We start from the raw sequence: 238,605 nt of genomic DNA, 5'->3' as shown, positions 1-238,605 counted from the left end.
CTTGACCCTTGACATTTAGTTTTTTTTTTTCTTCTTTTTCTCTGGCTGTTGTAACCATGTGTTCTTTGAACATATTTGCTACTACTGAAAAGCCCAGAGAAAATGATCAGTAGTTGATTGTTATATATTTATAATAACAGTCATCTGTTAGTGAACTGATCTCATTGAGAGTGGACATAGACTCATTTTGTGTCTAATCTCTGGATAGATGGGTGTGTTGTATTGATTATAGTAAAAGTGATTCTAAGAGCCAGTGGCTCTGTGACAGTCAATATAAAAGACTTTCCAAACAGTTTGTCCAGAAAAAGTTTTGATCAACGGTAGTAATTAGTCTCACACAGACATCAAGAATCAGCTTATGAACCTCAACAATGGTGACCATTAAAAAATTAAATAATGATCATGTTGCAATGCATGCTGGGTACTAGCATAGTACAAAACTCATCCATGGCTCCCAGCATGCATTGCCGCATTTTTTATGGTCACCATTGTTGAAGTTCACGAGCTGATTCTTGATTTCTGTGTGAGTCTAATTGTTACCATAGATTAAAACTTTTAGTAGACAAACTGTTTGGAAAGCCCTTTATATTAACTGACTGTCACAGAGCCATTGGCTCTTAGAATCACTTTCACTATAATCAATACAACATCCATGTAATTAGAGATAAGACACATGAGTCTATGTCCACACTCAATGAGATCAGTTCACTAACAGATGATTGTTATTATAAATATATAACAATCAACTACTGATCTTCTTCTTCTGTAGATGTCTCAGTCTGGTTATTAATAAGTGCAGTGATGTGGTTTGTGGGGTTGTTTAATCAGATTTTGAGAGATTTAATGCATTTTATTTCAGTTGATTTCATCTAAGGCAATGGTGTTTCTCTTTTCTTCAGTGATTCTGTTTGTTAACAGCAGGTGTTCATCACTAATGCTCAAACAGCACTCAATTAATCACTTAATTACTTAACTGCAAGTTTTAAAACTTACATGGTTTAAACCAAGGGGAATTTGTTTACTCAAACGGTTTGAGTTACCCTAACTTGTTGGGTTTGGCAGTGTACATTTAAAGGACAAATAATAGGTTCACAAGAGACAATAGATTGAGTCTATTTTATATTTACTGCAATTGTTTCTTTGGCCATCAATTGCTATGAAAGAAGGTGAAACAGAGAATTGAGGGTGAAGCTTATAAACTTTTAGGAAAGAAATCAAGTTCATGCATTGTACATCAGAGATGTTCTTTTATCTGGAGTTTTTTTTTTCACCTCTAATGAAAGCCTCATGGTGATGTCTTTATGGCCTCCAGGTATCAGTTTATGTGCACTAATTAAAGACCAGTTTCTCTTTTTTTCAGCACTTGATTTTAACCATAAAGCAGAGGAGATACCTGATAGTTTGATAGTTTTCTCTTAATATTATTTATCTGTATACCTCTGCTTAAAGGCTTATGTCAAATCACATGTGATAAATAACAAAGGATTCTGAAAAAAATACTGGAGGGAGATTCACAACATACATTTATATCATGGATCAAAGCCTGTGAACTCCTTTGAACTGCTTTGAGATCTCCATCTATCAATACAGTTCTTTCTAACAAAATTAACACAGAGCAAATTCATGCACAACACAGCAACAGTGCAAAACCACCCCTAAAGGTAAGTTTAAAATGCACACATGGATTAGCAGTTAAACTTTGCAGCTTGCTTTGCAGTCTAGAAATTTAAAATTATTTCTATCTTGGTTTTTATCTTGAGTATCTGTCTCCTTGAGTATCCTTAGAAACATCATTAAGGTGACAAGTCTAGATGGAGGGGTCTTAGACTTCTTTAAATATACTTTTCTGTAACAGGTAAACAAATCATTAACAAAATGATGGTTATATAAAAGTTTTGGTTAAACAGTTTTCTCTTTCTGTCTTTATATAATAACGAATGAAGGGATCGACATATAAAACTCAAGGGATTCATGACATGACACTTTTCTCAGCATTTATTAATGAATTTAAAAATAACAGTGTGATTTGAATAGACAATGATGAATATGATTTTAATTTCTGAATTATAATTAATTTAAATACTTATCAAAATAGATCAGAAATGTCTTTATTAATGAAATCACAATGAAGAAAAAAATGTCTGATAAAAAGAATAACTATGGAAATTAAAACCATGAAAAGTAGGTTGGTATATGTTTTATTTTGATTTACAACCTGAATTCCAGAAATGTTGGGATGTTTTTTAAATTTGAATAAAATGAAAACTAAAAGAATTTCAAATCACATGAGCCAACATTAGATTAGATTAGATTAGATTCAACTTTATTGTCATTTATGCAGAGTACAAGTACAGAGCTAATGAAATGCAGTTAGCATCTAACCAGAAGTGCAAGAATATAGTGTTTTATATACATATTAGTGCAGAGTAAGTGAAGATATGATTTACAGAATGTACAGTGGAATTGCTATATACAGTATTGAGCAGAGTATATACAGAATATAAATAGGAATGCAATGTAGGGATTGTATGTACATTATGAACAGAGAAATGTAGATTATATAGATTACAGATTATATATACACATTATGAACAGCAGAAACGTGAGAACAGTGGTAATAAATAAATACAGCTGGATACAGTGTGCAAAGTATTGATAGAACAATGTATTCTATGCAAAATAGCAGTAGTGCAATATTTTATAGAAATAGTTTACTGTGCTTGTACAGTAACAACTTTAGACAGTATAGTGTAATAACTTTAACAATGTGCAGTCTGTGCAAAATATGAGTAGTGCAAATGCATGTGTTTAAAGTACTGTGACCAGTGCAGTAATAAGCAGGTGCAGGTTAGATTGGTGGTGTGGCGTTCAGAAGTGTCACAGCCTCGGGGAAGAAGCTCTTCCTGAGCCTACTAGTGTGAGAGCGTGGGCACCTGTAACGCCTGCCGGATGGAAGGAGGGTGAAAAGTCCATGGTTAGGGTGAGAGGCATCCTTGATGATGTTTCTTGCCCTGCCCAGACAGCGCGTATAATAAATGTTCTCAATGGAAGTTAACTGGGTGCCGGTGATCCGTTGAGCAGTTTTCACCACCCGCTGGAGTGCTTTGCGGTCAGATGCGGAGCAATTGCTGTACCATACTGAGATGCAGTTTGTGAGTATGCTCTCAATGGTACAGCGGTAGAATTCCACAAGGATCCTGGGATTCAGGTGAACTTTCTTAAGGCTCCTTAAGAAGTAAAGGCGCTGCTGTGCCTTTTTGACCAGAGTGGAGGTGTTATGGGACCAGGTGAGGTCATCAGAGATGTGGATGCCAAGGAACTTGAAACTCGACACACGCTCCACTTCAGCTCTGTTGATGTAGATGGGTGTGTGTGCATGACTCCTAGTCCGCCTGAAGTCCACAATGATCTCCTTTGTCTGGGTGTTTAGTTGTAGATTATTGGTGGCACACCACACAGCCAGGTGCTGCACCTCATCCCTGTAGGCTGACTCATCGTCATCCTTGATCAGACCTACCACCGTGGTGTCATCTGCAAATTTGATTATGGTGTTGGAGCCATAAACAGGAACACAGTCATGGGTGAAGAGGGAGTACAGGAGAGGGCTCAGTACGCAGCCCTGTGGTACGCCGGTGTTCAGGGTGATGATGGAGGAGGAGAGGTTATCTGCAGATGGGTGTGCTGATTCCAAACTGGCTGAGCTTGGAGATCAGCTTGGAGGGGTTTACTGTATTAAATGCAGAACTGAAGTCTATGAACAACATTCTCACATGTGTGTTTTGACTGTCCAGGTGGGTGAGGGCAGAGTGAAGTGCTGTTGAGATGGCATCCTCTGTTGACCTATTGTGGCGATAGGCAAATTGGAATGGGTCTAGTGTAGCAGGGAGACAGGATTTTAGGTGGGATGCAACCAGTTTCTCAAAATACTTGGCAATGATGGGGGTGAGTGCAACAGGACGGAAGTCGTTAGGGACCGAGGCAGTGGAGTGTTTTGGTACTGGTACGATGGTGGAGGTTTTGAAGATAGTGGGGACAGTTGTTTGGGCCAGGGACAGATTGAAAATGTCCGTGAAGACCCCAGCTAGCTGCTCCGCACAGGCTTTAAGCACACGACCAGGTATTCCGTCAGGGCCAGCTGCCTTCCGTGCATTCACCTTACGCAGAGTGGAGTAAACATCTGATGTGGAGAGAGTGAGAGGCAGTTCACTGGGTTGATGCTCAGCTTTGAGTGAGATCTCCTTATTATTTTGATCAAAACGAGCATAAAAGTGATTGAGCTCGTCTGGGAGGGAGGCAGAGCTGGAGGGGGGCACAGAGTTAGGTGGTTTGTAATCTGTGATAGATTGTATGCCTTGCCACATACGCCGGGGGTCTGAAGAATTGAACTGTTCTTCAATCTTCTGTTTGTGTGTGAGTTTGGCCTGGCGGATACCCTTCCTCAGGTTGGCTCTGGCTGAGCTGTAAGCCTCCTGGTCTCCAGACCTGAAGGCTGCATCTCTTGCTTTGAGCAGGAGGCGAACCTCTCTGTTCATCCAGGGCTTCTGATTGGGGAAGATTTTTATTTTTTGTGTGTAGTCACTCTGCTCACACATCTGTTGATGTGCTCCATGACAGAGTTGGTGTAAGTGTCAATGTTAATCTGAGAGATTGTGGTGGCCTGGGAAGCAAACTCACTCCAGTCTGTGTGCTGGAATTGATGTTGAAGAGTGGAGTCAGTGCCTTCCAGCCAGATTTTAACAGTCCTTGTTGTAGGTTTCACACATTTGATGACCGGGGTATACTTGGGGAGCAGGAACAAAGAGAGGTGATCAGACTGGCCCAGGTGGGGGAGGGGTGTGACTTTGTAGGCATCACTCACATTAGTATAAACGTGGTCCAATGTTTTATGTCCCCTTGTAGTGCAGGAGATATTTTGATTAAATTTAGGGAGAACAGATCTAAGAGTGCAGTGATTGAAGTCCCCAGCAACAATAAAGGCTCCATCCGGGTGCAGGGTTTGTAATTTGCTAATAGCAGCACAGAGTTCTTTCATAGCCACGTTAGCATTAGCGTCCGGAGGTACATAAACTGCAGCAGCAACAATGCAAGTGAACTCACGTGGTAGATAGAATGGCCTGCACTTGAAAATCAGGAACTCCAGATCAGCAGAGCAGTAGGTATCAACAATGACAGAGTCTTTACACCATGATTTATTTACATAAATGCATACTCCACCACCCTTGTTTTTACCAGAGGTTGCTGCTACTCTGTCAGCCCTGAAGAGAGAGCGTCCATCCATATGCACCACGCTGTTTGGGACATCGTTGCAGAGCCATGTTTCAGTGAAGAACATAACATTACAGTCCATAAGCCGTTTCTGTGTGAGGGTCCAGATCTTTAGTTCGTCCATCTTGTTCATCAGAGACCGTACATTGGCAAGCTGGGCAGAGCTGGTCGATGTGGGTTTAGCCTTAGCTTAGCACGCAGCCCTCCACGCTTTCCCCGTCTTTGTTTACGGTCTCGACGCCGACGCCGAGCACTTCCGGACAGTACGAGTGATCCGCTTGTCCGCGGAGATCTCAGTAGCTCCGGCGGGAGTTCGCTGAAGTCGAAAGGATGATCTAAAACTATGTTGGAACACCGTTTGTTGATGTCCAAAAGTGACTGTTTACTATAGCTGTAGTTCGCATAACTGGATCGCGCGAACACGGATGAAATAACCAGGTAAATTAACACTATTTTCCAAAATCTGGTAAGACGCTGACGCTAAATGTTTAAACTGAGAAATTGTAAAATGTTATGCACAAAATGAGCTCATTTCAAATTTGATGCCTGCTACAGGTCTCAAAATAGTTGGGACGGGGGCATGTTTACCATGGAGTAATCTCCCCTCTTCTTCTCAAAACAGTTTGAAGACATCTGCGCATCTAGATTATGAGTTTCTGGAGTTTTGGTGTTGGAATTTGGTCCCATTCTTGCCTGATATAGGTTTCCAGCTGCTGAAAAGTTTGTGGTCGTCTTTGACGTATTTATCGTTTAATGATGTGCCAAATGTTCTCTATAGGTGACAGATCTGGACTGCAGGCAGGCCAATTCAGCACCCACACTCTTCTACTACGAAGCCATGCTGTTGTAATAGATGCAGTATGTGGTTTTGCATTGTCCTGCTGAAATAGACATCGTCTGGAGGGGAATATATGTTGCTCTAAAATCAGAGATGCTGGCTTTTGAACTGAACGCTGATAACTCGCTGGAAGGTTTCCCTCCTCTTTAGCCCGAAGGACACAGCGTCTGTGATTTCCAAGAATGTCAAATTTGGACTCGTCTGACCATTTTAAATGAGCCTTGGCCCACAGGACACGACAACGCTTCTGGGCCATGTTCATATATGGCTTCCTTTTTGCATGACAGAGCTTTAGTTGGTATCTGCAGATAGCATGGCGGATTGTGTTTACCAACAGTGGTTTCTGGAAGTATTCCTGGGCCCATTTAGTAATGTCAATGACAGAATCATGCCGATGAGTGATGCAATGTCATCTGAGGGCCCGAAGACCACAGGCATCCAACAAAGGTCTTGAGCCTTGTCCCTTATGCACTGAGATTTCTCCAGTTTCTCTGAATCTTTTGATTATGTTATGCACAATTTGACGTTGAGGAATGTTGTTTTTAAAGTATTCCACAATCTTTTTATGCACTCTTTCACAGATTGGAGAGCCTCTGCCCATCTTTACTTCTGAGAGACTCTGCCTCTCTAATTCATCCCTTTTATAGCTAATCATGTTACAGACTTGACGTTAATTAACTTAATTAGTTGCTAGATGTTCTCCCAGCTGAATCTTTTCAAAAATGTCTTGCTTTTTCAGCCCTTTGTTGCCCCTGTGCCAACTTCTTTGAGACCTGTAGCAGGCATCAAATTTGAAATGAGCTCATTTAGTGGATAAAAGTGTACAATTTCTCAGTTTAAAAATTTGTTCTATTGTGAATAAAATATTGGCTCATGTGATTTGGAAGTCTTTTAGTTTTCATTTTATTCAAATTTAAAAAACGTCCCAACATTTCCGGAATTCGGGTTGTATTATAGAGAAAAATGTATATATTAACATCATAACCAATGGCTTCAGTGTTTAGGCTATTGATGTTTAAAAAACTATTTTCTTTGGTGTGTGGAGTGGCATTTCCTCCTTCCAGGCGATAAAGTTGTGACAGAAATAAACAATTCAGTTCACAATCACGTATTCAAGATGAGGAAAATGTGTTATTACCTTTTACTTCATGGTTACAGCGCATGACACACAGTCCTTAAATTTAAACCTTTATTGTGAATGGTATGAATATTTAAAAAAAAAAAACATTTGCAACATGAGTAGGCAGAGTACATTTGACATATTCACTGACCCTCCCCCTTATTTTTTGTTTTTGTTTCCTGTTTTGTTTATTTATGGAGAGCTCCTGTTGTGTGCACTATAGGATTTATGGAGTGAAGTGTGATTATAGAAAAGAAAGCATTTGCTTTCAAGATAAAAGGCCACTCAGAAGTCATATTAATGACTTTCACAGGAATGATTTTTTTTTTTTTCTTTTTTTTTTTTTTTACCCGGCCTGTCAGTAACACAGATAACACATGACAGTACGTATGTGTAGCTATGCTATCATCATTCACAGCCTTTTTTTTTTTTTTTTAATATATTTTTTTATTTTATTATTTTTTTAATTAATTAATTAATTAAATTTTATATACCCTTTTATTTAACCATACTATGACCGACAAGACCAGGGGACAGAGAAAACAAGAGAGAGAAAGAAAAAAATAAAAATAAATAATAATAATAATAATAATAATAAAAAAATAATAATAATAATTATAATGATAATAATAAAAATAATAATAATAATTTAAAAAAAAAAGGAATTAGAAAACAAAACAAACAAAAAAAAAATTGTGGATAAAGTCGACAGAGAAGGGGGAGAGAGAGAGAAAAAAAAAAGAGAATGGGGGATAGAGAGAGAGAGGAAAAAAAAAAAAAACAGACAATTTGCTTCGATACCTGCTGACAAAAAGAGAAAACAACAGAAGACACAACAGAAGACACAACATCAGAGAAACTGCAGCAACAACCAACATCTGTATGAATCACAATAAATTCTAAATGTTAAATGTTATTGAGCAACACGCATAACTAATATTACAAAATAAGTTTTGAAGCAACAGCAGATCAGAACAATGTGTGTCTGTGAGCACCCGTTTTTACACCAATGTGACTGCTTGAGTGTACACCTGTGTGTGTGAGCGCGCTTGTGTTCATAAGGTTCCTCCATGTAAATGTTTAATAGTGTGTGTGTGGGGAACAACAGCCCCATCCCGCAAGGCATGAAGCAGGCATGGAAGAGACCCAGGCCCCAAACATCCGGAGGCCCCCCAGGGCACGGGACCCCCAGGGGAACCACCGCAGGGACAACTGCGGCCCCCACCCAGAAAAGGGCAGAGGAGAGCCCGAAGGTGGGACATCCGACAGCCACAGTATAGACACCCCAGGGTGCCGTGGCGGCAAGCCCGCAGGCTTCCCCGGCAGCCGACCACACCAGGGCAGACCGAGCCCTGGGCCCGGAGATCCAAGGTCCCCCCACCCCCCAACCGGGGCCCAGCAAGGCCAGTAGGGCCAGGCCCCGCCAAGCGACCGCCGAGAGTGGGCCAGCGCTCACCCGAGCATCCTGCCCCGGCGCGAGAAACCACCAACGCACCGGCGGCATCCTCCACCGGCAGGGCATGGTGGTGGGGTGGGGGTCGACTGAGATGATGAGTGAGGTGGAGTCTAAGGCCCGACCTGACACATAGACGTAGACGAACAAGCACACATATACACAAGCATACGTTCCCACCCTCATGCACGCAACGAATATTCTCACCCTCGCCCCACATGTAGACACACAAAAATGGACATGGTACCCACACTCACACTCCCTATATGCACTCTATACTCCTAGATCCAGGCACCACCACCCCCAGAGGGGTAATCAGCGCCCGATCCCGGAGCTGAACCCCCTTCGCTCTGGCGTGGGGACAGGAAGACCACCCCGGTCCCCGCAGCAGCAGAGAAGACCACCAGCCCAGACCCCGACCGGGCGGCCAGCTCATCCTCACAGCCCCCGGCCCCGGACAGAGAACAGAGAACAGGGGTGTGAGATAAAAGAAAAAAAAAAAAAAAAGACCCCATGCTTCACCTCACCCGCTCAAATGTAGTGTTGGTGTGTGTTGTTCTAAGGTGCTTTAAAACAGGGGTGCTTTAAAACAGGGGAGGGGCACCCTCCACAAGCTTGTGTCAGCTCGTCCCCTCCCTAGAGCCCTCAATGTCTATGTGCAACTTAAAATTGAGAAGTGGGCACTGGCACCAGAGGGAAGGCTGAATGAACAGACCGCCCTCCGGATGCCATTCAGTGTGCCCACCCCCAATGCCCTATATGTATGTGTCATGTGACAGTAAGTCACAGGAATGATTTTAATAAGCAATTGACATTTTAGAATTGCTGAAGTGTCTACAGCCTTTTAGCTGCATCTTGAAGTAAAAGGCTGGTATTACAAATGATTACATAAACACTTCAAATATATATATATACAGGTCCTTTTCAAAAAATTAGCATATTGTGATAAAGTTCATTATTTTCTGTAATGTACTGATAAACATTAGACTTTCATATATTTTAGATTCATTACAACACAACTGAAGTAGTTCAAGCCTTTTATTGTTTTAATATTGATGATTTTGGCATACAGCTCATGAAAACCCAAAATTCCTATCTCAAAAAATTAGCATATTTCATCCGACCAATAAAAGAAAAGTGTTTTTAATACAAAAAAAGTCAACCTTCAAATAATTATGTTCAGTTATGCACTCAATACTTGGTCGGGAATCCTTTTGCAGAAATGACTGCTTCAATGCGGCGTGGCATGGAGGCAATCAGCCTGTGGCACTGCTGAGGTGTTATGGAGGCCCAGGATGCTTCGATAGCGGCCTTAAGCTCATCCAGAGTGTCGGGTCTTGCGTCTCTCAACTTTCTCTTCACAATATCCCACAGATTTTCTATGGGTTTCAGTTCAGGAGAGTTGGCAGGCCAATTGAGCACAGTAATACCATGGTCAGTAAACCATTTACCAGTGGTTTTGGCACTGTGAGCAGGTGCCAGGTCGTGCTGAAAAATGAAATCATCTCCATAAAGCTTTTCAGCAGATGGAAGCATGAAGTGCTCCAAAATCTCCTGATAGCTAGCTGCATTGACCCTGCCCTTGATAAAACACAGTGGACAAACACCAGCAGCTGACATGGCACCCCAGACCATCACTGACTGTGGGTACTTGACACTGGACTTCAGGCATTTTGGCATTTTCCTCTCCCCAGTCTTCCTCCAGACTCTGGCACCTTGATTTCCGAATGACATGCAAAATTTGCTTTCATCCGAAAAAAGTACTTTGGACCACTGAGCAACAGTCCAGTGCTGCTTCTCTGTAGCCCAGGTCAGGCGCTTCTGCCGCTGTTTCTGGTTCAAAAGTGGCTTGACCTGGGGAATGCGGCACCTGTAGCCCATTTACTGCACACGCCTGTACACGGTGGCTCTGGATGTTTCTACTCCAGACTCAGTCCACTGCTTCCGCAGGTCCCCCAAGGTCTGGAATCGGTCCTTCTCCACAATCTTCCTCAGGGTCCGGTCACCTCTTCTCGTTGTGCTGCGTTTTCTGCCACACTTTTTCCTTCCCACAGACTTCCCACTGAGGTGCCTTGATACAGCACTCTGGGAACAGCCTATTCGTTCAGAAATTTCTTTCTGTGTCTTACCCTCTTGCTTGAGGGTGTCAATGATGGCCTTCTGGACAGCAGTCAGGTCGGCAGTCTTACCCATGATTGCGGTTTTGAGTAATGAACCAGGCTGGTAGTTTTTAAAAGCCTCAGGAATCTTTTGCAGGTGTTTAGAGTTGATTCAGATGATTAGGTTAATAGCTCGTTTAGAGAACCTTTTCATGATATGCTAATTTTTTGAGATAGGAATTTTGGGTTTTCATGAGCTGTATGCCAAAATCATCAATATTAAAACAATAAAAGGCTTGAACTACTTCAGTTGTGTTGTAATGAATCTAAAATATATGAAAGTCTAATGTTTATCAGTACATTACAGAAAATAATGAACTTTATCACAATATGCTAATATTTTGAAAAGGACCTGTATATAACAATAAAGTGGCCAGCTTGGAATACAGCCACTGTAGCAGAACGGAGGAAATTAGTTGTGGAAGAAATACATCGGCAGGAGGAAGCAGTAAGGTGGGCCAAAGCAGTTTCCCTTGGTAAACAGGGACAGTGGATGCGCTGGGAGAATGTGGAGAAGAGGAGCATCAGCTGGAAGGACTTGTGGAGTATGGAGGCGAAGCGAATCAGCTTTATCATAAGGGCTACTTACGATGTTCTTCCAACGCCTAGTAATCTTCATCAGTGGTTGGGTGAAGATCCAGGATGTGCTCTCTGTTCCAGGCCAGCTTCTCTCAAGCATGTATTGACCGGGTTTACAATTAGCCTTACTCAGGGTCGCTAAACTTGGCGTCATAACTAAGTCCTTAGGACCCTTGCAGCCAGCTTGGAAAATAAACGGACTGTTTCCAATTCTACACCATCAACAGTACCCAGTTCACGAATCAACTTTGTCCGTATGGGGGCAAAGGTGGTCAAGTGCAACCCCCACTTGGAGCATGATCAGCTTCGAGGGGCCTGTGACTGGAAGATGTTAGTGGATGTTGGACGACAGCTCGTTTTTCCTCTAGAAATTGCAATCACTACACTTAGGCTTCATGCATTTGAAGAAGCAACCAGTGGCTGTGGATAAAGAGACAAGACTCCTGCTGGGCTCAGGCTTGATTGGGTGATCTGGGTGATCTGGGGACACACTGCGGGGACTTGTCTTGATCACCCCCGTAGGGCCTTCCCCAGCCAAGGATGTCTAGTTATAATGACCGAAACATCCAATGAAGCTTGGGGTATACTACTGATGATGTGTCTCTCAGATTACCCAGCAGGGAAAGGAAGTTTAAGGAAATTCTGCTGTGTTAAAGTATGTGTATAATAAAGTGTTTATAATGTTAAAGTCAAGTACATTCTCTTGGTATGCGTTCGCACTTAAGGGATGCGTTACATCTCGTCCTGTGTTTCTGAAAATATACACACACACTGCCGCTCAAATGTTTGGGATCAGTAAGATTTTTAATGTTTTTCAAGAGAGTCTTTTCTGCTCATCAAGGATTTATTTGATGAAAAATACAGGAAAAAAACTGTAAAATTGTGAAATCTTATTGCAATTTCTAATATTGGTTTCCTATTTTAATATACTTTAAAATAGAATTTATTTCTGTGACACAGCACTGAATTTTCAGCATCATGGCTCCAGTCCTCAGTGTCACATGATCCTTCAGAAATCATTCTATATGCTGATTTATTATGAATGGTGAAACTGTTGTGCAGCTTCATATTGTTTTTTGGAACATGTGATACTTTTTTCTTTAATTATTTGATGAATACAAAGTTAAAAAGAGCAGCATTTGTTCAAAATAGAAATCTTTTCTAACAATATAAGTCTTTACTATGACTTTTTATTAATTTAGCACATCCCGCCTGAATTATGAAGTATGGATTTCTTAAAAAAGAAAAAAAAGAAAAAATGTACTGACCCCAAACTTTTGAATAGCATTGTATATTGTAACACAAAATTTATTTTTTAAATAAATGCTGTTCTTTTTAACATTTTATTAATCAGAGAATCCTAAAAAAAAATATCACAGCCCCCCCCCCCCCCCCCCCCCCCCTAAAAATATGAAGCAGCACAACGGTTTCCTACATTGATTAAGCATATTAGAATGATTGTGACACTGAAGACTGGAGTAATGATGCTGACAATTCAGCACTGCGTCACAGAAATAACTTCTATTTTAAAGTATATTAAAATAGAAAATTGTTATTTTAAATTGTAATAATATTTCACAAAATAACCTTGATGAGCAGAAGAAACTTTAATAGAAAAACATTAAAAATCTTACTGATCTCAAACTTTTGAGCAGCAATGTATATGTTGTATATGGTTATACCTTGCCGGATGAACCTGCTGTAGTATATTATCGGTTCCTCTATGGACTTTGGGGGTTAAGATTAGTTTAAAGGCATCTGGCATATAAAGGGGCAATGTATAGAGAAATAGGTGCCTCTGTTACCATTAGACTGTCTGTTGCTATGACAAAATGTTATGTATTCATATCTTACACATTAAGACAGCTCTGAGGCAGCATTTGCCTCTTTGAGCTTCTTTTCATGGCTCAAGGATCTTTCTATTTACACAAAACACCAAGACACAACTGTCAATGCACCTCTCAAGCAGCATTGTGTCCTAGTATTTTTCCCAATTATTTTCTCGATGGGAATTTCAAGAAGCCTTGAACCACAATAAACAACCTGAATCACAACATTACAAGATTCAATTTGTAGCTTCAAAAAGACATGCACTTCTTTTTTGAACATGTGTCTTTTATAAGGGAATGTGGTACTTGTATGATTCTGAAGGACATAACAATAATATATCTATTGTTGTCACAACAGCAAAATATCAGTAGTCGATACCAATATGAGTGAAATTTTATGATTCTCATTACCACTTTTTTATTAAACTAGCATTACTTTTTAAGTACACATTCTCAAGTGATTCAAGACAATATAACAGTATAACAATATATAAGCATATATAACAGTCTACAATATAACAGATAAAAGTACAAACAACACAAAAAAGGAACAATGTTTGATGGATATTAATGGCATAATAAAGAGTGTCAGTTATACAAGCTACATGTATAAACAGAAATTGCTGAAATTGTGAATAAAACGCCAGTAAAAATGTGAGAACCCAAGAAACCTCTGCAGGGCCTTGCGGGAATCAGGGGTTGGCCAATCTACCACAGCCTTAACCTTGTCAGGATCCATGCGAACCCCCTCAGGCGACACGATGAAACCCAAAAAAGGAACTGACTGTGCATGGAACACTCATTTTTCCACCTTGACAAAAAGCCCATTCTCTAACAGCCTCAGGAGTACTCGCCTGACGTGTTGAGCGTGTTCCTGGAGAGAAGAAGAAAAAATCAACATGTCATCCAGGTAGACATATATGAACTGATCGACCATATCTCTCAACACGTCATTTACAAGTGCCTGGAAGACCGCAGGGGAGTTAGAAAGCCCAAACGGCATAACCAAATATTCAAAGTGCCCTCTGGGGGTATTAAACGCAGTCTTCCACTCATCCCCCTCTCTTATGCGGACCAAATGATAGGCGTTTCTTAAATCTAATTTGGTGAAGACGGCTGCTCCCTGCAACCTTTCGAACGCTGAAGACATCAACGGCAAAGGATAAGTATTCTTTACCGTGATGTTGTTCAAGACTCGGTAGTCAATACAAGGTCGCAGAGAGCCATCCTTCTTCGCGACAAAAACAAATCCTGCCCCCTCAGGAGAAGAAGAGGGGCGGATGACCCCGGTTGCCAGAGAATCAGAAATATATTTCTCCATGGCCTCCCTCTCTGGAACAGAAAGCGAGTATAATCTGCCCTTAAGCGGAGACATACCTGGCACTAAATCTATAGTCGTAGGGACGATGAGGAAGGAGAGAAGCAGCCCTGGACTTACTGACCACTTCCTTCAGGTCGAGATACTCCTTGGGCATGTTTCACAGGTTCACCGTCTCATCCTGCAACGAAGAACAAGAAACAGAAAAAACAGCAGACACAAGACAAGAGGCATAGCAGGTCTCACTCCACTCAGAGACGGTGTTGCGACCCCAATCCACCCGAGGATTATGTTGAGTGAGCCAAGGGTGACCTAACACCACCGGAGCCAGTGGTGAGTTGATGACGAGAAATGTGATAGTCTCTGAGTGATTGACTGAAGTAATGAGGGTGATGGGTACCATGGAGAGGCTGATCTCGGGAAGTGATTGTCCGTTTATGGCACTGACCGACATCTTGTGACGGAGTGAAACCATAGGAATGTGAAGCAGACGTGCCAGGGAAACATCCAACAGGTTACCCTTGGCTCCGGAGTCTAACAGCGCTGTACAGTCGTGCCTTCCGGCCGTCCATTGCATCCTCACCGGGAGGAGGGTGGTAGACGAGGCTTTATTAAGGGACACTCCACCCGACAGTAACCTCAGACCTACTGTCGGGCTTGATCTTTTACTGGGCAGTTCGTCAGGAAATGGTCAGCCGCTCCGCAGTATGAACACAAACCCCTCATCCTCCGGCGGTCTCTCTCCTCCCGGGAGAGTCGAGCTCTACCCACCTGCATTGGTTCGCCATCTGGCGAGTAGCTGACCGTATCGACAGTGTCGAGGGAAGGATATTCTGGTGCAAACTTGCGTCGACATCACAAATCGCGTTGCTGAAGACGCGCATCCAAGCGTAAGGCTAAGTCCAAAAGCTCGTTCAACCCAGTGGGTAGTTCCACTGTGTAAATCTCCCGTTGGATATGGTCAGCCAGCCCATGCAGGAACATATCCCACTGCGCCTTATCATTCCAACCACTTTCTGCCGCCAGGGTCCGGAACTGAATGGAATAGTCGGAAACAGATCGCTCCCCCTGGTGGAGCTCGGCTAGCATGCGCGCCGCCTCACACCCGACCAGCACGCGATCGAAAACCCTTCTCATCTCTTTGGAAAGAGAGCAGAACGAGGAACAACATGGATGGCAATTCTCCCACACAGCCGTTTCCCACAATGCTGCCTTCCTCGACAGCAACGTCAGCACTAAGGCCTCCTTCGATGCCTCCGTGGCGAAAGTCTGTGGCTGGAGGGAAAAAAACAAAGAACATTTAGTCAGGAACGCTCTGCAGAGGTTTTTGTCTCCGGCGTACACCTCCGGTGTAGGGAGTCTAGGTTCGTGCTGAGTGTTGTGGTTCACGGGAACTAGAAGAGCCGGCGGTGGGGTGATCTTAACAGTTGCACCTAGGTGGTGAGCTTGGACACCTGCGTTACTAACGCTTGCACGGCTCGTCTGGTGTTCAACATGTTCTCTTCCCGTTGATCGATATGAGTGCTGTTATTAGTTAACAGTTCCCGAAAACTGAAAGCTTCCGCTGAATCCATCTTGTGGTCAGATCCTTCTGTCATAAATAAAGACTTAAGGATTCAAACTGCAGAAACAAGAGCGATTTATTGAACACACGTCAGGATCATACAACAGTCAGGGAAGTAGATCGCGCACCACGTCAGCTTTGCCGGTAACGCAGGGAAGCAAAGGACGGCCAAGTCTCCGGTGACGGAGTCCAGGAGATGACGGAGATCAGGAGCCAAAGAACCAGGAAGCAGGAACGGACGTAAACCACTGACCAGGACACGGCAGGCAATCCAAAGATCTGACAACAAAGGACAGCGTGAAAGTGTCTAATATAGCGCTGTAAATGATCCGCAGCTGGAGCGAATCAGCCTCAATTATCCACACGCACACACACACACACACACACACACAAACAGAGCGAGGATGACACCGTGAGCCCATGAACCGTGACATAATATTACATTTTATTGTAGTATGTACCTATTACGACCAGCTCGTTTTAAAAGCCGCAACTAAAAAGAAGGTCAAACAACAAAGGATATCAATGCCAATTGTTTTATTTAATTAAACTAAAACAACAACAGTCAATAGTGACTATAAAGCATAAGTCTAGGGATAATAAAAAAACTAAAGAAATAAATATAACAACAAAACATTAACAACAAGATATAAGAAATGCCAAAAGAAACAAATATGTAAAGAGTCAGAAAGAGACACTCTGGAGAAAACATCCCCACAGAGCGCACGCCTCAAATAACAAATAACAACTTATATATGCTACTAATTAACAATTAACACTGGGAAGACCAATCAGAGCCTGCCACACTCTGTCCAATAGGATCCGGAGAAGACTCAGGGACTTCACAGTACCAAAGTACCCGCACTTTTGACGTCCCTACAAAAAAATATTTAAATATATGTAATTATATTACAAAAGTTGGTTAATTAAGAGAGAGACTGATTTGATTTCATCATTTGCAAATGCATTTTGCTTTATGCTCCCATAAACCGTAGGGTCATCGCTGATGAGCTCTTTTGCCTGGCTGGAACTTTCATTTCCATGGTAAGAACGACTTCACTGATTGGTGGATTTAAGGGTTTAATGTTTTACAGTATATTGATTGTTTCCCCGAAAAAAAATCTTAAATATCAATTATATATTATATCAGTACTTAACAAAATATGGTAAGTTTTTTTTAATTATTTGTGTGCGATTTAAAAACACTGCCTTTTGACTCTTATATACCAAGGGTGTCTGCACCACAATAAAATTTCAAGCACAATAACAATACTCAACACTTACATGTTCCTGTTTCACTTAAAAAATAAATAAATAAAACACACACACAACTTACATAACTTAATATTTACAGTAATATTTCAGTGGATCAAATAACGATAAAAAATTTCACTTGTACACATATGTACATTTACATTTTTTTTTCTAGTAAACATCTTTATGGATGTGTATAAAAACATAATGCAAATACATAATGCAAATGCAAATACACGCACAGCACACAGAAATGACAAAATATTGATCTATCGTTTCATCACTATGTTTTTTCCTTTCTTTTTTAATATTTCTTTTATTTTCTTTAATCAACATTATATACAGTAATTAAGCAGAATGTTGTTTTAATGACAAGCAGCTGCATTTGTTTTGTGTTCTGTCAGTGATGGTTTCTGTCCGCCATCAGCATGTAAGAGCAGATCTGCTCAAAGATTCTTCACTTCACCCTGACTGTTCCGGCTGACTGTCAGTCATTCTATTGTTCTTGGTATTCCCTTGCTTGTCATAAGCTTAAATATATATTTTTGCAACAGGACCAAGAAATATTCACTGAAATACTCACACTTAAGTCCATCTTCAACCATCTGTAATCACCATAGTATTCTTAAAATTAGGTTGTATTAATGAAAAAAAAAATGTGTATATTATTCTGAGGAGTTAGCAGGAATATGTCTTTGGCAGTCTGCGGTCAGACGGAGGGACACAGTGGCCTCTGTGATGCTTGGGTTGACCCGAAAGTGGTTGTGTGCAGGCTGGATAGCCACTATAAATTGCCGTTTAAAGGTCTTACTCAGAATTATATAAAGAAAAGGGTTAATGCAGCTGTTAGCGTAACCCATGCTAATAGCAACGTGATAGACATAATAAAACGAGGCATTGGGTTTCTGTATTCCCAGATGGACAAGCTGAAGGATGTAGTACGGAGCCCAACAGATGAAAAAAGCCAAACATATGGCTACAGCCATCCGAGTCACACTTTTAGTGCGCACTTGTTGGTTCCTCGGGGGAAGAGGTGCCACTGAGGTAGACATGTGCTTCAAGATTTTAAAGAACACCACACAGATAATCATGAGCGGAAGGGCAAACGCCAGCACAAACTGATAGATAGTGAACCAGCAGATGTTGATGGATGGATTCGGAAGCAGGAGAGCACATCCCACCTGGCCGTTGTGGAGAGGCATCAAGCCAGTGTACATTAAGACAGGAGTAATGGAGATGAGAGAAAGCACCCACACCATCCCCACCACACCACTGGCGACACAGGTTGTCCGGACGTGGTTAAAGCGGAACGGGTGGACAGTAGCCACGTACCGGTCCAAGGTCATAACTGTGAGAATGTAGGTGCTCACTGTCTGGCTGTTTGAATCTAGGGCAGAGATGACTTTGCACATAGTGGCTCCGAAACACCAAGATCCGTTGCCCAGGAGCTGATGAATGAGAAAGGGCATGCCGAGGAGGAAAAGCAAATCCACAACAGAGAGACTGAATATGAAAATATCTGGTACCGTTTGTTTAGCCTGGCATTTGGTCTTTTGAATGATGGTGTAGATGACAATAGAATTTCCAATGATGCCCAAAAAACATATGGTTCCAAAAATACTGGGCAAGATGGCATTTCCATTCTGGTCCCCAATGGTCACTATAGAACACAATAAAATCACAAATAAGAACAAGATCCAGATGTGGTGTGTGTGTGTGTGTGTTTTAAAATACATAAACTGTATAAAATATATACTAACTTTTATATTGACATTTGGTGTATGGCATTAATTAAACAGCTTTTCTTATGCTAATTAAATAATTATTATGCATTTGTTATGGTGATACACTTAAAAGAAATGGTAGTGTCTAAAATACATACTTTCTATTAGAATGCACATAAGAAATAAAGGAAGAAAAGAAAGAAAGAAAGAGCTCTATTCACACCATATGTATAACATAAGTCTATATATAATAATAATAATACATATGTTACTTTTACTTAAAACAGTTAATCAAGAAGCTTATTACATCAGCTGATTTGCTCTAAAAAATGGATTTCCATCTTCACTTCCATCCCTGAAATATATGCCTACCTTGTATGTGTCCCGACGAGTTAAAGAGATGCAGAGATGAGTTTTCAGAATCTTCAAAAATATCCATGTTAAAAATTGTGAAAGAAATCTACATCTACCTCTGCAGACAAAGCAGCTAATAACTTCAAGTCTCACAGTGAAAGTCGCACCTTTGTCACCGCCTCACATTTGCTACTTATAGTATTATGCACTATGCACAATTTCCACCTTACTCATTTCATTGCATTGATATATGCAATGAATAAAAAAGTAATTAAAAACGAAGCAAGCCTGGGCTTTACAAATATCAGATTTCTTTAGGCTAAAAACGCAGACAACTTGTTTGAAGACGCGTGAGGTGAAGAGCGGCAGCATCCACAAGTCTCAGTGTCTCTGCAGAGATTGGTTAGTTAGTCAACACTCACTGTCCTTGGACACCAGCTGACACCTCCAGTTATGAAATGGCAACTGCACCTCTATCCATCAGGGCACCACTATTTCGTCTTTTAAAATAAATAAATAAATAAAATAAAAAGGTTTGCAGTTGTTCAAATATTGATGCGAGGCTTGTGTGGGTCTGTTTGTGTTTCCTAACCACTGCACCAACCCAACAAGTGCTGCTGTGCCTATGGGTTTCTTGTCGCAACGTACTACTCGCCATATTTATAAAAATCATTAAATTTCATATTAGATATTTATCTCTGCAGTTAGATATACCATTTGGATCTACATTTTCCCCTTTTTTATTAATTCACCTTGAATGTACAAAAATTTAATATTTGAAGAGCAGCCTACAATATCGCTACAATGTTTTAGCGATGCCTCTGAAAACAATTTACTTTCCGCTTTATTATGATGTTGAGATTTTTTTATGATGTCAATTATATAAGTATATCATAAACTTTTCAAACTGCTACAAATTTACTGTAAATTGGCTTCTGCATGCAGAATTTTCTCTGAATTATGGGGTCCAGCGATGTCCCTCTTTATCCACTAGATGTCGCTCCGTTCGTCTGTGTGTCCTGCTGCATGCATTATTCTCATAGAGAACCATTCTCTTCTGTTCTGTTTCAATCTGTGCTGCAATCTTCAGTGCGAGATTAAAAGGTTTAGATAAGAGGATACGCGCGTTTAAATCAAATCTCTGACTTATGGTGCACTGTCGATTTGTGTAGTTTCACTATTAATTCAGTGTGTGAAATTTATGTTTGGACCTTTCCATCTTTGCGGACCATAACACGAAGGAAGCGGAAATTAACAGCTCTCTTGCTTTTCCCGGAGTTACTCCAGAGTCGGGAAAATTAACTGCAGCTGTAAATCCTATGAACATGATTGTACTGTTGTTAAAATGCAGTATTTCTACGTAGTTCTTTATCTCACTGCGTAAAAGGGGGATCGGAGAGGGAGAGACTCTGCACCTCTGTGCGCTGGGTAAGTGTTTTATCTAATCAGCAGATTCTTGCATTGTAATGTTTGACTCCTTTCAATCAGATTTTTTTTTCTTCTTAAGATTAGATGTAGGGAAAATAAAAATGCGGAGGAAATTCTAGTGGTGTCTGTATATGCTTCACAAGGCTGAAAAGTTTGGTATCAAAACAAAGGATCGCATCTTAACCATCACAGCATATTGTCATTAAACGCATCCGTTCCCCTAACCTTAACTATTTACATACAGAACCGATTATACTACAACAACTCAAACAAACTGTATTGCTCCCATTATAATCAACAAAGCTGTCTACAAACGACGCAACTGACGCCCGGGGCCCTCTGCAAATGTAGTTCAGGGCGAGCTGTCCATGCTTGTAGCATATTGACTGCATGATTATAACGGCAAAGTGCTAGAATGTCGCATAACTGACTGTGTTTAATAATAAAGGAGTGAACGAATCTTTTAGCGAATCGTTCGTGTTTTGTTCGTGACTCCATTGGTAGAATTTTCTGCCGACAGATGGATTATAAACAGGAGCAAATATCATTCGAGGGAGCATTTTTACTGGTTAGATCGTTTGAACGAATACGCCCCTTTACTGAACGAGACTCGGTGGTCGGTGGATTGTCACTGAACGATGGACTTCGATTACAATTCGTGAATGAATTATCTGGATTTGAAGTAACTGGCCATTTTAAGGATCTGCTGACCGACTAAAAGGAAAAAGGGGCATGTCTTTCGCTCGGCTAATGTTGAATGATCTGTTTTGTTGTCTGTTAACGAGTAAAACTCTCTCACTAGAGCATCTTAGTAGATTTGTAGATGAGTTTTAAACGAATCGGTTGACTCAAACACTCGCACTGAAAAGGCCTCTGAATGAATCAGTAAGCGAATCTAAATGAATCGTCTTAGTGAATCGACTGATTCGAATCACTGGTATGAATCAAAACCTCAACCACTAGCGTAGAAAAGCAACTTGATCTTGACATGAATGTCTGTATAATGACGCATCTCACTCAGGAATGAAGAATTTGTTTGTACTTGTAATTTGTTGACATGTATAAGTCCTTTGTTGTGACTTCAGGGTTTCAACCAGCGTGTCATGTCCGAATGACTCAAGCTTTCACCAGCATCCAGTATCACCCAAGACACCCCACATTACATCTGATTCCTCTTATTGGCTCATAGTCGGTTGCAAGAAAACGTCAGCGCGACCCAGTTATTCCGTTCCCTTTATATTTGCGTACATTGCACAGCTGCTTCATAACAGATCTGTTTAAAAGGGAGAAAAACAAAATTCCTGATGCTTCGTCTATAGATAACTTCATTTGGTTCAAATCTTTTTGTCTGTCTGCAGGTTGACAGCACCCAGACAAGGAAGATCTGGCACTCCACGGTCAGCAGTGGCAAGAACAGATATTAGGAGACTGAATCAGATCAGTCAGGGCTGTTATTCTGCCTGTAGGAGCACTTCTTTCTGGAGCTTTATATCTGTCTCGCATCCACACAGCCCATGCCATGGAGGCAATAGCTAAATACGATTTCAAAGCTACTGCAGATGATGAATTAAGTTTCAAGCGAGGAGAGATTTTAAAGGTAAGTGGAATTTATTACTGCTGCATGTTTCATTCCGGTCTTTCTGTATGATCAAGGAACCTGATGTCTACAGTTTATCTGTTTGTCCTGTTCCAATGACTGCTTTATACATGCTTTAAATTGCAAGTATTAACTTAATTAGTGTCAGAAATATATAGCATTGATTTAATAAAGTCTGGATGTGCAGTGATGACAAGACAGTTTTCTCACTGCTGTTAGGAACTTTGGAGCATTGTGAAATTGGATGTCATGTAACCTTGTTTATCTGCTTTAAACTGATCAAACATTAAATAATTTTAAATGAAGGTTTTGTCCTGTGTGTGTTACATTAGAAGCCATAAAATATTTTATTTAGGCTCTGATATTTTTACAGCTTGATAAGTTATGCCTTACATGAAGGTGTAAATTGCACGTAGTTCATTATATTCGTTAGTTGCCAGGGGAAAGTTCTCCACCCCCTCAATTTAAGCATGGAATGGACTTATATTTTCCCCTTGATGTTATTTTAGTGTGGCTCTACAGTGATTTGTCACATGACGTTTAGGTTCAGATGATTGGCTCGAAACAACATGGCACCTGTGAGCAAAGATGGGAGTTTTATGCCTGACAACTGCCATTGATGTGAATGAGTAATAATGCTTTATAAAATATAAAAGAAAGCAAATAATGCTTTCTCTTGATATTATATAGACCTCCTTACCTGCAAGTGATTTGCAAGTAGCATATGTAAACGTTCAAATTTTCAAAATAGATTCAAAAATAGATTCAAAATAGACTTCTTATTTATTTAAAAAAAATAAATTAATACTTTTATTCATCAAGACTGCATTAAATTGATCAAAAGTGACCGTGTTCTTTTGAGCTTTTAATTATCAAAGAATCCTGAAGAAATTATCACAGTTTATAGTTAACACAAAAATATGAATTGGCACATATTAAGCCATTTTCAATCTGATAATAATAAGAAATGCTACTTGAGCCCCAAATCAGTATATTAGAATGATTTCTGATCTTGTGACACTGAAGACTGGAGTAACAGCTGTTGAAAATTCAGCTTAGCCATCATCGAAGTAAATTATATCTTAAAATACTCTGAATCCAATTATAAACGCAACACTTTTGTTTTTGCCCCCATTTTTCATGAGCTGAACTCAAAAATCTAAGACTTTTCATGTACACACAAGGCCTATTTCTCTCAAATATGGTTCACAAATCTGTCTAGATCTGTGTTAGTGAGCACTTCTCCTTTGCCGAGATAATCCATCCACCTCACAGGTGTGGCATATCAAGATGCTGATTAGACAGCATGATTATTGCACAGGTGTGCCTTAGGCTGGCCACAATAAAAGGCCACTCTAAAATGTGCAGTTTTATCACACAGCACAATTCCACAGATGTCGCAAGTTTTGAGGGAGCGTGCAATTGGCATGCTGACTGCAGGAATGTCCCCCAGAGCTGTTGCTGTGAATTGAATGTTTATTTCTCTACCATAAGCCGTCTCCAAAGGCGTTTCAGAGAATTTGGCAGTACATCCAACCGGCCTCACAACCACGTGTAACCACATCAGCCCAGGACCTCCACATCCAGCATCTTCACCTCCACCTCCAAGATCGTCTGAGACCAGCCACCCGGACAGCTGCTGCAATAATCGGTTTCTTTCATAACCAAAGAATTTCTGCACAAACTGTCAGAAACCGTCTCAGGGAAGCTCATCTGCATGCTCGTCCGTCCTCATCAGGGTCTCGACCTGACTGCAGTTCATCGTCGTAACCGACTTGAGTGGGCAAATGCTCACATTCTATGGTGTCTGGCACTTTGGAGAGGTGTTCTCTTCACGGATGAATCCTGGTTTTCACTGTAGAGGGCAGGTGGCAGACAGCGTGTATGGCATCGTGTGGGTGAGCGGTTTGCTGACGTCAATGTTGTGGATCGAGTGGCCCATGGTGGCAGTGGGGTTATGGTATGGGCAGGCGTATGTTATGGGCAACGAACACAGGTGCATTTTATTGATGGCATTTTGAATGCACAGAGATACAGTGACGAGATCCTGAGGCCCATTGTTGTGCCATTCATCCACGACCATCACCTCATGTTGCAGCATGATAATGCACGGCCCCATGTTGCAAGGATCTGTACACAATTCCTGGAAGCTGAAAACATCCCAGTTCTTGCATGGCCAGCATACTCACCGGACATGTCACCCATTGAGCATGTTTGGGATGCTCTGGATCGGCGTATACGACAGCGTGTTCCAGTTCCTGCCAATATCCAGCAACTTCGCACATCCCCCCAATACAGTAAAACTGCACATTTTAGAGTGGCCTTTTATTGTGGCCAGCCTAAGGCACACCTGTGCAATAATCATGCTGTCTAATCAGCATCTTGATATGCCACACCTGTGAGGTGGATGGATTATCTCGGCAAAGGAGAATGCTCACTAACACAGATTTAGACAGATTTGTGAACAATATTTGAGAGAAATAGGCCTTTTGTGTACATAGATAAAGTCTTAGATCTTTGAGTTCAGCTCATGAAAAATGGGGGCAAAAATAAAAGTGTTGCGTTTACATTTTTGTTCAGTGTATATTAAAATGAAAAAGTTATTTTAAATGATGATAATATTTAGCAGTATTCCTATTTTTACTTTATTTTTGATCTAATGTAGCTAAGGTGAGCACATCTTTCTGAACCAAGGTCAGTCACCCTAGCAACTCAGACACCCCCCAATCACCCACCCCTGAAGGGTTAAGCTCCATCCAAAAGATTTTGGACTGGAATCAGGACCGCTTGCCATCCTGCTGTAATTTAATTTAGGTCATGGATCAGCTATTCTTGCCCCCTGGACCTTTCATCCAGCAAAACGCAAGGCTTCAAAGCTGCACATCATTCTCAATGTTCTAGACAACTTTTAATCAGCAGTGTACATAAGTACTCTGTGCTTCTGCATTCTACTTGACCTAACTTGAATATGATCACACACAGCACTTTTCACCCCATTTTACTTCAAGTTTGTTCAAGTATTTGGAATGCAAATGAAGGGATCGTGATACTGGGCCAAGTTTAAAGGAACACTCCACTTTTTTTGGAAATAGGCTCATTTTACAACTCCCCTAGAGATAAACAGTTGAGTTTTACCGTTTTTGAATCCATTCAGCTGATCTTCGTGTCTGGCGGTAGCACTTTTAGCTTAGCTTAGTTTAGATCATTGAATCGGATTAGACCATTAGCATTTGGTCATCAAAAATTACTAAAGAGTTTCAATAATTTTCCTATTTAAAACTTGACTCTTACCGTGGGTGCAGCAGGCGCAGTGATATGACGCAGCGCCTGAAAGTAGTCCCCAGCTAGGTAACTAGTTATGATATAGCCAGGGACTGCTTTCAGGCGCTGCGTCATATCACTGCTCCTGCTGCACCCACGGTACGGCAGCAAATTTCCTTGATTATTACACCGGAACGAGAGTATAGTTCCTAGCCATATCAGCCTAGAAAACTGCAACTTTTCATTTTCCGTCGGTCTTGGTGCACGATGTAACTACAGAAGAGTCAAGTTTTAAGTAAGAAATTTATCGAAACTATTTGGTCATTTTTGAGCGAGATGCTAATGGTCTAATCCGATTCAATGATCTACGCTAAGCTAAGCTAAAAGTGCTACCGCTAGACCCGGAGATTGGCTGAATGGATTCAAAAACAGTAAAACTCAACTGTTTATCTCTTGGGGAGTTGTAAAAATGAGCCTATTTCCAAAAAAGTGGAGTGTTCCTTTAACTCCAGCAGAGAGTCAATGAAGGACCATCTCTGATAGAAACCCTTGAGCTATGAGGTCATGAAATGCATATTTTATCATCTTCTAAATCTAAAGTTTAGAGACTCTAAAGTCTCTTGGTAAAAATTGTCTGTTCATTTGATGTCTATGGTAAGAGGGATTCATCTCGGTAACACTAGCAACTTTTCTTATCATATGTCATAATTGCTATTTATCATATTAAAAATTGCAGGAGTGTAAAGAGAGGGATGCCAGACCTTTGTCTCTGGTTGTTGCCTATATTCAGCATTGACTTTACCCCATTCAGAAAGAAGCTCAGGAGAGTTGGTCTTAGTATTTTTCTCCCCCGCTCTGTGGCAATGCCTGCACAAAAAAAAAATCAAATCCTGGGACAGACAAAAAGCAATGATGGAATTTGATAGTATCTCAGGATTTCAGCTATTTTTTTTCTGAGCAGTTTATGGAGGCTACAGTGCCAAGGCAAAAGACCCTATATTTTAGATTAGATTAGATTCAACTTTATTGTCACTGTGCAGAGTGCAAGTACAGAGCCGATGAAATGCAGTTAGCATCTAACCAGAAGTGCAAATAACAAAGTATATAAATAAATATAAAAATATGTGTACTGTATATACATTAAGTTTTAAAACATATAGTGCAAGTTATGAGGTAGAGGGGGAGAGACTAGCTCAGTGCAAATGACTGTACATACAACTTAGGTTGCAAGGAAGTATAAACAGAAGGTGCATTATAAAGTGAGGTACCAGTAGAGTTGTGTTTGCAGTCTCAGTTGCAAACTGTGTAAGGAATAATTGATGACAGGCCATTGAATTATTGAAAAATAATGCACACCCAAGGAGGTAATGTCGCCACGACAGGAGGCAGGCCACATTAGATGTGCATTATTTTTCAATAATTCAACATCAGTTGTATATAGGTGTTTTATTTTGAGACATTTCTAGATTTTTTTCCCTTAAAACAGGTGTATAGAACTACTTGTATACATATTTTCTTATAAACCGCCAAAGACTCTACAACATTATAACAAGTAAGATCATGACTATAATTAGCCATTACTTCGCTGAAATAATGTCGTAGTGATACGAAAAGGTGTTTGAATAAGTGGTATTTTATATGTCAAAAATGTACAATATTATGTTACCAAACTTACATTAGTTGAACTAAAATAATTGGAAACCTGGATCATATAGAAAGGAATGTTCAGATTTTGCTGTTCTCCATGAGTTGTGACACTGAGAATCATCTTCATTGAAAAGAGAGAATAACAGCCTAAACATATCCCATGGGATAAAAGCATTTGCTTCTAATATGTTGAGAATATCCCCAAGCCTCAAGATTCTGTTAGGTTGGCCTATAGAAATCCTGGCTAATTACTGTATCAGCCTCCTGACTGTAGGATAGGATTTGATCTTCTCGCTTGGGCTCTGTTTTGAACCTCTGACTCCAGGGAACTCGTCTTTTTACAGAGTCTCTTGTGATTTTGGTGCTTCCCCCACACTTCCCCCGAGGGCAGCGTCGAAAATTTTTGCTGTATGTCTGACATATTTGCATATTTTTTTTGCCCTACTTTCCTAGTTTCATGGGATTTGATTTTGCATTCATGGGAGTTGCATCAAAGAATGTGTCACCTGCAAAATAAGAGGATTTCTCGTGGCTCACACATCTCTCTGCCTCTTCCTTTTCCTTCAAAAAGAGCCCATTTTGAATAATGTACTGGTCACTCTTTTACTTGCTACTGCAATGAAAGCAGTTAGCTCAAAGGGAAAAATATATAATTATGATTGAAGACCAAGATTTGGCTCAGATATAGTGGTCTTTAACTTCCGAAGGTGGATTGGTGGGCATGATCCAACTTTGTTGGTTCTAATAGGTACTTCGTATTGCCCCCTTTTGGATGAAGAGGTTCATAGAAAACACCATGACGGGCTTTGGTCCGTTGGGTCATGACAATCGACATGACACTGTTGAGTCATTGATTTGAACTCGGTAAATATTTTCCAAAAACACTTAAAAATCCTGGGACAGACATAAAGCAATGATGGGATATGATATTATCTCAGGATTTCAGCCATTTTGTTTTACTGTGTAATTTATGGAAGCTACAGTGCCAAGGCAAAAGAATCTATAATTTACCACTAGAGTTGTGTGTTTGCAGTCTCAGTTGAATGTGTAGGGAATAATTGATGACACCATTGAATTATTGAGAAATAATGCACACGCAAGGTGGTAATGTTGCCACAATAGAAGGCGTGTGCATTCAGGTGTGCATTAGTTTTCAATAATTCAATGGTCTATCATCAGTTATTATTTAGGTGTTTTTATTTCTCGAGACATTTCCACATTTAAAACATGTAATTATTATAATAATTTGTTACATTTATATAGCGCTTTTCTGGGTACTCAAAGCGCTTTACATAGAAGTGGGGAATCTCCTCAACCACCACCAATGTGCAGCATCCACCTGGATGATGCGACGGCAGCCATATTGCGCCAGAACGCCCACCACACACCAGCTTATTGGTGGAAAGGAGACAGAGTGATGAAGCCAATCAGTGTATGGGGATGATTAGGAGGCCAATGGGGAAATTTGGTCAGGATACCGGGGTTAAACCCCTACTCTTTTTCGAAGGACATCCTGGGATTTTTAATGACCACAGAGAGTCAGGACCTCGGTTTAACGTCTTAACCGAAGGACGGTGCTTTTTACAGTATAGTGTCCCCGTCACTACACTGGGGCATTAGGGCCCACACAGACTGCAGAGTGAGCACCCCCTGCTGGCCTCACTAACACCTCTTCCAACAGCAACCTTGTTTTCCCAGGAGGTCTCCCATCCAGGTACTATCCTGCTTAGCTTCAGAGGGCAACCAGTCTTAGGCTGCAGGGTGATATGGCTGCTGTGAATAGAACTACTTTCTTATACATTTTTCTTATAAACATCCAAAGACTCTTCAACATTTTATAACTAATAAAGGCTTTGCTGAATGAAAGGAGTAGCAGTTAGCTCAAAGGGAAATTAATAATCAATTATGATTGAAGATTGAAGTTTTGTTTAGTTTAGATATAGTGGTCTTTAACTTCAGAAGGTAATCCATGATCCAACTTTGTTGGTTCTAACAGGTACTTCATATTAGCCACTTTTGGACAAAGAGGTTCATAGAAAAAACCTTGACAGGTTTGGTCAGCTGGGTCATGGCAGTCACGTCACTGATGAGTCAGTGAGTTGAAAATCAGTAAAAATGTTTAGAACATTAATATTTTATGCTCCATAGAAGGAGAAAATTACAACACTAAGATTTCTTTTTTTTTTTTTTTTTTTTTTTGAGTAACACATTTAATTAATCTCATTTTGTATTTTTTGTTTGGAATTTACGAAACAAAAACATTAAGAAAATATCTTCATGCTATTCAAAGATCAAAAGGATACTCATTCAAAAATAAAAACTAATTTTATAAAACAACTGATTCAGACTCTAATTTCTGATAGAATGAGCAATGCTAGAAGCCAATATAAAAGTCAGTGCAGTTATACATGAGATTGGCATGATAAACACATCTGACTAAGAAGACATGATTATGCTTCATAAAGTGTTTATCTATTTTGTACTTCATTCTCTTGTGCTTGTTGTAGTTATTTGTTCTAGACTGAATAAGTAATAATGTGATATTCACATGAGTTAATATGTTTAGTATTATAATTTAAAGGGGTCATATGATGCAATTTCAAGTTTTCCTTTCTCTTTGGAGTGTTACAAGCTGTTTGTGCATAGATAAGATCCCTGAAGTTGCAAAGACTAAAGTCTGAAAACCAAAGAGATATTCTTTATAAAAGTTAAGACTCGACCATGCCCTCCTAAAACGGCTGATTCAAACACGCCCCCACATGTCTACATCACTGTGTGGGAAGATTTGCATAACATCGCCCAAATGTATACGCAATGAAAGAAGGCGGAACTATTATTCTCGCTGTAGTATTGTTGCTGCCGCCGCCATCATGTCGTGGAGACGCTGTGTTTCGTTGTGAAAGCGAAAGTACTTTGTTTGGGCTTCCAAAAGAGGACACAACTAGAAATCAGTGGTTCAGTTGTATTTACAACACTGTTCCAGAACAATTCAACCCAAATATTAGAGTGTGTGCAGCGCATTTTAGGGAGGACTATTTCCTGAACCTGGGAGTACCCTACCAGCTATGCTCAAAGGCTGTTTCTATAAAGTGGGGCAATTCCAACTTTGCAATGACAGTCTGGCGCTTCTGCCTCACAGTCTGTAAGTACGTTTTCTTATTTAAAGAATTTGCCACTGACTATTCAAACGTGAGTTTTGAGCAGTGTAGAGTAGTGTTTGCTGTCTGTCGTTTCACAGATCACAAATGCAGACATGGTAATATTTATGAGGCGCAATCGATGCAACGTGGCACGTAAAAATACAGTAGAGGTCATTATAAGTCAGTAATTATGTCCCCACTGGATGCAACAAATGCCTCGTTTATAATGGGTTTTATTGTTTTTGTGTTGTCGAGCCGGGACACTGCATCACAATACGGTGAGGGGTGTAACATTTCTGTCTCACACTTGAGATATTCGGCCAATCACAATGCACTGGATAGGTGGCCAATCAGGGTACGCCTCACTTCTCAGAGCAATGAGCTTTGTAAAAATCGAAGCGTTTCAGAAAGGCGGAGCATAGAGGAGCAACAATAATGTACAGTATGTGGAAAATAATGTTTTTTTAACCTTAAACCACATAAACACATTGCATTACACCAACTACACAAAATAATGTTCTTTTTTTTAGCAACGTCATATGACCACTTTAATATCAGTAAATTAAATTTTGGATTATGACAACAGCCTGAGTGTAAATGGCGACAGGATTTTCATTTTTGGATAATTATTCCTTTAAACAGTTCCTAGACGCTTTATTATCCAGGCTGAACTCTTCTGTTTGTAGTGCACGTCTGTAGTGCTTTGACATAAGCCATAGAAACGATGTATTTTCAGTATTTTTAGCATCATTCTCCCTGACATCCAAAAGTGCCTCTGGCACAAGGCAGAATGCCACTAAAAAGGTTCTCTCTGCTTCCAGTCTTGAGAATTTGATGTTGTCCTAGAGACGTAACTTGAAATGCTTCTGTCTGTATATAAAATATAACTGCAACTATATTCATTTTTATAGTTGCAGCCAAAATATCTGGTTGATTAAAATTATGTAGGTGACTATTAAGAAAGCAAAATGCAAAGTGTGCCATCTTTAGGGCTTCAGTATAAATTATACATTTAAGAAAATGTTGGGTTCATTGGGATCTTCTGGCATATTGCTTTTGCTAGCCCACTATTCACTGATTCAGTGCTTGAGAACAGGTCTAGATATTTAGCCTGCTAACTATCTTTAGTTTCTTTCTTTGAAAATTCACACATGGCGATTGTGATCATAGGACGCATGCATTTAAAGCTCTTGATGCCTGCTTTGGTGACACATCTTTCCGTCTGTTGCATTCATTTAACTACAGTTATGATATTGTCTTTGAACCTCCATGACTCACAGATCCAGACTGCATTTAACGGACAGCCTTCTGTAGATGTGTGTCTGGAGTGTGTCAGCCTGTGATTAACTGTTTGGCCTTCAGGGGATGTTTGGACTTTGTAATATCATGGCTGATGCCAGTCTGATATCATTGGTGGTGTCATTTATTTATTTACAGAGGAGTAAGATGCAACACACAGATTCATCAAGATTCATTCACAGATTCATTCTCAGATCTTTGTAAGGGTTGGATCCAGACTGAAGCTTGTGTAATTCCGAGTTGCCTCGGGATGCAAATTACATTCTTTCCAACCAGTAGCATTTCTCCATTGCCCCTGAACACAACAATAGTCTGTTTATTATAGATATGAAGCTAAGTCGGCCTGCTGGAAAGGGTACATGCCAGACGTGGTAAAAACCTTTGGATTAGTGGATATTATTAGCCCAATATGGTAGGGCTGTAATCAACCAAAGAAAATCTTGGTCGACTGAAGTCCTGAAACTTTCGACTAAAAATGACGTTGTGGAGAAAAAAAAACGTACGTTACATTAATTAGATACGCACTGTGCTCAGTACTTGGTAGCCTTGTTGTCTGCCTAAATTAATTATAAATAAACATAAAAAACTAATAGGCTATTTGCAGTATATTAAATCGTTTTTGACCTAATTATTTTGCACTGAAATGAGTCTGACACACGAGTCTGTCGTCTCTGACAGCGGTGCATCACGTGTACCTGCACAATATCATAGCCTGTGATTTCTGAAAACAGTACTATGTTGTCAACTAGTGATATCACAAGAACTTTTGAGGAATGTGCAACATAATTTAGAAAATTATTTTTGTCATATGTTATAAGTATAACTGTCAGACACTATCATTTCAGCCGCTCTGCGCAGCTCGCACAGAGCGAGGCTGAACATAAGAGCTCAGTTTCGCGGCTGAGACACGAATAGACTTAAAGCTTTTACTCTTAATAAACACAAAAGGCGCGTCCACTTTAATAAAAAAGGAATATTTATTAAACAAACAAGAGCATCTTAGGCTCAAAACTAACACAAACAGTGGGCACAGCGCAATTGCGCAATATTGTGAGAACTGAGAACTGATCGCGCACTGTGTGAGAACTGAGAAAGTGGAGCACTTCTATCAGAGTGATTCCGCCTATCGCGCCTTCACTAACTTTAAGTTAATCAACAACGAATTGTGACTCCTGGGAAAAACGGGATGTCTGGTCACCCTATCCCTATAACCATTCAGTTGCTGAGGCCATTGTTTCAGATCGCTAGTTTGCGTTTTGGTAGCGTATCCGCCCACTGCGGCTGCCATACTGTGAGATATACAAACGCCCCTCATCTGATTGCGATCCAGAGACAGGGACGCACATTTTAAAAGACAAGACAGTCAACTTAGCCTATAGGATGTATTTTGAATGTCCGGTAGTCCTCAAATAACATTTTAGTCCCGTCTCGTCTCGTTAACGAAGACGCGCATACATTTCGTCATAGTTTTTTATCATCAGATATTAATTTTATCTCGTCAACGTCTCATCTTAGTCACAGAAAAAAAGTTCGTTAACGAATATTTTTCGTCGTCCTCTTCGTTAACGAAATTAACACTGGTTCTTTGGAAGGAGACAGCTTCTTGTTTTTACACTAGCTTGTTATTAAATAAATAATATTCAGCATCAAACCTTCTAAAGCCTACTTATCTGTCTCTCTTCTCCAGTGGGTTGGGCTAATCCAAAAAAAGTGAAAACAATGGGGGTGTTCTGAAAACAGACTGTTACCTGTGAAACAGGGGTGCTCTGAAAACACCCCCATTAGCAATTAGTGCTTTCCACCTGATGAAATGAGCGCGGCCAAACTGATGAAATGAGCGCGGCAAAAAATCGACCAATCAGATTTTTGGTCGAACCAGACCATATCGACCAATTAATCGACTAATCGACTGGGACGTTACAGCCCTACAATATGGTTTGCCTATAGGCTACTATGATTATCACTTATATTATAAGATTCTGAAAAATCTCACCCCCTGCCTCTATGCTTCATTTTCCATTTTTGTCTCATGAGCAATTATGCTTCCTTTGTCTTTCATAATGCTTTAGGCACACTGGACCATATTTCCTCAAAATTGTAAGGACCTACATTAGTCAAAATGGGTTGCAGTGTGACCAAAACCTTAGAAGACTTAATGTTATATCACAGTCACTGTATATGTCTTGTTCAAAAGTTTTACTATATCTCTATATGCTAATTAAAAATATGCATTAAATGCATTAAAGTTTATAACTGTTTTGCTTTTATTTTTGGTTGAATTAATGCAGCTTTGGTGAGCATAAGAGACTTGAAAAATATTAAAAACATCTTATTGATGCTAAATATTTGAACAGCGAGTGTGTGTGTGTGTGTGTGTGTGTGTACAGGTGCTGGTCATAAAATTGATTGTGTAGCCTACAGAACTAGGCTGTGTTCAAATTCAGGGTCTGCATCCTTCGGAGTACTCATTTGAAGGATGTTATGTCACAGCGCCGCGACGAAGGCTGTCCAAATTCGTAGGATCCTGCAAATGCGGCCCACAAATACGTCCTCCTTTTCCCCGAATTGGAAGGATGGGTGTGGTGGATCCTTTCCCGTCCTACCTATCCCATAATTATTTTCGGCAGAGTGTAATGGCGGACGAAGCGAGCGGTAGCGGAGTGGGAGAGGAGTTTCTCTGACAAAACAAGCTAAAGTTTATGCTTCGGCTCAATGAATTTGTAGGAGAAATTAGTAGAATACTTAAAAACAAATAAAAATGGGCTATAATGGCTTACCTGGATGTGACTGTCTTGTAGTCTGATATACAAAACTCTCCGACAACGAGCAAAGAAAGTATTTAATTTATTTAATTGCTTTATTTCTTCCAAAAGAATTAAAATGAGGAGAATAACTCTTTGTTTGTCCATTTTCCCGCTTCTTGCTTGGCGCTGTCACGGTTGCTAGGCGACAGGATATGAGCAACGGGTAAGGGAGGGAACTGAAAGAAGGGTAGGCTGTCCAAATTCACAAACACCGACTTCCTGGTTTTGCGGACGTCGGAGGATCCCTCCTCCTTCAACCGGGTAGGAAGGATCCTAAGGAGGATGCAGACCCTGAATTTGGACACAGCCCTAGACTGAGAGACCATTTAAAGGCTTTTGCAGGTGTTTTGAGTTAATTAGCTGATTAGAGAGTGGCACCAGGTGTCTTCAATATTGAACATTTTAACAATATTCTAATTTTCTGAGATACTGAATTTGGGACTTTCATTTGTTGTCAGTTATAATCATCAAAATGAAAGGAAATAAACATTTGAAATATATCAGTCTGTGTGTAATGAATGAATCTAATATACAAGTTTCACTTTTTGAATGGTATTACTGAAATCAACATTTTCATGATATTCTAATATACAGGTCCTTCTCAAAAAAATTTGCATATTGTGATAAAGTTAATTATTTTCTGTAATGTACTGATAAACATTAGACTTTCATATATTTTAGATTCATTACAACACAACTGAAGTAGTTCAAGCCTTTTATTGTTTTAATATTGATGATTTTGGCATACAGCTCATCTCAAAAAATTAGCATATTTCATCCGACCAATAAAAGAATGGCCATTATGTTCATTTATGCACTCAATACTTGGTCGGGAATCCTTTTGCAGAAATGACTGCTTCAATGCGGCGTGGCATGGAGGCAATCAGCCTGTGGCACTGCTGAGGTGTTATGGAGGCCCAGGATGCTTCGATAGCGGCCTTAAGCTCATCCAGAGTGTTGGGTCTTGCGTCTCTCAACTTTCTCTTCACAATATCCCACAGATTCTCTATGGGGTTCAGGTCAGGAGAGTTGGCAGGCCAATTGAGCACAGTAATACCATGGTCAGTAAACCATTTACCAGTGGTTTTGGCACTGTGAGCAGGTGCCAGGTCGTGCTGAAAAATGAAATCTTCATCTCCATAAAGCTTTTCAGCAGATGGAAGCATGAAGTGCTCCAAAATCTCCTGATAGCTAGCTGCATTGACCCTGCCCTTGATAAAACACAGTGGACAAACACCAGCAGCTGACATGGCACCCCAGACCATCACTGACTGTGGGTACTTGACACTGGACTTCAGGCATTTTGGCATTTCCCTCTCCCCAGTCTTCCTCCAGACTCTGGCACCTTGATTTCCGAATGACATGCAAAATTTGCTTTCATCCGAAAAAAGTACTTTGGACCACTGAGCAACAGTCCAGTGCTGCTTCTCTGTAGCCCAGGTCAGGCGCTTCTGCCGCTGTTTCTGGTTCAAAAGTGGCTTGACCTGGGGAATGCGGCACCTGTAGCCCATTTCCTGCACACGCCTGTACACGGTGGCTCTGGATGTTTCTACTCCAGACTCAGTCCACTGCTTCCGCAGGTCCCCCAAGGTCTGGAATCGGTCCTTCTCCACAATCTTCCTCAGGGTCCGGTCACCTCTTCTCGTTGTGCTGCGTTTTCTGCCACACTTTTTCCTTCCCACAGACTTCCCACTGAGGTGCCTTGATACAGCACTCTGGGAACAGCCTATTCGTTCAGAAATTTCTTTCCGTGTCTACCCTCTTGCTTGAGGGTGTCAATGATGGCCTTCTGGACAGCAGTCAGGTCGGCAGTCTTACCCATGATTGCGGTTTTGAGTAATGAACCAGGCTGGGAGTTTTTAAAAGCCTCAGGAATCTTTTGCAGGTGTTTAGAGTTAATTAGTTGATTCAGATGATTAGGTTAATAGCTCGTTTAGAGAACCTTTTCATGATATGCAAATTTTTTGAGATAGGAATTTTGGGTTTTCATGAGCTGTATGCCAAAATCATCAATATTAAAACAATAAAAGGCTTGAACTACTTCAGTTGTGTTGTAATGAATCTAAAATATATGAAAGTCTAATGTTTATCAGTACATTACAGAAAATAATGAACTTTATCACAATATGCTAATTTTTTGAGAAGGACCTGTATGTATATATATATATATATATATATATATATATTAGGGCCGGGACTTTAACGCGTTAATTTAGATTAATTAATTACACAAAAATAACGCGTTAAATTTTAACACATTTTAATCGCACTTATTTTTGCACCGCGGAACGTTTCTCACTGGATGAGTTTCGGCGGACCGATTATACTGGAGCACCTACTAGCGTTCAGACAAAAGACGCAAAGAACGGACTTGCGTTCTCGTGGAGACCGGTCTTGCCTATGAGGCGCCGGGCTTGACAAAAGTCAAGCGAACACGGGGAGAGTGCGCGAGAGAGAGCTTCCTTGGAAGAACGAACTCGGAAGGACGCGAGAACACAGAACGCACACTTATGAGAATTGAATTACTGCGTTCCTGCTTAACTGACCGCATAGTCTCAGCATAAGAAACGGCCAATGAACAATCAATATTACAAAATGTCATAACAGTAAAACATATAACGCTGTAAAATAAAACACAATACAATTATATGAAAGTAATATCTATAATAGTATGAAATGTTTTAATAAGTTAAGATGAATTTTAATATGCCAATAAAAATGCAGACTTTCTCCGGGTCTTATAACTTTATTAAAATTAACCAAAACAAAACGATAAATGTTTACTTTTTTTTTTTTTTTTTTTAACAGGGACAATGCAGTATAACATTGCTACAATTTCATGCAGCCGATGCTCTACATATAGGCTTGGGCTAAAAAAACCACACAAAAAAACACAAATGAAATAAAATAAAATAAACAACTAAAACTATGTACCACCATCAATGTTCACATATCTGCTTTTGTTTGAACCACTTTTTTCAGTTTTGTTTGAAAAATATTCAACTGTGTTTGCATTTTCAATTCAGCTGACAGGCTGTTCCATAACAACGTACCTTGAACTGAAAATGTAGATTGTGCAAATTTAGTTTTTCTCTGTGGTATTATACAGTTCTGTGTAGTTGCACCTCTTGTAGCGATCCCCTTACTACTCTGTTTTGATATTAATTTGCATATAACTTTTGGCGCAAGATTATTTAAACATTTAAAAAACATTTTAATAAAAGATGAATTTATAAAATTTTTACAACTAAGCAAACTATATTTTTGTAAAATGCTACAGTGATGCCATCTGGTTGGTTTCTTATCCAAAACTTTTAGTGTTTGTTTATATAGGGATCTGACAGGTTTAATAGTCAGTTGAGAAACCTGACTCCAGACAGTCACACAGTAAGATAAATGTGATAAAATCATTGCATGCATGTATAACTTGGCTGCTTTCAAGGATATATATGGTCTAATCATGTAAAAACAATTCAGATTTGTTTTGATTGTTCTACATAGCTGCTTAACATGCATATCAAATTTCAACTTGAAGAGCCGTTAAGTATTTGTGAGAGCGACTTTAAAGCTTACAGGCTTCCGTGCCACCCACAGCGTTTTCTGGGATTTCTAACGGCTCGATTCTCTCAAGTCTGCACTCGATGCATCCTCAGTTTCAAGAACATATCCGGGCACTTTCATGCATCCTCTGTACTTGCGTTCTTGAGAATTGGAACTTAACTTCGACGGTTAATGATGACGTAGAACGAGAACACAAGGACGCAAGATCGCTGAAGAACGCATATTGAGAAACAGCCAAAAACAAACCACAGTGAACATGGACAAAGAAGCTGATGAGACCGCTTTGGTTGGCCCTGTGGATGGGAAATGTAAAAATCCATATAAAAAAAAAAAACTTACTTCTCACTGTTCTCAGGTCAAATATTTATATGCGATTTAAAATGCGATTAATTTCGATTAATTAATTACAAAGCCTCTAATTAATTAGATTAATTTTTTTAATCGAGTCCCGGCCCTAATATATATATATATATATATATGCATACATACATACACACACACACACACACACACACACACACATACATGTTGGTTTTTGTGGTTTGTGGGGACTCTCCATAGGCGTAATGGTTTTTATACTGAAAAAAATGCTATTGCCCTACACCTAAATTTAGCCCTCACAGGAAACTTTGTGCATTTTTAGATTTTCAAAAAACACCATTTAGTATGGTTTTTTTTTTTTTAAGCCTTTTGAATTACAGGGACATAGGCCGTGTCCTCATAAACCACCTTCATATTGTAATACCTCTGTCATACCCATGTCATTATACAAATTTGTGTCCTCATAAGCCACATAAACATGCGCACACTCTCACACTCACACACACACACACACACACACACACACACACACACACACACACACACACACATATATATATATATATACCGGTTCCTGAACTATACTTTTTTCGATACCAATTTATGAAATCAGTTTTAACACGATTACATTGTCTCAAAAAACTTTGGTTCCCTGTCGATACTTCAGTCTTGATAAAGACGCATATGGGAAACAGCCTTTTTTCTCCTGAACTGAAGCCTTATTCAATCACACAGTGAAACTGCATGACTATTGGTTGGAGTACTCCAACCATGACTACTCGCCGTTGACACGCCTCGCAGCTGGACCAGCGACCTCGAATCTGCTCGGTTGATCCGCCGCCTTTTCCTCGCGCTCCAGCATCGCAGCAGTTCCGGTCCCGTTTGCTGCCGCCATCCGGTGAGTGCTCTAAAAAGAGAACATTTTCCGGCGTTGTTGCAAATGCCATGACCGCGAGTGTGGCTCGTGCAGGGAATCCTGTACGATGCAGAAGCGCGCTCTCAGAGACTGAAAGGATTGGAGTGGAAAGCTATGTGTGTGCGTCACTCTATGTAGCAGGCCCCGCCTCCCCCGCTCTCATGTCTCTCGTCTCCCAATCACCTCGGAGACCGGAACGGTGAGCTCGCGAGGCCGAGCAATCAGGCCTGAGTGATCTGCATGCCAGCATCTTCTGCTTGCTCGCTTTGATCTGCCAGCGCGTGTGTTAACACATAAGGATTAGCGCCCCCCCAGTGGCCCAATCCTTCTGCGTGCATTGCAGAATGCTGTGCTGGGCGGCTCCGACTCTCACGTTTCTCTTCTCCCAGTCACCTTGGAGGAAGAGACAGTAAAATCGTGAAGCTGGGCGTTCAGGCTTGAGTGATTTTCCGTGCCGGCATAGCCCTGCGTGTTTCACTCTGCATACAGCGCTTTGATCTGCCAGTGTGTTTACACTAGGATTAGCGCCTCTGCAGCTCTTTGATCCGCCAGCGCTGCTTTCATTATGAAGGCGTCAGTCTGTCCCTGCCGCGCTCATGGTCCCCCTTCTTCAATGAAGGCGCTATGAGCGGATCTGAGAGGATGCGCACAGCATTTATGATCTGCCAGTGTGTTTGCACAATGATGATTAATGCCCCTCTTCTAATGAGCGTTTCGATCCTTTTAGGTAGATCAAAAGAAAAGGCTGTCACTATGATTATAACTGATAGCTTCACACTCCTGATGCTTCTGGGCCATGCCCACGGGGGCTTAATGCTCTCGTTACAAAAGCATCGAGTCTAGCGCCCCCAAACGGCCTCTGTCATGTCTCCAAGCACCCCGTTCAGCTCCGGGTGCCGACGGTAATGAGTTTGTGGTAAATACTGTTGTGAACACTGGGCCCGTTCAAATAGCGCCCACACAACTGATCGCTGTTATGGCGAGGAAAATAAAACAAACATTTTCAAAAAGAGAGCACATTCCTCTCCCTCTTATCACGAGCTTCAGGTCCCCGCTAGGCGGCCTGCCACTCGAAACGATTCAACCCTTCACCACACGGGCTGAGGCCTGGCGGGCCATCTCCGGAGTGTCAGACTGGGTTATGGGGATAATAAAATGAGGTTACTCACTGCAATTCACTCAAAGACCCCCGCACTTTAGTGGCGTGGTTCCCACCTCTGTTCAGAGCAAAGACACACACGTCCTGCACTCTGAGGTGATGACCGTAGAAATGGTCCCTCCAGCCCAGAGTGAGTCAGGTGGTTTCTACAGCCATTACTTTCTCGTCCCCAAAAAGGATGACGGCCCCCGGCCCATCCTCGATCTCAGACACCTGAATCGCGCCCTCATAAAGAGGTCGTTCAGGATGATCACGCTGAAGCAGATCCTCTTTCAAATTCGCACAGGGGGCTGGTTCTTTCTCTGGACCTGAAAGACTATATTTTCACATCCAGATCACCGCCCCCCCGTCACAGATGATTCTTGAGATTCACCTTTGAGGGAGTGGCTTATCAGTACACGGTCCTTCCTCGGACTGTCTCTGGCCCTCCGCACCTTTACGAAGTGCATGGATACGGCTCTTTGCCCTCTAAGACAGATGGGAATCCGCATTCTCAACTACCTTGACGACTGGCTCGTTTCGGCCCAGCTGGAGGTGGAGCTGCTATCGCACAGAACTCTCCTTCTCAGCCACCTAGAGTGCCTGGGACTTTCGCCAAGAGCATGCTGTCCCCCAGCGAAATATTGTTCCTGGGAAGAGTTCTCGACTCGAGATCAGTGCTGCTCTCCTTCTCAATGGGTTTCAGGGGATGCTGGGCCTCATGGCCGCAGCATCGCCAGCACTACAGCTGGGCCCGCTTTGCATGCGGCCTCTTCAGTGCTGTTTGAAACCACGGGTTCCATCCCATGCATGGCGTCACGGACGCCTATGTATCAGGGTGAGCCAGGCCTGTGTAACAGCTGTAGCCCCCTGGAAGCACCCTCACTGGATGGAAAAGGGCCTGACATTGGTAATGGTTTGCAGGAGAAAGGTTGTCATGACAGATGCCTCCAACACAGGATGGGGGGCACTGTGCGAAGGCAAACCAACTTTCAGCTATTGGTCGAAAGTGGAGAAAGGGTTCCACATCAACTGCTTTGAAATGCTAGCAGTATGTTGAGCCTGCCAGTTCTTCCTGCCAGACCTAAAGGGACACAACGCGCTAATCCACTCGGACAGCATGTCAGTGGTGTCCCACATGAATCACCAAGGAGGCCTCTCCTCAAAGTGCCTCTGCCTTCTGTTAGAGCACCTTCTGGAATGGGCTCAACCCAACCTGCGCTCGCTAAGAGCAGCACATACCAGGCAAGTTGAACCAGGGAGCGGACAGGTTATTTTGGAGCAATGTCCCCTCAGAGGAGTGGACGCTCCATCCGCAGATGGACCTCTTCGCCTCAGAAGACAACTCTCACTGCCCAACTTATTATTTGAAGGTCAGAGATACGTTGGCCCACGAATGGCCCACCTCCTCCTTTTATGCTTTCCCCCGATCGCCCTGATCCCGCAGGTTATCAGGCGAATCAAGGAACGAGGACACAAGGTTCTCTTGGTGGCCCCCCTGTGGAAGAACCAACCTTGGTTGTTAGAGCTAACTCGGCTGCTCGTAGCAGCCCCATGGCCCATTCCCCTGAGACGGGACCTCCTCTCTCAAGCGAACGAACAATATGGCACCCTCGGCCCGATCTGTGGGCCCTGCACCTTTGGTCGTTCGACGGGAGCCTGCGAGCTTCACAAAGAGCATGTTGAACACCAATTCTGAGGCTAGAGCCCCGTCAACAAGACACCTCTATGCCCTTAAGTGGTCTGTGTTCTCCACTTGGTGCCTAGACTGTGGTGAAAACCTGTCTACCTCTGACTTATCGGTGGTTCTGTCCTTCCTGCAAGAGCTGCTGGATAAGGGATGTTCCCCTTCGGTCACTGTCGCCAAGACTGCTCTGCTCCCAGCACTAGCGTCGGTCAAGACTCCAAGGTCATCCTGAGACCAAAGCAGGGTTATGTGCCCAAATTGCATTCCACTCCATTCAGAGTTTAGGTCATCACGCTCTCTGCACTTCCTCCCCCTGAAGAGGACTGGGAGTTATCCTTGCTCTGCCCTGTCAGAGCTTTGAGAATTTACTTTGAGCGTTCCGCCCCTTTAGGAGATTGGAACAACTCATTGTTAGCTTCGGTAACCGCGCCAGAGGGCATCCGGTCACGAAGCAGAGGCTCTCTAAGTGGATAGTGGATGCCATTACGCTAGCGTACTCTTCCTTGGGCCTGCAATGCCCCATCGGTGTATGAACCCATTCCACAAGAGGCATCGCCTCATCGTGGGTGTGGTCTAGCGTTGTGTCTATTACAGAGATCTGTGCAGCGGCCGGCTGGGCCTCGCCGTCCACATTTGCTAGGTTTTATAACCTGGACGCACCGGCCTTACAGGCCAGAGTCCTCTCTGCTTAAATGGGCATACTTTACGTATTGGAACAATACTGACGGAGAGTCCTTGACCGCATCGCGCTCAAGCTCTCTGGTTGGTTGCTTGCATGCTTTCGGTCCTGGGAGTACCGAATATGTAAGAGTCATCTGGAACAATCACCCAGGCCGGGCATAAGCTCTATGAGCTTAGCCTGTTTTAACATTGGAGAATACTATTATGCTTCCCTATGGGCATTGAATGCTTAAGGAGGTATATTATGCAGTCGTTCCTCTACCATAGCACGGCGTGACTGAATTGAGTTCCCATATGCGTCTTTATCAAGACACAGTACGAGTGGAGTATCGACAGGGAACGTACTCTGTTACTATCGTAACCTCGATTCCCTGAGATATGGAATGAGTACTGCGTACTTTGCTGTGCTAGGTAGCTGCGCGACTCAGTCGTCGCATCAGTCGAAGTAACCTGAGGATCCTATGGCGAAAAGGCCGCTTATATTGCCAGATGACTCCGCCCATTCTGGCGGGCTTTGTCACCATAGGCTCATGCAGCTCCACTGCCGACCCATTGGTTCGTTTTTTACACACTGCACGAACCAATAGTCGTGCAGTTTTACTACGTGATTGAATAAGCCTTCAGTTCATGAGAAAAAGTAACCGAGTATTTTTTTTTTCAGCTTGTTGAAATTTATACAGACTCAAAGCCTCATCTCCTGTGCCACTGCACAAAGGAACAAAATATATCCAACACAATAAATCAGTTCAAATTATTTTAATAAAGTTCAAATAGTTTTCAGTTTACACATCTGTTAGGCTACATTTACACTAGTGTGTTCGTTTTAAAACACACAGCTCAGACAGAATGTTCATTCCTATTAATTTATTCTAGGTTGTTAAAGACTTCAAAAAATTTAAAATCTTTATCCAATTTCATAAGTTGGTGTTTTATTTTTTTTCACCATGTTTTATTGTTATTAAATTCTGTGTTGTAGTACTGTTTGTCTAATTATTTGAATGCATAAAAACAACTTAGTTTATTCAAATTTATTCTTAAAATAGCCTTATGAAATGTTTTCTTTTTCCTCAGAAGTTCTGTATCTAGTTTTCAAATGAAGGCATAAAACATTAATTTCATTTATCTTTAAATTATTGAAAATCAAACTTTATATATTTTGGCAAACAAAGGGGGTTTTCTATTAAAATTAAAACATGGAAGAAATGTTGTATGATCATTACATTTAAAATGATTAAAACTTAATTTTTTTTAGTAGCCTAGTACTAACAGTAGTATGTACACTCTGCTGAACAATAGTAATATATTTCTGCCGCAGTGCCTTCCAAGTTAAACCGAACTTTTAATTTGACGGGTTGCCGTGAATACCTTTGTAGATCTGGGTGTATATGATATGATGCTAGTTTTACTCAAATCAAACCGTAAAATGCTCATGAAGTGACTTGTTCATGTGTTGTCAAACACTGATAAATCTGCGCGATGCCGCTTCTAGTCGAACACACCTGGTGCTGCAGGCCTACTGAGCTATTGGCTCACTGACATTGATGAGATTAACGCCTTAGGTATCAAAATTTGGAAGAAAACTAAATATAAAACTAAAATAATGTGGTTGCATAAGTGTGCACACCCATAAACTAATATGTTGTTGAAGCACCTTTTGATTTTATTACATCACTCAGTCTTTTTGGGTAGGAGCATGGCACATCTTGACTTCAAAATATTTTCCCACTCTTCTTTGCAAAAATGCTCCAAATCTGTGAGATTGTGAGGGCATCTCCAGTGCACAGCCCTCTTCAGATCACCCCACAGATTTTCAGTCGAATTCAAGTCTGGGCTCTGGCTGGGCCATTCCAAAACTTCAGTCTTCTTCTGGTGAAGTCATTCTTTTGTTGATTTGGATGTATGGTTTGGGTTGTTATTGTGCTGAAAGATTCCTCTTCACCTTCAGCTTTCTAGTAGAAGCCTGAAGGTTTTGTGTCAATATTGACAGGTATTTGGAACTGTTCATAATTCCCTCCACCTTGACTAAATCCACAGTTCCAGCTGAAGAAAAACAGCCCCAAAGCATGATGCTGCCACCACCAAGCTTCACTGTGGGTATGGTGTTCCTTTGGTGATGTGCAGTGTTGTTTTTGTGCCAACAATACCTTTTAGAATTATGACCAAAACGTTCAGCCTTGGTTTCATCAGACCATAACACATTTTCCCACATGCTTTAGGGAGACTTATTATGTGTTTTTGATAAATCTAGATTGGATGTTTGGATGTTTTTTTTTTTTTGCCACCCTACCCCATAGCCCAGACATATTAAGAATATGGGAGATTGTTGTCACATGTTCTACACAGCCAGTACTTGTCAGAAATTCCTGCAGCTACTTTAATGTTGCTGTAGGCCTCTTGGCAGCCTCCCTGACCAGTTTTCTTCTCATCTTTTAATCAATCCAGTGCTTGGTATATCACTGTTGCGCCATATTGTCTCCACTTGATGATGACTATCTTCACTGTGTTCCATGGTATATCTAATGCCTTGGAAATTCTTTTGTACACTTCTCCTGACTGATACCTTTTAACAATGAGATCCGTCTGATGCTTTGGAAGCTCTCTGTGGACCATGGCTTTTGTTGTAAGATGCGACTAAGAAAATGTCAGGAAAAGTAAAAAAAAGTCGTCGTGACGTATTGTCAAGTATGGTGACCCATACTCGAAATTGGTGCTCTGCGTTTAACCCATCCAAGTGCACACACACAGCAGTGAGTAGTGAACAAATGCACACACACACGCACACACACACACACACCGTGAACACACAACCGGAGCAGTGGGCAGCCATGCTGCGGCGCCCGGGGAGCAATTGGGGGTTCGGTGCCTTACTCAAGGGCACCTCAGTCGTGGTATTGAGGGTGGAGAGAGCGCTGGACATTCCCTCCCCCCACCTACAATTCCTGCCGGCCGGGAAAGGCTCGAACTCGCAACCTTTCGATTACGAGTCCGACTCTCTAACCATTAGGCCACGACTTCCCCTACTAGAAGCCTACTAGAACAGCTAAACTTTATTTGGGTTTAATCAGAGGCACTTTAAATGATGGCAGGTGTGTACTGACTCCTATTTAACATGAGTTTGAATGTGATTGCTTAATTCTGAATACAGCCACATCCTTAGTTATAAGAGGGTGTTCACACTTATGCAACCACATTATTTAATTTTTTTAAATTTTTTTACTCCACCTTTCTTAAAAGATTTTAGTTTGCTTTTTAATTAAGTTGTACAGGTTATAGTTTACAGTACAGGTGGAAAAATTTCTGAAATTATTTATCTTGGTCTCATTTTTTTTACATCACAGAAACCTGGCATTTTAACAGGGGTGTGTAGACTTTTTAGACAAAAGCATAACACAACAAAAATAAGTTAATTTTAGGAAACAACTGATTCAGACTTTAATTTCTGATAGAATGAGCCATGCTAGAAGCCAGTATTATGCAGGACAGAGCCCTCTCTCTTTTCTAATGTTTTCTTCCAATTTTCCAAAGCAAATGACACTGGTTGTAAAAAGTTGGAAGGGCAAATTTTATCTTCCACATGAGCAAGACATTGTTGTGTGCTTCAGAAACTAATATATAAATACATTGGGCATGCCTTACCTTGCCTAACAAGCATAAATTGTGAGAAAACTTATCTGAATTCCGCAGTGCATGACAATAAATAGCTAGCCTAATTAGTTGAAAAACTTGTTGACTGACATTTACTAATTTAAAAAAAAATGATAAAACAAAAACAGGGTTTTGCCAAGTTAAAAAAGTTATCTGGTTTTCCTACTTTACCACAGTAAAAACAATGAATGAAAATAAGTGTTTATAAGTAAGTGTTGTAATTATAAGTAAATCCCTTGTGAAGAAAGACCGATGATGAGATGTGAGTGTGGATTTGGATAGAAAAACGAGACTACAAATATAATGCAGTGGAGACTTGTTTTGTGAGTATGTGTGTGTGTCAGTATGAATTGTCTTCGGTTTATATGGACAGAGCTTGTCGATGTTAAGAGCAAGCTGGTTGACAGATGTGGTCAGAGGCTTTGTGTGCTCTCTCGCTCTTGCTCTCTCTCTCGCACTCTCTGCATGAGTGTTGTCAACACCTCCAGGTTTACTCTGTGTCTTAACCGGGCAGGACATGACAACTACGACCAGAAGTTATTCAGTTTCACTGAGAGTCGATAACATGAACAGACAGCAGCTGGTGGTGATTTTATGCAAATTCAGCAAGTAACAATAGGCATAAAGACTGCACTTGTGAGCTGTGTCCTTTAATGTACTGTGGTGTGTAGGTGTGACAGAGAAGTTAATGTATTTATAAAGTTAACCTGTTCTATATGATTTGTCTTTGTCCACATACAGGAATATAATATGAAAGTGTGATTATTACATGCAAGTTGGATCCGTATTCCTTTGTATATCTGTTGTCTTTAGCAATCTTTGTTTCATTATATACCAACAGTGACAGTTCAAAAATGTAAAAAGCACAGTTTTTTTTGCCTCAAGTTTGCATACCTGTAACTTAAGAAGTATTAGAGATATCTTAATATCCTTTTAGATTCTGGTTCTTAACAAAAAAATAAAAAATAAATTGTGCCAGGGAAGTTTCTGAAATTTGGTTGATTTGACACAGAATGACCCAGATGTCAATGGTAACCAAAATGTTTTGCCTGTAACATGGCAGAAATAGCTTTTATTTTTTGTTACTTTATCGTGTTGGACCTAATCAGGTCAACTTATTGTACTCGTGGGCACAAATGTGCCACTAATATCTAAAGTCTCTCAGTATTTTGCTATGATTTGAACCTCGTTCCCACTTTCTTTCTGTTGCTGTGTGCTTTCTGCCTAGCAACAGTGCTTTGCTGCGGGCACGCAGGCTGCTGCTAGTATGATTTCCTCTGAATAGGGGTTTAGTGGTTGTGGATTGGGGTCGGCTGACATCTCTGAATCACAAAAATAGGTTTAGAATTTGGACTTGGTTTTGGCATCATATTCAGGTATCTGTCTGCTGTATTAATTTTTTTCTTGAACAAAGCTCTGATTCTGTGTTATGTTTAATACCAGTTTTCATCCAACCACTGCGAGGGGTTTTACTGGAATGACATAAAATTGGGGCAAATTTTGCATATGCAAATTCTTCACTGCGCCCACATAAAGATTAGGGGGGGGGGGGGAATAAAACAATATTTTTACTGCATTGGGAGTGGATTTTAAAAATACTAATATATATATATATATATATATATATATATATATATATATATATATATATATATATATATATATATATATATATATATATATATATATATATATATATATAAAAAATGTATTTATAACATTATCACCTACTTTCCTCTTTTTATATTTGGAATTTGACATCTTGGCTTGTTTAAAATGTCACTCTGTATTTTTCTTGAAGGCAGAGAAAAGAGGCGCCGTGGCATGGTGGGAGTGAGAGCAGATTAATGGTTGTTTACAGAGAGAGAAGGGATGGGGAGACCATCTTTCAGAGTTGTGAGAACGTTCCAGACTATAGGATAGGATTCCAATTTATCTTAGACGGATGTGTCATAACATACTTGACTTAAGCGAGACTGAGAGAGTGTCTTTGAGTCTAAAGTAATCACATAAAGTGATGCTCTTTCATATTTGTCCACTTCATCTGTTTTGGCCCTTCACCTCTGAGATTGTTCACAGTGCAGTAATGTACTCCTTTCTTCATTTCATATTTGATGGTGATGGTCATCATCACCACAGATGGTATCATTGTGGGGTACAGCATTGTACTTCAGTTATGAAAGAGACATCAAATCCTGGCCATCAGGAACGATGCTAATTGCCCACATCTTTTTGCGCAATCCATCTGGTTCAGTTTTGCAATTCCACAAAACAGACTGTGTGCAATGTATTTCTCATTAGTGCCAGAGAAGTCTTATGTATACAGGATGTTATGTGTGGCTTCAAGTTGAAATGAAGGATATTTCCTGTATGCTATTTATAGAGCAAGGCCTTGGGTTTTAAACACCACAGGCAGTAATATGATTGGCTCTTTAGGTCCTCTGTGGGAAGTGGGCTTTTGTGGGGAAGAGGTTTACTGTGTGGACACTGTGTAGTGACACCATGCTGGTCAAGTTTTAAAGTGTCTTTTGTTTTCCCATCAGGTTTTAAATGAAGAATGTGACCAGAACTGGTACAAGGCAGAACTTAATGGAAAAGAGGGATTCATCCCTAAAAATTACATAGAAATGAAGCCACACCCGTGAGTATTTGCTATTTTTAGTGAAAAAAATACAAAAATGTATAATAAAAACAATCTTCACGAAAATGTATATTCTGTCATGAATTACTCACTCCCCTGTCACTCCAAACCCATAAGACTTTTGCTCATTTTTGAAAGACAAATTAAAAAAATGAAATGAAACCTGAGAGAGAAATTCATAAATACATCATTAATCCGTTTCAATCAAGTGTTTTAATCCAAGTCTTCTGAAAAGGCACTCATTTTATATAATGAACAGATTTAACTGAGCTTTTCCCAGAAGCTCATCCATACTTGCTTGACCAGTGAGGTTTGTTCTCACTTGTCAAACAAGAGCTTCTGCAAGAACAAGTGAAGCCTCAACCAAAAAACGTCACTGTATTGGTGTAATGGACAATGAAGGGCCAGAAATCTCTCAGGTTTCATAAAAAATATTAAAGGGGACCTATTATGCTCCTTTTTACAAGATGTAAAATAAGTCTCTGATATCCCCAGAGTGTGTATGTGAAGTTTTAGCTCAAAATACCCGACAGATCATTTTTTATAGCCTGTTAAAATTGCCACTTTTAGGGTGTGAGCCAAAACGCTCTGATATTGAGTATGTTGCTTTAATGCAAATGAGCTGGTGCTCCCGTAGAAGAGGGCGGAGCTTCAAGAGCTCAGGCGCTGGCATTAGCAGTGCTAGCCTTTGCAAATAAACATTCCACGATTAGTACAAGCCTGTTATCTTTACAGAAAACACACTCTGTTTTAAAGTCAATCATCTGATTATACTGTGCATAATAAATTTGCGTTTATGAATTACTCAGACGGAAGCACGGCGGGATAAAAATAACAACATAGCTGGTCTCATGGTGCATGGCATGCTATCACAAACTTTATAAGTCCCACTCGTGATTATGAGCTCAACAAACTGAAGCGACCGACTCGCATTGCTTTCATATGCAACTTTTAACTACCACATTCCTATGAAGACAGCACCAGTGAAAACAGAGACAATGGTAGCTTTAGCATCATTAGCCTTACAGAGTGCCAAGAAGCTCTTTCAGAAAGGCAATTTGGAAAACAAACACATGACACTTACTTTGTCTGGAGCTGACGTTCGTGCACAAAGCGTTGGTATTGATTCCTACACGTATTGGGGACTTTCCGGGATATTTCCATAGACAATGAAACTTAACCACAGTGTTCTCAGCAGCTCAGATGAGGGGAGATTATGGCAACTTCTATATTCATTAGTGCATCCCAAAACACAACACTTGAAAAGCCTCTTTGGCGCTGACATTATATATCTTCAGCAGCTACAGTAATCAGTAATGTTAATGGTGGAGGCGGACCGCAGCTTCTCACTCAGGGCTGTGTCTATGCTTACAGGGCAGTGTCGCTAATGGGCGGGACTTTTCCCCCTCGGTGACGTGAACAGAGGGAGAATCTGAAACCGCTCGTTCTGAAACTGTTTATGATTTTTTTAGATTATAAATAAATGAGTGGGTGGATTTTTACCATTATAGGCTGGTTGTTTTCTCACACTGCAAAATAATGCAATGAACTATATTTAAAATTACATTGTCAAATTTCTTTAGTTGTTTCTTTTTTGTTCAGTATGCTAGACTTTGCAGTGTTATTGTTACATTACGGCAATGTAATGTCCGATTTAGTACCGATTTAGTTATGAGTCCATGCCTCTTTTAGCAAAAATACCTTTCTAATATACAGTATGTTAAAATACAATCTAATAAACACTCTGTATTTCTAATACACAAGTTCAACTACTGTCTATCCAACAGACCCACGGACACATTATATTACATAAGTTACCCGATCTTTGCATTCTCAAAATTTGAATGTGCTCAGTGCATTCTATACAGTATCTGAACTCTGTTTTGGATTTGTTCTGAACACGCAGCTGGTTTTATGGGAAGATTCCCCGTGCAAAGGCAGAAGAAATGTTAAATAAACAAAGACATGATGGAGCTTTTCTCATTAGAGAGAGTGAGAGTGCACCTGGAGACTTCTCGCTGTCTGTCAAGTATGTATTTGTCATTCTGTTCTATTCCATTCTATTCTATTCTATTTTAATGTTTTGCCAGTTTGCATATGACTGTTCTAGTAATGAACACTAACCCAGGCTGCTGAAATTTTGATGCAGTAATTGAAGCTGTCCGTGTAAATAGGGGCATGTCAATGAATAATTGATGCAATGCAGCACAAAATATGGCTGTTCGCAGCGCTTTATGTTTTATTGCAAATTCATTTTGTGTGGTTTCTAAACTAGGCCAACACTGTCTGAATCATTCAAATAGTTCTCCACCGATAGCTGCAGACCTTAGGGTTCATGATAAACTGAACAGTGCAGTTCTTTACTACAATTGCAATATCTAAGTGTTATAAATGCAGCCGGCTATTGTGTCATTTTCTAGACACTGTTTTTTTTCCCCTTTCCTGTAGATTTGGGAATGATGTCCAGCACTTCAAAGTCTTACGGGATGGAGCAGGAAAATATTTCTTGTGGGTGGTCAAATTTAACTCGTTAAACTCTTTAGTGGATTATCATCGGTCCACTTCTGTGTCCAGGAATCAGCCCATTTTCCTCAGGGACATTGAACAGGTACCACAGGTAGGACTAAATCAGTGCAACAACAATTCAAATTGTTTATATATATATATATATATATATATATATATATATATATATATATATATATGTATATATATGAAGAGTTCATTTGCAAAAACGGATAACTCTGTTTTTAACAATTTTCCAGTCAATTTTCCAATTAATCTCAATCAAACTGCAGTTGTTGTTTTTTTATTAGGTAAAAAATAATTACAAAAATGCTAGCTAACTAACAAAAAACAATAAAAACAAGACATTATTAAAAACATGATTTTTGAAAATGAAAAAAAAGATATCTGTTTTTGCAAATAAACTCTTCATCAATATTCCCTCTAAGCTGCACACGCAAAAATGAGTTGGGAAAGCCATTTGTTTGTATTCTAGTTAAAACGAATGAATTGCAATGCTTGGGTGAACCGCTATAGATTTAGAACCGGTGAATGCGGTTTACAGTTTTCATAGAAAGAGAATGATGTGCGCCAAATGAGTCGCTGTAGAAACCGAATACTTCAACGGTTGCGGACGAAATAGCTCAAATTGAGAGCCAACGCAGACGCGATGACGTGAAATAAAACGTCCTCATGTATTAAAGAAGAGTGGCTTGATTAAGTGCTGGAAATAGCAGGTTATGGGTACAGAACGGTAACAAAACTGTACTTCATAGCGATCTTTAGATAGCTATATAAGAATTCACGTTCACCGTTTGTTTTTGTTTTTTTATATTTAACTTACAGATCTCAGTTTAAATGCTTCAGTTTGTTTTCTATTATCTTCTATCAGTTTAAATGCTTCAGTTTTTTGATATTATATTATGTTAGGCCTATATTATAAACATAATAAATAATTGACCTTGCTTTTTAATGGAGTCACTTATGCGTATCAAGGCTATATTTATTTGATCAAAATACAGAAGAAGAAAAAAACAGTAATATTGCGAACTCTTAGGCTATTGCAATTTCTAATATTGGTTTTATATTTTAATATATTTCAAAATATAGTGTATTCCTGTGAAGCAAAACTGAATTTTTAGTGTGACATGATCCTTCAGAAATCGTTCTAATATTCTGATTTATAATCAGTGTTGAAACTGTTGTGCTTTTTTGTAATATTTTTGGAACCTTTTTTCTTTGATTCTTTGATTTAGGCTAATAAAAAGTTAAAAAGCAGTACAAGTCTTTACTATCACTTTTTATCAGTTTGACACATCCTTGCTGAATAAAAGTATTGTGATCATATATATATATATATACACACACACACACACACACACACACTGCCAGGCATTAAGCCACATTCAAGGCAATATTGTCGTCATAATTCTCAACATTTGTACTTTTGTTCCACAGCATTCCACATATGTTCAAGCTTTGTTTGACTTTGACCCTCAAGAGGATGGAGAGCTGGGTTTCAGGCGTGGAGATTTTATCCAGGTCCTGGATAACTCGGATCCTAATTGGTGGAAGGGGGCTTGTCACGGACAGACCGGAATGTTCCCTCGCAATTATGTCACACCTGTCAATCAAAACATGTAACTTACAGAGAAAATGTTTGCTTGCTTTAAAGCACCTGTGGACATCGAGCTGGGTTGCCATGGAAACAGAAACCACAGCGTGATGGAAGGAAAGGCTCAATTGGTGACGTGGATGTCGATTGGCCAGAAAAATAAAGACCGTGCTGTTTGGAGTGGTTGACAGTTTAAGAAGCACTATTGGCTGAGTGAGGAAAAATGCTCCGGACTGATATTTCCTTCATGTACAGTGTTTCACATCAACTTTGCTTTATATGCAACTTTATTTCATGTTATATGACATCAGCTGTACTAATGAAAAATTGTATGTTGTGTGAAGGAAATTCACAATATCACCAGGATTCATTTTAAACACCATGTTATGTTTAATTTTTATTGTTAAAATGCATCACGCATTTTCATGCTTGATTTTTGTATTCGTATTTTTGTCATCTTTCCAGAAGTAGTGTTACTATGTTATTTGGTGTGGGATTGTCAAGCATAATTTCATCATGCCATATAATTTCTTTTCCATAGTCAAATTAATTTACATGTATTTGTTTTTTTGTCTTAAAGGGATAGTTCACCCAAAAATGAAAATTCTGTCATTATGTTAGGGTGACCATACATCCTCTTTTTTCTGGACATGTTTATTTTTGCATTGGTTTGACCGTTCTATGTAGATCCCACCTTCTCGCATGCCATGATTGGTCAATTATGTACAATCCCTACGTGCTACTGGTTTACTTTCAGCAAGTATGAAACAATAGAAAACAAAGGCAAAAGGTGTGTTTGGCTTGAAGCAGCAGTGCAGACCGATCAGTGTGTGAACATAGATATGTATAGATGCCCCATTCGACCACTTCAAGCAAGTAGATGTGTCCGCCATCTTGGAACGGTTAACTTGACATCATTCACCATACTATGGGTTCACAGACCAATGGCTGTGGCATCTTGGAATATTCATTGATTATTATGGTGAATAACGTCAAATTGATCATTACTATATGATGGATGGCTTATGTATAGCGGTCTATAGAAACAGTTGCTAATGAGGCATCTACATATATATGAAGAGTTAATTTGCAAAAACCGATAACTCCATTTTTATTTGTTTTCAGAAATCTTTTTTTTTTATTACGCAATCCAAGTAGCATCAATCTAACTGCAGTTGGGTTGCTTTGATTAAGTAATATAACTTAAATATAGGTCATTTACAAAATTAAAATTCATTGAAAGTTTTTTTTTTTGCATATTAAAAGCTTGTTTTATAGCAAAAGCAGATAACTCCACATTTCATGTTTTAGAGTAAAAAAAAAACACTCGTTTAATCTTTGTAATCTCCTCAGATGACAATGTAGATGCCTGACAAAGGTTATAGTTGTTGTGATCATAGACTGTGGATGTGATTGCAAGCAACACACTGAGCTTTTCCCTCACCATTGTAACGTGCTGCTTTTGTGCAAGCAAAACGTGAACTTGAGATGCCTTGAAAGTGGACAATACCGGCTTTCTTGACAAAACGTGTTTAGGGTTCAGATCGCGCTATATGTGGAGAATATTGCACGGCAATCATTTTTTTGGAAAGTGGCGTTTATCAGTTTTCGCAAATTAACTCTTCATATATATACATGCATAATATATGAGCATCTGCTCTCTATAGCTCTCGAGGTACTTTGATGTCAAACACCGATCAGTCTGCGCAGCGCCGCTTCAAGCCAAACACACCTGTAACCTGGACAGTTTAGGCAATTTAGAAATCCCAGCCCGGGCATGTCTGGGGAAAAGAGGACATATTGATGAGTACATTATGTACTCATCCTCATTTGTTCCACGTGTGCAATTTTTTTCTGTAGAAGAAATATTCAAAATGTGTTCAGAATATTGGTATTTGTGTTGCAGGTTTGGAACATCATGAAGGTGATGCCAAAATTGCTATTTTTGGGGTAAACTGTCCCTTTAAATCAAAATAGCTTGAACATAATATAATGGTGCCAAAGCCTCTGTAGCAGATCAATGATCAAATGTAACACATTTGGAGCATTTAATGAAGCCCTTTAAAATGGTACTGGGTATATGATTCTATTTGGGATTTTCAGAGAGTGTGTTGGTCGCTCTAGATTATTATTGATTTTTTATTTTTTTTTTGAATATCAAACGTTTGATATATCTGAACAAAATTCAATGATCTGGACTTTGTGCCATCTAGAATGATGCCATATAACTGTGCTGACAAAGGGCTGAACTTGCTCAGATGATATGCATTTTGTTGTAATGTCATGAAAGTTGTAATGTCATTAAAGTTCCTTACCACACTTTATGGGGGCATTAGATTTTTTGAAACTGATGGCTGTATACTGTTCATGATGTAATTTGAGGATGTTTATTTTTGTTTCTGTTTTTGAGTTTGAATTTTTCTTTATGTGGCCCTGGTTTACTAAAAGAAAACAATCAAGTGTATGCATCTGTAAGCCACTTTTGAATGCTGAATTATTTTTTATCTTAAAGTAGAAAGCTAATATACATCAAAGACTTGTAGCCATTCAGTTTCTTTCTACTTGTCAAGGTCATTTTTCTTCAAATTCAATTAATTTTTTTAAATGTTTGATGTATGATGAGTTGTGTTGCTTGTACGCTTAGAAATGAGATGTGTATATACGTCTGTGTCATAATGGAATGTTTTATGTTGATACTAAACCATTTCATCAGCTGCTGTAAACCTCATCAATAGAAATATACATGGCATCCGTTTGCTGTCTGAAAAGTGCAGTTTCATAATGCTGGAGTTTATGTACCCCTGCACAATGTAGATTAGGAGTGAAATATATTTCATAACATTTACCCCTCTTAGGTGTTCATTTTATTGTGTGTGTGTGTCTCAGTGGTTATAACCTGTGTAGTTTAACGGACTATTTCTACATGTATGTTATCTCAGATCAAAAAAAAGGAATTTAGTTACAATATACGCAGAATTCAGAGGAAAATAATAAACTAGTAGTGTGGCTGATATTCTATTGTTTTAAATGAGTGTCAGATACCTCTACTAGAGTTATTTTTGGGTTGACATTGACAAAAAGAGACATTATACCTGCTGCACGACTCTCTTCTCAGTCAAATCTTTCACTGACAACAACTAAAAGAAGTTTTTGTGAGCAACATGTAAATCATATAAACACACAGTAGCACAAAATGTTCATTCATTTTTAAATCCATTATAACGTTATGACAATTCCGACTGACACTTTTTCTCTCGTCTTGGTCGGTTCCACACAAGCAACCTCTACATTTTCATACTTGTTATTTTGTCGCCCTCTAGTGACATCTTGCAAAATAAAGTTGTTTTTTTAAGAACTGCATACAGATAACCTGTGATATATTAACAGTTTACAGAAACTGCAAATAATTAATAATACTACAAATTAGGGCATTTTAAGAGTGCATTTAATTTTAAGATAAGATAATACAAGCCATGGTGGTGCATGTCAGTGTTGAAATCCACCAAAATAATAGAATTCGGAGGCAAGTGTAAAAGCGCATGCGCACTGGCCAGTCCCACGCCATCAGGAAACGAATGAAACAAGCGCGAGGATTCCCCTTGCATCGTTTGAAGCAAGAGTGTGTTATTACAAATTTCTCAATGTTTTGACTTAAATTCGTTTCTTTAACGAAGCTAGAATTTGTGCTAAGTTGAAAACTGCCAAAAATCAGCAAGATGACCAATGCATGCGAGCGAACCTTGTCATGTTCTGTTTTGTTATCATGCAGTACAAGTGATCTTATATTTATTTGTTAAATAAATAAATTAGTTTTAGCCCTTGTCTGTGATGGTATCCCTGTCCTGATTAACGTTACCTTATTTTTTTCTAATTCCAAGCAGCATGGATTCAGCTTGGACGGCTCTTGATGTTGGAACTCAGACTATGTTTCAAAAAGCGATTGACGGTATGGAAACTTTACCTGACTTGCTCTGATAGTTCATTAAAATGCATTGGCAGGGTTTTGAAGTAACATGCCATTAGTTAGGTCTGCAGGCTAAGCACTTAAAAATATCAAATAATTTGTTTTACACCACTTCTTCACAGATCCCAAGTCCGTTGATTTGGAGAAGCTGTCTAACGCCTTTGTAGACCAGTCACTGAAAGACATCTCATTCTGTAAAGATGCTGGCCGCATGTGTTATGCTGTAGTTCAGGTAAGTCTTTCTTATGTTGCTCATTTGTGACCTAGTCAAAACCTAAATCTGATTTCATGAACCTGCATCTTTGTTGTTGTTGTTGCTGCTGCTGCTGTCTACAAAAACCCACAGAGTGAAATCAACCTCTACTGAAACTTTTTTTAAATTATTCTATTACATGGTGAATAATCTCTTGCTCTAAACAGGCAGAAGCTCAGAAAGCTGCAACCAATGTATTCAGGGGAAATCTGTTGACACGTCTACAGCAAGCGTTCACTGCCAGAGAGGAGACTCGAAACCGCTCAGTGCAGGAGTGGGTGTGTTTGGTCACGTTTATGTGCAGCATATTTGATTATATCAAGGTAAAAGATCGCACTTGCTAGTAATATTTTGAATTATCTTATTTATTTTGTCCTCCACAAGGTTTTTGCCTTAATGTTTTATTTGTAGGTGAACAATGCTCCTCTTGCGCCCCTTGTGGATCCAGTATATGACTGCCTCTATAGGTTGGCTCAGCCAGATGCCTTAATGAATGAGGAAGAGGTAAGATATTTCAACATAAATATTTGGAGATAAATTTCACTTTGGGAAGAATTTTTTAATGTCTGCTACATTGGAACCTTAACCTTGTTTCAAATTTATGTTGTCAAATTTCCAAATCAAATAATTTAGTAATATTTATTTACATGTAAAATGAGGAATATATCTAAATTTACAGTATTCATAAAACTGTTGGTGAAATTTACCCAGGCCAGGTGATTTCTGCTGAGATTCTGAGGTTTGCATCCCATGGCATGAGATGATGAGCGAGGGTTCATAAATGGCATGACTGACCCTGTAGGTCATTTGAAAATGCCAGCATACACAATAATGGATAAAACTGTTCAGAATATTAATAATTTATTTTCATTACCATTAACTATTAACTTATTGTTAATATGAATACTGTATGCTTGCGGAGAACTCCTAATATATTCACGTAGTAGCAACAATCCCAATGGTACACACTGTGAGGTAACTATTTCTCCTGCTTATCTGAACATGAGCCTAAATATCAGTGTTTATTCCAACTTTTAAAGGGGGGGTATGTCATTTTTCGGGGCCAAGTACCAAAACAAACTTGTAGCCAATCAGCAGTAAGGGGCATGTCTACTCATGATATGAAGGAGAGAGCGTTCAGTAAAAAAACAAAAGTGGAAAATGTCTACGGAATAAGGCAAGAAGTAGGACTCGTGTAAATATCAGATCAGCTTTCCAGCACTGGAGAGAACTCAAGGAGCGGAAGGCCTGCGATCAGACACCGAGGTTGCTTTGGTTGTTCTCGATAGGTGAGTAACACCGTGTCTACACTGGACGCGACGCAACAGCTAATGTCTGCCTGCACTGGATGCGATAAAGCGACCGTTGAAAATCGTTTGAAATTTGTGTCAGTATGTCATAAATAGAACGCGGTAGCAGTTCTCTGTCTGAGATTTGTCACGCCTCATAGCATTTCCTCACTCAGAGACACGGGGTGCATCTCAATCAGCTCCCTAGCTCACGAATCAGTTGATCGTGTACACTAATTCGGTCACTGGTAAGTAACTTACCAGTGACCGAATTAGTGTGTCAACGGACAACATTGTAGAACATCACCGCTTGAATTAATAAACAACAGACAGGACCGATCTTTTTGATATGATTTTTTATTCTCTTTCAACACATCGTTTTGCTTTGTTTCACAGATTACGTATGTGTGGGGCGGAGCTGTCAAAATAGGGCTGAGACACTTTTGGGGTAGGGGCGTGTTTGTTTTGGTGATTTCAAATATCAACATTGGCTTCCAGAAATTGCTTACTCCACCTTTAATGCTGACGGTTGGAATAAACTAAACAACTGTTAAGATTTGAACAGATTTTAAAACTACGCAGAGTAACATCACTGGAAATAATGACAAAATAAAGTATTTTATTGTCTTGTACTTTCCAGCTTATTTTGGATCAGTGTCAACAACTAAATACAAGAATTTCCTTTGTGTTTCTAACAGGTGGACTGCCTGGTCGTACAGCTTCATCGTGTCGGCGAGCAGCTAGAGCAAACAAACTCCCAGCGCATGAACCAGCTTTTTTACTGGCTACGGGATGGTTTTCTCCTTCAGGAAGACCTCAGCTCCATGACAAGGCTCTTGCTCCTGGAGATCTTGGAGTTCAGGGCCAGTGGCTGGACCCTCACTGACACTGCGCACAAGTACTACTACAGTGAAGTAGTTGACTGAGAGGCACCGAGAAGAGAATGATGTTCCTTGTTAGCATTAGGATTTCAAGCGTTCAGTGTTTGCAGCAGGTCTAAAGAGTACTTCATGGGAGAAAGAAGTGGAAACCCCATGTAATAGTACTGTGGAGAATTATGGAAGAGCCTTGTGTTCATGCATTTGCATGTGTTGTTCAGTGTTTGAGTTTTGCACAGAATGTTCAGTTTTGGTGTTCTCTTGTGAAGTCAGTATCATGAATCTGCACTGGATTTTGATTTGTTGCAATAAGAAAAGAAAACACTACCAGCTCTAAAACTGTGAGCCACCAGCAGTATTCTTGAATGATAGTTGTCTTTTCTGTTTTTTGTTATTGTTAGAGGTTTGATACAATGTACACTTCATATTTTTACAATCAAATGGGTCTAATTGCAACCTCCGAGGAAGATTGTCTGACCTTTACCTGTGTTGTTAATACAGTAAGATACCTTGTAAAAGATTCTTAATTTTATATTAGTTTATAATGGACTACATTGTTAAAGTTTCTATATGGGCCACTATGTGTGAAAAATGTTCAGTCATGTTGGCTGCTGTAAGGATATTTTACAAAATTTGAGAGCAGTGACACTGTCTTGTTTATATATTATAACGTCTGCTGTTTTGAATTTCATAAATAGAACTTTTGCTCTTGCTCTCTCTCTTTGCCAAGTTATAAGCATTCCGTAAACTACATGGTTGTAGAAAAGAATTTCTGACTGTAAAAGTTTGAGTAGTTTTACTAAATTGTAATTGTACCAAGTTACTAAAAATGACGTTAAACGATGCTAGATAAGTATCATTGGATAATATGGTAAAACATTGTGTGAAATCAACAAACTTCAGATTAATCTAAACAAACATGTAAAAAACAATCTTAAAATATGCCCAAAATATTTTAAATAAACTTAAAATAGCTATACATTGTATAATTGAATTATTTTATATTTTGAATATTATATATTAACTTTTAAGAGCTAAATATTTAACTTGCATATAAATTGGAGCTTTATAAAATCACAATTATACAATTAATCCCAATTAAATAATTTAGAACCCATACATAATAGGCAAATTGCTTGTTGCACACATTATAAACACCCACAAGCCAAGACCATAAATTGTCAAACACGGGTATAAAAAACACAAGAGTAACAATTAACTAATCAACTTTTTATACCTCTTGTTTTTTTTAAAACAAAAGATTCCAGAAAGATTCCATTACATAGCTGTGTAGCATTACGACACCACTCCTGGGTTTATTCATGGCTGGCAAGAAGTCACTTCAGAAACAGCAGTGCAATCAACAACCAGAAAAATGCACATTTATACCTTGATGATCATGTTTAAAATAATCAAGTTGCATCAGGCATGTGTGTGATTGGTTACACTCATACTAACCTGACTTCGAGCCAACTGTTTTCCCAGTGTAATCACTAGAGTGTAGATTATGTAATCATGTGATAAGCACACAGTTGGTTCATGGCCTCTCATTCTAGTTCCTTCTGAGGCCTGTTGTTTTAAAGTACCCTTGACCTTCCTAGAAGTTAGGCAAGCACAGAACATATCAACATTTCATGTTACAACACAGAGCATAGAATAGAAATTAAAGAATTGTAAGAACATTTCCACCAATTGTGAGTTTGCATGTCCAAGCTCACCGAATTGAACAAGACAAGAAATTAATGTAGAGAAATCTCTCCACCACCAGGGCCATCAGGTGAAATTTTGAATTGTCTGTATTTCAGTCGCAGAATTTTGCTGTGCAAGAGTAAAGATCAAACATGCATATGAGGTGTCTTTTCCTGTCACTGCTGAGTTTTGTCAGGACCTGTTTCAAAAACATTCATCAGCTTCAGTGCTGATATAAAACAGCAAATCAACATAAACTTTCTTTTAATCTTCCTTTCATGATCTGAAAAAAAAAGAAAAGGCAAATAGAGGTAAATTGAAAATGTCAGTCACACAGTGTACCATATGGGATATATTTTGATTCAAACGCAAATATGAACTTTGCGTATGTTCCCTGTTTCCAGATAATTTTAGCAGCTTTTCCTGATTTATAACATGTTCTATATCATTCACATAACAATGTGTAAATGTATTATTACAGTCTACACATCTGCATCTTTTTTCTCATGATGTTTATTATGACAGTAGAAGTACATATACTGTACAATTTTATAGTTTTTTTTTTTTTTACCAAATATGCTTTCTGCTTAACAATTATTAATATAAAATCATGAATTTGAGAATCATTCATAGATGGTTAGAAGCATGTCTTACTGTTTGTGTATAAGGGCAAATAATGCAAAGTGTACAATCATGGTTTTTTTCTAAACATTCCCCTTTTTGAATCATTAGCTGACATTGTGGCAAAAGCCTATTTGCAGAAATCCCTCTTGCAGACATAATCATTTTTCTGTTCCTGTTTAATCTTCTTGTCTTCACAAGTTAGAGTTTGGGAATGTTTCCATCTCAAGGCTTGCCTTTGCTTTGGTATAACAGCAATCTCCTTCCTGCTTTTACCTTGCCTATTGGGCTGATAGAAGAGCTATTAGTTTTGGATATCAGACAAAATTCTGTATTAATTTGTTTTAAATATCCTCTAATGGGATCTGGTAAAGAAACTGGACCAAACAGGCAAGTTCTTTGTTCATTTTGCATCGACTTGAATGGCAATTATGTGCATCTAAATGGCACCAGGCCCAAGTCAACAGATTTGAAAATCAGTTTGCTAGACATTAATGTCCTTGTTGACTTTTCCAAGGTCTGATTGAATGGCCAAATTAGCTCCAGAATGACCAAACCAGTGGATAAAAAAGCTGGGTAGCCATCAGTAGCACTGCAGTAAAGGTCTACAGGTCCTCCATCTGTTACGCTTTTAGGTCATGTGATTTTGATGGGCTCTTTGTAATTGAATTTATTGGGAGACAACAAAACAGTAATGATTGTGAAGTACTGGGACAAACATAAAGTATTATACAAAACTACTTTCAAAACAATATTAACTTTAAAGAAACATTTTACATTTGTTGTGAAGGTGTGAATACTGAATAAAATTAATTTACTTTAAAAGAATTGTAGAAAATGTAGAAAATTGAAGTTGACAGTAGGCTATATGAACAAAATCTGACCTGTGATACTGATGCTAAATTGTGTATTTCTTTCACCTTGGTCTTTTAGAACAACGTTCCCAACATTTTTCCAGGTGACGCCATAAACATTCAAAATGTCTCAGCAAAAGCATCTGATAACTGTCGTATGAACAATTGTGACTGTCCATACAAGTACAAACATCAAATAATTTGTGGTAATTCATAATGGAAGCAAAATAAATTTTGTATAATCTTCATATTTGGAATTAAAGGAATCCTATCTCAGACAGGGATTAGATTGAGACATGATTAGAACATTTAAGTTTTTTTTGTTTTTTTTACGTGCCAAACATTAATGTTTATGAAAGTTTTTTTTTTTTTTTTTTAAGTGAAATGTATAATATATTCCTCAATAAATATCAGAAGATAAAGTAATCCCCTATGGAAGCCCGTTCCCGCCACCTTAAAAAAAAATATAATTCTGTAAATCATAATAATGAGATACTTTCTCATAATTATTAGGGCTGGGTATTGTGACCAATTCTGCGATTCGATTCGATTCTTATTTTTATGGTTTCGATTCGATTCGATATCGATTAGCTATCAATATTTCATTTAAAATGTTAGTTTTGCAGACATGGGATCCATATTTTGATATAAATGCTGGTAACTGAAACTCTCCTACTTAAGTTTATTACTGAAATACACATCTACATTAATAATAGGGTGCACACAGTTGTTTTTTTTTAGTGGAGCAATTCGAAAGATAAGTGAAGTGACATTCAGCCAAGTATGGTGACCCATACTCGGAATTCGTGCTCTGCATTTAACCCATCCAACGTGCACACACACAGTAGTGAACACACACACACACACACACAGCAGTGAACACACACACACACACACACACACACACACAGCAGTGAACACACACACCGTGGCCAAGCCTCGCCTGGGTGAACCGCCTTCTTGATCATGGTGTCTCCCCTGCCAGGTAAGTATATCTATAGATGGTGACACCTTCAGGACGAGAGGTGAATATTCATATCCTCTTACGTGAAGCACGCGCATTAAGAATCGATTCGGGGATTTCCCGAATCGATATCGTTGCGTTAAACTGAAGATCGATTAAAATCGGAGAATCGATATTTTTTACCCAGCCCTAATAATTATGACTTAAGTATCTCGTTATATTGAGAAAATGTCTCGTAATAATGAGAAACTTTCTCATAATAATTACTTATTTTCCTCTAATAATGAGAAACTTTCTCATAATAATTACTTATTTTCTCGTAATAATGAGAAACTTTCTCATAATAATGACTTATTTTCTCGAAATAACGAGAAACTTTCTCATAATAATAATAATAAAAAAAAAACAAATAAAAAAAAAAGACTTACTCCGCGCATGCGCAGTGCATGAGTGGCGGCACGCTAGTGATATCTGCTGGTCAAAGCCATGCAGGAACACCGCAAACAGCGCTTGTTCTGTAATCTAAAACTGTATAATCTATCATTAAATAACGATGTCAGATAAATGATCTGCATGTAGTCTTGTTCATTTGTAGCACGTACCAGCAAGTTGCTCTACCAGATAGTTACGGCTTCAAACATTCCAGACTAATATTTCATTTAAGAAATACAGGCATTTTATGAAGAAATTAAAGCCATTATGCATATAAACTTAATTTATAGATGTCTATTTCATTGATCTATTAGTTTTATTAGCTGTCCCTTTCATGCATCACATGCTTCATACAAAGCCATATGGCGGCGCGAACACATCGCGAGGCTCAGCGTCTTACCAGATTTTGGAAAATAGTGTTAATTTACCTGGTTATTTCATTCGTGTTCGCGCGATCCAGTTCTGCACTTATATGTATATAAAACACTATATTCTTGCACTTCTGGTTAGATGCTAACTGCATTTCATTAGCTCTGTACTTGTACTCTGCATAATGACAATAAAGTTGATCTCATTTCTAATCTCATTTCAAAAGCACAAAGCATCATTGTTCGTTACCATGGCAACCGCTTGGTCTTCAGCATCCCACACCGCTTCTTGCAGGACAAACGCTTAACGTGAAAAATGCTTAACGTGGCTTGAAGTACAAAGACAGGCTGAACCAAATTCAGTACATAACTTAATTATCATGCATACTGTATATACAGGCATTCAGGTGGACCCAAAATATGAATGCAACGCAAAACAGCAACTCTTATGCAGCATTTTCTATAACGGTTTTCTATAGGAAAACGCTTAACATGCAACTTTGGGTGTTATGTTCAAATTCTGGGTTGTTATGCTTGCCTGTATGCATGATCAATAATACTGTATCCTGAATTAGTCATTGTACTTTAAGCCACATTAAGCATTTTTCATGTCCTGCAAGAAGCGGTGTGGGATGCTGAAGACCAAGCGGTTGCCATGGTAACGAACAATGATGCTTTGTGCTAGCGAGAGGAGATTGGGCTACTGTGGGCTTATGCATTTGATGCATATGGAAAGTGACAGCTAATAAAAAACTAACAAATCATCGAAATTAACATCTATTCGTTAAGTTTATATGTGTAATGGCTTTCATTTCTTCATAAAATGCGTGTGATTTTTGTTGGAATATATTCCTCTATATCTGAAGCCATGAACTTCATTTTCTGGCAGAGTAACAAAAGCAGATAATTTATCTGAAATCGTTATTTAATGATAGATTATACAGTTTTAAATACAGAACAAGCGCTGTTTGCCGTGTTCCTGCATGGTTTTGACCAGCAGATGTCACTAGCGTGCCGCCATTCATGCACTGCGCATGCGCGGAGTAAGTCTTTTATTTTTTTTTTATTTTTTTTTTTTTTAGGAGTAACGTTAAGTCATTATTATGAGAAAATAAGTCATTATTACGAGAAACTAAGTCATTATTATGAGAAAATAAGTAATTATTACGAGAAACTAAGTCATTATTACGAGAAAGTATCTCATTATTATGACTTACAGAATTATATTTTTTCTTAAGGTGGCGGGAACGGGCTTCCATACATTTAATAAATGTCTGACAGAAATTATTGCAGACGTATTCCAAATTTAAATGTAATTTCCGAGACCGTGATTTACATCATAGAACGCTATTGTTTATTCTCTTTCGGAAGACCACGCGCCACTAATTATCACACAAGCTCGAGAATGTCACATGACTGGAATGTGTAGCTCGCTTTAGTCAGCTGTGCCTACTGTGTGATCATGGCGGATCAGGAAGGAGAGTCACTGGAGTCATGGCTAAGTGAGTTATTGTGCTAATACATTAGCAGAATACGATTTAATTTTACTCTGTAACGTCTTCGAGATTAACAATCACATCCAGATGCTGTTTGTGACCAGTTGTTTTGACATGTCTCGGAGAGTCTGTGATATTTATACTGACACGACACCATGATGGTTAGACGCAATATAAACTGACTCTTCCTAGACCGCATTTTAGGTGTTAATTCAATTCAGCAGAATATTTGGGACGAACGTTAAACGCGTCTATTTTGCACCTAAATGTCTAGGTAGGCAGCTCACTAGGTTTTGAGACACAGACGCATTTGTGATTAGCAAGTATACCATTTATTAAACTCCTTCTGAACTGCTGTTCCTAAAATAGTTTAACTTAACACTTCTTTGCTATCTCTGAAACTTCAGTTTTAAGTAGAAAACCAATAATTTTGTCTTAAACTTTACTGGCATGTTGCACAGTTTACTGAATGTAAACTGTAAAGCAAACCTGGAATCACACACTATGATTTGGTGTTGCTTACTTGTCTCTTGGGATACAAACATCTGCTAATTGCACAAATTTAAATGTAATTTGACATTTTGTTATTTTATAAATATGGTAAACCAAAAAAGTATAAAAGTAACAATTTGAAAATTGTGATGTTTGTGTGACTCTTTTTCTTGGTAGACAAAGCCACCAATCCTTCCAACAGACAAGAGGAGTGGGAGTACATTATCGGCTTCTGCGACCAAATCAATAAGGAACTTGAGGGGTATGTTTACTTTTTATAACTGGTACATGAAACTGTCTTCTTATAGGCCTACATGGGGACACTAAGTGCGTTTCTTATAAATCAAGTGAGAATTTTGTCTGTATGTTGCAGCCCACAGATCTCGGTCAGATTATTAGCGCATAAAATCCAGTCACCACAAGACTGGGAATCGTTACAAGCACTAACTGTGAGTTTATCTCCTTAAAATAATAATAATAATAAAATAGTGACTAACTAAATATAGATCATTTTTGCAGGTTTTAGAAGCTTGCATGAAGAACTGTGGAAGAAGATTTCATAATGAAGTTGGAAAATTTAGATTTTTAAATGAACTCATCAAAATAGTTTCACCAAAGGTAATGATTTAAGTAAACTATCTATTTCAGGGGTCACCAGACTCTGTCTTGGAGGGCCGGAGTTCAGCTTCAGCCCTAATTAAAATCACGGAAGCGGTCAATCAAGGGCTTACTAGGTATACTTGAAACTTCCAGACAGGTGTGTTGAGGCAAGTTGGAGCTAAACTCTGCAGGACACCGGCCCTCCAGGATCAAGTTTGGTGACCCCTGATCCATTTAATACAGCAAAATCAACATGAAATGTTTTAATGCTTTTATCCTTTTTTTATCCTACAGTATTTGGGAGACAGAGTATCTGAACGAGTGAAGACTAAAGTAATAGAGTTGCTTTACAGCTGGTCAGTTGCTTTACCAGATGAGGCAAAGATTATAGAGGCCTATCAAATGCTAAAGAAGCAAGGTTCTTTCACCACAAATATAAACATTTATAAGAATATCACATACTTAATTTCTGTGTTCCAGTTTCACAAGCATGTCTAGTTCAGTTTTAACCACATTCTTTCTCAGGCATTGTAGCAGAAGACCCAGTGGTTCCTGTGGACAAGACTCTCGTTCCGTCGCCACAGCCCAAGAATCCAGTGTTTGACAATGAGGAAAAGAGTAAGGTGAAGAAGCACATTAGAGTATCAGAGATTAAACGCATATTCTGGGTTTGGTACCATTAAAGTTTTATTAAACTGTGCCATTAAATTAGTTTCTTGTTTACTAATTACAAAGCTTTAAGTGGAACCTACAATGGAAGTGATACATCTTCAGTGGAATTGAATGAGGCAAATACATAAAGTAAAGGTTAAAATAATTACAGTTTCAAATGTGTGTTAAAAGTTTTAGTTTGATACAATTATTTACTAACCTTTTCTGGGAGAAGTTGCATACAATTTATAATTTTGTTACTGTGACAACATAAGGCCATAAACCAAAAAAACCCTTTAAAAATTTCACAGCTTAAATTTGAGCAGAAAAGTCAATGTGAGTGATTTTATGAGATGATATTTGTTTTTTGAAGTTCTGCTTTTTAAGCTCTTGCTTAACTTGTACTGAGCCTGGAATTTTCTTTTAAGGGGAACGGTTTAGACCACAGTGTGAGCCAATGCTTGTGATCCATCTTGTTAAGTTGTAAACCATTGTCTTTGTTTAAAATTTGTCCCTGCAGCGTCTTGCAGAACTTCTTAAAAGTAAAAAGCCGGAGGATCTTCAAGAAGCCAACCGCATTATTAAGAACATGGTCAAAGAGGTGAGGGATAATTTTATGCTAATGTTTTAGAAAATATATGTTAAAATTAGTGCTGTCAAGCAATTAATCGCATCCAAAATAAGTTTTTGTTTACATAATATGTATACTGTGTATATTTATGTATATATAAATACACACACATGCATGTATATATTTAAGAAAAAATTTACATTTAATATATTTATATTAGTGGTGTCAAAATTAGCGCGTTAACGCATGCTATTAATTATTTTCAGATTAACGCGTTAAAAATATTAACGCAAAATAACGCAGGGGCGGGGCTAGGGTTGGCCACCCCATTCGCAACTGCTGCCTCTGTCTCTTTTTTTCTTGCAAAGGATTGCGTTTATTTAGATGCAGAATGTCTTTATGACCACATCAAACGGGAGAAGTTTCTGACACATGCTCTATACGTCGCCTCCACGCCAGACGCGAGTCAAACAAGCGCGTAAAAGATACTGTGCTCGTAGCGCGCACTCTTCAAATACACGCACAAAGGTGCCGGTGCGCGCTGTAGCCTATATCATTTCATATCATACAGCGAAAGAAACTACGTGCATGCAATGTCGTAGTTATGCCGTCAGTTAAGGCATGAAGTTACCAAAAAGGCGATTAAAGCTGCCTTAAACTGTGTGCATGCATGCAATAGCCTATTATATATGCGTCACATTTAAGTACATGTCTCTGAAATGGTTTTAAAAACTGTCCTGAGGCACCCTAGCACTGTCTCCCTCATCTAAAATACCCAATTCAACTCATTCGCTCATTAGTTGAGACTTTCAGACCTGAAGTGAGTCAGAAAATGTAAAGAGATTTGTGAGAAAATAAGATGCATGTCAGATCCCCATCACCTTCAGCAGCAGCAGCTTTTAAAGCAATAGCAGGCAAATAAGAGAACCAGCTGCTGTGATGTCTATTAATCCAAGAACAAAAGAAAAAAGAGGAAATCAATAACTTTTATAGTTTTAAGGGGTTCATCTATATTTAATTTAGAATTTAGTGTTTGGTAAGTATTCATTTTCTGTATATTTCTGCTGAAGGGCACAGCTAGCTAAATATGTCATTTATTATAATGGGTTCATGTGAAGATTGTTTTAAGTTCACTTAAATTAGACGTTAAGTCTAATAAATGTTAAAATTGATAGCTCTCAATTATACTGTAATGCTGAACGGCTACAGTCAATGGTTAAATATTCAGGGGGCAAAAAATGTTTTTTTATAGAGACATCAGTAGTATTGATATCAGTGATGCTGGCCTTCAATCATGAAAAAGATACCATTAAAGAAATATAAAAAATATACTGTCTTTATGTTGTTTGTACATTGTACATTTGAAGATTGTTTATTTAAAAACTTGAATGTTAGGTGGGGTTAAGCGTGATTAATCACGATTAATTTTAGAAAAATGTGTGATTAATTAGTTAATTTTTTTAATCGATTGACAGCACTAATTTATATATGATATAAATTATGTGAATATAAATATATACATTTAAATATTTTTTAAATATGCTGTTATGTGTGTGTATTTATATATATATACATAATAAATATACACAGTATACATATTATGTAAACAAAAACTTATTTTGGATGCGATTAATCACAACTAATCGTTTGACAGCACTAGTTAAAATATATTTAAAAAATTTTAAGTAACAATTATTTGTTAGAAACATAATGAATTATTAATTTATAAATCTATCTATGTCTTGGGGGAGATGCACCACATGACATATTCATAAAATATTGTCATAGTCAAATTTTTGACATTTTAAGAGACTTACTGACCTTGACACATGGTCTGTTATATGGTATCATTTTTTTCTGCCTATTAGGTTTCTTGTTTTAATTATTAGTTTTGGTACTTTTCTAAGAAATAATAATAAGATATTCTTTTGGTATAGTTTGGTATAATATAAAAATGCATTTTAATTAAAAAATCATGCTCATGCTCACATTTGCGTCATGTCATTGATCCTTTTGTTTACTCCCTGCATCGTTGTGCTTGAACGAAGAATAGATTCCTCACATGGCTTATAGGCTTCTTGCTTTGCTTTCAGGATGAGGCTCTACAGCAGAAAGTTTCCCATCGTGCCAGCACCCTTGAAGAGGTGAACAACAGTGTGAAGCTCCTTAATGAGATGCTAAGTCATTTCAAAAAAGATGAGTCGACGCAAGAAGACAAAGAACTTCTAAAGGTGAGCCACCTGAGTTTAGATCTGGTCACTGCTGGACTTAACCTGTAATTAAATGTATCTGACCATGTGCAACTTGCTTTGTTCATAGGATCTGTATAATGACTGTGACAAACTTAGAACTGCTGTCTTCAGACTTGCCACCGAGACAGATGATGATGACTGTGCCTTAGGTAATGCACACTAGTAAACAAAAACTCATTTAGGTATTGAGCCAATAATGTATTATAAATAAAATAAAATAAAACTTCCTCTGTTCTACATGTACCTTCTGGTCGTCTTTGGTGCAGGCGATATTTTGCATGCTAGTGATGATCTCTCACGAGTCATCAACTCCTATAAAAAGATTGTTGAAGGACAGATCATTATGACTGACATACCAGGATCAGCAGCTTCAGAACGTATGTATAATACCAGAATTCTTACACTTCATGTCTTAATGTACTAATTCCATTTTTTTTTTTTTTTTGGTATCTGAATAATCTAAAGAGCTTGCAGGATTTATCAAATTACTGCCCTGAAAATGCAATTCAGGGTGAGTTCATGTTTTTCATTTGTTTAGGCACCACTGGCAGAACCTCTTTGGAAATTTTGATTGATCTGGCTGATTTGGACTCTGGGACTCCTTCACCCCTTAAACATGTTTTGACTTCACCTCAGCACTCTGATTCTCTACCAGCTGACCTCCTCGCACTTACTCCTTTAGTTGGAGCTCAGCCTTACTCTTCCAACACGTCCTCTGGGTCATCAAGTTTCCAAACCAGTTCTCCACCAAGCCAGCTTCCCAGCAGTTTCTCTCTTCTAGATGACGAACTTTGTTCATTAGGTAAAAATGGCCTGATAGTACTTCTACAATGTAAGATAGATATTTTATTTAGAATGTAATACACTACCTTTCAGATGTTTTCAAAATCCAGATAACGTTTTATAATATAAAAAACTTTAATTTAGAAAATAAAAGCATGTCCATTGTTTTTTTTTCTTTTTGCTATACAGCATACTACTTTATTAGAATACAGCAGAAGGTTCATATGACACTTAAAATGGATATAATAGCTGCTGAAAATGTAGCTTTGGCATTACAGGAAAAATAAAATGTAGAATATGTTCAAATAGAAAAGTTTTTTTTAGTTTACATTGTTTTATATAATAATGTGTTTAAATATAATAAGTATCAAACAGACACCCAGGCTTCATTTTTTCTTTGAAGACAATCTCATTGTTTAAAATTAACACTTTAAAATTACTACTTTGCAGGCCTTACTAATCTGGACTCAAACTCAAGCAAGTCAGCAGAAAAGAATACAAAAGAAGCCCAAAGCAATCAGTGGATTTCTTCACAAGTAAGATTACTAGAGTGCTTGACATTTAGGTTAAATATGGCTATACAAATCTGGATCTTATGAATTTGTTTTTTTTTTTTTTTTTTGGTTGACAGACTCCCAAACCAGTGATTGACCTACTTTGCAGTTCTGCTCCCTTAAATCCTCTCATCTCAACAGCGCCACCTGCCTCTGAAGCTACCTCAGTCTTTGAAAACTCCCTCCAGCAGAGCTGCAAAGATTTAGCCATGCTGGACCTGGACAAGAGTAATAGGTAGTGAGAGAATTAAATAAAATAAAGTAAAGTATAATTAGTAGTAAAGTAATAGCAATTTAAAAAAGCATCATGGTTTGGTTCAGAAACAGATAGAATCGTCACATTGTTATGAGCACCAAATCTGCATATTAGAATAATTTCTTAAGTGTAATGTGACACTGAAGATTGGAGTAATGGCTGCTGAAAATGCAGCTTCTTCAGCACAGGAATAAATACATTTTAAAATATATTCTAGTGTGTTGAATTGATGCCATTGGTAAATGCCAGTTGTTCAGTTTAATAGTAGCATTCATACATGGAAGGAAAGGGGCACACATTGCACACTCTATTATTAGAGCACAATCTATTATTAGAGCCTTTAATTATGATCAAAGTGCTAGTAGTGGAATGGCTTATGTTTTTAAACGCAGCTAATTGTTTGTTCTTTCTGTAGCAGCCAGTTCAATTATTCAAGCTTGGGTAGCAGAGAACTTAGAGCTGGAGAAGAGAACATCCATCCTGCATTAACCACATTCAGTTTGCCCACTGGAATAACACCAGTGCCTTCTGCTTTAACCTCTGCCAAACCTCAGAGCTTTGCGCCAGACAGCCCTCTCTTCAGATCACTCTCTCCTACATTACCCACCAGTCAGTCACCCTCAGGCTCGGATATCTCCCTGACCAGTGTCTTTGTCCCACTGGAGGCCATTAAACCAAGTAAGGCCAATAAATGAATATGGATGCTGTTGATAATACGTTCCTTTTGTTCTGATAATAGTTAAATCCAGACCAGTCTATATCAGTTATTCCAGCTTACTTGCCTGTTAGGCTTAGTACTGTGTTTTTTTACTTTTATCTTTTCACAGGTAAGGAGTGTCCAGTGACAGCCTATGATAAGGATGGTGTTCGTGTGTTGTTGCACTTTGCTACTGACCACCCGCCTGGTCGCTCTGATGTTCTGGTGGTTGTGGTGTCCATGCTGAACACAGCACCACTCTTGGTGAGGAACGTAGTGCTTCAGGTTGCTGTGCCAAAGGTGAGAGGCACAGAATACCTTTTTTTTTTAATGTCCCGCTGAAGTTTTAACAATAATACTTTTGCATATATGATTTAAATTGATCCTAACAGCACACAGTTATTGTTTTGTCATGGTAGATAAGCATTTTTACTCTATGGACTTTGCAGTTCTGAATAGCTTTTGGTTTCACATGTTTGCAATTGTTTTGGTTCATTCATTTTTGTTACTTTTTATAATTTGTGATTGACAGTCTATGAAAGTGAAACTGCAGCCCCCTTCTGGAACAGAAATGGCCTCCTTTAACCCCTTCATGCCCCCCAGTTCCATCACTCAGATCATGCTGCTGGCTAACCCACTGAAGGTGAAGAGAGACACACACACACTTACTTGGCTATCAAAATAAGGACAATCCATAAACTTCTGTTGTTACATACAATTAGTAGTAAATACTAAAACCTAACCCTAAACTTAAAAGAAAAACAGAGCTTGAGATTTAAAAACAAATTAATAAAAATCTACAAATACAAGTAAAAATATATGTACAAATTTTTTACTTATTTCACAAATGAGGATGTCCTCAAAAGTTGGATTTGTGAGATGTAGCTTACTTCTGGGTGCAAATTTATCCCCATATTTATGAGACCCTTGTCTCAGCATTATTAGGACATTTATTAAAGAGAAGTAACTTAATGGCACCATATTTGTTTTATCTTTATTGCCTACTGTAGAAATAAAAATATTGCTTTTCTGTTGTAGTAATGTTTGGTTTTAATTGCAATAATCAGTTAGAATTTTGGCAAAATGTATTCAAATAAAAGAAAAGGGTTGTAACACCAGTTACAAATTGAGCACGTACATTTTCTAAGATTGATTAATAGGATCAAAAATGACACCAAAATCAATAAATTATACTATTAAATCTATCTCTTTCATTAAAAACCATTTACTAACACACCAACTTAATGAAATGTATCACCAATAGCACCAATAAGTGAATTATATATAATTTTGTTTTTATATTAAATTGTTTTTCAATATGGGACTTTCAATTCATGCATACCATGGAAGCACTGAACAGGGAAATGTTTGTCACCATATTTAGAGAACTAAAAGCTCAGCAATATTTTGTGCTAGTTAGTTGGACTTTAACTAGTGTAATTTAAAAAGCAATTGCTTGAGTGCTTACATGATACAATTTCTATGATAAACTAAATGGCTGTATTAAATGTATTTGTGTTTCTTTTGCAGGAGAAAGTGAGAATGAGGTACAAGTTGACATTCATCATTGGAGATCAACAGGTCACAGAGTCTGGAGAGATAGACAAGTTCCCTCTGGTGGAAACATGGGGTCATTTGTAGCTGTGTAAACATTAATTCTCATGAAGACAATTGATGATGGATGAACCATCAACAGTTTCACAGAGAGATTTAATGTCCAGGACAATACCTTTGACGCACTGGGTGTTAAACTTGTGAATCCCAATCTGAGTAATCCCACAAATGTCTTGATGTATCAGTCTTGGTCATTAGGAACTATTGTCATTAATATAAATGTTGCCTATGAGCATTTGAGTCATAATGGGTCATTTTATTGTTAGCCACAACTAAACTATTCAATTCATACCTCATCCTGAAAGCAGTGGAGGGTAATGTGATGACACTGGATATGTTACATCTTTTCTTTCAATCTATTTTCCTTGATGTGATGCATTAGTTTTTATCGATGTTCTGAGATTGACATATTTATTTAATTACTATTCAGATTTGTGGTGTTTGACATGGCTGGCCTGACTGGTTTAAAGCCAAATTTAATTTGTTTTACATCAGATAACAGTCCCACAAAGAAGTGTGTGAAAGATGGTGCAAAGCATACTTTGACTTCTGTGTTTTTGAATGAATGCCAAGTATCTTCACTTCATTTCCTTTTTTTATACACCGCTGGAAGGAATCACTTATATAGTGTTTTTCTGATGTATATAATTGGAGAGGAAGTTGTTTTGATGTTTTGGTAGCTTTACATTTTGGGTTATTAAAGATGCCATTGTTTATATTATCATCTTTGACTGTTAAAACTGTTAAAAGTGTTATTATGGAAGTTATTTTTATCTTTCTTTTGGTATGCCTTTTTTTTTTTTTTTTTCAGCGGTTGCCTCAGTTTTTTTTTTTTGCTTTGCTGAATGTGTCCAGCAGTGTATTTTACTGAATGTGTGTGGGTGTGCATGGATGTGTGTGTGTGTGCGAGAGTGAGAGAGAGAAAGTGATGGTGAAAATCATATGAATAAAATTGACTTTCTAAATTATTTCAAAGAGCTTCATGGATCTTATAATGCTGTTCTTTTTAGTTTTTAAGTAAAATTTGCAATTCAACGCAATGTATACGGTTTTAAAGACAAATAAATGTTTTGAACAATTGTCTGAATTTACATATAGCGATATAATGTGTGTGCTGGTTGCTTTCTGTTTGGTCCAGTTACGCACACTCAGTATTGCTGCAAAAATGCAGCTGGTGACACCCCAGCCTGATTTTGTCTATAGGCAACAGGGAGGATAAGGGTCAGTCATGGTTATTGATATGTAATTATATTTTCTCTAAATTGCTCATCAAATTGTCAAATTTGGGCAAAAAGTCCCTACAGATATTTTATTTGGAAAAATCTAAATATTCGATACAAAAATAAAACTTTTTCTTTTGTCCAGACTGATTTAATAATAATATTCTTTTGGTTTCTCAATTTGTAAATTTAAGGACTGTGTCCATGTACCTATAAAGACTTACAATATACAATATCCTCTTCCAGCAATGTCAAAGCCTTAGTTAAAATCCTATAGGCCTATGTTGTGCACAAAGTATAGGGGAGAGTGGGGGCAGTTGCAAAATGGCTTATTTCTTCAAGCATGAATACGCTACAGTGATTATATTCATACTGCACATGCTCTATTAGCCCCTCATCCTTCCTGGAAAAAAGCAGCCACATGTGATCATTCCTTCAACAAAAAAATTAAATAATTTTCATGTAAAAAAAAAAAAAAAGTATTTTAAAGATCCATTTATTTTTTGTCATCGTGTCTAAAATGTTTGTGTGACACTTAAAAACATAACATTTCAATCAGTGTTTTCTGAGCTTCTAAGAGGCATAGATAGCATTTGTCAATGATATTGTGTCAAGCTAATATACCAAATTTAAGTGTAGGGACAGTTGCAGACGGTCTCAACATGCTGTCCCACCACGACATTGATTTAAAAGCTTGCCATAACATTACATAATTGTTATTTTATGGATTAATAAAGAACCCCCTTCAACAGTAGTTATCGCTCCTTTTATTTTTAAGTAAATAGGTTAAAAATCTACTTGTTACTTGAGAATGTTTTTCAATTTACTATTCTTTGGTTTTATACAGCCAATTTACCTTATTGCTCCCTGTCGGAGCACAAATAAAATTGCAAAATGATATTTAAGAATGATTTAATTACATTTTAATGAATGTTGCAACCGTCCCCTATTGTGGGGTCAGTAGCAACATTTCACTTTGTCTATTCAAGTGTAAATTTACGTATATTAATTTATTAACTCCTTAAATTTTATTTTAATTAAATTTTTTGTTGTTGTTATTATCTGTTTTGAGCTGTAAATATGTGTATTTACCTTTTTATATGTTCAATAAAAAAAGGGTCAGTAATGGGACTCCGGAAATGGACCTTTTTAAATGTCGTCATGTCCGGCGGCATTACGCGCGTCTCGAGTGAGGCAGAGGCAGTCATGGCAGACGAGAAGCCAAAGGTGCGTGTTTAGGGGTCTTTATAAGTGTTGTAATAAAAGTACAATACATATTTGATACATGATGAATGGGTACCATTTATAAAGAGCTTTTTTTTCCCCTCTCTCTCTAATTTATTGTTTAGTAGTTCAGTGAAATGTTGATGGTATTTCATAAAGCTAACACGCTAATTGTCTAGTTAGCTAATGTGGCTTGCAGCTCATACAAACGGCGAGTGATAAGACAAAACTTACAGTAAACGAAGCAGAGTACCAATGGGGTCTATTGCACTTTCACGCGCGCAAAGCGCTCTTGTGTCGCGAACACAATCTGCGTTGATTTATAACTTATTTTGTGTTTTTTCAGTGTAAGTTATATGATGATGTATATTCAGATTTACTCGACTTTCTTCATCTATGCTTTAACTGATGCATCATCAATCATTTTTTTTTAAGACTTTAATATTTGGGGAAAAGTTTGCGCGTGCATTTTTGGAGTATAATGGGAGTCTGAGTGGTTTGCTTTACTGACAGACAAACTCTGCTAACGTACTGTATGGTGTGCTGTAAACACTGAATTTGAAGTGCTTACATTATCAATGTTGTGGTGTCATTATTTCTATTGTTAAATGCATTAGTACTTAGTTAAATGGCTTCGACTGTTTATGGTTGTTTGTTACCTTTTTTTGATTCCTATCAATAAGATGCTATGGTTGTTGATTTTGTATATTTTTCCATTGCACAAGAATTATTGATGGTAGCTTTATTTCACTTTTCATTTCAGGAGGGTGTGAAAACAGAGAATGACCATATAAATCTGAAAGTAGCCGGGCAGGACGGCTCAGTGGTTCAGTTCAAAATCAAGAGGCACACACCCCTCAGCAAACTGATGAAAGCATATTGTGAAAGACAGGTAAGGGTTTTTATGCACATGCAACTGCATAATTTACTTCCTGACAAAAATAATAATCCTTTGTTTAGGTGCACAGGATTATGTTGCCATACTTGCCAATAAGAGATTGGCAAAGATAACATGAATGTCTGGAAATAATTGGTCATAATTTGGATAAAAATGTCAGCTGTATGTATCTGTAGCAAATGAGCTTGTTTTTGTGTAAGTTAGTCTAGTATTGCATTATCAGAGTTCTTCTGATACCCTCTACCTGTTAGTTATGGCTAACATGCTCAGCATGTGTAGTAGATCTAATCTGCCAATTGCACCATGCATGAACACTTAAATCCTTCTAACATACTAAAGCTAATTTTTATGGTTGAACTTTAGTTCATTCTGAATTATGAGACTCATACAAAAGATAAGGTCCTTTCTCATGACTTCTGGTAAGGCTTCATTGGACAACAAATTTTGGATCTATAGATGTTTGAGGAAACCTTAAGCTCAGAGTGGTCCTAGATCCTTTGAACAAAAACTGATTTCTGTAGCACGTGAAGTACACTTCTTGTTCCTTAGTCTTAAATCCCAGAGCTTAGGGCTAATACACATCTCTGGAAAGCCTGCTTTGTTACATCTGTTCGTTTTTTTAAAATGCACGAACAATATAGGATTTTCACCAGATTTTATATATTTATAGATGTGTAGATATAGGAAAAGGTTGGTAGGTTGCAAGAAAGCAGGAAGTGCATAAGTGAGAACTTGTTCTTGAGCTTAGAACAGGAAGTTGTCTTCATCCGTTGTGGTAAAATGTTAAAGGTCATCAGTTATAAGTATGGCGAAAGAAAAGGTGAATTATTGAAAATAGTTGGCAATTTGGTATAAATGTAAATTCAGAAGCATTCAAGATCTGTACAAGTTTGAGAGTTTGTTTTTATTTTAAGACCGGGATCTCCAACCCTGCTCTTGGACTGCTCCCATCCTGCAGATTTCAGTTCGACCCCAATCAAACACACCTGAACCAGCTAAAGGTGTTCAGGGATCCTTGATTATTACAGGCAGGTGTGTTGGAACTGAAGTCTGCAGATGCTAGCTTTTCAGGTGCAAGGTAAGACGTATTTAATGTTAAAAGCAGGCTGTCATTCCGAAACCAGACATTCTATAAAATGCATAAATTGTTGAGGGGTCACTGACTGCATTTTGGAAGACATGCCCAGAGGTAATGCTATAGTTTACACTTCACTTAACTCTCAGGTCCACATTTTCTCTGTTTTGAACAGGGGCTAACAATGCGGCAAATTCGGTTCCGGTTTGATGGGCAGCCAGTTAATGAGACTGACACTCCAGCTCAGGTACAGTTCACTGATATGACCAGTTCTGAATGTCACCATACATTAAGCATGCTATAAAGTCTGATTTCTTTTTGTCCTTTTTATTTCCAGTTGGAAATGGAGGATGAGGATACAATTGATGTATTTCAGCAACAGACAGGGGGCCTGATGTAAATAACAACTACCTCTGCCCTCCATCATCACAGTCATCCCTGTTTCCTGTTTTTTTTCCTCTATAAATTCAGGCTGACGTCCCTCCTCATTGCCAAAAATGTGCCTAAAATGCCCATCAGCTCTCGCAAATCAGATGAATGGTGTTATTAAATTAAACATTAATGTATTTCATCAGATGTGGTCCTAAGAGTGTCAAGACTAAAATGCTGATCAGTGATCAGGTCTTTTTTTGGTTTGGTAGATAGAATGTTGGTCAGTGTCAGTGCTAAAGTACTGTTTTGTTTGCTCAGAGCCATTGGGCTTTTATATATATATTTTATATATGTTGATGTATTTCTCTTTTGTACTCGGGCCAATTTTATTCAATAACTTGTGTTGTGAATTGAAATGTTGATAACCTTTTGTGTTGGAATAAAACTGTTTTACAAAACCACTTGAGGTGGCTCTTTTGTTACTTTTTTTCATTTATTATTTCAGTTGTCGACAGGTTTTATTGTAACCTTATTTACTCTAATAAAACCTGTCGACAACTGAAGAACTCATACAAAACTAAACGGCAAACCGTTTTTGTGAAAATATGCATCCGCGGTAGTTTAGAATGCAAACTAGAAACTTCTAAACTTTTCACAAAGACAGTTTGCTGTCTGGCGCCGTCCCAGTGGCGAATCTGCAGAAGTGCAGCACTAATCTTGTCTAATGGGCGTGTACAAAAGCGCAAATTCAGCACCAAGAGACTGATGACCTGAGCAGGAGACGCTCTTTGTGGCTTTATGACAATCTGTCGAATATAGTTTGGGAAAAGCCGCGAACAGAAGCTCTGCATGTTCAAGATGACGACCACCACCAATTACCAAGGCATGGACCCCACCTCGAGGAACAGCTCCAGGTGCTGATAGATGTCTGTAGGAAGATGATGCTCACGCGCTTTAGGTTGTAGCAAACGGCAAATTATTTAACCGTTGTGATGTATAAAGACGTTATCTGAGATGTAATATTTCTGACAAAAGACGAAATTACTCTCTAGCGAAACGATATTGGCTTAAAAACGGGTGGCGATGCTGATGAGAAATAAACACCATTTTGGGTACAAATACTGCGTTTTGGCATAAAAATAGAAAAAGTTTATTGGATTTTAAAAGCCCATCAAAGCAGCATTTTGTGGTTTATAAAATGCCTGTTCTATTGTACTAACGTGCATCCCTCCGGCGGTGTCTGGAAATCTGGCTGGCTATCTAGACATCTTTTTGGTGGATTCCAGAAGCGCGTGCTGCATTTTTGAGGCATCACTGTCGCTTTTGAAGTCAGCTAGATGTGTATTATAATGCTACAAAATGCTGTCTAGGCAGGCAACTCGCAAGGGTTTGTGACACGGCCTCAGTTTGACTGCAGCATGCCCTAACGGAAACCCATAATTAATGATATAATTGATGAGTAATTAATAGGCTACAGCTTCTTTAATGCATTATGTCAGTCGTTTGTAAATCACTAGTCCCCGAACAGGTTTTCAGAGGAGGCTTGAGCGCATGTGTGTGTATTTTGGTTGGGTGCGGTTCAGTTGGTGTAGTAAAGAATTGTATTATGCTTCCTGTTGTATTCGTCTTCTTTCAAAAACTGAATGCACTAATGGCGTGAATTCTTCACCGTTTATCTGTCGTTTCATCTTTTGGTCAGAATGGTGGAGGGAGATTTATTTCAGCTTGCTGTTTTAGCTCAGTTCATTAAGGCTTTATTGGTATGAACATGAGGAATATTTTGATTAACAGAATATAATTAATAAAACTAATTATACCAACCAATACAGATACATGAGGAATTGTGACATATTTACATTATATAGCCTATCAGGCCTTTTCTGCACAATTATAGTTTGATAAAAAGATGGTTAACCCAACCCAAACGAATTTTCTCTCTACTAAAGCCACAATGTTTTTTTTTTCTTAAATGTGCACTCAATAGCTAATAATGTTACTTTACATGTTATCTGTAAAGGGATCAAAATGACCTTTGATAATTATATAATCATACATTAAAATAAAATAACATGATGCTTACATAAGATGGAGACTTGAGTATATTTCATAAAAAAACGTTTATTGTTTTATTTATCCTTCATTTGTCAAGCTGACAGGGAATGAACAGTAGGCTAAACATCAACAAAAGAAATGGACTTTTAAAATAAAAGGAAACAAGGGGCATTAACTAAATGAACCAAACAAAACGAGTGATTAGTTACAAAAGTTACAGTTTTGACAACTTATTTTATATGATCATATTTATCGTATCTTGCTGTTTTCTTTCCCAGAGTGCTGCGTCCACCAGGTGGAGGTTCAAACATCTGCTTTGGCGCAGATGAAGAGAAACCTGTGAAAAAAAACAAAATGGCATCTAGTATATTTGCTGAACCTGACGACCCTCATGCCCATCGAAGGAACAATCCACCGGGTACTGATTTTTAATGAATTAATATATATTTTTAAATTATATCTCATCTTTCGCCTCTATAATAGCATACTTCTAGGCGGTGTCATTCGCTTGCCTTTAAGTTAAACATTAGAGAAAAAGAATGATAAATATTTTAATGATTGTACATGTGTATGTACTGCTTCAAATCATATACTTTTCAGAGATAAATGACTGGTAACTTGTGCTATTGAGAAACCAAATACAGTTTCAGTTCCACATAAAAACTTGCTAGGTTTTGCTGATTCTTAAACACACAAAAGATTGCACAGTGTGCTTACAATGCTGAATATCAGCTAATTTTGGCTGTTTTTTTATGTACAATTTGTAAGTTACAATAATAATATGCACAGGTTGCCATGTGAGATAAGAATTTCAGATAATTTCATGTGTTTTTCTAAAAACATTACCTGACAATAACATTTGTTATTTGCAAGTCCTCCAGGTAAAGGAATGATTACGTAAGTGTATTTTATGCATAACAATGAACAAAAAACAACTTATAGCCTGAACATCTGGGTATTCGCTATTTTTTATAACATCTATTCACAGGAACTTGAATTTGTTTTATAGGTGGGAAGCCTACAGGTGTGTTGTGTGGAGAACCATCTGCCCCTCTCAGAAGATGCACTGCTCAACCAGCCAACCAAAGTAACACCACAGTCGAAAATAATGTATGCGTGGTAAGATATGGAGACAGTTTCATAACTGAGTAAAAGCAAACTTGTAACCTTGGATGGAGTTTTTATACTGACTTAAGATTTGCTGAGAATGTGCTTTATTTTCTGCACAGAATGGTGAGGAAAACTCAATCACTGTTGGTGAGTGTTCTGATATATATTTGACATGACCCTTTTTTTTTTCATTGAAAAATGTATAGATAGATGGCTTGAATACACATCTTGAGCATGTTTGCTATTAGTTTTTATTTCATTTTGATCATTTTTGGAGGGCATAAGCATGTCAGGGTGATACTGTCATATCAAAAGTCATGTAAACTAATATGTAGAAACATGCAAGTGGATGCTCTTCTCTTAAAATATCCATTAATTTGATCTTTTTATGACAAAGCAAGGCCTAGTTCGGGTTGTAAAATGTTCCTTCCCAAGAATAATCAAATTAATATAATTAAAATATTTATAAATAAATATTTCATGAAATTTGCGGGGGAAAAAACTAACTTTATATTATATTGAAAATTAAATATATAAATATTTGAAAATAATAATGAAGATGTGTACACATATGTATTCAAGGTTCAACATGAATAAAATGAGTACATTTTTAAGAACTCTGCACATGTTCTAGAATCTAGATGTTTTCAATATATTTTTTAAAATACTTCAGATTTGGATCATTTTTACTTATGGCAGGAATACACTACCTACTTTTAAAATCTCAACAGATCTCCTCCGACTAAACAGAATCATAGTCTGAAACTAAAAAATGGAGTCTGTGACCATCATACATTATGAAATTTTCTATGAAATCTGTCAACTCAAATCTGCAGACTGGCTCTGACTTTTGGCATCTAGCAATGATTTACCCAAACCCTAAACAGGAGGAAAGTCTGGGCAAAAGTTGTTGAGTGTATTCCAGCTTTAAATCTCACCCTTGTGACACATGGATCAATGACGGTAGTATAAAACTGAAAAAATAACATTTTCTTTCCATATATTTGTAATGATTTTTTTTAATTATCTGATAATTCATTAATATTTATTTTTTATTTTTACATTCACAGATAGCACAGAAGAACCTGAGCCTATTCAGGAGCAAGATGACACACCAGCTCCACCTTGCCTCTCTGCAACAGAGCAGCCTGCAGCTGGGGTTCCTTCTGGCCGTAGAAACCCACCAGGGGGCAAATCCTCTCTCATCTTAGGCTAAAGATTTGCCTCACTTGAGGATAAGATCTGGGCCTATGTGAAACGAGCATCTCAGAGTAACATGCTGTTCTGTGGTCAGTGTCCATCCTCTGCATAACTGTGTTCATAAACATAAGCCACAAAGAACAGATAAAGTGTGCCACAAATCTCTGAGCTGTGATTTGTTCAAAGAATACCTTTGGTTGGTCACTCAGTCTTGACTTGACTAAGATCAGACCCTTAAGGAAAAACAGATCCTGGGTGTGCACTGCTACTCTCAGATACTGCAAACCATAGGCCAAAATATGCCATCAATGTTCTCCAGTCAGTTTTATTTTATTATTATTGTCATCTATTGTAAGCCTATGAAATGTCTCCATTACTCAGTGTTTGTATCTCTTTTTTTTTATGTATTAAGTTTCTGTCAGCACTTTATGAACTGTGGTGCCCAGTTTGTGGTGCCTCAGGCCTGCTGGTTAAGACACAAGGTTTGAATAATTCCATGTCTCATCCATAACTGAAAAAAGTCTGAAACATTTGTAAATGTAAAGAAAAATGTATGATCGCTGAAGAGATATTTAGTATAAAATGACAACAAAAACACAATCACATACATTAAAGAGTTAAAAAAAGCAACAAACATGAGTGCAATGAAATATTACCTTCTAGTCACTAACAGGTGTGCTAGAAAAGGTGCATGTGAGCAAGCTGTTATTTATTTGTTTGTAAAAAAAAAAGAAAAGTATACAGTCATTGCATCTGATCTGTTATCAAGTAGTCCAGATTCAACAAAACCATTTAAAGTTCTTATTGCCTTGTTATTTTTGACGTATGCCAAAAAAGGTGCTGTATTACGCTATTCTTTGACTCCTTGGAGGAAGTGTGTAACAGAGTCTGTTCATTTTTGTATGTACATGGGCTTTTCTCAAATTAAAAAGAAAAGTAACATAATTTTTGTCTATTGTCGTGAGAATAGAAACTAGAACATAATACCTTACCAGTGTTTCTTCTACTTTTCCATATTGAAAATACATATCCAGATGCTAAGATATAACAGTGTTTACATAGTAAGTAATAGTGAAAGTGAAAGCAGCTCATAGTCACACTGCTTTACACAAAAGCCCTCACCGTCTACAGGCGGCAGCAATGTCCCGTTTTAGGTCATTTGATTTTGACAGCGGTTTTGTTGTTTTTTACTCAGAGCCTACTTTCACATTGCAGTCTGTAGGGGGAACTATATATAAACTAGTGGTTTTCTGCTATTACCACAATGTAGAATTGTAAACATTTAACTTTTGACTAACAATGTACTTCTTTTGGTTGACATTAAACTTTGTCTCTATATTTGACTATTTGTTCTAGCATATGATAGTCTATGTTGTTGTAGTTAGTAGACTAATCTGAGCTAGAAAGAGTGTATTTCGGCACTTACATGAAATTAACAAATAACATATTATATGCCAGTAACTCACTTGTGCATGCATAACCCTTGATCATTAACAAAGATTAAATAATGAGATAATTAGATAAAATAATGTGCAACTGTTGTAATTTCCTAATTGTCTTCTCTTTGAAATATGAACTTAATTGTAATAATGTGTTATTTAGTGATTTCGATGTAAGATAGGCTTGTAGAGCTTTTATTAACAAAAGAACAGACAAGAGTAATTAAAAACTTCAGTTTCTCTTTTCATAAGAAAATGCCAATAGTAACATTCAAAACAAACACTTGCATTTATCAATCTTTTGCACTTTATCCATTCATTGTGTCCATTTAGTAGTTTTTGGAAAGTAATAAGGTAATCCGTATTCTAGATTCAATAAACAAATCATGGAGATGTCTTATAAATCAAAGATGTCTTCCACTTGTGCATCTGGGCCACGTTACAGTGAAGAAAGGAGTGGGATCCGTTTCACAGTCTTGAACACAAAGCACTGGTGAACGATGAACTTCTGAGCACCAAGAAGGTCCTTGGTCTGGAACCTGCAGCAGAAGGAGCCTTGAAGGTGAAGGTTCTGAAGTTGTTGCAGAAGATTGGGGCACTAAGCTTGGTCGTCATTTCTATTGCTGTTTCCAAACTTCCCACATTCGCTTCTTTCAGAACTTCTTTGTTTCTCCTTACAATCTTTTAATCTTAGGAGGGATTTGCAATTTGGAACCTTTCAGACCCAGCATTTTGATTGGCCGATGCTGTCGGAGGTGGCCATAGTATGGCCTCTCTCTGGCATGAGGTCTATATCCATAGCTTAAAGGAATAGTTAACCCAAAATGAAAATTCTGCCATTAATTATTCACTCCAAACCCATAAGACCTTCAGTCATCTTAGGAACACAAATGTAGATATTTTTGATGAATTCCGAGAGCTTTCTGACCCTGCATAGACCGCAATGGAACTACCAGTGACATCAGTGGTTCAAATATGAGAATACAAGAATATTTTTTTTAGCCTGGTCTCATGAAAATGCGTATAAATAGTATGCCAAATACAAACAGAAAATTGTGGTATTGATACACAGAAATTGTCTTTGACGTGCATGATACATACGTGCTTATGCATTAGTAAACCAATACATAGGTGTTTGAAATGCATTAGTGAGCCAATTCTCAAATAACTGCTATGATGACTTTTGTTCTACCCACTTAAAAGATTATGTCAGGCCTTAGAGTTGTGGACAGTACCGCCTCGGGGAAGTGGTGTTTCCTCCCGAGGTCAATCTCCATTTCCCATCCCTTGGCTGACTGCAGGAGATTCTGCCTGGCTTGGCTGTGGGCAACAGGTCTTTGGCCCTCTTTCACAAAGGCGTGGTACTCAGCAGTGGTCTTGCTTTGGCTGGTTGTTTCTTCCTCCTTTCCTGCTCCAGGATGTCTGCGAGCACTGCCAACACCTTGTCGTGGCGCCACCTGTATCTCCCCTGTGTTAATGCGATTTTACACCCTGACAGAATGTGCACCATTGGTCCTTTCCCGCCACACAACCTGCACAGTGGGTCCTCCCTCCTCCCCCATCTGTGCAAATTGACTGGGGTTGGTAAGGTGTCAAACACTACTCGGAGTAGAAAGGATATACGGAAGGGCTCCAGCCGCCACAGTTCACCCCATGTGATTGTTCTCTTGGGGAGGTTCCACCTGGTCCAGGCGCCTTGAGTTGCGAGCTCGATGGATTTTGCTCTTCTCCCTTCTTCCTCAAGGTTTCGGACATCATCCTGGATCATGGTTCTCTTGTCCCTAGGGGTGGACTTTTACCACTGCTGAAAATGTGCCATTCCTAGACCCTGTCTTCCAGTGCAAGGGTTTCCGATGATGTCTTTGGTTCTAAGAGAACATTCTGCCTGGTTAATTGCCGTGCTGGTGGCCCACTTACGGCCAGATCTTGTTCTGACTCCTGCTTCCCTGGTGAGTTGGTCTCGAGAGTCCCTATATGTCAGGGACAGTCTGCACTTGGCGACTTTAAACTCCTCCACCACTGATGCAGGGGAAGCTGGAGCTGACCCGACCTTATGTAGAGACCCAAGGATGTAAAGCTCGGGGGTATTCCCAACCATCTTCTAAGGTGCTTGTTGAACTTCCTCTCCATTTATTCAACAGTTGATAGGAGCACCTCACATACAGTGAGAAGCCACATGAGTCTCGGGAGCAGGCCATGTTGGTAGATCCAGCACTTGTATTTCCCAGGCAGGCCAGACTTATCAATCTTCTCCAGCCATTCTTGAACTTGTTTTCCGGTGCTTGAAATGCTGTTCTTGTCTGACAGGTAATCATCATACCACTTTCCAAGGCATCTAATTGGGTTCCCCTGGATGTTCGGGATCTCTTCCCCTTGAACAAGTAGCTTGAACCTTCCAGTTGTTTTGCCCTTTTGGATCACCAGGCTCCTTGATTTCTTGGGCTTAAAGACCATCTTTGCCCAAGTTGCCATGCGATCCAGTTCTGGTGTTATCACGGTAAGATCATCCATGAATGCCCTGATTGCTGGCTGTTGACATCCTGCTGTGGTCTTCGGCCCTCTTGACTTTTTACTCACTGCAGAGATGATCAGGTTCATTCCCATGATGAACAAGATGGGAGAGGTTGTGCATCCTGTTACTATCCCTGTCACTATAAAATTACTGACTTAAAAATACAGGTCCTTTTCAAAAAATTAGCATATTGTGATAAAGTTCATTATTTTCTGTAATGTACTGATAAACATTAGACTTTCATATATTTTAGATTCATTACAACACAACTGAAGTAGTTCAAGCCTTTTATTGTTTTAATATTGATGATTTTGGCATACAGCTCATGAAAACCCAAAATTCCTATCTCAAAAAATTAGCATATCATGAAAAGGTTCTCTAAACGAGCTATTAACCTAATCATCTGAATCAACTAATTAACTCTAAACACCTGCAAAAGATGCCTGAGGCTTTTAAAAACTCCCAGCCTGGTTCATTACTCAAAACCGCTATCATGGGTAAGACTGCCGACCTGACTGCTGTCCAGAAGGCCATCATTGTCACCCTCAAGCAAGAGGGTAAGACACAGAAAGAAATTTCTGAACGAATAGGCTGTTCCCAGAGTGCTGTATCAAGGCACCTCAGTGGGAAGTCTGTGGGAAGGAAAAAGTGTGGCAGAAAACGCAGCACAACGAGAAGAGGTGACCGGACCCTGAGGAAGATTGTGGAGAAGGACCGATTCCAGACCTTGGGGGACCTGCGGAAGCAGTGGACTGAGTCTGGAGTAGAAACATCCAGAGCCACCGTGTACAGGCGTGTGCAGGAAATGGGCTACAGGTGCCGCATTCCCCAGGTCAAGCCACTTTTGAACCAGAAACAGCGGCAGAAGCGCCTGACCTGGGCTACAGAGAAGCAGCACTGGACTGTTGCTCAGTGGTCCAAAGTACTTTTTTCGGATGAAAGCAAATTTTGCATGTCATTCGGAAATCAAGGTGCCAGAGTCTGGAGGAAGACTGGGGAGAGGGAAATACCTGAAGTCCAGTGTCAAGTACCCACAGTCAGTGATGGTCTGGGGTGCCATGTCAGCTGCTGTTGTTGGTCCACTGTGTTTTATCAAGGGCAGGGTCAATGCAGCTAGCTATCAGGAGATTTTGGAGCACTTCATGCTTCCATCTGCTGAAAAGCTTTATGGAGATGAAGATTTCATTTTTCAGCACGACCTGGCACCTGCTCACAGTGCCAAAACCACTGGTAAATGGTTTACTGACCATGGTATTACTGTGCTCAATTGGCCTGCCAACTCTCCTGACCTGAACCCCATAGAGAATCTGTGGGATATTGTGAAGAGAAAGTTGAGAGACGCAAGACCCAACACTCTGGATGAGCTTAAGGCCGCTATCGAAGCATCCTGGGCCTCCATAACACCTCAGCAGTGCCACAGGCTGATTGCCTCCATGCCACGCCGCATTGAAGCAGTCATTTCTGCAAAAGGATTCCCGACCAAGTATTGAGTGCATAACTGAACATAATTATTTGAAGGTTGACTTTTTTTTTTTGTATTAAAAACACTTTTCTTTTATTGGTCGGATGAAATATGCTAATTTTTTGAGATAGGAATTTTGGGTTTTCATGAGCTGTATGCCAAAATCATCAATATTAAAACAATAAAAGGCTTGAACTACTTCAGTTGTGTTGTAATGAATCTAAAATATATGAAAGTCTAATGTTTATCAGTACATTACAGAAAATAATGAACTTTATCACAATATGCTAATTTTTTGAAAAGGACCTGTATACTCATTAAAGTACAAGTACCCAAAAACTACTTAATTACAGTAATGTGAGTAGTTGTAATTTGTTACCTCCACCACTATATAGAACAGTGATTAAACTGACTTGGAATTCTTTTAGAACAAACTATATGTGAAAACACCCTTAATTTGACATTATTTCAAAGTGCACTTTAAGAAACAGTCATGAAAATGTGCGCTCTTTATGTAGCTACACCTAAGTGACCTTTTTTATTTATTTAATTAATATTAATTATAAGCACTTTTTTATACCCCCCAATATTGGAAGTACACTCAAAGTGCTCATTTATTATGCATTGGGAACCATGTCCTAGTTTCAACAAATAAAAAAGAAACGTTTTGCCTAATGTTAAGACTTGTAATGTGAGTTATTGTCACGGAACACTTAGGGAGCGCCGTGGAAAGACGAGGTCTGGGTCCAAATGCAGGTAAGGATCTCTTTAATAACGAAACAAAAAGGCCAACAAGGCAAAACAAAACAGATTCAGAAACAGGATACATCAACGGCAACACAGTGCATGTATCCCCAGAGTTCACCAGTAACTACGACTAATACAATAAATAACAATTAATTCACCCAGACAGAGCAGCGGGAGTGTGGTGTATAAATAGTCCATGACAATGGGGAACAGCTGGGAGTGTCATTTGTGACAGGTGTGTGGAGTTAGGGGAATGGAGTCCGGGAGGACGGGAGATGAGAACTGCAGAGCCCGGACTCGTGACAGTTATGACATGAGGCAAAACTGGGAGAACAAGAACAAATGTAAACATTAACAACAAAAACGTTTGTAATAATGAAACTAAACTTTAAAATAAAAGTAATGCATAACCCAGTGATAAAACAACCATGACAAATGGAACATTTAACTGAAAGTTCGATTAAATCTATCTTGGTTTGTATTAACGTTTAATGTATATTTTCACCTTTCAATAATTGGTGGACTCTTCAAGTGTCGCCATGTATCTGTAAGGGTTGCTGAGCCTATGTTTCAAATATACAGGCTCATATTATAATCATATTGCTGTTAAAATTAATTAACAGAAACAGGCACCTTTACGTTTGCATTTAAACATCAAAAATAATTTAAGATTATTTAAAGCATATGTTCTCTCTTCACTAAAGAACAAAATCCAGCTTTGAATGTTTACTAGCACCTACCATTTGCAAGCTTGAATGTCAACCTACAATAGGAAATGCTGTTCAGACATGTTCCCGGGTTGGCTAATTAAAAATATCTTTACAACCACCTTACTTTAATAAATAGTGTCAGATTACATTTCAGTTAAACATGAAAAGCTAGTTTACACTCCACTTTATGCAAAATTTAGTCTCTGACATTATCTAGTAGTTATGTTTTAGTTACATCGTCGTGTTATTAAAATGTTCATCTTCAAGTCTCAGTTTTACTTTCTGACTGGAACACCGAGCAATTTTTGTAAATGTATTTTTACATATATGTATTTATTTTTGTTACGTAAAAGCTTAGGGGTTTTTTTCACATTAAAGCCAAAATTCCATAACAAAGTTACATAAGATCATGTACAGAATGTGACAAACAAGGGACAGAACCAATGGCAAAAATGCTCAGAAAAAGAAAATAATGATGATGATGATAATAATAATAATAATAATTATAATAATTATAAATACATCATCGTCTCTAAAAATGCAAAACAATGTAATACTGGACTTCACACAAGCTGACTTTTATTTATTTATTAATTTTTTAAACGAGGGACAACAATATTAAACAATATCTTTTTGTTTGTTTGTTTGTTTTACTTTTGAATACTATGTCTTTTGCTTTATCATTTGACTAAACATATTTGTTTGTTGGAATTTATTGGAAATTATTTCTTATTGGAAAAGTATGTTTGTTCTGTATTTATTAAAATAATGGGAAAATGTAATGCAACATTTCAGTATTATCACACCACACACAATGGACTAATTATAAGGCTGAGAGACAGTTTAAAAGAATAGATTATTTGATTCGAGAGTTCACTCCAAAGGATAGAGCTGATTCCACTGAGAGGAAATGTAAAATAAGTTCATTTATGAGATTACGTTATGTATGTTTTTTTTCTGTGTCCTTTTTCATAAATATTGAAGACATTTTTCCCAGGTATAATATTTGTAGTTTGTGTGGTTCTGTGGTTGTTTTTTAGATACTGCTGGGTTTATTTTGTTGATCTGTCAGGTAAGCGTCAAACACAAGTTGTTATGATGAACCCAACTACAAGTTGTATTTTTTTATCCTTTATTCTTTTAGTTTGTATAGGGTAAATACTTATATATAGTATACTTATAGTTAAATCTGTCAGTAGGTTAGTAGTGTATAGGTTTATAGTGTTTTTTTACTTCATTGTTGTATGTCTGTATTTATGTAGCACCGTGGTCCTGCGAGACACGACATTTCGTTCCACTGTATGTCCCCACTGCTGGACTGCTGGACTTACAAAATATAATGAAACAACATGGAACATATAAACGAGAGCACAGGGATCAACACGAGAGAGGGCAAACAAGAGCACTCAAAGTAGAAGGCAGGATGAAGATGGCAGTGATTAGAAGCCCAGGAGAGTAAGAGTGAAAACTAGTGAGGACATGACACTATTTAGAGAAAAGATCATTATTCTACGGGTTTATGTGTAGAAGTTCACAAATCCCAAATGTCAATCCCCATATGAAAATGTCATCATTCGCCTTCAGAATTCTTGCAATGAATGAATCCTTCTCAGTCCACCCCCAACTTTGCAGCTGTGAGAGTACATTCTCAGGACCTCATGAGGAAATGAAGTGTTTAAATTATGTAAATCCTACAAGTCATTTTTTTTCAATGTATGCCTGTGTTCCTTTAAGTAGATTACCAATGCATCCACTTTTTAGTTTTAATTGCAGAACATTATAAGCATGCCTTTATATTTGTATATATATCAAGATAAAGAGATTAAAAATATCTTTAACAAAAGTGAAAGATTTTAAACATTTAATGTATCGCACACCATAATGAGATTCATGTTTAAGTCTTGAATACATGGCAATGAATCCTCCACTGCAAATACTCTCAATTATTTATCTGTGTCAAATTATTTCATAGCTTGCTTATTGTTGGAGGTGCCCTAAAACCCTGTAAAATATATCGTATGGGTTGTCTTTTTGCAGGGAAACAGAGCACATATAGAAGTACTTCCAACTAAAATTTTAATATTTTTATTTTATGGGTGTTATTAAAAAGCCAAAACCACCCATGTCTACATGTTTCAGTTTTGCTATGAACAAAACTGGATTTGTGCAGCAACAGTCTAATCTGATTTGATACAGACTTATGCATTTGTATGGGGTATTGTATTATTTTTAGAATGTCTTCAAGTTTCAGTTTTATACAACATTCATATTCACAAATGTCACAATTGTGACTTAGTTTTGCTCTCAAAGACTTAGTTTTGCTTTCAAAATGAAAATCGTTCAAGATCCTTTTACATATTTACAACCTGAAAGTAACAGATTGACTTTTACAGTGCTGCTGTACCATCCATGGGCTGACCGATCAAACTATTTGGGCTGTTAATTCAATCATGAAAAAAGATAAAGATCTTATATGGCTATAAGATATAATCTAAGAAAGTCTATGGCTTTGTTTGTCAAACTGATGTTCAATTTTATTGATTCTAGTAAAAGCATTGTCCTAATATGTTCAGAAATGAGAAATGGTGTTATAGTTCACAATCAAATGGCAGTCGTGGCCTAATGATTAGAGAGTCGGACTTGTAACCTGAAGGTCGCGGGTTTGAGTCTCAGGTCCGGCAGGGATTGTAGATGGGGGGAGTGAAAGTCCAGCACTCTCTCCACCCTCAATACCACGACTGAGGTGAGACCCTTGAGCAAGGCACCGAACCCCCAACTGCTCCCCGGGCGCCGCAGCATAAATGGCTGCCCACTGCTCCGGCTGTGTGTTCACGGTGTGTGTGTGTTTGTTCACTACTCACTGCTGTGTGTGAGCACTTGGGTTGGGTTAAATGCAGAGCACAAATTCCGAGTATGGGACACCATACACGTTACTTCCTTTCCTTCATTTCCTTTCCAAATGTAATAAAGGTTAGTTTAAAACAAACAAACAAAAAAAGTTAAGGCTTTATTACAGGCTGTCAAAAGAGTTTATTAAATAATATACAATAGATTTACTATGTTTCACAGGTTACAATCATCAGTCATTTTTAAAACTGGAAAAACGTGATCTGTGTGCTAAGGATATTTTGGGTACAATGCACTTTTACACACACACACACACACACACAGTGATGCTGTGTGGGATAGTCCTATGTACAAAGATGCTGCGTGGGATGGTGTTTTTAATTTCTATCCAGCTTCCCACTCTGTTTTCTAAGAGTTGCAATCTTTTTGATTGTTACAATCATTAGGATTGTAACTCAAAACATATTTAGTGGAAAAGTACAGCTCTGGGTCATCCTACATAGAGTGACAAAGATGAGAAAATACAACATAAGCACAAATATGAACAAGCAGTTAACAGTTACTTTATATATATATATATATATATATATATATATATATATATATATTTCAGTTTATTATTATTATTATATATTTGTATCATATTTTAATAATAATACATTTATTTTTATATAGCGCCTTTAGTTAATTCTCAAAGCGCTATGTATCTAAAAAAACGATACAAAGTTTAAAAGAAAAAAAGTTTAAAAAGTACACACCAAGTAATAAAAAGGGAAAAGAAGTCAGTAGCCATTGCTGGGTTATTAGAGTTCATTAAAACAAACAATAATGATAGCGCAAGTCTCCTTATTTTTTTTAATTTTTTTTACTTCAAACATATGAATAAACGTTGACAGCCGCACGTATTGCCATCAAAATTACTTGTTATTTGGTTTTATTGCATATAGGCTTTAAATATATTTTGTGTTTTTGTTAAAATGGCGCCAGCATTTTATTAAAAACGAATTGAAAAGTAATAATGAAGGGGCACATGTAAAACTATAATTTATGTAGGTGTGGTTAAAACAGTCATATTGAAAGTGAAAGCAGCTCAGCTTTATACAAAACCTGTCCTTCGTGCTTCGTTCGGTTGTATTTCACTCTCTTTGTCCATTTGAAGAGCATTTACACTGTAAGTTTTCTCTACTGTTTTGGTCTAAATCCGACTGAGTTATGTTTGGATATTAGTTAGCATGAACTATTTATAAGCAATGGTTTAGCTTAAAACCTGATATAAACAATAAGGTCAAATACCGCTTAGAATAACTAAAGGATAGCGGCAGATTTGGGCACATTAGGAAGCGTGTCTGTCTCTCTCGTATGCTTATTTGTCGTGAGCGATGGCTCTTAATCATATTTGGTATTGTTTCTATTAATGCGAACTATACACGTAGCCTATATCCTAAAACCTGTTAGTACGCATGCGTTAAAATAAACGTTCATGAGAACAGTCAACTTTAACACTAAAATACAACAAGTTGGCAACTTTGGCTCGGTGAACTATTGTTTATTCTTTCATACGTAAGTCAATAACTTTTCATTTAGTGATATAACTTCAATACTTTGTGAAACAGTAGAATTATAGCTACAAGGAAACAAAAAGTGCTAAGAAACAATAGGATTATCAAGGCAGCTTTATATACAACTTTTGGTTTTGCAATGTTATATAAGTTACAAAGATACAATGTGTTGGATGTGTTAATACAAAGAATATGCCTAAAACTTAGAACAGACTACCGTAGTTTATGGAGAATGACTAATTCTGTAAATGCAATGTTTCATTTAATGTGGCTATTGATGTAAATTCACAAAGAAACATTTGCACATCCTCTTTTTTGTTGTTCTGAAATCACTATCAGAAGTAAGAATATATCTTTTCATCTTTAATCAGTTACTTATGCACATCATTTTCTGATTAAGAACCATATTCTGGATTTAGAATATGGAAGGTCATCTACCAGCTGTAATTTTATGGAAGGTTGTGAAAGTTTTTAAGTATGTGGGAACTATGATTGATTGCAAATACATTTTTTCTGGTAATGTGGATTTTATCTGCAAGAAAGCAAATCAGAGGCTATATTTGCTACGGAAATTGAGAAACATTTCCATTAGCCAAGGTGTTTTACAAAGAGTTTATATTAGTTTAATTGAAAGTAAAATTAAATAGGATTATAAGGATGGTAAGCAAAATAATAGAAGTTAAGCAAAAGTCGATTGATCAGCTGTATGATATGGCAGTTAGGAGGAAAGATTTGGCTATAAGTGGAGATACAACGCACCCTCTGAACCACACTTTTGAATTGTCACCATCTGGACGCCGTTATAGGACACTGAAGGCAATTAAAGAAATATATAAACAAACCTTTGCACCATACGCAATAAGTCTTTTGAATAAAGGGTAGGACTACAGTGTTTTTAGGAAGGATGAATGTATTAGTTATTTATTTGATACACACACACACACACACACACACACACACACAGACAAATAGTTATTGTTAAGTCTATTTCTTACTTTTCATTTCAGAGTAATCATGTCTTCAGTGAAGGTTATGCTTGTAGTTTCTCTCTTCATCGCTGCTGTGAGGCCCAGTTCAGGTACATGCTTTAATACACAGATTAATTGTGTTTGCTGTCGTTGAGTGTTAAACGGAACTTTTGGGTTTAACAATATAATTTTCACAATAATGTTTGTACCCATGTTACTAGAGATTATGACTGTTGTGCTTACAGCAGTTTAAGTTCTAGGTTTAATACAAGTTAAGTGCATTATACTGTTAATTATTTTCTGTGGTTAATCAACAGCATGCCACAGATTCTGTCAACAGAACTTTACCTGTATAAAACCATGACCATTAATTACAAATATGTAAACTGTATGAAATGTGTTCTACTTCCTCTGAAGTACCACAATCCAAATTTTGTTTGTAATTTTGCGTTCAACAGATTTGTGGAAATTGGAATGCCTACCTACAGTTGGAATTCTTGGTCAGACCACAGTTATCAGATGCTTTATCAAAAACATCAAAGATATTAACATAGTTGCAGTTTCCTTAACAAAAGCTGAACAGGAAGGGCCATCTTTTACTTTTTTAAATTCAAAAACATCAGGAGATCCACGCTTTAGTCTTGAAAACTTAGACGTGGATCCATCTCTGCAAATCTCAAACACAATGTTTTCTGATGAGGGCAAATATGTGTACCGTGTTGTAACAGACCGTGGCTTTCAAGATATACAATTTAGCATCAGTGTCACAGGTGAGATTCAGTTTCTTTAGTCATAAAACTATAAAACTAACATATAATTAACATAAAACTAACATATAATCTTGGTACTCATCATTGTTTTGTTCTTTCTCAAAAAAGCGAAGTACAAGGATCCCGTCACAAGCACATGGCCTGAATATGTAACAGCAGGAGGACCTGCCAGCCTTTACTGCAATGCTTCTGATGGATACCCTGAAGGCTTCATCCATTGGTTTGACCGTTCTGGAACCAACTGGACCATAAATTCAGAGCTGACAAAAGTCCCCAAGGACATCGGCAGTGTAAAATCTGTGGCTTTGTCAAGCAAACTGCCTTTCAAGTCTATCAACTTGGACCTGGCACCATTTAGATGCATCGTCTTTAATAGCAAATATGTACAAGATGGAGAAAACACACTGGACTTTGCATATGCTAGAAGTAATTAGGCTTAATTTTCTTATTATCTCTGTTAGTGCTTATTTTACATAGCAAGCAGTTTGTGCAACAAAGATGATCTTCTGAAAAGATCTTCTATTTTGTCTAGACGCATGTCAACTCAGAGTTGGCAGTAGCACCATTTAAGGAGTGTTTACATAATTATATTTCAGGGTGTGAAGATATGCATTCTCAAAATGAAAGTTTTGAGAAAACGCACATTGAGATTTGAATTGTATTATATTATATTTCACTGGAGTCATTGGAGTCTATATTTTTCTTAGCAATCCAATTTAAAGTAGTGCAATAAAGGACTGACACTGCAACACAATATTCTACTAGAGATATTCAGGTTACTAAGTTCTAAAACTGCCAGTTGTACTGAAGATAATCTTGTAGTGCATTATATATTTTTACTGTCAGGGAGAATCTGTGCTGGTGTGAATTATATGTATTTTGTTTTTCCAGGTGATCTTAACGAGGATTACAAGGATTCTTCTGGATCTAATACAACAAACATTGTCGCTGGTGTGATGGTCATTGGATCGCTTATTGCTGGTCTGCTGTTTGCTCTGTTGTGTTTCAAAAAAAGAACATTTCAGGGTGAGTATACCTTTAACATTCATTAGGGTAACAAATGGACTACATTTATTTACTCTTATTTTATATTACATACACATTTCAGTGAATAAGTATGCAGGAGGGATTTCTGTAAAACACAAGCTTTTTATTTGCTTGCTTATTTGGTTGCCAAAGGGGAAGTGTAGTCATGCTTAAATTTAGAAAGAACAAGCCTCAGCAGAGCTTGTATCAGGGTATTCTTTACTTAGCATAGACTTACTTCCTTATGATTTGCTAAATGTATTTAGACATAACATGCCTGTCATGAGTTTATTTGGGTTAAACTGCAGTCAGCTACGTTTTGTGAAGTGATGTTTTCACTTCTCTACAGTTCTTTACTAATGCACACAGTTTCTGCCTATCTCATGTTAATCTTGAGTACCTATAGAGTAGTATTGAGTCCTTCATATCTCCCAAGAGTCTTTAGTTTTATCAGATTTATAAAAGACTGATAAAGTTTTACCGCTTCTCTCTGAAAATTTTGGCGGCGCTAAAGAGTCACGAGCAAGTGCAGCTTTTGTGAAGCAATTGTCTGCAAGCTGTGACGTGGACATAACTAAAACAGTGACAAACAGGTTATGGACTTAAATTAACTATGGCTAATGAATTAACGAATGAAGCATGTTGATGGACTTGCTCTTGCTCTCGCTCTCGTTGATGTGTGTATATGTACTCTTCCGGGAGAAATGCCCATACAAGGAATTTTGCCCTATATGATGTCATACATACTCGGAAACAAAAATTCTGAAATTGATAGGAACCCTGAAGGAGTGTCTTTGGCGCAGAAATACTCTGTAATAGAACTAACTCATTTTTTGAGACTTTGGTCATGTTTAGTATGAGAATTCAATAGTGTGAATAAATGAGAATGCATGAAATAATATTAGACATCCCCTTTAAGGCTATTTAAAAACACAGTCAGTAGTGATATCATAACTTTGCACTGAATTTATTCACAGATGGTAGACGACCTTCTGCCCATCCTATTATGAGTATGTTAAAATTGTGTGATTTTTTTATTCTTAAAAGTGGTGTTTGTTTAAACAAATTTTCTGTACGACTTTTTTGTTTCGGCTTCAACTGGGCCTGTTAGTTGCACATTGGAATTGTTTCTCTTTGGGGATGATTTGTTTCACTTTTCCAGACAGATGTTTAATCTGAGTTACAGTCTGTTTAGATTTATCTGAAAGCATACTTTGTGGGAAAGTACAGAAACTCTGGACCATTCTGATACACATGGGAAACAGATACAGCTGTCTCTCTCGCTCTCTTACTATCACTCTCACTCTTACTCTTTTTCGGCTGCTCTTTTGAGGGAATGCTTGAGTGGATTATCTGCATAGTTTGGCACTTGAAGTGCTGTAGCTTGTGCAACCCCTGTGACTGGAAACAAATACAGCTAGACTGAGCTAATACATTTAAAAAGTTCTTATCAATGATTAATATATGAAATGTTGTTTTTATGAAACAGGTAGGGCTTACGATGATGATCTGGAAAATGGTGAGAGCAGGTAGGCCCACAATTCACATTTGTGTTTAGGCTTAGATCAAAACAATACTGTGCACGGTTTAATATTACTTAGTAGTTAACAGTTTGTTTATTTGTTGTTGCCTATAAGTTCATTTATATGACTGAAATTTTCACTTTCTGTTTGTCTTTTTTTTTTAGTCTCGAGAAGCTTCAGTAGATGAAATTGAAACCATAACCATATGATTTTCATACTGAGGTCAGTGCAGCAGCCATTTGACTGAAACAAAAGTGAAGCCATAAGGGAAATGGCAGCTGTTGCAGTAATGGCAGACTTAATCAGTTCTCTTTACATTTACAATGTGGGTTTAGAGATCATGTACACTAATAATGGTCAGATTTATTACTACATCAATGAAAACACAGAGTTTTATTAAAGAGATTCTTGGAGATTTGCTGAAAATTATAGGAAATATTTTTGTAAAGTGTTTTTTTTTTTTATGGCTATCAAGGTTCAAATAAAATTGGTTAAATATGTCAATGACTTTATAACAGTAACCAGCTTATATAAACAAAAACAAGCAATGTTATTACTGTTTCATTTTTGTTCTGCTTTCTTAAACCTGGTCAGAAATCATAAATCATTATTCAAGGTTACTTTAACAAATTTAACAAAATGACAGCTATACTTTTCAGCAACAGGAATAATATCCAAATCTAAATCTAGTTTTGTAAAAACTGTTTTGTATCCATCTAGGAAGTTTCTCCTCACTACTGTCACTTTTGGTTTTACTCACATATTTTACTTATACAAATATATTTGAATTACATTTAACTTCTCAGCTTTATACATCAAACATTCATAATGTTAATGCAAAAAAAAACCAAACAACCAATAATAATAATAATAAGTCACGTACAATTTTATGTAATTGTGTCTGTACTGCTGTAATGCTATCACTGGTCACTTATGCTTCACCTCAATGATAATTCAACTTTAATTTTCAGATTCTGTTCATGTAAACGTGAAGTGAATGACGCATGATTTGTAATGTGGAGATTTGTACTGTGTACTAGGGCTGGGTAAAAAATATCGATTCTCCGATTTTAATCGATCTTCAGTTTAACGCAACGATATCGATTCGGGAAATCCCCGAATCGATTCTTAATGCGCGTGCTTCATGTAAGAGGATATGAATATTCACCTCTCGTCCTGAAGGTGTCACCATCTTTCGAATTGCTCCACTAAAAAAAACAACTGTGTGCACCCTATTATTAATGTAGATGTGTATTTCAGTAATAAACTTAAGTAGGAGAGTTTCAGTTACCAGCATTTATATCAAAATATGGATCCCATGTCTGCAAAACTAACATTTTAAATGAAATATTGATAGCTAATCGATATCGAACCGAATCGAATCGAATCGAATCGAATCGAAACCATAAAAATAAGAATCGAATTGAATCGCAGAATTGGTCACAATACCCATCCCTACTGTGTACCAATAAGAGGAGTAGTTTCTGTTAATAAAGGGATGTCATGGTTTTGAAGTAGGAGGGGTCAGGATTAAGGATGTCTGTGTTTTCTCTCTTGATTTGGAATAAAATTGAAAGATATGCCTGTTTGTGAAATGTAGCCTGTGGAGAGACCGTGAATCTTTAAGCACTTTTGTATTTCTTGTTTTGTTTTTAATCTTACTGTTATAAAAGAAATTAAAAAATGACAGTTTGTCTTCTTGCTATCTTGTTAAAAACATGAGGCAGTGGGGTATCTTCCATGGAACAATTTATAACATTCTAGTTTTACAGTATAACCAACTGACCTAGTTTATTTTTAGACCTAGTTTTTTAATGGTTATTTGGTAACACTATACAATAACAATAAGGTCTCATTTGTTAAATTAATGCATTGTCTATTAATAATACTAACAGTTAATAATACAGAACAGCGTAAATGAGTACACCCTTTCTGAACATAAAGACATACTGCATTTCTATTTCTTAATTATCACTGTTACCCTACAATTTGTGGGATGATCAACATTTAAATATTTTAAACATACTTAATAAAAAGAGAAATATCATAATTTTCTAAATAAGTAAATTAGGCAATTTTGCTTAAATGAAGGGTTACAAAGATGAGTACACCTTGATTAAATTCAACATGCATTTAACTTGGTCTCTGTTTGTATTTGAATGGAGCTTTGTATTTGTATTTTTTCAGTCCTGATATAGGTATGTGCACAAACGTCTTGACAAAATAAAGGATATAATACTGATTTAAAATAATAATGGTTTTCCTATTCATTCTTTTATTTCTCTGTTCCACAAGTGTTGCTAGCTTACATTCAATAAGTACTTTAAATTTCCAATGTACTTTGCTGGTTTTGTGAATTTGCACCAGAATAACTTCTCAAGACATGTTGAAAAAAGTGACAAACAATGCAGAAAATGTTTTAAAATTGTGCATTACATGTGTGAATCATTAACCATTGGGAAAGGACAACTCCCCCACACTCTCTGGATTTAGAAATGGCTTTATGAGAACTTTACTGTGGGAACCAGGCACTTCTCACTGTACTGCTCCCCTGGATGCTGTTAGATCCAAAATTATTGATATGGCTTCATGAGACCAGACTGTGGATTTCCCAGAAACATAATTTTGTTAAGGGAAAGGGAGGTGGTGTGTGCTCTGTGGAATTTGTGCTCTGCATTTAACCCTTACAAGTGTACACACAGTAGTCAACATACACTCAGAGCAGTGCAGCACCTGGGGAGCAGTTGGGGATTTGGTGCCTTGCTCAAGGGTCTCACCTCAGTCGTGGTATTGAGGGTGGAAAGACATTATCCACTCCCCCCACCTACAATCCCTGCCGGACCCAAGACTCGAACTCACGACCTTCAGGTTACAAGTCCAACTCTCTATCCATTAGGCCACGACTGCCCTAATACAAGCTTTAGAAAAGGCTAAATACATATATTTTGATTTGGTCACAGGTACTTCCTGTGTGAATAAAAAACACACACAAAAAAACCATTTCACTGCTGGGTCTTACTGTGTTAGATGAAACAATCACTCAGCTCATAGCTTTTGCCAGCTTTGAGACTATTGTTTTCCGTTTTCCTGTTCTGATCTGAAAATGAAAGCTTGCATAGTTTAGTTCCCTAAATATTGTCTGTTGTCTTTTTGTCTATCTATTGTCTTCACTTCTTTATTTTGTTATCTGTGTTTTGTCACTTATCATCTTGTCTGTGCACTGGAAACTTCTGTCACCAAGACAAATTCCTTGTGTCCCACACTTGGCAATAGAGCTCTTCCTGATTCTGATTCTGGCAAGCTGCATTTGTGTATTACTTTTGCTACTATTTTCACAATGACAACAATGTAATCCTCAAGACCTCATAGATGTAACATATGCCATTGTTTGTGTAAAGAAATAAGTCTTCTGACATTTGTCTCTGAAGTGGTTTGATTGCTGTCAGCATTAAAGGAATAGTTCACCTCAAAAATGAAAATTCTGTTATCATTTACTCACCTTCATGTCATTCCAAACCTGTATGAGTTTCTTTCTTATGTTGAACATAAAATAACATATTTTGAAGAATGCTGGTAGGCTAATCATACAGTTGATGGCCCCCATTGACTTCCATAGTATTTCTTTCCCTACTATGGAAGTCGATGGGACCAACAACTGTTTGGTTCTTCAAAATTCTTCAAAATATCTTCTTTTGTGTTGAAGATAAAGAAATTTATACAGGTTTGGAATGACACGAGGGTGACTAAATGATGACAGAAGTTTCATTTTTGAAGTGAACTATTCTTTTAAGTCTAAGATGAATTGAATAGGCTATAGTACTTTTCATTGTCAAGAACTAATTTATGATTTTGTTATGAAGGAGGTCACAAAATTACCCCGTTTCTAACTTTGTGGGTGTTTACAAACTGGTGGGTGTTTCGATTATGCAATGAAAATGATGTCCCTTTCCTGACCCCACCCCTAAACATACCCATCACTGTGACATGAGCCAATCAGGTAACATGGTTGAAAACGCGCCTCTGTTTTGGCCTCACCCACTGATCTGGAAATTCCTATTACTTTCCTCCAGAGACCTGGGGTTAGAATTAGCCTAGCTGCTTATGGGTGGGAAAACATAGTTGAACACCCCTTCCACACAGCTCTCTCAACGGAGAAAAAAAGACGAAAAGGTAAGAATGCTACACAATTTCTTGAAGTATTTTCTGAACATTTAGTGCTACCTCTCAGTTTTTATTAATCTGTTTCTCAATAGAAGTAATAAAAATAATAAATGTGAATTAAGTTACATCACTACAGTATCTTGCTAGTTAGCTAAGCATTAAAGAACTAAGATCTAATCTCCTAAATAACATATTTGAGATTAAAGTAATGTAATGCCTGATCAGGATACACACACATCTAGGTTCAACACATTCCTGATGCAAGGATGGGATCAAAGCTCGCATTCCAGCGGAACCTATCGCTCCAAACTCCCCTTTTCTTCCTGGGATCATAAAAACCAGGGTCCAGCTCAGGAAATTCACGTTTTGTCATTTTGAAAGAAAACAGAACTCCCCTTCCCGGAGCCTAAACTTTACTGGCCGCATATTCTAGCCATTAAGTTTGCAGTAAATCATGAAAACGTCTGGACGAAGAAAGTTTTACAGCCAACTCGGAGCTAAGACGAGCTCCAGAGCTCCCCAAGAAGTGACATTATGACCTCGCGTTCGCCCAAGAAAGGAATGCGTTTTTCCTGTTGCGTTCTCTGAACCAACAGAAACGGACAAAGGGAGCCACAGCTTGGCTTAAGGATATTGTGTGTTTTGAAAAGGGAACGAGTTATAATAAGTTCCTGTGAAGCAAAATATACTCGAGAAAAGAAATACTATATCTATACATGTATTAAGGAGTGTGTGTTTGTGACATTTATAAGCTGTTGCATTATTTTTAATCCATGGTAAATCCAGAATGTATAAGTTACCTGATTACTAGATGTTTAGCTCACCTGCTATTTGTGTCGTTTAGAATTTGAGGATCTGTTTATCAATGTATTTAACCCAGTAATATCCTCTGTGGTCACGTGTATTTTTGGTGCATATCAAAATATAAGTGTTTGGTTTCTTTAGAAAGCTAACCTTATGAAGAATATTATGGTTGAATGAAAATGATCCGTTTTATCAACCCATGGTTACAATAACGGATAGAAACTTGCTTGCAATAATTTGTTTCATGTGACCAATGACTGAACCAGATAATGTATGCAAAACACGCAGCTACGCAGGGCGGGGCTCCGCCCACAGAAACGCTTGCGATTGGATCACGCGCCCAAAAAGGCGGACCCCAAATCGGCCCGTTAAAAACGGATACTCAACCATGAAAGTTGAGTTGGAGTTGAAAACAACAGGAGGCCACGCACGCCTGCGAGTCTCTCGTTCTGCTCACGCTGCAAGCGCTTCAGGCCTCGAACATCACGGCGAAGCAAAGCAACTAACACCAAGACTCAGTTAAACGACCAAAGAACTTTAACATTAAACTTCTAAGACCTGAATCGCCTTCCTGAAAGCACGACCAACCACTGAAGAGCAACCGCGTCACACGACCAATCCGCACGCGATCCGTCTCATCCGAGTTCGATCGAAACAACGCAAAAGACAAAGTAAGGCAAAATCTCTTTACTGACTGAAACCGGGATTCCTCTCTGTTGCTGTTTAAATATAGCATGGTTCTGTCTATAAGTTTCCTCAGGTCGAAAAGCTAGCATTAAAACCTAAGTCTCTCTCTCTTCAGATATAAACAACTCGCTCCCATTTGTGTGTATGTTAAATTGTCTGTTAATGTTGTGTTAGAATAGTGAATAAAACTTTGACTTTATTAAGAAATCTTTGTCTGTGTTATGTGATTTAACATGTCGTAACTATTTGCCAAAAACATCGCGTTTTACCTACGCTCAGGAGCTAACTAAGCTAACTCAATTTAACTATTTGATTTATTTTAATCGTTGGCCACGAATGAAATAAACAACGTGTTAAAAGACAACTTGCCGTTATTAATGCTTGCTGGACAAGTCGTTAACAAGGCATAAGTTGTACATTCTGATTAATGACAATTAATCATATGAAGATCAACTCTTAAGAGTGATTCCCTAAAAGCTAAATAATAAAATAAATATATTTTTGTAGGATTAATGTCTTACAGTAATATCGGATTGGTCTCGTTTTAAATAAACACTAAAAACTGAAAACATAATTTAAGAGTAATACTTTTGCTCAAATGGTTAAATGTTCAATAATCTCTTCCAAAGATCTTTGGAAAGGGGAACTAAGGGAAACTGAGCCCTTGTCTTCAAACTGAGGTCAGCAATACCACATACTGACTCAACCAAAAATGGTAGATATGTTTTGTTGGCTAAAACTTGTGACCAGAATGACAAAAAATACAGCAAATACACTACAGTATGTGTTCTTGTCATTCATTACTACGTCTATGGAGCACGGGGTTGGGTTGTAATGCAGGCACCGTTGTAATGTTTATTTTACAATATAATCCAATGGCAGTTGCTAGTGAAAATGACAATAAAATGTTGCAATGACACAATATTGCTCTAAATTAAAAATTCAAATATTAGAAAAAGTTTACAATAAGGATGTTGTAATACTCATAGCATTGAAATAAAAATGTTATGTTATATTGTAGAAACAAGTAACAAAGTAAAATGCGGTGATGGTTGAATGTTTTTTTTTTTTTATCTCAGTGTTTCTATCAATGTTGCATAAGGTTTTTTATGCATAATAGTAACCCTAGAATGTGATCAAACAGTTTAAAATAGCTGAGCTGAGCTGTATAACAATTTTTGTGACTGCAGAAATATGTGATTTCAGTACTCACCAAATCCCACCGGTCACTATTGTGACCGAACATTAAACACACTTTTCCAAAACAAAATAAAAAAATAATTATTTATTATTTCAAACGGTTACTAATGACACATCATTTGGATATTTGCATGTCTGGGAAAAATTTGGGATTAAATGTATTAATCTATGAATGTAGGCTTAGGTTGACAAACTATATTTTCAATGTAAATCTTTGATTTTCAGCTTCCTTTAGATAAACACTCCATGTGACCACCACTTCCACCTTCCACTATAGTCATAGTCACGCAGAGCTGTGAAGATGGCGTGTGTTGTGAGATACAGTTTTCTATTGATCAGTATCTGTTTAAGAACCACCTCATGGGCAGACACAATGGTGCAAGGTATGAATATGTATATATACATTTTGCTTTCAATTTAAACATTAAAAATGTTACTTTCATGGATTACATTTCTATGCTAGACCCTGTAGTAGAAAATGTTGTAGTCTGCATTCATTAAAAAAGACCAAGTGTATGTAAATGAAATGCTGTAAAGAATGCTTTCTTTGTGTGTTTTCTTAATTATGTCTGTACTTATTGCTACAAAAATCATTTCAGATGCAAGATAGCCTGTAAATTAATCAGTGTATTTAAGTGTTTAAGGAAAAAAGTCTCATTAGTTGTTTTTCTTAAACACAGTTACACCTTTAATTGGAGCTGTTGGGAATGAGATCATCATCCAGTGCGCTACTGATAAAACCCCTCAAGATGGAGTGTACATGTACAAACGAGAAGGAGCAAGTAAAAATAGGCAGGACGTCTTCTACTATTACAAAGACAACAATTTTACCCCTAAATCAGATATGTACAAAGCCAAAGTCCATGTAGCTGGAACATTTCCCAACCTTAATGTCACCTTCTCAAAGTTACATAGCGCAGACATTGGGCTTTACTGGTGTGAATTTAATTTGGAAGAAAAAATTACAGTCGGTCACGCGGTCACATGGTTATGGATAGGTAAGTGTGTCTTACACTTCATGTAAATAATTTTATTATGAAACAATTGGATTATTGTCGTCTATATGAATGTAACACATGTATTTACTAAGTAAACTATATTAAAAGGAAACCTTTATTTAGATGCTAAGATTGAGAAATACAATAATTTTCTGAATAATATTGAATGAAGAACAGCACAGAGGATAGATCTAATTCTCTGGCCTTGATTTTCTATTCTGTCATGGAAAAAACAAGATGAAGTGTGCCCAGAAGATGTTTCTCATGCGAAGATCTTGAGTGCTGTCATTGTGTTACTGTGCATAATTTGTTTAGTCTTTGTGATTCTGAAGGTAAGTACACACATACACACACATACACACACACACACACACACACACACACACACACATTAGTCTTGAAAAGCACAAATCAAAAGGAAAAAATAAACTTGTAGAGAACATGATGCATATATATCTGAAATACGGTATGCTGTCATGTGTGGACAAGCAATGTGCAAATGACAGCCATTTTTGATACTCTTTGTGATTTGATTTGTTGCTGAAAAACGGTTGCTGTCTAATTCTTTTGCAATTCCTAAACTTTGGAATGATTTTATATTTATATTTAAACACAATTTAAGACTCTATATTCCAAATAAGTCTTCAAATTAGTTAGGACGTGTTTAAAGACCACAGGAAACATCTGAAATGGTGCTCAAAAACCAAGTGGTTTTTAAACTATTAACCTAACTATTGATATTAAGCACCCCCATCCCCTCCGACATTCAAGATGTACACGAGACATTCAAAATGTACAGTGTTCTGAATTATCATACTGGTATATCTGGTACAATGTTTTCATGTCATGAATGTTTCCTCAGGTGAGGGAGTGTTGGAAAAGACATCAAACCACCCTCTAAAAGTTCATGAATAGATGAAATGGAGTCAAGTATGGATGCCCGGCCCAACATATAGACATATATCAACCCCGACGATTAATCTATCAAGGAGCTTTTATAAATACATGTGATTAATAATGAGTTCAATTTGTGTTACTCTTTTTTTTTTGGAGTCACAAAGCTTTCAAATGGTTTATTGCTTTGTATGTGTTTATCCACGTTTAGCTTGTGTGTTCCTATTGGTTTTCCTTTAGCCTTATTTCAATTTCAGAGTTGGAAAGAAATCATGCTTTTCATTATAGTGTGAACAATGAACGTTATGCAGTTAGATTTAACATAGATCAGGAAGAACTGAAAATATTGAAAGCGTGAGGAAATATAAAGAGATGCAACAGTTGAAGATATCTTGCTGATGGCCAACAGAAAGACCTCACTTGTGCTTCAGCTTAATAAGTAACATACCTGTTACTTTTACTCATCACGGTTTATTTAGTGTCTCTTGTCTCAGAATATATATTTGTACAAATACTGTATATTGCAAGCAGGCAAATAAATACAGGGGTACACCAAAACAAAAACATTTGTATACCACACTTTTGATGCTTTGAATAAACAACCATCAACATTTTAAACCAATTCAGATTGATTTCTTACTACGTACTAGTATTTTTTATTAGAGTACTGTTTTTATTACAGTCGTAGCCTAATGGTTCGGGAGTCGCACTCGTAACCCAAAGGTTGCGCATTTGAGTCTCAGGTTCAGCAGGAATTGTTGGTGGGGGGAGTGAATGTACCAATACCATGACTCTTCCACCAATACTATGACCATGAATGAGGTGCACTTGAGCAAGGCGCCGAACCCCGAACTGCTCCCTGGGCGCCGCAGCATAAATGGCTGCCCACTGTTCCGGATGTGTGTTTGCGGTGTGTGTGCACTTAGGATGGGTTAAATGCAGAGCACAAATTCCGAGTATGGGTCACCCAGAGCCGTTGAGAAACAGAGTTAACTCCTTAACTATGGAGGAGTAAAAACAAAGTACAATGCAACACACAGGTTAAGGCGGTTCATTTCTTTGTATGCAAAGTATAAATAGAGTAAACTGCTTAATAAAGATTGGAGACTTGAGACATTACTTTGTTTTTGTTACACTTATTCCTGTGGATGTGCAGACCAATGATGTATAATGATGATTAAATAAATTATGCTTATTTAAAGAGTATAAGAAATCTAATTAGTATGTAAAATGTGTTATTGTATTACAGTTTCTCAATTGTTTACATGCAATTTTGAAAACCGGGTTAATTTTTTCAAAATATACTCACAATTATCCAAACACCACACTCAATTTGCATAATTCCTAGATTGTTTGCAAAATGACACACTTCAGTCAAAACATATACACATATTTGTGAAAATGCTATTAGTTTTCATTTAACCAACACAGTCCTCAATGATCAGACACTATTGCAGCCAGTTTCACACTGCAGTGATAAATAAAAAACACAATTGTAAAAACTAATTTTAGGAAATAGCATGTGCTAGATTTTTGGCCCGACATTGTTATGTAAGGGATCATTTAGATGAAACAATAGTGACAAACCCACAACATTCTTCATGATTAGTTTGAGATATAGGGAGAATGTACACAAATAGGCCTACTATAAACTTACCAAGCACTGCACAACACTGATGCTGCAGACTGAATATTTCAAGTATATAATCAGTTACAGTAATCAACCAACAATGAAATCAATGAAACAAATAAAATCTGTAGACAAATAAAAATTACTGCATGAAGTACATACACTTTGACTCTGAAGAAAAACTACTGTAAAAGCAACAAGAATCCTGTAACTATTCATCATCTCTCCGTCTGGCTAGATCAGGCCATAAGATTTCATCCACATCACAGGCTATGTCTTCATTGGCAAGGCACCGTTGGAAGAATCGCCTCGTGTGACAAATCCACCCCTGCACAGAAGCTGCTTCGATATGATCACAGGCCTGCTCCATGGCCTGAATGAGGGGCAAACGGGCCGCAGGTCGTATACCTTCCCCCGCCATGCTGAAAAATACTCTTCTATTGGATTCAGGAAGGGGAGTATGGGGGAAGGTATAAGACTTCAAATTCAGGGTGCTCATGGAACCAATTCTGGACCAGAGCAGCCCGATGGAATGAGACATTGTCCCAAACGACAATGTACTGCATCTGGTCCACTTGGTTTAATGCTGTGACAATCTCGTGCAATCGGTCAAGAAATGCAAGTATTAGCATTATAGGGTCCCAGATTTGCATGGTGGTGGAGGACCCCATTTTGTGTAATAGCAGCGCAAATGGTGATGTTACCCCCTCGCTGCCCTGGCACATTGGTGATTGCCCGGTGTCCAATTACATTTCTCCCTCTTCTTCTTGTTTTCGCAAGGTTAAATCCAGCCTCATCCACATATATAAATTTATGTTGAATTTCTGCAGCATCCATTTGCAAGACTCTCTGAAACACAGTAAAAGACAATAAGATGCTATTCAATCTATTGCACAGTATTTTTTGTGCCAGAACATTATGAGCAGTGCACAATACCACACCATAATAAGATGAACAATACATACCTCCACATACTCATTGCGCAGATGTTTCACTCTCTCTGAATTTCTGTCAAATGGTACCCGATACAGTTGCTTCATGTATATTTGATTTTTTTTGAGGATTCGACAGAGACAATGTTGACAGAGACTCGTTGGATGTTATTGAAAATATGGTTATCATTGATGATATTGGCTTGGATTTCTCGCAGCCTGATACAATTATTGGTCAAAACCATGTTCACAATGGCGGCCTCTTGTGCACGATGTGAACATAGGGCCCCTTCCACCTTGGTGTCCTCGACCCTCAATCCTATGTAAAAAAAAAAAAATATATAAAAAAAATACACATGCAGCCTACTGTCAAATGTCACAGTAAACAATATTGATGATAAGTACAGAAAGCTTCAGTTTCAATGTACTGTGTGGTTAGCTTACCTGTTTTCTCGATGAAATGTCCGAATTACTAACGCAGCAGTATTTCTACTGAGATTTGGTTGAACTCTTTGTCCAGCTTCCATCAGTGTCAGTCCATGGTTGATAACATGGTCAATAAGTGTTGCACGGATGTCTTGAGTCAAATTTGGTCCTCGTCTTCTTTGTTCAGGTTCTATCAACTCTTCAAGTCCTTCTCTACCTCTTCCTCTACCTAGGCCTCTTCCTCTATCTCCTTCTTCTCTTCCTCTACCTCCTTCATCTCCTCTTTGAGCTCCTCCTCTCATTCTCACTCTTCTTCTTCTTCTTCTTCTTCTTCTTCTTCTTCTTCTTCTAGCTCCTTCCATTTTTGTTGAAGGTGTAGACAGGTGAACTCACCTGCTGCCTTTTATAGCACACCTGAGTGCTGCGTTTTCAAATTAGCACATGTGTGCTTCCACACCTGGTGGATGTGATTATCCAATTCGTTCATTAGTGTGGTCATTGGCAATCTGGGGCTTTGTAATGACAAGGAAGTAACCTCACAATCCTTATCTGTGTCTAAGGTGGGAAAATGTGTGTAGAGTTTTACAAATCACTGTGTGTAATGTTGTGCAAATCTGTGGAGGTGTTTTGCTCATTGGAGTAGAATTTTGCAAATTGTGTGGAAATGTTTATTTTAGTGTGTAAACAATCGTAAAAAACTGCAATATATATTTCGTCATCTATGGTCATCTATTATTCACATTTTAATACAATATTATGTTAAGATATAAGATACAATATGCATACACAAGTGAATAACAAGGAATGCTAGAAAAATGCTAGAAATGGTTTCCGACATTTAAAAAAACAAAAAAAAAACATCTAAAGACATCTTTTTCGCCACTATCTGACCAATTAATAGTAGCACTTACCTATTCTATTCTATTTATTTATATTTATTTTATTAATTTATTTATTATTATATTTTGGTCAGATGGTGGCGAAAAAGATGTCTTTAGATGTTTTTTTGGAAAATGTCTAAAACCATTTCTAGCATTTTTCTAGCATTCATTGATATTCACTTGTGTATGCATATTGTATCTTATATTTTAACATAATATTGTATTAAAATGTGAATAATAGATGACCATAGATGAAGAAATATATATTAATACAATAACACATTTTACATAGAATGTAAATTAGATTTCTTATACTCTTTACGCATAATTTATTTCATCATTGCCTGCACATCCACAGGAATAAGTGTAACACAAAAACACACAAAGTCATGCTTTCTTTATTAAGCAGTTTACACTATTTATACTTTGCATACAAAGAAATTAACCGCCTTAACCTGTGTGTTGCATTGTACTATGTTTTTACTCCTCCATAGTTAAACAAGAAAACCCATTAATATTATTTCCATTAAACTCCACAGACAAAATGCTACTGTCAGTGTATTAAACGAATGCATGAATGGACGTTTTGTGTTAATATTTGCCGGAAAATGCTGCAAGTATACCCGCTGTTGTTGTCTGACCCGATTAATCCCATTCAAACCTACTGACAGAACTATTGAGAGCTCCATGAACCACGTGACCGCGCGGCGGCGAGATCAAAGCGTGTCGCAACTCTGTTTCTCAACGGCTCTGGGGTTACCATACTTGGCCACATGTCATGTCACTTTCATTTAATAACTCTTATCTCACTAGTTGTTACGTGAGTACAGATCTAGACACAGGGGTAAGTATGAACAATTAATGGTTTATTGAATTGGTAGGTCAGTATTGAAGACGGGGAACTTGAGGTGAGTAATCCAACACTGAGTTTGTCCAGGGAGGTGAATACTGGGAGTAACAGGAATCCTTTGCCTTTCAGGAACTTGTGGAGACGGAGACCAGGAGAACAGGGGGACAGGAGATCGGGAAGCACACACCTCAGCGTGGAGTTTGGAGCTGCAGATGACATGCACAACTGGAGGAAGAGAATTCAGGTAAGTAACACAGGTAAGTCACTCTGCTAGTATCAGACGATAATACCAGTAGGTTGAGTCCACTTCGCATTAATGAGATCGGACAATGGGTGAAGCTGAGGTGTGTGCTTATAAACTGTGCCTGATTGATGAGGTGATGAGGGACAGGTGCAGGTGATTAGTATTCCGGAGAGGCAGTGCGTTGTGACTGGCTGAGGGGAGAACCTGACCGACTTGTAACACTAGTAAGATCTGCTTTTTTTTTTTTTTTACTTTTGTTATGTTGTGACTAGTCTAAATAGCCACAGTAGAGTTCAATTAAATATTTTATTATAAAAAAAAAAATTCTTAACATTTCAAATAAGTACGGTAACGCTTTAGATTACAGTCCGCAATGTACCACGTAATTAAACAGAATTCACAGCGCACCTATTTGTAACTATAGAGTACCTCCACAGCACCTACTCGTCTCGTAGGTATAAGGGAACAATATGCAACGTTTGGGGAATAAGGGGGTAATAACCTGTGGAATTATAAAGCATTTATACTGTAAGTAGCTATTTTATAACTAAAGGGCACGATAGGCATGCTTACTGTCTAGAAATGTAGTAGTCTTTTGTTTGAACTGTTAACCTTGCTGTAAGAAGTATTTGGGTGAAAGGTCACGTTCTCTGTCTACCCAAGAAGCTGAAGCAAACACAGACAGGGGGAGTGCAAAGTAGTTGTGTGCGAGAATGACACAAGTGGATAGAAGACTATAAAAGGCTGGAAGAAGAGATGGACGAGGCCGGCAATTGCGTGGCGAAGACTGTCATGAATCTAGTGGTTTAGGTCACTCGCTCACCACATGGACTCTTGCACTGCACTAACTGTTGCATGTCACATCAGACAACAATTCCCATCATTCATTGCACTGACGACACCCACAGCTGATTGCACTGATCACACACCCTACATAAACCATGGACTTCCTCTTCCTCTCTACTGAGTATTGTATAGCGTATATGCTAGCGATAGCTACTCTACGGAGCCCACTCAGTTGTTCTAGTCTTGCCTTGCTAGTTTTCTCGTGTTTGATACCTGCCCGTGTTTCCTGGATTAACCCTTTGCCTTGCCGTTCGGACTTTGTTTGCACCTCGTTTGGATTTTTGCTTGTGTACCTGGATTATCTCTCTGACTTGCCCTCTTGGATATTGTTCGCCGATCGTCGACCCACGCTTGCCCTATGATTACTCTTAGTCTTGCCTGTGTTGTTCCTGTTTGCCATTTCATGAACCTTGCTTGTTTTGTGACCTTGCCTTTGAATAAAGCTTGCAAATGGATCCGCACGTCTCACGTCGTGTTCGCCCCGTAACAAAGACTTCTTGTTTGTTGTTTTGTTATTTGCTTATGAGTTACTAATCGGTCTATGAGTAATTAATTCTTAAATAACTAGTTATCAGAACCTGAATAAATCCTTATTTCGAGCTTCAAGTGGTCCGAACTCGGCTGAACTAGCACGGACACCGGAAGGAGAAACTTGAAACTTCATTCAGCATCTACCCAACAGAGAGATAATTATAGAATTGTATATAATATATAGAATATAGAAGAACCTGTTCTGAGAAATATGGATGTGAATGGTAGGTTTTAATTCCCCATACCGGTATAGAAACACTACTGTGTGTGTTTGTTTTTTTTTGCATAAGTGGTTGCAAATTTGTATTTTTTTTCTGTTCTTGGAAAAGATCTATTAAAATTGTTAAATAAAAATATTTCTGTAATTTAAGGTCTTTGGACCTTGCATTTAACTATGTAATACAGTTCATTGTTAATAACTTTGAAACACATCTATTGTAGCATTACTAAAATTGTTTAATGTTATACTTACACAGTAACTACACGTAACAAGAGGGTAACAAGGCTTCACTTTAGATTACAGCCCGCAGATCTTACTCTTACACAGTAACTACACGTAACAAGAGGGTAACAAGGCTTCACTTTAGATTACAGCCCGCAGATGTTAAATTTACACAGTAACTACACGTAACAAGCAGGGTAAAAAGGCATCGCTTTAGATTACAGCCCGCAGATCTTACTCTTACACAGTAACTACACATAACAAGAGGGTAACAAGGCTTCGCTTTAGATTACAGCCCGCGGACGTTACACTTACTCAGTAATTACACGTAACAAGAGGGTAACAAGGCATCGCTTTAGATTACAGCCTGCGGATGTTACACTTACACAGTAACTACACGTAACAAGGGTGTATGTTTGCATAGTACTTAAGAAAAATGTTGTACATTTTATTCTACTTTCCTCAAACCACATACGGAAGTTCAAGTGCACCAACAGCACTACAGCTATAAAAAAATAAAAAATAAAAATTTGGTAAATGTACATGTATATTATGATGTTTTATTTACATGTTATATCCTGGGAGCAGCTGGAAACAGGTAATCTAGTTTTCCACTGTACTGCACCTCAACGTACATGATTCGCTGCTGACATGACCATATGCAATGCTCTTTTATCAGGTAAATTTTCATATAAATTTTTAAACCAACTCATAGCAGAGACTCATTACAAAATTTCCCCATACTTTAGTAATCTCGACTATGGTGGTTTTAACTTTATTATAATTACTAAATTATACAGTAGTATAGGCCTACTACAGTTTACTATTTGTTTCAATGTCATGTAAGATATATGTTGTAATACAATAAGTACCCAGTATGTAGTGAAAAATATACTGCATTGTATATTTTATGTTATTACAGTGAGGCAACTTGTTACAAATCATAATATTGTTGCCAAACACAGTAGGTCATGCATACCACATGTCATGAGTCCGGGCCCGGCAGTTCTTCCCGTCTCCACCAGAGGTCACAATCTCCCTTCCTCCCGGACTCATCTCCCGTAAACACATACACCTGTCACATTACATACACCTGTCACATCACACACACCTGTCCCACTCATTACACCCCTAGCTGTTCCCCATTGTCATGGACTATTTATATACCACTCTCCCACCACTCTGCCTGGTTCCATTAAGTGTTTTTTGAAATTGTGGTTGTACTGTTTGTTTCGAGTGTTTGCTCTGGGCTGGGATACACGCACCTCGTTGCCGTTTTTGTATCCCAGTCCTTTTCTGTTTTGTTTTTTTGTGCCGTGTTGGCCTTTTTGTTTCTATTAAATACCCTCACCTGCATTTGGACCCAGACTCCGTCTTTTCCACGGCACCCTCGCAGCGTGCCGTGACACCACATAATCTTAGAATAGTTACATTACATATGAAATACAGTATAAATACTTTTAATTTTCCAAGTCATTACCCCCTTATCCCCCAAACTTTGCACATTGTTTCCGTTTACCTACAGGTACGTACAGCTTTAAATTATGCTCACGCGGAAAATTGTGTCATACATATCACGTAATTTCAGAATAGGTACCCTTTAGTTATAAAATACTTCTGCAGGTTATTACACCCTTATTCCCCAAACGTTGCATATTGTTCCCTTATACCTACGAGTAGGTACTGTGGAGGTACTCTATAGTTACAAAATAGGTACACTGTAAATTCTGTTTAATTATGCGGTACATTGCGGACTGTAATCTAAAGCGTTACCGATCATTTTAACACACTGTCTCATCATGTGTATATTTATCTTCATTTCAGCTGAAAGGGAAGACCAAAGGAAGGCCTGTCATAGGATTTGAATTTGGCTATCTTGTGCGTTTACGGAGAAGACCAAAAGCTGCAAAGGCAAACACTTCCAATGGTGCGTCTGTGTTTGGTCTCAGCACCTTGACTGAACTGTACTGCAGTTATATTTTGCACAACATGTGATATTTCTTCAACTTTGCTTTACACATCCCATGATGGCCCCATCAGGAAGAACCCCCAGAAAAGTCTCAAGTTGAAGTAGTAATAATTCATACAATTTACCAAGTCAGCAAATTCATATGACATTGTACGAGTGTACTCATACAAAATTCTACCACTTTTACATTCTACAACTGCTGACATTGGCCATTGCCTCAACTCTCATGCAGATTGTGCTCATAGTAAGTAGTCAGAGCATTTGTATAATAAAGTTTATTTTAAGTCCATTGTAGTATTTATTAACCTTTACAAATTGGTGCAGCATCTTCCTGTTCCAACAGTTCTGTCCACACCTCACAGTCTGCCTTTCTTTCCGTGTTGATCTGTCTAAGAAGCAAGAGTCTGGAAATTAGTCTTCCATTAATTTGGCCAAATCAGACCACTTAATGCTGTTCACACCAAGAACAAGAAATATAATGGGAAATATTTTAGCATCCACACCAACAGACGAAAACTATCTGTTTACTGTTATACACGCTGAAGTTACAGTATGTTGTTGTTTGCTATTTGCTTTTGTCAAGGTTTTTATTGTTCATCATGTGATAAATTCTCTTTGTTTCTGTCTTGCAGGATTTCTCACAGACTACTTAGTGCTTCTGCATCAGCTCCCCACAATATCAGCCCTTCCAGAAGCTTCTACATTGCTCTCTCTCTCATGTGGCACATCTGCTCTCAGCCCTTTACTGCCAACTTCCAGTCTTAGCAAGTCTACTTGTATTAATTTCACTCCTGTCACTATATATATATATATATATATATATATATATATATATATATGTATATATATATGTGTATGTATTTGTGTATATATATATATATATATATATATATATATATATATATATATATATATATATATAATTGTTAACCATTTTAATTGGCCCTGCACTTAGTCACAATAGAAGCAAACAATGATTACAGGAGAATAATAATCTTAAAATATTAAAATATTGTTTTTAAACTTTTTTTTGACTATTTGTTCATTAGGGAAGGAAGGGAAGAAAATAGTATTTATTTTTCACCTGGAGCCTCAAAACTCCTGGTTTGTAAAATGTTATTTGGCATCTTATGACATCTTCTGTAAACAAATTCTCTTTATTTTGTTTAATTTAGACAATGCTTTTTTAAAGGGTTTTTTATTGCAGATTTTTTAGTTACATATTTATTTCCATGTAATGATTCCATGAATCATTACTTTATCAATCAGTTATTGTTTTGAGTTATGTTTCACTCTTACTGCTTTTTTGTTTTTGATTTTATTTATTTATTTTTCATAGTAGCACAAACTGGCGAGAGAGAGTGCTGTTCTGGGCACTATGTTTGTCTTGGAAAAGTTTGACATATCAATAAACTTTGGGAAATTTGTAATGTGTGCAATGTGTGTGTGTGTGTTCTATTTATATATTCCAGTAGGTCAACTGGCAGAGCTAAGAATAGTAAGTTTGTAGGGTCCATTTCCAGGAAACATAAAAGTGATTAATTGTACCTTTAATACACTATACATAAACTGTAAATATTACAGAAGCAAAATTGAATAGTAGAAAAATACTGCACGTTTGAATAATTATGTTGTTTTTGTAAGCAAATGAAACATTTTGACATTTATTATTTTTCACACAGTATATGCACACTTTTGAGTTTAAATATTGTACATTAATATTAGTGTAAACAATGTATACAATGGGAACCATTACACCCTTGTTTGGAAAAAAACAAACAAACAAACACTAATCAACAAATTTATTGCTGCATCAAGTTAACCACATGATGCAATTCGTTGTTGCAGTTTTATGTTGAGTGGAGACAAATAAATCTTGAACTGGTTCTCTATCCATTCACCACAAGAACCCGGAAGATCCTGTTACAAATGATCATATATGGACAAGTGTGACGCCTCTGCTCAACTGGGTTGCCATTGGCTTTGAAGTTCTCTTGGCACTCGCAGAACTTGTTGTGATTGGACAATCTTTTAACCCAAATTAATGTTGCAAACAATACAATGTCGTGGCCTAGTGGATAGAGAGTTGGACTTGTAACTCGAAGGTTGTGTGTTCAAGTCTCAGGTCCGGCAGGAATTGTAAGTTGGGGAGTGAATAACCAACACTCTCTCCACCCTCAAAACTTAGACTGAGGCACCGAACCCCCAACTGCTCTCCGGGTGCCGTAGCAATGGCTGCCCACTGCTCTGGGTGTATGTTCACTACTGCGTGTACACTTGGATGGGTTAAATGCAGAGCACAAATTCTGAGAATGGGTCATCATACTTGGCCACACACCACTTCCCCTTTCTCTCTACTGGGCCCCTGCATGGAAGGGCAGTAAAACATGCACAGGTCTATTCTCAGTATCACAACAACTTGTCAATATGCAAGTAGCAAGTCGTAGTTATCTTAGAATAAGAATAGACCCAAAAAATATATACATCAGTGACTATTTGGAATGGGCTCCATTTATTTCATTAGATCAGGAGCAAGAATACAGTGTTGACAGTAAACAAAGACACCAATTTAAACCGCTAATACATACTGTGACACTTTATTGCACTATTACACAATGTCAATATGTCATTCAGTAAGACAAGGTACAGGCAGTGTGTGGTTTATGATGCAAAAGCCATACAATTCCTGCAATTCAACGAATCATGATATAAAAGGACCTAATTTGTATCTCTGTGTTAGAAATGTCTCATCTTTGTCCTCTGTGTTGAATGGAAGATGTTAAGATATCCAAAGTTCATTAAATGTAGAAACTTGGTGGCGTGTCTGATTAAAACACTGGAAGGAACACCAGTCCTTTGTTCTCTTTTTATTCCACTGAAGTGAATAATCACAAATATTAACAGCTGACATGACATGCAGTTCACAAATTCATGTGGAACAGGACTACCATGTGGAACAGGACTACCATAAACAGAATGGTTTTAGGTCACTACAAACAATATAAAAAAGAACAATAAAACTCCTACAAACAACTCATTAATACATCAATATTATACTCAATCCAAATAAGGATTACATATCTAAATTCAAATAAACAAATTCAAACTATACAACTGACAAACAAACTTACGTAACGCATCCTAAGGAAAGGACTCAAAGCACATGGTTGGGTGTCCATTCAAACAACCACACCTCACCAATGCAAGAAAGGGGACAAAAGGAAGGAAGTGAGGTCTATTTATAGACCTTAACCAGGGGAACATGGGTAATGTAGTGCACCATATATGGAGTTCACTCTAAATGTAATTTTCTAGGAATTGTGGGAGATGTAGTGCAAAGTAAATAAGGGGGAAAAAAAGAAAAAAGGAAACAAATGAAACAAATTCACAACACTCTGCAGGTGCTAAACATCAGTAATGTGCACGCTCATCTTGCTCATCATACAGTACAGTCCATGCAGTCTCTTCTAATGCATCTTTCAGCATTCCCTTCATAACGAAGTCATTAATCGGGACCATATGTTCATGTCTTAATTAAAACAATCATAGTAATAATATGCATTGTTTACACAATTAAATGGTGTATTTACCAAACACCATCCCTAATACAGAATATTCACCATACTTTATTATCCGACACCATGTACAATGCTTTACTTGAAGATACAGCATAAAGACAAAGCTAAAGTAGCATATAAAGACAAATCATATTGAAGAGAAATAAAAATTAGTTATTTAAAACCATAATATTTTAATCAGATGAAGCCACCCAAATGCATGCATAGTAAAATGTCCTGTATCATAGAATCACATTCAGTTTCCTGCACATCATCAGAGCTCTCCTGGTTTTCTTCCTCTTGCTTGCTTGTCCATGTCCCCATCATAAACTTCTTCCATGTGTAACCCCCTAGAGTTTTACACTGTTCTATACTTCAATTCAATGCAGTAGGGGTCGCTGTATGAATTCGTTAACTGAGACGTAGAGATTTGGAGAAGAAAAAAAAACTTTTCAGCTGGTACGCACGAGTATGTTCATGGGTTTCAAAAGGATTTCATATTGATGTCGATCGAGAAGTTATTTCTATAAACTCTGACTGTTTTTTTAATTGCCTGATTCCACCCTGTGACATGATCAACTGTGAGCTTTTGTGAGCTATGGCGAGCCAGACCCTGTGATTCTGTGAATGGTCTGCACCGTGGGATTCTTTTCAATTAAGTTACAGCTAAGCTATTACTTCATACACACACTACCCGGGTAGTAGGATAAAACAAGGCCTTATACATACATTCATCTTACATTACACACACACCAACTTGCAAAGGAACCAGGAGGACTTTTGGACATTTTCTTTTTTTCTTCTTCTCTTTCTTTGCTTCCTCTGACCTGTTATGCACAACCTGGACTAAATATAGAATTTGTTTCCCATTTCAGCAGTGTTGTGTTGGGACAATACAGCAAAATACTAATTTGTTCTTGTATTATTTGTTTTTTGTTATATGTGCAATAAATGTGCTGTCTGTTAGCTGCTTCATACCATTTGGCCCAAATTTCATTTTTATCATCCCAAGAGTCAAACCTAGCCTAGAGGTTGGTGTGCTGTGTGTGGTGTTAATGGTACAAGTTTAGTTCAGTCTGATTGTCTGTGGAAAGAACTTGTCTTGCAGTCTGCTGGTGAAGGTTCTGTGATAACATCTGCCTGATGGTGACGGTGAGAGCAGTCCATGGCTCGGGTGGCTAGAGTCTCTTACTCACACAACACCTGGTGTAAATGTCATGTATTTAGGGTGTGCTAAATCAAACAATATATAGTATTTTTATTTATAATTGTTGCACTGGACTTATCATTAATTCTTGTTGGAGGTATGGGCCAAAAGAATCTTGCAGTTGTTAATTTGTGAAGTTTCTTTTATGGGCCGTAACATCTGAGCTGTCGCAGTAGAGCTGTTCGTGAATGCAGTCTTCACAGCAGATATCTGATGGCTTCAGGCAGCGGTGCTTCACTTGGTGACCATTGAATTGATATCTTCATCAACTGGATTCATCCTCCTTCAAACAAACAGACAAAACAATAACTCTAGAGAAATAGTATTGGTGAATTCAGGTGCAGGTGTCAGAACTAACCAGATTCAGTCATTTCATGCCCAGAGATGATGCACAGCTAATTTGCTCATTCTAGGAGCTATAAAAATATGCATGTGTGAAAAACTATAACTGCTGACTTGAAGTAACTGCTGTCTTTTGAGAGATCAACATCACCACACATAAAGGCACTGAATACAGACATACCAATGTAAATGTGCAACTTTCCAGCTTTCTCTTTTCTGTTTGGGCACAAGAAGACCATGTTCATTCCTCATTCATCAGGACTGGTTTGACCGGCTTGCTGTGACTGATTTTCTTTTTCGTTTTTGGTCTTCAGCAGTAAAACAAGAAAATATCTATTGACCCCATGTTTAAGTATTATTGTTGTTTAAACATAAATTAAGCAGTTATAGTAGTAAACTTCAAGCTCAAGTTCCCTGGCAACTCTAGCAGGCTCCTGAGTTCATCTGTATACATCCGATTCAGAGTCTGAGAAAAGGCCATCATGCAAACTCTCAGTTTCTACCTTACAATAGAGCACGAAAAAAAAAACCATGCAAGTCAGTGACGGAGTAAAGGAATAAGATGACGATGAATAGGCAGAGAAAGGCAGAATTTTGTGTGCAAGTTTAACAGAACGAGAGGAAAGCAGCATTAGAAAAAGCTGTATCTTCAATAGCAAGCTAAATTAATATTAATTTTATTAAACATGATTACATGCTGCCATATTATTGAAGGCAGTTTAAAAAGTAAGTAAAGTCAAAAGTAAAGTCGTGACGTATTGTCAAGTATGGTGACCCATACTCGAAATTGGTGCTCTGCGTTTAACCCATCCAAGTGCACACACACAGCAGTGAGTAGTGAACAAATCCACACACACACACCGTGAACACACACCCGGAGCAGTGGGCAGCCATGCTGCAGCGCCCGGGGAGCAATTGGGGGTTCGGTGCCTTGCTCAAGGGCACCTCAGTCGTGGTATTGAGGGTGGAGAGAGCGCTGGACATTCCCTCCCCCCACCTACAATTCCTGCCGGCCGGGGGCTCGAACTCGCAACCTTTCGATTACTAGTCCGACTCTCTAACCATTAGGCCACGACTTCCCCCAAGTCTCTTAAAGGCCTCTTCACACCAAGAATGAGTCCACACCGCAGCTATTTAACATTTAATGACACAGAGGAACAATATCGTTGGAATCTCTTTCAGAACAATTTCAGAATCCACCAGATTTTAAAGAGCTTGAGCATTTAAATGGTAGAGAACATAACCGCAATGCACGCTTATAATAAACAGAATATTACTGTCTGTTGGTGTAGATGCTAAAATACTTCTCATTATAGTTATTGCTTTTGGTGTGAATAGCTTTAAGTGATCTGATTTGGCCAAATTAATTGAAGGTCTGATTTGTCACGTGACAAGTTAAACTAGCATTTCCAGACTCTTGCTTCTTAGACAGATCAACACGAAAGAAAGGCAGACTGTGAGGTGTGGACAGAACTGTTGGAACGGGAAGACCAATTTGTAAAGGTTAATAAAGACTACAATGGACTTAAAAGTTTATAATAATTGTAGAAGTTGCACAATTTATTTGTGCAACTGCTACAATTGTGTACGCCTGCTGTTGCAGTTTTTCTGATGCTCTGCTCATGCTGCGGACATAGGAGGTATTTTTACAAGTTTATGTCAGTGTGAAGCTTATAGCTTTGATGTCATACAGGAAATGAGGTTGTATCTTGGCAACGCTTTTGCCAAATGACAGAAAACTTGGTAGTCATCAGCAGAACCCTGATGATTTAGGCATGTCTTTGGTGAGAGTACCATGTACTGATCAGTCTTAGCTAATAGCCTAAGTTAATTATTAAATATACGGTAACTATAAATTTTTAATGCAATCACAATGAATGAATGACATCTTTCATCTGCTCTGATGTTAATCATCCCTTTTAAACCAACTACAAGACACCTTTTGCTGTATGGCAAGCCGTTTTAATATTTAATCTATTAGCCATACTAGTATCTGTTTTCATGCTACTAGTAGTTTTTTTTTTTTTTTAGATACTAGTATCTTTTACATTAAGTACACTCTAAAAAATGCTGGGTTATTTTCTTTACCCAAATGCTGGGTTCAGCCCGCTGGGTCATTTTATTGGGTTGTTTTTAATATGTTTACCCAGGTGCTGGGTAGTTTGTGTACATTTTATTTCATTTATAAAGTCTTTACTGTGCTGTAAATTGTATTATATTACGCAATGCAACATAAGGACATTGTAGGTTTAGGGGTGGAGATTGGGTGGGTTTAAGGATCAGGGGGTGGAGATGGGTAGGTTCAGGTATTTGTAAGGTGGGAGGGGTTAGATCTGGATCTAACCACACCCCCTGGATCTTGTGGCCTGCAGTGAGACCCTCCACGCTGCGTCAGCAGCGGTCGGTCGTTTCGTATGATAGAAACGCCTTTTTCCTTGCATAACAAATGGATTTTATTCGTTATAGTACTGAGTTTAAGTTAATTTGATGTTAATATATGTTGTCTAATCTCCATACTGTTTTTTTTTATGGGCAGGTTGTGGAGTCAGTCGTGGCAACTCTCAATGAGTGAAACGCAAAGGCAGCCCTTCACAGGCTCAGATTGACACACCGGCATGAACGCTATTTCAGTAAAAAGTGATTAGCCTACAGAGAACGGTTGAATACACATTAAAATGCTACTTTTAAATGTTAAATTTTTATGTCTAAAGTGCTTTTTTAAACGAGTTTAAATGTGTGTACTAATATTGTGAACTCTGCTGTATTCACCCAAATAAATTCAATTGGTCTCGTATTTTGTCCACGTGTTCTTGCTTAATAATAAATGTTCATCTTTTGATTATTGCTGTTTCCTCTAGTAATTCTGTGTGTGCGTACTGTATTTTTCATTTTATTTTTTTCAGTCCATTTTAAGCCAGCAATATAATACTTTTTAAACAACAGATGACTTAAATAAAACAACCCAGCATGTTTGGAAAAAACGTTTAACCCAACCAGCTGGGTCAAAATAACCCATGTGTTCTGTCCAATATTTACCCAGCGCTGGGTTACCAAATAACCCAAGCTGAGTTGCTTTTAACCCAGCATTTTTTTTATAGTGTGTTAGTACTTATTCATTAGCTACCAGTACCTTTTTAAAAGATACTAGTACTTATTCATTAGCTACCAGTACCTTTTTAAAAGATACTAGTACTTAACCTATTTATTAGATAGTACTTATTCATTACAAACAGTACAATTAAATAATAGTACCTTATTCTTTAGATACTAGTATGTATTAAATAGACACTAGTACTTAACCTATTTATTAGATAGTACTTATTCATTACAAACAGTACAATTAAATAATAGTACCTTATTCTTTAGATACTAGTTATTTATTAGATACTAGTACTCCCTTCAATAGTCACTAGTAACTATTCTGTTGTTACAAGTAACAAATTTAATTTTTTTTGTTATTGACTTCTATGGTGATCTGTCATTATAGGTACTGTACTGGGTCGCTGCTGGCCAAATGGGTGCCCTAAGCAGAATTGTATTCTTGTGGCCCCCTTCCCCCAAATATTATGGATGAAAAAAAAAAAACTACTATAGGGGTCAAAATAGAACTTTAATAAAATATAAAAGTAAATAAATAAATAAATTATCATTAAATTACATTATTTACTAATTACAATTTTAGCTCTAGGCAGTTACCTTTGGCTATTATTTTATTAATACAGTTGTCTGATTGATTTTTTTAGTCTCAAGCATTCAAAAATAACACAAAAGAAAACTGAGCAGTTGGCCGCCAAAAATGTAAGATATTTGAATAAGCCTAAATGTTTGATCAATGAGTTGATCATTCTGTAATGTATTACCAGGCCTTTGGCTTCCTTTACAGGCATTTATAAAAATATGTTATGTAAATATCTAAATTGTTTATTTTGTTTTAAATTATGTATTTTAACAGTGTTTTTCAATGAAACCATATAATTATTAATGAACCTATCATTATTGCCTCATTGTTTTTATATAATATATTTTAAGTTATTTTAAAGGCTGTTGTTGGCTTAGGTCTGTTTTTATAACCACAAAAAGAATAATAATAATAATATATATATATCTTAATACTTCTTTGTAAATTAGTATTTGAAGTAACAAGTTAACTTAACAAGTAGTGGAGCCCAAAGTGCAAACGGAGAGCCAAGGGAGTGATGGAACACAAATGAGTTGACCCCCAGAGTTGGAAGTGGGTATTTTTAGGGATGAGGTTGACCTGGAACAACTGAGGGCTAAGGCTGAGCATGAGCGAGAGTGGAACTGTCCGAGGTTGAAGGGGTAGAGTGCCAGAGAGCAGTAAATGGCCCACAAGTCCACAGCGATATACGACCTAGGTGGAGCCGACAGTCCGAGGGAGCCCAGCAAAGCCAAATGCCCGATGGTCCACGCTGGAGTCGAGGGAAGAAAGAGCCCAGGTGTAGTATTTAGGGCCACAGTTAGAGGTAGAACAGAGCACACTGAGGCTGGAGGCAGAGTCACGGGGCTCATTACACCCAGGAAGAAGTGGCTCCCAAGCAGACCAAAGGTATAACCATGCCACAGAGAAGAGGAACTGAAGGACTGATGGGGGATGGTGATGACTGGTTGGCAGGAGTGGCTGAGGACTGAGGAGGGTAGTGGAGAACAGCACAGAAACCAACAAAAAACAATGCAGTTCTAATAGCAGTCTGGAGAGGTCATGGGAAAGGGAGGGTGGGCAGAGTCAGCAGGACTAAAGATGATAATACATATTCAGGCAAGATTAAGGGACACAAGGGATTCATCTCTCTACCCTAAGACAAACTGTCCATTAAGTTCAGTCATTACTCACTCGCAGTGGCATGAGAGTGAGGGGACTCCATATGGACATCCATACTCCATACGTATTCCACAAGGACCCCCATGGCAGTGATGCTGGCTCACAACTCTGAGGCCTGTTTCATAAAAGATGCTAAGAATAGCGTGGATTGAAGTACAAAACCTGACTTGAAGTAACCTAACAAATTAATCGGTGCTAAAGCGGTTCCATGTTCACACAATCTCACAGGTTCAATGAGTCAAGATTATTTGATGTGCATGCTTATTCTTGCAGGCCTTAATGTCGTTTATGAATCAAATCGATCCACCATGGCAAACAGTGAATATACAGTGTACTTTTATTTTGGACTGATAATAAAGTCAAATAATTGTATGTGAGAGAGTCAGTCGTAAGTAATATCATTGCGTTCTTATTGGTCAGTGTTAGAGGAACTCAGACTTAGTTTGCAGACTGAAAGTTACCCTGCTCTGGACCTGGGGGCTGTTTTATAAAACAAGTTTGCCAAATAAGCCAGGCTTATTTCAGTTTGTCTGACTTATTGTCACTTTATTTGGTTTCAGAAAGCAAATTTACCATAGCTCAAACTCAGTCACTCTGGCAACTTATGCTGGGAAACTAACCTTGTCCGGAGCAGGCTAACTGTCAGGCTAAGCAGAGTTCCTCTAACACTGACCAATACGAATGCATTGATATTACCACTGACTCTCTCACATGCAATTTTACTTTATTATCAGTCCAAAAATGAAAATATACAGAAAGTGCAACTTAAATAAATTAAATAATACAGGCCTTGGCTACAACCAATGTATTATGCTCCAAATTTAATGATCTTTTTTAAGATATATGAAAACCTTTTAACAAAGTTGATACTTGCACATTCAGTTGATCAGCTGTTTTATGGTTATAGTAAAACATTACAATCTAAAATTTTTATTTAAAACATTAAAGCTGTAACGGTTTTGTAGTTGTAAAGGTAGGCGCACAACAAGGAGTGGACGAAAAAGAGTTTTAATAGGCATCAACACACTATACCATTATAAAACATTAAACCAAAATGAAGACGAAGGGAGAACTGAGGACTTATAAAGGGACTGGAACAAAGGAACAAAGGAGATGATTAATACAAAACAGGTGAATGGAATAAAGGATGATTAACTAATGACAGGAACCGACCAAATAAGGACAAACAGGAACTAAACAGAAATCAACACGTGACAAAAGCATTAAAACACTAAATTAAAAGTTAAAATCACTGAATTAAAAATGATATTAAATAATAGAAAACAGACTACATTTGAACTGATAAGAGGAATACACATTAACTCATTAGAGGTAGCAATTAGGGCTGTATTAGCCAGCTTACATTTGATTTACAGTTACACAGCACAAATATATTCACTGTTTGCCATGGTGGATCGATTTGATCCATGATCGACATTAAGGGCTGCTTAAGAATAGGCAACATCAAATTATCTAGATTCACTGAACCTGGATCAAATTAGTGAGATTGTGTGAACTTAAATTGTCGTTTATGAAACCGATTTAGTGATTTGTTAGGTTATTTCAAGTCAGGTTTTGGACTTTAATCCCTGCTTTTCTTAGCGTCTTTTATGAAATATCCCCCAGGTTAGTTTCTTAGCATAAGTTGCCACAGTGACTAAGCTTGATCTATGTTAAATTTGCTTTATGGAACCAAATCTTTTGACAATGAGTCAGACTAACTGAAATAAGGCTCATTTGGTAAACCTGCTTTATGAAACAGGCCTCTGGTCAGACCAGAGGTGCTTCGGCTCCAGGGCGATGGTATGCGCAGTCCTTCTTTCCTTAGGCACAGGCTAACATGTTGCGGGTGGTTCCAGTCTGCAGGGGGTGCTGGCAAAATATCCATCAATCGAGGTGGTGACGAGTTGGGCTCTGGGTTAGACTGCAGCTGTGGCATGACTCTGGAAACACTCCCCAGACACTTGATGACGGCATCTCTCCTTGAGTCTCCAAGTCCTTGAGTGTCTGGGAGGTCTACTTGATGTTGGTAGTTGGCCCTGATCCAATACAAAGATTTTAGCATCTCGTTGTGTACGGGGAACGAACGGCGAGATGACAAAACTGCAACATGTAATTCATGAAATCATGCCAACTCTGGGCTGCACTGCAAAATCCATTTCTTGGTCTGGTCTTTTGTCACAACTTTGATGTTAAAAGCACACAAAGAAGACGAGGGGCCTCATTTATAAAATATTGCACAGAAACCATCCTAAATTTGATCTTACAATAATATCATATCAAAGAATGAACGTACGAACAGAAAACGCGCGTACGCGTCTCTTTCAGATGTGAAATCTAGGAATCGCAAATGATCTTGAACTTGCAGGCAATTGAATGGTTTCAGCTCTCTGCCTTGTAAACGACTCCTAATTAATGGCATTAACAAAAAATATCACCAATCATCATAATTTATAACAGTGAGCTGCAAGAACAGCTTACATTTTAAAAAACCTGCAATACTCCGACAATAAAAAGTGCGTACGTCTGCTCAGACCCTGACGTGAAGCTAAGCACTTTTCCACGTCAAAGACCGTCTTTATAAATATGAGCGCTGGCGTAGATTTAAGCGTATGCACACTCTAAGATCAAATCTGAGCATACAAACACTTTATAAATGAGGCCCGAGGTCTTTAATGATCCACACTGGAAAGAATCCAAACAAAGCATACAAACCAAACACAACCAACATTGACAATACCAGAAAAACCTAGGAGGAACACATATGAATTTATATACAAATGATAATGAGGTGAAGATACAGCTGAAGACACATATTAAATCCTTTTAATGTGTCAACACTCCACATAACTTTATATAATGCACATAACATCCTAATTGAATAAATACATAAATAAATATATAAATAAATAGGAAAGTTTAAACATTCAGGATTAGACTGTAAAAAGCACGTCCTTAAAATCAATGTTGAGGACTCATGTCATTAATGACTTGTTTAGGCTATTTGTGTCACAGTGTTACCAACTGTTTTGTGAGTTGTCAAGTGAGAATATGTATTGTATATTATATATCTATATTCTAAGCTAACATAGCTACTGCAATTACAATGCAAAACTACTTGGTTCTCAACTTCCTTGAGAAAAAAAAGTTTCTGATAAATGCTGCATGTGACCACCACTTCCACCAGATGCTATTCAACAGAAGCTAGTCATAGTCTCGCAGAGCTGTGAAGATGGTGTGTGTTGTGAGATACAGTTTTCTATTGATCAGTATCTGTTTAAGAAGCATCCCAGGGGCAGACGCAATGGTGAAAGGTATGAACATGTATATTTATATACATTTTGCTTTCCATTTCAACATTTAAAAATGTTAATTTCATGGATACTAGATCCTGCAGTAGAAAATGTTTTGTAGAAATTTAAGAGTTAAGAAAGTTAAGAAAAGACAATTGAGCACACTCATGTAAATGAAATACTTTATTTGTGTGTTTAGATGTTTGTGCATGTTGCTACAAAAATTAAGATGCACTATAGCCTGGACATTCATCAGTGACTGTTTAAGGTCTCATTAGTTGTTTTTCTTAAACACAGTTACACCTTTAATTGGAGCTGTTGGGAATGAGATCATCATCCAGTGCGCTACTGATAAAACCCCTCAAGATGGAGTGTACATGTACAAACGAGAAGGAGCAAGTAAAAATAGGCAGGACGTCTTCTACTATTACAAAGACAACAATTTTACCCCTAAATCAGACATGTACAAAGCCAAAGTCCATGTAGCTGGAACATTTCCCAACCTTAATGTCACCTTCTCAAAGTTACATAGCGCAGACATTGGGCTTTACTGGTGTGAATTTAATTTGGAAGAAAAAATTACAGTCGGTCACGCGGTCACATGGTTATGGATAGGTAAGTGTGTCTTACACTTCATGTAAATAATTTTATTATCAAACATGATGGGTTTATTGTGGTCTGAATGCAATGCATGTATTTAGTATGTAAACTATGTAAACGGGAAACTTATATTCAGATGCAGAGTTTGAGAATTACAGTATTTTTTTTATTAATACTGAATGAAAAACAACATAGAGGATAGCTCTGATTCTCTGACCTTGAATTTCTATTCTTTTCTATCATGGAAAAATCAGAGGGAAAAAAAGAAGATGAAACAAAAAAACAAAACGAAACAAAAGAACAAGAAATAGAAAAAGAAAAAGAAAAAGAAAAAGAAGATATAAAGTGCCCAGAAGATGCTTATGTGAAGATCGTTCTCATTGTGTGTGCTGTCATGTCGCTACTGTGCATCATTGGTTTCGTCTTAGTGATTCTGAAGGTAAGTATATATATATACACCCAAAAATCAGTGTGGATCTCCTGGCACAAAGCAAATGCAAAAACTAAACTTATAAACAACATTATGCATATATCTGAAATACATTACAGAGGAATGCTGTCATGTGTAAACCTGCAGTGCGCAAATGACAGCTGCTTTTGAAACTCTTTGTGGTTTAATTTGTTGTTGAATATCTGTTGCTGTCTAATTCTTTTGCAGTTCCTAAACTCTGGGTTGATTTTCTGTTTACATTTATACACTAAGCAAAACTTAAAACTAACTTTCCAAACACTCTGTTTGTCAAAATAAGTTAAAGCTTTACATGTAAAATTACTTATGGCGTGTTTAAAAACCACAGGAAACTTTTGAAATGGTGCTCAAAAGTCAAGCTCACTGACTGTGAATGCAAACCGCACTACACTTTCAGATGTCTTTTAATAGATGAATACTACAGTGGCTGAGAGTGCTCAACGAGCTGCAACTTCAGAAAACATGTGCAAATAGAAAAAGCACCAGCAAATTAAGTCAAGTCAAGTCAAGTCACCTTTATTTATATAGCGCTTTTAACAATGTAAATTGTGTCAAAGCAACTGCACAATATCAAAATCAAAATCCTCTGGCCAACAAACCAGCAGTTCAATTTAACTGCAGCAAAGTCAGATTGTAAGGTCTCAACTAGTTCCAGTGGTCATTTGGTAATTCTGTATGTTGTCTGAGCGTTGGCATCCTCTTAGGTCCTCTGAGGGGTTGGCATTATCTTTTCTCAGGTGTTCGGTCATCTCAGATCATTTAGGGGTTGGATCCAGACTGAAGCTTCTGTCATTCCTAATTACCACGGGATGTTAATCCCGTGGCAGAAACAGAGACAAATAGAGACATAATTAGCGTAGCTGCTGTTCCATCTAAGCAAAAATGATTTGTTCAACCCAAGCTAAAGAATAATAATAATGTACATTTGATCAGATATACTACAGTACAAGATTATAAAATGCATTATGTGAATGCTTGGCTAAAGAGATGTGTCTTTAATCTAGATTTAAACATAGAGAGTGTGTCTGAACCCCGAACGTTATCAGGAAGGCTATTCCAAAGTTTAGGAGCCAAATGTGAAAAAGCTCTACCTCCTTTAGTGGACTTTGCTATCCTAGGCACTACCAAAAGTCCAGAGTTTTGCGACCTTAAGGAGCGGGTTGGATTGTAGCGTGGTAGAAGACAAGTTAGGTACGCAGGAGCTAAACCATTTAGGGCCTTATAGGCAAGTAATAATATTTTGTAAATGATACGGAACTGAATAGGTAGCCAGTGCAGAGACTGTAAAATTGGGGTAATATGATCATATTTTCTTGATCTGGTAAGAACTCTAGCCGCTGCATTTTGGACTATCTGTAGCTTGTTTATTGAAGATGCAGGACAACCAGCTAGCAGTGCATTACAATAGTCCAGTCTAGAGGTCATGAATGCATGGACTAGCTTTTCTGCATCAGAAACAGGAAGCATGTTTCGAAGCTTGGCAATGTTTCTAAGATGGAAGAATGCTGTTTTTGTAACATGGGAAATATGATTTTTAAAGGACAAATTGCTGTCTAATATAACAACCAGATTTTTGACTTTAGAGGATGTGACAGTGCATCCGTCTAGTTGTAAATTGTAATCCAAGAGATTCTGTGTATTGTTTTTTGGTCCAATAAGTAATATCTCTGTCTTATCTGAATTTAATAGGAGGAAATTATTGGTCATCCAATCTTTTAAATTTTTTACACAATCTATTACCTTAGATAGTTTAGAAGTTTCACCTGGTTTTGTTGAGATATATAGTTGAGTATCATCAGCATAGCAATGAAAACTAATCCCGTATTTTCTAATAATATTACCAAGAGGCAACATGTATATTGAAAATAGAAGAGGACCTAGGACTGATCCTTGTGGTACTCCATACTTTACTGGTGATAATTGTGATGACTCTCCATTTAAATGAACAAAGTGGTAGCGATCGGACAGGTATGATTTAAACCACCTTAAAGCCTGCCCTTGAATACCAATATGGTTTTGTAGTCGATCTATGAGTATATCATGGTCTATAGTGTCAAACGCAGCACTAAGATCAAGTAATACTAGCAATGAGATGCAGCCTTGGTCTGAAGCAAGAAGCAAGTCATTTGTAATTTTAACAAGTGCAGTTTCTGTGCTATGGTGAGGCCTGAAACCTGACTGAAATTCTTCATAGAGATCATTTTTTTGCAAGAAGGAGCACAATTGAGCAGACACAACTTTTTCTAAAATTTTTGACATAAACGGAAGATTTGAAATGGGTCTGTAATTTGCCAGTTCATTAGAATCTAGTTGTGGTTTCTTAATAAGAGGCTTAATAACCGCCAGCTTGAATGGTTTTGGGACGTGACCTAAGGCTAACGATGAGTTAATAATATTGAGAAGCGGTTCTTCTGCTACGGGCAACAACTCTTTCAGTAGTTTAGTGGGTATAGGATCTAATAAACACGTTGTTGGTTTAGATGCACTGATAAGTTTATTTAGCTCTTCCTGTCCTATAGTTGTAAAGCACTGCAGTTTTTCTTTGGGTGCGATGAATGAAGCTGAAATACTAGACGCAGTAGAATCTACATTTGTTATTGTATTTCTGATGTTATCTATTTTATCAGTAAAGAAATTCATAAAATCATTACTATTAAATTGTGAGGGAATATTTAGATCGGGCGGTGTCTGTTTATTAAGAAAACTTCTTCATCAATTTGACAGCAGTTGCTGCAAATTCTCACAACACAAATAATTAAAGAAACTCACTACAAATGCTCACAATTTTAATATTTTATTTGCAGTGCGTTTCTTTATTTGGTTGTTTTGTGAGTATTTGCAGTGCATTTCTTTATTTGGTTGTGTTGTGAGCATTTGCAGTGCGCTTGTTGTCAAAACGATGAAGTTGTTTTATTAATTTGCAGGTCTTTTTTCTATTTGCAGTGCGTTTCTTTATTTGGTTGTGTTGTGAGCATTTGCAGTGTGCTTGTTGTCAAAACGATGAAGTTGTTTTATTAATTTGCAGGTCTTTTTTCTATTTGCAGTGCATTTCTTTATTTGGTTGTGCTGTGAGCATTTGCAGTGCGCTTGTTGTCAAATCGATGAAGTTGTTTTCTTAATTTGCAGGTCTTTTTTCTATTTGCAGTGCGTTTCTTTATTTGGTTGTGTTGTGAGCATTTGCAGTGCGCTTGTTGTCAAATCGATGAAGTTGTTTTCTTAATTTGCAGGTCTTTTTTCTATTTGCAGTGCGTTTCTTTATTTGGTTGTGTTGTGAGCATTTGCAGTGCGCTTGTTGTCAAAACGATGAAGTTGTTTTATTAATTTGCAGGTCTTTTTTCTATTTGCAGTGCGTTTCTTTATTTGGTTGTGTTGTGAGCATTCGCAGTGCGCTTGTTGTCAAAACGATGAAGTTGTTTTATTAATTTGCAGGTCTTTTTTCTATTTGCAGTGCGTTTCTTTATTTGGTTGTGTTGTGAGCATTTGCAGTGCGCTTGTCAAATCGATGAAGTTGTTTTCTTAATTTGCAGGTATTTTTTTCTATTTGCAGAGCATTGAGCTCTCTCGGCCACCGTATGAACCACTTAACGGTTGACATAATCATTAGCTAATGCACGTTAATGCACAGCTCACATTCTATAACCAAATCACTTCTATAGGCTTTCAATCGAGAAACAGAAGCCACAAAGCTAAAAAAAAAACAACAACAAAAAAAAACCCTACAACTTTTCAAATAAACACCCTTGTTTTTTTATTCGACCACAAAAAAATCGCTGTTATGTCTGATTGTTTATTGACAGATTTCACAGTATGCGCCGCTAGCAGTCATGTACCACAAGCAAGCGTCAAAATTCTTCTGAACAAGATTGACAGGTTCACAAGTTGATCCTGTTCATCCGTGTCTCTCTTCCAAATAAAATGTCCTTTTAATCTTCTCAGTGGTTCTGAACCCTGTTCCTGTACAGTCCCCCCCCCCCCCCCATTACTGTACCCCTGTTTACTGGTGTGCTGTTTTCCTATAGTCAGTTTAGAAGCTGAAGGAAGATTTGGAGAATCTTGAAGGTCAAGAACATTGCAAGATTCATGACAATTTGATATTTTTAAATGATTCACTTCTTTTTGTCATCCTCAGGTGAAGAGGTGTTGGGGGAACAAGAAATACAGACCATCAAATCAACCCTCAGACTCAGTTTATGAAGAGATGAAACGGAGCAATTCGGACGGCCAGACCAGTGTACGGATATTGATCAACTCAGACTATCAATCTACCAAGCTAATGCGCTAAATATAGAGTTTAAGTTGTATAACTCTCTATTTGGATTGGCAAAGCTTTTAAATGATTTATTGCTTCGTATTTGAGTTTATCATTTACATTTTTTTCTGTTCCTGTCAGTTCAGAGAGAGAGAAATAAAATTCTATAATTAATTTAGTGTGATTATCAGAATTATATTTAAGATGCTGTAGATGAGGAAGAATTTAAAATAGTTTAAGTGTGTGAAGAACAGAAAAAGATGCAGTGGTTTAAGAGATATTGTTAGTTGATGGACAAATTAAGTGTCAAAGACCTCTTTTGTGGTCTGATGTGCTCATGCATGTGCAAAGAACTCAAGAAAGTTGTGAAGTGCCTGCTACTTTCTGTCTGACAAATAGGCCAACAGTGAACTGATTGATGGAAAATAGATAATCATATTTCACTCCTCTGATCATAATAATAGCATTAACGCCTTTTTGTCTTATTGCAATTTTTAAACTAAACAGAAAAATGATACTTGTTTGCACAGTGTGTATTTGACTCTTTGATGTTTGTTTTTTAACTTGGTTTCTACTCTTAACCAATCATCTTCCTTTGCAGTTGTGGTATTGTATTCTTCCTTTCTATAACCTTTTAGAATGCATCAAAACAAAGCCACACTGACATGTTTCTTGTGTTGACTAACGTTGAACTTTTAAAACTTATGCAGTGTGTTTGCAGATGAGGCTTTTATGTATTAAGTAACATGCATGCTGTTACTTTTGTACTTTTGTACATTTGTAATGTATTTTAATGTTTTAATGTAATGTCAATGTTTTTTTGTTTTTTTGCATATCTTGTCTCTGACAAGCGTGTCTCTTGTCTCTCTATGTGCAAATTAACATTGTAAAGTAAAATGCAACAAAATATTTCATTAAATAATGGATCGAATTATTTTAAACTGCTTTAGGTGGATTTCTTATACACTGATGTATTACAGTAATACACTAATACAGTAAATTACCAACAAATTCTGTTGACAATCCTCAGAATGAGTCATTTTACTCAGCGTAAAGAGAAAAGATATTTACTTCAGTTTAGAAATCTCTTAACATAAAATAAATGGTAACACTTTACAGTAAGTTTCCAATTGTTAATTATATTTAATGCACTAACTAACATTAACTCACAATAATTTGTTACAGTGTTTATTCATCTTTGTTAACATAATAAAAATTGTTCATTGTTAGTCTGTTAGGTCAGGTCCATTAAATAATATTAATAGATACTTTTGAACTTTTGATTTTAATAATGTATTAGTAAATGTTGGAGTCAACATTAACGGAGATTAATAAATGCTTTAGAAATATATTTCATTGTTAGTTTATAATAAAGGGCACCTATTATGCCCCCTTTTGCAAGATGTAATATTGATCTTGAGTGTCCCTAGAATGTGTCTGTGAAGTTTCAGCTTCATACCCCACAGATCATTTATTCTAACATCTGGAAAATGTCATTTTTGGGGTGTGTCTAAAAAAAGAGTTTAATGTGTATTACTTTAAATGCTGCATATTCCCTCCCCGTCTCCAGAACAGGGCGTAGCATATAAATCTTTCTGCTTTGCATACCTACACAAATAAACAGCCGACAGTAGCAACATCACTTAGAGCAAGAGAACCGGTGTTCAGCCGTACATATGGGAAGCCAGATGCACTGAAAGTGGGAAGAAACAGCACAATGTTACAGAGCTTGCACTGTGCTGACCTGTCATCGTTGTGGCTCAATTGACCAAGCCATGCGACCGTGCTTCTGAAGAAACAGTGCATCACAAACTAATCTCACAAGCGTGACTCTGATCAGTCAAAATACTTTGATAACGTATGCCACAAATATGGTTAAAACGTTAAGCACTATAATGACATGACATTCACAAAGCAGTCTGAAGTGAAATGATTTGTGCAGCGGCATACATAAACGTATAGATTTTAAGGTGTGTTACCTTAAAAAAAAAAACTAATCCAATGTGTCCTTAGTGGCTCAGATGTTGGTAGAAAATAAAGACTCTGATGTTCAGTCTTACATCCAAAAACAGAACACAGGGATTGCTTATGAAAAGTTGTTGACATTACAGTCGCTTGAGAGTGATTAAAATGGAGGACAGCAACCGCTGAGGGAGAAAACTATGGAAATGCAGGGTTGTCAGTAGGGCAATCAGGCTCTGTGGCCTGGCCCTATGCAATGTGATGTCATATTGCTTAGAGAATAAAAACGGCAGGCCTAGTGAGACTGATTTGATTTAATGGGGATTAAAAATAAGGAGAGGGTGGATTTTTATCATTGTTGGGTGTTTGTGTTCACACACTGCTAACACACATTTATGTCCAAACACCATGTAAAAGTGGATTTTGCATAATAGGTGCCCTTTAACTAATGTAATTAATGTTAAAAATGGAACCTTATTGTAAAGTGTTACCAAATAAACTTATATTTATATAAACTTAATAATTATAACATTTTGATTAACAACAACTGATACAAATCAGATCAAAATGACAATAATTGACTTTAATATTCTTGTGCATGTTCAGGAGGATATCATGCCACTTTAACACAAGCTTACTGTAACATGTATGCTTTGTTTTCTGTCTGCCTTTTTTGGCCTAGTTTTCCTTAGTTGCCCTGATCAGGGGCGGACTGGCCATCTGGCAGACCGGGCATTTTCCCGCTGGGCCGACGTACTTTTTGGTGTATAATACAGTAATAATACTCCGTTACAATAATAATAATACTTATTATTTTGCTCGTATGTAGTGGGCCGGTCTGGGCCAAAATGCTAGGGCCGATTATTTGTCCCAGTCCAGCCCTGGCCCTGATTAGTTCATTATGTTTACCTGTTGTCTGATTAATTAACTAATCAGTTCCTTTGTTTTCCTCTTGTACTTAAACCCTCAGTTCTCCATTTGACTCTGTCTGTTCTCTCTGTTATAATAGTGTTTGGTAATGTTTCTCTGAGTTTGTTATTAAAGTCTATTCAGTTATATTCCTTCATTGTGCAGGTGCTTTTATTACCAGACGTTACACTTATATTTAACTCAAGATTTTCATTAAAGTACTAAAACACACTATGTAGAAAAGCAATACAATGTAAAATGCATTGTGATTTATTTATTTTTCATTGTAAAAGTGTAAAAATTTGCCATTGGATAATAATTGGAATAATACTTTGAAAGATATGAAGTTCCACACAAACAGAGTATTAAATTAGGTTTATTCTCTAACTAACACTGCTCATGCTTGACCAATCAGCAATATATAGCCCCCACGTGAGGCACTGTGGTTTGTAGACTCTTCCTGTTTATCTTCCGCTTTTTAGCTGACATTTATGCGAAATGACATACTTGACCAGACAAGATCTTTATGAACGCAAAACAAGTTAAAGCTCAGTCAAAAAGAGCTAAACTATTTTTAATGCATTCACATCTCATATAAAGATGGTAACAATTTACATTAATGTTCCCTTTGTAAAGGGTTAATAAAGGTGTTCATAAATGACTAAAAACATTTACAACAACAACAATAATAATAATAATTTACAAAAGCTTTATAAATTATTGATAAGCAGTTAATGCATGAATAACAGTTTTAATGCAATACCTACCAAATGGTGAGCCATTTGTAATTCACATTATAAAGGAATAATAAATATATTTATCCATACTTATTTCACTCAAAACTAGATTCCTGATTTATTGTAATGGAACGGGTCTGACACAGATGGTAAGTGAAATGACAAGGTGTTTATTTACAGTGAGAAATAGTGGATTGCAATAGTGAGGACTCTTCGGATGAGGTGAGTGTCACTTCGTGAGGTTTGAAGGAGCACAGAATGTCAATAGAAATCAGTCTTTCTGATGTTACAGATCCTGGGGACTGGCCGCGGCAGAGCGGTAGAGAGATGCGGCGAGCCGATCAAGCCACCGGAACAGACGAGAAGGAGGACTGGAATGGACAAGACAGAAGGTAAGTAGGGACAGGTAAGTTATCGCAGGTAGTTATACTCAGCTTAGTCAAGCGGTAGAGATGGTCCATGGAGTAATCCTAAGATCGGACAACTGGTGACTTTGGTGACTGAGCTTATAAGTGGTTGGTGATGATGAGGTGCAGGTGCAGGTGATTAAAACTCAGGTGAGATGGATCGGGGTAACTGGCTCTGGGAGGAGCCTGGTCCTTCTGTTACAGTACCCCCCCCTCCACGGCCCACTCCTGGGGGCCGACCTCGGCGTCGTGGTGGTCTGCCTCGGCCTCGAGGTGCAGGACGATCCGGATAGGAGGAGTGGAAATCATCCAGAAGGCTGGGATCGAGAACATCATCTCTGGGGATCCAGGAGCGCTCCTCGGGACCGTACCCCTCCCAGTCCACGAGGTATTCTAGTCTCCCACCACGACGCCGGGAATTTAGGATGTCCCGGACCTTGTAGATGGCTCCATCATCAATGATGAGTGGGAGAGGGGGTTCCTCGGTTGGACCAGGCTCTGGGGAAACAGAAGGGTGATATGGTTTGAGTAATGAGACGTGAAAGGTAGGGTGAATTTTATATTGTGCAGGGAGCTGAAGCTTGAAAGTGACCGGGTTGACCTGTTCCAAAATGGTGAAGGGGCCAACGAACCTGGGCTTACGGCTGGGCAGGCGTAGCCGAATGTCTCGGGTGGAGAGCCATACCTTCTGTCCAGGTAGATAGGTGGGTGTTGCTGAACGACGAGCATCGGCGGCGATCTTCTGCCTGCGTACTGCCCGTTGCAGATGGTGGTGTGCTGAGTCCCAGACTCCCTCGCTTTCTCGGAACCAGTGGTCGACCGCAGGCACATCGGAAGGTTCTCCGGACCAGGGAAATAATGGAGGCTGGAAACCGAGTACGCACTGGAAGGGAGAGAGTCCAGTAGAAGATTGACGGAGTGAGTTCTGGGCGTACTCGGCCCAGCCTAGGAACTGGTTCCAAGAATTCTGGCGGCGATGGCAGAAGGTTCTCAGGAAGCGCCCAATTTCCTGGATTTTGCGTTCAGTCTGCCCATTTGATTGAGGGTGATAACCGGAAGTCAAACTGATGGTCACACCTAGGAGGGCGAAGAAGGCCTTCCAAACACGGGAGATGAATTGTGGACCTCTGTCCGAGACTATATCTTCAGGGAGGCCGTAGTAACGGAAGACATTATTAAATAAGAGTTCAGCTGTTTGCATGGCAGTGGGGAGTCCAGGTAGAGGAACGAGACAGGTGAATTTGGAGAATCTGTCGATGATGACGAGGATGCAGGTATTATGGTCGGAGGGTGGAAGATCCGTGATGAAGTCCACTCCCAGGTGTGACCACGGGCGGTTGGGAATGGGTAAGGGCACCAGCTTGCCAGAAGGAAGATGACGGGAACTTTTGGATATGGCGCAGTCTGGGCAGCCCTGAACGAACCTTCTCACATCCCTGGCCATGTTCGGCCACCAGAAGCGATCGCTTAGCAGCGAGAGAGTAGCGTTGGCCCCTGGGTGACCATTACCAAGTGACGTGTGAGAGGAGTGGATGAGGGAAGTGCGTTGTGTCCTGGGAACATACTGACGACCCGGTGGGCAGCCTGGCGGATTGGCAAGAGGAGTGTCGGAGGCCACTGGCGGAGAGGACCAAGCAATGGGACTTACGATAATGTTGGAGGGCAAGATACCTTCGGGCTCCTCAAGAGAATCCTCCTTAGTGTGAAGACGAGATAAAGCGTCCGCCTTGGCGTTACGGGATCCTGGACGATAGGAGATTTGGAAATTAAAACGGGTGAAAAACAATGCCCATCTTGCTTGGCGTGGATTTAATCTTTTGGCGTCTCGTAGATATTCGAGGTTCTTGTGATCGGTAAGCACGAGAAATGGTTGAGCTGCCCCCTCCAACCAGTGTCTCCACTCCTCCAGGGCCAGCTTGATGGCTAGAAGTTCCCTGTTGCCGATGTCGTAGTTTTTCTCCGCCGGGCTGAGCTTCTTGGAGAAGAAGGCACATGGATGGAGCTTGGGAGGCTTCCCCTGCTGCTGAGATAATACCGCACCTACTCCAGTTGTTGATGCGTCCACCTCTACGATGAAGGGCAGTTCTGGATCGGGGTGGACGAGGAGTGGTGCGGTAGTGAAGGCTTCTTTGAGACGGTTGAAGGCATTGGTGGCAGTCACGTCCCAGGCAAGGGACTTCTTTCCTCCTCGTAGGAGGTCAGTGAGGGGGCTTGTGATAGAACTATAGTTGGCAACGAATCTTCTGTAAAAGTTCGAGAAACCCAGGAAACGCTGCAACTCCTTGATCGTGGTGGGTCGAGGCCAGGATGTAATGGCTTCCACCTTCCCCTTGTCCATGCGGATGCCACCGTGACTTATGATGTATCCAAGGAAGTGGACGGATGGTTGGTGGAAGAGACATTTTTCTGCCTTGAGGTAGAGCTGGTGTTTCCATAACTGCTGAAGGACCTCCGCAACGTGGTGGCGATGTTCGGCCTGGCTCCGGGAGTAGATCAAAATGTCATCAATGTAGACTATGACAAAACGATGAAGGTACTCCCGGAGCACCTCATGCATGAAGCTTTGGAAGACAGAGGGGGCGTTGACAAGCCCATAGGGCATGACCCGGTACTCATAGTGCCCGGTAGGGGTTACAAAGGCGGTCTTCCACTCGTCCCCCTCTCTGATGCGGATGAGGTTGTACGCGCTGCGGAGGTCCAGTTTGGTGAATATGGTGGTACCGCGAAGTTGTTCCAACGCTGCAGGGACAAGAGGAAGTGGATAGCGATATTTAACCGTGATAAGATTTAATTTTCGATAGTCTATACATGGACGGAGCCCTCCGTCCTTCTTGGCCACGAAGAAGAAACTCGAAGCAGCAGGGGAGATGGAAGGGACGATGTAACCCTGTTTGAGTGCCTCCTCAATATCCTCCTCCATCGCCTTCTGCTCGGGAAGAGAGAGGGGATAAATCTTTCCCCGTGGTACTGGTTCACCCGGAACGAGGTCGATCGCGCAGTCCCATGGCCGATGAGGTGGTAATCTTTTGGGACAGAACACATCTTTGAACGCCTCGTAATCCGGTGGAACCTCCACCGATTGTTTCTCCACAGGGCTCTCTATGGACGTGGCCTGTACAGGTAACTGAAGATTGGGACGTGGAGATGGTTTTGGCATATGTGGGAAACATTGCGGGAAACAATTAGTACCCCACTTCAGAACATCTCCAGAGGTCCAGGATAAAACTGGATCGTGCTTAACCAGCCAGGGTCGACCCAAAACAATGTCTACTGTGGATTCTTCTAAAATTAATAAATGAATACTCTCTTGATGGAGCTGCCCCATCCTCAGCACTAGGGGACCAACACAATATTTGACCAGGCGACGCGTGAGTGGAGTACCTGTTATGGCCTGGATCTGGTAAGTGGTTTCGGTGGTAATGGGTGTGAGGTGGAGTTGCCGGCTGAGTTTCCCCGAGATGAAGTTCCCCGCTGATCCAGAGTCCAAGAGGACGGTGACTGGCATTAGGTGATTGACAAGAACAATGTTAGCACAAGTAGTTAAGGGGTTCATCTTGGGGATGTGAGGGTGCATACCACTCACCCAAAGCCTGGGCGGACGAAGGGTGCAGGTTTGAATACGGTGGTCAGAACTTCCACAATACAGGCACAAACCATTGGTAATTCGCCTCTGTCGTTCTGTTGGTGATAAATGGAAAGTGTCAGTCTGCATCGGTTCGGATATGGGTCTAACCTCTGGCTGGTGGCTTGGAGGAGTGTCAATGGCGGTAACGGTTGTGGTTTCCGATGTACAGGCCCGCATCCGGTTGGAACAGCGAATGGCAAGTTGAATGAACTTCTCTAGCCCAAAGGTGTCATCGTAGGCTGCCAGCTGAATTTTCAGGCGGGTATTCAAGCCTTGCCGGAAAGCAGTTATCAATGATGGCTCGTTCCATCCACTCGCGGCCGCGAGGGTGCGAAACTTCAGGGCGTATTGATGAATGGTCAGATTCCCCTGTCGAAGTTTATATAACTGTTCCCCCACTGAAGAATCACCAGGAGAGCTGCTAAACACCTCCTTAAAATGGGCGAGAAACTGGGCAAAAGAGTGCGTGGCAGGTCCAGCTTGATTTAAAATTGTCTCTGCCCATCTCAATGCGGGACCTGTGAGCGACGTGATCACAAATGCTATCCTCGCCTGATCGGTCAGGAACATCTGAGGATGTAAGTCAATAGTTAAGGTACATTGGAGAATGAAGCCATTGCACTCCTCTGGATCACCTGAATAGGGCGCTGGTCGGGCCATGGGACTGGCGTACATTATCGCCGAAGAAGTGGTGGAAGCGGAAGTGACGGGTGTGGTAACCGAAGCCGGTGGTGATGGTGAAGCCGGACGGGCTAATACCCGTTTCAAGGTGTCAACCAGTTCCTGGAATGGATCGTTTACACTCATGGTGTAGCCATCGTGGTCCGATCTTCTGTAATGGAACGGGTCTGACACAGATGGTAAGTGAAATGACAAGGTGTTTATTTACAGTGAGAAATAGTGGATTGCAATAGTGAGGACTCTTTGGATGAGGTGAGTGTCACTTCGTGAGGTTTGAAGGAGCACAGAATGTCAATAGAAATCAGTCTTTCTGATGTTACAGATCCTGGGGACTGGCCGCGGCAGAGCGGTAGAGAGATGCGGCGAGCCGATCAAGCCACCAGAACAGACGAGAAGGAGGACTGGAATGGACAAGACAGAAGGTAAGTAGGGACAGGTAAGTTATCGCAGGTAGTTATACTCAGCTTAGTCAAGCGGTAGAGATGGTCCATGGAGTAATCCTAAGATCGGACAACTGGTGACTTTGGTGACTGAGCTTATAAGTGGTTGGTGATGATGAGGTGCAGGTGATTAAAACTCAGGTGAGATGGATCGGGGTAACTGGCTCTGGGAGGAGCCTGGTCCTTCTGTTACATTTATTTAACTATGCAGCAAAAATAGACTATTATAGTGAGACTGAACGGTGATGTATTTATGGTTTTCTCATTTATATCTCATGACATTTTCTTACTATGTTGCTTACCAGAAGCTACTCTGTATCTTACCTATGATACTCTTCAAAAGTTCATGATGATTATCCACAGCAATGTAAAAAAATATATGTATATATATATCTTTCTCTCTCTCTCTCTCTCTCTCTCTCTATATATATATATATATGTATATATATATATATATATACAGGTGCATCTCAAAAACTTATATTAGATATTAGAATATCGTGAAAAAGTTATTTTTTTCTTATAACATTTCAAAAAGTGAAACTTTCATATATTTTAGATTCATTACATGTAAAGTAAAACATTTCCAAAGATTTTTTGTTTTAACTTTGATGATTAGAGTTTGCAGCTCATGAAAGTCAAAAATGCAGTATTAGAAATAATACTGAAAATTCTCAAAATATTAGAATATTTCCCAAGTTCAATCAAAATAAGGATTTGCAAAACAGAAAAGTTCAAGTTCTTTAAAGTATGTTCATTTATGCACTCAATACTTGGTTGGGGCTCCTTTAGCACAAACTCCAGCATCAGTGAGGTGTGGCATGGAAGCGATCAGTCTGTGGCTCTGCTGAGGAACTATTGAACCTTCAGCTCGTCTGAATTGTTGGATTGACTGTTTCTCATCTTTCTCTTGAAAATATCCCATAGATTCCATATGGGGTTCAGGTCAGGCATGTTGGCTGGCCAATCAAGCACAGTAATATCATGGTCAGCAAAGCACTTGGAAGTGGTTTTGGCACTGTGGGCACGTGCTAAAGTCCTGCTGGAAAAGGAAATTAGCATCTCCATAAAGCTTGTCAGCAGATGGAAGCATAAAGTGCTCTAAAATCTCCGGGTAGACGGCTGCATTGACTTTGGACTTGATAAAACACAAAGAACCAACACCAGCAGATGTCACGGCACCCCAAATCATCACTGACTTCAGAAACTTCACACTGGACTTCAAGCAGCTTGGATTCTGTGCCCCTCCAGTTTTCCTCCAGACCTTGATTTCTAAATGAAAAGCAAAATTTACTTTCATCTGAAAAGAGAACTTTTGACAACTGAGCAACAGTCCAGTTCTTTTTCTCCTTAGCCCAGGTAAGATGCTTCTGATGATGTTTCTGCTTCAGAAGTGACTTGGTAGCCCTTTTCCTGAAGACGTCTGAGCGTGGTGACTCTTGATGCACTGACTCCAGCTTCAGTCCACTCCTTGTGAAGCTCTCCCAAGTGTTTGAATCGGCTTTGCTTGACAGTATTCTCAAGCTTGCAGCCATCCCTGTTGCTTGTGCCCATTTTCCTACCCAATTTCTTCCTTCCAGTCAACTTTGCATTTAATATGCTTTGATACAGCACTCCTTGAACAGCCATTCAGTAATGACCCTCTGTAACTTATCCTCTTTGTGGAGGGTATCAATGATCGTCTTCGGGACCACTGCCAAGTCAGCAGTGTTCCTTATTATTGTGGTTTCAAAGAACAAGAGATACCTAGAATTTATACTGTATGGATGGTCATTTATTGAAACTCAAATGTAAATATTCTAATATTTTGAGATACTGATTTTTGACTTTCATTAGCTGTAAGCTCTAACCATCAAAATTAAAACAAAATAACTTTTGAAGTGTCTTACTTTACATGTAATGAATCTAAAATATATGAATATTTCACTTTTTGAAATAAGTTACAAGAAAAAATGAACTTTTTCACCAGATTCTAATTTTCTAAGATGCACATGTATATATATATATAATATCAAGGTGAAATTATCCGACTTTATTTTGGAGGAAAAAACATAAAAGTAACCTGTAAAAGTGAATTTGTTTTGGTGAAATGTATTTTTTTGCTTTTGTACTATTTAAAAAATCAAGCTTTCTACTAAATTATAACTAACCATCACACCTATAATCCAAAAATATTTGATAAATGCAAGCTGAATAAAGGCACCTAGCAAATTATATTTTATTTCATTTAACATGATCTTTGTAAAAATCATTAAATCAATTACTGAAATGACATTACAGAACATTATCATATTAATAAGCTATCAATAATTATTTTTAATATCGTGATAAAGCCGACTTTAAATTGAGCTTTTGGCCATCCACACGTGAAGTACCTGTGCGTGAGCGCCGGTGCAATTATTTATTTGTACTGTAACTACTCAGTTGAACCAGCACAGCAATTAAACATATAAACAAAAAAACATACTCAGTATGTCACCTCACAGTTTGCTTACTTGTAAAATCAGTAAACACTATGTGAGATTAACATTTCACAGAGGAACAGTCCTGACCGCATGACTTAACTTTTTTTTTTTTTTTGTACATGTCTTTGAGTTTTCCCGTGTTTAATGAGCTGTAATTTGGTTGAATTTAATGTGTTTGGCAGTACTGTTCGGGTCCAGAGCATCAATGTGATGGGGGTCAGTGGATGTTAGTGGAACATCATGACTGAAGCTCTGGACCAGCTGAGCGAGGGGAGTGCTTCCATTGCTCAGCTCTCCATTTTGCAGGACTTTATGATGGTATGATGGAGTCAAGGTCACTGAGTTTTAAATGCTTCCAGAATTGAATTGCCCTTTTCTGTATTTTTATAGTAAGTGGATATTTTGCTTAATTCTGCCATGCATGCATTATCTATTGTGTTTCGGTGGATGTGTAGAATAATTTTTACCGAATTCTGCACGTAGGGTCTTAAGTGGATGATTGCCCCATTTCGTCAGTTCTTGGTTTGGATTTTTCAGTGGACCCCACACATCGCTGCCATAGAGGGAAATCGGCTCTATGACAGATTTAAATATTTTCAGCCAAATTCTAACAGGGATCTCTATTGGGCATTGTTGTTTTATGGCATAAAGGCCCTGCTTTATCTCTTAGTTCATTCACTGCAGGATTAAAGTTACCTGTGGATGTGATTTTTAAACCCAGGTTAGTTCCTAATGTGGATATGTGTTGTGTTCCATATGATCTGGATCTTTTCTGGAAGGTCATGATTATAGTTTTTTTTGAGTATTGATCCAGCAGGTCCATGTTCTACTATATGCCCTGTTCAGTGGGAGACAGCAGAATAGAGCATAGAGCAGACATTTCATTTCGGAGTCATGTAGAGTGAGGCCAGGTACGGTGGCCCAGTAGTGCACCACACAACACAATCTCCATAACACAACAAAATCATCCGCAACACAAAATCATCCTGCAAGCACAGGACTAATTTTGTTGTGTTGTGGCTTGTTTCCATTGTGTTGCAACTTGTTTCTGTTGTGTTGTGCTAATTTTGTCACGTTGCAGCTTGTTTCCGTTGTATTGTGCTAATTTTGTTGTGCTGTAGCTTGTTTCGGTTTTGTTGTGCACTGCTGGGCGACTGTAACCAGGATCTGCGGATCACTCCAGGCAAACAAATACTAAAACTCAGGGTGATAATACACAAGAACAAAGGGAAGAAGGAATACAACACAAAAGATATGCAGAATAAATCATTATTATGATTTATAATAATTAATAATAATACAACAGAATGCATATATTAAAATAAATATCTCTAAGTAGATGAACACAAACATAAATGTAACAATATCATATAAAAACATTATATACTACATATTATAATAATATGTAGATTAACAATGTTAGAAATCTGTGAAAGTTCATGTAAATTATGTATTGTTATGTAATTTCTCATGTGCAAATTTGTGTCTTCTTTCGCCTTTTTTGTTATACACTTTTACATTTTGGAAATAAAAAATGTCTACTTCCCCAAAGTCTGTGTGTAGTTGCCTGCAGTTTGTCATCAAAACCTGAAATGTTACTTGGCACCAGAGAGCATCTGATATAAAGCCTTTTCAAGACAAGAAGTCACGCTATTCAGACTGTTCCAATGTACTCTGTAGTGAAATTTTAATCTGACATAGTGTTTACTGATTTTACGGGTAAGCTAATTGAGCTTACAGACATTGCAGACTCTATTTTTCAAGGGTTTATATGTGTAGTCGCTTCGTTAGTTCAATGGATTAGTTACCACACAAATAATTTACCGCAGCGGTGCTCCTTTTTCACAGTAAACGTTTATAACTCATTAATAAATGTTTTTTCACTTTACATTAAGGTTCACTTTCACTACTAACGTTTACAACTCATCAATAAATTGATCATAAGTGTCCACTTTACATTAATGTTCACTTTCACAGGTTACTAACTACTAATGTTTATAATTTGTGAATTATCACTATTTGGCAGGCATAGCATACAAATTTTTATTCATGCATTTATAACCGCTTAACAATGATTTAAAGCATTTGTAAATTAATTATTAGTAATTTATGAACACCTTTATAAACAAAGGGAACCTTACAGTTTTTCTCGATTGCTAAGACACATTTCTTGAAAGCTGCTATCCTTTTCTCTAAACTGTGAACACAAAACCCAATTTTCAAGCTACATTCACAAAACCTCAGACTCTTCTTGCAAAACCAAACTTTCACCTCAAAACAATCTGTGCTCAAAACTGAACTATGTTGTCAAATCGTGCCCCGAGTCAATCAAAATTAAAAACACTACTGAACAGTCACTAAACACTACGTAGAAAAATAGAAAACACAATGCTGAGGACATGAAGCTGGAGAAATAAATGTTTATTGTTCACTGTAGGCTAAATGCATGTTGCAAAACAAAGAAAACCTGTGCATAGCACTTGTACAAAAAGACAAAACAGAAATCTTGTGCATTTACACGTAGCACTTGTAAAAACAAACAGAAATCTTATGCGTTTGCCACTTGTGTACAGTAAGCCCATGTAAAAATAAAGTACAAAAATATACATGGAATACTAGGCCTACAAACAGTTAGACCAACCCTCCATTACAATACTACAGTACATTGGTACAGTAATGTACTGAAACATATATTTACTTACAGTATACTGTGGTACATTATATAGAGCTGGTAAGTCCCGCCCATCCGTAAAACCCCACTGGACCTCTAGATTGAAAAATCGTCAATGCAAGTGAATGTGAGAAAATAATTATTTTCTCACATTCACTTGCATTGTTTTTCAATCTAGAGGTCCAGTGGGGTTTTACGGATGGGCGGGACTTACCAGCTCTATATACTGTACCACAGTATACTGTAAGTAAATATATGTTTCAGTACATCACTGTATTTATAATTGTTTTTAATACAAGAAATTACATTAATACAAATGTAAAAGCCCTGTATCTTGTGAAGGAAAAGTACATTCACGTCTGTAAAGTAAAACTCAGGATAAGAAGGTTTAACACTCTTCGGCAATAAAAAAACAATGAAGCACAATTGTTAGTTTATCTAAAGTCATTTTTGCTTATTAGTATGGTTGAACTGGATCATCAAAGGTCAGCAGCAAAGACATTGGTTAATAAAATGGGATTAGATACATTTGTGTTGTTTAACATATTTAATTATTGCAGTTTGCGTCATATTCTGAGTTTGCATTTCACTGTTTTAATTCATTTTGATGAATACTAAATCTGTTTTTTGCGAGTGGGATGAATTCATGCACATTCACATTTAGAACTATAGTAACAGCATGTTCACACAGCAAACTGTCAGTTAATAAATGGGAAAAAAGTAACTGGCGTTACTTTTTTGAAAAAGTAACTCAGATATTTTCTTGTAAATTAAAAAGTAATGCGTTACTTTACTAGTCACTTGAAAAAAGTAATATTATTACGTAACTCGCGTTACTTGTAATGCGTTACCCCCAACACTGATGGTGACCCATACTCGGAATTTGTGCTCTGCATTTAACCCATCCAAGTGTACACACAGTAGTGAACATACACCTGGAGCAGTGGGCAGCCATTGCTGCGGCACCCGGGGAGCAGTTGGGGGTTCTGCGGTTTTATCATAGAATTAGGCTACTTTTATACTGTTGCCGCAGATTGTTTTTGAAGTCCACAGGTTAAAGTATTTTTTTATCTCATGAGGTTAAAAGGGAGAACAGATATCTAAGATATAGGTCACAAGCAAAAAGGAAATGGTACAAAGAAGATCTACCTATGAGAGAAGAGTGGTTTCAAATAGTAACAGAGATCACAGAAATGAAAAGACTCACAGACATACTCAGACTGCAAAAACAAGTCTTTGATAACAAATAGAGGAAATGGTCAACCTTCTCCTCTGTAGAATAGATGTTTGTATTTGAAAGTGTGTATAAATGTAATGCATTGTTAAAAGAATTTATGTATATTTATGGCAACGTTTTATTTTGTTTTGTTCCTGTAGATTTTTCTTTGTGCCTAACAGCAACAACAACAATTTAAAAAAACCTTCATTGAAAATGTCTATATAATTAAACAGTAAATAAACTGTAAGACTAGATAAAGACTGAATGAATTTGGTAGTCATATATATATATATATATATGCGTTTGCATACCTGCCAACTTTTCAAAAAACCTTGGAGTGAGATTTTGTCAGGGGTGATCAAAATTAAGTCGCGCATGCAGCCACATAAGTTGGCAGATATCAGAAAATTGGAATTAATTGATCTGATTAATGTTCGGCATCTTGACTTGTAGGGCCTGCTAGACTTGAGCTGAACATTCAACCAGAAAACTATTGTTGTGCCTAAATGACTGCCTGTGTACCACAATAAAGCCTTATTCATATACCAGTGTTTAAGATTTGACCTATGTAGGTTGATTGATATTTTGATTAGAATGGTATTAAACTATGTTGTGAATAATTGTATTCTCACTTGATGATTAATGTTCAGCCAAAAACGACACAAGATTAGTTAGGGAGGGACATTATTCTTCATTCAAAGTCTCCCACCACATGGTCCATCAGAAACAAATAAAGTGCAACAAATAGAGTGCTTAAACAGTACAACCTTTTCAAGCAATAAAACAGATGAATGCATTACAAAAATAACTAAAAAAGAGGCATAATCAGTATCAGATGCAGATCAGTCTTTGTCTATGATCTGTGGGCATGGTTAAACTGGCCTGAGGCCTTGATGATATCTGAGGGGGGCTCCCATTTGAAGCAGGGCTCCAGATTGGCCATCTTTATGGTCATTATTAATGACAGGGTGCCATCCAGTGCTAGGCTGTTTCTTCTCTTGGTTTTGTTCAGTCCCACAACTGAAAACACCCTCTCAGCATCTGCGTTTGCATGTGGCAACACCAGGACCAGTTTGGCGATGGCAGCAAGCCTCTCAAATTCTTTGGCACCTGCCACCTATGGAAAATGCACCAAGAACACAATGGAAAAACAATACCTTGATTTTTGATTGATCAATACTGCAAGTATACTGTAGGTTGATCCATTAACAAAGTAAAGACAAAAACATGCATAATTTGCAACATGCATGACACATATATGCATGCAACAATTTTTAAGCAACAGATGTAGCCAAGCCACACCTGCCAAAAGGAAAGACAAAAATAAGTGTTTACCTTATTTTTCCGGGTTGCCATTTCAGCCAAAAAGCTTTCCATTTCAGTTTCGTCCTGCAGGGATATCATTGGCATGGTATGGGAGGAGATGGGGAAACCTATTTATGAAAGTAGAGTTACAAGTTGTTAAGTTCTAGGTATATTGTCATCAGCCAGCAGCAGTTCATACGCATCTTTGAGGAGAAGCCACATAAGAATAGCTCATGTGCAGTTTAAGAGTGAACATACCTCATAATAAAACGCAGGGTATTTTAGCTAAGATGATAGACAATAATTAGAGAAAAAAAACTAACCTTTCAACAAAGTACAGGACATCTTCAATGTCACTTTCAGCCCTCTGCCGTACATCTACGAATTCTGCATGTTTGATCAGTGGCAGCTTCCTAAGTGCATAGTCCACAGCACTTGTCAGGAAACACAACACAGCTACATGGAATAAATCCACTTGCTGTGGTGTGATGACACCTTTTAGGAGAGGCCCCAGGTGGTCTGCAAAGGCTAGGGGTACGTTGTGAACTACCAGCCCAGCTATCACTTTGACCTCAGCCCTTCTTGTCTGTAAAAAATAAAAAATTATTAATCCTCCCAAAAGATTTATTTCAAATAGACACCTGCGATAATAGGGCACAGGTAAAAAACACATTCCGCAACTAAGATCTCAAATTAAACAGGCATTGCATATTGGGATATTGTGGCGGATATTGTAGTCCACAGCCTGGAGAGCCCGTTGCTTTTCTTGGTGGCCTTTGCTTTTTATGTGGCGCACTACATCTGCCACACCCTGGTGGCAGCATCTGTCTTTCTGTCTGTCCCTCTGTGTCTTCTTCCATCTTCTTGGTTGTTCTATCTGTCCTGTCTGTTGCTCCTCTGCATGTGCATCTAACTGTCCGGTCTGTTGCTTCTTTACGTGTTTGTCAGTCTGTCCTGTCTCCTGCTCTCTCTGTCCTGTGTGTAGCTCCTCTGTTTGTCCTGCATTTCTATCAGTTGTTCTGGTTGTCCTGCCAGTGTGTTTGTCTGTCTTTTCTCACTTGGCAGGTTCTTTAAATAAAATAAAAGGTTTAGCTTTTGTCCTGGCAAAGGTCTCTTACGGGAAATCTTTGAAACCTTAAAGAATTTATAGTCATGTTGGTTTAATAACTCTACTCCCAGTTACAAAAACATGCCTACTTCTATTGCACACATTTCCTGTATTTATGTTAAATTCTTTGGAATACATCTTACCTGTTCGAAATGCTGTTTGGTCCTACAGAAAGTCTTCATCCACAGTGAGTCCTTTTCTTTGGCCTGGTAATAAAAAGATAAATGCCATGTGAGTACATAATGCTATGAGCTGATGTTTTGAGCATGCAGTATATATCACGAAGTTAAAAAGGTGCTCTCCTGCTGCTTGTTATGACAGCTGAGTTAACATTCACCACACTAAATCATGTTCACAGACACAAACTTGTTAAAAAATAAAAAAATATTTCAAGATTTAAAGTTTAAGAGAGTGAGTACTCAATTGAACGACATTTCATTGTCACATACCTAGTCTCAGCTCAGATTCATCAGACTTCTCGAGGTGGTAGTTTCTCTCGTTATCTTTCGGGGTATCTCTTACTTCGGGGTGCAGCCAGCCATAGACGCCATCAGCGCCATCCACCATCGGGGAGTTTGAAAATGAACGAACAAGTCTCGGCCTAAGATCGTTTTTTTTTTTGCGTGAGCAATTGGATGTGTGGCGTGAGTGTGTGTGAAAACAGGCAAAACCGTGTGTCACACGGCGAAAGCGTGAGAGTTGGCAGCACTGGTTTGGTCTCGTACTGTATCGTGTATCTTGTCAGTGTGTGCACTTGCTTGGCCATTTGTAGTTGATAAACAGGAAAGTGGGTTCAAGCGCCAGCAGAAGGCAGTGTAATGGAAGTGGTCTTTAAGAGAAGTGTAAGCCCTTCATTTAGGCAAGGGGAGGGGCGACAGTGGTGGCGCCCGTAGTGTCTGCCTTGCGTCTCATTAGGGAAAGGGACAAACACCTGTGCTGCCATCTTTCATACTGTTTTATATTGACGACGGCTATGTGCTTAGCCAGAGTGGTTTTGGCCCATACTGAGTGATGTTGTGGTGTGTATTTAAGTGTGTGATTTAACTGATGCACTTGTGGATGTGTGTACCTTTTTGGTGTTTGCTGTGTAATGAAATTGTGTATAACTGGCGGGCACATGAACTAATTTTAAGGTCTTGAATCTCTCTGCTGAATACTTCCTGCTCGTCTACTGTTTATTTATTGGAGGTCATTTGTGATTTGTCAAATACATTATTGATTGAAGTCTAGGCCTACATGTGCCAACCATCTTAACCTGCTGCTTTGCCCTTTTGAGGTTTTAATATTGTAGTATTGTTTAAGAATAAAAGTGCCATATTCATTTATTAAGTTTGTGTTTTTGAGTCTCCTGCTATTGATGCCCCAAATAAATTATCTGGTCCAGGCAGGAACCTTGTGGTCTCTTTATCCACTCCTTTGGTAGTATTTTTGGAGTGTTACAACTTGGCGTAGTTTGGCAGTCTGGACATTGGGCAATAGCAAGGAAGATGTCGACTACACAATCGGTGCAGTTACCCTCTACATCCAGTGAGCAGCAGCAGGGAATGGATAGTTCTCCTAACATATCTCAGAGTCAAGCAACAAATGCAAACATGGTTATGTTTCCTTTTATGATGGGAACACCGTGGTGTCAAAAGTTTAATGGGGAACAGGGGATTCAGGCAAATAATTTTCAGGATTGGTATGATACGCAGACATCAATGTTTAATATATATCCTTTCTCTGAGGCACAGAAAGTTTCAGCTTTAGTAAATAATTTGGATGGGGAAGCAAAAAGGGAAGTGTTAGCTTTGCCAGTAGCACAGCGTGCAACATCCGAACATATATTGACATTTTTGAAAGGTATTTATGGAGACATAGCTCCCCTTGCTACCCTTCGTTCCCAGTTCTTTACCCGTAAACAAAGGACGGATGAGAATGTGAGACAGTATGCTCTGGCACTTCAGGAATTGAGTAATCGGTTGGAGAATAGGGGGGATGGTACCATTAGGGGTAATATCTTACGGGATCAATTTATTTTAGGACTTTTGGATGTAGGACTGCGTAGGGAACTTCGGGGTATGGTTAGAGCAGCACCAGATAGTTCTTTTGCAGAGGTCAAACAGGAAGCCATTCTACGAGCAGATGAGTTTGGGGAGGTGAGGCAGGCTGTAGCTGCAACAGTACAGTTAAAACCAGCCCCAGATAAAGCAAAATTGGTTGATGAAATTAAACAGGAGGTTTTCTTGCAGTTAAAAGGAGAAATAAAGGAAATGGTGGCTGGAATGATTAATGAAGTTCGTGAAGGAGTACAGAATTTATTGCCTAACAGTGAAAGTGCTAGATCTAAGTATGAGTTCAGGGGAGGACGAAAAAGTTCAGACCAATTTGACCATCAGGGTAGACCTATATGCCGGCGCTGTAAACAAGCTGGGCATATTGAAAGACGTTGTAGGTTGGTGGAAGGAGCACAAGGGCCTTTAAACTTGTAGAACCCACTGTGCAGGCCCAAACAGTGGGTGTGTTAGGTAGTGGCCAACCAGAAAAGAAAGATCATTTAATAGGACAATGCCCAGTGGTGGATGTGGTGATACAAGGGGTTAAAACACCTTGTTTGATTGATACAGGTTCACAAGTGACTACATTGACAGAAAGTTATTTTAAGAAACATTTTGAGACCGTTGGGCCAACAATGTATCCACCTATTCAAAGGGTTAATTTGGTAGCTGCGAACGGGTTAGTTATTCAATATATTGGTTATATTGAGGTGGATTTAATTATATGTGGCAAAGTAATACCAAAAAGGGGAGTGCTTATTGTCAAAGACTCGAATGGGTCATCATACCCTGGATTGATTGGAATGAATGTAATTAAAGAGTGTAGGAAAATTTTGATGAGACAGTCTGGAGATGGTTGCTTAGGGGTAGAAAGTGAAGTACAAGTTAAGGTGTGGAATCAAATGTTTTCTGTGTGTGAAGACTTGCTAAATTTTGCTGATGAGTCAGGACAGATAAGTGCCATTTATTGGCCACAGGGAAAACGAAAAATAATACCAGCACAGTCAGAGGTGGTAATTGAGGCATGCGCACGTGCTCGGCCTGATAGAAAGGATTATGTTGGCTTGGTAGAACCATGTCAAGATGATGTATTGCCAGGCCAGTTATTGGTAGCCCGATCATTGAGCGCAGTTTCAAATGGTAGAGTTATGGTCAGAATCTTAAACCTTTCTCCAGCGCCAGTGACACTTTTTCAGCGTTGTCGGTTAGGGCAGATTTCTGACGTTGAGTTGTGTCCAAGGTTTCAGGGAAATGTAGAATTAAGACCATTGGATAATGAGACTGTGGAGGTGGGGGTGAGGCAAGAGAGCGTGCAGGATGCAAGAACAGAACAGATGCCCTGGCCAGTGGCAGTTTCTTTAGATCCACTGCAATTTAGTGCCAAACAACAAGAAAAGATTTCTGATTTGTTGTCCAAGCATCAGAAGGTTTTCTCAGAACATGATGAGGATTATGGGCATACTGATAGGGTTTTACATGTAATACCAACAGCAGACGCAGCCCCAATTAGGGATCGTTATAATAGGATCCCACCAAAATTGTATCAAGAAGTAAGGGGACTTTTAAATAACATGCTTGAAAATGGTATTATTAAGGAGAGTTATAGTCCTTGGGCAGCACCTGTGGTGCTTGTCAGAAAGAAGGACGGCACCCTTCGTTTCTGTGTAGACTACAGGCGGCTGAACAGTGTTACTCATAAAGATTCATACCCTTTGCCTAGAATTGAAGAGTCATTGGCCTCATTGAAAAAATCTAGAGTGTTTTCAACGCTAGATCTAGCACATGGGTATTGGCAGGTGGGGGTGCACCCAGCTGACAAAGAGAAAACCGCTTTTGTGACACCGATGGGGCTATATGAATTTAACCGGATGCCGATGGGGTTATGCAATGCCCCAGGAACTTTTCAGAGACTGGTCGAGAGTTGCTTGGGGGACCAAAATTTTGAAACATTGTTGCTCTATTTGGATGATATAATTGTGTTTTCCCCTTCCTTTGAGGCCCACATTTTTCATCTGGATTTAGTCTTCAGTCACTTGGGAGACTTCGGCCTAAAGGTCAAACTTAGTAAGTGCTCCCTGTTCCAGAAGCAAGTTCATTATCTGGGCCATGTGATTGCAGAAGGAGGGGTGTCACCAGACCCAGAGAAGTTGCGAGCAGTGGAGGCCTGGGTAACCCCTCAAAATATTACTCAGTTGCGTGCTTTTTTGGGCTTAGCAGGGTATTATAGACGTTTTATAAAAGGCTTTGCCCAGATTGCAGCACCACTGAATTCAATGTTGTGGGGGACATCAAAGCGGCGCACTCGACCAGCCACAGGAAAAAGAGATGCCTGGGCATGGGGAGAGGCACAGGACATTGCATTTCAGGAGTTGAAGGAGAGTCTCCTACAAGCACCCATATTGGCATATGCTGATTTTGAATTGTCATTCTTGTTGTACACTGATGCCAGCCAGACAGGATTGGGAGCAGTATTGGCCCAGGTCCAAGAGGGGAAGGAGAGAGTCATTTCTTACGCAAGTAGAAGCCTCCGACCAACGGAAAGGAATGATAAAAATTACAGCTCATTCAAACTGGAACTTCTGGCTTTAAAATGGGCTATAGTGGAAAAGTTTAGGGAATATCTTGCTGTGTCTCCCTTTACTGTTTTCACAGATAATAATCCTTTGGCTCATCTGAATACAGCAAATTTGGGTGCAGTGGAGCAACGATGGGCGGCCCAGCTCGCAGGATTCCAGTTTGAGGTGCGTTATAGACCGGGGCGGACAAATGGAAATGCTGATGCCCTCTCCAGGTGGCCTGTGAGTGAGACTTCTGCCAGGCTCCCAGAGGATGGGGCAGTCCCATGTGGTGAGGTCGGATATGTCGCATGTGAAGTTGTCCGTGCCTGTGTCCATGCCTTTGTTCCCGTTACCGAAGACTTGGAGGAGGGTCACAAGTTCGAGACAGTGGCACATACAGATCAAGGAGACAGAGTCGGCCCCAGCCTGTTGGCCGTGTGGAGGAGGGCGCAGAGGACTGATCCAGCAGTATTACGACTGTGGATCTATATGGATAGAGGGAGAGAGCCCTCTCCAAGAGAGCGAGCAGCGGAAGATAAGTCTACCCAAGTGTTGTTGCGACAGTGGGCCCGCCTCTGTGTGGATCAGGGACTGCTGTGCAGGGAGGTATGTGATCCAAAGACATTTGACAAATGGAAGCAAATAGTGGTGCCTCAGTGTCTGCAGATGCAAGTCTTGGAATGGGTGCATGATCACGCAGGACACCTGGGGGTGGAAAAGACTCTGGGCTTGGCCCGTCGACGTTTCTTTTGGCCAGGGTTGGCACGAGGAGTGGAGAAGTGGTGCCTTCAGTGTGTCCGATGCAATTTGCATAAGACTCCTGTAAATAAAGTGAGTGCCCCTCTTGTATCTATACAATCAGAGTACCCTCTTCAGATTGTTTCTGTGGATTTTTTGTCTTTGGAGACTGCACGCAGCGGGATGTGTAATATCTTGGTCATGATGGACCACTTCACTCGTTATGCAGTTGCAGTGCCTACGGCGGACCAGACTGCTGTGACTACTGCAAGGGTGTTGTGGAAACATTTTATACAGTCATTTGGGGGGTTTGATCAGCTGCACTCGGACCAGGGCCCAAATTTTGAATCAAGGGTCATTAAAGAGCTATGCTCATTGTATAATATCAGTAAGTCTCATACGACTCCCTATCACCCAGCTGGAAATGGACAATGTGAACGTTTTAATCGGACACTGTTGAGTATGCTGGGCACTTTAAAGGATGATCAGAAAGAGGATTGGGACCAGCATGTGGCAGAATTGGTACAGGCCTACAATAATACCCCTCATCCCTCTACAGGCTATACCCCGTATTTTTTAATGTTTGGCCGTCACGCAAAATTGCCCATTGACGTTATGCTGGGCCGGGGAGATGGATTTTTGGGCACAGTCGACAGCTGGGTGCATCACCATCATAAAAGATTGGTGACTGCCTATAATCAAGCCCGAAAACAAGTACAAAAGGCTCAATTTCATCAAAAGAAGGGGTTTGATCGTAAAGTTAAGGGGGAACCTCTGTTGATGGGGCAGAGAGTTATGGTCCTAAATAAGCGGGCTAGGGGACAGGGTAAATTGGATGATAAATGGGAACGGAATGTGTATGTTGTCGTGTCGCAACCTAATTTTGATATACCCGTTTATGTTGTTAAGAAGGAAGGGGTTGATGGTGAGGAGAGGGTTTTGCATCGCAACATGTTAAGCCCATGTAAATTTGATGTAGCTTTGCCCTTAGAAGGGAAAAGTGTTGAGGTTTCACCTCCTGATTCTAATGTTAATCCTGTGAACAGTAATTGCTGTATGTATCCTTGGGTGGGGGGCTGTCTTACAGGGCCACCAGCACCCATACGGAGAGATGGAGGAGCGACCTCTAATATGGACATTGGTGAAGAGACATTACAGATTGCATCGAGGGAAGGTCCCTCTAGCCCATATGTTTCACAGACTGAGTATTTGAGGCGGTCTACGCGGGCCACAAAGGGCCTGTTGCCTCTACGTTACAGAATGTGAGGTATCTGGGAATGTGTGGACACATTTGGAGTAGGAGGGGTGGATGTAAGCCCTTCATTTAGGCAAGGGGAGGGGCGACAGTGGTGGCGCCCGTAGTGTCTGCCTTGCGTCTCATTAGGGAAAGGGACAAACACCTGTGCTGCCATCTTTCATACTGTTTTATATTGACGACGGCTATGTGCTTAGCCAGAGTGGTTTTGGCCCATACTGAGTGATGTTGTGGTGTGTATTTAAGTGTGTGATTTAACTGATGCACTTGTGGATGTGTGTACCTTTTTGGTGTTTGCTGTGTAATGAAATTGTGTATAACTGGCGGGCACATGAACTAATTTTAAGGTCTTGAATCTCTCTGCTGAATACTTCCTGCTCGTCTACTGTTTATTTATTGGAGGTCATTTGTGATTTGTCAAATACATTATTGATTGAAGTCTAGGCCTACATGTGCCAACCATCTTAACCTGCTGCTTTGCCCTTTTGAGGTTTTAATATTGTAGTATTGTTTAAGAATAAAAGTGCCATATTCATTTATTAAGTTTGTGTTTTTGAGTCTCCTGATGCCCCAAATAAATTATCTGGTCCAGGCAGGAACCTTGTGGTCTCTTTATCCACTCCTTTGGTAGTATTTTTGGAGTGTTACAGAAGCAGTCTATCAGCGGAAGTTTAAAATCAGCTCGTAAGTGTATTTACTTGTCTCAGTGTTTAACGCATTTGCCGTTGCTAGGAAACGCTTATTTTGTTTACTAGGATGAGAGTTGCTGAAATCGCGTTTGGTCTCGTACTGTATCGTGTATCTTGTCAGTGTGTGCACTTGCTTGGCCATTTGTAGTTGATAAACAGGAAAGTGGGTTCAAGCGCCAGCAGAAGGCAGTGTAATGGAAGTGGTCTTTAAGAGAAGCAGTCTATCAGCGGAAGTTTAAAATCAGCTCGTAAGTGTATTTACTTGTCTCAGTGTTTAGCGCATTTGCCGTTGCTAGGAAACGCTTATTTTGTTTACTAGGATGAGAGTTGCTGAAATCGCGTTTGGTCTCGTACTGTATCTTGTATCTTGTCAGTGTGTGCACTTGCTTGGCCATTTGTAGTTGATAAACAGGAAAGTGGGTCCAGCTGAATTGAAATGATCATTTGTTAGATTGGTATAATAAAGGTTATTATACCGCGGCGGTCGCGGCAGTCGTCGTGTGAAGCCCTCTTAGTGTGAAGACCAAAGAGTGTAAAGACCATCGACTCTACCGTGCGACTCCACCGGGCAGGGACACCGGCAAGGGATAGTAGTAGCTTTTTATTTAATTTTTTCATTGATATGTTTATTATTGAAATGTTGTTGTTATATGCATGTGTTAATTTTATTTAATTTCTTTATTTTCTTAAATATGTGGGTAGATAGTATTTATAGAGTTGTAACTTTTTAGTTTTAGTTACTTTTTCTTATTTGTAAGTCGCTTTGGACAAAAGCGTCTGCTAAATGACAAAAGTAAGTAAGTAAGTAAGTATATATATACAGGTATATATATATATATATATCAGTGGCGGCTGCTGGTCTTTCAAAGAGGGGAAGCTCATTTTCGGCCTACATCATAAAAATTGTCCATTTATTTATACGTAAATTCTGCCATCGTGTGCAGTTTGCTAGCTGGCTAGTTCACCGCCTGGCCTACTGTATGAATGAATGAATGAACAAACGATCTAAAAAAACATTAGACTCGACGGAGGAAATGTGGGAATTAGGTTAAACTGAAACAAGGAATGTGGTGTATAATTGTGTGAAACGTATAATGAAAATTGGCCAGCAATTTTGCCAAGCAAATATCAAGAAATAGGTTGCAGCAGTTTGTCTTTTGACTACACTTGCAAAGTCCACTATGGGACTGAGCTCGAATCAGTGTTGCCAACTTCTTTCGATGGAAAGTAGCTAAAGCCAGTTTGAAAAATCGCTAAATGTCGCCAGATGACGTCATGCGCTAATTAGCACATTAATTATGTCATCGCCTCATATTGCCTTTTACATTTGTTTGTCTCTCTGTGCTCATACTGTATTTTAATGCAGCCAAATTCTCAATAAAACTATTCTCCTTTATATATTTTACTGTTTATGTTGTCAGTCAACGGGATAAATATGAAATAGTGACTGAAACGCAGCCCTTTAAGAATACATAACCAGCTCTCCCTTCCAAGAAGTTAGTCTGCACAAAAATCCTAATTTATAATCGAGCCGTCGTCTGATGAAATCAAATAATACACACAAGATAAGACAAGACAATTCCTGTGCTGTGATTTCGGCTATATTTGCATGTAAAATTAGAGAAACAACATAATATCTATTTGAACTGAACGCGCTGCTCCTCTCAGCCGCTCACTGAACAGAGAAAGAGGTGCGTGCGCGCTGACCTCGCGCCGTTGCGGCAGTACCAGCGATCACAGAGACTCGCTAAGGTTTGTCAAAGAAGTCGCTAGATTTGTCGCTAGTCACTTTTGGGGAAAAAGGTCGCTAGGGTGGTCTGAAAAGTCACTAGGGTGGTCTGAAAAGTCGCTAAATTGGCAACACTGGCTCGAACAGCTTCAGCATCAGCGACTTCTTATAGGACACAATCGCTGTCAATCAAAAGGAGATGCAGTCTTTCGACAAACCCTCCAATCATCACGCAGAAGCCCGGAGTCCAGCCCCGCCCACTCATCCATTCACCCCCAGAGACGCTGAGCGTCCGGGGGCGGGACATAATCGCAGCATTTATCCAATGACCGTCTAGTTTTGAAGCACTGAAAAAAACTGTTCAAAGCAGCTCCATAGAAGTCAATGGACGCTGGGCTTCAACAGGCAAATACACTGATTCTACGGGAATATATGAGAAGGAAATCGAGTCACCTGCTATATGTAGCTGATTCTGAACGAACTCGTCTTCGAGATGAACGTGTTCTAATGCATTTTTAATCAATAAAATGTTAACACAATAGTACATGTTTGACCATTAATTTTTTGACATTATAGGGGAAGCTGAGCTTCCCTTGCAGTCTTAAAGAAATCGCCACTGATATATATATATATATATATAGAGAGAGAGAGAGAGAGAGAGAGAGAGAGAGAGAAATGGCTGATCAGAAAATAATAAATAGCCTAGGTCAGAATTCTAATCAGAAGTCAGGGGATTAGATCAAAGAAGGATGAGATTGGAGGACAGTCCTCAACCTCAGACCATCTTGCAGGAGGTGGTAATGGTAAATAATAGGCTACATGACATGATTAATCTGATGTGTTATGGAGAAAGAGCCAAGATATGAAGGGAGCCTCTGTCTAATTTAATTGGTTGAGAGCTACAACCCGAATTCCGGAAATGTTGGGATGTTTTTTAAATTTGAATAAAATGAAAACTAAAAGACTTTCGAATCACATGAGCCAATATTTATTCACAATAGAACATAGAAAACATAACAAATGTTTAAACACAGAAATTTTACAATTTTATCCACTAAATGAGCTCATTTCAAATTTGATGCCTGCTACAGGTCTCAAAAAAGTTGGCACGGGGGCAACAAAGGGCTGAAAAAGCAAAACATTTTTGAAAAGATTCAGCTGGGAGAACATCTAGCAACTAATTAAGTTAATTAACATTAGGTCTGTAACATGATTAGCTATAAAAGGGATGTCTTAGAGAGGCAGAGTCTCTCAGAAGTAAAGATGGGCAGAGGCTCTCCAATCTTTGAAAGAGTGCATAAAAAGATTGTAGAATAATTTAAAAACAACGTTCCTCAACGTCAAATTGGAAAAGCTTTGCAAATCTCATCATCTACAGTGCATAACATCATCAAAAGATTCAGAGACACTGGAGAAATCTCTGTGCATAAGGGACAATAAATCTCTGTGCATGGGGACGTTGTGGCCTAATGGTTAGAGAGTTGGACTCGTGATCCAAAGGTTGCGGGTTCGAGTCTCCAGCCGGCAGGAATTGTAGGTGGGGGGAGTGAATGTCCAGCGCTCTCTCCACCCTCAATACCACGACTGAGGTTCCCTTGAGCAAGGCACCGAACCCCCAACTGCTCCCCGGGCGCTGCAGCATAAAATGGCTGCCCACTGCTCCGGGTGTATGTTCACGGTGTGTGTGTGTTCACTGCTGTGTGTGTGCACGTTGGATGGGTTAAATGCAGAGCACGAATTCCGAGTATGGGTCACCATACTTGGCTGAATGTCACTTCACTTCACAAGGCCAAAGACCTTTGTTGGATGCCCGTGGTCTTCGGGCCCTCAGACGACACTGCATCACTCATCGGCATGATTCTGTCATTGACATTACTAAATGGGCCCAAGAATACTTCCAGAAACCACTGTTGGTAAACACAATCCGCCATGCTATCTGCAGATGCCAACTAAAGCTCTGTCATGCAAAAAGGAAGCCATATGTGAACATGGTCCAGAAGCGCCGGCGCGTCCTGTGGGCCAATATTTAAAAAAGTGTTCGATGGTCAGATGAGTCCAAATTTGACATTGTTGTTGGAAATCACGGACGCTGTGTCCTCCGGGCTGAAGAGGAGGGAGACCTTCCAGCCTATTATCAGCGTTCAGTTCAAAAGCCAGCAACTCTAACGGTATGGGGGTGCATAAATGCATACGGTATATGGGCAGCTTGCATGTTTTGGAAGGCACCATGCATGCTGAAAGGTATACAAAGGTTTTAGAGCAACATATGCTCCCCGCCAGACGACGTCTATTTCAGGGAAGCCCTTCTGTATTTCAGCAGGACCAAGCAAAACCACAAACTGCAGCTATTACAACAGCATGACTTCGTAGTAGAAGAGTCCGGGTGCTGAATTGGCCTGCCTGCAGTCCAGATCTTTCACCTATAGAGAACATTTGGCACATCATTAAACAAAAAACACGTCAAAGACGACCACAAACTATTCAGCAGCTGGAAACCCATATCAGGCAAGAATGGGACCAAATTCCAACACCAAAACTCCAGAAATGCATAACCTCGATGCCCAGATGTCTTCAAACTGTTTTGAAAAGAAGAGGAGATACTACACCATGGTAGACATGCCCCCGTCCCAACTACTTTAAAGAACATCCCAACATTCGGGTTGTACTCCTGATACAATGGAAAATCAGACCATTGACCCTCATGGCTGGTTGCAGATGAATGTGTGCTATGTCCAAAGTTGCTTACTGTTTCAAAACCAAAAACCACTGGCAGGACATTTTAAGACTTCCCTGTCCTTGGATTGGAATGTCTTGATACTGGCCATGACAGACAGTGGATACTGAGGTACCTGCCGATCACCTATCCTTTAGTAATGCTAGCTACATAACAAGCTTCATGGCTTTTAAACAGTGGCGATTTCTTTAAGACTGCAAGGGAAGCTCAGCTTCCCCTATAATGTCAAAAAATTAATGGTCAAACATGTACTATTGTGTTAACATTTTATTGATTAAAAATGCGTTAGAACACGTTCATCTCGAAGACGAGTTCGTTCAGAATCAGCTACATATAGCAGGTGACTCGATTTCCTTCTCATATATTCCCGTAGCATCAGTGTATTTGCCTGTTGAAGCCCAGCGTCCATTGACTTCTATGGAGCTGCTTTGAACAGTTTTTTTCAGTGCTTCAAAACTAGACGGTCATTGGATAAATGCTGCGATTATGTCCCGCCCCCGGACGCTCAGCGTCTCTGGGGGTGAATGGATGAGTGGGCGGGGCTGGACTCCGGGCTTCTGCGTGATGATTGGAGGGTTTGTCGAAAGACTGCATCTCCTTTTGATTGACAGCGATTGTGTCCTATAAGAAGTCGCTGATGCTGAAGCTGTTCGAGCCAGTGTTGCCAATTTAGCGACTTTTCAGACCACCCTAGTGACTTTTCAGACCACCCTAGCGACCTTTTTCCCCAAAAGTGACTACACTGTAAAACTTTTCGTTGTAAATTTACAGTATAATACTGGCAGCTGGGTTGCCAGCCACATACTGTATTTTTACAGTACTACTACTGTACACAACATTTACAGTTCTGTACTGTATTTACGAAATACAGTATTATACTGTTATATAACTTTTTTTTACAGTATTACACTGTGCTCTTTACAGGGAATACTGTAAATCCTGCTTTTATTTCAGTACTCTTGGATTTACAAAATTAAAAATATACTTTTTCATAACAGTATTCACAAAAAAATAGAGAAAATAATATTTTCTGAGTTTTAAAACATTTTATTTATTTTGAAGAAAAGACCAGGCAATTGCCTTATATGAATTTACTGGCTGAAATGCCAGCTGTAGTTTTTTTTTTTCCTTTTTCTTTTAAATATAAAACATGTAAAATGCAATTAACAATTAGCAAGTAATTCAAAATACAGTAATCTTATTTACTTTTAAAGAATGGAAAGGTTTTTCAGAAATATATTTTTTAAATGTCTTTCAGAAGAGAGGAAACCTGTGGGTTTACAGTACTGTTCTTTTTTTACACAACATGTCCAGTCTTCTTGTAAGTCACTTTTCCTTTCTTGATTTTTGATGCACATGCAGGGCTGATGTCGAGAAAGCATCTAAAAGACAGAAAAGAAAAAAAGTGAACATTATGTATGTCTAATATATATATCTAATACACATATACACACACAGCATCTCACAGAAGTGAGTTCTGTGAGACAGCACAGAGAATTGCAACACTTACGATGTGATTACATGACTACATGATAATGTTAAATATGCAATATGTCATTCAGCTCTTTAATCAACTGTATAAAATATTTGTTAAAATATACTTAAGTACTTTACAAATACTGTCAAAACAAGTTAGTGACAATTCACTCTATCATATATATATATCAATGGCAAATATGCTAACCTCAGTCGCAAGGGTGCATGCCACCTCTTCCTGATACTGGAGGTTGAAATCGTTCAATAATACAAACAGCACTGCAAGGCCAGAGACAAAGTTGGGCTGCTCAACATTTACCGCTGGTTGCTTAGAGATTGACCTGAAAATAAAAAAAGAAAGAAAATACTTCAAATAAACTATTGTGGGTTCCATTGCAGTTCTGTTTAGTTGTCTATACATAGTTCAACTCAACATAACTATTAAACTAAATCTGAAATATGTGCAGGGAAATCCCATTTACAGGATTCACAACTATAGCTGTGAACTGCATAATAATAGTATCTCATGAATGCACAGTCGAGCACAAAAGACCAATGTCAGTGTCAGGATTTTCATTAAACAATATTGCATTCCCTCAGAACACTTGGAATACATGACATGTTGCATGTGAACATTCTGTGATACTATTGTATCTTGATGCTGGTCACTATCACTGCCATTATATGGACAAGCGTGAGCAGGCTTTTTTTTTTTTAATTTGTATTATTCTCCTTTAGTGGTCCAAAAAACAAAGAAGGTCATAGGGCATTAGAACAACGCCAGGGTGCATGGAAGCATATGGGTAGCAAAATTCAATTGAAATGCAATACGTAAAATGGTGATATATTTCAATTTACATTTTCTTATACATATGCAATATTTAGTGCACATATGTATTTTATTGTATATCACATAAATTTTATTTAAATTATAAAATTTACATTTGCCATTTCCTACACTAGTTTTAATACACAAATTAAAAACATATTTTAATGCTTTATAAGTTGCAAAATGGAAATTAAAATGTATTACCCAAATTGATTAGATGTTTAACATGTCCAAGCAAAAACTGTTTTTACATCATAATACCACATGATAATTGTAATTTCAGAATGCATTCTGATCCAAAGGTGCAGTAAAAAGGTAGAAAAATTGTAATTTAAAATATCTTTTATTTTTCTTAAATGCATTGACACTTATATATAAGACGTTTCAATTGCATTTTCATTTAATACCCCATGATGAATATAAAGTCAATGTGGATTTGAAAATGCATTCGAAATGTATTTGAAAATGCAACACACCCCCGACCTGTCAATCTTTAGGCTACATCAAGGCTGGGCTTGGCAACAGGATGCACAATTGTAGAAAATATCATATGTAAATTATATAACTGAATTTACATTTTCATTTTGCACTAAACTTTGCACATATTTAGGGTAAAATGTCAATTACTAACTGAATTTGAAATTATTTCAAACTGAATTTTGCTACCCATATGCTTCCATAGCGTTAATGATGACTTAATGTTCATTTTAGGGTGTACTAAACCTTTACTGTTTACTTACCAAGAATTATAGGTTGTGTTCTCTGGCAAATGTAGAGACTGCTGGACATCAGATTGAGTGGTGAATACCTGAAACAATTTTTAAGAAGACAGCACAACCATCACTAACAGAACCAAGACATAACAAATCACATTTATTTGCAACATGCTTTAAGTAATCTCTACTTACATCTGCTTGAAGGGTAAGGCCATCTAATTTCTGCAAGTGTGGGAGCAGCTGTAGGACCATGGAAGACATGGAAGCAATCAGGAATACTACTTTTGAAATAAGCATTAGGAACATGACTATGGATTTTCATGTGCTGGCAAAATTATAACACATTAAAAAGCACGATCATAGAACTGACATTTTTTAACATGGACTACAAATGGGAAGCACTTACATTAGCACCGGATCTTCATCAGATTGTTCAGCCTGAAAAATAATAATAATAAAAAAATAATAATCAGAAGCAGGTCATGTGAATGTGTGTCTTATTTGCTATTTAAGTTGTTTTTGATTGTTGGATTAAAGGAAGGTGTGAATAAACATCTTAAAAGGGATAGTTCACTTTGAAATTAAAATTTGGTATCTATCAGCTTACCCCAAGGGCATCCAAGATGTAGGTGTCTTTTTTTCTTCAGTAGATCCAATTTTGATATGTTTAGGTCAAATCGTTCTAGCTTGTCAGTCATATAATGGCAGGTCACTGTCTCTATAAGAGGGAAAAAGAACATGCACAGAGAAATCCAAATTAAACAATTCCCCATCGTAACTACACATTGATGGCCTAAGACACGAAACGAGCGGTTTGTGAGAGAAAATGAACAGTATTTATACAGTTTTTTACCTCTTGTACACAACCATGTCCAAGTGATCTGAGTGCGCGCACGCATCCGGTGTGTGACGTGTGTGTGCGCGCTCTGGCTTAGTCCGCAAAAATAACTTTATTGCACAAATAATTAGAAAGTTATTGAACGCGGAAATATGTGAATGTGCGAATATAAAACCAATTTTACCCAAGTGAATTGCTAACTCGGGATTTAAGTTAAGTTCAACGTTCCCAAAATCAAACCATGCGTGGAAACAATGTAGAAATGTGAATGAAAAAAAGACAAGCTTACCGTATCGATACTTAGTCGAACATTAATCCATCTTCTCATGCTCCAGTCGATTAGCATCATCTCAGGCACAGGTTAGATGATTCAGATGACAAATTATCTCCGCGTCTGCTCAGGCAGCGTCGTCCATTGTTTGCTGCGTCACAGGCACTAACGCTTGAAACGCGAAACGAAGCTCACATAGCTTAAAATATACGCACAGATTCACAAACCACTGGCTTATCTTAATAACGCGAATAATTATTTTGTTCAATTAATTCCCGCTGACGAATCTAGTTTGCCTGTAATACACTGTTCACATTTCTTCTTCTTTGGTGATCACATCACATTTGAATTGAGCGCGAAATAAATATATCCCACAATGCAATGCGTTTACAGTATGGTACTGTATTACAAATTTAGCGGGCTGAAAACAGAAAACTTCTGTATATTTACAGACATTCTGTAAAATATACAGAATGCTACTGTTTTATAAAAATACAGTATAATACTGTTGGAAAATGCCTGTAAATTTACAGTAAAGTTTTACAGTGTAGCGACAAATCTAGCGACTTCTTTGACAAACCTTAGCGAGTCTCTGTGATCGCTGGTACTGCCGCAACGGCGCGAGGTCAGCGCGCACGCACCTCTTTCTCTGTTCAGTGAGCGGCTGAGAGGAGCAGCGCGTTCAGTTCAAATAGATATTATGTTGTTTCTCTAATTTTACATGCAAATATAGCCGAAATCACAGCACAGGAATTGTCTTGTCTTATCTTGTGTGTATTATTTGATTTCATCAGACGACGGCTCGATTATAAATTAGGATTTTTGTGCAGACTAACTTCTTGGAAGGGAGAGCTGGTTATGTATTCTTAAAGGGCTGCGTTTCAGTCACTATTTCATATTTATCCCGTTGACTGACAACATAAACAGTAAAATATATAAAGGAGAATAGTTTTATTGAGAATTTGGCTGCATTAAAATACAGTATGAGCACAGAGAGACAAACAAATGTAAAAGGCAATATGACGCGATGACATAATTAATGTGCTAATTAGCGCATGACGTCATCTGGCGACATTTAGCGATTTTTCAAACTGGCTTTAGCTACTTTCCATCGAAAGAAGTTGGCAACACTGATTCGAGCTCAGTCCCATAGTGGACTTTGCAAGTGTAGTCAAAAGACAAACTGCTGCAACCTATTTCTTGATATTTGCTTGGCAAAATTGCTGGCCAATTTTCATTATACGTTTCACACAATTATACACCACATTCCTTGTTTCAGTTTAACCTAATTCCCACATTTCCTCCGTCGAGTCTAATGTTTTTTTAGATCGTTTGTTCATTCATTCATTCATACAGTAGGCCAGGCGGTGAACTAGCCAGCTAGCAAACTGCACACGATGGCAGAATTTACGTATAAATAAATGGACAATTTTTATGATGTAGGCCGAAAATGAGCTTCCCCTCTTTGAAAGACCAGCAGCCGCCACTGCTTTTAAACTACTTAATATTTTAAATAATTATAAAAAAAATAGCCCCAATAAGATCAAATACATTATTATTACTAAACAAAAAATCTTTGAAAGATTCTTCCATTCATCTAATTCTTATTCTGGAGGGCCACTATCCTGCAGTGTTTAGCTCAAATTAAACAGCTCAAATCCTAATCTGAAACAACTCTTGCTGCTTTTCAGTATTACTAGAAACTTTACAAATATTGCACTGTTTTCTCTGCTATTTGCCCTTTAATCCTTTTATCCGCCCTTTAACGATGTCTCGATCGCATTTTCACTGAAGAAATGATGGCTGTCCACTGATCAAACAATTGTTAATATACTTTACAATTGCGACATCTTCTGGTCTAATACATGTAGGTGCAACAATGCTCCTTGAGTTGGTTGATAGTGTGAGCGAGGGGGTCCATAACAGTGGTGTAGTGGTGTACGCAGGTACGGCGTATTCCCACTTCTTTTATCAATCAGCATTTCGTATACCCACTTCTAAATCCCCTCTGATGGGCATCATTCAGTATCCTTCTGCACTAGCCAAATCATGACAATCTAGCATGTAACTAATCCAATCGCATGTGAATAAATGCAAATATTCCCTAAAACATCCAGAAAAGACAATGATGCGGTCAGGAACGAGACGTAAACACTCTCATGCAGTGTATGTTTCATTTATAGGCTACTCGAAGCCGGATGGCGCTCTCGCGCAGAAACGGACTGCTACTAACTTACTAGTCGCGACGTGCAAGAATCCAACTATCACTGTAGCCAAAGCTATCTCTACTGAAGCTAAGCTGATTAAAAAGAAACGCGAAGACAGTAAACACATGATTGCGCCAATATGGTTTATGTGTGTTTTTCAAGTCATCTCCAGGTAGTAAAAAAATCATCTGATTCAGAATAATGCATTGCTAATTGATAGCATTTATTACACTTGGCAATAGATAGGCTACTAGGCTATAACATATATCTTCTGCCTTATTCTGTGATAAAAGGGGGAAAAATGTAGTAACCTATATAGGCTAAACAAATCATAAAATTGCCATTAGGAATATACAGGAAAAATATGATAAATTATTGGTTATTGTCCAGCAGTGTAGGCTATTTGATTTCTCAGACAATTAAAAGCAAGAGGTAATAATTAATAAATAATAATAATAATAATCGTAATATAACCAGTCAATTAGACAAAAAAGTTATCATATTTGACATTTCTGTCCCCCTCACTTCTGAAATGATTGAGAATCACGTTTTTTTGCTTGTTTCAAATAGAGATCACAATTCTGAACAGACAACTAAAGGAAATAGCAAGTAATTTACTAGAGGTTCTGACAAAATGTCGGTTTGCAGTCTATTTATTTATTTATTTTAATTATTAATTGCACAATATGCACCTCTTCTGTGGATAATATTATTTTCATAATGATCCTTACTCAAGCAGCCGAAGTTACGTGACAGAGTGCGAATATTAGGCGACTGGCCCATTTGGGAGTGAACTAAATAGTTTTCAAGATTAGTTTTACATGTCACCATTTATGACGCAGGTCGTTCATCCTTTGCCGGGCCGTTTAAAATATTAATAAAACATTATAATAATAAAAAAGGGGGTATAAATTAAGAGTAGGCTATACCCACTTCTCCAGGCACTAGCCTACTACATCACTGACCCATAGGTCTGTAAATGTTACAAAAACCTTTCTCCCGAGCATCAAAAAGTGTTGATCCTCCATTGTTGCATCAATATGGCACTGTTTTTCTCTTTTGCATTTTGTTATTCAAGCCCCATATCTGGAGTCTAATTATGCTGCCTTATGAACTCTGATTTTATTTAATTGTATGCATTAAGTGAATTAAGTCATAAGTCATTAAGTTGATAAAAAAACCCTTGAAACAAAAACAGGGAATTGCTTGCGAGCCACCAAAGTCGTCTTGCAGTAGAGTAGACTATGTGTAAAAAAAAAAAAAAAAAGCGCGCTCCTGGCAGATGTGAGCCTATGCGCGCGCCCTAAATACAGTCACGCGTCACGCTCTCTTTGACAAGTAGAAGATGCACGCTGGCGCCCTGCAAACCTGAACAACAAGATCAGCGCGCGGATTACACGTCAACCGATAACTGGACGCCAAGGCATTCGTTGTCTACATAGTAAAAAAAAAAAAATAATCAGATTTACGTTGAATAAAACATTTGCATTGTGTGTCTTTAAAGTGGATATTTATTAAAGATGAAGAAAACTACTTCGCATCAAGGTAAGACTTTCATTATTAGTAGTGGCATACAAGTATAAGTTGTAAAAGATTTACGTCGTGGTTTTTGAGTAATGGTGAAAAATTGGACCACAATTTATATTTATATTTTTCTTTCTTTCTTTCTTTCTTTCTTTCTTTCTTTCTTTCTTTCTTTCTTTCTTTCTTTCTTTCTTTCTTTCGAGCTTGTGTTTTAAAGTAATTACTATCACTAGGTTCTCTTCCTTCACTTTATCCTGGGGGTTTCTTACAATCTGAGAGCTCTATTAATATACTCAGGCATGAGGCCAGCTAACCTCTATTCCTAAATGCAGAAGTCACTTAAATGGTAGGTGAAAATAGAGCCACATCTGTCAGATCACGTTGAACCAATGTTGACCATATAGGCCTATATATATATATATATATATATATATATATATATATATAAGGACTTTTACAATACCTCATACATACATGTGTATCTCTGAATATGAAAGTAAGATACAAAAGAAATATATATATATTTTTTTTTTTATGAAAGCAGCCTATTTCAGTTTACAGTCTGTTCTTGACTTTTAGTGATACAACTAAAAGGACTCTACTATGCATGTTATAGCCTATATGAAAAGCTGAATATTCTGGTCCTGCTTACAAAACGATGTCAATGGCAGTTATTGTTAAATACATAAATGGACGGTCAGGCTACTAGTGGCTGGCTTATATATATACACATTAAGTCACTCAGTCCTGAGTACATCTTTTACATTGTTAAAATTGCCAGAAGGAGATGCAGTGGTCTAGTTATGGTTGTTTCAGGAACACAAATGATATAAAACTTTTGTAAAAAAGAACTTTGTAAAAAGAATTTGGGTCATGAAATCAGAGATATGCTTAAGCAATTTTTTAATGCTGGAATTTATGCAAATCACATTTGACTTATCTGCAAAGCTATAAAACAGAGTGATATGTGACAAAATGTTTAACCTGGAGATTTTCACAGAATTATTTCCTGCTGTCAAAAGCAGCTACAGAAGTTCAGTTCCTCCTATGAATTATATTCATAAGATAATAATGAAAAGCATAATGTTATAGTTTACATATCAGCAATGGAATTTGTTAATAAGAATACGTTAGGTGCTCTTCTATCAACAGAAGAATGGCATTCCTTTATAATGATGTTTAAAAATGTTTATTGGGTTTAATATTTTTGAATAATAAAAATCTCCTACACATGCAGGTTTTATGTTTTATCAAGCAGTTGCTTTGCTTGTCTTCACATCTGAGACTGAGGAACTTCACTTACTGCTTTGCAAGACTGGAATTAACTTTCTAACAGGAAGTGATTCATAACTTATTAGCTCTATGTAGTCCCTTTCCACTGCTATGAGCTAGTTTTCCTGGAATGCCATTTTTGCTATACGGTTATGCAGTCTAGACTTAATGAAAATAATTATTTATTCATGAATACTCTATTTATTTGCACTCGTGTCTACATAATTTTTTTCATCCACTCTCTCTTGCTATGACATCATATGCTGCTGGGCCATAGGCTGTATATAAATAGCTCATAGGAATTGTGCAGCTAATGTGTGATGTCATGACTGAAAAAGCTTTTGAACAGATGGGGAAAAACAGGCCATGTTGTAATTGTTTTTTTGCTGATGGTAAGTCATTAGGCATGAACATTTAGCCAAACTCACAAATTACTTGTCAAAGCACTGATCCTGAAACCCTGGTGCCATTTTTCCTGGAGCCTTAATTAATTTCTGACCCGTACCCTGCCATAAAATGTTCTTTACATTGGCTCTAATTAAATTAACACACTCTTTTTTGTGATTATTTGTGATAATAAACATATGAGAGATCATGAAAGAGTGGCTCCATCAAATAAATTTCAGGATCAGTGCTTTGACAAGTAATTTGTGAGTTTGTCATAGATGTTTAAGCAGAACACATAACAATGCCCTTTGGTAGTTTTCATTGATGTCATATATGCCCTGATCATCAGAAATGATTCATTTAGAAAATAACTCACATTACTAATTAAAATAATTAATTAGAAATTTGAGTTACTGAGATAAAGTGAGAAGTATTTAGCGACCTGCTCCATTTTGTAGCAAATTAGCTCAAAAGGGAAATATTTATTTATAATGAATAATAACTGGTTATAATTAATCATGAATATTTAGATCAGATCTTAGAATTGTAGCATAATCAATATTACAATGATTTAATCTGTTTGTCTACCGACAGTATAATCATTTATCAATTCTAGGAAAGATTATTTTCCTGGCCAAGAAAGAAAAACTTTCCTACTTCATACAGTACTAGCATTAACTTAGCATGTAGCAAGATCAACATTCAGTGACTCCGAATTGTGAGCAGCACACAGAGGCAATCAATTGGGAATATAATGAATTTAATAAATGAAACTACAGCTAACATAAAACTAGACTAAGCAAAACCCATATATACAGAATAAGGGAAAGTAAGGAAAGAGAGAGAGAGAGAGAGAGAGAGAGAGAGAGAGAGAAGAAACACAGAATGGCAGTATTTAGCATCGATTAACCACAACCTAGTGAGAATCATCAGAGAATCAAAAATCACCTTAACAAAGGGGCCCAAACTTAGACCCGCATCTAACTAGTTGGAAACGGTTACTTGCAATGGCTTTGTTGTTGAACAAGAGTCCGGATGCGGTAGAAAACAGAGGTTCTTGATGAGTTCAGTAGGAGTGAGCTGGAGGCTTTCGTCTGGTTCTTCTGAAGATTGTAGGGTCCACAGCAAATTGACGAAGTTACTTGAGGATAAAACTGCCAGAAGGTCCGACTCAAGGGTGATGAGTCTTGGAAAGTGTCTCAAAGGGAATGAGCAATGATGGGTTTGGGTTAGGGCCTTTTAACGGTCCCTGGTCACACCCATCTTTGGCAGATTGACCAATGTAGAGGTGTGAATTTTGAGCGGGAGAGGTTCCTTTGTATAGTTAATTGATAGTTATGTAACTCTCAAGGTCCTGCTTAGTGCTTTCATATTTAGAGTTGTGTGCTCTGCCAAAAGCTGTGGCCAAATCTGTGGAGTCTGAGTTTATCTCAGTCCTGCTTCTGCAGTAGATTTATACATTTGCAATTTGAATATGCTCAAAGAAAGACAGATTTCGCAAACTGCATTATATTTACTAACAACATAACAACTGCAATTCTGGCTGGTCTGCATTCAGTTAGTCTGTTTCTTTAGATGTAAGAGGTAACTGAATTTGGAAACCTATTCAGCTTGATTGAATTAATTTCAGTTTGGTAATGTTTTAAAACATTAGGTATCATGAATTAACAATGAATAATAATTGTTACAGCATTTATTAATCTGTATTAATCATTTACTAATATACCTAATGCTAATGTACTGTTGATTAAATAAACGCTAATTAAATGTTAGCCTTGAACCTTAAACTGTTATTTCAGATTTATTTTGTATACTACTAATTGTAAATTACTTGATGACATATGTAAATAAATATGTCAGAAACACTGCAATTAAATGAAGTGTCATTTGATAGTTCTGAACTCTTTCAAGGTTATAGTCATAATTATTGCCTAACGTCAAAGAATCTTTAACAGGTGACATTTACATGCAAGATGGAAAAGATGGGAATTTTTCCTCCATATGTTTTTCTCTAGGCCACGATCACTCCATACCCAACCCCCCCACCCCCTCACATACTATTTTTTATAAAAAAAATTGTCAGGACCCATTTAACGCTGCAAGTTAAGGGAGAATACATAATACAGAGGGAGAAACTTCCTCCCTCTCATCCTAGAATACATATGCCTCTCTTATTACATTTGGTGACCATCAGGCCAAGTGTTTTATTATTAGACTTTTGGAAATGTGGAACATTTGGCAGCCATCAGACGGAGGACAGAGTTTGCACTAATCACAAGCCTCACTATTCATTAGTGGTAGGGTATCAGTGAGTTGGCATTTGGTGGCCAAAAGAAGGTTGTCCAAATGGGTCAAGAGAAGAAGTGACACACAGACCATGATCTAGGAAAAAAGACTGTGACTTTAAAGAATATGCTGCATTTTGAAGAAATTCCTAGTCTTTGTCCACATTTCCTGTCCACACATAAAGTCCTGTTTACTGAATCACCCCATCACATTCTTTTTGGTTCTACCATGACATCACACTTTTTTTCATTTATGTCTTATTTTTTTTCTGACTACTTCCTCTGCTCCTCTGCAAGAATTGCTGCCCTGTGGCACTGCCATCAGAGCTGGCGAGTCTGGTGATTAAACAGTACTTTCTTATATAACAAAATGTACATGTTTGAGTCATGCTTGTAGGTTAGAGTGTTTGGGGCTGTAAGGCATGCACCCTTTATATACACTGATGCTGTGCTATTTGTGGATTTATCTACATCTCTGTTTTTTGCATGGATGCTTTTGCACACGTGTCTGTGTCCATCTGCTTTCCTGAAAAAGAAAGAAAAAACACAAGCATGTGTGTGTGCCTGCACATGTGTGTTTACGGGATGTTCATTCATGCAAGAGGAATGTGCTTGGATAACAGGCTGCAGGAGATTGTGTTGTGTGTATGTATGAATCAGGCTTGATGGCAGTGCTGAAAGGTATGGCAGAGTTCTCCTCTGTCTCTTTCATGGACTGATAAAAGCTTGGGGCCTTCCCTATTTTTCCCATCCACTGCTCATCCAGCACAGCCAGAATATGACTGTAAAAATATCCCTGTTACTGTGGCATTAATTCCAATGGCATGTTATGTTCAGTGTTAAGGAAGCTGCAGCAGGCAGACAGTTTTAAAGGGGACCTATTATGCCCCTTTTTACAAGATGTAAAATATGTCTCTGATATCCCCCGAGTGTATATGTGAAGTTTTAGCTCAAAATACCCCACAGATAATTTTTTATAGCTTGTTAAAATTTTCACTTTTAGGGTATGAGCCCAAACGTGCTGATTTGAGTATGTTGCTTTAAATGCGAGTGAGCTCTTGCTCCAGGAGAAGAGGGTGGACTTCAAGAGCTCAAGCTCAGCATTAGCAGTGCTAGCTTTTGCAAATAAACATTCCCCTATTAATACAAGCTTTTTATCTTTACAGAAAACTACTCAGTTTCAAAGGTAGTCGTCTGATTATGATGTGCATAATAAATTCCCGTTTATTAATTACACAGACAGGAGCACTGTGGGATAAAAATAACAACATAGCTGGTCTGATGCTATAAAAATAGCGAGCTCTAGAATTAACTCCTAGACTTGAGTGAGCTCAGGAGCGGATTCATAGACTGGAGATGGTTCTGGAGTGGACTCTGAGGGCTCCCGGACTGGAGTGGGCTCTGGTGTGGACTCTAAAGGCTCCTGGATTGGAGGGGGTTCTGAAGTGGACTCTGAAGTGGCCCATGCACACAAAACAGCCATGAGGTGAAAGGCAAAGACGGCCTTCTTAATTATGGCAGCAGTAGTGAAATCCAGCAGCGTTGTAGTAACCTCTGAGACCACCGGAGGACCACCAGACTTGGGACCACAGGAATTGGGTCCTCCAGGACCACCGGACTTTGGACCACCAGAATTGGGTCCTTAAGGACCGCCGTAGTCGGGTTCTCCAGGGCCACCAGACTTGGGACCACCGGAGTCAGGTCCTTCAGGACCACCAGACGTGGGACCACTGGAGTTATGTCCTCCAGGTCCACTGGCCTTGAGACCGCTGGAGTCGACTTTGCTGCCCTCCTCCTTCTCGACCTTCGTTTCTGAGACAGAGACAAAGAAGCCCCATTGTGGCAGATTCGGCCTTCTGCAGGGGGTCTGCCATGCATGGGCACTGACTGACATGTGGTAACTGAGATAGTCAATGAAACACCAATAATCGAGAGTCTTAAGTCCTCCCATCTCCCAGAGAGGCAAGGGGTTATCAAGGCATTCACTGAAGTATCGCAAAGCTCCAGCCCCACTGCCATGGTCCAAAACGTCTGAGCTAGGCATAATGTTGACATAATGCCCTGTTGACATAATGTTGCCAACATCTGAAGACGTGCCCTCCGCTCCCTCTTAGAAGCTGGAAGAAGAATCTGAATGCCCATGGTCCAAAAAGAAATCAGAGAAACACTGCCCAATTGCTGGATCTAACTTTGGTGTCAATATTCTGTAACGGAATTACTTGTGGAAAACATTGAAGATCCAAGTGCCGTTTTAATAATCCAAAAACAAAGATCCAAAACAGGGTAACAGGCAGAAAGCAAAGGCAAAAAGTCATCCACAACAAGGCAGAAAAAAAAAATACTGACGTAAACAAGGGTTAACAGAATATGGTGTATATATAGCTGGAAACAATGAGAACTAATAGACAGAGCAAAGGGTCTGAAAATGAAGTCCAGAACAAACAAACTATAACCCAGAAGGAGTGCCCCCTGGTGGCTGATATGGACACTCCAGCAGATGGCTGTGACATTGGTATTAAAAAAAACATATATATATAGGCATGGTCAGAATTATTGGCATCCTTGGTAAATATGACCAAAGAAGGCTGTGAAAATTAATCTGCATTGTTAATCCTTTTGATCTTTTATTTTAAAAATTCACAACAATCTAACCTTTCAGTGGATAATAAGAATTTAAAATGGGAGGAAATATCATTATGAAATAAATGTTTTTCTCTAATACACATTGGCCACAACTAACGATATCCTTTTATTCATTATTGTTTGAAACCTCCATTTGCCAGTTTAACAGCTCTAAATGTTCTCCTATAATGCCTGATGAGGTTAGAGAACACATGATAAGAGATCAGAGACCATTCCTTCATCCAGAATCTCTCCAGATCCTTCAGATTCACAGCTCCATGACGGTGCTTCTTCTCTTCAGTTTCTCTCATTTTCTACAGGCTTCAGGTCAGTTTCAGGAACCAGCTTCATCCACAGTTTTGAACACTAGTTTGTGAACCCAGGTGGCTGTCACATATCTCTGTGTTTGGCAGCTCTTCACTTATGCGGGGCCCATCACAGACACCTTCCCTATGTAGTACTTCCTTTTAATAAGTCCATAGGTTGTTTCTCCACATGTCAAATCCCTTTTGGGTAGGATGTGGTCTTCGTAGTGTCCTTTCCCCACTTGGGGAAACAGATGCTTTCCTAAAGTTCACAATCAGGACTTTTGAACTGTTTTATTTATTCTTACTTCTCAGAATGAGAAAAAGCTCTGGCTGAGATGACCTCTGCCTTATATGGCGGCTCTCTTGTATGTTGGAGAGTGAGGTCATAAGTCTTGGGCATTGCAAAGTTACGAAGAGGAGAGGTGCATTTGGTTATGACACTCTGGGCTTGTTAATATTTGTGTCCCTCATGGACTTGTAATGGAGCTCAGCAGCTGTGGCGTTTAGTATAGAGACCCCTAGTCCTAGACTTTGACACAACGTCGAAGTGACTGACTGAAAGGGAACGCCTCGTTTGCGTATGGTCACCCTCATTCACTGATGGAGGGAACAGAGTCCCTTATGCCACAACTCTGAACTGCCTCTGAGTGGGTTGAGATGCTTTGTTAAACCACTGATGTCACCATAGTCTATATTAACAACAGCCTTCTCATTCTATGTGTCTCGGATTTCATCAAAAATATCTTAATTTTAATGATCAAAGGTCTTGCAGGTTTGGAACGACATTACGTAATTAATGAATTTTCTTTTGTTGTGTGAACTATCCATTTAAGAAAAGTCTGGTGAGAATTAGCAAGTGAATTTTATGCCACTCCACCAGATATAAAAGGACCCATCTTGCTCCACTCATTCAGATTTGTTCTTTGGAGCCGAGAAGTCAGGGTACAAATTTCTCTCTCCATTCACCTTGTATACAGTGTTGCATTCTACACCACTTCTCTTCTCGTCTTGCGCATCTAAGTGTAGAGAGCTTCCATGGGAGTTTCAGCACCTGAAAGATCAGAAATCCTCTAAAGTTCAGGACACAACAAGCCAACTTTGGACCTTTTTGTACAGATATCAGAAGGTTCCCAGCATAAGGAACAAGCATACAGTTTATTTTTAATGGCATCCCGGATCATGTCAGGGGATTGTTTGTGTGAGATTGATGGAGATTTATTGTGTGCACACAGGGACCTGGTGCTTGAGCACCTCAGCTGATCGTGACTTTAGGTCAGCTGGGAGAAGAGAAAACTCTCCCTGTGCAGAGCATCTCTTTTCTCGGCATGGAGTTGGACTCAGTCACTATAACAGGCCATTCAGTGCTGGCCTGACTGAATTGGTTCAGGGGAAGAATCATGGATCAACTGAAGCAATTTCAGAGGGTCGTGGTGTCAGGGGTCCGGGCCCTGTGTTTCTCCCTCTCGCCACCAGAGGTCGCCATCTCCCTTCCTTCTGGACTCAATTCACTGGACTCCACTCACCTGTCACTCATTACACCCTCAGTTGTTCCCCATTGTCTGCACATGGGGTTTGTTTTGTTATTTGTGCCATGTGCTCATGTCTATTCTCTCACTCCTCCCCTCTCGTTACCTCATCATTGATTCATTTGCCCCAGCTGTTTTCCTGATTGCCTTTCCCTATTTAGGCTCCCTGTGTTTTCTGTTCTGGGCTTGTTCGTCTCACATATGTACCTGGTTATGCTTGTGAGGTCTGTCTACCCTGTACCAAGTTTGTGTCCTGTTTTCAGTAGTTGTTACTCTGTCTTTTTCCCTTTCGGGGTGGTTTCATTTGTGTTTTTGTTTATTTTGTGATAAAAGAAACACTGTTTGCCAGCATTTGAGTCTTCGTCTCTCCCCACCCGTGACATGTGGGGCATATGGTGCCCTTGGTAGCAGTTACCCTGCTCAGGTTGATGCATATGAGACTTCTTAAGCATAAGTAGATATCACGCCGATCTGTTGCTAGACTTTCATGTGTTGGACAAACCTTGTTTTTCTATGGGCAAGGGGAATAATAATATTCCCTGAGAATAAGTGTTAAGGCATTTTGTTGTCACAACAGATGTGTCCAGTATAGTCTGGGTCATTGTATGCAACAGGCAAGCAGCCCTAGGACCCTGGCATATCAACAGCCTAGAGTTGCTGGCTGTACTGCTGGCCCTGAGGAGGTTTTGACCATTGACTCAGGACAGAAATTGTGGGTCTGGACAGACAACACAGAAATGGTGCCATATATAAATCACTAGGGCAGTATCCGTTCTTGTCACAGGTCACAAAAATCAACAAATATCTCCTCCTTTGGAGTCAGCAGTGACTGAAGTCACAGTGTGCCACTCATATTCCAGATGACCTCAGTCACACAGCTAATGTGTTTTTGTGACAAGTGATTCAGTTCGTGGAGACTCCATTCCCAAGTGGTCCAACTGATTTGGAGTTGATTCGGCAAGGTGCAGGTAGACCTCTTTGCTTCCCAGGAATCCTCCCATTGCCCCTTGTGGTATTCCTTGACCGAGTCTCCACTTGGCATAGATGCTCTGACACATAACTTTCCCCAGAGCGTGTGCAAGTCTGCGTTTCCCCCAGTGAGCTTGATTGTACAGACACTGTACAAAGCCAGGGAGGATGGTCTTGCTGGTTGCCCACCCAGACTTTGCTCCTGGAACTCTCATTCCTCGTGACATACCCTCCTTGGAGAATCCTCGAGAAAGATTTATCAGGGGCAGGACATGATTTAGCACCCACATCCAGACCCCTGGAACCTCCACGTCTGGCTCCTGAGTGGGATGCGAAAAACCTGAATGGTCTATTACCAGTGGTAATAGACACTATCACTCAAGCCACAGCTCCCTCTGCGAGGCAGCTGCATACGTTCAAGTGGCATTTTTCTCTGCAGGAAAGGCAGAAGAGGCGGTTATACCCCTCCACCTTGAAAGTCTATACTAGCTGTGTTGTTTTCTCCTGTTCACTAGCGAACAGCGCCTCTCTAACAGACATGTGGAGAGTGGCAGGTTGGGCCACACACAACTCCTTTGCGAGATTTTATAATCTCTGGTTTTAGCTAGCTTTGTCCTAAGTGTTGGTTGGCATAAACAGGTAAAACTTTGGGCAACTGGCCGGGTGTTTACCTTGCATACTGTGCCTTTCCCCTCTCTGAGGTGATAACTGTGCTCTTATTATCCAGGTGAGTTTCCAGTGTTCCTTAACCCTAGGTACTCTCTTACTTACTTGCAGAGGAATTCACTATTTTACTATTGCAATTCACTACTGCAAGAAGATGGGCATAACCCCTATTTTTGGGTTAAGTGCTCCACATTTCCCTAGTGGTAATGTATTTTCCACTTTTTGCTACCATTCTATATGGCTGTAGCAGTCCTCTGTTTTCAGGCAGGTACTACTACAGAGACCTCTTTCTATTTGTGGTACTTCCTGGTTGGTAAGTACATGTGAATGTTTTCTACGTTAACCTCCCTTCAAGCAGGATGTGGTTTCCACAGTTTTCTTTTCTCCAACATAGGGAAAATAATTCTTCCCCAGAGCAATCTTTGGGTCTGCACAGCTGTAAGTTTTTATTGTTAAGAAAACAAAAAGGTCAAGAATCGGCTAAAGTAACCTATTCCCATTGAAAGTATGATATATACCTCCCAATATAGGGGGCTATGGAAACTTACTTGGGGCATTTGAAAGGTTACAACATGGCCTGAATGCATACACTTGTTATTAGGCATGCAGCAACTTGCTTGCATCTGCACTACCAAACCTCGTAACACAGTTCAACTGGCTGTGGCGTTTAGTTTAGGGCTTGGCTGTCCAAACTCGGTCCTGGAGGGCCGGTGTCCTGCAGAGTTTAGCTCCAACTTGCCTCAACACACCTGCATGGAAGTTTCTAGTATGCCTAGTAAGAGCTTGATTAGCTGCTTCAGGTGTGTTTAATTAGGGTTGGAGCTAAACTCTGCAGGACACCGGCCCTCCAGGACTGAGTTTGGGACAAGCCCTGGTTTAGGGTCCCCTAGTGTCACTACATTGACACAACATTGAGTGACTGAGAGATAGGGAATGTCTTGGTCACTACTGTAACCTCCGTCCCATGATGGAGGGAATGAGATGTGTCCCTCCTGCCACAACACTGAACTACCTGCTGAAATGGTTGGACATTTTCTTTGTTCCTCAGCAGAAAACTGAATGAGTGGAGCAAGCAGGTTCCTTTTATACCTGCATGTCCTGGAGAGCAGCATGCAAATTCACTTCTCATTGGCCTTTTCTGAAGTATCAGAGGTGTTTGGAGTTCTTAAGTGCGACCCCAAGTGTCATTGAAACAAGTTACAACAGTAACCCAGACATGATCGCCTGCATGTTTTGTTTGTTTGTTTGTTTGTTTGTTTTTTAAACCTGCTGTTTTAACTGGTTTTATGATCCATAAAATAGAAATGTCTGAGGCCCACTGTTGGGATTTTGCGCATATATATATATATATATATATGTGTGTGTATGTATATATATTTTTTTAAGAAGCACACCTTCTGATTTAATCTCTGCTGTTACGCCTCTAAAAATTACTTTCTTATCAAATGTCTTTCCTCTATCATGGCACACTCTGCTTTTTCCTTAAGTGATTCACAATTTACATATGGTTAGATTGGTTTCAATCAACTTTGAAACCTTAGTTTTATATTATGTATTATTTAAAACTATGATTTTTAATAGTGTCTTCAATAGTAGTGAATCACTGATATTTAGACTGGCGGCATGTCTATACCCTGTAAGATGATTTACATAACATATTTGAGCAAAAGAAATGCAAAAAAAAAAAAGCCAATTATTTCTAGAACCTGATTATTATAGGCTTATTTTGTCTGCGTCATCAGTGACCCAGAAGGAATAATCATTGTGGTGGAGTACTCCAAGGCATTTTTTATTCTTGGAAATGGAGAGAAGGTGGAGCAAGCAGTATCCCAATGTCTTTCACATACACTAATCAAAGTCCTATTCTACCTTAGATGTGTAAGGACCTTAGATGTGTAAGGTTTATGTCAGAGGTCATATATCATCATGATTTTCTTTTGTGTAATGACATGAAGACTATGGGCTGAATGTCACTGCTTTAAAGAAATAGTTCACCTACAAAAATAAAAGTAGGTGAAAATTTACTCACCCTCAGGCCATGCAAGTTGTAAATGAGTTTGTTTCTTTTTTTCAGAAAATATTTTTAAATTTAGCATTACATCATTTGCTCACCAGTGGAACATCTCAGTGAATGGGTTCTATGAGAATGAGATTTCAAACAGCAGATAAAAGCATGCTTCACAAGACCTTAATTGATAGACTGAGTCATGTGGATTATTGTGATGATTTTATCGGCTGTTGGAACTCATTCTTACTGCACTCATTTACTGCAAAGGAATCGATTGGTGAGCAAGTGATGTGATGCTAATTTTTTTTCTAATCTGAAGAAACAAAGAAGAAACAAACTCCTACATCTTGGGAGTGAGTATAATTTCATACATGCCATCCAGAATCCATGTGGACACAGTCCATTTTACATTGTAACTTTAATTTTTGTAATGCATAGCACTATCTACTGGACCTAGGAAATATTGCAATGCAAATTCAGCAGTATCAAACTCAGTGATTTAAGTTTTCTCTCATTTTCTTTCAAAGTGAGGGCATGGGGCTGTTTACAGATAGTCACATGGCTTATCCACATCTTAGAGACACAACAGAGCTTCAGTGTCAAAAGAGGTCAAAAGAAAGACGAAAGAAGATCGAATAAAGCCATATGATCAGCACATGTCCCTGAAGTTCCATTGGATACACTTGTCAAAGAAACACTCTAAATAATTCTAAGATCAGTATCGAGGGAGAAAAAGAGAGAAGAAAAAGAAAGAAAGAAAGAAAGAAAGAAAGAAAGTGAAAAACAAGAACAAAGTGAGAGAACAGAGAAAGACAGATCGAGAGAGAGGCAGAGAGAGGGGGAGAGTGACTAAACTCTCGGAAAAAGCAAAAGGGGAAGTCTGCAAATAAAGGGAGAGGAGGAGAAACGCTAGAAACCACATGTGGCTGTTAGGAGCCATAATCCAGCTATGGAGCGAGACAGAATCGCTGGTAAGTAAATCTTTCTCTCTCTAGTTTAAAAGACAGCTGAGAATGAGAACCCTCATAAATTGATTTGAACTTTGTTTATTACATCAATTTCCTTTGGAAAAACTACCATGTATATACTTTGTGCAGGTAGGTCAGGTGGTGGTCAGGCACAGTTAAGTGTGAACACTCAGTACTCTCAGTTTCTGTCTTCTGCTGTCTGTCGAGTTTGGATCAAAGCAGTTTGTTGAAGTAGTTACAGTACAGTAGTTGGTCTGAATAAACTGTATTCTGTCACTTGTGTCTACCTATTCGGAACTGTTTTTTTTCTTACAAAAAGGAAATCAGTTTTCCAAGATGCAAAGTGCAAAAATCATTATGTTTGGTCTATGTAGATTCATGTGGTGTCAATGTGGTGCTTTTCATTTTTAAGGAAGACACATGACCAAGGGTGTGAGTTTATCAATAAGGAAGTGGAACCTTCCTAACTCTTTTTTTAGTTTCTGCATTGCAGCTTATTTCTAATTCTCTCAAACTGCATTTCAAGAATTTTCATCTTTTCAGTTACATATAGTTAAATACATTTTACAGGTGAACTTATTGGCATCAGTGTTCACTTTGAAGGGAAATATATATATATATATATATATATATATATACAAAAGTTAATGGAGTATGTGTGTGTGAGTAACAGTGAGAAGGTATACCTTGCTCAGCAGAATCTCCCATAAGGATTGTGTGTGTATCACACCGCGGAGCAGCTGTGCAGGGAGGGGTTTGCTGTGTGGCATGCCTCAAATCTTTGGAGCTCCAGTAACATCAGCTGTTCTGGTTGGCAATGCCACATGCCTTACACACACTCTGATATAATATATTGTGTTTAATTTATTCATCCATTAGTTTTGCAAACCATATCGCTCAGTCTTCGTATTGTTGGTCAGAATGTCATCATGTGTTTTAAATGTCACATTATGAACTGATATTGTAGAACTGGATTGAATTTTAATTGCTATGCAGTTTAACAGGTGACCACAGAGGGGCATTGGAGCTTTTCTGCATCAGAATATTATAAATACTGTAGATTCAAATATAACTTGGTAAAAATGATGACAAAGGATGAGATGGAGTCTGTGAAAGTGTCAGGGCATTCGTCTTTGTGTTGAAAGGTTTTTGTATTTGTGTAAAGCTGATTGTGTTGTGTTGAAGTGTGTGTGTCTGATATCAGGGCTGGGAACAGATTTCCGAACAGTAAATTCAGCTTCATCGAGGAAGTTTTGGGCAGAGCTACTTCCTGTTTCTGCATATCCATTGGTTTGCACATGTTGCCATGGTAATTAACACACCGCATTGTTTTGAAAGTGATACGGCAGAGAATCCTAGAACTTTTTGGCCCTTGTGTCTCCTCTCAAGATTATGTTACATGTCAACACGTTAGCATAGTTAAGATAACAAGCACAGCGAGAGAAACACTGATCATGTGGTACATGTAGATAACACTGGATCCTATTGTGGAATCAGAGAGGGCTATTTTGAGAATGTAAAATGATATTAAATGTAGTGCTGTCAAACGATTAAGCGTGATTACTTGCATCCAAAATGAAAGTTTTAGTTTACATAATATATGAGTGTGTACTGTGTACACACACTGTGTTATTATGTATATGTAAATACAAAGAAATGCATGTATATATTTAAGAAAAATATGTTTTGTTTATATGTTAAATATTTTAATATAGAATATAAAATAATTCAATTCAAGTTTATTTGTATAGCACTTTTTACGATACAAATTGTTGCAAAGCAGCTCTACAGGAATTTAAGTTTCCACAATATATTTATATATTGCAGAACCTTAATATATTTAACTTATGGCAAAATTTGGTAATTCTGTATGTTGTCTGAGCATTGGCATCCTCTGATAAAATAATATAATATAAATATCTAAATGTATATACATGTAAATATTGTCTATACTGTATGTGTGGGTATTTGTATATACATAATAAATAAACATAAATATTTTATGTAACAAAAACTTTTATTTTGGATGCTATTAATTGCGATTAATTGTTTGACAGCACTAATCAAATGCAATTATCTGAACTTTAGTGTATTTTTTGAACCACTTAAATAGGACTTAAGTATGTCTTTATATGCAATTTCATTTAAACGTCTATAGTCTTTAAAATATGGTTAAAGTATATTGTCAAATGCTCTAACAACTAACTGTTTTCAGTCAATGGACTAGTTACAATGATACACATATACTGTGTGTTCACAGACAGCATCTGGATAACTGAAAAATCACTCATCCAGCACTTTAATGACATGGTTGTGTAATTTCTATAGCCTTTAAAGTTAACATCCTGCATTCAGTGACCTCCAAACCGGACATTCAAGTGCTGGTCTTGTTCCATTAAAGTGGCGTAATGGGATATCCTGAATGACTCATGACCTCACACGTGTACACAGACACACACATATAAGACAACACCCTGTCAGTAATTATTACTCTGATATTTTATAAGAGAAAACTCAGTCTTACCATTTAGAAATACTGGTGTTTAAGGGCTTTGGATAGCCGCAGATTTGGCAGAGAGATTTAGAGAAAGAGTAGCACAAAATTCTCTCAACATTACTCTGTCCCTACAGACAAATCACTGTGCAAATATTCACTTTAAATGTACAAGGTAGTTGATGGTTGTATATGTGTGTTCATGCACAATAGTTATAATACCATATTGTAACTACTGTACAATATATTGAGTGTTTTTTGTTTTAAAGTCTTTTTTTTGTAAAAACAAAAAAACAAAAAGTAGTTTTAAAGATCCTATAAAAGAGGAATGATTTGATTTTTGATAAAAAAAAATACTTATGACCCCCCCATGAAGAAACTTAAGCTGTATTTCAAGGCCCAAGGTAATTTTAAGGGTAAATAGGACTTGTCATGAGGGATTTTCGCACTGCTCTCCCCTCTGAATTATCATTATAGCTTTTAACCATTTCCCACCTGTAATTTAGAAGCAGGATTTGTACTGCTTTTTACCCAGGATTATGACATTTATCTCCAGTGCAGGATTAGCACTGCTTGTGCTGTGTTATATGTGCAGTCTTAGAATATTATGGCTAGATGCTTAGCAACAAACAACTAATCACACCCAGGTTTCTATTATGAATGACCCAGGGATAACTATTTAATGATTTCTAGAGTGAAAATCCCACTGGGGAAGAAAGAACCACCAAATACAAGAGTGCAGAGATAAGAAAGCCGGTTATGGGCTCTTTCTTTGATATTTGATTTTCTCTGTTATTTAACAAAATGCTCTTTTCATTCAGATGAAAATGTTTATCGCACCAAACATTTATCTTGGCGTGAACAGGCCTCTAGGGCCAACAACAACAATATAATAAAAAAGTCATGTTAATATTGGTGACAATCTCAGTATATCTTTTTTCTTTTTTGGAAAACTATACTGTCAAATATAATTTAATAATTTGTTTTCAAACAGGTATGTTTAGCATTGTCTATGATCTCTGTCCATCACTTTACAAATCTCTGTCACAACTTAACAAATTTTCTGGCATACTATGCGACTAGTTTGTTTTAGTGGATGTACGTTGAATGAGTGTCCCATATTGGTTTGATTTCTAGTAAATTTTCAAAAAAAAGTGCATCCTTGCATGATTTGTGAGCAAATGCTGCACATAGCCCCTTTGATTTCAGAAGGTTCTCTTATCTTTTATGTTGGCAAAATTTTAATTATTATTATATTTCTTCTTCAAATTATGGCCTGTTTTCTGTTGGCTTCTAATTGACACCATATTCCCTTCACTAAGCCCTTTTCTGAGGAATGAAACAAATGAAAGCTGATGCTTCTTTAGTTCTATGAAGGGACTGGAAATATAAGTCTATCTATCTTAATGGTCTGCCCTAAAGCTGTCATGAGCCTCAGCGCAGAGGCCTTGTTAGAAAGCCAAGAAAAATAAAGCTCCAATGAAGGTTGGCTGCTTTAACGTATGCTTGTCTGGTTCTAAATTGAATGATTATGCGCTGCTCAGGAGAAAGACTTTGGGACGTCAGGTCATATGATTTCAAAAGTTGAACTTTTTTTACCATTTAGATGTGTTTAGATATTCATTAGTTAAACAACCTAATTGCTTGTTTACACTTAGTTTATTTTACATCTGCAGGGTGTCTAGTATGCATGGCGGTTTTAAGTTTATCATGGTCAAACTAACACAGCACTATTTTGCAAGAGAAAAGGTTTCCCCATTGATGACCATTCAAAAGTAGTTGTGTTTTGTGATGGAATAGTGGATGTTTAACTAGTGCCCAATTTTTTAGGCTTTTAAAAGCAGCTCATGTAGGATTTTTTCTGATACTCACTGCTGATATTCAGGCTTTACTTTACAAACAGAGGCCTCAAATTTGGGATTTATTTTGATGGGTTACTTGCTTGATGCAGGGAGCACAAGGAAATACTTCACTGGTAACACACACCTGGATGAAGTTTATATCAGATTTTGAAGGTATAATGTAGCCGGGTTTTAATACGTTTACATTTTCTCACATTGGAAATGTAGTTTCCAAATGTTTCCCTTTCTCTCTGTCCAGTTATATCTGTTTGTGTGTGTAGCATGGATATGTTGGATCAGACTCAGATCAGGATGGCATTTATATCTTAGTATCTCTGAATTGGTTTAAGAGCAGTTGCTTCTGAGAACAGTAGATTATAATGGAAGTAGGATCTTATAGGATATCTATGAACAACTACAGCCTCGCATTCATATTGTTCTGGCATAGATTTCTTCTTTGCGGTTTCTATTTTTTCTCAGTTTTTTACTTTAATTCCAGGTGCGTGGGATGGACAAACAGAGTGCTCCCATTATCCCTCAAAAGCATGCTGGCTTTTCTTCAAAAACCGAAGCCAAAAGGAGCTCTTGGGCTATACTTGGCCCAGCCAAACAGCTGTAGATACAACACTGAACCATATAACATGTAAAAGCAAATCGTTTTAGTACATAAACAGCTGTTTGAGCAGGTTTCTGAAAGGCTGATCTATGGGTTGCGCATCTCTGAAGTTTTATTTGGAACAACCCTCAAGAAAATTGGGTAATAGTTAATATAAATAGCATTATTGTATAATGGGCACTTTTGACCCCATGAACTTTTAAGAATAAATTCCTTTAAAACACACTTTTCACATTCTCACTAGTTTATTTCATGCATCACAGCTGTAGAACATGCATCACGGCTGAGTTCTTTTTCTGAACCCACATGTACAAATATCATTTGTACTAACTTAATACGACACAAAATGACAGTTGTGAAAACAACTTCAGTAGCATTTTATGTATTATACATACAAACAGTTAAATTATATAGTTGTTCACAGGAGCATAGAGCAGTTATATAAAGAAAACACAAATAATGACAGATTATCAGTACGTGACAAACACAGAATCAGAATGAGCATTATTGGCCAAGTATGTTTACACATACAAGGAATTTGTTGTAGTGACAGAAGCTCCACAGTGCAACAGAAAGACAGCAACAGGACAGGACACAGATAATAAAAGAATAACAACAATTAACCAAAAGGCAATGTACAAAGCAGCAAAAACACAATATATAATATAGACAACTATGTATGTACAGGTCAAGTATGTGCAAATTAGAAATGAGAAAATAAAGATAAAATTAGTGAGTGTGGTGAATGGATAATGTATTATAGTTGTGTGTTCCACGTTTTTTGTTGAGTGTTCATGAGATGGATTGCCTGAGGGAAGAAACTGTTCCTATGTCTGGTCGTTCTGGTGCTCAGAGCTCTGTAGCGTCGACCAGACGGTAACAGTTCAAAGAGGGAGTGTGCTGGGTGTGAGGGGTCCAGAGTGATTTTACCATAGAATATTTTACCATATATTCTACATACAATATATATATAAGTTATATGTTTTGTTAATCATTTAATGTTTGTGTGAGTTTGTGTTCATTACTGAGTGTGAGAATCTCTTTCAGGGACTTTCAAAGCACTGTGACTGTTGCAGGCACTTTGGCAAACTCATGTACATGTACTGGGAAAGTTTTTGTCTAGAATATCTGGCTCATCTTAAGAGAGATTGCATTTTCTTCCAAGTCATAAACAACTGGGTGGTGGGATTTTGAATCCAGTGGCAGAGTGGTTTGGACATATACTGGAAGTGAGTAAGATACTTAAATGAGCAGTTCAGATTTTATTCAATTGTTAAAGTTTATGACAGACTGCTATTAACTTTACTATCAAGCTGTTAGTGTGAGAAAATGTAACTGTCTTTCAGCAAATCTTGTGTTTAACCATTTATTCGGATGCCATTAAATTAGAAGGGCAAAATAAATGTCAGCTCAAGAGTTTTAGTTCTCTCTTCCATTATGCATTACATTTTCCATTCAAAGAATTGATTCGTTCAAAAGGGAGACTGGCAGTTGCTGCTTGGTCAAGTAGCAGCATCCATAATGCACATCATATGTTCTTGTGAGATGCTTTTTTAGCCACAGCAGTTTGAAAGTGTGTAGGCCTGTATTTTGTTAGTGGCAATTTTTTAGCCAGCATATAAAAATAGCAAGAGTAAAACTGAAACTATGCTATCTAACGTACATCCACAAACAGACACAAGTCCCTTTAACAAGATACCGTATACTACTGAGACAGCTTTGTATGGAAACCCATTACCACCACATAAGAAGAAGAAAAAAATATTTGGTAAGGCAACTATTTTTATGAGATAAATTGAAGAAATGTTTTTAAAGTTTTGTCAAAAAGTCAGTTGTGACATAATTATGACATAAAAAGTCAATTATGATTTTAACCTTGTCATAATTATGACTATGTTATAAATTAGATTTGTCTTATTATTTTGACTTTTTTTATGTGGTGGAAACTGGATTTCATAAATTTGCAATATGAATTAAGCAGATATAGAGAGCTCTATAGAATTGAAGAGTGTTCGGTTGTTCTCTGAGTGAACTGGACTGCAGTCCATGATGAGTTTGATTTGACTGTCAGCAGGTGTTGGTGCAGACAATAATACATTATAGAGGAAAGAATAAAGAATAACAGCATTGCTGCTTTTGTTACACTTATAATTGCACACACACAAATTTTGGGCATTAAAGCCTTTGGCCACCAGTTCATCCGTCTTGTCTTAGAAGATCAACTAAAATGCTTAATTAAATAACAGAACCAGAGCAGCTCCTCAGGACATTCTTTGACCAACACTCCAACAGTGATGCTGGCACTGCCACCAAACAGGACATCTGCATTCAGACAAGCATGAAAAAACAGCACACTTTACAACAGGCCATGTTACTGATGTGGTATGACCTGGTATGAGATTGTTTCTTGTTTTAGGCTTGTGAGGCAAATGCTTATGGTTCATTCTAAGATTTACTGTCTGAGTTATGAATCTGATCACACATGTAGGTCTGACCATGTCCTTCTCACTTTTGTTAATTGGTGAAATAGAGTGTTCTCGGTGCTCATAAGGCGGTTGCAGGCACGATAAAAGTACAATAAGTAAGTACAAGTAAAATGAGAGAGATTTTGATAAAAATGGCCTGGTTGGTAATTTTTATGGCCAGTGTTATCCTCACATATTCGCTATTGCCAGGTGTGGCAAAACGTTAATAACAGAACAATGAACATTATCTGTTTTTTTCTGCAAGTGCCTGAGAGATTATGAAAATGAAATTCCTATTCCTCTACTGTCCAATTTACAGTATGAATATCTCATATCCAAGTGATGGTCTTTAGCAGAAGATGTGAATTGATGAGGAAAAGAAGCAAAAATGTATTTACCACATCTTCAACTTGATATCACAACAATAATATTGTTGTTAATATTTTTCATATTTAACATGTCATTTTTCTTTTGCAAAAGCAAAATGATACCTCCTCATTTTAGGCAGGCAAATCAAACTTGACCTTCTGAGAAAAGTTGAACTACCTAATTATTTCAAGGATAAACTGAGTATATTGTGCTTGTTATTTCTGCTTATATTTCATCCGTTATCCAATGTTTTGCTTAATTTTACAGTCACTGATATCTAATAAATGTATTTCTGTACACACTATTGCTGTTTTAGGCCCAGTCTTTGGCCAGAGCACTGAATTTGGCTGTTCCACCCACTGAAAAATCATTATAACATAAAATGGTGTTTCATAACCCTTCTGCGCTGATAAGTGCATCCTTACCATGTCACTTACCCTCTGCAGAATATTTGCTGTAGGTTTGGGCAACGTGTCTCACAGTCTGGATGCCCTCAGCCTTCCATTACTTTGCTAACACTATTAAATATAATTGTTAGGTTGAGTACATAATTTGTATTTTAAACCTCAAATCTTTCTCTAGAATTTAATGGTTAGATCTACATGTGTTAACTACAGAAGATAAATCTAGGAATTTAACACAATAACTTCCAAGCTGAAGGTTTTCTAATTTGTCCTTTTCCTGCAGCCCTGAAACGCTCATTTGAAGTGGAAGATGTGGACTCTGCCTCGCTCTCTTCATCTCCTCACACACGGCGAGCACCATCCAATGCCCAGCGTTCGGCCATGTCCCCGACCAGCGGACGGTATTATGAGCTGGGCTCCAATGGTACCAAGCCCCCTGACACCTCAAAGCCCAAAGCTCGAACCCCTGAACCGGTGTCACGTAGGACAGAGCTAGGCTTTGACATCTCATCCAACAACAATGGCAAAGCTTTTGAAGGCTCTCCCAGGTATAAATTAAAACATGTATAGTCACAATGTATAGACCCAATGTCCCTGTCAGTTACTAGATTTTATTGGCAAAACCAAAATTGCCTTGTGTGGAATTGTCTAGCAATTCCAGCTGTGTGGTCTTCCTGTGGTAAAAGTTCACAAACAGAATAAAATAAGACTCGTCTCTTAGCAGACTGGTTTCAATATTGCTCAAAAGTCAGAACATGAAAGTGTAAAACTGCATTGGTTTTGCAAGTCCAGGTGTTCCAGTTCTCTCAGGATTTACAGCAGCAACCTCTGATTTTCATTAAGGATAAGTTAGATCTGTTTTTGGATTGATTCATTTAGAAACACTGCTGTCACTATTGTGTGTTACTCTGAGAGACGTAATGATTTTGATTCTGCTTGGTTTTGGTCATTCAAAATTATGTTTGTCGGTGGAGCAAAAATACTGAAAAAAAAAAATATTGATATAATATTTCAATATCAACATGAATGTGATTTGGTTGTAAGTAAACAGCCATGCTGATACTGAGTAAAATGGCATGATTGTGAATTAAATATTGTTTTTATATGTAAAAATTAAACTTCATAAGTATTTCACTATTTGGCAGGTGGTGGAAAATTTGTACAATCTCATTTGTACGTTTTTTACAACTTGCTCTTGCTGCCCCGGGGGTTGGGTTTAGGGGTGGACCTTCATGGTGACATTTTTTCAACAAATCATACATTTTTGTTCAGTCATACTATACTAATTCATATGACATCACCAACTTGTACAATACTTATGAATTCACACTGAACAGTTTTAGAAACCAGAAATTAGTACTGAGTGACTTTAAGCACCAGTTTTTGGTTTGATTCTGCTCAGACAACAAAAATAGTGCTGGACAAGCAGAATGATGCAAACCGTGAAAAAGTGATACAAACAGTCACAGTGCTGTTATATGAAATATAAGCACTTTTGACCAATCTAAAGAACTAACTGTTGTATAATGGAGATTAGTCATATCTTGTGTAATGGATGAAATGCAACCTAAATAAACTAGATAAAATGTTACTGTGTCCTAGTCCTGGCACAGCTCGGTTTGGGCTGAGGAGACCAGATGTCTTGAGCCACAGTAAGACGCCTGAGACGCAGAAACACTCAGTCACCTTCAGCAAGACACTGGAGACCATTGCCCCCATCACACGTGCAGCATCTACCATCGTTTCTCATGCCAGTGCTAAACTTCCAGAGACCACCTTCAGGAAAAGCGAGCCACCGAGTCCTGCAAATGGATCAGCTAGAAAGCCTGAAATCGGTATCACCAAATCAACAGACACCAAAGGTCATGACAGTCTTCACCATCCACCAGTTACAACAAGGTGTCCATCACCTAATCACGTTGGACGGAAATCCCCTGGTTCTGACGGGCACAGTAAGTACAATCCAATTATTCAAATGTGAAAATTATTCAGAATGAAGCTCTTGGAAAACCACGCAGCTGGTCAATTGTCTTGTGTGACAAAAAAATAAATAAATTCCATGCATTCAAAGTGGCACACGTTATTTTGTTAGTAGTATTTTCTTTGGTCGTCTGTCCTGAGGTGCCCTGGTCTGTGGTTGGATACTATTATCTTTAACCTCATCTCTTGCTTTAAAGGGAATTCAAACACTGTGTGAAGCGTAAATGTGTGTCATTATTGAGATAAGTTCTTCTAGTCTTCTGCGTCATGTCATTTTGACTTTCTGAACTTCATCCCCCTTAGCTTGAGCTCCAAGCCTTTCTGTTCTGTGTTTGATCTCAGCTGGACACTAACTCTGACATCCTGAATGAGCCGTTGCGTTTTGGCCTTTACTGTCCATGAGAAATTAGCAAGATGCAAATGAGCCATGAGTGGAAGAAAGCTCCAAGGCAGCCACAGGTTTTTTACTCTGTCTGGACTGGAGCCTTTTAGTCCAGCTGTGCTTCAGACAGCCTTCATACTGAGACGTAAACATACTGTGGTAACTCAGAATCACAAAGGACCCAAGGTATAGGAGAACCGTGCTAAATGAGAAGGGAAATGGTCATATTTGAGTCAGTGCAGCTGTGGAGTATCTGCAAACTTTAATGGTATTTGTAGTTGAAACTATCAAAAACATCCAGAGGCTGTTTATGCCAGACTTCATTTAAAGTTTAAAATTGTTATAATGAAGACCGTTGTTTATTTAAGGAACATTAAATTTGATGAATATGCTGTCGGTTGTGTTTATATTTGGCATGATATAAGTGCTTTCTATTTTCTTCCAAATTTACATGCATCTTATGGAAGGTAGAACTAACCTTATGGCTTAAAATCAGGTCATGTTTTTACTAGAGGTTACAACAGGTGTGCAGCCTACAATTAGCTTACCATATCTGACTATGATGTATTTGCAGTCTGAAATTTTCTCTGCCTTTCGTGGTTGTGATATGGTTATGATGTCACAGCAGCTCACACGGAGGTCGTTGCTATAATAAATTAGTAAGGAAATGTCTACATATATCAAGTATAGAGCACTGCATTGATAATGTATTTTTGTACGCCAGCCCGGAAGTTAGCATCACCATGGTTCCCTTGGCAATAACCCAACAGGATTTTTCTACTGGCTTTTGGATTTTTGCAGAAAATAAGCACTGTGACCAAATAAAGTTTATGATTCTTGGTTCATAAAGAGGATTTTTGAAGAAAAACAAAATACACCAAGGTCACATGTCTTCAGCATGAGCATTACTAAGCTTCCGACAACTCTTTTGTGTGTGTGTGTGTGTGTGTGATTTAGAATAGTTTACCAGAACACAATTCTAAACACAATGAGGCTGTAAAAGCAGACTAGTGAAATTAATTTTCCTGTTCATGTTGTTTATTGTCTCTGACATCCTCTGTAGTCTCATTTAGCCACTTCTTTGGTAATTGTATTTTTAGGCGCTTCAAAGCCTGCAGTCTGTGCATTTGCAAGCAAGTAGTCAGTACAGAATTGATGCACATTGAGTAAAGTAAATGGTGAAATACAGTAGTGTGGTCCTGTTTTTATTATTTTTGCATATTTGTCACACTTGAATGATTCAGATCAATTTGTAATATTACACAAAGATAACCAGAGTATGTACAAAATTCAGTTGGCAAGATGGCAAGTCGTCCAGGTACTGAAGCTGCAAAGCAGCCCCAGACCATCACACTACCACTACCATGTTTGACTGTTGGTATGATGTTCTTTTTATGAAATGCTGTGTTGGTTTTATGCCAGATGTAACGTGACATACACCTTCCAAAAAGTTCAACATTTGTCTCATCAGTCCACAGAATATTTGCCCAAAAGTCTTGAGGATAATCAAGATATTTATTTGGCAAATGTGAGATGACCCTTTGTGTTCTTTTTGGTCAGCAGCGGCTTTTGCTTCGGAATGCCGTTTTTGCCCAGTCTCTTTCTTATTACTGAATCATGAACACTGACTTTAATTAAGGCAAGTGAGAGCTGCAGTTTTTTAGATATTGTTCTGGGTTCTTTTATGACCTCCTGGATGAGTCGCCGTTGCGCTCTTGGAGTAATTGTGGTAGGCCAGCCACTCCTGGGAAGGTTCACCACTGTTACAAGTTTTCTCCATTTGTGGATAATGGCTCTGACCGTGGTTCGCTGCAGTCCCAAAGCCTTAGAAATGGCTTTAGAACCCTTTCCAGACTGATACATGTCAACTATTTTGTTTCTCATCTGTTCTTGAATTTCATTAGATTGCGATGTGATGTGTTGCTCTTTAAGCATGCTTTACTTTGTCAGACAGGTTCTATTTAAGTGATTTCTTGATTCAGCAGGTCTGGCAGTAATCAGGCCTGGGTTTGGCTAGTGAAATTTAACTTAGCTTTCTAAAAAAATGTGGTTAGTCACAGTTCTTTCATGATTTAAAAGGAGGAGGCGATTACTTTTTCACATAGGGCCAGATAGGTTTGGACAGCTTTTTTCCCTTAGTAAATGAAATCATCATTTAAAAAATGCATTTTGTGTTTACTTGCATTATATTTGTGTAATATAAAAATTTGTTTGATGATCTGAATCTTTTCTTTTCTGAACTTTTTCACATAGGGCCAGATAGGTTTGGACAGCTTTTTTCCCTTAGTAAATGAAATCATCATTTAAAAAATGCATTTTGTGTTTACTTGCATTATATTTGTGTAATATAAAAATTTGTTTGATGATCTGAATCTTTTAAAGGGCACCTATTATGCAAAATCCACTTTTACATGGTGTTGGACATAAATGTGTGTTGGCAGTGTGTGAACACAACCACATAATGAAAACACATGATAAAAATCCACCCACTCCTCATTTTTTTATCCCCTTTAAACCAAGTCAGTCTCACTAGGCCTGCAGTTTTGATTCTTACTGCAGTGTGACTTCACATTTCGGAGGGCCGGGCCACAGGGGTTGATTGACAGCCCTGCATTGCTATAGTTTCCGCCCTCAGCAGTTACACTGTCCTTCATTTTCTCCGCGCTCGAGCAGCTGTAACGTCAACAATGTCTGGCAAGCAATCCCCGTGCTCTGTTTGGATGTAAGACTGAATATAAGAGTCCTCATTTTCTCCCAACATCTGAGCTGCTGAGGACGCTGTGGATTACTTTCATTTTTCAAGGTAATGCGCCTCAAAATCTACCTAAATACGTATATCACTCCAGACTCCTTTGTGAATGTCATGTCGTTATAGTGCTTAGCGTTTTAACCATATTTGTGTGCGTACATTAAAGGGTTACTCCACCCCAAAATGAAAATTTTGTCATTAATCACTTACCCCCACGTCGTTCCAATTTAAGATATTTTAGATGAAAACCGGGAGACTTGTGACTGCCCCATTGACGGCAAGTAACTCTCTTCGTACGCTCTTCTGTATCAGCCGCAACACAAGGATGCGCTATTTTTGTTCAAATCAAAGTGTAAATAACGTAGAATAGCATCGCATCATAAAATTCAGATTGAACCACTGATGGCAGATGGACTATCCTGGCGATACTTTTCTGTGCCTTGACAGTGAGAGTTACTTGGCAGTCAATGGGACACAAGCCTCCCGGTTTTCATCTAAAATATCTTAAATTGTGTTCCAAAGATGAACAAAGCTTTTACGGGTTTGGAACGACATGGGGGTACGTGATTAATGGGGGGTACGTGATTAATTTTTGGGTGGAGTAACCCTTTAAGTATTTTAACTAATAAGCGCCACACTTGTGAGTTTAGTTCGCGCCCGTACCGTACCGCTAGATTCGTTCGGTAGCGCGGCCGTGCGGCTTGATCCATTGATACATTGGTGCGAGCTCTGTAACATTGTACGCTACCCACCCGAAACCACCACCCCCCACCCACACACACACACACACACACACTACGTGATTTGTGCCCCCCCTAGAAATTTAAACCCCCGATGGAGGTGCCCTGGCGCCAGCTCTGCAAAAATATGTACGGCTAAACACCGGTTCTCTCACTCTCAGTTATGTTGCTTTTACCAGCTGTTTATTGCTGTTGATATGCAATGCAAAGACTTCTGAGAGACTGGGCGGGAATATGCAGCTCATTTGCATTTAAAGCCATACACTCCCAATCAGCTCTTTTTTATACACACCCCAAAAATGACATTTTCCAGCTGTTATAATAAATGATCTGTTGGGAATTTTGGGCTGAAATTTCACAGACACATTCTGGGGACACTCAAGATTGAGATTACATCTTGCAAAAAGGGGCATAATAGGTGCCCTTTAAGTGTGATAAATATGCCAAAAAAAAAAGTAAAAACAGGAAGGGGGCAAAACCCTTTTCATGGCACTGTATGTCAGTACTGCCTGTGAAAATGATAGCACAAAAATAGCTGATTCAATTCAATTGAGATCTAGCATCTTGTCATCTGTGTGTACGATATTTAATCTCAGGAGCTACTGTGCATAGTGAACTGTAAAGCATGTTGGAAAGAAAATGTATGCTGACAAGTTCAAAGCTAGTAACTTAACCCTGTCATTCAGAAGTCAAGTTGTGCATGTGGAAGATTCAGTGATGAACATGAGAAAAGGGAAAAGAGCCTAGTTAAAACAACTTCTCACAAATTTGGATTTGATTAGTCATCCAAACTCCACCTCCTCATCATTATTACATGCACAACAGAACACACCAATGCACACGCATATATCTAAACAACTCACACATGTACATCACAACCAGGTACACATCCAAACATTGACAGAACACACACAATGAATGGCACACAGCACACATGTGGAAACTCTCTAGGCCAGAGGAGTTCCTGTAAATGCTAAAAAATAGAGGAAAGAGCAGCTGCAGCCAAGAATGATCTAATGCTTAACAGCCACACTGTGTGTGTACTGTATGTGTGTGTCTGTTTATGTCATGTCATGTGTACGGGTCCTTCTCAAAAAATTAGCATATTGTGATAAAGTTCATTATTTTCTGTAATGTACTGATAAACATTAGACTTTCATATATTTTAGATTCATTACAACACAACTGAAGTAGTTCAAGCCTTTTATTGTTTTAATATTGATGATTTTGGCATACAGCTCATGAAAACCCAAAATTCCTATCTCAAAAAATTAGCATATCATGAAAAGGTTCTCTAAACGAGCTATTAACCTAATCATCTGAATCAACTAATTAACTCTAAACACCTGCAAAAGATTCCTGAGGCTTTTAAAAACTCCCAGCCTGGTTCATTACTCAAAACCGCAATCATGGGTAAGACTGCTGACCTGACTGCTGTCCAGAAGGCCATCATTGACAACCTCAAGCAAGAGGGTAAGACACAGAAATAAATTTCTGAACGAATAGGCTGTTCCCAGAGTGCTGTATCAAGGCACCTCAGTGGGAAGTCTGTGGGAAGGAAAAAGTGTGGCAGAAAACGCAGCACAACGAGAAGAGGTGACCGGACCCTGAGGAAGATTGTGGAGAAGGACCGATTCCAGACCTTGGGGGACCTGCGGAAGCAGTGGACTGAGTCTGGAGTAGAAACATCCAGAGCCACCGTGTACAGGCGTGTGCAGGAAATGGGCTACAGGTGCCGCATTCCCCAGGTCAAGCCACTTTTGAACCAGAAACAGCGGCAGAAGCGCCTGACCTGGGCTACAGAGAAGCAGCACTGGACTGTTGCTCAGTGGTCCAAAGTACTTTTTTCGGATGAAAGCAAATTTTGCATGTCATTCGGAAATCAAGGTGCCAGAGTCTGGAGGAAGACTGGGGAGAGGGAAATGCCAAAATGCCTGAAGTCCAGTGTCAAGTACCCACAGTCAGTGATGGTCTGGGGTGCCATGTCAGCTGCTGGTGTTGGTCCACTGTGTTTTATCAAGGGCAGGGTCAATGCAGCTAGCTATCAGGAGATTTTGGAGCACTTCATGCTTCCATCTGCTGAAAAGCTTTATGGAGATGATTTCATTTTTCAGCACGACCAGGCACCTGCTCACAGTGCCAAAACCACTGGTAAATGGTTTACTGACCATGGTATTACTGTGCTCAATTGGCCTGCCAACTCTCCTGACCTGAACCCCATAGAGAATCTGTGGGATATTGTGAAGAGAAAGTTGAGAGACGCAAGACCCAACACTCTGGATGAGCTTAAGGCCGCTATCGAAGCATCCTGGGCCTCCATAACACCTCAGCAGTGCCACAGGCTGATTGCCTCCATGCCACGCCGCATTGAAGCAGTCATTTCTGCAAAAGGATTCCCGACCAAGTATTGAGTGCATAACTGAACATAATTATTTGAAGGTTGACTTTTTTTGTATTAAAAACACTTTTCTTTTATTGGTCGGATGAAATATGCTAATTTTTTGAGATAGGAATTTTGGGTTTTCATGAGCTGTATGCCAAAATCATCAATATTAAAACAATAAAAGGCTTGAACTACTTCAGTTGTGTGTAATGAATCTAAAATATATGAAAGTCTAATGTTTATCAGTACATTACAGAAAATAATGAACTTTATCACAATATGCTAATTTTTTGAGAAGGACCCTGTATATATTTTGTATGCTAAAGGATGCAACATATAATTAGTACCAAATCAGTACCAAAAAACATTTTCACTTTCTATAATACTTGGAAAAAGCATGTTCCTATTATATAGCATTCTTATTCATCTAAATTACAGATCCTTGGATGGCACAGAACCCCCTGGAAGCACACGATTTGTAAATCTACCATATTTGCTTTATAGATTAATTTCTTTTCTATCCCACTGTTTAGCATCTGCTAGTTCTGGTACTGTGAAATGTCCTATTAAAGTCATTATCAACTTATACTGGCGCTGACCTGCCCAATGGCACTGCATTACGGCACTTATCCCTCTTTAAAAAAAAAAAGAAGAAACACAAACATTTGTTTCTGTGAATTGTGGGGACTTTCAAACATGACGCTTTATGAGTTTTAGCTGCTGAAATTTTAAATGGATCTTAAAAACTTTTTTTTAATAAACATGAAATGTTAATACATTTTAGTGAATAATAAATTTAAATTAGCCACCTCATCTTATTTTTGGGAGTGGATAAAAGAATACAAATTTAACCCTCAATCTGTCCATGGGGACAATATGACCCCAATCAAGTTTTTCTTCCCAATCAAGTGGTTCCCTTCATCTCAGTGGAATAAGATTTTGTGACTTTTCTACATTTTCTATCTATATTCACATAAAAAAAAAACGGTCTTGATTCGGTTGTTCTGAAGGTATGTCTTTTTTTTTTTTTTTACTAATCTGGTATTTGGGGTCAGTATTGAAAATGAATGGGAAAAGTGAAAAAATATGTATTTTTTTTTCATTTGTAAAAGAAAAAAACCTATACATCTGAAAATTTCCATAAAGAAATGAAGGCCTGGTACTAGAGCACAAATGCAATGTAGAAAAGACATGCTCACACACACACACACACACACACACACACACACAGACAGACAGACAGGTATGACTGCCACAGAGAGCATAATTTGGCAAATAAAATCAGCCCTAAATGCAGAACAAAAATATAAAGGGGTGAGAACTAATGCATGCACGCACACACACACACACAGAGACAGAGAGGTATGATTATCACAGAGAGCATTTGTATTGTTATTCGATGTTCACTCTTCACTCCTGTTCATTTATGCATATTGCTGTTGGTTTTATTTAAATATGATTTATTTAATTTTTTCTACATTCTAAAATTATTATTTTTTACACGTGGTTCATTAAAATCAATAATATGCATCTATAATCTGACTCTGTCTTGTCCTAGGTGTCTTATGTGGCATTTTTCTGTCAAATTTCTGTGGCATTTTGTAAAAACAGACATTTCAAAATGTATCAAAAACTACAAAAATTAGACTGTATGAAATAATATTTATTTTATAATGTTTAAATATACATAAATTCACAAAATGCATTGCAAAAGTTGTGATACGCACCATGAGAAATTATAAATTCTGAAAAAAGGAAACAATAATATCTAACAGTTGAATTTTGTAGTTGGCCCTATACAAGTATACAGTACAGTAAAGTTGGGATTTGGGCAAATTGTGGCAGAAGGCAACCGCTAGCTATGTTGTAAATGTGTGACAGATTAGGTTCCTTCCTGTTCATTCAGTTTTTTGAACAGGAAGTGACCTCACACTAGATTGTCTCACGTCCTTCCTTCCAATTGTTTCCCTTGATCTGAAATTTACTCATGTAGTACATTTTGTAGTTTTTGTATTCAGTTCTGATTTGCTATAAAACCTCAGATCTGCTTAAATCAAGAAATGCTCAAACTATTTGTAATTTTATGCATTGTTTAATTATCTTTAACAGGCAACTGACAATCCCATTTTTTCTTAATGTTAAACAGTTCTAAACTTGGTTTTCTGACCTGTTCCTGACCTATATACACCAATTCCTGGGTCCCTCAGATCCTGTGACTCTTATTGCAGAGGTTTCATTTAAAAGCTTTACTTTTGGGTCTGTAACGCTGAAGTAGAGCTGTGTCTACAGCTTCAGTGAGGTCAGATCACCCAACCAAAGAAGTTACACATGCACGCAAGAGAGAGGGGCTGTCAAAATGGTGACAAATCACCAACTAAGCGCCTCCTGCTGGTGATCTAGACGCTCTGCAGAGTGTTTTTGACTGGCTCCAGTCCATGCCTCATCCTGTGCGTGTGTGTGTGTGTGTGTGTGTGTGTGTGTTTGTGTGTTGACCCCCCCCCCCCTTCTCAACAGCTGAATCTGAGATAGAAAGGTATTTGAGACCTACAAGTAGAAAGAAGATACACAGATTGTTTTTGTTGCCTTTTCCTCTGTTTCTGTTGTACTTGGTCCTGTAATAAAGCTGTGGTTTTACAGTAGTTTCAATATGTTTTAAATTCACATTCAATAAGACATGTAAGCAACCACAAGTTGAGAAGAATGGTGAAAGACCACTCCAACTGTCAGCATTCAAATGTGTCTACGTGCAAAGCAAATTACAATTATTTTATTATATATAATCAGTATATATTGATTGCGTGTCTATAATCAATATACAGCAAGGCCTTGATTATGAAGTATACCATTTTTTTTTAAAGAGCATCTTACTGACTCTTACACAGGGATGATAGCTAGAATGATAACAAAAATGATAAAGTTATAATAATCATTTTAATCTATGAAAATAGTTGTCCACACCACACGTATAACGAAAAGAAACAATATCATTAGAATTACTAATTGCAAAATGCCAAAAATATTTTTCATTATTAACCATGAACTCTTAAGCTCTATTACAGTAAGTTTGAAATGTATGTACAGTACTTATGATTTGAATACATGATTGAGTAACTATTTTTGGATCCCTCATTCATTATGCCTATAGTAAATCACATATTAGAGCTAAATGAGATTATTAGACACTACACAACCAACAACGGAAAATCTATCATATAATTTGATAAATTCAAAATGAACTATATCCTGTTAACTATATGAGTAGGACATAACAGAGACACACTTAACATACAAATTATGCAAAAAGGTTTGTTTTAATAATCATTTTTAAGACTCTGTCCCACACTTCATGCATACTTGTAGTCTTTTACTTTTGTAACACTTTATTTTGACAGTCCATTTTAAACATTCTACTAACTATAAGTAACTTTGCAACAATATGTCAACTACCGTTCATTAGAGTATTAGTAAACTGTCTGCTTAATATCTGTAAACTCTTTATTTTGAGGGTCTCCAACAGACATTCTACTCATTAGAAATAACTTTGCAAGTAATTTGTAATTTCTATTAACCCTAATCTTTACCCTAACCTAATAATCTACTCTAATGATAGTTAGTTGGCATGTAGTTGCCAATTGATAAGAGCTAGTTGACATGTAATTGCAAAGTTACTTATAATGAGTAGAATTTCTTAAGAGGACTATCGAAATAAAGTGTAACCTTTACATGAAGTTAAAATGTCCTATTTGTCATTTTAATGTTCAGAAGAGTTCTCACAAGTGATGTGATGTACCTTTTGATGTAAAACCTTTGTTCCAGGCTCGAGTAATTGATGTAAAAAGCACAAGCTTAATGTACACAACTTCAAAAAAAGTGAGGAAATCTCCAACAAGCACACCCACTTGCACTTGCACTTGTCAGGTTCAGAAACAAAAACTCGAGTTTGTGTGTTTTTTATGTTGTTTTTCGATAAAGATGTGTGTAATGTTGACTGAGGACCTCTCTGTCACTGAGTTGAGTTGAGATGCGTCACTGGAAGTATGACAGTCCTCTCTTGATAACATTTCCGGAAACATGTGTTTACTTTACATGGCGAGAGGGAAGGTCAAGGGTCACACAAGTTTCCCACCACAATGCAAACCAGCTCCATCCAAAGGACTTTTTCTTGGGGCCCAACTGACTTAATCTTACTCTTTTGTCTTATCCTAGATGTTCTATTTTCTTAATCACTCTCTAACATTTTATATATATATATATATATATGGTATATATAATTTTTTTGGTCACACTTTGTTTTAAGGTCTAATTCTCTCTAATTTGCTGCTTGTTAACACTGTAAGGTCCACACATTTGCCCAAAGAAGGTATCCAATGGTGGATGAAGGTTTCCTGTGTGTTTGGTCTTTCCAGTGTGCAAAGTTCTTCAATTTAAGTTAAACTCTAATCTGACTCCATTTTATTATTTAATCTGACTCCATTTTATTATGACCTCGTATTTAGCTTGAAATGCAAATTGATTGTCTATTTCTAATTAGTATTCTTCTGATATTTGATTATTCTAGTTAACTCTTGACTTTATATTTACTCGTTCATTCGGTTGCTCATGTTGCTAACAAGGATACAACATAATTTACTAGAGACAATAATTACAGAGTAAAACAGAATAAGGTCAAATGTAACAATTTATTATCAGTCAGGTAAATACTGTATGTGTTATGTCAATTACACAGCAATTCAAAGAGATCAAATCATATCAATACAAAACATTGAATTCTCAAAGATAAATCTACGAGTAAAGGATGCATACCTGACTTTATAGAAATACATAGTGTGAAGTATTGAGACACACCACACTACGGGCTTCTGGCTACAGAATCGCCCCGATCCTTTTGCAACATTTCCTTAAGTACTCTGACCAAGATAAACAGCCCCCGAAATGGAGACAGGAACTAACAATTGGAATTTGCTTTGATCAAGTCGAGTTAACACCTTTTGGGACAGAAGGTAATTTGCATGAAAGGTACTGGGAACTGACCCACCCTCTACAGTGTGCAATACATCTCTAAACTCTTAGGATCTGTATTACCTTTTAGTTTACTTCTTGTAAGAATGAGACCATTGTACCAGACGCCCTGAGACAATTCAAATGATACCAAACATGACTGTAAATATCACTTGCATTCATGTAGAACATTATATTATACTATCGACCATTCTGAGTGAGCTGAGTGAAGGGAAGGATGGGTGAGGGGAAGGAAGGGGATGAAAAGGAACTGATGCATATGTGAGAGAGGCATTTTCCCACATTTTCTCTCAGTGGGATGTGGAGACAGATGTCTGTATGTTAATGCACTGTGTGTGTGTTGTCCATCTCAGAAGTTCAAAGTGTCTGAGGTTCTGTAATTCTTACAACAGTTAGAAAGGTAGTTGTTTGGTTTAGGTATGATCAAGGGATCTAAAATATGGTCATGCTGAAAATTCATTAATATGTGCTTCTTAAGTACTAACAAGCAAAATGTACAATGTTTCTTGTAACAAAATGTACAATGTTTCTTGTATCTTGTATCTTCTTAAGATAATGTCTCTTTTTTTCATATTACATGGCGGCATACTTTCTGGAAAGCCCTCATATGTCATGAAATCAAAGATTCTCCCCTTAAAATCTGATCATATGAAATGGATCTTTATCAATCATGTTTATACTGAGCCTTTGGATATATATACATACAGTATATATAACCCAGATTCCGTAAATGTTGGGACATTTTTTTTATTTTGTATAAAATGAACTAAAAGAATTTCAAATCACATGAGCCAATATTTTATTCACAATAGAACATAGAGAACATAACAAATGTTTAAACTGAGAAATTTTTATAATTTTATGCACAAAATGAGCTCATTTCAAATTTTATGCCTGCTACAGGTCTCCAAATATTTGGGACGGGGGTATGTTTGACGTATTTTGTAAGTCTTTGACGTATTTTTCGTTTAATGATGCGCCAAATGTTCTCTATAGGTGAAAGATCTGGACTGCAGGCTGGTCAATTCAGCACCTGGACTCTTCTACTACGAAGCCATGCTGTTGTAATAGCTGCAATATGTGGTTTTCCATTGTCCTGCTGAAAAACACAAGGCCTTCCCTGAAACAGGCGTCATCTGGAGGGGAGCATATGTTGCTCTACAACCTTTATATACCTTTCAGCATTCATAGTGCCTTCCAAAACATGCAAGCTGCCCATACCGTATGTAATTATGCACCCCCATACCATCAGAGATGCTGGCTTTTGAACTGAACGCTGATAACACACTGGAAGGTCTCCCTCCTCTCTAGCCCGGAGGACACGGCGTCTGTAATTTCCAACAAGAATATCAAATTTGGACTGGTCTGACCATAGAACACTTTTCCACTTTGAAACAGTCCATTTTAAATGAGCCTTGGTCCACAGGACACAACGGCGCTTCTGGGCCATGTTCACATATGACTTCCTTTTTGCATGATAGAGCTTTAGTTGGCATCTGCAGATTGTGTTTACCAACAGTGGTTTCTGGAAGTATTCCTGGGCCCATTTAGTAATGTCAATGACAGAATCATGCCGATGAGTGATGCAGTGTCGTCTGAGGGTCCGAAGACCACGAGCATCCAACAAAGGTCTTCAGCCTTGTCCCTTATGCACCGAGATTTCTCTAGTTTCTCTGAATCATTTGATGATGTTATGCACTGAGATTTGCAAAGCCTTTGCAATTTGACATTGAGGAACGTTGTTTTTAAAGTATTCCACAATCTTTTTACGCACTCTTTCACAGATTGGAGAGCCTCTGCCTGTCTAAGACAGCCCTTTTCAAAATTTACTTTGTTGCCCCCGTGCCAACTTTTTTTAGACCTGTAGCGTGCATCAAATTTTAAATGAGCTCATTTTGTGCATAAAATTATAAAGATTTCTCAGTTTAAACATTTATGCTTGTTATGTTGGCTCATTTGATTTGAAAGTCTTTTAGTTTTCATTTTACTCAAATTTAAAAAATGTCCCAACATTTCCAGAATTCGGGTATATATATATAAAACATAATAAAAAACATGATTTTTGAAAATTTTAATGTAGTTATCGGTTTTTGCAAATAAACTGTTCATATATATATATATATATATATATATATATATATATACATCTACTAAATCCATTCCATGATATCTTGATGAATATTAACAAAAACCCTTTCTTATGAGCATATTGTGTGTATATATATATATATATATATATATATATATATATATATATATAATATGCCCATATGCTGTATGCTGTACATTTCCTCCAGTAGGCTGGTTTACATAAATAAGATGATACAGTACTGGACAACCATGTGTGAAGAGAACTGATGCTAAGGATGTCCTATGTCCCTTACAGTATTGTTCAATTTACAGTATTGCCATGGCAGCTTGCATAGGAAACTGCAGCAAACCTTTGATTGAATTTAACATACATTCACTTTAAACACTCACTATTGCATTGCAATTTTAATTATTTATCTCAAATATTGTGCTGTCACCTGGCTGTTATCAACCAAGCACAAGTAGTAAATGCATCTAACAATGTTTTCTGTTATTCGTTACAAATTGTAATTCGTTTTGAAGGTTTGGGCCCTTACAAAAAATGTATTCGGCTTCTCATCCTTAATAACAAGCATCATCACATAAGGATGTTATTTGAAGCAGAGTCTTGGACGTACCTCACCCTCTCCCCCGCAGTTGCCTGACTTCACTGTGTTTTTGCTGTGGACCCCAGTGAAAAGCTTTGATGTGTGTGTGTTGGAGTGAGAGAAAGAGAAATTATTTCCTCGGTGGGGGGTGCAAAGTAACCTTTGACCTACCTTATGTTCCCTTTGTGTTCTGCACATTATGACCTCATGACTCACATCTGTCAGCCTCAGAATACTGAACAGCAGGGTTCATCCAGCTCTGGGAAGTTTAATTCTCTACTGATTACAAAGATGCGATGAACAACACTGCTGCTTATGTGGTGATTCTTGGGAGTTGTGATGTGACCTGTGGCCGAATTAGAAGCAGTGCAGGAAGTGACCACACAACTGGAATGAATTAACAACAAACATGGGTACAATAGAATGTCTGTCTTTTACTTTACCTCAGAGAAACAGGCTTTCAATAAATGAACAAACTGTCCCAAGGTTGTTTTTCTCTTATGAATTCTTTTGCTTCAAACAGGGCCTTCAAACAGGTCATTTTGTAAGTGGCCAGTTGTAAAGGAAGGAGCTGGAGACATTGACAGTGTCCAAAAGGCAGTTGCCTTGTTGCAATAAATTCACAGGCTGCGTTTGCGAACAAAGGTGCCTCAAGAAAATTATTTTGGGCAGGCTTCTGAAGCAGTAAAATGATCTCAAACAAAATAGAGAGAGCGTTGATGACAACTAAGGAACATTTAATTAATGCTAATATAATTTTCATTGAATATTAAAACTAATTTCTTGCTAAATTATGCAAAAGTTGTTAAATGCATTTACACATAAAGGAAACCAACTTTTAGATCCCATAATTTTTTAGCTCAACTGCCACAGAATCAAACACACATGTTACAAGGGAAACATCATGTTGCAGTAGACAGAATGTGACATAAAATTTAGAAATGCTTTGTTGCCTTCCTACCTCTGTATACTGCCTCTGGAGGCAGCATTTTTCAGCTTTCGGATGCAGCCATTGTGTTTACAGTAAACTCAGATCTTGCAGCTGTTAAATCATAACTTTCAAGAGTTGTTTCAGGGGTTAAAAAAAGAGTGCTCTGAAAAACATGTAACTGTACAATTTAAAATATATTTCTGGTAATATAGAGTAAAAGTAAAGCACAAGCTTTGCAAATTTGGACAGAGTAAATTAGTTCAGAAAAAACAATAAAACCAATCTGAAATGCTTTCTAGTAATCAATGTCTGACCGTGGATTATGACTGTATTGAACCATTGAGACCCTTTGACATTTTAAGGTGACAGTTTTACTATAACCACATATCATCCTCAAACTAAATGTCCTTCAGTTGAGAAGGACAGAAAAGCACCAGGGGGACAGGAAGCAAGCCTCTTCCAGATAAGAGAGAGTCTTAAATCCGCAGGCCTTAAGAATGAGTCATCCTCACTGCCTCAGTACTAGAAAGCTGTGAAATCAATTCCATATGCTGTAATTATAAAGCGTGGCTCTCACTATCATATCTAATCTTGCACAGCACAGACTTCCTCCTCTACACTCTATATCTCTCTGTCCCTTTTTCTCTCTGACTGGTTTTTCTTCATTTTGCTACTGGGTCGTAATACACCTTCATTTGCTTTCTGATAACTTCCTGTGAGGAAACCAACACAAACATTCACTCTAAAACAACAAATAATTCCAGCCTAGAATCTCAGGAAGAGGCTGACTATGTGTGAAGAACAACTTGCCAGTAATATTTGAATGTTTATGGTAGTTATCATGGACAGGAAGTTATGTTGTCAAACCTCTAAGGACCAATCTCTCATGTAAATGCATAATTAAGATAAGCAGAGAAAACCTAAATGACAACAGGAAGTAGACTGCAGTTTCTCTCCCACCCTCTCTCTTTGTCTTTCTCTGGTCTATGGTTCCAATGAGCCTATAGGAGTGCCTGAGTAACATAATGCAGCTATTCTCAGATATATTCAGAATTACACACGAACACATCTTGACAGGCCACTTCCTGTACCCTAAAATATCTATCTCGTTAATCTCAGTGTCTGATTCCTTTCTTTAGAATTGATTTGAAGTTTCAAAAACTGAACAAAACTTTGCCCACGTGACTGTCATCTCATTATATTCAGTGCAGAATGCAGTTTTATCATGTCTGTGATCAGTCTTTGCTACACAACAGGTGGCTGGATGTGGTTACTTTCAGACACATAAGACTGCATTAGTGTGTTGCAGAAGAACTGTTGAGTTTAATAATTGTAGTCCACTGAACACTGATAGTTAGCTTTCCTCTAACCTTTTAAAGATACAGCACTGTTTTGTGCAGTTTAATGACTTCCTGAATTTTGCATGTTTACTTTCTTGCACGTTCAAAAAATACAAACACTCGGGTGCATGCACTTGTATACGCATGCATATAAACATACTTATGCACATGTTCATAGACATCTGTAAATTTAATCATTTCCTCTTGTATCGACATTGACTGATTCTAAATTTACATAAATGTATGTTGTTGAACAAAGTTTTTCTAAAAGTACACTATGTAAAATTCTTCTACTTTTGTGGAGACATTTGGTCCCCATAGTGTATGCAAAACCTGAGCCACACAACATGACAGATACTACTATTCTACTACACCCATGTTTGAATGGGTGATGAGTGCTGCTTGGCTGTTCTGTGGTCACATGACCCTGGAGTGGGCGTGGCTGTGAGTCCAGCTGGTGTTGCAGACTGACTGACTCGGGCACAGAGAAAGAGGGACAGAAAGAGAGATAAAGAAAGACAGCAAGAGCTACTAAAAGAAGGGTGAGTCGCTGTCTGTTCTCCATGTTTGCTTCTGGTAAAACAGGCTGTCTTTGCATGAGTTTTATATCTCTTTCCAGAGTCTCATTCGGAGAGGCTGTAGCGCTTTTACAGAGATACAGAGCGCGCGCGCGTGCGTGCCTGTGTGAGTGTGTTACTGCATGCACAAGTTTCCCAGGTGTTCTCACTGCGGTCTTGCCAGTGAGGAAAGGAAGCAAGTGAGAGAGGAAGAGAAGGGGAGATTTTGGCTAGCGTTTGTGGAGTTTTGTACTGTTTTAAGACCTCTCTTTCTCTTGTTTGTCTGTGCATTGAAACAGATGATAAGCTCAGTGAACCCCTCCTTCTACTTTCTTCCTCCCCCCACCCTTTCTCTCCTCCTCCTGGCCCTCTCTTTTCTTTGTGTGGGGTGTGTCATCACTGCTCTTAGTTTCTAGAAATCAGACATTTTGATAATCAATTCTTCTAATTAGTTTACATTGGACCCAGAATCCCACATGTTAAAACTTGTGTCATAGCTTCAGATGTTCTCTTTGGGTTGATTATAAACATCCAATCAGCGTTGTTTGAATGGCTTCCTGTGTTCATTCTCATATGTTTGTGTTGCATGACAATGCAGTTGCTGTTGTTTAATTGTTGTCATTAACATGGAAGCCAATTGGCCTGTGTGTGTTCAACACAGATCTGCTCTGTTCCTCTGGTTAACTTCTGATTCCATTTGTCAGTGAGTGTCAGATTACTTCGTCATTTTTTTTTCCAGTAACAGCAGTTAGTAATTTATCTAGAACACTGATCTTTTGGTTGTGTTTGTGGTTATAAATCGATTACAAATACTTCTGTCATCTCCAGTTACATCAATAAGGTTATATGATACCTGTTTAGCAGAGTTCCTTTTTCAGATAAAACACAACGTCCTCATATATCGACCCAATCGTTTCACAACAAATCCTACCACATCTGTAGAACAGCTGAAATTCTTCTTCTTTTTTTTTTTTTTTGCTGAAATATATTATTTCACTGCAGCTGTTTTCTTTCTTTTTTTAAAGCATGAACCCATTTTTTAACATCATGTACATGCATCCAAATATAATATATGCTCCAAATGTAAAAAAAATGGCTTTGATAATTTAGTTGGCCATTAACACTTACACACTGTAATTATTTTATTAGGTACATTACATCAAGGTAAATCTCAATGTTGAGTGCTGTTCGAAATTATGTGGACAATTCAAATTTCACACATCTTCTGAAAGAGTGCATAACATATGTGTGTGTATATATATATATATATATATATATATAAATAATAGGATATTCCCCATATTATGCCACCAAAACAAATGAATTAGGAACAAAAGTATAATGTATCTTTTTATTTTTGACACGCGTAGATTTACTGAGATGGATATAGCTATGATACTGCAAGTGAAACAATGACCTGTGTAAAAATGCAAGAAAATAAGCTGTTGAACAATGATGTTGATTAGTTAAATGAATTATATAAAGTGCATGTGGAACATGAGGATCCCTGCGACCACCATACCATATCACACTGATGTTGATTGGCCTTCAATTTTATGTTCAGTATCTTATTTTGTTCTTCACAATAGTAATAGAAAAAAAAATATATATATATTAGGACTGGGCGATATGGCCTAAGAAAAAAATCCCCGATTTTTTTACAAAAGATCTGATTCACGATTTAAATCGATTTTTTTCCCCCCTACTTAAAATCAATCTGCCGATGACAAAGAAATTGTTCAAAACAAGTTTTAACTTCATTTTGTTTTGATTTTCCCTTGTGGGATTTAATCTGGATTTCCCTCTTGGGGTTAAAGTGCAATCAGAAACAACAAGCCAAAAAGACAAGATGGCAGGCCCTGCCATAGTAAAAAGTGAATATGTAACTTAACATAACGTAACATAACATAAAATTATGTGACCCTTTTTGATAAGTTTTAACATCTTGCTATTCAGTAGATAGGAGGTAGTTCTGATAAAGTGTAAACAAAACATTCAACAGCATTAAATATCAGTGACTGTTTTGGCGGGACGATGACAAATGGTTTGTAGATCCTCAGGACCACTGACAAACATCTGATCATGTAAAATGTGTGGTAAGTACTGCCGCTCTATAGTATAAGTGAAACTAAAAAACGATTGTGCATTCAAAAGCAGTTTCAATGCCAGGCGTAATCCCTGATGCCCGCAATTTTATATACAATCAGGGCTCTACGCTTCCTTTTCTTTTTAGGAGCTTGATAAATCAATAATCAAAAATTCTGATAAAAAAATAACCTTCCCATTACGAGGTGATATTTGACTCCATAAAGTGATGTACAGGGAATTTAGTTTTTACCTTTGTAATGGCATTTTTCTAACTTTATTAAAAGTATGTTATATTTTGTCAAATTCAAAAATATATATTAATAAGCTTTTTATAATTTCTAATAAAAACAACAGAATAAAAACAAGTAGAATAAGATACCACTCAAATGAAATCAGTTTTAAGGAATAAATTTGTACTACAGAGGTACAGAAGAACACACAAGTGGCTTGTAGGTGTGTTTTCAGATGTTTAATGAGGCTCAGAGGTTGCATAAGTGCAATTAAATTCATAAATTCATGTTGAGGTTAATGTTTTAAATATACAATTTTGAATGTAGAAATATTAAGGCCTGGTTTCACAGACAGGGCTTAGACTAAGCGAGGATTAGGCCATAGTTCTATGTAACTATGTAGCCATAGTTTAAGTACTTTTTTGAAATGTAAAATTTCAACAAATACCATTATTGCTTTCTTTCCTACTATACAATGCTTACAATCCCACTATATAATAATTATTCAATAGGTAGGTTAATATCGTATTCCCAGAATAAAAGTATATCGCCTCAGACCAGGAGACCTTTAGGGACCAGAGCCCAACATAGCTTGGACTGGGAACCCTCATTAAAATTACATTTTGCACAGAAGAATACAGCAGTGTAGAATACAGCTAACAATTAGCAGTGTAGAATACAGCTAGGTTTGAGACTTGAGAGTAATGAAATCTGTGTATTACTCATTAATTGACTTAACTCAAGAGTCCCAATCCTGTTCCTGGAGGTCTACTTTCTTCCTCAAAGTTCGGCTCCTGCCCTGATCGATCACAACTGAACTAGCTAATAAAGATCTTCAGAAGCACTTGATAATCACAGACAGATGTGCTGGAGCAGGGCTATAACTGAACTTTGAAGGTTTCTCCAGAAACAGGATTGTGATCCCCTGACTTAACTGATGGTTCAAATCAAAGTCAATGTTTCATTCTTGTGTTTGATGCATCTGGTGAACACATGAAGTGTGTGAGAATCATCTGTATCGTCCAGCTGGCGTTTTAAGTGAAAGTTTCTAGAAATGATCCATGTAACGTAAGGCTCCATATCTCTGCATCAGTCAAAGAAAGACAGTAAACTTTATGACTGCTTCCTCCTTCAAGTTCTTCCTGATCTGTAGAAATGGCATCTTGAGCTTTTTGACCGATTAAAACACAGACAGGCCAAGCTGCTGTAGCTGATCTGAGACCAGTCTAGAACTGTCTATACATACAGTGCCATATAATTTCATACGCTCATTTATAAGTGTAACAAATTGAGGATTTTCAATCGACTCGAAAAGATCATGCTTTTTTCATTGGTCTACATCTATGGGAACATGCATTTCAGATAATGCAGAATTAGTTCTGCCTGACTTTCCTTGCATTTATTATTATGAATAGTTATTTTTGCAGCCACACAATATCATTGAACCATGATATGTCATATAGTCTTTTCCATTTACCAGCAAATAAAGCTGTATCACTATGTTCATTCTTCATTTTGTCATTCACACTCTTTTCTGTAAGAACAGCTTTAGCAGCATTTACATTCCCAGCCTTGTGTTACCAAGACACGTTTAGCTACACTTTTAGGGCAACTGTCAGGTCTTCTAGGCTTCATTGGCTGTTGACACTAATTGTTAGTTGTACAAACATTTTTCATTTGGCCTACTCCTGAATTTAAATGTCTGTTGCCAGACCAAAGTCCAGTTACAGGGGCCAATATATCACAGACCACTAAACATGGGCAAATTCCCAACTGTTCTGGCTCAGAATGAAGACAGAATTAAATTGTATGTTGCCAGTAAGGAATGAATTGTTAGATGGCCTTGTTTCAGCATTTGCCTTGCTTTCCTGTGGATATATGGTTTCTGTACAGGGGACACGCACAACCTCCTTAAAGTGAAAACAGGAAATTAACCAAGTCAAATTTTGGATACAAGGGTAGAGCGTTCTTGATGTCTTGGAGAACTCATTGGAAAAATGAGACCTGTGGAATACTGGCCTATAGTTGGGGATTCTGTGGTTCTAAATGTTGTAATTTTCAGAGGACAAACCCGGTCATACTTCTACATGTACCTGATGAAATACATATTGTAGTCCTTGACTGCAAACTGCAAAATTATAAGCATGGTCAGCTGTTCAGGCATTCTATTCAGAATGGACTGAGATATATTTGAACAGAATAATTCAGCCTTAGTTCTTCCTGACTTATTTTCTTTGCACTTATGATGCCTTTCTTTTTTGGACAAAAAGTGTGTCATTAATTTGAATTAATGTAATGTAATGTAGTAATTTAATTTTATGAAAATATAAATGTTTTAAAATATTATGTTTTAAAATAAATATATGAAACAAGACAATTGTATAAACTCCAAGACAAGAAATTATAGTAACATAAATGTGACATTTACAATAGCTGCATGTGTGCAGGGACACACTTCAGCGTTAACCCTATTTCCTGTTTGTTAGAACACTGACACGTGCTATTGAAAAATATAGGCCACAGACTTTGCATGAGAGACCGGATAACTGCCACTGAAGCTACAAGTTTTTTAGAAATTTAAAACTGGCCGTGTATTTGAGTGCACACAGTGGGCCGATCATGCATAGAGCTGTTATGTTGCATGTGGCATAAGCAGGGTCTGATCACCTAAGGATATCCTGGTCATCACCACATCACTTCTGGCTTTAAATGTTATGTTGTAGTTTTTTTGTTTGTTGTCTGGCCAACATTTCATGCCCTATACAAAATTAAACAAAGCTTATTTTGCATATCTTGCTTTTGCTGTGCCACATATTAACCCATAAAAATGTGTTTATTCAGGTCCATAAGACTTTATGACCTATGTTTTTTGTTAGTTGGTAAATCAATTTCCAATTTATTATTTTCCAGAAGGTGCATTGTGTAATTTGGTTGATAGTAACTAACTTACGAAAGGCTTATACAGTTTCTCTGCATATTAAGCTAGGAAAAGAGAAAGGTTTTCTGTCGTCTACAAAATTATGTTTCACATTAAGAACCCTCTTTCATTGTTTTAATGCATAATAATTCACTGATCTTTTGTGTAGTTACAATTCACATATAATACTTCATGCTTAGTGATGCTTTATTTGCTGAGATTTAAGTTTTAGGATAAAATATTTAACTTAAATAAAGCAAAATAATGCTTACTGTAGTTTTTTTCTAGATGTTTGTTTGAATTGAGTTTTCTAAATTATAATGTCTTATATAGTTTGTGTGTTTTTAGATGCTGAAAGGGCTCTTTCATAAAGATATGCAAAGGGTAAACAGACTTTTACAACAGTATAATTTATCTAAACTACAGGAATGTTGACATTAATCAAAATGTGTCATTGTATGTTGCTAACAGTTATTTATTGATTTCAGGTTCCCCAATACTAAAAAAGTGACTAGACAGTTTGAGAATCACTGCTCTGGATATTTCATCGTTTTGCACTATGATATGAAATTTAGCACAAGCATAACCAAAAGGAACTAATTGATAAAATATATATGTAAAAGAATAGGTTGTGTGCCCATGTGACACTGCCCCCCTCTCCAATTCATGCCTCAGTTTGTTTCTTAGCAGATGGCCCACAACAGGTGTTGGCAGAAGGGGCAGCGGGGTAGTCATGTAATCAATGGCACAAATGCTCATTGGTGTCTGTGTATTAAACCATATTTAACATGCCCGCACGTTGTGATCCGTTCCACCCACCAGGCCAGCAAAAATCAAGTCTTGTCCTGGCTTAGATAATGACTATTTGGCATACTCTGAACATGCTGTTTACATGGTAGATTTACCTTCTCTTTTCTGTATGCATGTATCAATACACAACCAGTATGTGCACAATAAACACAATGTCTTCACACTTAATGTAATTCAAGATTTGGTATAGAACCTCAGCCTTCATGGCTCCATCTTGGCTAAACTTACAGGGATAACATTCCACTTTGGTATTAAGAAACTGTGGTTCACTCAAGGTTGAAGTGTGGATTTCACATGTGATTGACTGTTGGGTTAACATATGAAAAATATAGGTCACAGTAAACTATGAGGCTTCTCTGAGGCAAATGGAAAATTCTAGGCTTCAGCGGTGAAGCTCGTTGATGGGTTAGATTTACCTAGACCTATCATTTTTATTTTAATTAGCTTCATGTTTTTGCCAAAACTCCACACAAATTGAAAGACAGCATTAATCATTGATTGTTTGGAGCCAGTGTCTGAGGTGAAGGTGGCGCCTGATGTTGAAGGCGGAGCATGAGGGGAGTGGTTTGCCTGATTGTTTTTTTTTTTTTTTTCTTCTTGTTATGCCAGTATGTTTTATGGCCTCCAAGTTGCATTCATTCGTGATGAGTAAAATTCACAGCTATTCAAGCTTCACAGCTACCTCGGGAGCTGTTTAGTGTGTGTGTGTGGTAATGTGCGTGTTTAAATTGGAACTTAAGATGCTTTTTCTGAACCGGTGGCCCAATCTGTTCTAGATGTGAAATCGCACATTTACAGTGAGGGGTTTTAAAGGATGATTATTCAGGTGACAAGTGAAAAATGTGATCACAGCATATAGTGTAAGAGACAGTGACTGTAATGGTGTTTCTAATTTAAATAATGAGTAAAACACAGAGACTGAAACTGATGGCATTAAATGGCATATGCTACATTCTCTAGCCAAAATATGGCTGCTGCAGTTGTCTGTGTAACTGTCTAGGGGACTAATGTGTTTTTAGACTTTGTTTTCTCAGAAAAGGCTGTCAAATGGTGTGTGTAACTCACTGACAGGAAACGGTTTTCTTAAATCTGTGATATTGTACATCAGCTACAGATGAACATATACAAAACAGTTTTACATTTGACTGACTGATCATTTTAACATGAAAATGTACCTGAAAACATAGGAGTGAAATAAAAAAATAATATTTAAAGCATATTAAAATAAGACTGTTCCTCAAATTTGGCTATACTCTCAGTTTTGTCTTTTATTGAACCCTTTTCTTTATACTTAATAATGGTATGTGCAGATGTGTAACATGTAGCATAAACTGTTTTGGTTAAGTCACAGATTTTCCACCTCAGGCAACTGATGCAGCAATAGTGTGTTTCATAACTGATAAGTTATGTTTGTACATGCCTATGCTTTTTTGATGTTAAGTAAATTCACCTTGTGTTATCATCTGGATATAGTATGTTATTTATTATATTGAATTACATGTTATTTATTTATTTATGAAAACAACACTGGAATATTTAGGTGTATCTTTTTGTTTGACGTTTGTGCAAGTGTCTAGACATTCTGTGAAAAGAGGAAGCCACATTTTGTCGTTAAAAAAGGAAAAGCAGCAACTTTGTCCCCTCCCACTTTCACATTGAGTTGTATGTCACTTGCTTTCTGTCACACATTTTTCAAGCTACTGAATCATCAAATTCAACGACTTTGCAGACTGAATACTCTGTTTTGGGTAAGCTTGTGATTGACATTCGATTTGTTTTTACATTTTTAGTATCTTTTGGTAAATACAGCGAACAATTGATCATTTGAGGAGAATTAAAAGAGGTTTAAGGAATATTAAGAACTTGATAAAATTGGTTTTGTTAAACATAATATAAAATTTTGAAAAGAATTGTTGGTATTGCTTATATGTTTACATGTGTTTTGTTAATCTGAGGTAATAACTGTTGTGGGTTTTCTGCCCTACTTTATATCCACGTGTTCTGACATCTGGTCTTTCTACAGAAACATACCAATACAATATTGTCTGACTCGTAAATATTTAGCATAACTTGCAATCAGACTTTTGAGTATAGATACCATTACACTCAAAACATGAGGTAAAAATTTACTGCAGGCAAATTTTGCATCGTGATTTTTACACAAACTGAAAATTGTAGTTTGGGTTAGTTGACCAATAAAGCTGTCACTGATCATGTAACTGAAAATTACATATATGCAAAAATGTTTTTAGCCAATTGTTGCCTTATACAATGAAAATGCTAATGGGCTGTCTCTCTTTTTGTATCACATAATTTCTTTAGGGCCAGAGGTCATTACAAGTTTTTACGGCAATATGGCAGATGTAGGAAAGACGCCTGTGGCACGGAATGAGAAGACCAACAGTGAGTTTGGCTATGTGGGCATTGATGCCATCTTGGAACAGATGAGGAGGAAAGCCATGAAACAAGGCTTTGAGTTTAACATCATGGTAGTGGGTAAGTAGAGGTTTCAGTGTGCAATTACAGATGTGTTGCCTTTTTGTTCTTATGCACAAATAAACATTTAGTATCACTTGAAACTTGAAATAAATTAGTTAGATTAAATAGATCAAAATTGTTAAAAATAAACATTTGATAAGGGTAATAAATACTATTATTGACATTCTGTGACAACTTATTTACATTATGTGATTATTATTATTTTTTTAAGTTGTGTATATTTTGGGACATTTTATTTAGAAAACAAAAAAGTTATATGGACAAAGTAAATGGGATGCAAAAACTTTGAAGCTCAATATCTCAAATGTTCTCAGAATGCAGATAGAACCTTATAATTACAATGTGGAAATGTGTTCTGGTTGTAAATTAGTATGGTTTGGGTTGGATATGGAATATGGTCAATGCTTGAGTGCTTTTCTACTGAGTTTTGCAAACAAGAAAAATCTGCTCTATTAGACAATAAAGCAATTTCAGCTAAATCAGCCAGAGGACCATATAAAAATTATTAATAGGCTGAATTTGGCTCAGCAAGCTGTTAGCTAAAAGGCCTTGCTGTAATCAATAGTTATTGGCAACCAAAGCTATATTTCATAACCATATCCATAAAATATAATGTATGCAATTACTACTACACCTTTTTCTTTTCAAGTTTATACCTTATCATACTGTTTTTAGTGAGCAGGAGGGTTGTTAGTCATTACCATTGAATCTTTAATTCAGACAGATCTGTTTGAACCTACAAGCCTTAAATTACTAGCCAGAGACCTTCAATCATCAGGCAACACCACCCAGCACTAGACCAACAATTTCACCTCTACTGATACAATACAAATGCCCTGAATGACCCCAACTGATTGTTAATCATGACTGTATTCCTATTATGCTATTTTCACTGACGCATTTGGCACCCCGCCACCCCAGGACACATGGCAACCGCCAACCCACCCCCAAGATCCAACTTCAAGCTTTTTAAAAATGAATATCTTCCTGGAGATATATTATTCTCCAGCAGTATAACCCTGATTTTATTTTTCTTGGTAATGTGTAAAACTTAACATAAAACCTGTAGCTACTTGCAGAGATTTAGAAGGATTGTTTCTTGACAGTGCTGGATGTCTTTTGCTTTTATGACTTAAGAACTGAGAAAAATGCTTTTGTGTCTCTGAAAGAACATGTTAATGTTTTTTTAATCGAGTTCTTTGGAAAATTAATATATGGATATGTAGCAGCTTTATGAAAATATCTAAGGCTTGTTCATGGATTGATCTTTTGGCAGTTGAGTGATTTTGAGTGTTTTGTTGCCAAACTATAATCCTCTAATTACCTTATACCAACTCTTTTAAGCTTGAACCTTGCCAAACTTGTGCAGACATCTAGAGGTTGGCGGTTGCTTTCAGGGATTTTATAGTGGATGGTTTTTTAGTTACTTACATGTACGCCAAAATGTTTATAAAAAAAAAATCCTGTAGAATTCAATCGGACATGGTTAATGCTTTCTGCAGTGAGAGCATCTGCCTGGCTGCTTCACTCAACTGATTCCAGCTGCAACCTTTGTTCTTGCTTTATCATGGATGTTAGTGAGAGATCCAACAAGCTGATCCCATGAGCCTCCTCTAGAAACACTGGCTCTTTTATAGAATTGTGTGTGTGCGCATGGTCAAATCTGCTTATGGGAATGATAACGCTACTCACAGTCGCTCACATATAAACACACACACACTTTGCCATAGTCCCGTTTACTCTGCTCAATATATGGCAATTTTTTTGTTTACTTGAACACATGAATTAGGGTTGTTAATTTTGAATATGTTTAAAAACAACTCAATCTAGTGCAACAGAATATTGATGTATACAAGTGACACGTCTTGGGTATTCTATAGTCTTTGAAAACATGTACCAAAAAACAAGAATGCATAAATGGGTAATTTTGGTTTTCTTCAAAAAATATGTGCTGTTATTAAAATTAATAAAGGAATTGATGATATATAAATGTTTTAAAATATCAAAAATGTTTATTTGTTTACTGTATATGCATGACAATAGATGCAACATTTTTTTCTGAGCTAATTTAGAGCTACTATCAAGTATGTTGCAGTCTGAACTTCTCACAAGATAATGTAAGAATTAATTTTAATTTTACACTCCCCTCCAAAAGTATTGGGACAGTGAGGCCAATTCCTTTATTTTTGCTGTAGACTGAAAACATTTGGGTTTGACATCAAAAGATGAATATCAGACAAGAGATTTACATGCCGGCTTTTATTTCCAGGTATTTACATCTGAATCTGACACACAACTTAGAAGATATCACCTTTTGTTTGAACCCACCCTTTTTTCATGTGAGCAAAAGTATTGGAACATGTGACTGACAAGTGTATTTTGTTGCCCAGGTGTGTCCTATCACAGTGATTATTCAAACAATAATTAGCACAGAAAGTCTATGCACAGTCAATGTTCAAACTGCATTTATAGTTAAGAGGTGTAACCAACATGTAAACCAGAGAGCTGGGTGAAAAACAAGCAATTGTGAAGCTGAGAGAAGGAAAATCAATCAGAGCCATTGCACACACATTTGAGAAGCCACTGGTCTACTAAGTAACAGACATCGAACAGGTAGACCAAGGAAAACAACTGCAGTTGATGACAGAAACATTGTGAGAGCTGTCAGGAAAGACCCTAAAACAACTGTAAGTGAGATCAGCAAAACCTCCAGAGGGCAGGAGTGAAGGTATCACAATCTACTGTTCGCAGAAGACTTCATGATCACAAGTACAGAGGCTACACCAGAAGATGCAAATCACTCATTAGCAAGAAGAATAGGAAGGCCAGGCTGGAATTTGCCAAAAAGTACAGAGATGAGCCTCAAAAATTCTGGGACAAAGATTAACCTTTACCAAAGTGACGGAAAGGCTAAAGTTTGGAGAAAGAAAGGATCTGCTCATGATCCCAAACATACAAGCTCATCTGTGAAACACAGTGGAGGTAATGTCATGGCTTGGGCTTGCATGGCTTCTTCTGGGACGGGCTCATTAATCTTCATCGATGATGTAACACATGTTGGCAGCAGCAAAATTAACTCAGAAGTCTACAGAAACATTTTGTCTGCCAATTTAAAGAAAGATGCAACCAAACTTATTGGGTGATCCTTCATCATGCAGCAAGATAATGACCCAAAACACACTGCCAAAACAACAAAGGGGCAAGAAATGGAAGTTCATCAGGGGCAAGAAGTGGAAGGTTTTAGACTGGCCAAGTCAATCTCCAGACTTAAACCCTGTAGAGCATGCCTTTTACCTGCTAAAGAGGAGACTGAAGGGGGTAACCCCCCAAAACAAACAACAACTGAAAGAGGCTGAGCTGAAAGCCTGGAAAAGCATCACAAAAGAAGAATGAAAAAGTTTGGTGATGTCAATGGGTCACAGGCTTGATGCAGCTATTGAAAGCAAAGGATTTGCAACTAAATATGAAGTCTTTTTCACTTTAATCTATGTTGATTCTATCTGTTCCAATACTTTTGCTCACATAAAAAGTGGGTGGGTTCAAACAAAAGGTGACATTTTCTAAGTTGTGTGTCAGATTCAGATGTAAATACCTGGAAATAAAAGCCGGCATGTAAATCTCTTGTCTGATATTCATCTTTTGATGTCAAACCCAAATGTTTTCAGTCTACAGCAAAAATAATGGAATTGGCCTCACTGTCCCAATACGTTTGGAGGGGAGTGTATGACAGCACCATCATGTATGGCTATAGTTAGGGCGATAATTCGATAACGATAATTATCGCGATATAATTTTCCTAGATAAAACGATATGAAGAGTTCGGTAAATGTTCGATATAATGTCTATGCACCAAAAGCGGAATGAAACAGCGCTACTCATTTGAATCGGTCTGTTTATCCGCTCGGATCACAGTTCAAACGGCCACGTGGCGCGAACTCACTAGAACAGATTGCATTTACTCAGTCGAGCAAGCAGTAAACAGCGCTATGAGATCCAGTATGAAGCGCTTGAATTCAGCGATATTCACATTGAATTTTATTACAGGAGTAATGTATATAATTATAATGTATGTATTTGAGGTTAAGCTATAGCATGTGTGCATTTATACAGAATGTTTTCAGACTACTGTTTTTCATACAAATAGATTAGATTAGATTAGATTAGATTCAACTTTATTGTCATTGCACATGTAAGGTACAGGGCAACGAAATGCAGTTAGCATCTAACCAGAAGTGCAATAAGCAGAGGTACAGGATATATGTTCAATATGTTACATATGTACAGAATATACAGATAAGGCAGTAGTACTATGGACATGATTTACAAATTTTTAAATACTGATATACAGATGGGTGATATGAACATACTATACAGATGGATTGTACAGTAAATGTATGTACACTGTGAGCAAAAACTATGAATATAATTACAAATGGATATGAATGAGCTATACATTAAGATATATAAATACTAGTGCAATGAACATTGAAAGTGCATAGAAATAAAAATTCCCAGTACATAGTACTCAGTGTGTGGATGTTTTTTTTTGTTTTTGTTTTTTAACCGATTTAATGATGGGGAGGGGTGAAGAGTTTGTGGTGGTGTGTGAGGGGGGGTATCATTGGGCAGAGTTTAGTAGGGAAACAGCTGTTCCTGAGTCTGCTTGTCCTTGATCGGAGGCTCCTGAAGCGCCTCCCAGAGGGCAGTAAGTTAAACAGTCTATGGTCAGGGTTAGAGGAGTCCTTAAGAATGCCGCGAGCTCGACGTAAACAGCGTTTTCTCTGGACGTCCTCAATGGCAGGAAGTGGTGTCCCTGTGATGCGTTGGGCGGTATTTCACCAAATAGGCTACCTATAAACCATATAGTTATATTTTTACCATGGTATTGAGGTGCTATATGTGTGGTTTTAACTGAGTTTATCATCATTTAAATGTATGCTACTATGTGAGACCAATGCTTTTTTTTGAAAAAAAAAAAAATTGGTCAGAATAAATGTAACCATATAAAACTGAGGTTGGCATAATTTTTACAGATGTTACTGATTTTAAAAATTAACAGAAATTTACCTCTGCATCCTAACTCAAGCTACTATCAAATGTACATTTCTAAGAGACAAAAAAGTGATATTATTATTATCAGGCAACCCAAATCTGTTTCTTGATTTGAAACAATATCACTCATTAGAACATGCAGAAACTAAGAAATACATTTTTCTATTTAGATATTTATTTTGTTAAGGAAAATTAGCAAATGGAGCAAAATACTGGTTTTAAACTTGAAAGAAATATTTGACATTTATCATGATAGTTATCGTTATCGACTGATATGAAAAAAATTATTGTGATAATTTTTTTGGTCATATCGCCCAGCCCTAGCTATAGTATGTCCAGATTACTTACACATGAATACTTTTTAATGGTCAATAAATTCCTCATCAACTGTAGTATCTCCTCAGACAGTATGCGATTTTAGACACAGTAGATAAGTACAGAGAGGAAAAGACAGCTGAAGGCCCAAACAAGCAGAAGAGGTGCAAACTCTGCCCAAAAGCTATGCATAGAAAGTTGTAAATCTTCTGTGTGAAACGCTCTGTCCTTGTATGCAAAATTAATTCTCACATTATCTTGTGAGAAGTTCAGACTGCAACATACTTGATAGTAGCTCTAAATTAGCTCAGAAAAAAATATGTTGCATCTATTGTCATGCATATACAGTAAACAAATAAACATTTTTGATATTTTAAAACATTTATATATCATCAATTCCTTTATTAATTTTAATAACAGCACATATTTTTTGAAGAAAACCAAAATTACCCATTTATGCATTGTTTTTTGGTACATGTTTTCTAAGACCCAAGACGTGTCACTTGTATAGTTTTGAATGGGGAAAAATGCAGCGCTCAGTATGGCCACTCTATCGAACGAAGCCTCGCCTTCTGAGCAAAAGAGCCAATCGCTAATCGGTAAAGTCAGCGCGTCACTGCAGCTGCCGTTAAAAGTCCCGGTTGCTATAGAAACAGTCAGCGTTCTGAGACGTGCGCTAGGACTGCGCACTGGCAGGTTTAGCCTGAGAAATAAGCTTTTTATAACGCTATTTGAGCAAAATAAGCAACCTTTTTAACCAGTTTTGGAGAATTTGATGTTTCCCCATTCAAAGAGATAGGAGCTGCACTTGCATGCCCGAGAGGCATTTCAAAGATGGCCGCCGAGTGACATGACTTGCCTTAAAGGGACTTTGATGTATTCTAGAGATAATTGTGTACTTTTGTCCTTATAATTTAAAAGAAAAATAAGATTGCACTAAATTAACTCATTAAATCTACATCCCCAGTGCCAATTAAATATGTTGATAATTTTTTTTCTTTGTACAGGTCAGAGTGGTCTGGGTAAATCCACGTTGATGAACACACTTTTTAAATCTAAAGTGAGTCGTAGATCTTTGATGACAACAGAGGAAGAGCGAATTCCCAAGACAATTGAGATCAAGTCCATCAGTCATGGTACAAAGGCCTTCTGAATTAAAACTGAAGCTAACACCTGCTTATCCATTTAAGGATAAGTCATATTTTAACACTTCCAACTGTCTAATAAATTTAGTTATCCACTTTGTGTATTCATCTCTTCAAACTCATCTTTTATACAGATATTGAGGAGAAGGGAGTGAGAATGAAGCTGACCGTCATTGACACTCCAGGTTTCGGAGACCAGATAAACAATGAGAACTGGTCAGTGTCAACTTTATTAACTGTTATTCAGCTAATTCTTTAATTACTTGATGGTCTTGTTAGATCTCATGTGTTTCCTGGTGTCTCCCAATCTGTCTGATCTGTTTGTAGCTGGCAGCCCATCATGAAGTTCATTAATGCACAGTACGAACAGTATTTACAGGAAGAGATCAACATCGAAAGGAAGAAGAGGATTCCAGACTCACGAGTCCACTGCTGCATATATTTTATTCCTCCTACTGGACACTGGTGAGACACACACACACACACACACAAACACATTACATTACATTTAAACTTGAACAAATACCAAACATAGGTTTTTGTTATTGTTATTCCTTAGATAGTAGGGCTTTGTTGAAATCTGATCTTGATATGGTAATTTAATATATCTTTGGCTGAATCAATACAGTTTTTTTGAGTTGTCTCAGCTTCTGATGTAGGGTGTAGACCCTATTTACACTTGTTATTATGATCTGCTTTGGATGATCCAATACTAGAGGTGTAAAAGTGGTACGAAACGTTTTGGACCACCATCTTGGAAATTACATTGGACCACATTAGTAGTATAAAATACTAACCCAACTTAATGTATCCTGGTAAACAGTAATTACTGTTAGCCACCTACTCAGCTGTCAATCCACCAGTGCAAGTTTTGTTCAGGTTTTTTTTTTTTGTGAATTCTGCTTGGCAAACATGTTTGCACATAAAAGATGTATGTTTAGGAAAAATGGTGCACATCTTTTTAAGAAAAAAATGTAAAAAATAAATAAAACAAAATTTATGTAGTTAGTAACAAAATTGGAGACCCTTTCCTCACGAACCGACCAGAAGTGGTCACATGAGACAAGCATAAACGCACCTCTTGTAAACAAAATGCAGCTTAATATCATGTGTAAATGGGATCATATCCTTTATCCCTCTCCATTTGTCTTTTTTGTTTTCTATAATTTACTAACTCGCTTGCTATAAATGGGAGTCATGCAAACCAGTGTTTGTGTGTGTGTGTGAGTGTGATGGGACCAGGGGGAAATTACATTGTGTGGTCCTGTGAGTGGCTTTGTTTGTGTTCTTATTTTCTAGGTATATATGCGTATGTGTCTGCACAGGGGAGAGGAAGGTTGGGGGGCAGGGTTATGCTTTTTTAAAGAGGGTATTTCCTTCCACGAGTGCGTGTTGGTGTGTGCACACTTATTAGATACTGTCTCGCAACTGCTGCATGCTTGTAAGATATCTGAACAGCTGCTTGTCTTGCCACATGTCAAATAACATGAGTACACACAGCCTGTAGTTCCTGTGTTTGAAATTGTGGCTTGGAAACAGCCCCATTCATCTCAAGAGCATGGGGGAAATATGGGTGGAGCCAAAGGGGCTTTGGGCCCATTGGTGATGGTAAGCCACTAGCGGAAGGGTTTTAGCTAAAGACAAAACATTAAATTGTTTGTTAATGCGGTGCCATCAGCCAGTCAGTGTTCATGGACGTAGCTGTCATATTTCATATTTAATTTGCAGAATGTTAATGTACATATAGCTGTGCATTTTTTCAGTTGGTTGCTGTGCCGTAATTCCACAGTGAGGAAGTTATATGCTTTAAAAATGCAGTCTGAATATATCAGCAGTGGGATGGTCTAACATGTAAAATTTGATGTTTAAGTTTCAAGACTACAATACCACTGTCAGCATTTGGCTCTTTACTTTTTACTCATCATGTTTTCAGAAAAGTAGAAATGAACTATAAACCCTTTAGTTGTTGATCAAAGCCCAGATTCAGATGTCAAGACTGGCTGCAAATTTGCAATGAGGTTCATTCTTGAACATTTCACACAGATCCTTTGAGACCTTGTGGAAACTTTTATAATCTCATTAGTGGATGTCGCACTCTGGTGGCTAGTCATTTCCATGTGGTTTTGTGGGAAACAGGAAGTAAAACAAGAAGTGTCCACCACACATGGTGACTCCTTCCTCTATGAAAGAATTATGAGACCCACAGATGGGGGTAGCTGATTAAAATATCAAATTGGCTTTTCCCATGCCAGGGTTTGTGCAAGTTATGTGCATCTGTTGATGTATTAAGTTTCCTTTTAAATACATGAGTAAGTAAACTGCAGTAAATTACACAAGGAAACAGACCCTAAGTGAAATAGGGTACTGTCTACAACCCAGTGGGCATTTAAATAGAAATCTGAATTGGAATGCCAGGAAGATGATTTTACTTCAACTCATTTTGTTGGTTAAACAAAATGGGTAAACAGATTACTTTCTTAGACCATTGGGGAAATTTGAGTTTTATGGGAAAAGCTGTGTTCACAATGATCTATAAATAAAGTTAATTTATTGAATGGAATGTATTTATTTACCTTTATTCTGACCTACCAAAGCTTTGTAATTAATACCAACATATACCAACCAACAAATATTTCTGTAAATAGCCCATATGCCGTGCTTCATAACATGTTCTTTAATGATAATTCAAAATAAAATCTTTGATTAAAATAAAATAAAATCTTATGAAATCTTTGAGTTTATGAAATTTGTCAAAATATGAAGACCTAAGATGCAAAAACCTTTAAGTCCATCTGAGATTTTTTCTTTTAAATGAACATTTTTTTATGAGGCTCCTATGAAAATAACATTGGACATAAGTAAATAAGGCATTCAATAACGGATAAATAACCATTTTTTGTGAAAGTTAAAATACTGAACATACACATAGGAGCCTGATAAAAATGCTTATTTAAATCTCAGATGGACTTAGAGGTTTTTTCATCTGAAGTCTTCATATATAATACAAAAACATATAATATCTATAAATGTAATATATTATATGTAAAACAATGTACAGGTCTGTAAATGCATTGTTTACTATCTCAAGTTTTTTCACTTCTGTATGCTACACAGATGCAGCTTCTAATTCAAATGTTGCATACTAGACACATTTCTCTATGTATGTGCTTAAGCGTACATGAAACCACAAATGTGTTTCAGTTTTGTGGACTGTTAATGGTTATATATTCAAATAGGCATGTAATCATCAATGCATGTAATTCCTCACAGGGCTTTTTGTGAATGCACGTGTATATTTTGCGTGTTATAGCACTCAGCGAAATGTTTAAAGCCCTCTAGCTCTGCAGTCCTCACCATGTCATAGTTCTGTAAGCCCAGATTGTGACATCTTTTTGTCCTGGGGACTAAGAGGCTCTGTGCATGCTCGTTCTAGTTTGTTAAAAAAGGCAAAATGCAGTGTGTCATGTGAGTTGAGTGAACCGGATATCTGGCCATTAAAGATGTCATTGCTGCTTGTTTGTGCCTTGTGGTTGTGGATGCAGTACACACTCCAAATAAACCCTCCACAAAGCAGACTTAAATACACATGCCAGTTGGTTGTGTTTTTTTAGTACAAGTAATGCAAAGTCACAAGCACTGAAGAAAGTTCAACATATCCTTAAGGGCATAGTTCACCCAAAAATGTACAGTGCATTTAGTTATATTTTCTTACCCCGTGTTGTTCCAAACTACGATTTTCTTTCTGCTACAGACCACAACATTTTATTTTTTATTTATTTAGTGTTTTCCTTTTCATACTTTCAGCTATAATCTGCTTTTGAGATCCACATAAGAAAATAAGAACGGTATTAGGGTGAATAAATAATGATCTCTAATAATAAATAAATTCTCCATATTGGTCAGTCATTCGATGCCTTGATAATTTGAGCTGCACCTACGGTATTTGAACGTGATACTTAAGTTTTAAGCAACTAATTACACTGTGTTGTTTTAAATGTTATTGAATAGAGACCATTCTATTTAACACTTTACTTGGTTTTTAATTCATCCATTTTGGGTCTTACTGCATTGCTGCCTTCTCTGTTTTAGTTTGCGGCCAATTGACATTGAGTTTATGAGACACCTAAGTAAAGTGGTGAACATCGTTCCTGTTATCGCCAAGGCAGACACCCTCACCCTGGAGGAGAGAAACTTCTTCAAACAGAAGGTATTTATCTCTCAGCTTGTAGATAATGAGTCCCTTCCAACCATATGATGGGAGCTTTTATTAGATTTTTTGATTCCTCACCTTGTAAAATTCTTTTTCATCTTGTCTCTATCAGTCACCCAAGGTTATCATAGAATGACATAAAGAATTTATTTGAGAGCATCTGGCATGTTTTCCATTAATTTGAATAAAGTTTGCCTCACTCATCCAGGCTACACCAGTTGAACAATGATTTTTTTAATTAGATTTTTTTCAAGTATTTAACCTCAATACAAACTGGCATCACACAATGTGTGTGGGAATCTCTTTGTGTAAATATCTGTGGGAATTGCCTTCCTGATGGTGTGAATTGGTGCAAAAATGTTCCTTTATGGGCATTTCTCATGGCATTTCTTAAACTTCTATAACCGTAACAGACTAAGCATGTGTAAATATTTGATACAATTCCAGTCCTAGCTGCTGATAGGTTGCTAGTAATCTAGCGTTTTGAAATACGTAATGGTTCAGTCACATTTGCGTGGATGAAATCTTTTCATTTGAATAGAAATCTATGCAATTGTGAATTTTGGATGAAACCGAAAGATTTCTCTACGCAGATTTAGCAACAGGTTATAAACAGAAGTTGGTCATGTGGATTCGCTGTGTTAACCGAAAACTGCTTGGCTTGAAAGTGGCTTCTGTGTGAGCTGTGCTTCATGCATTACTTTTGATAGTAATTTCTACAACCACCCATAATTTGTAGACTCAATATTGGAAAATATCTAAATTCCTTCTTGGACATTCTTAATTATGTAGGGAAAGTCTTGGATCTGGTTGAGTAATTTTATGTTTAATCTTTTTTGGGTTCACGGGTCGGGTGAGGCACTTTGTGTTTTATTTGACCTCAAGTTAAGTTGCAACATGGCAGAACTTCACAGGATGGTAGAGGCGGTACACAGGATAGATCTAGCGGTGGGCAGCTGGAGTTGGTACATGGAGGTTTGCCATAAAAAGCAGCAAAAAACATGTGAACCGATGACTTGTCCCTTTAATGTACAGCAATAACAGGCTGTCCAGCAGTAAGAAGAAATCTCCACGTATCAAGCTCTTTTTATGTTAATTTTCATAGAAGTAATTGAATAGTGACTGAAGAGATTCAGCTGAATGGTTTATTTGTTATATTACTTCATGTTTTTATTCAATGAACATGTTTGCATTGTGCTCGAGTAGTCGGTGAAGGCAACTTTATCCTTCTCATACTTCTCCTTGCATAATGTCTATTGATTTTGCCTGTCTAAAAGCTGCCAGTGGAAACTCCGTGGGTGTCCAAGCTACTGTTTCCTCCTAACATGTGCTTCACCTGCCAAACAGAACAAACCCCAGGCTCTAGAAGCTCTTCGGGCTTGTACATAACTGTTACGTTTGGCTGTGTGGTCAGTGCACAATCCTTAGATCCTTTTCCTCCACCCCACAAGGTCTTTGACATGACAGGAGAGTAGGGTGACACTATATTCAACCTTGTGAACATTGATGTGGAGTTGCTGAATTTGTCTAGTTTATTTGCTTTAATGTTTAATGACATCAACCACATGGAAGCAGAGAATCAAAACAAACACCGGCTCAGAGTGGATTCAGTGAAGGGTGTAGTTTTGATTCGTCGTCATTCATTAAAGCATCCCGCTGGCTAAAAGCTCTCTCACTGTATTTTTTTCATTATGCTCCCAATGGCCGGTTTAAATCTTCACTGCCAGAGGTCTGAAGTCATGTGGGTAGCGATTATTCAATCTGACATCTGAAAAGCATGGTGACCCTTAAAGAATGTGCCATTAACGGAAAAGTTTACCCAAAAATGAAATAAATTCTGTCATCCTTCTTGTTCCAAACTTCTGACTTACTGTTTGCCGTGGAACAGAAAAGGAAACATTTTTGAAGAAAGTAATGGCTGCTCATTTGTATATAAATTACTAAAAAACATATAAATGACTAAAAAACAAACAAATTGCCGTACACATTCATTTATGGAAAAGGTCTAAATGGTTAATTTACAAATAGGACTAATTCATTATCAAACTCACTGTGACACATTTGTCTGTACATAACACAAGTTACGGTACAGATTCTGATGATTTGAAATTTATAGAGTCGAACGGACCATTTTTATGATGCTTTTCCATCGTTTTTATGCTTGAAAGCTCCAGTCTCCATTAACTGCATGGAAAAGGGCAACAGTACATTTTTTTATATATTCTGTGTTTGATAAAAAGAAAGTCAGTCATGCAGTTTAGTAAGAGCATTTTTTTTTAAACGACCCAATGTTCTGTGGATGCATGTTCTTCAAAGGTGAACGAGGAACTAAACACTGTTTCATGGATTCTTTCTGGTGTGTTTGTGCAGATAAGAGAGGACTTGCGAGCAAATGAAATCGACATCTATCCTCAAAAGGAGTTTGATGAGGATGCAGAGGACAGAATTATTAATGAGAAGATCAGGGTATGTCCACTTGTCACTCTGAATCTCTATAATTCAATCACTGCTACTGTGGTATGAGTTAGACAGAGATTGTTGATGAAGTGAGCTTATGTATCTTCTGTTTCTGCCTGACTGTATATTGTAATTCCAAGTCTTGCTTTTTTATCTCAAAGGTTTTCATGTGATCTCTGTTTTAGGAGATGATCCCATTTGCTGTGGTGGGAAGTGATCAAGAATATCAGGTCAACGGAAAAAGACTTCTGGGCAGGAAAACAAGATGGGGGACAGTAGAAGGTAGTGCACACAAAAACATTCAGCCTTGCTCACAACACTTTCCTTAAATCTGACCTTTTCTTGCCCAAAATCACATCTGCACATCCTCTCTGGCAGTGTCAAGTCAATATTATTTGTATAGTGCTTTTAACAAATGCAAATTGTGTCGAAGCAGTTTTACATCGGCTGGGTGGCTTCATATCAGCTTTACTGTATTTAGACAGGAAATAGTTCGTCGAAATAGTGTCATTCTCCTCTGGCAAGACAAAATGAGCAGTTTAAATCTAGGCTAAAGCAGAGTCAGATTGTGCAAAGGACTCATCTGGTTCCTGTGAGCTTTGTTGTTGGATTGGTGTCCTGTGCTTTTTTTCTTCATTTAAAAACATTTGGTTGTGTAAGGAATTGTATGCACTTGTTTCCATATCCTACATTGCTTTGATTGTTTTACTGTATTTAAACAGATTTTCAAGATTTAAACAGCTAAACGAAGCTTTTAAAAGAGCAGCGTCACATAACTGCAATGGACTCTACAGGATATCATGGAGTTAACGCTTTAATGTTTAATGCAGTTATGTTTTTCATGGTGTTAACACTTTATTTAAAAATAGAAACAGGTATTTCATTCTGTTCTTTGATATTTAAAATTTGATCAAATTATTTTAGAGCATTAGAAATCATAAATGAAATCTCACCACCAAGATTTATTTCAAAGCACTGCAGCAACTAAATATTTTCAATATTATTATTATTATAGATTTTAAAAAAATTTAATTTCAATGCAGTTTAAGAAATATCAATTCTTTTCAAGTTTGAAAAGTGTTTATTTTATAGCAGATTCAACCTTGACATTTGTTTGTCCTGAGACAGAGAGGAACAGGATGGAACTAAATGAAAAACGTTAATTGCAAAATGTATTTAATGCAATTGCTGTATAATTAAAGTAATTGCTAAACTTAAAGCCCTAATACACAAATTCACATATATATATATATATCTGGTGTTTGTGTCTACAGTATGGGACCTGGTTTCCATTCTTGATGCCAAGAGCAAATCAGATTCCTATTCCTGATTCACGCAACAGGAATAGAGAGCATAAGGAATAAATCAATGTACCAATGAGAATACAACCTACTCTTCCTCATAGAAAGTCTGTGGCCAATATTAATAAGACAACTCAACCTTGCATGGACAGGAGGGTGGTAGCAGTTTTTTGGTTCAAATTAGATTTAGTTTCCTTTTATTAATGCAATTGCTCACTGTCACAGTAGCCTATTTTAATTGTGATGTCACTTTAAGAATCATTTTGCTTCTCAAATACTCTTTGTCTGATATAGTACTGCCATCTAGTGGCAATAAGATGCTATCACACCAAGCACCATAGCAAATACAGTATAGAAACAGACTGTTTATACAATCATTTTTATGACAAAACTACTCTCTAAAACCACATCTTTTTTTCTTATTTTTGCAGTTGAGAACACCGCACACTGCGAGTTTGCCTACTTGCGGGACCTGCTCATCAGGTATTCAACATTTACATTTTATAGAGTGTTTGTACAAAAAAAAGAATGCACTTCATTTGTCAATAAATATATTTTAATGTAAGTGTTCTCTCTCTGTCTGGTTTCTAGAACTCATATGCAGAACATCAAAGATATTACAAGCAGCATCCATTACGAGATGTACCGCGTACGCAGACTCAATGAGAATAACACACAACCAAACGGGCAGCCAGCAATCCACGCTAATGGTGTACCTGAGCATGAAGTCCTCTCCCATGAGATGTAGATGTCTGTCTGACCATTCATCCATCCACTCATCCATCAATCAGTCTGTCCATCTATCTTTTTTTTTTCCTTCAGTCCCTCAATTTTCAATAGTCTCTTCCTCTGTGTGCATTGACTGGCTGTGTCTGTTGACTATTGTTTTTTTAACAACAAAAAATATTTCCGATCTGTGGAAAATGAATCTTTAAGCGTATAGCAAAATATGATGTTCTGTAATGAGAGTTTTGTTAAAGATGTGTTTTTTTTATTTTTTATGTTGTCATTTATTTTAACAGCTTAGAGCTCAGAAAAAGGACATCTGGCAGAAGTTCAACATACCATATGCTTAAAGTTCTTTAACTTACAAATAATTTGGACAAAATCATACTTTATGGCTATTGGGTATAAAAATGAAGGGCTCTAGAGCATAAAAATCCAAATAAATCATGTTTTCACTATTTTAAAGTATAACGAAACTAAGGCAAGGAAAAGAATCTATAGTATGTTACAGGACTTCTGACTGTAGTCGCACACTTTTAGGCAAGAGATTTGATCTTGATTAAAGCGTTGTAAGAGTAACATTTTAGTTGATTATAAACAATGCAGTTTTAATATCCCCCTTTTTGTAGTGACTCTGCCCTGTGTGGTATCTTTACCGGTCTGTAAAATTCTCATGTACTTTGTGCCATGTTTGCATTTTTTTTTTTTTCAAGCATTGCTCATCTTTTTTGTCATAGTAATTATTGTTGTGCTTTTTAATTGTAAAGGCCTTGACATACTTATGTGACATTAAATGTTCTTTTTGTTTTTTATTTGTAAATGGTTATGTATTTATATACAGAATCATGTCACCCAAATGTTATAGTGTGGACTTTGTAGGTCAAATGTTTAGATTTCAAGAATAGCACCACAGTGACCCAAAGCACCTGTACTACACTTTTTTTTTTTTTTTTGCAACTGTCAGTATTTAGTAAAGCAAGTCCTGAGCCATTCTGTTCTCTATCTATATTCTATAATATACATGTTACCATGATTTATTGATAGATGTATTTCATGTTGTCAGTGGAAAATCATGCAGTTGTCCCCCAAACGTTTTTGGACACTTAAGCCACACTTAAATGGTAAGAAATTAGAAATTTTGTTATTGCAATTTGGTTAAATTTTTTGGGATTTGACAGTTCATACATTTTTATGTGTGACTAAAGTGTCCAAAACTGTAAAAATATTTTCTGGACTAGTATTTGAACAATATGGGAGAAGTTGAATAATATATGCTAGTCATTTTTAATATATGAGACAAATGCTAATCATTTTTCTATTTAAAGGAAAAGTTCTGACCATGTGGACGCCATTTATATTTTAGCCTATTCACAGATGACCTGTCACTTATTTTTCTTATGTACAGTTGTTTATTTTGTTTTTAACCAAAGGATTATGCATACTGCTTAAAAAATGGGGACAGTTTTTATTCTAGTCTCAGGTTCCACAGTCCCACCTAGTGCTGCCTAATGATTTGCATAACAATTGAAAAATGACATGGTTGTCTTAATCCTGGCTGTCAGAAAATTCTTGGTGTTAATCATGTTTTCTTATGCAGTCATAATAAATGGAAACCACATCCAAATCTCATAGACTTATAATGTTCTGTTCAACCCATATTGAGCAATGCCATGTCCCGAATGACCAGAAATATCATTAAAACAGATTATTTTATGAATATTGTACACCCATTGTATTTTGTTATAGTATAAGGTAAGATGTATCTTATTATTGTAGATTTGAAAAAAATAAAGATTGCTATTTTTTATTGTCGTCTAATTTTGTATCTGATTATTTCCTATTGAATTAAGTTGAATTATATTTTGAGGCACTTCGGGTTGTAGGAGAAATTACATGTTATAACTAAATTATAGCTACACTAAGAGACTGTTGGGCTAGTGATTTGTTCTGCATATCACGTGTTGATGTAAGTTTATGAATCCGAAGGTAATCTGTTCCTTATAAGGTCTCTGATGTAATGATCATGAGAAAATTATGCTAAACTCAATATAAAAATAGTATAGTGAAAATATAATATAACAAAGAGATGAAACAGACCATATTCTGCACAGAAGCCTAATGAAAAAGGGAAACATTTATTCAGCACTTTATTTATGCAGCTATGGAAATAATCAAAATGTCATTTCACCAGGAGCCTCCAGCTGAGAGAGAGAAATTGATAGTAAATGAAGTAATTTGTATCCTTGGGCATGTGTGTATATTCAGTAAGTTACAAGAAAGTGGAAAATAAGTCATTAAAAGGTTATTTCAATAGTAGGTGGCAATACTTTTGAGATTGCATATTTCGTATTTATATTGTACGACCCGAATTCTGGAAATG

The 238,605-nt window shown here is 38.1% G+C and overlaps 11 protein-coding genes across 21 annotated transcripts; 9 read left to right on the top strand and 2 right to left on the bottom strand.

The window, feature by feature from the left end:
- Window positions 1–18,044: 18,044 nt before the first annotated feature.
- LOC306844834 (melanin-concentrating hormone receptor 1-like) lies at window positions 18,045–19,542 on the bottom strand (the record flags this gene model as incomplete). Its single annotated transcript, XM_079377234.1, has 2 exons — window positions 18,045–19,039; window positions 19,476–19,542. The coding sequence occupies 2 exons, from the start codon at window positions 19,540–19,542 to the stop codon at window positions 18,045–18,047; spliced, it is 1,062 nt and encodes a 353-aa protein (XP_079233360.1).
- A 941-nt stretch (window positions 19,543–20,483) lies between these two features.
- Window positions 20,484–56,192, top strand: LOC306845435 (growth factor receptor-bound protein 2-like). 3 transcript variants are annotated; one of them, XM_079378231.1, is made up of 6 exons: window positions 20,484–20,885; window positions 22,244–22,482; window positions 49,126–49,223; window positions 51,130–51,252; window positions 51,672–51,840; window positions 53,187–56,192. In XM_079378231.1, the coding sequence occupies exons 2-6, from the start codon at window positions 22,405–22,407 to the stop codon at window positions 53,370–53,372; spliced, it is 654 nt and encodes a 217-aa protein (XP_079234357.1). In that variant the 5' UTR covers window positions 20,484–20,885; window positions 22,244–22,404; the 3' UTR covers window positions 53,373–56,192. The 3 variants fall into 3 exon arrangements, with proteins under 3 accessions (XP_079234357.1, XP_079234358.1, XP_079234359.1); XM_079378232.1 differs by having other exon boundaries at window positions 51,672–51,831; window positions 53,187–55,655; XM_079378233.1 differs by lacking the exon at window positions 51,130–51,252 and having other exon boundaries at window positions 53,187–55,661.
- A 709-nt stretch (window positions 56,193–56,901) lies between these two features.
- On the top strand, window positions 56,902–60,705 carry LOC306845434 (MIF4G domain-containing protein A). 2 transcript variants are annotated; one of them, XM_079378229.1, is made up of 7 exons: window positions 56,902–56,962; window positions 57,225–57,289; window positions 57,430–57,539; window positions 57,728–57,883; window positions 57,972–58,064; window positions 59,246–59,297; window positions 59,548–60,705. In XM_079378229.1, exons 1-7 carry the CDS (start codon window positions 56,919–56,921, stop codon window positions 59,733–59,735), a joined length of 708 nt encoding a protein of 235 aa, XP_079234355.1. In that variant the 5' UTR covers window positions 56,902–56,918; the 3' UTR covers window positions 59,736–60,705. The 2 variants fall into 2 exon arrangements, with proteins under 2 accessions (XP_079234355.1, XP_079234356.1); XM_079378230.1 differs by lacking the exon at window positions 59,246–59,297.
- Window positions 60,706–65,736: 5,031 nt separating this feature from the next.
- Window positions 65,737–75,120, top strand: LOC306845479 (ADP-ribosylation factor-binding protein GGA3-like). Its single transcript, XM_079378321.1, has 17 exons — window positions 65,737–66,157; window positions 66,821–66,905; window positions 67,017–67,092; window positions 67,163–67,261; window positions 67,538–67,661; window positions 67,769–67,866; window positions 68,415–68,495; window positions 70,559–70,696; window positions 70,785–70,866; window positions 70,984–71,094; window positions 71,256–71,519; window positions 71,951–72,036; window positions 72,132–72,289; window positions 72,726–72,988; window positions 73,138–73,307; window positions 73,540–73,650; window positions 74,538–75,120. Exons 1-17 carry the CDS (start codon window positions 66,118–66,120, stop codon window positions 74,646–74,648), a joined length of 2,097 nt encoding a protein of 698 aa, XP_079234447.1. The 5' UTR covers window positions 65,737–66,117; the 3' UTR covers window positions 74,649–75,120.
- Window positions 75,121–77,020: 1,900 nt separating this feature from the next.
- LOC306844484 (small ubiquitin-related modifier 3-like) lies at window positions 77,021–79,873 on the top strand. The gene is made up of 4 exons (XM_079376652.1): window positions 77,021–77,068; window positions 77,829–77,957; window positions 79,214–79,285; window positions 79,376–79,873. Exons 1-4 carry the CDS (start codon window positions 77,048–77,050, stop codon window positions 79,436–79,438), a joined length of 285 nt encoding a protein of 94 aa, XP_079232778.1. The 5' UTR covers window positions 77,021–77,047; the 3' UTR covers window positions 79,439–79,873.
- Window positions 79,874–80,149: 276 nt separating this feature from the next.
- Window positions 80,150–85,107, top strand: LOC306844544 (jupiter microtubule associated homolog 1-like). The gene is made up of 5 exons (XM_079376763.1): window positions 80,150–80,324; window positions 81,741–81,880; window positions 82,472–82,581; window positions 82,692–82,719; window positions 83,643–85,107. The coding sequence occupies exons 1-5, from the start codon at window positions 80,260–80,262 to the stop codon at window positions 83,786–83,788; spliced, it is 489 nt and encodes a 162-aa protein (XP_079232889.1). The 5' UTR covers window positions 80,150–80,259; the 3' UTR covers window positions 83,789–85,107.
- A 9,249-nt stretch (window positions 85,108–94,356) lies between these two features.
- On the top strand, window positions 94,357–101,022 carry LOC306845170 (uncharacterized protein). 2 transcript variants are annotated; one of them, XM_079377814.1, is made up of 8 exons: window positions 94,547–94,660; window positions 96,056–96,126; window positions 96,475–96,786; window positions 96,895–97,212; window positions 97,678–97,812; window positions 98,790–98,822; window positions 99,302–99,341; window positions 99,500–101,022. In XM_079377814.1, exons 2-8 carry the CDS (start codon window positions 96,063–96,065, stop codon window positions 99,516–99,518), a joined length of 921 nt encoding a protein of 306 aa, XP_079233940.1. In that variant the 5' UTR covers window positions 94,547–94,660; window positions 96,056–96,062; the 3' UTR covers window positions 99,519–101,022. The 2 variants fall into 2 exon arrangements, with proteins under 2 accessions (XP_079233941.1, XP_079233940.1); XM_079377815.1 differs by lacking the exon at window positions 98,790–98,822 and having other exon boundaries at window positions 94,357–94,660.
- Window positions 101,023–103,403: 2,381 nt separating this feature from the next.
- Window positions 103,404–109,197, top strand: LOC306844507 (uncharacterized protein). Of its 2 annotated transcripts, none has more exons than XM_079376694.1 (5): window positions 103,404–103,505; window positions 106,413–106,570; window positions 106,868–107,185; window positions 107,423–107,517; window positions 108,048–109,197. In XM_079376694.1, the coding sequence occupies exons 2-5, from the start codon at window positions 106,489–106,491 to the stop codon at window positions 108,084–108,086; spliced, it is 534 nt and encodes a 177-aa protein (XP_079232820.1). In that variant the 5' UTR covers window positions 103,404–103,505; window positions 106,413–106,488; the 3' UTR covers window positions 108,087–109,197. The 2 variants fall into 2 exon arrangements, with proteins under 2 accessions (XP_079232820.1, XP_079232819.1); XM_079376693.1 differs by lacking the exon at window positions 103,404–103,505 and adding an exon at window positions 104,698–104,971.
- Window positions 109,198–129,960: 20,763 nt separating this feature from the next.
- On the top strand, window positions 129,961–136,325 carry LOC306844543 (uncharacterized protein). The gene is made up of 4 exons (XM_079376762.1): window positions 129,961–130,090; window positions 130,367–130,684; window positions 130,924–131,108; window positions 135,268–136,325. The coding sequence occupies exons 1-4, from the start codon at window positions 130,009–130,011 to the stop codon at window positions 135,418–135,420; spliced, it is 738 nt and encodes a 245-aa protein (XP_079232888.1). The 5' UTR covers window positions 129,961–130,008; the 3' UTR covers window positions 135,421–136,325.
- Window positions 136,326–165,863: 29,538 nt separating this feature from the next.
- On the bottom strand, window positions 165,864–168,128 carry LOC306844791 (uncharacterized protein; the record flags this gene model as incomplete). Its single annotated transcript, XM_079377168.1, has 4 exons — window positions 167,869–168,128; window positions 167,701–167,768; window positions 166,340–166,472; window positions 165,864–166,037 (listed from the first exon to the last, which is right to left on the bottom strand). Exons 1-4 carry the CDS (start codon window positions 167,980–167,982, stop codon window positions 165,864–165,866), a joined length of 489 nt encoding a protein of 162 aa, XP_079233294.1. The 5' UTR covers window positions 167,983–168,128.
- Window positions 168,129–171,023: 2,895 nt separating this feature from the next.
- On the top strand, window positions 171,024–238,042 carry LOC306845239 (septin-9-like). Of its 6 annotated transcripts, none has more exons than XM_079377923.1 (12): window positions 171,024–171,164; window positions 194,000–194,264; window positions 195,319–195,668; window positions 220,843–221,016; window positions 227,394–227,522; window positions 227,666–227,747; window positions 227,859–227,996; window positions 231,621–231,738; window positions 234,112–234,207; window positions 234,384–234,480; window positions 235,931–235,982; window positions 236,091–238,041. In XM_079377923.1, the coding sequence occupies exons 2-12, from the start codon at window positions 194,098–194,100 to the stop codon at window positions 236,245–236,247; spliced, it is 1,560 nt and encodes a 519-aa protein (XP_079234049.1). In that variant the 5' UTR covers window positions 171,024–171,164; window positions 194,000–194,097; the 3' UTR covers window positions 236,248–238,041. The 6 variants fall into 6 exon arrangements, with proteins under 6 accessions (XP_079234049.1, XP_079234047.1, XP_079234048.1 ...); XM_079377921.1 differs by lacking the exon at window positions 171,024–171,164 and adding an exon at window positions 172,304–172,537; XM_079377922.1 differs by lacking the exon at window positions 171,024–171,164 and adding an exon at window positions 185,155–185,530.
- Window positions 238,043–238,605: the final 563 nt, after the last annotated feature.

Source organism: Barbus barbus (assembly GCF_936440315.1).
Source record: "Barbus barbus genome assembly, chromosome: 25".
In the NCBI taxonomy this organism is placed as follows: Eukaryota; Metazoa; Chordata; class Actinopteri; order Cypriniformes; family Cyprinidae; genus Barbus; species Barbus barbus.
The sequence above is the reverse complement of the archived record's forward strand: the minus strand, read 5'-3'. Positions and strand labels throughout refer to the sequence as shown.

Bases quoted from the DNA above. Each gene is read 5' to 3' on its own strand.
- LOC306845435 (XM_079378231.1), top strand. From the start codon at position 22,405: ATGGAGGCAATAGCTAAATACGATTTCAAAGCTACTGCAGATGATGAA. The intron at 49,224-51,129 runs GTGAGTATTTGC...CTGAACACGCAG, and splicing joins ATAGAAATGAAGCCACACCC to CTGGTTTTATGGGAAGATTC. The intron at 51,841-53,186 runs GTAGGACTAAAT...TTTGTTCCACAG, and splicing joins ACATTGAACAGGTACCACAG to CATTCCACATATGTTCAAGC.
- LOC306845434 (XM_079378229.1), top strand. From the start codon at position 56,919: ATGAAACAAGCGCGAGGATTCCCCTTGCATCGTTTGAAGCAAGA. The intron at 57,540-57,727 runs GTAAGTCTTTCT...TGCTCTAAACAG, and splicing joins TGTGTTATGCTGTAGTTCAG to GCAGAAGCTCAGAAAGCTGC. The intron at 59,298-59,547 runs GTAGGGGCGTGT...TGTTTCTAACAG, and splicing joins AGGGCTGAGACACTTTTGGG to GTGGACTGCCTGGTCGTACA.
- LOC306845479 (XM_079378321.1), top strand. From the start codon at position 66,118: ATGGCGGATCAGGAAGGAGAGTCACTGGAGTCATGGCTAA. The intron at 68,496-70,558 runs GTGAGGGATAAT...CTTTGCTTTCAG, and splicing joins TTAAGAACATGGTCAAAGAG to GATGAGGCTCTACAGCAGAA. The intron at 72,037-72,131 runs GTAAGATTACTA...TTTGGTTGACAG, and splicing joins ATCAGTGGATTTCTTCACAA to ACTCCCAAACCAGTGATTGA.
- LOC306844484 (XM_079376652.1), top strand. From the start codon at position 77,048: ATGGCAGACGAGAAGCCAAAG. The intron at 77,069-77,828 runs GTGCGTGTTTAG...TTTTCATTTCAG, and splicing joins TGGCAGACGAGAAGCCAAAG to GAGGGTGTGAAAACAGAGAA. The intron at 77,958-79,213 runs GTAAGGGTTTTT...TGTTTTGAACAG, and splicing joins AAGCATATTGTGAAAGACAG to GGGCTAACAATGCGGCAAAT.
- LOC306844544 (XM_079376763.1), top strand. From the start codon at position 80,260: ATGTTCAAGATGACGACCACCACCAATTACCAAGGCATGGACCCCACC. The intron at 80,325-81,740 runs GTGCTGATAGAT...TTTCTTTCCCAG, and splicing joins ACCTCGAGGAACAGCTCCAG to AGTGCTGCGTCCACCAGGTG. The intron at 82,720-83,642 runs GTGAGTGTTCTG...TTACATTCACAG, and splicing joins GGAAAACTCAATCACTGTTG to ATAGCACAGAAGAACCTGAG.
- LOC306845170 (XM_079377814.1), top strand. From the start codon at position 96,063: ATGTCTTCAGTGAAGGTTATGCTTGTAGTTTCTCTCTTCATCGCTGCT. The intron at 96,127-96,474 runs GTACATGCTTTA...TGCGTTCAACAG, and splicing joins TGCTGTGAGGCCCAGTTCAG to ATTTGTGGAAATTGGAATGC. The intron at 98,823-99,301 runs GTATGTTAAAAT...TTTATGAAACAG, and splicing joins TTCTGCCCATCCTATTATGA to GTAGGGCTTACGATGATGAT.
- LOC306844507 (XM_079376694.1), top strand. From the start codon at position 106,489: ATGGCGTGTGTTGTGAGATACAGTTTTCTATTGATCAGTATCTGTTTA. The intron at 107,186-107,422 runs GTAAGTGTGTCT...GGAAAAAACAAG, and splicing joins GGTCACATGGTTATGGATAG to ATGAAGTGTGCCCAGAAGAT. The intron at 107,518-108,047 runs GTAAGTACACAC...ATGTTTCCTCAG, and splicing joins TAGTCTTTGTGATTCTGAAG to GTGAGGGAGTGTTGGAAAAG.
- LOC306844543 (XM_079376762.1), top strand. From the start codon at position 130,009: ATGGTGTGTGTTGTGAGATACAGTTTTCTATTGATCAGTATCTGTTTA. The intron at 130,091-130,366 runs GTATGAACATGT...TCTTAAACACAG, and splicing joins GGCAGACGCAATGGTGAAAG to TTACACCTTTAATTGGAGCT. The intron at 130,685-130,923 runs GTAAGTGTGTCT...TGGAAAAATCAG, and splicing joins GGTCACATGGTTATGGATAG to AGGGAAAAAAAGAAGATGAA.
- LOC306845239 (XM_079377921.1), top strand. From the start codon at position 172,513: ATGAAGAAAACTACTTCGCATCAAG. The intron at 195,669-220,842 runs GTAAGTACAATC...TAATTTCTTTAG, and splicing joins CCCTGGTTCTGACGGGCACA to GGCCAGAGGTCATTACAAGT. The intron at 234,481-235,930 runs GTAGTGCACACA...TTATTTTTGCAG, and splicing joins AAGATGGGGGACAGTAGAAG to TTGAGAACACCGCACACTGC.